Source organism: Anopheles stephensi, chromosome 3 (assembly GCF_013141755.1).
Source record: "Anopheles stephensi strain Indian chromosome 3, UCI_ANSTEP_V1.0, whole genome shotgun sequence".
NCBI lineage: Eukaryota > Metazoa > Arthropoda > Insecta > Diptera > Culicidae > Anopheles > Anopheles stephensi.
The window spans coordinates 74,826,164-75,097,219 of record NC_050203.1 but is presented as its reverse complement, the minus strand read 5'-3'; the positions used below and the strand labels follow the sequence as shown (position 1 = coordinate 75,097,219).

The following is a 271,056-nucleotide window of genomic DNA, read 5'->3' as shown; positions in this document are numbered from 1 at the left end:
ACATCGAAATGGCGCTGCGAAAGGAGAATGCGAGAGAGAGGGGGAGAGAATGATTGAACGATATGTCCGCATGTTTCAAAATCTGAATAGAAACCACAGGTGCCAGCTTCATGAGTTACAAATACTTACGTCGACTTGATGGTAATGCAACGTTCCTGCTCGTCCTTGCGGGTATCGGTGAAACGGGTCTCACCTGCCTTGGCACCGGCAATAATACCGGCTTTCGATACGAGCGAGTCCGTCAGGGTGGACTTGCCGTGATCGACGTGGGCAATGACGGACATGTTGCGGATGTTCCGCTTCTTATCCATCATGCCACGGATTTCGTCAACGGTAAAGTTAACCTATGCAGAAGAGAAAAAAAAGAAAATTATACCATATTAGTGTGAGAAATGTTAAAGAATCAAAATTATCATTCAAAATTTCACGGGTAAAAATCGGCGCATCGTAAAGACGAAGAAAAAAACGCCACAATACGCTCCATGGTGGCGTAGGTCGTTGCGTGGGAGGGTAAAACAAAGAAAATCAATTCTCCACCGTGGTTCACACACAGTCAAGCATGCAACCAACCATTCATTCATTACGCGGACCCATTATTTCGCCCTTTCCCTGTGCTGTGACGCATTTGTGTAGTCGAAAAGGACGAAAGGCACACCGAATGCATGTGCTGCTGCATCATCGTCCATCAAGTAGGCGCTGCTTGCGATAGAAATGTTGGCTTGTACACGTCACACACACTCGCTTTCTCACCGCGTCCGCCATCATCTCACGCTTATCCCTCACGTTATCTCACGGGCGATGGAGGTGGGTAACCATCTTTGATCGAAGGGGGAACTATTTCACAATCAGCTGTAAAGCTGCCACCGCGCTGCTGCTGACCAGTCATGTTTGCCTGGCTCCTGTTAATATTATCGGCACACGGCGACTATCTCTCATCGCCATTAGTGTGGTGCAATTGCAGTTCTACATTCTCTCAACCGAGCTCGCGGCACGTCATCATGGCAGGCCGGGAGTGAATGTAAAACCACCATGTAATTTGCGATTTGCACACCCGGAAACCTACCATTTTGCGGTGATTTTCGTTCCGTCTATAGTAATCCTTCGGTCACTGCACTTACTACCCGTTCACAACACAAAAAACGGTTGCAAAAATGGACACAAAACGTGCTTTCCGTACTTCACACCAAAACCCGTATGTGTTGCCGACCGCTCTCACCACTGGTCGAATTCTTTTTACGTCTGCACAATGCACGACTACAGCCACCGTTGTACTCTAGGCAGCACCACGACCACCAGCGCTTAGAGGTGTTCAAATCGGGAAAAATGGGCACAAAAAAGTCTCTACCCGAAAGGAAAACCAACATTCACAACCGGAAAGAGAAAGAGATGACGCTCTAGCACGCATTTCTCCAACGCATACCGTTGGCTTGCTCTAGCCCGATCATCCGACATCTTGGAACGACGGTGTCATCGCCCGTACGTCGGGCACCGAGCCAACCGTACCAGTGAGCAATTTTAATCTCACATTTCCCCGTGCAAATATGCCACTAATTCACCAAAATCGAACATATTCAGGATGCTGTGCGTGACACGGTTCGATTGGAGCACATTTAGAGCCCGCTACTTACCATCTTGCAGGATTTTCTCCGGGATCTTTACACGACACGAAAATCAACAACACGCCGACTGCGTGCACAGAAGTGAAAGAGATCGACGTTGTCAATTTCCGGATCTACGAAGGTTCTGTTTCCTGCGAAATCGAATGACAGTTCGCAGAGTGGTTCGCCCATATGGTCATTTTACTGACAGTTTGTATTTTTAATCGTGTTGTAAATTTGCGCAGTTTTTTTTTTATGAAAACAGACAACCAATTTTGTTTTATTTTAAAACGCGTACAAAAATGGTACAAATTGATAGTTTTTGAGAATCGCCAAACGGATCTCGCGAAAAAGGAAAGAGAGATTCTCTAGAAAGAGATAGCAGCCCGTAGGGAGAAAGAGCCCGCTAGATATTGCTATATATTTTCCGCGAAACAAAATTAAAATTAATGTGGGTTGTATTCTGTGCGTGTACTCCTTTTAAAGCCTCAATTTTCCACTTAACTTTTTACTCGGCAAATCGACTCCGTTCTTTTTGCAAATTTAAATAAACGATTCGATAGAATCCAAACCACAAACCCAATTCAGCCGGTGAACCGTGTGTCGTAAACGCACGCATTCCAAGTGACAGTTCGCCGAATTGAAGCCGGTTGACGGATCTCGTTCAAAAAACGCGCATTCAACCGCCAAATAACGCTACAGGATATTTCCCGAATCGTATTCCATCAACGAGTCCTCGTACAAACAAAGAAGCCCGGAACGCTTCCAGGTGTATATTATTCGTGTGGAACTTATTCTACCGCAGTTACCGGCGAACCAGGAGCTAGTGATTCAAGTGGCGCAGAAGTATTTACCAAAAACAATCCAAAAATGAGTGTGAAGGATATTTACTATTCGGATAAATATTACGACGACGATTACGAGTACAGGTAAGCAACAGGGCTGGAAGCGTCCTTGAGCATGAAATTGAACCGAGGTAAAGGCGTTAGGAGCCGCTGTACCGGTAACTGCTGATGCTGAAACCGGGCGTCCTTGGGTTCCTGCTGTGTGGTGTTGTTGCTAACGCTATTTCGTGTTCGTTTTCATTGTTGCAGACACGTAGTGCTACCGAAGGATATAGCGAAATTGGTACCGAAAACACACCTCATGTCAGAGAACGAATGGCGAGCGATCGGTGTGCAGCAATCGCGCGGATGGGTCCACTACATGATCCACCAGCCCGAACCCCACATTCTGCTGTTTCGAAGGCCCATCACAAAGGCATAAATCAGCTTCAACGATCTTCAGGACAATGTGTCGGTGCGTGCGTGCGTGCGTGCAGTGAGTGTGTCAGCGTGTGTGTGTGTATGCGTACCCTCTTAACCCCCGGGAACCGGTGGAGGCACCTTTGCGCGTCGTGAAGATTCTGGAAATGTTCTACGTAGCGTCGTCTTCCCGGATGTATAATAATGTTCGTCGCGTACGTACACCCCAGCACCGCCCGCTCCCCCACCCCACCTCAAGCTCCCTTCAAGCGTCTTTGTTTTGTTGTGGTTATTCGCCCCATTCTGCTGGTCTCTGCTAAGCTCTCGCTCAGCATTTCGTATCAAACATTCGTTGCCATCAAATCGTGCTAAGCCCACAATCGTCGTTATTCGTCCATTAGGAACTTACGAACCGGCTTTAATCGTGTGTACAACCCGGCTGAACACTAACCGATATAATTGTGCATCATCACAATCAGCAGCGTAATGGAAACATTATTTACCAATTCGTCTCATCATGATCGAAAAGAAATCTGCAAATTCAGCAGCCGTGAGGGGGCAGACACAGGGTAGACGACAGGCAGTCAGGTATCATCAAACGTTCAAGTGCGTTAGGAAAATGTGGCACAACGAAGAAGAAAGGGGTAGTATTCTCACCAGAAGACAGGAAATTGCGATCAAGGAAAAAGGCGTACAATTCTCGCTCTAGCTCGATGTAATACCTCTCTCCAATGTATTCTCTCTCTCTCTCTATATCTCATTACATTTTTTGTTTGTTCTTCAATGTACAGTTTCTTCTTTCCCTGACGAATGTTTTGTCTACAAAAGAAAAGAGAAGCGAAATGTGTGCCTTTTTCTATAAAACCACGAAATTACATTTAAGGTAAATTGTACAAATATATTTATGGCTTAAAACACACACACACACTCATACTTATACGGCACGGTATTCGCGAAAGAAACACAAGCCATCGTAGAAGAGGTTCTCTAACGGTGTAACCATGGTGATGATGATCTCATCCCACGGTACTACTACTGGATCAGTTTTCCATTTTCCCCACAATTGTAACCACTGGTCGGAATGCAAAGTGTCTTAATTTTAACCGGTTCCATTTCCCACTAAAAACGGTGCAGCTTCACAATGAGTGGACAAATGGTGAAATTGATATTCATCTTCTAAATGAATAGTACGAGCGTCTAATTGCCCGGGAAATGGGTGTCACATTCCATCAATTTGGACACAAACCTTCGCCAACCCATCCAGCGTGACCATTCTGCAATGATCTATATGAGGCCCCTTTAAAGCTATGTGCCTTGTAGTACCACACATATGTGTGTACCGTACATGTTAATTGTTAGAATTAGTTACGAAATTATTACCGATCGTTGCCATAGATGGGACGCTTCTCTTGGTGCGTAATCAAGAATCATTCTTCGGTACGGTGCGATACGCATCCGACGGTTGGACGGGCTGGAACACTAACCTTGATGCTTTTATGAGCGATAATTGAGGGGAATGGGTTTAGCCATTTTAAAGGTTGAATTAAAATCGGTTTCTCGAAATAGCCCGTGGGTGATGAATTTATAGAATTTTACCAAAAAAAAAGACACCTTGGAAGTAATTAAGCCCTGTAATCCACAACTAGCTGGCCAAAGACTCCCGCAGTTGCAGTGTACGAGAATGTGAAGACGAAAAGGGTTTAAACAATTTTTTGAACACAATTTAATCAATTTATCGCATGAGTTACATCTCAGTTCAGTTGATTTGATAGGGTGAATTGCGAAACTCCTTAATCCCACCACATACTTGTTGCAAAGCTAATTAAATAAGTCCAATGCATCATGCTGTCAGAACGCCAGGAACCACTTTTAAATTACTCTGTGACCGCTGTAATACGATCACCAATCAATATGCGTTGTAATCAAGAACGGGCAAACGCAGGATGATCATACGATTGTGATCGAATTGTGACATCGCGAACACAATCAAACACAAATTGATTCAAATGGACGGTAGCGATGGAATCTGCACCAATTGATTGCTAGCCGTTGATGCGTCGGCATGCACTTCAGCAAAGCTGCAGCACAATAGGGAGTAGTTTAACGGACCATAACGCAACCTAGTGGGATACTATTGTACTCTGGCTAACTTTACATGGCGATGAAACTACGACAGATAACTCGACGACTTAAATTTGTGTGTCGACGATCAAGTAGTAGTTCTTCAAATTCGCCAATCTGTAGAATTCCTGTGCCTGAAAAACTTTCGTGGCGTTAGCGATCAGTTTTTACGCTGTGTCTTGGCTGTAAAAATATTGGATAAGGTCCTCCGATTGAGGATTGTCCAAAAAATCTTCTGATCTACTGAACATATTTTAATCGGATTCTGTTATTCGGATAATTAGGCTATCCATTACCGGAATTAGGCGGTCCGGTGGTAGATTTGATAGCGGCACCGGTCTTCGCGAGGCAGGACCGGGGTTCAAATCTCATCCGGGCCGTTACCCCTTCAGTGAGGATTGACTATCTCACTATACGGTATCAATAAGTCTAGTAAGACAGAAATGGTAGGCGGTGACCTTAAGAGGTCGTAAGAGAAAAAAGGTGAAGAAGATTACTAAATTAGTTGAAACGAGGATGCGCGTTTGACTATCTATAAAAAAATGTATGTGTTATTGTATGCTTCTGATGATGCCGGTCTCATCGCACCACGCCAGATTCCCAACGATGTATATGAAACTATTTAAATTAAGACGTATTCTACACCCAACACCACCACCACCACCCAGTGCATTGCGTGCGGGAGTTATAAGGGCGAAAGCCACCAGCAAGCCAGTTCACACAAGCCTTTTCGGAAGTGAATGTGATTTCAAGTGTCGGATCCAATTAGACTTCAACTCTGGCATAATTTGCCCGTGCTGTGTGAGTGCGTGTCTGTCGGTTGGAATGTATGTGGCGTCCCTAACCACCGTGACGCCTCACCTCCCCCAAGGGTGAACAGAACGATCATGTACGGCAAAAACTCACATCAACGCTGTGAGCGAAAGAAGCATAATCAGCGGAAATCAGCTCTCGAAGTAATTGTTTTCCACCGGCACTGCACTAGATAGTTTCTGCCGTTACGCTCGTCGTACGTCCCTTGTTTAAATAGATCATGTGGGAACACCGGTGTTCTGGTAATGAAACACTATCGATACAGGAAAAATGTGCCTTGCTTGAAGGTGTGTAGGAAGATTGCGCGGTTTAATTTCTGGCGCTGAATATACATGTCACCACACATATATATTGGGTGCGTTCGCATTATGCCATTATTTCATTATGATTTGACATCATTTGTAAATGGTATGCGTTGGTAGATTTATGACCGTGCCAAAGGGTCGCTGTGCCCAACAAGAAGAGCGGGTAGGTAGGAAAGGGCCCTGTACTGTCCTTTCTCCTCCCTTGTCATTCTGCTTCTGTTGTGGCCTAATACAGAGCAGTACAGGTTTCGGATGAAATATCATCTGATTGAGCGTGTTTTACGCGCAACACTTTGTTCTACGCTTCAATTCAATTCAACACCGAATCGGGATGGGGGGGGGTTTGGATGGGACCCAATTGAGACCCATCAAAATGCGCACCCACCACCGGATAGATCCAATTCACGGGGATATATGAATTTGAAGGAAAAAATGTATCCCCACCGGCCGCGCTTTCTCTGCGGTCCATTCAGGCGCGGTGCATTTGGCATTAGAAAGCAAAGGACGTTTGGGAAGAAAAACTCCAGTGATTTAAATATTTTTGCCAGTACAACACCGCCTAGTCTCGCTCTCCCTCGCTGAGCGGCACAATAAAGCGGATGTAACGCCACAAAAGGTGACAAAAACCGAGAGTGGATGTGTAAGCCTCTTATGTGGTGTAACCCTTTTTTTGCGATCACTTCCGGCCCATCCGACCGTTTGGAATTACTGTGCGCGCCTCTCGTTCGCATGGTTCGTCTCTTTTAGAATATTTACCTAAAAGTAGTATAAAAAAGCATTCACTTCTAAACACCACATACATACAGTTCCTTTTTTTGCGAATGAAAGCGGAAACGACGGTGGTCATCCTTTTTTCTTTTTTTGACACGTATCGCTTGGGTAATGTTGAGCAGCTCTTCGGGGCCCTTTTTTGCTACGCAATCCCTTTCATTTTACGTTCCTCGCCCGAGTTTACAGGCCTAGGGGCGATAGGTTTCATTCATAAAACTCCTTACCCGTTGCCCTTGTATGTGTGAGGAAACTAGCCCATAAATAGAGAAGGACACAGAAAGGATAGCAACGATGCATATGCTCTACACAGAGACACACAGAGGGAGAGAGAGAGAGCAGCAAATCCGTTCCGGTTCCATTTCCATTTCGGGGTTGGTTCCTCATTTCCGCCTTTTTTCTGTGTTGCACGCTAAAAATGAAGAGAGATGAAAAGTGAAAATAACTATGCAAAATATGATCATTCATGGGTGATCGTGATCGTAAGAGTGCAGAACTAAATACCCGATGAATCTCTGTTCTGTATCCTTTCGGTAACTTTCACATGCCAGACCGGAAAGTAACCGGTTGTACACCGTAAGGAGGTGAAAGTTTTCTTCTTCTTTTTTCCTACTGCCGTGACATGTGACTCCTTAGTTAAGCAAACAGCTGGGAAGGTTTGGTCGTTGGTGTCCTGCATCCATCCAACACCTTCCGCTGTGAGGTTCATCGTTGCGTTGCTTTGGTGTCAAATGTTCAGCACGAGAGCGTGGTCCGCTTTGTGAGAAGGACAAGAAATTGCAGATTAAATTCCCTCAACCCCCACCCCCCAGGGTGGCCGTTTTTTTTCCCCCGAGGGATAATCCTCACCACTGTGTGTGAGAACGGAATCCCTCATCAGCTGGTGGTTTTTGGCGCGCGCGCGCGCGCTCTCGCACACCCCTGTGTGGGGTGGGTTTCGGGTACGAATGGAGGGCAAACGGCAACACCATCAATGCTTTCTCTCGGCTCGGGGTAATGTTTCCGATACACACATATATATATACATGCTCTCGCGGGAGTTTTTCAAAGCCTTCTCTCACGCACACACAAAACCACCCTTGCGAGAAGGGGCGCGCGGCACTATATGCTTCCCTCGTAGGGCAATAGGGGATGATGATGATGGCCGTAGAGAGGGGTGTGCACCGTTGCCCAGCTGCCGTGACGAGAAGAGCAAACGCAACAAGCAAAGTTCTCCCGAGTCTCTGCCCACTAGCAACCGCTTCGTGTGGCGTGTCGTGGTAGCAGAAATCCGGTCCGCGTTACAGTTCGGTTTCATCGCTCGTCGCGGAACGTGCTCGTTTTTGCGAACGATTTGCTTTAAACCAACCTGACCACCACCGCGTGTGTGTTTTGCCCTGGACGTGAACGTAACGGCGAGCGCAACCGATCCGGAGTACGCCGATACCAGTGGCTGGAGTGGCTTCCTTTTCTGTGACCGCGGGAAACGAATTCTTATCAGCAGCAAACACAAGCAAAACAACGGGCTGGAAGGCTTTTGACTGCTGCTGCACTACCAGTTAGCTGCTGCTGTTGATCCGCGATCCACCGGGTTGCTTGTACGAAAGGTGCGTTTGGAGTGGTTTTGCCGGTGTCTTCTTGGCTTTATAGGTTTGCGCTAATCCTTTCGGTGTGTTGAGGCTAAAGAAGCGTACGTAGAGTGAGCAAACGACGGATGTGTACGATCAAGTGTCCGGTGTTGCGTTGTGTGATAGGTGCTAGCTGAAGGTACTCTCCCACAGTGCCCAGTGCCGATCGTGGGGAATAAAAACGTGGTGCCTTCTTACTAACAACAAACTGTTCACCCCAAAGCGAACCAACAAAGCTGTGAAATGACGGATGATCGATCTTAGTGGTTGTTTCGTGCTGCTAGTGTCACCACTTACCATCCAATACAAACACACGGAAAACACCAGCGTAAAGTGTCAGTTCGTCTGCGGTCCCAAACGTCGCCGGTGTACGGAATTGTTTACTTAAAAATAGAATCGTAAAGCAAAGAAACAAAAACACAAAACGGTTTAACAAAATGCTTCTTCCACACACACACACGTTCTTTGCGCTTCACGCTATTAGCCGCCCCGGTAGTGCCGGCTTGGAACGAACCGAACGTTCGGTTGGGGTTGGCCAGCTGTTACAATAATAATAAAATGAGACATTGCTTCTAAGTGGCACCCAGGAAGGGTGGCGACCCACCCGTGAACCGTTTAACCGCCCGATCGGTCTCGGAGTGTATGAAGACGGATCTGGTTGAGGAGGCCTCATGTTCGGTGATCGGTCGGTAGCGTGCGTGAATATGATGATCCCGGTGTGATCAAATGACATTGAACTGAACCCGATACGTGTGGGAAATTGGCTAAGTATATTCAACTTCGACAGAAATATTCGATTTGCATGTTGGGTGCGAGGGATGGGAGAGCTTCCAAAAGCCACTCCTGACCGGAGTTCTTTGGTGGAATAAATTACACTCCGATTGGGAGAAGCGATCGTCGCCTGCTCGTCGTTCGCTGATATTTACTTTGACCAATTGCAGTACGCGACACGCATACTGAGTGGCTTCTTCGTCCGGCTTGAATGGGATTTATGAGCGCGGCGCGTAACCGTCTAAAGAACCCGGCTGCGCTTGTTGCAACTCGACGCACTATTCCTAAGCGTTGGAAGATTCTGGAACGTCTTGACGCTTGAGAACTCGGGAGACTCGCGTGGAGCGCGATGACGTGAGCCTTGAGGGGAGATCGGTTGCGACAATTCAAAACTTGGCGTGTGCTTGAATGCGCTTATTTATCGAACAGTCGGTCGAGCTGCGCCACGATTTTTTCGTTATCGGACAGGTGTGCCGCGATAATGAAAAGCTGTACAACCTCATTACTGTGGCGAGCCGGAGCAAAACTCAAGACTACGCGATGCAAGTGGTTAGAGGAGTTGTGAAAAAAAAGGCGCGGACTTTTTTAGTTAGAACCGATCAAGCGATAAGCGATAGGCCACTACTCTACTAGCCAGTGATGGATGTTTGGTTGAACTTAAGATAAAACTTGCATATTTTGAGCAAATTAGAGTTTTTGTTGCGTGACGTCTGTGGGAACGAAGCGACCTGCCAAAGCAAACCCAAACCCAGACATTTTAATAATTTGCATAAGAATCTAAGGAACCGGTTAGAACTGGATAGAAAATCCACGTAATCCAATTCAAATTCTAGGTCCAAAAAGAAAAACCGGTCTTGTAGAAATTGAGCGGATCATCCGCAGCTCCCGCGGGTGATCGCACCCTTGATGGTAGTCATTCAGACGATGTCACGGTTTCCGCACGTTCCGTTACGGTTACGCACATGTCTTGCTTCCCGTGGGTGGGTGGTTGGGTGAAAGAAACTCGAACCTTTCAACACGTCTCGGCCAGCGCAAACCGGGGGGCTAAATATTTAAACTTATGGCGTCTTGTTTGTCCGCCGTTTCCCGTACCGTGCATGTTGACGTTGTACCGGCACGTCGATACGAAGTACTTGAACGCAATGTTTTTTTTTTCTTCAGCTGAACTTGAAGCTACAAAGTCAAATCAACCCTTGAAGGGTTGCGCAATGGAAGTGCTTCGGAAGCGAGGGAAGATCACGTGATCGCGTCTAGCATGTCTTCCCAATTCGAAAGATGGGGCACTTCGGATGGGTCATAAAGTTCGTTCCTCCTACGGTCATGGTGCGGACCCTCTTAGAAATGATTTCTCGGGAGAAATTCTTCATGACCACAGCAAAATAGCATAAAAAAGAAACTGTCTCGATCTTCTACCCGTCTCAGTCTGGGGCGTTTGTGTGGAGACAAAAATAGAGTTTTGCGGACCGCCGTACACTACGATCCGAAGCGGCCGGGAACTGCCACGGGAAGGCATAAATCATGCCGAATGTTTCACGCGAAGTCGATGGTGGTGGTTGGCCGTCGGAAGAAGAAACTGCCGGTGACCTGTTTGTGAACTCACCAACAGACCTACAAGAGTCGTTCGGGATATCGCTCGAGGCTGTCGTCTAGATGCTGATGCTTGCTCATTCATAGATTGAACCCACATGAAGATGACCCACATCTGGGTGATATAAAACCCCCTTGCTTGAAGTGCAAAGGAGAGGTGATGTAACGTCCGCTGGGAGAACTAGTTTCAAGATCACCAGAATTCTCCAGAATCGAAGGTTAGAACTCGTGTGCGACAGCAATCTGGTTTTGGCTTCTGTTGTTCAGGGCCACCCTTTTTCCCTGGTAGGCGCAGTAGGTCGCAGGGGTTGAGCAAAACCTGGTCACTGCTGCTGTCTGTGCTGCAATTGAACCGCACGGGTTTCCGGTGGAAGTTTCGCCCGAGGTATCAGGTTGTGTGTAGACAGGCCCTGTGTGGGACGTGCGGCATCAGATGCAAAAAAGGGCAGATCTCGTCACGTTAAAAACGGTCGGTGATTAATGAGGGTTTCGGTATCGTGTTGCACATTTACTGCACTGTACAGTCCGGTCGCACTGCTCTTCCAGTTATGATGTGCAATATGCGATATGATGGTGGGAAGGCGAGAGCGCCCATTTTGGTGGGTGTAGTACATGGTCACGAGTGATGTATTCGATCGTATTGCATTACTGCGACCGGAACGACAATGCAAATGGGCTTTTGCTTTTGTTTTAAAATAATACAACAACACCATGGAGACAGCCTCTTTTTTCATCTTGCCGATGAGGTGAGAGACGCACCAAAAAGGGCAGTAGCGGGAATGCAAATGTGGACCCACACAGCCTACACTGGCGGAGCGCAGGTTTTATGTGTCCGATGGGAACAGATTTTAAATCAAAGTACCAGGGAAACACATTGTTTGTGTCCTATTGAATGTTGAGTGCTTTTATCGTAAAAGGTATCAAATTTGATGAAGCTTTATGAGGGGGATAAAATTGTTAATGAGCTAAATTTAACAGCACATCATTTTTAGTAGGTTAAAAATTTGGAGAACAAAGTGCACTTAATACCTATGAATGTTATGTGCTGTCCCCCCATCATGAGAGTCATATTTCGTTCGATTCCAATTGGCGGTTTTCTAATTAAAATGTGCAAAACACAAACAAGCATTCGATTTATTTTATTATGTACCACAATAAATTGAGCAAAAACAAATTTGTTTTGGAAAATATGCAATCAAAACCTGGGGAATTCTGGAATTAATTTGAATGCTAATATGCACGTGATTGCAATTGCGAGCTGTGTGAGTGTTTGCACAGAGGCACAAAACAAGTTTTTGAATTTTTACACACACGTTGTTTTGCAACTGAGCGTGCAATATGAAACAATATGAAACAAATATCGCTTTCCGATCAATAAAGCTCATCCAATCTGTTTTCCTAGAAGTGTCAGTCCTGTTTTGCCGATACTCTAGCTATATGGTGGGAGGTGGATTCGGCGAATCATAGGCGCTGTGAGGGATGATGGGAATGCAAATTTGTTGATCATACACACTATCAACGGCGGGCGGACTGGTGGAAAGTTTAAGGACCTAGTTCCCTCAGGTCGCTCTAGTTGACCTATATTTTGTCCCCCAAACAGAAGAGTCTTACAGGAGGCGTTTAAGGATGGCTGATGGTGCGCTTTCGCGCTTAAAATTAAAGTTAACGTAGGCATCATGTTACAAGAGTTAGCAGTGGCTGAAAGTAGAAGGAATATTTTGCCACGTGATCAGTCAGATATGGATATTTTAAAGGCTCTTCAATTTGATGCAAACTCAACTACTTCTTCTCCACAAATTCCAATAAATAAAGTATGGATCCTTCCCCCGAATGGATGTATTCCCTTCTGCACGCAACCGGCATAGCAACAAGTGTTTGCCGCCACTGCGCTTTCTGTTTACTTCGTAATCAATTCTCGATTAGGAACTCACCTGACAGCTTACCCTCACTAAGAGCACACCTTTAAACGTCGGCAGCAGTCGTCGAAGCTGGCCAGAGGGTGCCGGAATAAATGCACCCAAAAAAGCAAGGTTCGCCCAAGTTGGCTAAAGTAGAAGTCGTTAGAAGATCGATGCAAATTGAAGCTCGTGCGGGATGCTAAAAACCTCGCCCCCTCGAACACTTGCCCGACTGTGCTCTTGGAAATCATCAATGATATTATGCCCAACACACGTCATCACCATCGGCGCGAATGATTGCCACTGTGTACAATACTGTGCACCTCTTCTTGAGTGCACTCTTTTGCGCCTGCACACGTCACGTCACTACCCATGATGTACGGTACACAGATGGATGGCCAAAGAGCGATCTTTGCTACCGGTGCATTTGCGGCCTAGACGATGAGCTGAGCGAGGACGTTTGCACATTGGGCGGAACGGGTGTTTAAATGGTGTCTCCCCTCTTAACCACAATGCATCACGTACTATCCCACCTTCAAAACGGGGGCGATCAGCTAAGCATAAGATGAAAAGGCCCTCCAAAGACAAGGCCCCCACACACACACACACACACGGGATGTAGACATGCATGCAAATCGTCGGTACTTGTGAAACGGTGTTAATGAATGTGCACACATTATGCACCCAGAATGCATCGACACGGTTGCATGTGTCACCCCACGGGAGGGTAGGTTCAGAAGGTGTTTCTCGAGAGCGTGATATCCCCTTCCATCTCGCTATCTCGGTTTGACGGTTGTCGCCCCGACACCATCTCGGATGCGGTTGATTCCCGGCAAAGGTTGGCCCAATTTTATCACTCCCTCCAACAAACATCGATTGGAAATGAGGTTTTATTTATATCCGAGCCGGGGTTTTATCCGTCATCTTACAAACGCTGTAACAGTGGGGAAAATCGGTGGAGGGAAATTGCAAATGTGTTTAACCACAGGAGATGAGCTTGGTGGCGCGGTTTGTGCAGCTTAAGAAGTTGCACCTATAAATAGGAATGCAATTTAATGGTGGAAAGTAATAAAGTACGCTAACGCAAACCAGTTTGCCAATTATGAGCGGCACGCCTGCAAGACGCCCGTGTGCCAAGAACGAGGTTTACTCCGAATCTTGCAGGTCACAAATATTACGTCCACCCAAAAGAAAAACCATTCATTTCCGGTTGGACGTTTCGGTGGAACAAGCTGGCGAACCAGCATTCCATCAGGTGCAAGATCGTGCCAAATTTGCTTCCCTCATCGCTGCCGCCGCCGCAGAGCAGCACGGAAGACAGCAGCATCGCTATTAACGCGAGTTTTATGTGGCCATAAATAAAACTGGGCGACTACACACTTGCTTGGCTCTATCGAACAGCGTAAAGTAATGGCTAAACGCTCAATTATTCATTCATAAAACCCCAACAGCGATCGGTCGAACCGCGTTGTAACAAACACATCGATTCAGCATTCCGGGTGCGTCCGGATGGAGGTGGTAGGGACAATAAAAATGGCAACATCAAAATCAATCATCCATGTACAGAGTGACACATGACGCTTCCCTCCATATGGGATTGTTGTTGGAGGACTGGTTGCGAACATTGCAGCACCACATGTTCCTCCATCAGTCGCGCACTGCCTGCACTGATGCTTCGACTGATCTTGCCCTGGATCTTGATCTTGGATCGTGCGAAATGGAAACAGGGGAGAATCGGTGTCAACTTCGAATGGGGCGCGCGTCCACAGTGCGTATGTTGTATTTTTAGGCAGGAACGCTAGCCTGATCGTAAATAATTTTTCCAACATCAACTCGTTAAGATGGTGGTGAAACCGAGGCGAGATCAAGATTCGCAAATAAAAGTGCTGTCTAGTGTATGCGCCGCCGCTCCGATCTTATCAAACCTCCCCAAATGCTTTGTGTGACAGCTGTCCAAAGGTTTACTACTCATTAGTGCATTGTGGGTTGCGCTCCTAGAAAAGATGTCATTTATATGATTAAAAAGAGTTATATTAATAACATAAAACTTCAACTTTGAAGCTGGGTTTGGGTTCCGAATCAAATCTCATCTGGATGAATCCCCTAGCATCAAAAACACGTGGTACACAAATGAGGTTGCTTGGTGGGATATATAGTATGGCGAGTAGATATTCTTATAGGTAGTTTGTCAAAGGCCTTAAAAGATCCTGGTTGAGGTTGAGTTTGAGGCTCAGTCACAGTATGAATTTCCTAGATGAGATTTGAACCCGGCCCCTACCGCATTTTGCTGGTCAGCAGTGTATTGTAGGCTCGTGCCCAACCGTACTACGCTATTGGGTCAACCGAGCGATGAGCTGCTAGAATCCCATTTAAGCTAATATATCATATTGGATTGAAAATCTCATTTCTGGTCATCATAAAACCGAATTATGACCTCATGCCTATTCTGAAAATCTAAAACCCCTTTACAAATTGTATGTTTTTCGCTCGGCCACAAACTCGTCGTCTGTCGTCGGGTTTTATTTGTGTTTATCTTAACACGTTGGTCGTGTAATGTTGCCGCCCGGTTGTTATTAAATGACGGCCACCCCGGAACGACACGAGACGAGATTGTTAATTATTGAGTGATGATCAAACTTGTTTTAATGCTCTAACGACGCAAAAATCTTGTACGCAAAGTATGATATTTTTAAACTATTTGCTCACGATACACGTGCCATGTTTCATGCCGATTCGTTTCAAACGGCTCAACCACTTTATAATAAAACATCGGACGCGTATGATCGCACCAATGTAAAGCGTGATATAAGCTCCAATTTTTCATCCTGCCGTACATTTCGCCCCAAAACTGACGCAAACATAACTCAACAGCCAGAATAACATCTCACCGTGGCTCGCAAAACCCAAGTCGTACACGTTCGCCGTCCGAAACCGTCCGAAACGGCACAATTCAAATCGTATTTTACACGCTACCTGCACAACCAATCTCACCCACTCAACCGGGTGGAGTGAAGCGTACAAAGGGGGAAAAAGGGAATTATATCATTTGGCAAGCATTCGCATTTCATTCAAACATTCGGCCGGGAAAAAACACCCCCGGAGGAAAGGATTTCGCCACAGCATTATTTTATGATTATTTTGTAAAGTCTGCTTCCCCTAGCCGAATCGCCAGCGCCGGGCACATTTGTATGCAGATCAAACAGCACTTTAATTTAACTCTCAACACCCGAAAATCCTTAAATGGAAAGGGCTTTATGCGACCATTCCTTTCCCCCGGTTGTTTGCAGGAGGCACGGTAGACACCTGTTGCTTCCGGTTCGTTCGTTTAATCTCACGCGCTCTCGTGCTCAAACACCAAGAGAGACCAGAAAGTCCTCTCGGGCAAAAATCTGGTGTCCTCCCCTGATGTACTTCGGAGCTTGGAGCACTTTGGAGTTCGGATTAATTGGTATCTCGGGGTACGCATCATATCGCGTAATCCTGGTGGCGGTGGCAGTGATGCCCATTCCCATTCCACCAACTTCGCTGCGTGCAGAATTAATCAAAGACGAAGATGAATAAATTCCAATTTATTGTCCACGGGCGATATTCAGGTCAACCGTGAACTCCGCTTTGACAGGTTCGCTGAACGAGCTCGTACAGTTTGTTGCGAGCCAATTGGCGACTGGCCCATCAGTTGGACTTCTGCTGTCCGCACATTATAAACCCTTCCCTTAGCTCCGTCCGGTCACTTTTGGGAAAATGGCCAACAGTTCTGTGCTCTCGTTGAAGGAAGCAAATTAAATGAATCAACATCAAATCGCAACGCTACTGACACATCTTCGTCAGTCAGTCTTGACATCATCGAACGTGGCTTGCGACACAGGATGAATGGTGAGCATATAAATTGTTTATAATGGCTGTAAGCCTTCGGGGCTTTACTCCATTTCGCTTTCCATCTACCTATTTTACCCGTTGACAAATGATTGCAATAATAGCCGGCTGAGCTTACTGAATTGCAGTTTTCTACCACAATGCACACAATGCTGTCTTCTTCGATCTACTTCGTCCAATTTCCAATGGACAGACTTCCTTGGATGCATTGTATTCTATTTTCGCCGATAAGGGCTACACTTTGTACACCATTCAAGGTATTTCGGTATTGTGTTTTGTGTAGCTTTCGGTGAAAAACTTCCCACCGCAAGTGCACCGCGGATCTGAAGTAAAGGATTTGATTTGTTTGTCTTCCCATTTCCGATGCGGAAAACTTAGGCTTTTCACCCCAACACAACGTTGGTTGTTCCCGGGCTGCCGCCTACAGCTTCCCGACTCCAGTGCTGTTTGTTTGCGTTTGCGGATGTTAAACAGTGCAAGTAAGCAGAAGTTTATCAGCCGATCCTGGGACTGTGCTACTACTGTGTACACCCGAGAAAAGCCGAGACCGATCAATAAACACTGTTGCCGAACGATCGACGGTGCACAAACCCATTTAATGCTGCGGCTAAAAATAAGTAGTACAGACGAAAATGTTTGAAAAATTAGCCACCTAAAAGAAGTTGAAGCTAGTGTACGTAAAATTTGCACAGATGTTGGCAACTTTCGTTCCCGGCAATGTCCGGCCGGCTGGCTGCCCTTTTGTTGACAGGGCGGATGTAATTCAACGTGACGCGTATGCAAAAGGGAAAGGATTTATCTTATTTTTTTTGCTGGGCAATAGAAGATGGGAAAAAGGCCGAACGCTTCGGGCGATAATATTCAAGTCTGTCTGTCTGTCTGGTTGGCTCGCTGGGATGCTGTCTTTTCAATTTGAGCGACCCTTGAACACTGACATCTTGTACGCAAATGTACGAGCGTCTGTGGAGTAGAGTAAGGAGACTGACAACATGACGAAGGGCATCATCAGATAGCTATCGCTAATAAAGTCGCGCTTTTGGGAAGTCTAGCTGAATAGTAAAGCAGTATTTGTCTGACGGATTTGATGGAAGCCTTGTAGCTTGTTTGAACATTTTTTAAATCATTTCTAGTTCGGAAGACTCTAATGCTACTTACAATGAGGTGAAACGCGCAACATACAAGGCAAACAAATAAAAATCAATTATAAACTTTTGCACCGCCAGAAGCACCACATCCGCGCATACATTATTGCACAGGAAAAATTAGTCCACTGCTACTAAACGGCGGTACTGTTAGGAAGTTGTCGCTTAATTGGCGTCTGATGAACCGGATGTTGCATCCTTCGCGGTCACCTGTATCGGTCAGGTGGACATAATAACCTACCCTACCTGCGTAAAAGATGAACGTTTGTAAATTACTACACAGCGTGCGAAACCCTTGACATTGCGCCAAGTACGGCTAGCCAAAACTAAATAGAATCGGAGGAAGCAAAAGTTTTTTTATCAAATAAAATAAATAAGCAATTTAATTTCATGCCTCATTGCCGAGAAGAAAGTTGAAAGTAACGATAATTAATGTTATTATACACGGTAAGGGTCATGTTAACGGTCGTGTAGATGATTCGCTGTAATTAGTCGACAAACTGAACCGAACCGCCGACAGGTACTGGGCGTCTCCATGTCTTCCGACAGCGTGGCGAAAGTGCGAACAGGTGGTTGGCACTAGGTTAAATAAATGAAGGGTGAAATCAATTAATTTTACCATAAGAAGATACAATTACAAATTTTCAACTATTAAAAAAAGCACTTCAAATACAAAATCTCGTCCATGTATCTCGCCTCGAATCGCAGTTGTTTATGCGTCGTTTGTGAGTTGCATATAATTGCTTCTGAAGCATACATTCTCCATAGCGTTTGCCCCGAGCGCTCTGGCCGAGGTAGAAAGAGTTGAAGAAATTGCACCACACACCACAATAAACTTCTCGTCGGTAGGAATGCTGAGATATTTGTATTCTCTCTGGGGCGCCTCGCCACGCTGTGAGTATAGGTCTCTCCTGGCAACAGGTTATTGAGGGTGGCTCACGTAGCAAAGCAAACCCCCTTTAAATGAAGAGGCAAAAGCAAAAGAAACAAGCCCCCCCAGAGTACGCCCAAGAAAACACACCTGTTGCATGCGACGCGGTTCCGACCAAGGAAAGACGAATGCTTAATCGTGATCGATAGAGTATGGGTTGAGATAGGTCAACAAAACAAAACATACGCGAACCATATGGTGCGTTGCCGGAGTAACAGTGAGTTTTTATACTTTTTTGTATAAAATATTTCTTCTTCCTTGGCATTACAATCTAGAGCAAAAAATTACAGCAAAATAGACAGCCCTACGTACGGGGAAGGGGGTCTAGATGGGATTTGAACCCCGGTGCTGTCGTGTAAAGACCGGCACCGTTATCGCCTCGGCCTCCGAACCGCCCCAAAAATATTTATTAACCTTTAAAATTGTGTCTCAGTACTTTTTAGTACTTTAAAGCGCCTAAAGTTATTCAATTTTCTATGCAAAATCACACTTTGCAATAACTTTTTTTTACCAATTACCATCTAACAAGCTCATTGGGAAGCCTCTTTTGCCTCCAAAACATATTCTTACATCCATCAATGAAACCTCACTAATTAATAGGCGCATTCACATTAAGAAACGTGTGTGACATGCATCAAAGACCGCGCTTTGTGTTTTCCGTTAGCGACCAAGCGGTAAAAGGTGTTAATAGGCTACTCATTTGGGTAGGTCAAACACACGCCCGGAAACCATCTACGCTGGATAAATGCTGATACAATCGCGTACGCTTACACAATGGCTGGCTTGTTTAACACCTCGACATTGACCGTGTAGCTCTGTGCAGCTTCTTCGGAAAGCCGCGCGCTACTGAAGGACGAATTGTTTTATTTACTTCCAACTCAACAAAACCTACCTTGCTTCAGCAAAGTTTCCTTTGAAAAAAAAAAAACAATCCTCTCTAAAACCTATTTATTTGACTGACTCTACGGCGCAGAAAATAACCGGAAAACTGTTCTTTCCAGCCACACTTTTCACTTATCACACTGGTCGTCGTCTTGCGTTTGACTCAAGTGACTTCCACCGAAACCGTACCCAACAACCGAGAGGAAGAAAGGCAAGCTTCTTCACACAAAAATTTTTGTGCCGTCTCTATTCTAATTTTGATCCCTTTTTTCACCATCCCTCAACCCACTTGCCACCGTGTTTCCCACCCGTCCGGGTCCCTAGATCGCTCTGTTTGGGAGCGGGTTTTTGTGCGGCCGTTTAAATTTACTTCAATCCATCCCTTACAAAATTCTTGCTCACTCCCAAGGCCATACGTCTCGAAAGGACGCATGTAGGTGGACGCGCAAGCAGTGGTGGTGGTGCACCTCCATTTTATCCCTATCCACCCCCCCCCCCCCCATGTTGAAGAAAAAAGGTGCAAGTGAAAGTGCTGCTCGTGCTCCGCTGAAGCAAATGGAAGCAATTTCAATTCAATGAAAGATAAATCGCATTTCCGTCAAAAATTCAACCCTCCGTCAGGGTGCGCGCTATTCATTCGCATCACTTCCAGAGTTTGCGTGTGTGTGTGTGTTGGGTTAGGGACTAACTGAGAGGCGGGAAAAAATACTTCTCCGCTTTCCTTATTTTCTTTTCCCAACACAGCACTCTTCCCCTTCGTCTTTACCTAGATGTGAGGATGACTCTAGAAGTTTATTTACCGCGCAAAATCTGATTCCTTCGGTAAATGACGCCGAAGCTGGGAGTAGGGATAGCAACAAAAAAAAAACGAGGGAACAAGTACCACAACTGCTGAGAGAACCTCGCAAGGAGTGCAATCGCAACGACCTGATGACGGTGCGACGGTCTCGCGAATAAGGGAAGACACGACATTCCCATAGCACTGGCAAGGGGGCTCTTCGAGGGCAGGATGAGGGGGAATGGTGGCAAAACGGTAAATCTAATTTTCTCCCAAAAAGATTGACTGCGTGCACGCCAGACCACAGCCACCGTTGTTGCCCTCGAAAGTGCCTTCTAAAGCGTCGCGCCCGGCGTACGGTGCAAGGATCTCTGATCCTGATGTTTTACTCATTGCTTCGACATTTTGATGCTCATCAAACAACAACACCACCAGCACCACCCATCAGTCAAACACAATCTGCCCCTACTGTATGGCAGTACCCCCCCAAAGAGGCAGGGGGAGGGGTCATAATTTTAACGATGAAAAGAATACGGCAGCGGGACTTCTGCCGGGACACTCTTGAAATGGGATTAATTTTATTTCGCGTTTCTTCACCTTCATCCAACACCATCCCGCGTGTGTCCTTGCGATTCGACAAGGGGCGATGGGTTGTGATTTTTCTTCACTTAATCTTGGTATCTACGATGTCAGCTCGCGGGGCCCGGCTGTTGCCGTGGTGATGGTGGTATAATCAACGATTGCACGAACTTCACCGACAGGACGGTAGATGATTATTTAGCCGAAAGGACGAACCTCTCCCTTTCGGGAGGTTGAAGCAGCATTGGGGAAGGGACGAGATTGGGGGGTAAAAGCTTGTCGTCCATCTCAACAATCCCGCCCCATTCGGCTGGTACAAGCGTAACTCAACCGCGGGACAAAGAGCCACCCTAGTCGGGGACAATCTGTCAGGGATTCTGGTCAGCAGCGGTACGTGTTGTAAAGTGGTTCGCTAACCGCGTCATAACGATACGGCGAAACGGAGCCGCACATTACAGCGGCCCAAGCCGGATTAGTAGTAGCGTGCAGTACGAGGTGTGGTACGTCCCAAAAAAGGAAAGGAAAGGAAAGGCTGCAGCAAATTGTGTGCCTTCGCTGGATCTCTGCTTTCCAGAAGGACTCCATCAACCAGGGGCCCACCACACCAATCCATGGATGCATCTCTATCATTACCAGAGATCTCCGGACTGAAGCTGGTGAAAAACCTTTGATTTTAGTTCGTCCGTCCATCCGTCCGTTTGCCGTAACGGAAGCACGATAGTTGAAATGGCTTTCAATTCCACGAAATACCGGGGCTGTGCGCAACAACATGTTCATGTTACAGATTTTGTGTGCTAGAAGGGAGAGCTTTCCATATGGTACCGTGGCCCTGCTCAGTTCCTGGGAGAGAGTTCAAACGGGAACTTTGAAGGAGGCCTGGTTTGTCCTTTTTTTTCTTTTTTGGTGCCCCTGATGGTGTCAGTTAAAGTCCACCACACACACACACACAGTACTACTTCGATGCATTTTAATCCATACAGTACACGCGATTGTATCCGACAGTCGACGGCTAAGTGCCTTGTTTTCCGGTATCAGGAACTAACGAATAAAAAACCGGGAAAGTCCTTTAAAACTCCCTTTTCTGCCCTCGTGTCGTTGCTTCGACAGGCTACTGTTGAGTCTTGTAAACGATGTCAAGTGCGCATTAAACTACCAATGGCTTCCGACTTGCCTTTTACCCCCGATTGCTCATCCGCTCCAAACGCCGCTCCAAATCCTCCGACAATGCACTACATCATGTCGCGCGGTCCGTTCAAAAGGGGCCGTAGATGGGCCGCACGAAGGATGTCCCCGTAGGTCACTAGTCGTCGTTAAAAAATGGTCGTATTTTCCAAACAGTCTGCTCGACTCGACGATCCGGGTTGTTGATAAAGTGTGATGCACAGCAAGATGAGATCATTTCGCGGCTTTCTTCGTCCGCTGTTTTGTGCTTTAAGTAATGTGAATGCTTCTTCTGCACTGCATCACTTTTTCTCCCCCCCCGTAGCGTGAAGCAACAAACGGAGCGTGTTTGCAAAAAGCATGGCTGATAATTGATAGAATCAACTGGACTGACAACACTTAACACTAGTCGATGAGTGATGAGTGTGCGGATGATCCAATGGCGCTTTTGTTTTGCTTGAGTCGCAAAGGGGTGGTTGTTTGTAGGAACATGCCGATGCCGATGGCGGTCAAGTTCGTACCTATCATCTGTCTGTCGGTCATGGGCAAAAGCTCAAGACGGTCCAGATTCCAGTTGGGACACACGTTCGCAGCAACTGCACGAGCGATTAGCTCCTTATCAATCGAACGTGCAATAAATGGGTTGTCTTAGAGTGATTTAATCTTCATCTGCCTGATTGGATTCTATGGGTGCGCCAAGAAGCGACACCGTGGACAGTCGTCTGTAATGCATGTCACACCTTACCAGATAAGATACAGAGCGCTAGGTGTTTCTGGTTATCTAACAAGCGCACTGTATATTGCTCCCAGAAATAGGTCCATGCACTTTAATCTGCAGTATCAGTCAATCTGCATGTGGTTAAAACACTCCCCAATTCATTTAGTCATATTAGAGCCAGCAATCGCAACACCCATTTCAGATAACAGATACTTCACAGTTATGACACTGTCTCGGCAGATAAGGCCACCGCTGTTACTGCTGGTGCTGATGAGTCCTAAACTAATGATTGGATTAATTTTTGCGCTCTTCTTGCCCGGCATTCAGCAAAACCGGCTTGAACCAGAAACCATTGAACGGAGTCGGAACGTCCAAATTAGCCACAAAACGCATCGCCCACCAATTGGAGCATCTACATATTTCAATTTAAAGACCTTCTCAGAACATAAGAGATCTATTAAAATTAAGCCCTGCTTTGCGTTCCTTTTGTATAATAAAGTTGTAATTAAAATATCTCCTTCCTAGGAAGAATTCCTTTTGCCATTTACAAAACCATAATGACGACGCGATGGCGTCGTTTTGTATAATCTCTTCCAAACTCATCCCCCACAGCCGACATTGTTTAGTATTCACACCTTCAGGCGTTTGTACTCTTGTTTTCATCGCATTTAAAGCGGAATATTCCATCCAAGCCAGGCTGAGGCACACGATAATAGCAACATTTGTTTAGACTTTTTATCGCTCACCTTCAGCAGCTGCTAAACCTGTTGATACAATTAATCTTGAAGCTTCTTGCGGTCGTCCACCGTTCGGGAGAGAACGGTGCGGGCTTATCGTTTGTTTTTCCTCACACCGAAATGGGAGAAAATATGTCACGAGCAACGTCTCGCGGTCGTTAACAATTGTTTACTGGAAAGCTGGAATGTACTGAAGATACGGGAGCAGCGCAATAGCAAGATGGCATCATAATTCAATCGTCTCCCGCCTCCCTTCGTGTGCGTACCCTACACCGGGTAAAGATGTCACTGAACAGATGTGTCTCTTGTGCCTCTTCCGATAGATCTACGCCACACCTTCCAGCGTCTCTAGGCGAACATGTCGAACTCGTACGCGACTACAGGCGCACGGCCAACGTCACGATGGAAGCGGTTTGTAAAGTCGAACCTGCTCACCTTCCTGACCGTGGTCGGCGTGTTCGGTGGCACGGCGCTCGGCTTGATGCTGAAGAATTCCTCCGAACCGTGGACACAGCGTGAGGTGATGTATATCCAGTATCCGGGCGATCTGTTCCTACGGTAGGGTTCCAATCCTATCTATCCAGCGGAAGAAGCGGAACCAGCAATCCCTAATCCAAAAACCACCCATCCCAACCCCTTGCTTTCAGGATGCTCAAGTGTCTGATCGTGCCGCTGCTCGTGTCGTCGATCACCAGTGCGATCGGTTCGTTGGATTTGAGCATGTCGAAGAAGATCGCGTTCCGGGCCATCGTCTACTACTTCACCACGACGATCTGTGCCGTCATCCTGGGCATTATACTGGTCAGCACGATTCGACCCGGTGCGGGCCGTGATGTGAGCACTATGGGTGGCAAAGCTACCACGCGACAGGTGCTTACGGCCGACACACTGCTAGATCTCATAAGGTAGGTTGCTGCTGGACCTCAATGCCTGGAGTGGAAATTGATATCTCTCGTGTCTCTCCTATTTGCAGAAATCTATTCCCACCGAACATTATCCAGGCCACAATGTTTCAGGTAAGCGAACTCATGATGCATAGGCCTCTGAGCGACACAGCTAACACTCTCAATATTTCTTGCAGTTCCGAACCATTCTTGTCCCTCCAGCAAATGCTACCGGTGGTAAGTAGTTCCAGCGCACTAGCATTTCGCACCGGAAGTACAGCTGTGCGATCCGCAATTTCTACACACGCGTATAGTTCCCCTGTTTCGCTACGGTGAGGGGGCTTTGCATGGGGCAATTTTAATAGACCTCCCGGTTTGGGGATCGCACTGCCCCCCCTTCCAAAACATCAAACAAAAACGGTTGCAGGAAACTCTCACGAAGCCGCTGCTCAACAACGGATGAGCCAAAATGGAGCTTCTAATCACTATCGGCCCTGCCCCACCCCATCCCCCTCCACAGCAATATCCCTCAGCTTGGTTCCCCACCGAGCGGGTCCGAGGGAAAAGAATAAATTGCGGAAACGTTCACTTGTCACCGTCATATCAATTTTAGGGGTAATCTACCCGGGATCGTACGTATGCGGTCAGTGCTGGGGCCGAGTGAATGCCTCGCGCGAACCGTTTACCGTCAATTGTGCGAGGTGACCTTCGGGAAGGAAATCCCTAACCGCGGTACACCTCGACACCTACCTTAATTGTTGGCGAATGCGAAAAGTATTGGCACTTCACTGGCCGCCTATTAATGCGATCTCTTTCTCCTGCATGTTGCGTACTACAGTTCCCTTGACACAGTACAAGATCACTTCCGAGTTTACCGAGGGTACGAACGTGCTCGGTCTGGTGATGTTTAGCGTAGTGCTGGGCACGTGCATAGGCAAGATGCGCGAGAAGGGCAAACCCCTGCTCGGTCTGTTCGAAACGCTCAGCGAAGCGATGATGATCATCACCTCGTGGGTAATCTGGATTTCGCCGATCGGTGTGCTGTTCCTGGTCGCTGCCAAACTGCTCGAGATGGCGTCCTTCGTCGAGGTGCTGGGACAGCTCGGCTGGTACTTTATGACTGTGATGCTGGGACTGATGCTGCACGGATTCGGTAAAAAATTGCCCCGCTATCGGAACTTCTATTCGAAACTCTAATTCCCACTGGACTGCTTCCTTCAGGTACAATTTCGGTAATCTTCTTCCTCACGACGCGCAAGATGGCGTTCCCCTACATTGCCAAGATGAGCCAAGTGTTGGCGACTGCATTCGGTACCGGATCTAGCTCGGCCACGATGCCCATCACGATCCGCTGCCTGGACAATATGGGCATCGATCCGCGTGTGACGCGCTTCGTCATTCCCGTCGGTGCGACGATCAACATGGACGGTACGGCACTGTACGAAGCTGTCGCCGCCCTGTTCATTGCTCAACTACGTAATATTCATCTGACCTTTGGTCATATCGTCGCTGTGAGGTAACGTCATCGTCCCAGGGTGGTGTCACAGAATCTGTGCTCTTTTTGGTGATAAAAGCTGTCTTTCCTATCCTCAGTGTGACTGCCACGGCTGCCTCTATCGGTGCGGCCGGTATTCCGCAAGCCGGACTTATCACGATGGTCATGGTGCTGGACACTGTAGGATTGCCGGCCGAGGATGTTACCATCATTATTGCCGTTGATTGGCTGCTGTAAGTAACGCTCGGCGAGGCAAGAAAGCAATTGATATTCAATATCTCCTCTCTCCAAACAGCGATCGATTCCGTACGACCATTAACGTGATGTGCGACGCTCTGGGAACGATTCTTGTCAACTCCCTGTCGAAAAAAGATCTATCCGGTGAAGCCAACGGCCATGTAAGCATCTCAAATGATATCCTGTTTTAGAAAACCCTAACTAAAATATCCTTTTCTGTGTCCACGTTTTAGCTGGAACTGGCTGAACCACACGAGCTGGTAGAATTGCGACCAGACCAGAAGGAATAGACGCCAATCTCCACTGTTCCCAAACGGTGCCGGCAGCACTCCGGACCGCACATCAACTTTTCATCCCTTTTGCCCCAATACACTAGAACGCATGGTTGTTCTGCATTTGATGCCGCAAAATGGGGCAGCACGTTCGTTCGTGTTATACGTAACAGTTGTACGTAGTAATAGAACATCAACCCGAACCGTTTCCGGACATATCTTTTCTTTGCGGACACACACGATCTTCATTAGCGATCGGTACTGCGGAGTATGGGCTTCCGGAAAGGCAATGACGAACAGAGCTCACAGCATTCTCATTCTTTTACCCTAACGAAATCGACGGCCAAGGTCTGCTCGTACGTTTCCTTGATGGGAAGTGTGGCATTTCGTACCCCCACGGACCTCTCGCGCTCCACATTCGGTACACTAACGATTAAGGCCTAGCAATGCTCAACAATCTTGAGAAAGGGTTTCGCGGAAATGGAGTGTCGCACTAAACCCCACTACTGCCTCCCCCATCACCCCACCCCCCGCCGGCACCCCGTTACCGTTTCCATTTTCTTCACCCAAACACGTGCTCTACTAGCCGGAACACAACCCCGAAACCAAAACATCCGCTAAAGCCGCGATCGCGTGTGATTGTATGTATGTATGTGTGTATGTGTGTGTGTGTGTGTGTGCCATGAAACAATAGAAACACGACAATAGGCAAATATATAGGATATACATATATTGTAGGGAATATTGGGAGAAGAAAATTCGGACGCACCGACGACAACTACGCCGACCGGTGGTGCGCCGTGCGTTAGGGACAGAAACACATTTCGATCGATTGTGTTAAATGATTAGTGTGGTAAGGTTATAGAAACACGAAAAAACTAAAACACATAACAGTATCTCTATGTAAGCAAAAGGGTGCAAAGCACGATCAGACTTTGCGCGAAGAGGAATTAGAGAAGAGACAACATAGACCCGGAATCTGGACCAGGATGATGGCAGGATACAGATATATACGGAATAGATCGTTTAGTAAACCCGTTCGGACTCAACTGGCGTGTGTAAATGGCATTGCCTTGCTCCACGTGTGTCTTCTCACACACACACATTCTCCATCACCCCCTCCCCTTCCCCAGTCTAGCGGACATCGATGTTATATACGTGTGTATGTGTGTACCATATATGGATGTTTAATAACTCACCTGTAGACTCTATCTGTTCTGGTGGATGCGCTCACTACTACTATTGCCCCCAAGCGGTAACTTCCGTCGTGTTTCGGAGCTTCCGAAACAGCGTTCCGGTGTCTTCCTTTACTTCCGGTGCATTTCACTTGCGTTTTTGGTACACTTCCGTTCGGTAAGGGTCCGCTTCCTTTTGGTTCAGCAAAACAACTATACAGAGGGCGAAAGAGAGAGAGTGAGTGAGTGAGAATACGAAAGTGAAGAGGATCGTGCATTAAGAAGGGGGGCTTACCGGAAACCCAGAGACAGAGGCGCGTAAAAACCCCTAGATTTTAGTCAACTTTTCGGCGTCAACGCGTGCTGCGTCAAAGCAAAATGATGTGTTTGTATATTTCAAAATACTTACAAATATATTTTAATGATTCACCTTTTGTATCATACTTTTCATTTATTCTTCCGTTTTTTTTTCTTCGTTTCTTTTTGTTCGCAACATGCTGGTTTGCTTCACTAATTATTACCTTAATTTTTTTCTAATTAGTTTGTTCCTCGGTTATGCAATGTATGAGAATGATTTGGATTTTATTTTAGTTGCTCGAAATCATCTCAACACAGTACACATTGGAACATGTTTTTGCAGTATGGCTGCCTCAAGACAGGCGACTTCTTTGTTGTTCGAACGCGAATATACATTTCCCCGAGCGCTAGATGAAAATTCCAGACCGAAGTTAGAGAGAACTGTTTGAAGATATATGCGGCAAACCGATTGGAATTCATTACCATGTGTGTAGAGAGCATGTGTACCGTTGTTTGTGTGTGTGTGTATCGTTCACTGTAATTACTTCTAAACCGAAGTCTAAATTTAAGATGGCAAATAAAAACCATTGTTAAATGTACCTCCTATAGCTCGCTCAGATTTCCGGGTCGGGCTCGTCCACTTCTTCCCGGTCGCACAGTAAAACGCGCCTACTATCAACGGAACTAATGTTACATGTATTTCTGATAATTCAAGTATTATAATTTGCCAACATATTTGTTATTGGTCGCAAAGTAATAGAAATGAGATAAAGTAAGGAAGGGGGGGGGGGGGGAGAAAAGACGTAGTCAAAGACTCCTATTAACTAAAACTCCACACCAACCAACTTGCAGACGACCGCATCCGGCCAATCTGGTCGTGAATCGCGCATTGCGGAACGGCCGGACCGAAGGCCTTACGATGTGTCGACCGACTGCCAGATCAGGCGCTCCTCGTAAAAGTCTATTACAAGCTGTGGGCAATGCTTCCGCGCGTCCTTCGACTTGACCAGCTGCGCCCGATCCTTGTCCTTCCATTGAATCAAGAACAGCAGCTCCTTGTCACCCTCCGTTGCGCCGAGAATCTTCTCCGGGATGTAACCTTTCTCGAACCCGTTCATCTCCTCGACCTGCTCCGCATCGGCCGACCGCGCGTCATCGTCATTCGATCGGGTTTTGCTGGATGATTTCGTCGACGCACCGTCACCGTCCCGCGCACCTTCATCATCCGAACCGTCGGCATCGTCCGAATCGCCGCCGGTTCGCTTTTTCTTGCCCGCCGTTCGCTTTTTGCTGGACTCCTTTTTGTTCGCATCGGTGCGCGACTGTTCGAACGCTTTGATCAGCTCCGGGCAGTCGAGATTTTCACGCGGCTCCCACGAGTTGCTGCTCGAGTCGTACCCCTTCCATTTCAGCAGGTATTCCACCTTACCCTTGCGCTCCCGGCGGTCCACAATCTTCTCCACAACGTACTCCTCCTCCGTGTCGCTGTCATCGCTGTTTCCGTTCGTATTTTTCGGTTCCTTCGTGCGACCCATGGTTCTTTTCGACTAAAAGTGAAATGAAACAAACAAAAGAAAGAGTGCCATAACCAACACTGTACCGACGAGTGCAATGCGGCATTCGATGGTACCTTGGCCTTACCGTTTTAGTACACGGTCGTGGTGTGCTGACGGTTGTTCGTTGAATTGAGCTTCAGATAATACTGCCGAAACACACAACTGTTGTAACACGAATGTTGAGCGACTTGCCCGTTTTCTGCTGCGTTTTCACAACGATTCAGCAGAAGCGACGCTTTGAGTTTCTGTGGTATTGTGATGGCGTTTCTTTGCCGCGAATAATGCAGAAATGCGGCACGTTTACATCGGCGGGGCTCAAGTGTTGGGATCACGACACGATGAAGCGCTGCAGTTTGACAGATGCGCATTGCGGTGGGAAGCCATTTTGAAATGACCGTTCCTCTGCAGACCGTTGCTCTGTTGCTACTTTTTGAAATTTCATTCTTTATTAACGAAGCTTAAGCAAATTAATTTAAAAATTATCAAAACAATTTTTCAGCAACATAACCCCATCGTTAGACAATACGGCGTCAAGCCGTCATACTGAAATTATGAATAAAATAAATAAATAACTCCACCAATGTTTATTTGACTCAATTGTTATTGTTTTATTTTCATTTCTTTGTCGCTTGGTTTTTGTCAGATAAATCTGAGAGGATTGTGAAGAATAAGATCGACCATCGAACGCTGCAATAATAATAATATCATCTACCAACGTTGCCACGCTCTCTCTTTCTACCAACTCCTTTCGCCATCACATCACTAAATTGCATTAATCAAAGCCGTAGAATATAGACGGGTACGATCACTAGTTTTTGAAAAGCACAATTGTTTGCACATTGTGTTATAATTATTGGTAAATTTTGAAATCAAATCGCTCCTAAATTCAAGGGTATGCTTGTCTCAGCTTCCCCTTTTCACTGGTCCAGAACGGGAAAGAAAACTTCTACGCCAAACACACTCGATACGCCACGAAGGTATTATATGGGGGAGGGGGGGGAGGGAGGATGGGCAAAATAAACAAATACGAAACAGAAACAACGCTTAAAGCTATGCCGAAGGCTTGTTATGGTACTAGAGTTGTTGTGACCGGAAGGGTGCGAAATGGGGCTGTAACGTTACACCGCTTACATTGTGGACGTTGGTGGCCCTCCGGGAGGTACACCGGTACTACTACTGCTGCTGCCACTTGCGTCCACTGCGTCCAGATTGATCAGGTTCGAAGAAACAGAAGAGGACGCGGGCAAGCCCGTCACTGGTGCAGTGGACGGTAGACTCGTCGTGCTGGTCGCGCTGGGCAAGGATGAGCCAGCAAGAGGCTTGCCACTGCTGCTACCACTACTGCTGGTCGACGCGATCATCGAAGGTGGCGGAGGTAGCGCTATCGCTGGACGATCCACCGTCATAGGGAAACCCTGGAACGGTGGCAACCCACCAAACTGCTGCTGGTGCTGACTATGTCCATGGCTGTGTCCATGCCCGTGACCATGGTGGTGCCCATGATGGTGATGCTTTCCTGTGGTAGTTTGCGGGAATGACTTCGGGACGGTGTTCTGACGACTAGAATCGGTCGTTTTGGACAACCGTTCGCTGAGTGCTTTTAGCGCAATTTGCCTAAAAAAATTAGGTAATATTGTATAATGTGTGTGTGTGTGTTGGTGTGTTAACTTCATGCGCACGACCATACCTTCGCCTTTCCATATCGTGCGGATCTACCCCCGGCAACTGTACGCTGACCGATTGTAGCGACGAAGAGTTTGACTGTTGCGGACTTAACCGTTTCACTAGCCCTATTCGCAAGCAGCCCAGATACACCGGGTTGGCAATGACCGCTATGAATGGTTGCAGCACGTTCGGGAAGAAGCTTGCAAAGCGGAAGTTCTCCGCACTGTCACCCCGCGTACCATTCGAGTGTCGCTGATAGAAGCGCAGATAAACCCAGGACACGTACAGACCCGATGCAAACATTGCCGGGTATGTGCCATCTAGTAGCCCGCAAGCCCATAGCAAAATTGCAGCTATGACAACGGTCAGCGGCACGTTTCTGTCAGAATTATTTTATCAATCAGTGAGCTGGCCGAGCGAAGTTTTGATTATGCACTTACCGGTTGGAGAATTTACCGAGCGGCGTTCGGGCTATTAGATGGTCGGGCATTATCTGCGTAACGGCTACACTTATTGCTGCAATGGGAAAAGCGAATCCAAAGGGTAAATTCATGCACTTCTGAAATAGTAAAACCCACCCATAACCTACCTGCGTTCATTCCAGCAAGCCCGTAAATACGAACGTTAAATAGAATCTCCGCATCTTTGGTTATCATCGAGTAGAACAGATAGTAGAAGCTGGTCAGGATGGCCACCCCCGTGTTGGTGATGGCAAAATAGTGCAACATTTCCATCTGGCCCCAGGACGGTTCGATCAGCTTGCCGCACAGCCCCACCGTTACCAGGTCCACCAGCACCTCCCAGTAGTGCTGCTCGATGAAGAAGTAGGTAAAGATGGTCCACACCCAGAACGTCGGTGGCATCAGATAGCCGGGCGTAACGCACAGCAGTACGGAGATGCGCTCGGAGAAGGAAATCATATACCCGACCAGCGTTGCGATGCAGATGAACTTGATCGAAGTCGACGTACTGCCCAGCAGGGCCGACATCTGCTGCCGGATGTAGATGGCATTGTTGCTGCTAGCCATCGTCGTGTGTGTTCGCGCGGTCTCGATCGCCCGAGGATGTCCCTGCCGTTCCCGTTTACTTCCCGTTGCACCGCAGAACGCGCCCTGATCGGTATCTTAACATTTATGCCGTGTCAGCAGCAGCAGTTGCGGCAGCACCGATGACGATAACAACAGCAGCAACGGCGGCAGTAACGAACAGGGCAGCCACAGACCTTTGCAGTGGTTGTCATACAAACGCGATACCGGCTGGCAGGTACACAGGCTGGAAGAAATGGCCGAAATTAAGGATTGCTTTCGATAGTCAAGGGAATTCAAGTTGCTGCGGTCGATTGGTTCGCGATTTGTAAATTTACCACTTTTGATCGCTGTGTTGTTTTGCTGTAATGTCAAAATAGTTTTTCTGCGCGTTGCTGTGTTTGTGTGCGTGCAAGAGGTAGGTTATACGTGCGAGTGGAAAACTCAGCCGCTGGAATGTATTTTGTAAATAGCGACTTTTACAACGATTTACTGCTTTTTATCTGATATTCACGTTATGAAGAAGTATCTTAAAAGGTTTTCTAATGAAAATAGGAAGATAATGCTTCCACATACTTGATACAAATGATTTTTTCGCAACTACAAAGAGAACGATAGTTCGGAACGGAAAGCCGGATTGACAAGTTCCTAGACTTCCCTTACTCGATGAAATGTTGATCGATTCATTGGATGCAACGCGTGCATCAAACCAGAAAGGATTTTAAATCTCGCATATCACCTATATTTTTACCAAACCCGCCGAAAATATTCTTGGCCGGAGATCGAGATGAATCCAACATTGTATTCATCAGGCCGATGATGGTCAACCTACAGAATTCCGCATCTAATTGCTACCGACTAAAAGTAGTCCGCAAGTTCATAATAACAGCTCTCAAAATACCCAAGTTCATAAAGTTTATTTCTAAATAGGCTGGACTTTTCCTTGTTTTTCATAACACACCACAACCGCTAGTGGGAGGGGGGGTGCCTAAACATCCGATTCCACCTTCGATTCATGCAGGGTCGTGTTGCGCCATTGGAACCTGGAGGCCCTCCGTCTTATCTTATCTTGGGGAGGCAAGGTAGCAATTAGATTGCCAGCGAAGCGCCACTCCAGCAGTTGAACCATCGCGTACAGCTGTTGGAAATGGGAGCGAAACATCTTGGCACCGATGCACGTTGTAGTTGCGCTGCCTTTACTTGCGAAACAGTTTGGTTTATTTGTAACGATAATAGCTTAGAGACACAAACAAAATTCCGTACAGAGAGGAAAGGAATAACAAACAAGCTGAACAACTCTTTCGAACTGTAGCTCACTGAGGCGAAAGGGGGGTATGAGGGGAGAGTAAAGGAAAACGGAAAGGTGGGAAAAACTTAAATCTCTAAATGTTACCGAGGAGCTGAGTTGATGCTAGATTCTGGAAAGGAGCACACGAATGTCACGCGCGTGTTCCACGCTGAGCTACCTATTGCCCTGTACCGATAGTGAGAATGGTATTGTTGTAAGCGTAAATTCAAGCGACATTTGCACCATGCTCTCCTAATAACAATACTTATTGTGCGTCGAAACGTTTCTGTCTACCCATTCTTTTTTTGTCTTACCGCGATACCATACTATAAATGAGCTTTCAATGTTTAAATGTTCAATATTTTGCATGTGCTACGGTACAATACAGTTCTTGATTATTGGCCCTATCTATTATCATGCAAACACTAGATTCAGTGGTACCGCCTGGGTAAGATTCTTTACTGGGTGAATAATTATGGCTGTGCTGTGTACTTGTCTATTACAAACAATCCTCATTTGGGTGGTATCGAGAAGACGGAAAAACAATAGCTACCCCACTACCCTGCGCAAAATGTTCCCATTCGTTCGTTTCCACCCCCGTTTGCGTTTTTGACTAGCAAATTATCACCCAATTATTCATTTACGTACACGTAATTTGTTTATAAGATTAAAAAACACAATAGCTAAAACGTTCTCCCCTTTTCTGCTTTGTTGCGTTGCACACGCGGACCAGTATGCGACCGGTTTACGTATGGTTCTGTTCGTATAACGTATTTCACAGCACATGCAAGCCGACCACTTACAGGAAGTCGACCGTACGCAAGGGTGACGTATCGTACAACCCATCGTTGCCGGGAAGGCAATCAACGCCAGCTTCCTTACCGTGGGCCGGATCCACCACAGACGATCCCGTCGGTGACGAGGGAATCGGTAGCGAGCGTATTGCATGTCCCGGTTTATCACTGGATCAAGATTTTCCGCCCCGACTGCTCGGCCCGGGAAATACGATGTTGGTGGTGGATCGTTCCGAAAGCGCGTCCGCATCCGGATCATCTTCATCCTCCTCGTCCGGATCGTCGGGCGATATTCTTATTGCCTGGTACCATTTGTTGGTCAAATCAGCCATCTGGCTCTTGCAATCGTGAAGTTCCTACCAAACCGGGGAGGTGGGGAGAAAAAAAAGCATTCATAATGTTACATCAACATCAATCAATCTATTTCTAGAGCCTACCTGATGCGTAAAGCGACGCGTAAAGAAAGGCGTAAAGAATTTCCGATCCCACCGGGTAAAGCCACCAATTCGCGACTGCGTAAAGCTAACCTCCTCCTCCTCGGTCAGCTCGGACAGATGCTCCGAATCGATCGCTTGGCCCCATTCGCGCGTCTTACTCAGCGACAGTGCCTTCTCCTTCCGTTTGCGCCCGGCACGGCCAGCACGTGACGCCCGCTTCACCTTCTTGCCACCCTGCAGATACTTCATGAGCGGCATCGTAGAACCGCCGAAGAAGAGTGTCGTAAACAGGACGATAATGAGCGTGGTCGTGATAACGACGTGCCGGGACTCTTCGGTCGAGAATTGCATGTGCAGCGAGAGCGCGTACGAAATGGCACCCCGGAGCCCCGAGAACCACATGATGAAAGCCATACGGTTGGTAATCTTGTGCTCGCGGAACCGGTTCACCAACCACGCCAGCGGGAAGATGTTGCAAGCACGCCCGATCAGACAGAGTACGATCGCCCAGATCACGAACGATAGCTCGCAGCGATGCTTGAAGGAAAAGATCGCCAGTCCCAGGTACGCAAACACGCACGTTTCCGCGATGAAGGCAAGCGTTCGCATCGTTTGTTGCATCGTAATTTGGGTGACCGTCGACAGGTTGAAATGGGTGTAGTGTGACATCACGATGCCGCAAAACAGAATCGCCATAATGCCGGACAGATGGATGCCCTCGGCCAGTACGTACGGTGCGTAGGTAAAGACCAGCATCAGGCCAAACTCGAGCGATGGATGCTTGCGCAGATCGATGTGCTTCAGCAGCAGGGCACTCATCAGCGCAAACACCACACCGATGCCGGCCGATGCAAAGAACATCATGCAGAAGGTGTTGAGCGCGGAAAAGATCGACTCGCCCGTGCTCGCGTCGGTACCGGAGTCGGACACCATCGGCATTACCGTCGTGGTGAGCACGATCGAAATGGCATCGTTCAGGATGGACTCACCGAACACCAACATGTTCAGTACCGGATCGACGTTCAGTGCGTGAAAGATTGCTACCGTGGCCACCGGATCGACCGCGGAGATAAGCGATCCGAACGCGAACGATTCGACAAAGTTGAGCCGATAAGCCACCTCCGCTAGCCCGAGTAGATAAACGCCGGAACCAATGACCAGCGCCGAAATGGTCGTGCCGATGATGGCAAACACCAGAATCGAGCCGATGTTTTGGAAAAAGTTGCCCTTGTGCAGATTGTACCCCGATTCGAAGATGATCGGTGGCAGAAGCACTAGGAAGAAGGCGGTCGGCGAAAACACCTCCTCCCGTTCCCAGTTGGCGATGTGCTTGACGGACGATACGTTCAGGATCAGCCCGATCAGGGCGCCCAGAAACACGACCACAATGCTTTCCGGCAGGTACTGGAAGCCGGTCTGCAGCATCATGTGTATCAGCAGTATGCCAAGCGCGATTACGCACAGGACGAAAAATATCGACATCGAGCTGTAGTGTTCCTGCTCCACGGCACTCTTTTCCGGTGACATGGTAACGGATGCACTGCTGTTGCTGCTTGCCGCAGTTGCAGTCGCCGATGACAGCAGCAGCGTTGATGCAGTGTCGACTGCAGTGCCATTCTTTTCCGCCGTAGCTGGAGCCGGAACGGGTGAGACGGTACTGCTGCTGCTGCTGCTGCTGCTGCTACCGGTTGCTACCGTCGTTGCATTCAAATGGCTCGCTAGCACTACGGCTGCAGTGGTCCCGGTCACTGTGCCTGCTACGCCGGGTGATCCGGCCGCGGGTCGTTGGATGGCCACGTCAGAGGCAACATTGTAAAACGAGGTAAACAGGAACGCACAGATCACGAGAAAGTAAATGCCTGCCGACTTCATCGTGTCCTTGAGCGATTGAGTCATAGCACAGAACACTGGCTGATGTTTTCCAATAGAAGCACTTGGCCGTTCCGAGTTTTCACTGACTTTCCGTTTTCACGCACGTCGAATGTTCGCGAGTTATTCGATGGTCCATTGCATCGTCGCTGTCGTCGTCGTCGTCGGTGACTAGACTTGTGTTTGAGTTTGAAATGTTTTTCCACCGAAACACGGGCAAACGCGCAGTGCACGGGACCAGACCAGAAGGAAGGAGATTTGAAGAGTTCTGGGTGGGGGGAAGAGTTGATAAAAACACCTGTCAAATGTCAAATTAGCAAAAGATAAACATTCGACGAAACACCCTGTACTTGGTTTGGTCGATGAAACAGGTGGTGTATAAATTAAGTTTTTTTCTGGTCATTTTGTTGGTAAAATGAATGTATTTCTTTTCATTTTAGGCACGGAAACAACTGTTTAATGCAATGGGAATGTTTAAAGCTCTTTCACACGACTAATATCATGCTCATGGGAAGCGATTCAAGGCCGTACGATGAAGCTGGAATCGTATTGATGTGGAGAATATTACCCAAGCCCATGCTGTGTCCGGTGAGTCCTGTTCGGCCACGAGTTCCAAACATACGGAGGACACCAATGTGAGAGTTTTCGTGAAGCGTGTGCTAGGGACTCTGCCTGATAATTTGTGCCTTGCTGTTTCTCCCGGAAGAATACGATAGATAGCAAGCAATTCTTCAGCAATCCGTCGGGCACACGATTTATAGAAGCACAACTATTTCGCGCAAATAGATTGTTGATTTGATCATGTCTTAACGACGTGCATAACCTCTCAAGGTCCAACGGAAGAGCACGAATATCGCTAATCAGAGGTAAAATAAATCCACCGACGTAGCTGACTAACTCCTTTGTCCAATTTTAGGTTCAATCCCGTTACTGTGTCAAATTTTCCTGAGGATTGTTCCAAAATTACTTTAAACCTGCCGTGACGACCAAGGTATAAACTCCTCATACGTCTATATGTGTCCCAAAATATCTCATTCAGGCATAGAACACGACGAATACATTAGGGATTTTTTTGGAGAAGCACTTCCCTTTAGTTCCTGGAAGCGATATATTTTAAGTCCAACCGGAAGATTCTCTATTCACACGACACGGGTCTGTTTGCAAAACGGCCGTTTGTTCCGGTTTGCGTTTAGCAGCAGCAGCGCACGCAATTATTTTTCGTGAGTTGGACCAAACGCGACGCATTACCATACGAATGGTATCTCGCGCGTGGTCGCGTGTTTGCAAGACCGTGCGCGCCGTGCTTAGCTGGAACGCGTTCAAGATCGACGAGACGACACAAAGCTTGCGCTTATCAAGCATCGAACGACTTGCTCGGAAAGGTATTGTGGAGCGCACCGAACCACGGTACTTCCTCGACGGTACATGTGTTGTTGGTGCTGGCGCTGGGGTCAATCGTGTTGTTGAAGTGATTTGAAATGGGCAACAAAAAATAACAAATCGCATGCCCGTAGCGGAGGAAGCCTTTTTTTGCCAGTCAGAATAACAACATCCAACGTATCGTACGCCTGGGCTGAGCTGGCTGGGGTGGGTAGTAGCGGATTGGCGATATGGCAACCAGTAGCGGAATGGTTATTTTGAATCTTTCGCAGTGATGTGAGGGTCGGGAAATCCTTATCAACCGTTCGACGCCGTCAACCGGTAATAATGACCGGGCAGATTCGGTGAGCAAAAATTCAAACAAGCTTTATAAAATATGCCAGCCCTAGCAGCTGGACGCTTAGTTGAAGCAAGACGCTCGAACGTGCTACATCTCTTGTGAGTTGGTTAACTAGTCGGAACAGTGCCCGATCGTCGTTTGTGATCAAGAGTTGCACAAGCAAGGATCGCAAAATCATCCTAGATTCAGTTGGCTGTTTGTGTGCAAATTTGTAGGCAAAATATTAGTACAACGCTAAAAGGCAATAACTCAACTATTATTGAATTCGAATGGTTCTAAAAGGGGAAAACCCTAGGAAAACATAAAAATATTTGTGATTTGTGTGGATTTGTTTAGCTAAGCTCGTTTGTCTAACCCATTTTTCAAATTAAACGCTTTAAATTGAAATCAACAACAACAGCTTTCAAAATAAGCCGTTTCTGCTACTGTCCTACTCCCCGAGCGTTTGACAGCCACTGTTCGGCAAAGCACTTCGGCAAAATGCTTCGCTCGCACTGAGGTTGCCTTTTCTCGTTCTCTTTTCCACAAACATTCGCGAAGCAAAGACGGGTTTTACGCGGGCTGCCGTTTTGCCGAAAAAGTTACAAGAATTTGCTTCCTGTTGTACCTCCCCGAAACTGTATTAATACCAGCCTATGCGATAGATATTTTTAAAGCTGTTATTTTCGCAACCTTCCCGTGCATTGTAATTGACGACATTTACTTTAACAAAACAGCAAAGGAAAAACCCCCCGGTGTGAAAAAAAAAGACCGTAGCTACGCTCCCCCCAATTGCCTGCAGTCCCGGAGAAGACGAAAGATTCTATACCGAAAGCGGAAAAAGTGCACCGTGTGTCGCCTGCAGTGTTGTGTGCAGTTTTTCGTGTGTTGAAAGTGAAAAATAGTGTCCAGTACCACCCCACCCTACAGCATCAAAATGCCGCAGACTAATGGATTCGCTCCGAGCACCAACGGCCACAGCGGCTACGAAATGGAGGACGGATGTTCCTTCCTCTTTACGTCGGAATCGGTTGGAGAGGGTCACCCTGGTAAGCTAGAATAGAATCGCTAACATTGCTCTGCCAGCAAAGTTTTTGTTGTAGCCCTCGATATATTGCAATCCGTGTGAACGCAGATGCTACGAAACGCGGCGAAGAGCGAACGACTGGTGCCGGCCGCGAGAGGAGTGTGCGGCGGCACTAAATATCAAAACCTGCGAGTCGTGTCGTGCTTTAGGAAAATGTGTGTGCGCTGCTGCGGTGATATTATTTTTAGGTTAGGATTGCGTGTGGGGAGGTTTCGAGACCCCATCGGCGGCGGATGGTTGGTCGGTCGGTCATGCATGTGTCCGACAGGCGTACGAACGATGAAGCTGTACCCCGTCCATCTCCCATCCGTCTGTGGCCTCATTGAAATGTTGACCGACGACGAAGACGACGGCGATGTTCTTAGGCAGGCATTGCGGGCGCAAGGGAACCACATCAGATCAAACGTAGAGCAACAAAGTTTCATCGAAACGAAAAGGAGCAATATTGCGATGGTTTTCGGGTGCGTTGCAATTTCCGGGTTTTCCTCGTTACGCAATTAAGCTGTTGAAAAGGGCGTGTTAGATGGATGATGGCAATGGGTGCGTGCTGCTCATCAGAATCAGAACGCTCCTTTGCCAGCTGTGGAACTGTTTCCATGGTGAACGATGAAATCGATCGTATCATCTCTGATTACACACGCTCACCTCGAATGGGATGTGAGGAACATCCGAGCTCGCCCAATCTCCCTGCAATCGTTGCTATGGCGTCGGATTGAAAGCGAATTCTGCTTGCGCTATTGATTTTTCATCTTCAAGCTCTCTTCCGCGTGTATGACGCTCGCCCCGGAGTAAGGAGATGGTTTACATCACGGGTGTACATTAACACCCGTGTTCTTGCATCATGTCGATTTTTGCGACGACGGCCATTACACGGTCGCGTGGGGTTGGGTGACGCATTTTAATTGACAGTGCTTCCGGCATTTGTTTTGTTCCGTGCACGACGACGAAAACCACGTGGAGGAGTCGCCTTTATTACGCACTATTTCTCAAGAGCAGCATGGGTAGTAGTGGCTGCTGCAGAAAGGTAGACGCACCGACACATTCATACGTCCCTTCTGGTTCGTGTCCCACCATCAGCAGTAGACAAGTGTGAGGCATGTGCCGGTGACACGATGAATAATCATTGGAACCGCGTGTTCCGCACATATTTTGTCCGATGGCGGCATGGCTGCGGATTTTTATCATTTCCACCAATACATCCGACTCTGCGATCGAACGCACACAATGCAAGCGATGTACAAAGGTGTTCGCTCTCTCGCACACACGTGCGCATGCATACTGAGCACGCACGCTTTTGCAGGTGTATGCGTGTGCGTGCGATTGCGGCTGTGTGTTTGTTTATATTTTTTTCTTCCCATTTTTGGCATTCTCTAGTGTTTTATGTCTTCAGGGGGATGATGTGTTTTGGTGTTCTCTTTAATGATGTTTTTTTTGTTTTTCCATCTTTTTCCTATCTCTATTTTTCTTTTGTACATTTTGCCTTCTCCTGGTTAGCATGCAGGAGACTCGCCGCAGGGTATCATTACGCGTGCTGGGGAGAGATGTTTCATTATTACAGCGCAGATAATTGGTGCTTTTATTTTAAATTATATTGAGCATGATCGCTTGAATCTGGCGTGTTTTTTAAGAAGGTTTACGGTGGTTCCATTTTGGGTTGAAATATAGTTACGCTACACGACGAACTACTACCCTACAGCAGCAACACACTCGGAAGTGTGATCATGAATCTTCCGGCTCATCGAAGAACCCTCCCATGGTTAACATGATACGGAAGTAAGCTCTTACACAGCGGATGTCCATCGAGAAGCTTCGAGATACTCCAACTGTTCTGAGCTACGAAACGAATGGCTTGTTACGGATCCTCATATTACAAACGGAAGATCTCCAGCCAACAGACTAGATTTTGGGTATAAAATTTAATACAAAAAGGAAATGATTTTGTGAAATGTCTCTACTCACTACACTCTTAGCTAATTTTTTTAAAGCAGAAAGCAAGCTAGCTTAGGTATTTTAATTTAAAGAAAATATTTATATTCATATAATACTGTACTGATTGTTGTTGATTTTTTTTGCCACTATTTCAGATAAAATGTGTGACCAGATAAGCGATGCCATACTAGATGCCCACCTCGAACAGGACCCGAATGCAAAGGTTGCTTGTGGTAAGTGATTTCGTTGTGCAGTTGTTAAGGTTCTCGTGCGCAGCGTTTTTAATAAATAATCTTCTTTTCCTACAGAGACCATTTCGAAAACTGGCATGATTCTGCTGTGCGGCGAAATCACCTCGAAGGCCGTCATCGATTATCAGCGCGTGGTACGCGAAACAGTGAAGCACATTGGTTACGATGATTCGTCCAAAGGTAATTTGTTGTGGAGCACTGGGAGTGTTACCTGTTTTACGTTATACACAAATACGCACATACACACACACGCCCTTGAACACAGTCCTTAAACTTCCAAAGTGCCCCATCCTTCCCAAAATCCACGATCCTGAAATAAGCGAATTTACAATGTCTTTTGATAAACGGCGGGTGCAAACGATACGATTACGTGCAACAGCAGCATCTGTCTATAATTTCCCACCATTTCTACCATGCCCCCGATATGAATGTAGGTTTCGATTATCGTACGCTGAATCTGCTGGTAGCAATCGAACAGCAGTCGGAAAACATTGCCCAAGGAGTACACGTCGATCGCGATGAGGACAGCGTCGGTGCGGGCGATCAGGTACGGAGACTTTCCAGTGAAAGTGTAACGAAGGGCAAGGGGGGGGGGGGGTCAAAAGCGGGCATTATGTGTAATCTTGTCCTGCGGCTGTGTGTTGTCTTTTTGTGGAGTAGAATAGAAGGCGTGTAGTAGTGCGATGTTCATCGGTGTACAGAAAGGTCATGCGGTACTGCGTCACCGAGGCATGGTCATTTTTTTTTTGTTGGTGAAGTTCATAAAACATCATTTTCAGACGGAATCATTATGAAGTTTTGTGTGACGTAATCCTCCTGGAACTTCGATCTGAGATATGAGTGAAGCTCCAAACTATTAACACTGCATGCGTGTCTAATCTATTTCGAGGGTTAAATCCAAACATTCTAGAAGTTTGTCTTACCAAATCTACATCGGAGCATGATCGATTGAACTACTACCATCCACGACGATGAGGACTGCAAATCACACCAGAGAGGGGTTCACAGGTTACACGAATGCTGGTCGTATTTTTTTTTTTTTACTGGTCCGACTCCTCTATCTGTACCGTCCAAATCTTCCACGGAACTAACTGACGATTTTTCAGATTAATCAGTTTAATCTTCTAACATGCGGGGATTGATAATGGAATCGGGACTCTGTCAGCAGTAGACATCTGTCTAGGACGGTTGGTGATGACGACGGCGACCATGGTTGTGCACGTGGTTGAACCATACCTACTACACCGTGGCCCAGACTCATCTCGTCTGACGTGGAATTCGTGATCGATTTGAAGTGAATTTGACGTCAACGACCGTACGATCTGATAGCGCGGGTCATGGGTTACGATCTGAAATGGCGGGATGTCTGTTACGGTGGTAATCAGGATCGAGCCTTCTGGAGCGTACTGTTCATGCGTATGTGTTAGGAAAGAAGTTAGCGGTTTTTCCTTAAAGCGAGGTTGACAATCCTGTTTGTCCTCTTCCTTTACCATCCTACCATATTATCCATATTACAGTCTCTTTCCAGCTTCAATCCACACAACAAACCACACACACACATACACATACAAACACACATACACAACATACATCTGTCGCCCCGAGAAGAGGTAAATGGAAATTAATAATATTTCACCCTTTTCTTATCTTTCTTTGCATGCATCGCAAAAAAAAAACGAAACGAAACAAAAATCAAATCGTCTCAAACATATTGTACGACGCGTGCGGGGTGTCGAAATAAAACCATTATTTGCATGACGGTGGGTGGTCTTTCATTTGGTTCACACCTTCGCTACACGAACGAACTTCCATCCAAAATCGGTTTGCAATCACCGGATGAAAATATGTCCAATGCATCCGTGGTGTCCTGTGCAGGGTTCGACTATAAGACATGCAACGTGCTGCTCGCGTTGGACCAGCAGTCACCCAACATTGCCGCCGGGGTGCATGTAAACAGGCCCGAGGAGGAGGTCGGAGCCGGTGACCAGGTTAGATTCACGAACTCGTTTACCCTTCCTGTTGGGGGGAGCTTGCCCTTTGGATGTGTGCGTGTGTGTACAGTTCCTTTTACTGCTCTATCCATTTCACTCTTACCTTCTGTTGGTCTGTTAGTTGTCCTTTTTTTTGTTTCTTTCCTATCGGTTGGTTTAGTTGGGATTATTATTAGTGGTTTGTAGAATATGTACGTAGAAGCTGCACGATACTTCACCTTTTCTGCACGTTTTCACCTTCGTATGTGGGAATCGAAACTCCAACATTCAAACCAATACCGTCGGATCACATTTGACCACGCAATCACTGTCGCGAAAATGAAATTAATATCTCGGGAAACGAATTGGTGTTGGCGTATTAGAAACTTGCTTACTTGCTTGTTATGTTTGGTTGCTTGCTTTATCTTTTAATTAACAAATTTATTACCCTTTTTTAAGCGTTCAATTACTTACACTAATCCTCATTAATATTGGCATGATCGCTTAAGTATGTTGTGTGCTTCAATCTAATGCTTTGAAAGAGGCGAGAAAGAAGGGAAACAACATCTGATGGGGCATATTAGCGGCATGCGTGTACGGTGTGTTGACGTCCTACGGTCCGATTGGAGGATTGCTATCAAGTTTAGCATTATTGGCCAAAAACACACCAGGCCTCCAGAGCGATACGTGGACGACGACGTGTACGTGCTGCAAAGTCCACGAAGAAGGTCAGAAAATGGCGCCCTTTCAACTTCTTCGCATGCTGCTGCGCGCGTCTGTCAAAACAAAATTCTGTCTGCGCGCCCCATTCATGATGATGACCCTCCAGCACACACACACACTCTCTCTCTTTCGATCAGTTGATGTAATATTATTGTATCAGTAGCAGTAACAAAAAATGCGAATAAAAACTAGGGGATTGGCTTTTAAACGGCGATAAGCCACAGCTGGCCTGAACTATTGACATGCTCTCTTCCAGTAGATTCTGCAGGCCAAGCGTTACTTTATTGTTGAAGAAGAAGGATCTGCCGGTTTGTGTTTTTCTCGAATGAGTCGCCATTCCAGCCATCAAATGGTCTAATTTTCTTCATCCAACCATGACGTCAGAGTGTTATTATTAGGCTTGGCTGTAAAATAATGCGATGAGAAATGAGATGCTAACAAATAGTTCTGCTTGTATGTATGCTTGTGCTTTCGCATGGTCAAATTGTTAACCGGATTCAGTTAGCGAGCGTTGGTAGCCGATTTTCAAATGCGACAATTGGTTTTGTGCATTTGGGGACAGTGTTTCGGACGCATCCGTTTTTGTTGCCTTGGAAAACCCTGTACTTACACTTTTACACTAACAAACAAATTTAAACCTTTTTCCCCCCCATTCCAGGGTCTGATGTTTGGTTATGCTACCGATGAAACGGAAGAGTGCATGCCGCTGACCGTCGTGCTGGCCCATCGGTTGAACGAGAAGATTGCGGAACTGCGCCGCAGTGGCGATTTCTGGTGGGCCCGGCCCGACTCCAAGACCCAGGTCACTGCCGAATACATCTTCGAGTCGGGTGCGTGCATACCGCAGCGGGTGCACACGGTCGTGGTATCGCTGCAGCACTCCGACAAGATAACGCTCGACGAGCTGCGCAAGGAAATCATGGACAAGGTGATCAAGGACGTGATCCCGGCCAAGTACTACGACGCGAACACGATCGTGCACATCAACCCGTGCGGGCTGTTCATCATCGGTGGGCCGCAGGGCGATGCCGGGCTTACCGGGCGCAAAATCATCGTCGACACGTACGGCGGCTGGGGTGCGCACGGTGGGGGTGCCTTCTCCGGCAAGGACTTCACGAAGGTGGACCGTTCCGCGGCGTACGCCGCGCGTTGGGTGGCCAAATCGCTGGTGAAGGCCGGCATCTGTAGGCGGTGCTTGGTGCAGGTGGCGTACGCGATCGGGCTGGCCGAGCCACTGTCAATTACGGTGTTCCACTACGGCACGTCCAAGTACAACCAGAAGGAGCTGCTGAAGATCGTGTCGGACAACTTTGACCTGCGTCCGGGCAAGATTGTGAAGGATCTGAAGCTGCGCACCCCGTTCTACCAGCGCACCAGCACCTACGGCCATTTCGGTCGCTCCGGTTTCCCGTGGGAGGAACCGAAGGAGCTGGTCGTTGAATGATGCCGTTCGGATGCGGTCGAGCCACAGCCGCCGCCGCCGCCGCCACCGTCATCCACTGTTGATGAGGAGCAGGACGATGCGTACCGTTCGAAGAGCGGTACGCCGACGGGCACATCGACAAACCACCCCGCCAAGGGTTCGGATGAGCGGGACGACGGTGCAGCCAGTGCTTCGAAGAAAGCAAAACTAGATTTAACCGTGTCCGCTACGTTGCCGTAAATGCTTTTTTTTCATATCGATTTTTCTTAAGCTTAACCTTTTTTTTATAGTAATATTATTGCTCATTTTGTCTGCTGGTTGGGAAAGCTGGAGGATTGCTTGCAGACACCATTTTTAACCCGAGGGTGGTTCGTCTTTATTAAGTTTTCTATTATTCTATTGTGTTTGCCCAAACCCCTCTTCCAAACTCCACCTCCACCTCACATCCCCAGTAGAATCTTGTATAAGCCCGTCTTTAGCTATCGCATTAAGTACTTCAACTACAAAGCAGCATTACTGACGAAATGCGCAGAGCAGAGAGAGAGAGAGAGAGAGAAAGAGAGGAAGATAAAGAGAAAAACGAAGACAATGTACTATGTTAGCAGGAAAAAAGTTAAGATAGTCGTAAGAAACAAACAATTGTGCGTGTGTGTGCGTGGACAACCCCCATGTCGTCCCGCGCAGCACTCGAGCGGAGCTAGACCATTCGGTTGGCCACAGCAGGAGGAGGAAGGACACCCATTTCACACATCAAAAGTGCACCACGACGACCACGGGAATACTATCGCCTGGTGGGGTCGGTTGGTAGCTGCCTGCTGCAAAATCTGTTGTCCGGGTGTGAGGAAGATTGCCGAACATTTGCCTTCCGTAGGCCACTAACCAGAGATAAAACAACTAATGGAAGAGAGGCATTACGACGTACGTTCGCCCGCATGGTTACCGACATTTGTAAAGGTCTGTCGAATATTAGCGATTACTGGAAGAGAAGGGACAGTTTGGATTGATCAGGAGAGCAAATGTTGCTATCCATGAGGCAAACGAGAAGCGTGTACAGGAAACCGCCTTTTATTTGGACTTCAAATGAGACGCAAGCTAAGTAAGATCGATTGTTCGGTTAGTTAGTTTAGAAAAGCCCGTTCGCTTCAGTTCCTTTCCTACACACAGTGATGAGCATTTAGCGCGTGAGACCGGGAACTAAACGGAAGATTCGCTTGCGGGGTAGAGAAAAAAAGAATGCAAAAGGTGCTGTGTGCTATGAGGAAGCTTAAGTTGCGTTGCGCTATCCATCCTTTACGGGCTAACACACTTCCCCGGCACAAGAAGTTAGAGGGACTACTGGAGGATTAAATTGACATACCCTCGCGGGGGGGTGTATATCAGTCATTTCCGCGATGCCCAATTTTATGTCTACTGCCATTGGTGCCCGTTTACAAAACGTTAGGTAGTATCACTCAGGAACAACCCGCGCTCATCAGCCACATTCTGCACAAATATGTTCGATCGTTCTGCGTAAACTGCCATTGCGTTGGAAAATGGGGGAAAATAAGCCCTCTTCATGCAGTGTGCATGCCGTTGTTTTGTGATTTTAGGATTTAAAATCCATAAATTTAAATTCTAAGAGTACGAAATTGTGACCGGCTACAGCACACTGAAACACAGACACACAGATTTGAATGCTTTAGAGACAGTAGTAGTAACAAACAAAATGGCGGAACAATTGCAAAGTCCAATGAAAATGCGCGGTTTCATCTTCCTCACGCGACCGGCCCAACGTTTTGTGTTGTGTTTACGAAAAGGATTTTATTTGTGGAAAAGAGCTTTTTCGAAAATACTCCGGTCCGCCGAATGGTCGAAGGCTGCCACTCGGTACAACAAACAAACATAACAAACAAACAAAAAAAAAAAAACGTTGAAAAATTGTGTATAAAAGTAAAAGAAACAATGTCTCAGAGAAGCAAAAAATAAAAAGAACCATATAAACATTGGAAAAAGAACATACAATATAGATTTATTAGCTCTCCATGATGCACAGACACGTACACGGAGGAGATAATACCAGTTTGAATAATATTGAACCATTTGCCGCCATCTCAACATTCATTCATGGAGTGGGTGATGTTAGTTGTGCTAACATTTCTGATTTTATAGTAGCTCGAGAGACCGAGAGAGAGAGAGAGACAGAGAGGAGTGAACCACAACAAAATGTGTTTGAGGTCGGCCATATTGCTTCTGTATGCCACGCGGCCATAAGCCAATAGATAGGAGGACACTGTGTATAAAAGGACAGGATACTGGAACGTTGAGAATCGCCGAACAGTTCTTGGAGCGCTATTAGAACTATAAGCGTATAATTCGTAGGCTTTTTCTTAACTTTCCCTTAGGGAAACCAAGACATCATCAGTTTATCTGATTTCAGCTGGATGGTAGTAACTATAGTTATACCAATCCTCTCTTATTCAGCATTTTAAGCTCTGCGTCACAAGACGGAAGACTTCCTGGAACCAACGGAAGACCAACGAACTTACCTTCCATTCTTATGTCCTCCTGGACCGATCGAACTTTCGATCGCCGCCATATTTCTCTGCCTGGCAGATCACTTTTTGCTTTTGCTTATCGTGAGTGCCAACGGAAGTTGTCACCAAACAATCGCCGTAGGATGTGTGGGTGGTAGGTAGGTTTCGACATAGAATGAAGCAGACCACTAGCTACTGTGCCAACGGTCTTGCAACGAAAAGCCGATCAACATGATCGATGGTACAAAGTCAGTTCAACTGATGGTGAATAGTGCACTGCAGCTCGTAAGAAGGAGGCTACTCTTGCTCTTGTATTTTGCACATACATTTTATAAGTTTAGAAGTGAAACTCCTGTACCCCTGCATATACACAGCACACTGAAGAATCGTAAGAGGGAAAGCGTAACATGAACTCCGCGACAGACGATGCTCCAGATGCTGCCGACAGGCACTGCAGTGTCCCAAGACAACAATAGCACAACCCGCAAGAAAAAGTGTAAAACAACAGCAAGATGCATCATAAAATCGTATAAAAGTGTTGCAAAACAGATTTGTCCTTACTATTATGGTATAATGATTATTGCTATTGTTTGTCAGAACGGATGATTGTGTCGACAGACGAAGTGATTACAAAAATACAATCGACCGCGCGCCCCCTTCACACTTCTTATTCCATTTCAAGCGTTTTGAGATATGATGTTGTGGAAAGAATGTGGGTTTTTGTTAGGTTTTGATGGTTGAAGAATGAAAGAAATTTATTAGGGGAAGGACAATTCGGAGACTCGAAGGACTATCCCAGGACTGATGACACAGAAACCATTTCTTGAGGGACCATACATGTCCCTGTTATATCATGGGAAGTTCCTATCTTGTCCTAACAAAAACGAAGACTCCTTAACAAACTTCTCCGATCAAGCTCCATTATAGAGTCAAGTTTTACGGTCAAGATACTGTACTAGAAGTTGACAAAATCATCTTAGGCCGCAATCGAGAGGAGGTTGCTGTTTGCAAGATTAACATTGGAGAGCACATACTCCAAGGAACTTCGTCTTTCGGTGTGCCATCTCATCAACCAAGCGGATGATTTGGAGCTCCAATAGTCCTACCTATCCTCAGCACTCTGGTCCATCAAGAAGTCTCGCCTGCAAAGGGGACTTTTCCTTCAAAAGACCTACACCTTTAAGTAGTCACGTCCAAGGTATATAGATATAGAAGGTAGAGTTGTTTAGAGAAAATTGACATTTCTCGACCTGACATAACAGTTCCGGGGTGATCGAGGGGAAGGGTATTGAGAAGAGTGATGGCAGCGTCGGAGGAGGCGCCGGTGGTGATATCGCTTGCGATTTTTTGACGAAAAATGCAACCAAATATCGTCAATCTTCTGTGGAACAACATTTGATATGCGAAGATGACCCATAAATTAGCGAAATTGCTCAAGGGATTGAGAATCGAGGCTGTTTGTTCATGTTTGTTGCCCCATACCATATGTTTTTGTAAACAAACTCTGACATAACTCGACTAAAATGTCGCCCTGTCAAATCGATAAAAATTCACCTTCTAAATACATACACCTTGGTCACGTCCATCAAGAACTCTCCTTGTCACACAAATAGTTCGGGTCCTCATTAGGGATGGGTCATACGACTCTTCTCAAGAATCGACTCGGAGTTGGGTTTGTTCAGATGGGAATCCTGGTTGACCCGTGGGTGCTTCGTGTCTGAGTCGTCCTGTAGCGATTTCGGGACGACCCATAGATTAGACTGAACTCGTCGAACTCACAGGTCAACCCGAACTCGTTGCACCCACCTGTCGACCCGAACTCGATGGAACTAGGAATACGACCTTAACGATACCGGGTCGCTTACGGGCCACCGATCTGGTAGGTTCGGGTCGACCAGCCCATCACTTTGTGGACTCCTCATCGTTTAGTCGGTACTACCGGGAGTCCGTCCAGGGGCCTTGTTACTAAAGGAATTTCTTCTCTGGCACTACAAAGGTCTTTTTTGCTATAGGTGGCTTGATTTTACCGGTAACTTGTGATAGTCAGTCCTGCACACAGCGAGGCAGTCTGGATGGGTTTTGAACCCCGGTCCTGTCGTGTGAAGATCGGCGGACCGCCCCAAAATTTAATTAATCTAAGATTGAGAGCCAAGGAAGGAAGACCAGGGTAACCAATTTGAAGCGAAGGATGCTCGGCCATCAGCAGTTACGGGACTTCGGAAAACCTTTTCACCTTTACGAATCCAACTTGAACCGAGTCATGTCACGTGTGTACGATGATTATTTTTTCAGCTCCCAAATACCCACCGATTACTTGGGCTGTACCATCCGATAAGAAGGTAAGCACCAACAGAGAGGGAGTTAATCCCTCACACAAACGGAAAGCTCCAGCACAATGAGCTATTAATTAATATAAACCGTTCGTTACTTCTATCGTTACAGCGAAAAACAAAACCACCACCAGCGGCAACATCGTGCGGTGAAATGCCTGTTGCTTTTGACCGTCCCATTTATCAGCCTTGCTGCTGCTTCGATAGCGTGCCGGGAGAAGTTCCGCTTGTGATTGATTGTCAAGTTCAAGTTCAAATTGAAACGTTTTCCTGGCGCACGAAGCTAGAGCGGTACGCGTCCCGAGCGAGCGAACTCGGGAAACTCGTGCAAAACATGATGCTGTGCACCAATGGGGGGATAGCGATTCCAGCTGTTTGGTAGTCTCGTGAAAGGTCGTAAATGGGTGGTGCAGTATTATTTTGTTATGATTGTAGGGTTCAGAGAATCGAACGGTGTGTGTGTGTGTGAGCCCGTTCACGCCCGTTTAATCCATCCCGTCGCTTGAGGATCGGTGTGAAACAGTGCAAACGGGCGAAAGATTATGGGCACGGTGCAGTTGAGCAGTTGAGCTACTATTATGTTGCACCACGGATGATAAGATCAGTCGCTGCATCTGCAGATTAGCATGTGCCGCTGCATGGGAAGACGCAAGACCCGGTATCGGGGCCAAACTTTTGCTCTAATCATCACCTCACCTGAGCATAATTTGTGGCTTGCTTGGCAGGGTTCAGTGGCCCCCGTCGTGCTGGTGGAGAATGCAAGATGCGATTTTCCTAATCTGTTTTGATGATCGTGCGATTCTTTTCCCGACCCGTGTTCTAACGGCTGGATAGACTGTGGTGGTGGTCGTGGAAGCGCACCGACGGAGGATAATTTGTGGCGCACATCTGCCAACGAAAATAAGGTGCGATTATGAGGGTCGATTTGCTGAATGGCGAATCGATCTTTCCGAACGCAACTCATTTGAAAATTCCAAGCCAAACTTCCCCCCAACGCGTATTCAAGCACAGTAAATCAAGCAAAAATTAGCAACGTGCAATCAAATATTCAAATGAAAACACACACACGAGAAATCAAATTAAAATGATTATTGATTACTGGTGAAGCGCAAACTGGCCGCTGGAATCTGTTGTCCACCAGCAGCAAAAGCATTCAAAGAGAAAGCGTTTACAACATCCCGCTGCATTAGAACCGCTAAAAGCAGGCCCCGAAGTAGTCTCGCGTCGTTCCAAGCGCGATCATTCTTCGCCGTTTGATGTTGTTCCGCTTCGCACTCCATGCTTCGAAATTGCTTTTCGGACTGGGAAAACAGGGAAACGAAATATATGATCGTCGGCCGGGGGGAAATTGGTTTTTCGCTGAACGATCGTTATGGCGCTTTTTTTGCGCACATTTAGGGATTCTATGGATGCTCTGTGGTTCGATTCCGGTCGGGTTCGGTATTTCTATGATTGGTGGTAGCCACAAAAAGAAGCTCGCCCGAGATGGGTGATGGCGAGCGGTTTTGTTTTAATTAGCTCGGCAAAGAAACGATCTGTTTAGCAATATTTAAATGCCGATCCAATTAACAACACCTCTCGACGCGGTTTCTGAGGTGAGGGAAGGATTGTTTTCACAAATTGAATGTTTGCCGCGCTTGCCCCGGTTGAACGGTGGTCCAGTTTGATTCGTGAATTGTTAATAGTTCGGATAGTGAACGTTGCACGTCACCGGTTGATGGACAACTTTCATCCACGAGTTTATATGTTCTGTTTTCAATAATTTACTTTAACGGGAACATTTTACCGAGGCTGTAAAATTAAAAATTAAAGATAAAAACGCTTCCTTCCCATTTAAATTTTAAATAGAGAGGAGAGAGAAACGAGGAGAAATAAGAGAGAATCAATCCAGAAATAAGAGAGAATTGAGAGGTAAATGAGAGCATATTCAGAGAATATCGAGCTAGAGATTAGAGAGAAAATCGAGATGGAATCGAAAGAGAGAAAATCGAAAGGGAAATGACAGAGAATCGAACGAGAAATTAAAGAGAATCGGGAGAGAAACGTGAGAGGATCGAGCGAGAGATGAGCAAAAACTGAGATAGAAACGCGAAAGAAATTGTAGAGAAGTGAGAGAGAATTGAGAGGAAAATGAGAAGGAATCGAAAAAAATCGATCGAAGTGGGCGAGAAATGATGGAGAGCGAAATAAATGAGAATCGTGAAAGAATTGAGAGAGAATCGAAAGCGAAATGAGAGAGAATCATGAGAAAATTAGCGATAAATGAGGACGAATCGAGTGAAAAATGAGAAAGAATTGAGAGAGAAATGATAGAGAAGCTATAGCGAAATGAGAAAGAATCAAGAGCAAATGAGAAAATATTGTGAGAGAAATCAGAAACAATCGAGCGAGTAATGAGAGAGAATCCCATCCCATCTTATCTGTCTCTCAGGATCCCAGGAAGAGAATTGAGGGCTCTTCCCCTCTCTTATATCTCTCTCATTTATCTCGCTCTCGTCTCCCTTTCATCAACCATTTCTATCACGATTCTCTCTCATTTCTCTCTTTTTTTTATCTCGAATATGTCTCGATTCTCTCCCATTTCTTTCTCTTTCTCAAACCACAGTAATTTCTTTCTCATTTCTCTCACGATTCTCTCCCCTTTCTCTCCCGTTTCTCTCTCATTTCTTTTGCGTTTCTCTATGTTTTTTTGCTCATTCCTATCTCGATTACCTTTAATTTCTCTCTCGATTTTCGCTCATTTCCCTTTCGTTTTTCCTCCCGATTCGCTCGATATTCTCTGAATATGGTCTCATTTCCCTCACGATTATCTCTAAATTCTTTCTCAATTTTCTCTCGATTCTCTGTAATTTCGCTCTCGATCCTCTCTCAATTTTACCTCTATTCTCTGTCATTTCTCTCTCGATTCTCTCTCATTTATCATATCATTATTGTAGAGATCTATTAACTTACTAATTATTATTCAAATATTGGTTTAATATTTGTACATGAGAATAACAACATAATAATTTTTTTTTTTTATTTTAAATTTAACTTAAGAAAAAAAGCCAATTTTCCCAAGTTTCAATAATCAACCCCTTAGTGTGAGTGTCCACAGATCCAAGAAGCGGATTTCCACAGCCCACAGTAATAAGCTGGCAATTGTATGGAAAATCGATACACCGGGCCTGCTTTTTTCGTTTGCCTGCTTGCTTGCTGTACGCATTACCGACAACTTGGGGAAGGAGGTGCCGGATAACGGATAAGAAGCCGGATAGCGCAGTAGATATAATGAAAAGCGTGTTTTTCCTTTCCTCTGCTTATGTGTGTTTGTTTTCGTAGAATCCGCAAACCACTTGCGCATTGGCGATTAGCATTGATCGCCGATGCTGTTGCGTGAGCTAATGAGGCATAAGGGGTAGCTGTGTAGGGCTCTGCCGTTGGGTCCGGCAACTAATTACGAGCATCCTCCACGAAGCGATCGGTGCAAAGCAGTTAAACGAATGCTCCACCCCACTAGGGGGGGGGGGGGGGGGGGGGGGGAACGAAAAAAAAACCTCACAAACAAAACCCGACCTCACAACCTCAAACAGTTATCGACCGGAGCACGGAACACAGTTATCGACCGGATCTTGCCTCGATCGGATCGGTCCGAACGGACTGGACCGGATCGGACCCGGGTGACACCTCCAGCAACCTTTGTGTGTGTGTGGAGGCACGTTTTTCAATTTCCAGACGAAACGAAAGAACTCGATCGGGGTTCGGTTGATTACATTTATCTATCAAGCATATGCACGATCCTCTCATCCGGTTCCCTCATCGACCGGCGGTGTACGGGTCGGTCAACAGCAACAGGTATGTGTTGTTATGTTTCGTACGTATTCTGTCCGTTTTCGTTTCGTTTTTCTTTATTTAATCCATTCCCAGGCATACGCCATCATCTTCCGCCGCCAGGCCTAGTGTTCATCCCCGATCTTGACCCGATCTTGGGTGGGTTCGGCGGGATTGAAATTGCTATAACTGTTTGGCGGCGTAATTGGATTACTCTACGTTCTGGTTCGGTCTCGAATCTGGCTCGAATCTGACCTCACTGACCGAGAGAACGGGGCTCACAGATCGTGGAAAACGGGAGCTGATCAAGAACGCTGACTAGCGGGCAGCACGAGAAGAAGCGTAAATTGTGCGCAAGTGCCCCCACCAAATGTGGGCTAATCGAACGAAGTAAGGCAGTAAGATTCTTTCCTCAGGGCGAGAGGAAAAGGTGGTAAAGAATTGAATTAGACCGGCGTACGAGAGGTTGCATAATTCGCCAGAAGAATTGGGTCTATGTGATTATTTCTACTCCTTAAGAACTTGCCAAGGCGGAGGGCTTTTGCCTTAAAGACGATGATTTGCCAAAATGGCACACAATTCCAATTTCAATTTGAATCTCTTAATTCAATTAACTCCACTTAACATCGTCGCGTCGCGTTCGTCGTTTTGCGGGTTCATCGCTTGATGTCGCGTTGAAGTCTTTTGTCTGGTAAGATTTAAAAGTTCATTCTTATAAGACTGTTTCTGCCTTCTTTTTTGCGCAATCTAATTGGAATTTTCTTACTTTCCAGATGCGTGCACGCCCGTTTCGTGACGTGTGGTGCGGTGGTTGCGATCAAACTCAAGCAATCGATGATGATGATGATGATGATGGGGTTCTGGTTTTATGTCACGACGTGACAATCTGTTTCCATCCATCCGTCCTAACCCTACGCCCGATGACCGGGATGACCGAACCGTTAGCTTTGGCAAATGGGAGGAAATTATTTCTCCCTTGCACCAAACCCCACCACCCCACTTTATCCTACCTATCGGTTTCGGATCGGTTAAAAGTTGACAGTAACGGAATGGTGACGGTTTTGCGGACATTAGATCACATCGAACATCAGGCGTTTCGTGGGGGTGAGTTGGGAATTTGAAACCACACGAGCTGACCAACACCCTCGTCCAGGGGGTGCTTTTGAAGAGACCAACCCTGTCGTCTAACAGCACAACGAGGAGGATGGGTTGAAAGTGATCTTATCACCACCCCACAGGAACGACCGTTCCATGACATCGTGTCCAATTTGTCATGGCCAATGTAAAGAAGAATTTGTCACCCGGTTGGACACACCGAGACGCGATGCATTCAATGGAAATCAGTTCCGTCCTGTCGGTCGCCCATTTCCCGAAGAGAGAGAGAGAGAGCAGGAGGGTGTGTTTTCCTCCCCGAAGTACCATTTCTATTAACGAGCCAGTGTGTGCTTCTTTGTTGTTTGTAAGTAAACTATGTACATTCATCGCTCGTAACAGAACGCCCCAAAAGGGTTGGGTGATGACATCAAGGGATGATCGTTTAGAGATCGAACTCCCCACCAAGCCTTTAATAGCACAACTTTCACACCCTTTGGACTGGCGCCTGGTCGCGATTGGATTGGTTCGTGTGTATAGTAAGTATCTTTAGCTATCAGGCTAATTTAAAACCAATTAATTTCCTCCTGATTACAGACCGCGCGGGACACATCGTTGAAGACACGGGCACTGTTGGGGAGCGTCGGTTCTTAGCGTCGGTTAATGACTACCATTCAAAGCCGGTGCTGCCTCTCGGTCAAGACGCATGTGATAACGAGCGATTTCCCAGCGAGCGCAGGGAACCGGTTCGCCCGGCCGGCAAAATGGGACGCCCGGCAGCGTCCGATCCCGATTTATTGACGTCGGCCAAGCGTCAGCGTCTTTTCCCTTTCCCGGTGGACAACGTTTCTAAAACGCTGACCCAGAAAGCAACGACCAGCATGACGGGGAGTTTTTAATTAAAAGCATCTACTAGCATAATCGGTGGCTCGGTGTAAGGTAAAGCAACCTTGAAGCGTGCACTTCCAGCCGGTGTGCGCTGCAGCTTGGAAATAATTACATGATCTTCAACCGGCGGTTTGTACAGAAGATGGTAGGCGATCGGGTACGGGTGAGGATCACCTACGCGTGGTCGTAGCACGCTCTGTCACAACGTCGTCTGCCGTTTGGTACGAAACACCGGATGACTTTGAGCCCGATGTCGAAATATAGAACATCAGATATAGTTGCCGCGCGACACACACACACACACACGATCACTGAGCTCAGTGAGCTTTGGTTCGTAGATCGTGAGCGGGTGGTGGTAGATTGCGGTTGCGTAGTGTGGCTTCTTCGGTTGCGGAAGTGAGCCAACGGTTATTAGCGTTGTTGTCATCGAGCATCGTGTTTAGCCGGTGAGGTGGTGTACTACAGATTTTATTATCTAAAATTGGGCCACCCAAGGGAAACCCATTTTGCACGTATTAGTTTGCAATTAGTAGTAACTGTAAGCTTGGCAGTAATGCTTATCCCACGTAAAAGCATTTTTTTCCTTTCATGTTTATTTGGACCATCACTCATCGGATGGGGGTTTTTTTGGTCAAAAATTTGCAATGCAACCTTAAACGATCGCTGAACAAAGTAATTTTGATTGCGAAAAAAGAATAAAAGAAAAGCGTTTATACCCCCAAGAAAATAAAACAAATGGGAGAAAAGAAAGAACGAATGAAGGAGAACACAAAGTGCTGGGTCGCTTGCAGAAGTTGCAGAAAGAATCGGATCTGCATCATCGTCAGCGCGGTGCTGATCGATGAGGAACGTGCGTGGTAAGAGAATTGTACGAACATTCAATTTCGTTTCTGGACCTGCATGCCTGCCGAAAACTGGTCTGGTTTTGGTGCTGCTGGGTGGTGCATTTGAGGAGAGGAAGGAATAAGAAAAGAGTTTGGATTCTGGCGGATGCATGCTTTTAAGCCGTGTTTGTGCCGACGCGCTGTGGACGAGCTGCGCGATTGGCGAGCATTAGGAGAGCGGGTTTTCTGTTGCAATTTTGTTTCTTTTATTATTCGGCAACGGAAATGTTAAACTGCATTTCACTTCTTTTTTCTGCCTATTGGGTTTCGTTTCTTCGGGAGAAGCATAAAGGATTTGAGTGTCAGGGGTTGTTGAATCCTTTCGAAGAAAGTGATTTTTTTTATTAAATTCTATATACAATTCCAAATAAATTCTAGATAAATTCACATTTATATTTTTTCAATAGATGCAAATAAAACACGCTGCTCTTACAATAAAAATTAATTTAGGTCGTATGCATATGACTCATCTAGCATAGCTGGATGCAAAGCATACGCCTGAATATAGGCAATCTGATAGGCATTGTTGCCATTTCCCACAATAAATCATTGCTATTTATTTCAAAATGACGTATCAAAGCCAGCCTAGTGGATGGGACGTATAAAAGTGTCCGCTGCTAGAACACTCAACATAAAACAAATATTTTTATTTATCTGCCAATATATAAACGTCCTTTCAGTGCTCGGGTAAGTGCGTGCAATATCAACGGCTACTATGACAATATCATCTGAGGACATCACAATAAAAGGTATTTGATTTCCCTATCATCTAAAGCCGTTTCCATATCAACAAGCTTTATTTGCGATTTCATCGAAGGAGCCTGCCATAAAAATGGGTGCTATTGCCTTATCGACTGAAAAACCCCTGTAATTTTAATTGGAGTGAACCCTGTAATGAAATTGATTAGAAAAAGAGTTATAAGAAAATGAAATTTAAAGAAAGTGATTTAACAATAAAAAAACTAATAAGAAACAATTAGAACAAATCATACGATTGATCTTCCCTGACCTTTTGAATGTATCTCGCATGCGGATGCGCTTCCCATGAACGCTTGCATAATTGGAAATCTTCTGCAAAGTTGTCGTTCTTTTCCTTCTTTTTTTGCGAATTTATTTTACTCTTCTTTCTACATGCATCCTTGTCGGATTTTGCACCCAAATCCGGTTTTTGGAGCCTGTTTGAAAAGTGCAGTGCCTACTTGGTGGAAGGATTTTAAGGGCGTTGCTCGGACAGGTGATCCTTAGCTCTCTCTGTATCTTTCCAATTCCGTGTGAGCTTAAACTTCATCTGACCGTCCGGAAAGAGCCCTTCACAAGACAGAGGAAACAGATCAGTGTAATTATCAGCCAACGTACCTAACAATTCTCTTCCGCAAGTACCAACCATAAAAAAAAAAAAACGAGCGGCGGCAAATGCATCCTCACTCGAACCCGTTTCAGGCATGTTACAAATCACACGCTAAGCACCAGCGTGAAATTGCACACAATCACTGCGCTGCTCTGAGCAAAGAGATACCTAGGGAAGAAGGGAAAAAAACGAGATCAAATTGAATTCCTCCCATCCAAATCCGGAAAACGAGCGTTAGCTGCGTAAGCGATCGCGGGAAGTGCGCTGAGCATTCCCAAAGTACATCCCAAAGGGAAGGCTGCTAAAATTACCACGCACATGTAACTAGCAGGTACCAGTTTAAGCAAAACGTTAAAGAACCGTAGCAAAAATCTTGGAAACCTTCTTTCGGTGCCCTCTAACTCCAGAGCCGGCTTCATGACCGAATTTCGGTAAGCACATCAGGGCTTATTATAGCTGCACTCCCCCGGTCTCTTTAGTTTGGCCTGGACCAGCGCCAAATGAGGCATTCCGGGACTGTCTATCTCTCCGGAATTCCGTTGCGGGTGAAAGATGTGCGGGCAAAACCAAAAATTGCACGGTCTCGTCATCGCTAGCTTACTTCCTATCCATCGCGCTTGCAGATAGTAAATTAAGTGAATCTTTAAGCAGGTCAATGTTTACAGTGGATTATCGGAGGCATCGGTTACTCCCGTTTCTGCTGGATTGGATAGCTTTTTGCGGTTTAACAAACCCAACTGCTCACATGAGGCTGACGGAAGGCTCTACGGAAAGGCCTTCACCAAGCCCCCGGTTCAGATAAACGGTTCAATGTTCTGGTTTCAATTAGCTGGCCATCGTGCGCCACACGCTTTACTTTTTCGCATCTATCCATCTAACGCACCCGGTTCCGATGTAAAGCTGCTCATTAAATCATTAAGCTTGATTTGGTGCGGTTTGATACGCGGACGATCGCGACCATAAACTCGATGCTGTAAAAGTGACTGAATTCCTCATAAAGTTGATCGGGAGGTTCCCGCCGGTCGGACACTCCAACTACCAGCGATCGTCGTAAAGTCATAAATATCTGGTTTAAGACACAAGACCGGTGCCGTAAAGTTTGAAGGTCATCGTTGGTGAGCAGTCTGAAGTGCCTGTTTCATTGATACGATAGTTTATGTGAACAAAACAGCACCAAACTGAGAAAAATCGTGCGGGGGAAAAACAAAACCTCCGATGACCGATGATCATAAAAATGCCATTCGCCCGAGTAAAAAATAGGAGAGAAAAACGATGCGAAATACATAAAACTCCGCTCGCAGTTTTGGAATGTTTCGCTTTCAGTTTTATAGTTGTGCTCATCGAAACACGATCGGCTGAGAGTTGAAATGGGAAATATGTTTAATTTGAATTTATTAAATTGCCGCCGGATGTGTAGCGCGGCAAGAGTCGCTCATAACTTTAAATCGACCGTTTGTCTGGCCGTTAAAGCTGATTTTCAGTATTGCCGCCCAGCTTGCGTAGCTTGCAAGAGGATGTTTGCACAACGTCATATCGCGCGATCATACACCGGGAGTGTATGCAAACGATTTTCCATAACCTTCGGTGTGAATGCGAAACCCCGATGCAGCCCGTCGCCCCGATCCGGTCGGCGACATTGTTTAGTGCGTGCATTATCGACTCTGTGGCTGTGCACCACTCCAACCGCGTAAGCCACTTCCTGTCGCGATGATGTCTGGGCCATGATATGAAGCGGTAAGTGATTCCGAGAAAAGCCGGCGATTGCTTACTTTTTGCACAAAGAAAATTAGTATGGTTACGTTTCGGGTGGGGGTGATGGCATTGTGCAGGGCTTTCCGGTTGTAAAACTGTACCGTTCCGCCATAAAGAATGCAATCTTTGATCCAAAATTTAGCTGGAGGGTAGTATTAACTAGAGAGAAATCAGGAGAAATAAGACAGAATCGAGAGAGAAATGAGGAAGAATCGTATAATCGATAGAAAAATGAGAGAGAGTTGGAAGGGAAATTGGAGAGAAAAAAGAAAGAAATAAGAGAGAAATAAGAAAAAATCGAGAGAAAAATGATTGATAATTGTAAGATCAATAGAGAATTGAGAGAGAAATCAGAAAGCTATGAAAGAGAAATGGGAGAGAGCATCAAGAGAGAAAATCGAGAGAGAAATGAAAGAGAATCGAGGGACCGTTAAAAGAGAATCGAAAGAAAAATAACAGAGAATCGAGAGATAATCAAGAAAGAATCTAGAGAGTAATGAGATAGAATCGAAAGATAATCGATAGAGAAATGAGAGCAAAATAATCGAGAAATGAGAGAGAATCGAGAGAAAATTGAGAGAGAATCGAAAGATAACTGACAGAGAAATGAGAGATAATTGAGAACGAATAGAGAGAGAATTAAAAAAAAGGAGACAGATTAAAATGAAAAATGACAGATAAATGAGAGAGAATTTAGAGAAAATTGAGAGAGAAATGACAGAGGATCAAGAGAAAATCGAGCGATAATCGAGAGAGGAATTTCTCTGTTATTTCTCTTTCAGCTTTCTCTCATTTCTCTGTCATTTTTCTCTTGAATCTCTCTCTAATTTTTCTCAATTCTTTCCTATTTCACTCTCGATTCTCTCTTGATTATTTCTCATTTTTCTCTTGATTACATCTTTTTTCTGTGTCAATTTTCTTTCGATTCCCAGTCATTTTTCTCTCGATTCTCATTCGATATTTTCTCGATTATCTCTCATTTCTCTTTCAATTTACTCTCGATTCGCTCTCATTTCTCTCTCGATTCTCTGTTATTATTCTGTAGATTCCTTCTCGATTCTCTCTCAATTCTCGCTCATTTCCCTGTTATTTTTCTCTCGATTTCCTTCGATTCTCTTTGAATTGGCCTTTCTCTCACTTTTCGTTCAATTCTCTTTGAATTTTCTCTCGATTCCCTGCCATGTTGTTCATATCTGTCTTATTTTTCTCTCATTTTTCTTTCGATCCTCTCTCGATTTTCACTCGATTATTTCCTCTCGATGATCTAAACATTTTCTCGCGATTCTCTCTTATTTATCTCTCCAATCTAATAAGATACTTAGCTTACTTATTCTCTTCATTTCTGTATTTAGCAAAAATAATCGGACAAACAAATACTTTTGTTTGACCGATTGCCATCTTGAGAAACAGTATGCCAAACTACAGGTTTATGATGGCAATGTGAAATATGGTGAAACCATTCATTTAGACTCTTTACGATCACTGATTGGCTGTGTACATGATGTATTTCAAACACCTCATAAGAAGATGACATGAAGACCATTATCATTGGCTACGGAAATAATTGTATAAACCAATGGTTCTAATTTTAACATGAAATATTTAACATTTTACGTAATAAAATGCATCTAGAAAATGATCGCACTGTGATTATTGGGAGCAATAATTGTCATTGAAATTGGCTTGTTTATTGCCAAAACCCATGCCAATTTCCATTTCCTACAGAAAAACCCCTGTGAATAAAAAAAAAAACAGTTTGGCTTCCGCAAATCATCCGCACGTCTCATCATCATGCCCGATACGTCCGTTAGGTTTGGAAGTTTCAAGCCGCGCAACCGCAGTTCATAAATTAGACCCTTAATCGAGAGAAACCCACACAAGGGACCGCCACACGAGACTTTGCCGGCCCAGTGTGCAAGTTCTAACCTTTTTTCTCCCCCCCCCCCCCACCTCCAAATCAGACTCAAGGTACCGTAACGGACGGTCGCACCGGACGGTGCGTGTGTGTGATTTACCACCGACGACCACGGGTAAAATAAAGTTGTTAAATCGATGCCCTTTCCGTACGGTGGAACCGAAACCGGAAACAAACATACCAACAGGAAGCTCGTGTTTGGTGCTGTAGCTTCGAGTGGAGAAGAATTCTTCCCAGAATATTTCGATCGTTCCGGCTCAACTGGGTCCCAAATGGGGGTCTCTATTTACGTTGGGCTTCAAATTACGAAAACCTACCGGCCGATCTCGACATTCAAGCGGGAGGAAAGCAGGTAAGCAAAGAAAGCCCTCTGCCGTTCGAAAATCGATCGCAATCTTGCCCATTAGTGAGTGGTAACGTTCAAATTTTGGAACGGTTCAGGCGGGCCAGCTTTCGGTGGATGTAACAATCCGCCCCCAATCCAGCGAAGAAAGCGATGGACCGACCTAATCGATTCTATCAATCGCGAGGGGTTTTTCTTTTCAAACGGGAGCTTTGGAGAAGATCCGTTCCGGGATCGGAATCGGAAAACCACCAAGTCATCGTGAAGTTCTCCGGGTGCCGTAGAACGTTACGTTGCCCCCCGCCCCAACGAAAACATGCTAATCAATCCCAGCGGATTGGTGTGGTAATTAATCCACTGCCGAACCCTTTATGCCCGGCAATCAGGCAAGAACCGTAAGGCACCGTTTCGATTGAGGGTTTCCGTTGATCCGTTGCGTTACGGATCTCCCGAAAAAGGTCTTCAGGAGGTCTTGGGTCATCTTGCTCGACGTGCTCGGTTGGCTAGAACTGGATGGGTTGGAAAGTTCATACAAATGAACAAATTATGCTAACGATCGCTCTCTCTCTCTCTGCTGCTATGGGCGAACGTTTTGATTAACGGAAACGGTGCACATAAAGCTGGACCTCCCGAGTCGGTGGTCCGCACCATCCAGTGACAGCTATTAAGGGGAGTTTGTTTTGACATTTCCCGATGAACCCCGTTCCCCATTTGGAGTGGGATGTTTTGGGTAATAATTATTACATATTATATGTTAGACTAGCTGTTCGAGATACAAGATAACGCTCTTAATGCCAGTTCTTTCTTATCTTCAACATCTCAGCAACACTTCGCAAGGGAGCACAAATCTTCAGCATAATTGTTGGAGACTGGCGGCGAAATAAAACCAACAATTGCCGTTAGTAGAGAACAGCAACAGAATAAACAAAACGCAGAAGAAGGAAAAGACATTCCGTGACCTGACTGACCGATGATGGTGTTGATGGTCCGGTGCTGCCTCTGCTGGAAGCTGCCCGGGCTCGATGGTCGGTGGGAATCGACTGAATGAAAATGCTGCGAAAAGCGCACTCATTAGCAGTACAAAAAGAATTTGCTTTCCACTTGCTTCCCATCCCAACTCCAACCCCGGGATGATTTGGATGGAAGAAACAAACTGTAAAGGTCAGAACACATGAACATCAACACGCACACACACACACACTCACACACAGAACCAAACAATCTGCAAAAGCAATTTGCGTTAAATGGCGCAAAGATAACTGTGTTTCTGTGCGCATTCGAAGCGCACTCGCGTTGGAAGGGCAGCGTTTTTGTTCTGCGGGACGATTCGCGCGGTACGTATGTTTTAGTTTTATGATTTGTTGGACTCCCCTGTTTTTTTGCGTGTGTCAGTGTGTGGAAACAAAAGGAAAAGAAAATGCTTTCTCCACCGGTTGGGTGTGTCGTGTTTTGTTTCTGCAGGCCGACAGACTTATGTCTATCCCCCCCTACAGACGCAGCATCTTTGAGAGAAAGGAAAGAATTTTTTTTGCAGCACTTTCTTCTTTTCCACACAATTCTAGAACTTTCTCAAAGGGTGATCTTTTGCGTGGAAATTTGCAAAAAAGGGTATGGTAATTGACCATAAAACATTTCCCTCTGACAATGGCAATGAAATGTGCACCCCCGATGGGAGTGTGTTTAATGACACCTGGACTCGACTGACTGTCCTTCTTGTGGGAGGGTGAGCGGCTCATTTTCAACAGTATTAGCACTGTTATTAGCGTTAGCCCTTTGGTTTGATCACGATCTGAGCTACCTGTCGTCAGGGGACAACCACATTAAACATGATGTTGATCTTAAGATATTCATCCCTGCTGGTCATTGTCAAAGCCAGCAGGGAAAAGTACAGTTTACCTATCGCAATTTCCCTAATTACGTGTCCTGGTGGGTGTCTTAGGGTTGGTCTCACGATTAGTCAGTAAGGTGTGCGAAATTTTTAGTAAAAAAGCTCAGTGAAAAGACATAAACAGGGTAATTTTTTAAAAAAGGGGTTTCTTTAAATACAGAGCTTTTTGTAACACATTTTGCATACTTTCTGGCGTATTTGTACACAAATTTATAAAATCTACAATGTTATAACGAACCTAAGCTAATCTCAAACTTATGAAAACCTTCCTGAAAAACACTTTCTGTCCAAGTGTACTGCAGAAGAGCTAGCAGAGCAAGAAGTCAATGCTGTTTGATACAACAGGCAGGCAACATTCTTCACTTTTTTTTATCCAAGCAGTGTTTTACTGTATAATAGCGAGTTATAAATCTTGATTCATAATTAAACCTAGCCCCAATAATTCATATTGCTCATAAAATGTGCACTTTTGATGCAAGTTTGCATATTTACACATTTTATATTAAGTAATAAGTGAAATAATTGCAGAACTATAGTTAATACAATTTCATTCAAGAAGTTTTATTTCGTTAGAAGAATCGTTAAAGGAGTAAAAGGCTTTCATTGGGTACATTAAAATTTATTAGTTTATGCAAAAAAATTCTTATGCATGTACTTTGCATACTTTTAGGGGTTTCTTTTTTTGCTTGTGTTTCTAAATGTAAAAACGAACAACGGACAAGGTGGAGTTCTAGACTTCTAAGAAACTAATTTACAAATTAAGAAACATGAATGCATTTTATAAAACTTATGTTCAAGTGAAAATTTATTTAAAACAACAGTGATTTTGAGAATTTGTTCACAAGGGCGTAAATTTTCCTTCCAAGTGTTTGTAGCCTGCTTAAGAACCTTACGCAATGGTGCCCTGACTGGACAACAGAGTTCTGGATTGGATAAATCTTAAGGGGAAAAAACAACTTTCCAACGTTTACCCTCAACCACCCTTAAACCGCTGGGAGGGGGGTTCATTAAAGCAATATAAAAAGAAACGGAAACCCTTCACCCAAACACCCAATCCAACGGGTTTATTATCATCGCGGGTAAGGTGTGTAGAGCCGCGAAACGGAAAAAGAAATTACGGTTTAGTGCGTTTTGTTTGTGCTCGCGAAGAAAGTTCTCGGAAGTGTTGGCCTGATCCGGGTTGATTGTTTTGTCCCGCAATAACCCTTTGCTTCCGCACAGACCAATGTCCAAAGGAACGTTTAAATTTATGATGTGTGGTAATAGTGCAGCGTTAAGAGTGGTAAGGAAAAGACATCAAAACCGGAATCTTTCGTGGTGAATGGGCAACCATCAGGGTCAACTTTATGGCGTGCCCTTGACGGGCGTGCAGAGCGGCCGCGGTTGGATGATGTAACTGGATCTTTCCCGCTTAAATCCGTATCGGGCAAAGGGAAGCCAAACACGTGCCAAACGCACACGCTGCACCGGGGTTGCATTATCTCACCGACTTGAATGCACAGGAATGACAAAAGAATGTCTAATCCACGGCATCTCTCACCCCAGGCTCTGACCAACGTACCGTAAGCTTTTGCGGTTAATGACCGCACGGGTTGCACACGATCGTAAACTTGACATTTAGCACTAAATGAAGGGTGGTATAATGTGGCAGGAAAAATGTTATGTGACGTAAGACAGCTCGTGCTAAAGAGACTTGTTCGGATGCAATGCGTGTGGAGGTTCGCCGCTTGTTGGTGCAGTCTTTTGATATTCCGGTTTATTTTCTCTCTAAGCCACAAGACAGACAGAGCGCCTTTTAAGGAGCTTACCGAACGAAGCCGGTGGATCGTAATCGATCACAGATAGTGCAGCTTCAGCTGGTGACAAGTAGGCCTTGAAAAGCGTAAAAGGACCATCCGATCAAGGTAGGCCGTAATGTGTTTATTCGCGCTGCCATTTAAAAACGTTCCGTCCGATATTTAATGAATTACCGCAAGAAGCTTGTTTAATGGATTATACGAAACAAAAACTCTTTTACGTAGATAAATGGACTTTAAATTCCCACTTCCGCTACCCAATTCCGGAGGCGCCAAAACAAAACCATCTAAACAGATGCAATGAATTGTGGTCAATTAAACTGAAGCCGGGAACGCACTCCTTGCACTGTGGACCACCGAATGGTGTTTAATTTATGGCAGCTGGGAACGGCCGTGGCACGATGATGATAATGGTGGATAATTGCCCCGGGACATTTATTACACTTTCCCCAAAAATCTTGGACCTCCAAAGTCCGGTCGTGGGTCGGAAAAACAATCTATTAGAGAAACAATTGAGCCGGTCGCTTGAGGTCACGAAGGTGCCGAATTTCTACCCTGCCGCAGTCCAGGCTGGGGGCGTGAGAAATAGCACCACCATCTGGCGCTTTTGGAGGGTAGATTAGTGGTTGTGGGCTGCAGCAGAAGAAAAACAATAAACATCGCAAATCTGATGTTAATGGTTGGCTCTTCTGGCTGGCTGGTGGCCGAGATTCGGTGGGCATTAGTTCACGTGCCCGGCTCGCTATGTGTCCAGCCCGCGACGCTTAACGACTTTCGGGATGTGGAATAGAAAGGCATATAATACACACTCAAACTCAAACTTCCCCGAAAGCGAGCGATGGCAGGAGACTTGAAGAGCAGGAGTTCTATTGACCCAGTTTTGGTTGGGCAAGAGAAACTTGGGCTGTGAGGAGGGATTCCTTGGTAGGGGCCAGCGAAGCTAAACACCATGCACACACCACATTCACCCAAGGCGGATGGGTAAGCGCACGCGTGCGTTGGTGTCAGAAGGCAAGACTTCGCCATCGGCCGCTTTAATGCCACACCGGCATTCGAAGCCATCCGCTTGGTTCGAAATTATGAAACAACAAATCATCATTTATCAGCCCGGAGACATGGTGTTGGGGAGCTGGAGGGAAGAAGAAAAATTACGATTTCAAAGTCAAGATCAGGGCCCAGGGAAGGTTCAGGCATCGCGTGAATGTGAACCGAAGTCGCACAAAGGAAAACCGTTTTCACACCCTTTAGCGCGGCCAGCACAAGTGACCACCGGATCGGGAGTGAAACATGCCGGCCCCAGAAGCTATCCGTAATCGTTCGGGAAAATGATTGTGGCCCGTTGTGTGTGTGGATGTTCTCACAATTACAGACCATTTTTATCCGGCTCGATAAACCGTACCAAACGCGGGCATAAAAGTGTGTTGAAATGTTAAATAATTGTTAACCCTACGGCCGGAAAATAGAAGACAAACTGTTTACCTTTTTACTGACCAAGGTACAATAGAAACGGGGGGCGCGAGAGAGGGGGGAGGGTTTAGATTTGGCGTTGCAAAAAAAAAAAGGAACGAGAGTTCATTTTTAGACAGCGGAAACGTACGCCCAAGACGGGGGGCGCAATACGTAATTCGCTTTGGCAGCAAAGAAAAGCAACGAGCGTGTATAGAACGAAAACGAAGCTGCTGCTACTGGACTGGAAGAAAGTAGCACAACCACTCGGGAGGGGAAAACAGTGCCATAACCCGGTACCGGTAACCGGGAGAGGATGGTTTTGTACGTGCGTATAAGCGAACCGCACTTTTACTGCCAACCGCGCGCGTCTCCCTACCGTTTGCCTTCCCGATTGGAAAGATCGGGTTCGTCGCTTACGTTTGCGTTGAAGTCTTTTGCTAGCCGCACTAGCGATTGGCGGCAAGTACTGTGGGTAAAAGAGTTGTCAAACATTTGTGCTAGGAGTATCGATTTTCAATTAAGACTGTTTCGACATTTTAAGATCCTTTTCTTTAAAAATACTTAAATATATATCCAAAATGGGAAATTCTGAGTATTACGAAAACTTACGATTTAAAACAGAAAAAAAACATTCAAAGATCACTTGTATGTCAGATTTCCAAACCGCTAGTTATGATACTCCATCCAGCTAAAATATAATCTAGACAAAGTTTGGCAAAGGCTTCTTGATCATCTTAACATTCTATAAGGCAACATAACCTTAATTTTGCGATTTAAATAAAAATTGGAGGTCTTATTCTTTTCTTCCGTCGCTTTATAAGGAAGAGAGCTTGCCTGGAAGTCACTCTGATGAAGCTGAAATTATAGTTGATCTTGACCAGAATAAATTACAGAAGATCAACAACTTCACGACAAATTCATATAACTTACAGCCTTCGATCAACATCAACGACGTCAATCCTTCTTCACTTGTGATTCTAAGCCTTCACCGTTCATATCATTGGACTGGCCAATAGACTTTACGGACTGGGTTGTCCGGTGCCATTTTCGTGACATGATTTGTCTACCTAACCCATTAAATTCTTATTCGTTCTGCGTTTGTGGGCTTATACCACAGCTCATCGAGATCGTCGCTGTTACGGGTCCTTCATTGTCCTTTCACACATAAGAACGAGCCATGAGCTACAAGTTGAACAAGTCGAAAGCTACATTAGCGGAATTAACTCCCCTAAACTTTCCATGATGGAGCAGCCCGTAAAAGCCTTTCATATTTTATGTCCTCATACATCATAGCACAAACAAAGTAACTGCCTTTAATTATCACAACATCCCATCAAAGTAATTTCTCATGTGATCTATCTTCGATCTTCAAGTTTGTGCAAGTTTGACAACCCTTCCCGCAGTACGTGCTTCTCGTGCGTGAGTACAATATATAATGCAACAAATTTGCCCCGTTTTTCTTTTTCTTCCTTCCGAGCATGTGGTGACCGACCCATAGTGACCATCGGTCCCGGAATAACGGGTTCCGGAGCTTGGTGTTGGAGAGCGGGAACCGCTTATTACGCTTTTGGCTTGTGCCCGTACACTATCGGCAACCACTTTCTGGAGACAGTTGGAAAAAGAAATGGACACACACACGCCGGCTGGCACAGTTGATAGTTTAGATAATGGCAATAGAAACCACGCAGGCAGATAACGCAGAAAAGCTCGTTCGTGTGGGACAATGATTTTAAGACGTACGGACCTGCTTCTGCATGACAAATTGGTCCACGAAATTGAGTAGGTTTCACTCGACGATCTTGAGCCTCCCTCCCTCGGTTGTTTGTTTACGTTGCGTTCTTGGAGCAGTGAATGCTCGTTCGGAGTTGCTTAAGCCACTGGCAGCAATGGAAAGTAAGTGATGACGAGTTTCACCTCGGTTTTGCCTACGGAGAGCCTACGCAAAACAAAAGCGAGGACAAATTGCCGATGTCAATTGACGATAAGTGGTGACGATCCCGACGATTGTGGGAAACGCTACCCTGCGGTGATATGAAGCGATTAGATACAATTGTCTTACGATTGTGTCGTTGAACTCTGGTGAGAAGTCTGGAGGGAGCCAGCTTTCGAACTCGCTGTACTTCGTTCTGTGGGATGGGTTCCCCAAAAACCACAAACAAAGATTACGATTTGCTCAACCCACCGGGTGGCAACTTATTCCAGAACCATTTCTCTACTTTCGCAACAAAATTCAACCGAGGCTTGATTAGTCATTAGCACGCCAATTGTTGGGGATCGCTTTTCATCACCAACCTGTTTTTTTTCTTCTCGGTGCTGGTGCTGGCAAACATTAATCTCCGGCATGTCTAAATAAAGTCGCACCTTTCGGTGGCTCTAGCGAGATAGCGTGCTCCGGCTCCCATCATGCGTGACTGTGTTGTGTGTGTGTGTTTTTGGGGCTGCTGGGGGTAAGCAAAATCAGGCGCATCCGTGCGCGAACACACAAACGGGATGAGTTTGACTTCCCGCCGTGGGGCACGCAAACAGCACGACCGCTAGAATCTTCCGCGATCCCCAACGGCACGGCACACCACGCTGAGAACGCGAGAAACTTGCACCGAACCCATCTCCCATCCCATCAGCCAAGCTACTTGCCGTGATCTTTCCGCTACCTGGCGTCTAAGAGGTGACCGGTGTCGACGCCCTCGGGAAGCGTTTCGTGCTGTGCGTTCTTTGGCTCCCCCGGTCTATTAGCACCAGCCAGCATGAACGGGGGCTATGACAAACATCTGCTAATTGGGTACGGGATTTATTCCAGACGGTGGACGGTGGCTGCTGGATAGTAGGGAGTCAGATTTCATAATTCTCGGTGATCAGTAACATTTTAATTCCGAGCAGACATGGCCGTGGGATGCGGTAACGGAGATTAGGTGGGATGATTGCGTGTCTGGGCAATGTGCAGTGGTTTTTGCGCTTTTGCTGAAGATTCTGCAGATGAATGCATTTCGGAGGAAGCTGATCAGTTGGAGGGGTTCCTTCGTCGTTCGCCGGGCTTAGGTTGTCCTCTAGCGAATGATGCAAATCGAGGAAAAAGACTCTCAGAGTTCCAGACTGTAAGGAAATTTCTAGAGTTCTAGAGGTTTCTTGGAGATCTCTGAAGATGATATAGTTGTCTAATAAGTGGAATACTGCAATCTGACGAGAAATTTGGATTAAAAATTTGGCAAGTTAAATTTTTTATTAAACTCGACATTAGTCTTTTAAACTCCTAAAAGCCTGTAAATGTTTGAGATCCCAAGCCTGAACATGGATCTAGAACTCCTGGTTTTCTCAACTCCAATAGGTACTCCCAATATTGATCATCATATTTGCAGATTGAAGATCAAGATTTGGTCCAGTACTGGGAGGTGGACCGAAGGTCGTGGGGATAGTCAGTCTGGTCCTGGTCCTTCACACGGTAGGTCCAGGTAGTGAATACTGGATGGGCCTATCAGTCCGGACCCCATGACGGGAGTTTAGAGGACCTTCCAGGCCGGAGCTAACGACTATAGTGAATTCGAGGAAGCTAGACTTGATAGGACGGGACCTTTCCAGATAACAAAGTTAGAGAAAAAAGGTAGAGTTTAGGAAATTTTCTTCTTAGTTTATCGATCTGCTGGGTCATGCCAGCCATAGAGCAGCTTACTAGGCTTACTGATATCACCTAGTTGGATAGCCGTTCCTCATTACGTGGGAACGGTTCGAATGGGATTCGAACTGCTCAGTGCTTCCATGTGAAGATCTTTATCGCCTCGACCTCCTGTCAATTCCAGAAGCCAGCAGTTACTGGTAGCAAGCGATCTGTCAAATATGCGCACTCACCTGTCAAAATTGAGTGTTAAGTTTCTTAGTGTTCTCTTATAAGTCACTCTCAATTCCACGAAAAATGATAATAATTGGCAAACATTGAATCACTGTAAATGGCTCCATCATACTCCTCTCCTAAGAAGCAGCGCACAGTAGCACAAGCGCAATGTTTTAATTAACCTTCCTCTTACCTAAACCTTCTTCCCCAATTCCAATTGCAAGGCGCTGTTTCGGTTAGGCTGCCTTTTTTGGCAATCCATTTCCTTCCCATTCGTCTCTCACGCTTAAGAACGCAGACCGCAACAAGCAACCGAAAAAAATGGAGCAAAAAAGCGTCTTCCTCTTCCGGGGTGTTTGTTGGTGTGGAGTCGGTTTGTTTCTATCCAGGTTCAGAAGTTCCACCCTGGACTTATCTTAACTCATTTCCATACCGCGAGCCCCATCCCACAGGGCGAGATATTATTGTTTGCTGTTCGGTTTCCTTTCGGTCTCTAACGATGGTTTGATAGCCTGATTATGTTTGTCTAACGGGCCTTTTTTACCCCCTTTCTCACTCCCTCCATCCCTTGCCCTTTGGACGGCGCTAAGGAGGGAAAATTCTTAATGGATAAGCTATGTGGCGAGAGAGCGTGTTCTTCAGAGGTAAAGTCGTCCAAGAGTCACACATCGCCAAGTACTTCTCGAAACAAGTGCCCTAAAGAAGCACACTTACAAAAGCGTAAACTCCAAACTGCACCGAACGACCAAAGATGTGTGTTCTGTCGACTCGGCCGTTTCCTTTTTTTTTGTTACTCAACAGACAACAGTTTTGTTTGACTTTCGTTTCGTTGGTGGCAAAAGGTATCATCGATTCTGCTGCCGCTGGTTTGTTGTTTCTTTGGCTCCTCTTGCGCTGTTTCGTTTTCCGGCCGTGCGCGAAATGCTTCGCTTTCGGTTGGATTCTTCTTGCATTCCTGCACACACATACGCATCATCGTCATCATCATCACCATCATCGCCGTGTTTCTCGCTCTGTCTCTTTCTTTACTCGCAGCAGCAGCTCGGCGCTTGGAGCATGGCACTTTTCCCCATCACTGGAGAAAAATCAGTTTTCTTCTCACCGATCGTGCTCGGCTCGCGATCATTCGTCGCTCAACCAGCGAACCGACCGGACCGTGGAACCGCCGCGCTGCCCTCGAAAGCTTGTCGCCGTACCGCTTCGAACGATCGGCGTGATCGAAGCAACGTTGAAGCAAAGTTGTGAGAAGTTCATGTGCAAAGTGTTTCAAAACGAAAATAATTCGCGAAAAGATTTTTGAAGTGCGTAAGGGTTCGTGTTTTTCACCGTCGTTGAAATCGTTCCTCTCTCTCGCAGTACAGTAACCGGGTTTCAGAAAAGATTCAAAATGATTGATGATGATGAAGTTTGCTATCGACCGTTCGCTAATGTGTTGCTGCCGCTGCTGCTACCACTCGCGTTCGACTTTTCCGGTCGCGATTGATTCGGTTCGATTTGTTGGCGAATAGAGCGATATCGACTCGATAAAGAAGCAACAATTGTGTGTTCATTCTGTGAGCTTGTTGTCGGTGAAGAAGAAAAGAGGAGAAAAAAAAACGACAGACAAAGGAAAACCAAAAAAAGTTTTGCAACAAATGCGCGTTCCCGATTGATGTTAACCTGTTTCTTATAATGCTGTGCCGTGTCTGTGTGCTGGGTTAACTGAAACTGGGGTCAGTTTTGGTAGTTCTTTCAACCAACAAAAAAAGAAAAACAAGAGGTGCTTCTTCTTAAAGTGAAGTGCGTGTGTGCTGGTGCTGGTGTTACAACATAACAAGTTAAAGTGTGTTAAAAAACGAGTTCTAAAGCGCCAAGATGAGCCTCCAAAATGTTAAACGGTGCGACCAAGCAACCGTTCCACGGAAAGGTTCGCCGTCGTCGCCGATAAGCCTGCCAACTCTTCGGCTGTTGCTCTTCGCGACCGGGATGGTTCTGCTCGCGGTGCAATTCCCGTTCGCCGATGGATATCGTATGCAGCGAACCCGTAAGTGCTTGGGACGGAGTTCACATTTTTAGTTTCAGCATTTAATGGAAGAAAACGCCGTGGTTTTTATGGATTTTGTTTTTTTGGTTTTATTTTTGCGAACGACGATTGTTGGTGGAATGTCAGACCATAAAAAAGGTGTGGCAAAAAGAAGGGGAAGATAAAAAAGGGTGATAACAACACTCACAACCTAATGGAAGGAGATAAAAAAGGATTTCCTTTACAGTGAGAGCTTTTAATTACGTGAGAAGTGGTTTTTTTCCTTATAGTGAGGATTTTATTATTATAAAGTTCAGGAAGGATAAGATAGAATTCATAAGGGCATGAGCTCTTGTTGAGTATCTTATTTTGCATTATATTATCAAATTAGAAAGCTTGGAAATATTAAATAATATTCTTAAGCAGAAGCTTAATATTAAAAGGCATTTGCGTTTCAAACGCCGAAATGTATGCAATTTGTATTTCACAACAATTTAAAAAATTGAAAAAAAAAACTTCAGTTGATGCAGCTTAGTGTGTATAGTTGGGGAAATATAATTTTTTAGGTAAAAAATATGAAAGTAATATAAAATTATCCAAATCGAGGTGACTGTTTTTTCAAAAGACTTCATAGAAAAAAACCTTGCCTCATCTCGCTTGACTGAATTTAAGTGTTCAAAGCCTTCAAACAAAAGGATTGTTGGAATTAGTTCTGGGTCAAGCTTTACACCCATCAAGAGGCATTTTTATGTAGAACGCCGTACATCTCATGCTGACGATCACTTTGCATAATTCCGTACTTCCTTCCGGCTACCTTCTGCCAGCTTCTTCGAGCAAAACTCTGCTCTTCTTAGACAATCTGAAGCCATGTTTGCTGATCGGTCAGCCGCTGAGATACACCCCAAAACAAAAGCGGGCTCTTCACCCTTTGCGGGCATCTGCATTATAATTGCAAATTGTTCATGCTAACATACACTTTGGACACTTTCGGTGGGGTTTTTTTTTTGTCGGGAAATATGTTCTTTTGTGTTTTTGGGATCCCAGCGACTGGGAACCACAAGAAGTGGGATGGATTTTTTTAGATGGAAGTGAGATGGAAAATGATTCTTGGAACTTCCTGGAGCGTGTCTATCGGGAGATTGCGGTTGGTGGTTTGGAGGTTCGTTTACCTTTTTTTCCTCTTCCCCCGCTCCCCCGATTCATGCTGCTCTAGGTGGGTGGATAATTAGAAGGAGGAGAGCGTTTGCGGTGTACAAATTAGTACCTTTTTTCTCTTCTCGGGTGGATGTGTTGTTCTACTTGACTGTGCTACCGAAGAAAAGCAGCAGCAGCACGGTTTGTCCGATTTCGAGCATCTTTTGACAGCAGCTGTTACGCGTTTATTCTGTTACGAAGCAACACTTAAGCAAAAAAAATGCTTCTTGGAGTTTGATCCCATCCCAGTTGAATGAGTGAGTGATGCGAGGAAGCGTAAAAGGGAAAACAAAGAAAACACTAATCAACAATCAGTCGAACCGGGCAGGCAGAAGGCGACTGCTTCTAAAGTGCTGTTCAGTTTCACTTTTCCATTTCGCTCAACCAACCAGACCGTAGGCAACCGATTATTGCTATTATCTATTCGCGTGTACGGTGAAGAACACCCGCAGATATTTTTTGGGCTCATCCGTGTGCTTATTTATGTGTGTGGCCGATAGTACACACTCGAAAGGCAAACATAATTATGAGGCGAACAGGGGTGTCCCGTTCGTGGAGGTGTTATCGTAAGCTACGTTTGGCAAACGATCACTTCGACGATGCGGGTCGCGAAGATGGTAATTGAATGGCTTTTAGCGAATAGTAGAACCAGGGATGGGCAACCGGATGTCGAGGACCTAGAAGCGAACTTTGCACCACTTTTTTCTTTTTTTTAATTTGAGAATTGTTGATGAAAAATCAAATTACAGGGGCTTTCAGATGAATTCTTTACAATAAAAACATTTTATAGCTCAATTCCAGATGATTTCACAAATGAAGCCTATAATTTCAAACAAACAGCAGTGCGAATTCAAAGAAGAACTAGTAGTTTTGGGTATAGGACAATTAAAATTCAATTCATAGAAAATTTTTAATAAAAGATGTTGTAGTGGTTTTAAATAAAATTCAGAAAAGCCAAAATCATCAACAATTCTGGCTTCGATGGGAGCTGTGCTATGTAATTTTTTTTAGCTTGGACAACCTTAGCAGTTGATAATACAATCGGAACACATTTTATCATCACAACAAATGCTTACTCAAAACAAGTACAGAACTGGGAAGTATAAATGCTAGTAGCATTGTGAACACTGATAAAATGTAGATCCTCATATTTGGCTTTATTCAACCAGTTCTTTCCGAAAGCCGTAACGATTCATAGAATTTGAAGACTTAGGTGAGGCAAAGATTGGCCCAAGTTGTGATTGGTTTGCTTTCTTTCTATGGTTAACACCCGAGTAAAGTAGGCATTATTATTGTAGTAAAATGCGCTGTGATTAAAATAGTATCTGCTGATAAACGGTTAGTACGATAGAGAAAAGGAAAATGTCCTCTGCCAAGCTTGTCGTACAGATGCTGCTTTTCCGCTGCACGGTTATCGAAAATTATGATTCATTAGTTGTAGTAATTTTATCCAAATTCCAAACCTGGCTTCGTTAAACTGTCGTTCGAGCTGAATATTTTTATAATACAAAGGTTTACATCCCTAAAGCTTCTGTAAGTTATTATGTGTTCCATTTGTGATATCATCGGATAGTGTTCCCGAAATTATGATAGTATTTCAAAATTAACTGGTTCTTTTTTCCTATCATGTGCGGTCGTTTGTTAAAGCCTATCTAGGGGAATATTTGTTTCTTTTCTAAAGATTAATATTTGCCAAGCTATCTAGAGAAAGTTGCTCATCCCTGCCTTAAAAAGATCGCTCTTCGGTAAGCTTTACGGTGATTTAGGCGTGTTAATTAGCAGTGGGTTGGCTTATTGTAATGGCGTGTTTTGCTACTGCTATCCCGGCACAGGGAGAATAATGAGCAGCCAAATGCAGCCGGCTGAATTACGCTTCTTTCGTTGCGAGAGTTTCGCGGAAGCACCAATCTTACCCAAACGAACTGTGTTACACCACCATTCGGACAGCGAAAGAATCATCCGTGTGTGCTTTATTAATGATATTTTCCACACACAGTTCACATGCACACAACGCGCACACGAGCAGTAACTATTCCGCCCCCTGTGGCCCCCGTTACCGTTAGAACTATGTTAACAAGCTGACCAAAAGCAACCTTTTTTTTCTTTCCGTGGCGTGGAAATTACGTACGTAAGCCGGTCAGCAAACAGGAAACACAGCATGCATGACACAGCGACCATGGTGAGGGGGGCTACCCGGTGGGAAAGCACTTTCACGCTTCCCGTTGGTGTGCTGAAAAATTCGAACCATCCGGCCTGTTTGTTTGGTTTGGTGTGTGTGTGTGTATGTGTGCAAAAAACCCGAAACAAAAACTAGATTAAACGATCTAGCTAATCGAGGGAGACTCGTGGAAAAGCGTGTTACGGGCAGAAGGAAAAACCTTGACCATCATACACACAGGCTCGAAACCCATATCGAGTTCACCACCTGTGGCTTGGCGAGTCCTCATTTTGGTGGATGGACCACGGGGAGGGAGGGAAAAGAGGGGACGTGGAAAACGTGTACAAATTAATTGAATACAAAACTACCACCTCGGATCCTCGAAGCGATTGTAGAACCGAGCTGGGGTTCGTCGCCTACCGGCAACCAATCACTTCAACTCCTGCACCTTGTACATGGGAGACCCCATGGAACTGGACCATAGGGGATACCTCAACTACCCCAACGAATCTGGGTCAGCGTACGCTGGCCGCGTGTGCTTTCGTTGAATTCTATTCCAAACCGATCGGGGAATGTGTTGGTCCTTCTTCCCGGTTTTTGCACGCGTCATCATGAAACGGCCTTCGGTAACTGGCTTATGCATCCATCCCACCCACCCACCGTGGAGAAGCTGAATGGGCCGAGAGCAAAAGTAATATACCTGCTGCATGGGTAGCGATCGTTAATTAAATCTTTCTCGCCTTGGAGCACCGTCGTGAGCGATGTAAGTAACGATCGAGTAGTAGCAGTTGGTACCGCGGGGGCGCAATCCATCAAGCAAAACGAGGGTTCCTCATCTTTTTTCTCGCAAGTCAAGATTGACCCAAATAAGACGTTTGATTATGCAAAAAGGTTCTGCCTAACCTAACGCCGCTTCCCTCTGTTTGCTCTGAAGGCATCGAAGGTGAAAACGAAGAACGTCAACGATCGATCAAGCGACGAACACGTTGTTTGTTTGTTTATGGGGCGCTTCACCGTGTGTTCTTCGACGTCATTATGTAAGTCACACTATTGTGTGCTCTGCTGCTCTGTGTACGGGTGTTATGAAAATGATTCTGCGTGTGATACGTTCACGATCACTTGGCTCACTTTGTTGCCACACATACCAGGTTCTTTGTGCTCGAAGTAGAAAAGGAAAACCGTGTGTGACCTGCATTTTCCCAAGCCCGCTTAAATACCAGTGCAGGGCATCGATGAAAGAAAAGTGGTCCACGGTGTGGCCGTGTCGGTGACGACGGAGCGAATGCAAATTAGTTCCTCGCAAAAAAAAAGGCCGGGGAGTACTCGCATCATGGTGCTTCGTTTCGTTTCTTCCGAACGATGCATGCGGTCCCATAATTTCGTTTCGGACGTGCCGTGTAAGGAGGGTGAGCTGCCGGTGTGTGGATAGTGGTGAACACGACGGGTCTTCTCCCCTGGGGGAGGGAGCAGAAGGTGTCAGTGTGAAATTATCGTGTGCTAAATATTATGATCGGGGCGCGCGCGCCCCTGGCTCGTGAGTCCATACCCGCAAAAAGGGGTTGGGAACTTCTAAACCGCGGCCGTCATCATCACCATCATCAGCGGGTGATGATAGTGGTTGGAATTTTCACTTACTGCTCCACCCATGGTTTTGGGGGTGCGTGGTCTGGTGACAACCACCGGCAGAAAACAGGTTCGCTTTTGAGAGCACACACACACACTCGCACAATGTCCGGTGGAATTCCGTTAAAGCCTGTCCCTCTTCAGGTTTGTGGTGCAGTGTGTTCGGATGCTTCTTTCTGTCGCACCTCAACGATCTGGGCACCTTAACAACCGAGGAGAGCCCTTTTCGGAAGAGATAAATTCAAAAATAAATTCAAAAAAAAAAAAAACACCTCCGGGAAGCGATAAGTGGGACCCACCAAGAGTCACGATGCCCAAGACGCCCTCTCTTCAAGCAAGCCTTAGCTGAGTGTGTATGTGTGTGGTTTATTTAAATAGAATTATGGTTGCACATTGGAGTTTTTCGGGATGAGATTTTTTTCCCCATGTTTTTCCCAAGAAGATCACGCTCGGGAAGAGAGCGCAATTTGAGGTCAGTTTTGTTTTCCCGTAATATTCCGACCGCATCGCCGGACGCATAGTTAGATGCTAAAAAACGATTAGATGTAATGAAACATTTATAGCCGCGTGTTCAGAACATCAAACCCGCGGGGGAAGCTTTATGGCCCCACCAACCATACGGTAAATTAAATTGGAATCTATTAATATTTATAGCAACCGTTTGAAGTTATTATAGCATCCATCATTCGTGAGCTCTGTTTGACAGCGCACGTCAGTTGCTTTTAACTGTCAGACCACAGTGCTAAGTATACATCTCATTCTACTGCCACACACACACACACACGCATACAAATCAAACAAAATAATTTAGATAAACGAGCGATAAATGGGAACAAGCCAGCAGCGACCCTGTTATCCTATTTTATACCGTGCGATTAAATTGAGGTCTTCGAGCGTGCGCAAAAAAAAACCCGGGAGAGACTTTCGCCTTCCCTAACAGCATCAATTATTCGCTTTGACAGGAGGCCTTTTTTGTGGTCCGAAAATAAAAATAAAACCACAGCAACAACGCGTCGTCTCTAATGTCCGTCAGCTAAAAGTACGTCAGCTTTACCGGGCGCCTACTGGAGCTATTGTGTTTGAGGGAATGTCACGCCTTCCTCATGTTGGGACCTATTTAGCAGTTCTTTGCTTTCTGCCAGCCCGGTAGAGAGAATTGATTCTCTGCGCCGCCTAGTTGTCAAGCTCACTACGGGCAGGAATTCAGACTAAAAGTGAAGTAGGAGAAAACCGATCCCCCGGGAAAGGGCGTCAAGAATGGCATAGTAAGCAAAAAAGGGGCAACAAACCAAACACAAACACTTGCCGCAGTAATGAAGAAAGTGAAGCACCGAAGGAGAAACCGATTCCGCCGTGCGGCGCACGTCCGCCGAAGAACGATTGGGAGGTATTCACAGGAAATCTAGGACACGGCAGGGCGCGATGAGTGGGCAAATTAGTCACGGCGGCTTTCGGAGCCCTAACCCAACTGCTTGGTGTCAGTGTCGCGTACGATGGGGTAAATATGGGTTACGTGCAACATTTCCACTGGCAGCGATCACAAGACGGGCAAGAAGAATCTCCTCACCAATTACTTCCTCCAGACCTTAGCAGGCTTTGCAATTGGTGGCCTGAGAACTTCACCACCCCCGGGTGGTGTTTTTCTGCAGTTCGATGAACTGGTTCGTGGTGTGTGACGTAAAAAAATCTCCGTGCTGAACTTCAAGTCTTCGGAGAGGCCTTGATCATGGACTACTTTCGCGCGTACGAGGTTTGACCCTCATTGGACGCTACTGGCTGGCCGGAGAAGGCGGAGGGCGAACCGAAACCGGCTTCAGAGCAGGTCAATGTTTTGTGTGTGAGTGTGTGTGCGTTACAAGCCGGCGGGTTCGTTTCCTGCGGAGATTTCAATTCCCCATTGTGCTGGTGTTGATTTTATCGATTCTTTTGCATTTTTTGGAAAGCGGCTTAGCGGCGCAGCGTTTGATTGTTGGCCTCCTCCCCGCCCGGCTGGTAATACACAAGATCGAACAGTTTTGGGGGATTAAAGAGGGAAGCCGTAACAAAGTGAGAAATACCCACGGTTCGATAAACGAACATTTTTCAATCATTAGCGGAAGATCCAATTCCGAAGGCGATCGGTTAGAAATGATTTCGTTTTGTTCCTTCCCCGTCCCAGATGGAGCTGCTTCATTATGCAGCGCTGCTGTTCGCTGTACTGATTCCAGGCATAGGTTAGAGTAAGGCTTAGAAATCAGCATCTGATATTTTCTTACAGTTTCTTACTCCGAAATCAAAAATACGCATCGGAATGTTCCATGGTCAAAAGGAGGAGGAACGAGAGAAATGTTTGCGTCTGCTGATATAATGGCGAAAATATGTATACAATCAGGTGGACAAGAAGGAACCAAAAAATGTGTCACCATCATAATGATGGTGACGGCGCTGGTGATCTCAACCGGTGGTTCTCTGGTGTGCGAGACGCATTTCATTAACTGGCCTTTCTTCCTCAGTGACATTTGGCGCAAGTTTTTTGCTGCTACTTTTTAATCCTCCACCGTTGGATGTCAATAACCGGGCGTAGATCTAGCAGGGAGGGTGTTTGGTTTTTTATTTGCTTTATCTAATGTTTGTCGGTTGATCAGAACCTTTTTTTTGTGTCTAAGGTGTCTCCATATGTGTGTGTAGTTCGAAATATTTATGATGCTGTCGGGTGTCACTTAATGATGCGCGAAAGTGGCAAAAGAAACGCGAAGCAAACTCCCGTCGAACGCTAACGGGAGTTTGCGATAATGAGGTGATCTATAAAAGGCCATTATTTTTGTGTCCGATTACAAAAAATTGTTGTGAGCGAAAGAAAAAAAAAAAATGCTCACGCGATGTTCGAAAGAAGAAAAACATTTTTATAGCACGAACATAACTCATCGAACATGAGCTTTCGCTACGATTATCTGTTCACACAGCTACAATAAATAATGTAAATTTTGATTGCAATCTTCTTCTGCTTCCAGAATCGAGTTGCTACTACAATGGGACCCACTTTATGGAGGGCTCAATCGTACCGACGAAAGAACCGTGCCTGATGTGCAAATGCACGGAGAAAACGCTGATCTGCGCGCTGAAAGTGTGCCCGGGTGCGTATTGCATACCTGCTAGGCGCAAAGCAAGCGTCGATTTTAACGATCACTCTCGCTCTCTCTCTCCCTTTACAGAACAACCGATTCCACCACCGAGAGGATGCATTTTGGTGCATAAGGCCGGTTCCTGCTGTCCGTATCTGCAGTGCTCGAAGCTGAATTTGGCGGTGAAGAATAATGGCGATCGGAAGAAGCTACACTTTTTGGATTATTACGAAAAGGCGGCTCAGGAACGGTTGGAGAATCCTAACTCGTACCTGAGACGATCGGATGACGAAGAGGTTGAGGATAATGGAGGTTCGTGCTGGTATTATATTCTACTTTTTTGTCCCTTTTTACTTAGCTTCTTCGCTGGTTCTTCTTTTTGTTGCAGCTTGTATCGTGAATGGAACGGTGTACAAATCGGGATCGGCGATGGTCAGCTCGACGCTCTGCTCTTACTGTTACTGCATCAACGGACGACAGCAGTGTGTAAAACCGAAATGCGCTCTGGCCAATCAAAAATGCGCTCCAGTGTTTGTCGATTCTGCCTGCTGTCCAATCCGTTACGATTGTACGGGTAAAACTCCTATCAAAACCGGTGCCACCGAGCTGTCCACCGAATCGGCGAATCATGTCCGGCGGATCAATAACAAACACTATCAACGTATGTCGGAGCGAAGAGGCTACCGGAGCAATGGATGTATGTCCGGAGGGCACACCTACCCGGACGGGGAGAAGATGAAGTCGGAAGACCCGTGTGAAGTGTGCTACTGCATAAGAGGCCAGCGAAAGTGTACGCCGAAGAAGTGTGCACCGGCCATCAAGGGCTGTACGCCACGAGTACCGCGTGGAGAGTGCTGTGCGGTGCGGTACGATTGCAGTAAGTATCTTCAGGAGGGCTTTAAGGTGCGAGATGGTTGGATGTTAAAATGTATCCACTTTTTACCATTGTCTTACACAGAGCACGGTGAACAGAAACCCTTCGGACGCAAAATGGAGGATGAGGAAGAATCGTTTGACTTTTTCTCGATCCTCTTCGGACCGGACCCGGACGCACCGAAGGAGGAGCCGAAGAATGCGACCCAGCCCGTTGAAGTGCCCGTCACTGAGGCGAGCTCCATCAGTACAACGTCGGAGAAAAGTTTTCTCGATCTGTTGCGTGCCGGGCTTGACTTTATCGATGATGCTGGAGAGGATGAGCTGCTGCTGAGCACCACTGCCGGGTCGGACGGAAGTACGCTTACCTCGACGGAGGCACCGCCCGAGCTGCAGACGGTAAAGGTGGAGATCATTCAGGAACCGCAAGCAATTTACATTGAAAAGCCGGACTTTAATTTCCCGGTACGGAAACCAATTCCACCTGTTCCGATTATGTTTAAACCGTTGCCGAAGATACCGACTTTGTTGGTGAATGAACCGGACTTTCAGAATCTTGAGTCGGATTCGTTGCTGAAGGAAAATCCGACAGAGGTGTCGAACTCGTTGTCGGACACGACGCTGAAGAATCTGCCTACGACGGATGTTTATGAGGAGAAGACGGAAACGGTTGAATTGACTGTTCCAACGACTAGCGCGGAAAGGACAACAACGCCGAAGCCGGTACCGACTGCAACAACGATGGCTCCTAATACGGTTAAAACAACGGAGAGAGTTACGACTACTGCTCAGACGAGACCAGCTACTACTACTACTACCACGACGACCACTACAACTACTACTACAGCTGCCCCAACTACTACTACCACTACTACTGCAGCTCCAACTACAACTTCCACTACTACTACAGTCGCTCCAACTACAACTACCACTACTACTACAGCTGCTCCTACTACTACTCCGACTCCACGAACTACTACTACAAAGCGTACAACTACAGAACCTCCAACGACTACGACTAAGATCCCGACTACTGTTACACCAAGTACTGTCATTACATCTCAGGAGGATTCTTCAGAAGACATCAGTACAATTCAACCACCAACCACAGTAACTCCATTGAAGAAGGAAGCATTATCTCCATCTTCAAGCTCTTCTCTAAAGGCTGAATCTATTAAGACCACAGAGAAGATCTCTACGACTTCCGCTTCGACATCACCTAAGACATCTACAGAAACCCTCAAGGTCACAACGACGCCACCACCACCATCAACGAAACGGCAGGTAGTATCGGAGAAAATAGTACAAACAACCCCACAACCGAGCATCATCAGCTCAACGCCTGTCGATGTGGTTATAAAAATCGATCAACTGGTTGACAAACATACGGTAGAAACCATCATAAACTCGCTGAATGCTAAAATAGAAAAGGTAACAAAGGTAACGGCTACCGAACCACTAACCACCACCACCACCATTGCGATAAAGCGACCGAACAATAAATTTGTTGGCTTCGAACCGGAAAAGATACCGACGACAGTGCTCTCCAAGATGGCCACCACGACGACGGAAGCGACCGAGTCGACCGCTTTCATGAACGATCTTACTACAGCTGTTACGACGGAGGCTGACGTTACTTCAACGATTGTAACGGATACGACGACCGTTTTGAGGGAGACTACCGATCGACTAACGGAGGAGATCAGCACTAGTACACAGAGGATGAGCGAGAGTGAGGAGTCGACAATGATGACTTCAACTCCCGTTCCTTCTGAAACGTCCACGATGCAGGAGGATGAAGCTGCTGAAACATCCACGGAGGTAACCGATACGACTGTCAACTCGTACACGGATACGACACACGAGGCACTGCGAACGGAAGAATTCGTTGTGGAGAGTAATGATACAGTTGCTACCACGGAACCGACCACATCGATCGCACCAACCAAACTAACAACTCCGGTCGTGACTCGTCCACCGAACCCGTTGAAGGAGAACAATCTCTTATCGGTACTCCTAAGCGGACTCTCGAACATCTTCGACGCTACGAAGAACGATTCCGGCAAACAGGGACAGAAAAATCGCACCGAGTACCGGCCCGTCACACCGAAACCGATCCCGATCAGTGGCTTCCACAAGGTGAGCAATATTCCTTCGATTTTGGAATCGGACATCGGGATGGATTATGATGAGCCAACGCTACCGCCCAGCTTACCGAACCTGAAGATCATACCGTTCCTGCCGGCAGATGCGGTGAAGAAGAACGAACCTCCAAAGCCGGCAAAGGTTATACCGCCGACGTATACGTACTTCAAGAACCATCCCAATAACTATCCGATCGTGAACGATCCTTATGAAGCGCCGACCAGTTATGGAATGAGCAATGAGCATGAAATTCTTCATCCAGGTTTGACGTACAAAGCACCGGGAAAACCCATCGCGGAGTACGAATATTCGTACGATCCTGCGATCAACTACCCGGCTCTGACGGAGAGCTACGATGTGGATGCAAAGAACGGGTACTACAATACGAAGGTTATACGCGATAAGTATGATACGGTGGATGAGATGGACTATGACTATGATACGGACACGATTCACAAGTACTCGGAGCATCCACAGAAGCAGGATCTGTTCAAGAATGAGCTGAAGAAGTTTATCCCCACGAAGTACGAGGTACCGCAGGAAGGTACGTATGTGCCGGTGTACGATAAGTATGGGGTTGGATATCCGGAGAAGAACGTTTACTACACGAACCATAAGGAGTTGGCGTACGGTGGAGCGAAGCTGGACAAGCTGCAGGCAAGCACCGATAATCCACTGTTCCGCATCGACGGTACGGATATGAGTGGGTTCTCTCCTCCAACAAAAACGGAAGGTGTGTGTTAAGAGGATGAGGTTCTCTTGGTCCTAAAAATGTAGATTCGATTGTAACGCTGTTCGGTTGCCTCTTTCAGGTGGATTCGTACCAAAGGAGCCGATAAAGGATGAGTTCTATTATGAGAGTTACGCTACTACACCGTTCCCGATCGAGGTGACGGACGATCATCATGCGAAGTTACCATATAACGCCACGCCAACCAGTTCCTATGGAGGTGAGTCTTCTGCCACCTATCAATACTCTTGAGTTCTAATACCTCTTCTCTTGTAGCCACCCCATCGAATCCTTTCATTGATGTAATACGTACGGAACCGGCACCTCCATTGATGTCTCTCATCGAGGACAAGGAGAAGCTCCTATCGACCCTGCAATCGAAAAACACCTCCCTGGAGGACATGCTCGAAGATCCAAGCGAGGGATCCGATGACTTTGAGAAGCAAATCATATCGATAACGACCGACACCAACTACCTATCCTCAGTGTCGGAGGAACACGCACCAACACAGCGCACAACACCATCCAAACCCAACTTTACCGGCTTTGAGCTAAACTTCCCCGTATCGGTACATCACTCGGAGGAACCTGTATCGGAGGCAACAAAACCAGCGACCGGTCACACCACCCCAGAACACGAACCAGAACCGAGTGGAATGTTTAGTCTGGAGAACATGCTCAACTATCTGCTCCGCGAGGAAGATCCAATTAATGAGAACAAGCTGAGGAATTCTACTGGCGGAGTCACACCGTCTGGATCGCTTGGTGATGGAATTCCACCCTTCAAGACACTACCTTCTCGATTGACCGCCGTTTACGACCCAACAGTTGGTTTGGAGGCTTCCCTCGGGGATGTGAAGCCACCCTCGGATGAGGAGCTACACGATGGAACAGTAACGCTGAAGGTGGAGAGTGCTAAAAACGACACGAAAACACTGTACCGACCATCTCTCCTTGATCTTCCGTTCCTCAATCCGGGCTTCCACACGAAACCTATCAACCAGCCTCAGGAATCAGATCAGGAGACCCAGAACGAGCTGGATCGATACACGGGCTACTCGGGTGGTGCTCCCGAGCATCGTACCGATCCGTATCAGGTGATTGCCGGTGGTACGCCTGGCGTTAACGTTGACTCGTACGTAGTTAACCCGGTGGACATTAACAAGCTGAAGCAACATCACTCCGAAGGTACGGCGGAGATTACCATGAAGTCGAAGGTGAAGGATACGGTGGGCATTCTGAAGCTGGCCGGATGCAACATCTACGGGCGTATGTACCGAGTTGGACGGATCATATCGGAGCTGTCCGGACCCTGTCTGGAGTGTAAATGTACCGAGGTTGGGGTGCACTGTACGCCTCTGGATTGTCGGAGGCGGCGGTAAGCATGCTTCGCTATGGTCGATCGTCGGGCGTAGGCTTAGGGAATGTATGTGTGCACGGGTGTTCATAGGTACGGCTAATGTGTAAGTGTATAGGAGTGTACGAGGGTACGTATGAGTGCGTCCAAGGTGTGAACGGGAACCAACGGTTGAATGCGTTACAGAGTGACCGAGAGTTACTGTGATTTTCGTGATATTAATCTATAGTTGTAAGCCAGTCCATACTGATATGATGCGCTGTCCGAGTTGGACGGCGGTAGACGTAAACCATATCACGTGTGGAGTGGATGTAGTAGCATTAGAACAATCGAGCAGACAACTGCAGGTTAAAGGGCTGAGCTTGTAATCCATTTCCAATTTCGCAACACTAGAGTCCTTCTCGAGCACGATACCGGTCGGTGGTATGCAGGGGCCAGGGAAGGCTTACATTTTAAGCCGCGCCAACGGAAGTGTTATTCGATTCCCGGAAGTCGCGCCGCACGCGATCTCTGTCTTGGATATCTCTTCCGGAGGAGGTTTTTTTTTTTTACAGGATACAGGTATTTTAGGTCACACACATATCACTAAGTGGTTTGTCTTACTGTCGTACTTTGCAAGCATACTCCGGGATTCGGATGTAAATCGAATAAACACACAGCTAGCGTCGTATAAATATGTCATAAAAAAAAACGTTGTTTGGTCTTACTCTCACGCGTTACTGTACAAATTGGTTTTGCGTAGATCATTGGGCGTTTCGAAACTTAACTTACATTTTGACTATCTTGACACACTAGATGGCTAGAGGATCTGAATCACATGGCTTCGGTCGAGGTTGTAGAGCACGGTACAGCCCAGCCACGCCAGCAGCAATACCGACGCTAGGTATCGCAGAGCGCGAAACACTGCAACCTCTTTGGTGGTGTCCGGTGCCACCTTTGACCGATAGACGACGAAACCTATCAACAGTCCACAGAGGGCACCGCTTATGTGAGCCGCCACACCGATACGGGGCTGCAGATTTCCTTTGGTAAGGCAGTGACGGATGGAGTACATGACGTCGCTAATGCACAGCATCAGCACGGCAATGAGTCGATAGTAGCGGTAGGACAGCGTGCGGAAGTTCTACCACGACAGGGCGAAAGAATTGAGGTCACATAAAAGCTGTGCCATATGGGGTTGACGTTTGGAACTTACCATGATGATATGTGGTATGTGACTCATGAGCAAGCAGTACACACCGGCGGATGCACCAACCATCAGGGTAGGCTCAAAGACGGAAGCACCTAAAGCACCGGCCAGCGTACCGGCAAAGTAGACGAGCAGCACCTTCCCGTGACCTTGTTCCGTTTCCAGTGGAAATGCTACGAGAATCTGTCAGGGGGGAGGAAAGCAACCGATGGAGAAACAGGTGAGTTGAATGTTGTTGTGCAAATTGCATACATTTTGGCGCTTTTAATATTTGGATTTCTTTTAATAGCAATTCGATCACGGTTAACCCTTAAGGGTGATTAAATTATTTTTGTTGGCTGATTTTTTGCTATGATCATGGAATGACACCCCTGTAGGTATGCAATATTTATTTTGGTAAAAGACTCGAGAAGGCCCCCCCTAGAATCTTTTGTGTGTAGCACTGTGGCCTGTCATTTTTGTTGTACAGTGGAATTTCTGTATGGTCAAAACCCATTTGATGTAAACATTGTGCATTGTTCCTTAATACTGTTACTGTACCTTAATACTTAATACTGTAATAGACAGCGAGTAGAACTTGATACAATACATTTTAACAAGTGGTTTGAGATTATGATATTCTTATGTTTCCTCCTTTGCTGAATATCAATGCAAAGTAACAAGTATTCAACGAATTACTGTTCCGTTACCGTCCGAGAACGCCGTGCATGTTTTAGGCCCGATTGTTCACCCCTAGTGCGACTGAAAACTAGTACGAAGCTCCTGTAACCCAAAATGAATGGTAGGGTTAGCGGAGAGGGGATTTTAATCAAATAATAACAATATTTTATTCGACTTTCTTCAACCAATTTTGACCACACTGAAAGCACACTGAAAGCTCACTGTGAAGCTCTCGCAACGTGTACTGCGGATTGCATACCTTTAGGCGTAAATCCTACAGCGCCTAACAAATTTTGTCAGGGGGGGGGGCCTTCTCGAGTCTTTTACCTTTATTTTTAAAATAATATCTTATTTATAAAGTGATTAAGAAGATCCGAAATTTTAGCCGAGCATGCCCGGGATAAGGCAAGTAACAGGGAGGAAATGCCTTGTTAATTTTTGCTATTTTTTGTTAACTTATAATATGCCAGCAGATGCGCTGTTCAAACCATAATATTCAATATAAAAATAAATACAAAGGATTAAGAAGATCCGAAACTGTATATCAGCCCGCGCAGCATAAAGCGTTAAAAACATTTTTGACAATTGCTTCGTCCTGCATAAAAATTTGGTTGTATTGAAAGCGCCTAAAGTTATGCAATTTGATGTCCAAATAGCTGTGTTTAGCTCTCAATCATATTTTCTAGGCTTTTGTTTGTTCTCTTAAGCCGTGTACTGCCTAGTAAACCAATCCAATCATTCCTTACTAACCTGTATGATGATATTAAGCACAAGATGTACATTTCCCGCGTGAAGAAAGGTGTACGTTACGAAGCGCCAAACCTGTCGAGGAAGGAGTGTTGGTTTTTTAAATATTTCATCACTAACCGCCGTCGAGCTGATCGAAATGCTACCATAGAAGCTTATGTTACCTCGTACTGCTTCACGGGTGAGAAGATGAGTTGCTGGTTAATGGCATCGTTATTGTAAGTAAAGATGGCGATCTAAATGGGTGGGAGAAAACGAAACGAAAGAAGCGAAAGTGAATCGAGTGCGTTATGAATAATTGTTGATGATGATTTTCAGTACCGAGACGATAATCAGGAGCTAGCGTAGGATTGAATTAAAGGTATGTTGAGGGAAAAATGTTGGAGAATTCTGAGTCAACCTACAATCGTGCAGCTCAAACTCCTTCCCTTAAATGATTGCATTTCAAACAAAACACCGAAAAGACCCGTAAAAGTGAATCTATTTTCATCCAAGTGCGTGTTGAAGATTTACATTCAAAACGGAACCCAGCCTGCCCGCAAGTGTCCGCCAACGGCTAGACCGATACCGGCCCCAAAAGTCGTTAATTTCTTTGCCGTGTGTGTGTAGTGTAGAATTAAAAATATGAGCAGAATTCTACACCGTACGTTGGAGGCCACGAGCTGCGAGCGCATAAATCTTGAAGATGCTCCAAAGGACCCAACGAACGGTTTTCTCTCCGGGGTTCTTGAAGTTGGGTGGTGTAGTTTGATTTACATTTACGACCACCACGTCAGTGGGTGTGATCGTAAACGAAAAAAAGGGAACGATGAAACAATCCATACCATGCCATGCCAACATTTTCGTATCAAATTTCTTGGTGGAAAATCACACGATGACGGAAAAGCCGGAAGGGCCATTTGTTGGGTTTGGGATGTTACGAGCATTTTATTATTTTAGTTTTCCTTCGCCACTATTTTCCATACGTGTAATATGATCGGGGAGAGGGAGAGAGAGAGAGAGAGTGCGTGTGGCGTTGCGTTCAAGCTCAGTGATTATCCATAAGCCTGGTTCTACATTGCAAAGCATAGCTTTACACCAGGTCTTTCGGTCAACACGATTGGGGCCAATGGAAAAGTGAGACATTTTTCGCCTGATTGGCCTAGATATTGGGTAAGCACAGGGCACACTAATTACGCCTGAAGCCTCCAATACCGTTTGACTCGCGAGGTTTGGTGTGTGTGTGTGTCCCTTGAAGTTCGCCAACACATGGCACACATTAGGGCTAACCCCAATCAGTTCTAAAGAGCCTCGCTCTACCATAGTTGCAATAGCAGGTTCAAAGAACGAACCTGGTGACACAGAAAAATCGAAAAATCAGAGCGCAATGATGGTGCAGTTTGGTGGCTTTCCATCCACGGCACGGAAGCCATACACGCATCCATCGACACGTCCAGGGACACGCGCTACCAGAACAAAGGGACCATCGATTGTCCGGACGGAACATAATGGACATTCACGTTCAGCGTTACAAAAGCGCTCCTTAATCTCTGCGCGATTTGATGCGATTGGCACCGAGTTGTGTGAGGTCGGTGCGTAACTACAACTATTTTGCCGACGGTCGGCCGGAACGCTGATTGGAAGTTGTCACCGAACGGAATCAATCGCGCACCGGACCACGGTGCAACGTGCGCCCGTAAACAATCGATAGAGTTGTTCCCGATTTGCTTACACCCGTGACCCACTGGCAGTGGGCTGGCGTTACGAAGCGTTGGGTAAATATTGGATTTTTCCGTTTGACGGCACGGCCTTTGTTTACATTCCGGCTGCAACGTGTGCAACTGCACACCCCGAAACCTTGGTCGATGCACATGAAAAGCTGCTGCTGACCAGCAGCGCGCTGGAATTTGCGATTTCCTTCGAGACCAGATTGAACAGGCCCAACCTCCCCCCTTTATAGTTAGTTTAGGGTACGAGGTTATAGGTTCCCTTACAAGGATTGTGGTTCTAGCCGAGCAGCCGCACTGCACGTGACAATCTCGGTGGACATCATGTCATCAATCACCAGGCGTGGAGGCTAGCCAGTGACTCCGAGCGTCATTCTTTGCCCAAAAACGGAATTTAATACCGGCAGAAGAGAGGGACGACGCTCACAGCAGTCGATCGATCGCTCCGTGTGGAGATTATGCTGCAAATGGATGCAAAAAAAAAGCCTTAAGTCTGCATTTTATTGCAATTTTATTCAATCATTGTCTTTGGGGCGCGCAGCGTTAGCCATCCATAATTATGTTTCGTGCTGGGGTGACAGCGAGGTCGTTCAGATGGTCAGGGGATGGCAACCGCTTCAACTTGATTCGTGAGAGTTTTATATTTTCAATCTATTGTTTTATTCAACTCAAACTATTTCAATTGACGAATAGAAGATTGAGCTGTTCAAGGACAATTAGAACTAATTATTCCTTAAAGCCTGTTGGGCAGTTCTATTCCCTGTTGTGAAATAATCGAGAATAATACTTAAAAAAACAAAAATTTAAACAAAATTACCTAAAAAAAATTAATGCTAAAAGCTTAAAGGATTTTCTTGTAAAGGTAAGCCCCTTAAAGTCGGTCCAGTGGTCAAGGCGACAGCGGTGCCAGTCTTCACACGACAGGGCCGCGATTCAATTCCCATCCAGATCGACTCCCCGTACGCAGTACTGACTATCAGCAGCAACGGGTAACATTAAGTCACAGAAAGCCAGAAATGGCAGGCCGAGACCTCTCGAGGTTTTAGTGTCAAGGGAGAGGCAGAGGAAGAAGTGACCCGAGCGGCCTAATGGTAGTAGCGACAAAGGCGCCGGTATTCATACGACAGGATCGTGGTTCAAATCCCATCCAGATCGCCTCCCCGTAGTGAGAACTGACTATCCAACTACGTGGTATTATCAAGTCTAGTGAGCCAGAAATGGTAAGCATGACCTAAGAGAAGTCTTTAGGCTTAGAAGAGAGAAGAGACTCGATATATTGTGCAGCGGTTTATTTGTTTAGAAGTAAGCAAAGGATTTTTACCTAAAAACCTTGAAAAGTCTTATTGAATATTTTTTACAGCCTTACTATAAATAAATAATTTTTAAAATGTTTTAAAATGGAGCTCCAAGCAATAGGCCAGTCCGTCCTTCATGATCAGCAAAAAAAAAAAATGGAGTTCTTTTTTCTTAGAAAAATTTTTTTGAAGCTTGGTAACTCTAATAAGGCTTCGAAAATATCAAAATTGCCAACCCCTGCTGCATGATGATAAGATTCGGAAAGGGAAATCAACATTGATGAGGTTAGGGCAACGTCAAGACGCGATAGACACGTGCTAGGGGATGTGTCCCATGCCTTTACCGACCCGCTTGAAGTGTTTGATTTTGGACGGGGGACATTGTGGACTTCACCGGTTGAAGTCTGTGCCTGATAGCTAGGGAAGGGAATGGAATCTATCGGGATCTTCCATTGAAAAGAAGCATTAAGAAAAGATGTTATCCTGGCAGGGGCGCAAGATGATGGACGTATTTTTTTATTCTGTTTGAGCAACTGCTTAGGATACGTTTATGCTTTATCAGTAGCACGGAACAAAAATATTTACTTTACTCCTGTTTGCAACATCGTACGGTTTTTTGGAATAATATTGACAAAGCAGTTTTTTTTTGTGTGTATCTTCCTCGGATGCACTTCAAATGGGTGGAATTCCCATCTAATTGTAGACTAGAAACTTCCTGATGAGACCTCATTTGTAACAGAAAATCACCGCTCCCAAACAAAGGTGATTGTTCCGTTGGTATCTCCGGCATCAGGGTGACGCCGCTTGATCCATTCTGCTTGACTGAACACAATGCACGCTGCCAGTGCATCCTCCGGCCAGCAGTTGTGCAAGCGTAACAAATTAAATAAATTAATGGCACTGAGCATCTCGGACGGCGGGAGGGACCAACGTTCCGACGTAAATCTCAGCGTTAATGAGCCAATGGGAAGTTGACCCTCCCTTGGGAAGATAAGATGGTGACCCGAAGGGCAAGGTCTAATCGGTATCGTTCGATACTGGATTATGTCATTCCGTGGATCAAGTTCGAGGCGAAATCGGAAGAAAATAGATGCTAATTGAGGCTTAGTTGCTAACACGAACCAGGGAATAGCTCAAGTTACATCAATGACACTCGTCCAAAAACAAAAATCGTCCATTATTAGTTCCCCGATGACTCTAATGACTCATTTATCTTAGCTTGTTAACCGTATTCTACACAATCTATCAGACTTTGTTGGCTGGTGCCCGAGAGTCTAGGAAGGGTTCCCGGTCGTAAACACGTCCATCCACAGCATCCCTGTACTGCGCCTCAGGGCCACACCCTTGGCAGCCTCTCTGGGTGTGAAATTTTCACATCGATTTTTTGCTCCTTCTCGCATTCTTCCTCCAGTTCGTACGCAATGAAGTGCGGAATGCGTGTCCTCGTGCGAGACACGAGCTTCCTTGTCTTTCTAGGTTAATGTTCTTTCTTCCCGCTGTAGTACGCAGTGCAGCTGCTCAGAAGAAAGTGAAACCATTTGACCGGGACCGAGCGACAAGTGGCGTACGGAGAAAGAGATTCAGGATCAAGGAAAAAAATATCGGCTCAAGAAAAATCGATACAGCTCGTACGACCGGGGACGCAGGTTCGCATGTACATATGTGCGAAATGTGATAGGAATGGACCAGCGATATACTGTCTTCATTGTGTGTTTGGTGGGCAAGACCATTGCAGGTTGATTGATTGGGGGATTGGGGTTCGGAAGTTTGTACGGAAGTCGGGAAAGGCTAGCAAGCGAAAAGGTTGGACTGATGGATTTCGCTTAAGGAAGAATCCACCCTGATTGAGGTATTGTTAAAGAGCAATAGCTGTTCATGTGACTTGAAAAAGGTTTTAACTAGCTTATGACGCAATATTGCATACTTTCAGGAGTATCACCCCAAAAAACGTATAACAAGGACGGTATGCAATTCCTAGGGCAAGGAGATCTTTTGGGCTATCCTAATATCGGGCTTGTCGTTCGCACTATCCAGGCTTGTCACTTTTGTAAGATTAGATCCATGATTGCCTATCTGCCATAACCTTCCACAGCGTGAAATACACTTTCCAATAATAAACTAATTTAACGCTCAAGGAAACAAAGACCCACCCGGGGGGGAGAACCCGTCCATCAGAAAAAAAAAATTGGATTCAAAACTTACCTGCAGGGCACTGACAATCAGCAGACTCCATGGCACGGTCCAAGGACAGCACTGACACAACTGGAGCAACTTCGCCGTCCTGCTCGCTGGCCGCTGTTTCCGCTTCCGGCGGTTCACCTTTCGCAGCTTATCGACTAGTTTGGCATCGCTGTGAGAATCATCGTTACTGCTGCTCCCCCCGACACTGCTCGTCCCGGTTGAACCGACCGAACCCGACGGTGTTCCAGGTTCGGCGGCCCTATCACATCGCCCACCACCGAGCCCTCGCTCAAGATCGATGGAGAAAATGCGCGCCTTTTTCTTTTCCCGCGCGCGTGTCCCCGTACACAACTGTTCGCATTCGAGGCTGGACGTTTCGCTCGCTTCCGAACCACTGCCGGTGGTAAGGAATGGTTCCCGTTCCGATTCTGGCTGGCTCCGGTGTCTATCACTTTCGATCCAGGCTCGCTGGCAGGTATCGGCCATGGTGATGGCGTTTGAGGTTTGAAGTTTCCCCCGATGAACTGGAACAACCTTCGCGGGTGGTTTGCGTGAGTCGGTCATGTTTGGTGGTGTGGGGGGGTGTTTGCTTTGTTGTTTCTTTGGATGTATCAGAGACAAGAAGTCTACCGCTGGCATTAGTTTCGCTCAATCACATTGGCACTGGATTTCTTTTTATAGCAACAGGCTGTTTACGGTAGTACGCAGTTGACAGTTCATTATGGCATCATCGTAGTGTGCTGGTCTGTTTGTAGGTAGGTCACAGCCTACTTTTGCGTCTGGTGATTATCCCGAAAACCAATAAGGAATAATAAGGTTGATAGGTCTCAGCAAAATGGCATTTAGCAGTTGATAAGCTTCAACTGAGTTGCTTTTTTTTGAGGTATTCCACCCCTGTATCCTAAGCACTTGTTAAGAATTCTGTGAAGAATAAATGGGACGCTTTGTTTGGCCGGTCTATCAAGGATCCTCACTCATGCCGCCCTTAGATAGCCAACGTTCTATCTAGCAAGGAAGACAGCTCAGTTCCGGGGAAGGTTTAACGATCCGTTTACATCTCTACCGCATGTCACGTTCTCGAGGGCGTTCAGTAACCCTCTCGTGAAACTTCTAAGAACGGGCGACAGCTCCCTCGGTCTGGGTGGTCAACAGATGCGTCCCGTGCTCGACAAATCGCATGCGCTATTGCCTACAGGTTCCACTGCACGAGATAACGACCGCGAAAAGGCGCTTTGTCGTTTGCTGATCCGACTTCCGAGTCCGCGACATTGGCGGCACGCGTTTGTTTGGTTCGCTTGTTGCCGTTACGAGTTCTGAAAATTGATAAGCAGGGAAAGAAGTGAAGTTGATAGAGCGATCCAGCTGGTGGTTATTATTTATATGAGAAGTCACATAGGGACATAAGGGGGCATGGATTTTTTCCATCCTCCAAGAATTCTCCAATGTTCTGAGGTGGAGCACTAGCCAACAAGCGCACAACACTTACGAAATAATCTCTTTTCCAGTTCCTAATTTGTCTGGCGTAGACAATAATTAATTTAAACCATCCTCTTGGGGGTTGGTGTATTCTTCTTCTATCCCACTCTCTCTCTCTCGTTGTATTTAAAAAACATACAGCCCTCCTAATGTTTATACAAGCTGCACTAATGACACAAAACAGTTCTCAGGCACGGCGCGTTCTGCGCTGACATTTAATTTCTCTTGCGTAGCTGCTTTCAATTAGAATAACATTCTCACCGTACGCACCGTACGGCCTGGAATATCTGGATCGTTTGGTTCCGAGCAGATAATCAATTACGGTCAACTGCTCGGTGTCGATAGAGTCGAAACAGATGTGTCCCGGCAAACCGGGCGGCATACGCGAGGGCATCGCCCGCTGTGTGAAAGGTGACTTAAGTTGAATGTTGGCCGACACCTTCGGCACGCGACTAATGGATCTTCGGGAGGACCGATACTGTTTTGTTGATGGTCCTCTTTAAGAGCGAAAAGAGAGAAAAAAATATGGCGTCACATCTTCGACATCTTTGCTCTGTACATCCGGATGGGGATTCTATGCGCCACGTCGTCGATCACGATCACTTCCATCGCCCAAGTGGAGAATTATTTATAGAAGCTTTCATTAGGCGTTGCTTCTTGAATGCGACAGACAGCATGTGAGCAGTCTTGGAGGCCATTAAAATAGAGCAAACATAGTCTTTAACCCCGGTTGGAGTGCCCGGTTTCGACCCGAAACGGTCCCGATAGGTAGAGGGAGCTGATGCTGCCGATTGACAGTTGATCTACATTTCTGCGGTTGATCTACTGTGGAGCTTCTGTGGGAGAGTGCTGGGAGCGAGAGCTGCGGAATATTTCATAATAGTTTGTTTGCGGTTGCGGCTTCTCAACCGTCGAGGTCGCGAACGCACCTGTCCGTTTGGGATGAATTTATTTTCAATCCCGCGTGATGTAAATCGCGTTCGTTGTGGGAAACCTTACAGCTTCGCTGATGATGTCGCAAACAATGCGCTTTTAGTGGAACTAGTTGTCCAAGGAGTCGGTGCCAACGAGCGAAGATTTCCTTGAGGACATTGCGTGCCTTGGCCACCAACAATTTGTCAATCATTACGGCTTTCCACAAAAAAACAAACCGCAAATGAACTCACCAATTGGATAAGATTTCTCGAAAACCGCACGAACTTGGAATTAGCGTTTTTGGTCCCAGCGCGCGACAAACACGCACGCCTATTTAAGACCTCTAACTTTGTAGCCAATAATCTGGCCCAACATTCGACATGGAAATAATTGTTTCGTGGCGTTAATTTTAAGAGCTTCCCGGGTGTTGAATGGTTTGGACGGAGTACAAGGTAACTGTTGACATTTGGGGCACCGCAGCGCAGCAATTTGTCATTGAGAAGACAATCGGTCCCATATTGGCAAGGTTGACAGGTAGCGTGCTAACGCGTGTATGTCAATCGATTTCGTTTAAAGTCATCGGCATCGGCAAAACACGCGACGGTCAGACCGTTGTTGGAGCTAATTTTGCAAAGGGAAATCCCTCCAAAATATTACACTTACTTGTAGATAGGGCAGCTTTAAAGAGGTAAACAAACAACGGTGGCCTATCAAAGATGGTGGACGATAATGGCCGCCGAAGAGATAATCAAGCCTCGCAGTCTTTGTTCAACTGGTCGCTTATCGCCATTATCAGCTAACAAGCCACGTTTGATGAGGTAGATGAAAGGGAATGGAAATTCACACCGAACCGTTGCATTCAATTTGTTTCAAAACTTATTACAAGGTCACGTTTTTGATTACTCACTTTACAAAAAAATCCTACCGACACACCGAACCATTTGATTCGGATCAAGAAACGTTCTGTAACGTTTCAATTTCACGCGCGGTACCGCTGTTTACACCGAATCGTAATCCAATAAAACGGCCACGGACTCTCGCAACAGACGGTCCAAACAATTGGTGATTAGCCGATCTTGAGCGAAATTCCGATAGTGATCGATGGGGAAAGCGATTCGCCGGCATTGGGGATTGGCTCTATTTTTGGTTCTGGCGTCTTGGGTATTGGATTTGATTTATGAACGATTTTAGTCCACTCACTCACAGCACTTGCAACACAGTTCTCCCAGACCAACTGGCTTTGGGATTTTGTTTAAAATGCGATTTTGGACAGGACAAGTTTCAGCTTCGCACTAAACGACCGATCACGCACAATCTCACCTTAGCTTCAGATGTTGCAATTTCCAATCGAACGATCGATCTTTTATATGGACCGTTTTGTTTCTTCCTCTCTTAACATAAACCTCACAAAAACGCACACAAAACAGAGAAGTGAAAAAAATCACGGATCACTTCCACTTGAAATCACCTTTTTCGTGTGTAAATTTTCCCCCCCCGGTTTCTCTCGCAGCTACGGCTTTTGCGCCTCTTTTCAGCACTATCGGCACGGCGAGAATGCGCGTCACTGGGAGCTCTCTAAGCACGCGGCACGACTGCACGCACGCACGGTCCACGAATTGGTGCGAGCAACAGCGACTGCTGCTCTAATGCTACTGCGATTATCGCTCGTCCATGCTAGAACAGCGACCGGAATAGACTGACGGAGCGGTACCGTGTACCCCGCCAGCGTAGACGCGGGTCGACTAAGAGAGTTCGCACCACCCTGCTCCATGGCCGACCCGACCCGATTATTCCCCCTTGGCGCTTGGAGCGCTGCTAGGTGTTGCGCCTCGCCGCGGTGTTTCCGGCAAATCAGTGCACTCGATCGTGTATTGATCGAATAGGCAGGGGTTTTCTGGTTGTGGATACTCTTCATCTTTTTAACATTGGAATGAGTTTTAGCTTTGTGAGAAAAAAAAAGCTTAAGGAAAGTCTTTAAATAATTCTCAGTGAGAAAAACTGATATAAACTGGGTCCTCTGTTTTCGATGTCTTTCGTTGGGGTCTACTGTAAAACGCCTAAATGTATGCAATTAGCACAGCCTATGGATTGAAATATCGTTGCATTGTATATTTTGTTAAATCAGGGCTAGTTTAGAATTGATTTAGCATTGATGAAGCAAAATTAACACATTTTAAGTAACAATAGAACTCTCAAAGAATAACTAGCTCAAAAATTGCTCAACAACAATCGCAGCGATGATTTAAAAAGAGTGGCGTTAAACGAAATTTGATCCGTAATCCTCGCTAGATTGGACCATACTGGTTCCAAATGTCTGCAGTACTTAACTCAATGGAATCAATATAGCTGCTATTTTGAAAAGAACGCAAATTATCATTAACAGGGGATTATAAAAAGGCCTCCAAATATTACAAAAAAAGTTCAACAATCTTTTCAATAAACAGTTTAATTTTTCTTCATCCCTATATGCCAGTTCCAAAAACATATTGATATTACAATCCAACGACTGAACCGTACAATAAATTGGCTCTGCTACGTCACTTGCGTGTTAGTAGAAAATTTAGATCCAGAAGGGACAGTAAATAAATCGAATTAATTTTTCTTCTTCTTTGGCCCAACGACCTTTTAAGGTCATGCTTGCCATTTCTGGCTTACTGGATGCAATGAAATCGCTTAGCTGGATAGTTAGTCTTCTCTTCGGTTGGAACGGCCCGCATGGGATTTGAACCCCGACCCTCGTGCCGTGTGAACACCGGCGCCGTTGTCGCCTTTACCACCGGGCCGCCCACAAAGAATCAATTAGAATATTTAAATTAATTAAATTTACTTATTTAAACTTGTACAACGCGATAGAACTGGTATCAAATTTCATCCGTTTTATTATTCCCATAATGACTAACAAATCATGAACTGAATTGATTACGTGACATTAATTAAGTTTATATAGCCGCTAAACATACTATGAGCTTAAGCCAAGAAGGTCTTTAGAAAGGATAAAAAAATACGAATTGATTCCTATCTGAATCGAAAAACCCTGCAAACTATACATTAGTGGCATTCCGCTCGTGCCTCACCGATTAAATATATTTTTTTAGTTATTGTTTTGTTCTGAAGCTTTGCTATATATTGTTGACGTATAATGTATCCTTATTATTTTATATAATTTCAATTCTTTTTTCATATCAAATTATCATATATTTTTCAATCTTCCCTTTTATAATTTTGTTTTATATATTTTCCCTCAGAGTAAATGTTGAAAACATCTCACTCAAGCAAAATTGTTTTCGCAGCTGCACCACACAAACGCACCACACCAAACATTTGTCACCACAACCAACATAAAAACAGGCCAACCCAAACCGAATGGGTCACACTATATGGCAAACCGTTGGTCGCCGGTGCAGCCGGTTTTCCCACGAGCACGCGTTCGTACGCAGCGCAATGGGTGGATGCATTTTTAGAAGAACCACGCGTCTCACTGCAGTTTAGTACCGGTTCCCGATTCTCTAGCGTTCTGCAGCACACACAAACGGTTCTTTCGGTTCTTTTGGTCGGTTAAAAATATATACCAATTCGCCGACGACCCAACCAGAAGGGTGTAATTAACTGCGAACCCGTGGGGACACTCCGCTTTAGGGAGCTAGCTTAGGGCCGAAGTTGGCGAAACTCCTGCAGGGGGCGGGGGCCTCCATATCCATCGGGAAGCAATTTCCGCGTTTGGTGACACTTGTTTTGGAGTGTCAGGTCCCTCGGCTGGGCAGAGAATTTCTTGCGACGAGCACGGAAATGTGACGTGGGCGATCATCGTGGGAGATTACGAGAGAGTGTGCGGGTTTAACGGCACACTTGCGTGAAGTTTTGCATTCCGAGATTGGGAAAGTTGTTGACGGAGCTTGGTTCTCTATAAAGCTGCAGCTGTCTAATGGGAGAAATGGGCAGAATTTCTGAGGGTCTTTAGAGGAAGTCATTGCCATTGGGGATTCTTGGTGGCGAGGGAATACTTTGTGTGTTTAGATGAGTAATTACTTCGATGATTCATCCAAATTAAATTCCCCAACACAATGACTAGAACAACAGATAACGATCGAATGATCTATCTAACAGACAATGAGCTCCAGTTGGAATGAAATCCAGCAGCCTCTTCTATGTCACATAAATTTCTCGTACGATCAATGTCAACGACAGCGAGCCAGATTAAGCAAATCTCCTTCGATCGTAATTCGAATGAGCTGCTACTGATTTATCGCCCTCTGCTTCCGTTTCGTACCTCAAATTCACTTCAGCCTCAGGGTCTCCCCCCATATCTGCAGCTAATAAAGAGTTCGGTTTTCAGATCCCCTTTTATGGACTTGTGCCCCGCGTGTGTTTATATTTGGCAGTTTTTTCGGTAATTAATAGCACCGCCACCTTCTATCTTTTTTGTTTCGAGAAGCCAAGTTCGTCGAAGCGCCGTCCGAAGTTTGACTCTCAGCTGGTGATGACATATGGAGACTGCTTAGTAGTCACCGGGCGTATAACACTTCGACAACCGATTAAGTATTCCATTCCCAAACACACCATGTCTGACTGCCCTGTTGCCTCTATGCCTCGGTGTCTGTGTTTATGACCGATCGCAGGTGATCGTAACATTCTCCCAAGATGGGATGAAAAAAATGAAACGAAGTGGTGCTTGGCTTGAGCGCTTTAGGCGCCGACAAACTCCTCAAGCGAGAGTGTTAAACGGATGTGATCGACGCACGGAACGGAAGTTTCGTACAGGTCGCGTCAAATTGGTGAATTTATTGTTGTTATCGTGTGTTCGGTTCGGCAAAAGAGGATCCCCCGCCCTCTTCCCGACTAGGATTGACATTGTCTCGATCGATCGGGGCGGGTAGGTAATTAACGATTCGTGACACGATATATTGCGTACTGTAGCGTGGTAGAGAATGCGTCATCTGCCCGATGCGTGATGGCTGTCGGTATTTCAATCAGGAGAATGGATGCATTGTCTCCCGGGCTACACTGGGGTTGGAGGGTTTTGAGTTGTTTAATAGCCTATTCCTATTCCTGGAGCCTATTATTACTGGAACTGCACCGTACGGTACTATCGTCCCTTGGGATCGTTTAGTACTTGTTGGTGTTTGGTGTTCCGGAAGGAACCACTTTGTCCATGGTGAACTCATCAGGAAGCATCAACAAAACTAAATCAATAAAATATTATGATCTCTTCATCGCACGTCTATTCCTCAACTATTCATATGATGCAATTTGGAAGGGTGAGAAACTGGGGCAAAATAAGTGGTTTTCGGTTCCATAAATCTTAACGCAACGTGATGCACGTGACATCAAGCCATAACGCGTTTCGTGGTCAACGGTGCGTTCGCATCCTCATCCTCAGTTTGGTCGAGAATGATTCGGGATTATGGAGGAGATTTTGTTTCTTCCCCAAGATGGGCCAGAGCACGTGCCGCGACAGTATGACGACACTGCGGTTTGAACTGTGGCGACTGTGGGTCTCCTCTCCCGTCGTTCGCATTACGAAAATATGTTCTTCTGGTGCTAATGTATCTGTAAGTTCTGAAAGAAATCTGGTGTCTCTTGCTTTGATTGATAGATTGCTGCTGCTGGTAATCTGCATTGTAACGTGGCTAACGTAGCTTGACTTATGACAATCCATCAAGGTGGACGTGTCGCTTCATGAAGTTGGAGCCGAGATTGGTCGTTAAAAATTGAAACTTAATTTAACGGAACTTTTGACGTTTTAAGAGGAAAATCTGTCATGTTTGCTATACTTAGTTTTGACAGCTAACCACCAACGTTTGAAACTTCCTTTTCATTTTCTAGGCAAGGAACTCATCAAAAAGCATTTAACAATGTGTGCGTAGGAGTAGCCAACACATAAACAAACACCTCGATGGATATATCATTTCTGAATATTCCCCCCTCCGATAAAGCCAACATCATAACAAGCACACCGGACGATAGATCTAATTTTAGCACAACTTGCTCCTCCATCCATTGAAGGGAACCCACAGCAAGAAAACGGAAGCAAAAACATAGCGTTTCGCATTCTTGTGTGATGAGCGGAACTGGGTTTGTTTACAGGAAAGTAGCTGCTTACCGGGTAGTTGTTTTCACCTGTTTCCGAATTCTCCGACTCCATTTATTGACTCCCTTTTACCTAATTCTATCTCACAAACCACCAATCCCACTTGCACAAATCCATTCTTCGGAAGGTGTAAATCTAGACACACACACACGCAATCACTGATAACGACCCGCCCGGGAAGACGGACGAACCGAAACTGACAGCACGAGAGGATAGTACACCACGACGAGATGCTGCCCGTGTTGCCTACCTTGCAGGCGCGCGCGTACTCCCTACAGCTCGCAGCCATGAATGAATGCGTACGGTGCGTTACCATGGCGACGGTAGTACTATCGGGTGAGCAGGACCGGATGAGATGACAGCAAACGATTGGGGAGGGTCGTATTTTTTTTAAAACGGCCTGACGTTTCGCACGCTTTACACAACCGTGCCCCGACAAGTTGCCGGTAGGGACGGCGATTCTCTTTCCCGAGCTCGGTGGCCCCGTTGTGACGTGCTTTGAAGTGTAGAATTATTTTATTACTATCCCGGCAAACCCAGCAGCTGTAACGCCCAGATTCCAGGACCTGCACCCTCCCAACGTTACCGTGCCGTGTCGCTTATCGTGTGTGGCGGCTGCGTAAACGAGAATCGGACGTTTGTGTTCCTTTTTTCATCGCGTAGGGGAGCTAGGATAACGCTAAGCAGTGACGCTGCCGCGGGTTGGACCAGGTTTGCAAACAATCGTACCACCAAAACAGAGGGCAGAGGTTAGGTTGTTGCACTCGTGACTTGTGATGAGCCGAATGAGCCGATGCACTTATGGATGGATGCAGTCTCGCGTAGGGTGCGTGGTAACGATACAGCACAGGACAGTTCCGGCCGGCGATCGATTGAATGTGTAATTGAGTTACCTCTTTGGGAAAGTGAATTTCATCAACGGTCCCAACGCTCGGGACTAGAATTGCTGGGGAACCGTTTGTTTTTTTTCATTCCGTTCCCTGCTGATAACGAAAAAGGTAGGGGAGAGACCAATTTGAATCGATACTTGAGCGTGTTGATTGTGTACAGCACATATTGTGCTGGCTCGTCTGGAGTGGGTTTTGGAGGGCACATTTTCCATTTTGTCACCGGTGTGATTGTATGCCTCCCAGCAAGCTAGTACGCGCGAGAATTCATTACCGAATATGAATTATTTGTTCTGGGAAAAGCGGGGCAGGAGTCGAGTCCCGTGTGTGCGTGTGCAGCGGGAAAACGGCCGATAAACACGTTGTTGTGCCTGTTTAACCGTGCGCTCGTAAACAACCGCTGTAAAAGAGGGAAGCTCACCGAATACAGCGAATCATCATCGTCCGGGAAGAAAGTTCTTGGTGGACATAGGCTGAACGGATTTGTAATTAACTTTATAGCGATAATGTAAACCGTTCCGGCGTCAGCTTGCGTTAATGAGTATGCGTACGTACGGATGAGATTTGTGGATGGGGAGGAAGGGGTTGAAAGGAGGGGAAAAGAAAGGACCTTGCAAGGGAGTTGTTGAGAAATGGCATATTAGGTTGAGCTATAGGAAGGATTTACGATCAGTTTGGTGTGATATGGCACATCTAATTTATTTTTAGAATAAAGTGAGTAAAACTTTAGAGAATTGGATTTTTTTTCGTTTATCACTTATTTGTTATTATTATTATTAAACTATATTTTCCGTTATTTTATCAAGAAAATAGAAAATAAATGTCAATGTGGAAATAACCCAACTGATTATTAAAATATTTAAAATTTAACAGAAATTCAGAACTGTTTATGATTCGGGAATAGCTTGCTACGCTTGCAAAGCGTTACATGCCTACGGAGCGTTATGCAGTTCAATATAACGCCAAGAGCGCTGTACGCAAGCACTTGTATGAAATCTATGCGCAAGCATCCGACAACACAGGGTGATTGTATAACGCCGAACTGAGTAGAAAAGCGTGTGTGCTACAAATTCAAATTTTGAATTAAATTCAGGTGCTTCTAAAGAGAAAAATAATAATATGCTTTTAAAGAAATTAATTTGTAATTTATCGATGCGAAATTCATTCAATTTAACGGAATTTTAATGTTTTTTGAAAATTGTTACATTTTTTTACCGAATGAAGTAAACATTTGTGTTTAAAATGTTAAAATAGTTTCTATACTAAGCATAATGTATTATTGGATTTCTTCTGTAATTTGTTAATGAGTAATATAAAGTTATGTTTAAATTAATTCAAAATAACGTTCGACAGAAAAAAAACCGCGGTTCGGTTCGTTCGCCGAAGCTGGGATTGTACGCACACTACTAAGAAAAGGGTGTAAACAAACCGTTTCTGACACTTGCCGGTAACTGTGGGACGATGAGTGTGTGTGAGTGCATGCGATAGCATAATTCCGATGAATCCCGATGTTGTATGTTGGCGGTTTCGGAAAGAAATTAAGAGAAACAGCATTGCATTCCGTTTGATTATTATTAATTTGAATTGTTTTTGTAATTCTTTTTAAAACGAGTTTCATGTATTTTTTTATTTGTTTTATGAATTTTCTTAGTATTCTTTTAGATTTAACAAAAATTAACTAATGTCTAACAAATTACTCAAACAATGCAAATTCAATCGATGATGATTATGATTTTCAAAAAATTTATGCTACATTTCGCAGTTTCCCACCAGCCGAACGCTCCAAAACGCGTTTGCTTCGGTTCCTCGTCGGTTTTATGCTGCCCCGGCACATCGCACGCACACCACCATCGTCCCACAGTTGCCGGCAAGTGTCAGAAACGGTTTGTTTACCACATTAGCTTGCTGGTGTGCGTGTACGCTTCATCATCGGCAACCCGCATCTCTTTCTCTCGCACGCGCACGAGCGAGCAAAGGCCAATCCGCCGAACGGGTATGCTGTACGGTTGTGCGTTATTTCCACTTTAGTCGCTTTCTTATTTTTCTAGCGTTCGCACACGGCCGGACGAAGTTTCGCTGTGCATCGTCGTGGTGATTCGCGTAATTTATTTCCTTTTCGCATCGCAACGCGAAGGAGGGATTTCGCGCGCGCTCGTACGTACGGTGTGTACCGGTGAGATGCGTTGCATGTGGCCGTTAGTTTAGCAAATCAGGCAATACAAAAGAAAAAGAAACGAAAGAGAAAACTTACTTCTCGTGGTGTTGTGTTATGCGGTTCCGGTGCAGTTGTTTTGTGGTGTATGCATTGTGAAGCTGTATCCGCGTGAAGGAGCCCAGGCACCCAGAAAAAAAAGGTGCGTTTGGTTGTGTTTGTTTGCCGCAATTCGGCACGTAAAATGGTGCTGCTGTCACACTTTCACTGCCAATTTGAATGTGAAGGAATATGCAGTGATTCGCAAACGGTGTGACAGATTGCGTGATGTTTCGCTCCAAAAAAGCCCAATTGGCAGCTTTCTTCTCGCTCCCTTTCTCTCTCTCTTGACCGTTGATGATCCACTTGAAGTGCGTGGACAGCAATGTAAAATGCTATTGTTTTTGTTTGCTAGGGAACAAACGATCTAGTATGCAGGTAGAAACCCGTTGACCGGCAACACCGGGGCGAGTGTTGCGTAGTGTGCGTGCGTGCGGTGCTTGTGTGATAGGAGAGCTGCTGCACACCTGTAGCGATGCGTATACGAAGGACGCGTGTGTGCGAGAGTGAGATAGCACGAGAAAACACAATTCTTTCGACGCGCGATCTTCACTCCCTTGATCTGTGTGTTCTTCGCTTGAAAGGGAATGGGCTAGTTCTACCAGGGGAAAAGGTATTTTCCTACCGGTCGCCTGGCTTCCCGATCGTTTGCACTTGCCTCCACCACCCCGGAATTGGAGTTGTTCTTTTGTTTTTAACCTCTTTTTTGTGTGCGTCTGCGTTCGAGTTCTTATTGTTCTTCTGGGACGCGCATGTTAATCCCGCTCTTCTTCGTGATCCTCTTCCCCATGCAGCTCTGGATGGATGATGATGCGTGGTGGAAGATAATGTGGCTGTCGGTGAGCGTGTCGGAGTGTGTTAGTGCAGGACGCGATGGCTCTAGAACAGCGCGAGTTGAAAATAGCGCAAGATGAAGAAATCTAGTTGTGGACGCAAGACGCGTGTAAAAGATCGCATTACTCACCGTAGCAACGTCTGATCGACTTAGCTTGATCGCCGATCCTGCTTGAAGAATGCTTTATAGACGAGCACATAGATGCGTGTGTGTGTGTGTGCGCGAGTGATCGATGCTTAGAACAATGTAAGGGCCAATAAGGCGAAAGCAATCAAGCCGAAAAGAGTGGAACTGGATGATGCTACAAAATGTTGGGCTGAATAATTAGATTCGATTTCCTTCCACTTCATAAAACACTCTCTCCTTGCCGATGAGACGATGATGGGTAAATTAGTCATCAGAAATGGGATCACCTACACGGCACACTCACAACACGGCCATGATGCTCTTTGGCCACGAAATTACGCAAGATGGATTGCGCTTGCTGTTGTTTGTGTGAATGGCCTCAGTCTTGAGTCGATTAAACGCGACCCACAGCGCCAGAGAGATAAGCGCTTCCGATTCGCTTCTGATCGACAGGTTAAACCTCACACGCATTTATGCGTGCGCCTCTCTCTGCATGTGTGTGTGTGTGTGTCTGTTTGACTCTAGTAGAAACGCACTGCCGCAGATGACAGTTTGCATTATTAATTAGTGTTTGGTAGTATCACGCACAAAGCAAGCCACATCAAGCTGAGTGACATCTTAGTTCCCACACTACGCATGGCCGGAGCACGATTGAACCTGTTTCGATGATGACGGCGCACGTACGTCGCTGGTGGTAGTAGTAGTAAGGTGTAAGCGGTGTTCTTATCAAAAAACCGGTTTTACCCATCCGGTACCCTGCTGACGTTTGATCCGTTGGAACCTGGTGGTGGTGATTCGATCCGATTTAATGATCGCTAACGATCGCTCATCCTTTTTTTTTTTCGTTGGCATGCCGGCATGTGATTGCGTCGCCATGATCGCTTTTTCGCCTTCCGATCATGATGCTCTCACTCTCTCTCTCTCTCTCTCTCTCTGTTTATCTGACACTGATGCCGTGGGCCGGTTTGGATCGTTCTTAAGATTCTGTGCGTCTCGAGAATATCGAAGAAATTGGTTTCTTCACGTTTATTGCCTCCTAATGGACGAAGGCACGTCGTGGGGGAAAAAAGATCATAATTACATACCTTTCCTGGAGACGTTTTGTAGGTTTTTCTCTCCGAGTCTTGGTAAGAAAGGCTGTTGTGTGTTATTATTAGTATTCCTTTACTTTTGGAAGCTACGTTTTTTTGTAAGGCACTGTTTCTCTTGATCGGCTAGTGTATGCCTTTGGTCACTGTTTGTCAAAGCTTAATGTACGTTAAACACTGTATTTTTTTCTCGGTCAGAAGTGCATGCAAGATTGTTCCTGAAGTTGGGTGATAAAGTAAACATGCTTATCACGGAAGTATCCATTGGGCAGAGGAAAATTATGATTGCATGGATTGGCTTTAATTTTGTGTGCCTCAATTTGTGAAACCATTATTATGACACAGCACTGTAATTTGGGCCCAACCATAGGTAGGAATGTTCTGGTGTTATTTGGTTATGGAGGACCGATGAAAGAGACGCCAATCTTTCTTTTTGCTGGACCAGCTTTCCCCTCCTATTGGAACTTCCAGTTCACAGAACCTTCCAGATGTTCGTATAATCAAGTCGAACATGCCAGAGATGAGAATCCAAAGATATCTTGAGGTTGTGTCTTATGAAGTCTTGCAAGTGTAGAAGGCTTAGGATATTCGGTATTACAATATTTGACTCTTCAATATCCAACGACCTACCCTTGGAGACTTGAATTGCCAGCGTAGCTTATGGAAGACTTGCATCGAAACCGGTCGTATTGTTGAGTCCTGCCTTAACTACTTGACCATCTTGGACATCTTAGATGCAAATACCTCTGGTCTTCCAATACACCAGAGTGATCACGCCAGTCATGCAGTGAAGTGACTGAACATGACCGTTGATGACTATACAGACACCTCCAGGAACCCCTATAGAAACCTTACAGGGCCTTCTAGACCCCCATATTTGGCTTATCTGCTTGAAGAATTAATTTTCTCGAACATCCACGATATAACATACGAATAAAATTGTCAGGAATTCTTGTATTGCTAGTCGAATGCATCTGAACACTGATGAGGATCTCCCAACACGCCATTCCGCCATCTACAGTCGGCTGAATCAATGCTCGACACCGACCGGCCGATGCACATCATCATGCGGTATGCGCTTACTTCAAAAACCTAACTTTTATAGTGCATTTGTGCAGTTGCATATCTGCAACGCATTTCATGCGCTTCGTGTGCACCAGCCAGCGTGTGCTAATTACAAAGAGATGCACACAAAACGGATGCCTGCATACACCGCGGAGCGCGTGGAGTGAGCGAGAGTGCCGGTCTGTGATGTCGCGGAACACGCGTACGTGCACTCGCCACATTACCGCCATTCGGTGCGGATCGTAAAATCGTCGCAAAGGCGCGTACGCGTGCTAGATATACGTGTGCGTTGTTGAGGGGGGGGCATTGAAGTTTTGAAGTGACAGAGGCGTCCATGACTGGGCGAGAGTGGTCGGGGCCCTATGTTATACTCGCCTCAGAAGTCAAGAAAGCGTGCCAATTGTTGCATTAGACAAACTTTTAACTGTTCGTTGCTTTATATCTCTTTTTCAGGGGAATTCCTGCCTCTACAAACAACTGCCATCGCCTTCGTCGCCACCATCGATTGTCTAGTTTGCTGGTGGTGCTGCCCTTAGTACATCGCGACCAGACATAAGGCGCGCGCGCGCTTTGCACTGTGACTCACACGCACCCCCCCCCCCTGGTAGTGTGATAGTGGAAGGGAAGGGAAAACTCGCGCGGAAAACAACGGGTGCTCGGTGAAAAGTGTAGCAGGAATGTTGCAGTCGATCGTCGACGAGTAAGTCGCGCAGGGCACAGTAGCAGTGTAAAGTCCCCAGTGGGAGAAAATATCATCAGTGAATCAGAAGAGAGTTCAGAAGAGCAAAAGAGGAATAAGAGGAAAAGTGGAAATGTGTGTGGCTTATGATGATGATCTATTAGAGTGTGTGTGTGCATCTGTATTGTCGCGATTCGTCCGGTTTTTCCCGTTGATCTGTGTCACGTGAGTAGAATGTGAAGTGAAAAGCCTCGGTGAGGTGTGTGAGCGCGCGAGCAAAAGCAAATAAAATAAATACAGCAAGAAAAGCGAAGATCACCTCAATCACCTGGCAAGAAAAGGGGGGGTTTTGTGCAGTGCTGGCCTTTTTTTGTGATATTGCGAGATTCTTTCGTAGGAGTGCCTCGATAGAAAACTAGGCCTCTCGCCAGAGGAAAAAACAAGCCTTGACCAAAAATGTGTAGCCTACTTTCGTTGGTCGCGTTCGGGTTGGTCCTGCTGGCCGTACCCGGACTTGCCGGTACCCGGCCACAGGAGGTCCGCATCAACAAATGTTGCCGGCTGGGCGAGTTTTACGACGTGTCGGAGCGGTTGTGCGTGGCGGGCGGTATCGCCAAATGGGTGCCGCGCATCTTCCTACCGGCAAAGGGCCAACTGTACAAGGACCTCGGGTCGGCCCCACCGTTCATGAAGTTTGCCGAACAACAGCAACCGGAAACATGCCCCCGGCCGAACGTGTATGACGTCGATCTGGTAACGCTGATGGGCAATGGATCGTTGTTTTTGAATCAGAAGCATGTGCTGGTCCCGGTGCCGGACTACTGCATCGATGAGAAGGTGGCGCTGGTATGTCCGGAACGTCCGACGGACTTTTTGGGTGCGGGTCCTGATGGCGGTAAGGGTGGACAGATGGATTCACTGCAGGCGCCCGAGAAGACGAGCATTGTGCTGCGATGCTGTGGATCTAACTTTGCCTATGACAGGGGCAATCGTACATGCTCGAAGTTACCGCGGGGTCACGAGCTGTTCGATTCGAGGATCGTAAACTCACCGTACGTGGAGTTGAGCTACGGGTTTCCGGCGTGTAAGGAGCACGCAATTGCTGGAGCTTTTGAAGAATCGCGCCTTCAGGAGCAGACCGGTTCGGTAACGACCGATTCGGGGAAGATCTTCGCATCCGGAGAGTTCTGTCTGGAGCATGTGCGGGAAGACGATCGGACGGTGTACGTATTCACCTGCTCCGAACACTTCCAGCCGGCCTCGGTGCCCATCGCAAAGCAGGTAAGAGACAGCCCAAAAATCAATACCTAATTCTACCACATTCACCCTAATACGTCCAGGCTATCAAGGGGATGGTGTTTAATTTTCCACATCATCACCACTATCCCTTCAGGCATTCGTCCCCTTTGGTTTCGCTTATCAGACTCAAGCGATCGAGTGGACCATATGATACCCCATCTAGACTGTGGAATGATTTCCCTAAACAGTAAAGCAGCAAAAATCGATAGCATCAAACCTGCCAGTTTTGAATGAGTTGGCAATTGTTGGCAGAAACTCTCCGCTCCACTCGACGATGATGGTGGTGATGATGATGGTGATGATTTTAATAACATTCGCAATATTGTTTTCGAGTTTTTATGTTGCCCTCACCACCATCGATTCGACTCCCGCTGGGAAATGTCGTGAGATGAGAATGCAATAAACGGCGATTTCGGAAGCACTTGGGACGCGTAACGCAACGAGTCACTGTGTAAACAAGAGTTGTGCAAAAGTAATTGCAAACTTTGAATAACGAAATTATGTTTTGTACAGTGCTTGTGAAAAATGGATTTTTTCAACTTTGAAACACTTTAAATTTACAGTTCTACAGACCGTTACAGAAGAAGCGTTACACAAGCGTTACAAAGCATTAGAATTTAGTGGAGAGTCAAACAGTCGTCCACAATCAATTTATGTAATTGTAAACTAGTAAAGTCTATTATTTAAATGCATTTAGAAGCCTCTGCCAAACAAACAGATGAACAGATTAATCGAAAAATAATTAAAATGAGTAGGATAAAGAGTAGCTAACACCTATCACCGATATTTGCAAGGATAGCTAGACTTCAACCTTCAGCAGAACCTCTCGCCCAACATCAGAATCCGTTTCTAAACGGCTTAAACCATTTCATCACAATCAGCGTACCAGTAATCGTTAAGGAACGTACTAAAAACAGCAACTCCGCTGCTCGATGCCACCCGGTGACTGAGATCGTTAATACAAATCTTTACTCTCACTCTCGCTTTCTCCCAACACAGGACGGCCGCCTGGTACTGTACTCGGCCGGTCTGCTCATCTCGACCATCTTTCTGGCGGCAACGCTGGCCACCGGTCTGCTGGTACCGTCGCAACATCACGTGCTTCATTGGCGCTGCCAAACGCACTACGTCGCCTGTCTGCTGGTGGGCGATCTGCTGCTTGCCATCACTCAACTATCCGGCAACTCCATCACCGGTCCAGCCTGCACGACAATAGGTAAGTAAAGCGAATGGGAACGGGATGTAGAGGGAGCTCAAAATTATGCAATTATGCAAGAGATAGGCCCTGTCGGTGCGTTCCAGCTCGTCGTGTCCGTAGTGGCGAGTGTGTGCAATTGTCCCAAGAATGGTAACGATTGTTTTAACTATCAGCGTTCCGAGGTGAAGTACTCGTCGGCGCAGCAGAAGCACCCATTTATGAGGGAGAAGGTTATCTATAATTAAGATCTTATTATGTGTTTTTCGCATGCTTGGCAATGTTTATTGGGGCTTAGGAGCGAATCGTTTCCGCATTTGATCCCGAAACTCTTGGAACGCGTAGGGGTGTAGCAAAGGGTGGCGTGGACTTTAGGATGTCCACGTCCCAGAGTTCTGAAGAGCAAGTGTTGATAATTTATGATTTAAAGAAGCACTCCAAGCGGTGTTCCGGCTCGTCTCTTATCAACGGTTTTATGGTAGGAAAATGAACGACGACAAGCGTCGATGATCATGGCGATGATTATGAGAGACAGAGAGTCCCAAACGGCGGACGGTGGCGTTATCAGGCATGCGTTTCGCATACATTTTGCACGGTAGTATACGGGCCGCGAATACCACCGAAAACCGGGAAGACATGTAGCTCCAATTTCGCATTCCGTTGTTTTTGCTTTCGGTTCGGCTGGTCAATGCGAGGTTAGACTAATAAATGTTTGCATGCGTCCATGAGAAGAGTTCCAGCAGCGAGATCCACCGAGCCAACGGTCAGCTGGTGTGCGATTGTAAAATGGTACAATTTATGCCCTCGAACGTTCCATCCAAGGGGGGTACTTTTAGGAAATATTTAGCACGATTCAACCCCTTTTTGCTCTTTCGTCGTCCTAGTCCAGGCGAGTGAACCCTGTTCATAAATTATAGATAGGATAGGATTATGCCGCAAGGAGCTTCGAGCAGCTTTTGGAGAGATATTTGGGAAATTTCTGTCCCAGTTGCCCATCGCCACAATATCCCCGGGCATCTCTCTCGGTCCGAATTGCAGGACCTGGTGGCTGGAATTTGGATGAATTTATGGTCGGCTAGTGGTGGTGGATGGATTTGCAACCCGCAAGTGGCACGAGGGCGAACTTTCAGGAATACGAATGGCCGGGAATGCTCAAGCAGCCTGCAGGAGAACGTGCTAAAATCAAGCAAAGCGCCAAATGGAAGGAAGCATGTTTGACATTTATTGTACTGTTTCTGTGATTCACTAGCCGGAAGTCTTGAAGGAACCTCACCTTCATATTAACTGCACAAAAGTTGAAGTTGAGGTTTCGAGTTAAAATATTTATATTATCTTGTACAATTCCTCCCCACCTTGGTGGTTGTTGGCTTACTGCCTTTCAGTGAGTTGAAATCGATGCGGTGTTTGTGTTTTCATGTTGAATGACAAAGTAGCGCATCCATCCATCTGATTCGTTCCGATTTATCCATCCACTGCATCCGACCGGGGAAGATTTATTGAACATTTTATTACACACCGCTGCCTGCAGTAAGTTGACAAGCCTTCGTCGTTCGTTCCCAGTCTCCCAAGCGCAGGTCTGATGCGACCAGCCGTAAGCAGTAAGGCATAAATTGAATGGGAAAGAAAACACCTTAACCCTCCGGAACGGTCGTCCCTTTCAAGCCGAAGTTAGTCAGTAAAGTTTGCAAATTCTAGGATTTTAGGGGAAATGTGTCTCGCCCTATTCCATCCCGACTACTTCCTGCTCGGTACTGCAGCGCTTCTTACTACGATTAAATTTTGTTGCTTGCCCGATCCTGTACCACATCCTCTACCAGAACAAACTAACCCCCGGGGGGTTGTGCTGCCATCTCCGTCAGGGCATCCGTCTACCATTCCGGAGATGCCTTTTTCGTTGCAGTTCGAATTTCAATTTGCAGCTCCCTATGTAAGGAGGGCGAGCGAACCAACCTCTACCAGAGGCTGGCGCATCGAGGTTCCGGTTAAACCCTGCCCGTTTCCCAACTGATGTAATCTAAATCACTGCAATCATTTTACCGGATCATCTTCTCATGCCGTCAGAGTAATGCCATGCAACCATTGGACGAATTTTCCGATTTGCTCCGTGGAGCATGGGTTTGTGGACCGATGTGTTGGACCGATGGGCAGCAAATAAACTTCAGCTCACTTCACAGCTGATGGAGCCGGAAAGGATCCAGCACTTTAAACGCTTCGGTAGAGCTAGGGAGCTAGATCATAAATTGAAATCTAAAATTTATGCTCCTTTTCTGCTGTGGATTTGTGTAGGAAGACATGGTTAAAGAGACCGGTTGAGGTAGTGATAGCTTGTCCAGGAAATTACTCGATGAAATTGGAGCTTATTTGGAGTGATTTTTTGGAAGGTACCTCATCCTTGGTTCCCATTAAATATTAGCGTGGATAAATACAAACGTGTTGGGGATTTCTATTGCACCGCTTTAAATGCTTTCATCATCATTCGTCATCATCTTAATATGTAAATGAATGATGTTGTTTATGTGTCGCGAGAAGGGTCCTCCAATGGGTTCGGTGTCACCTTCAGCCACCGAAAATCTATCCAGCAATAAAATTAATCTGCCACATTTGCGCTGGAAAAATCGACCGATTGGTCATCACCATCATCCCCTTCACGTAAGTGGGACGCTTGTCGAAGGGAGAGTGTTTAAATGGCTAAATGAAATTAATTTAAGGGGATGTCCAGCGATTAGCTTGAGTGTATTATGGGGGAGAATTGGAAGGTTTAGATGCATGGGACGTCATGTGGACCGATCGGGAGGTGTAGAAGGTGAGCTAATGTTTCCATACTTTTATTATGGCGATTATTACTCCAGGGACATAATATCCTGTTCAGAATTTGTTGATAACATGCAAGAATTAAAAGTAATGTTAGTATTGTGTTGGGGTGCAGAATTGGAGTTCAAATTGAGGACTGGGCGTACCTAGAATTATTAAAACTTCGATAATATTTTATGGCCACAGCTCTTCCATCATTTACCTTAGGCTTCTCCAAGGAAAAGTAACTTATAATCAAATTACAAGTGTACGGCTCGCTCGATCAATATTTATCTGGACGCTGTGTTCTTTCCACCCTATCAACGGGAAAGACGTGCTAAAACTAACTCTCACTGCCTCGCAGCGCCTTCAAGGGCTACTTCCGTCTATTGATATATTTTATTAGAACGCACTCTAACCTTCCAGCTCCCGGTGCACTCGATAATTTCCAAGTTCAATATTATCTTACCACAGACCAGTATTCCCGTGCCGACGGGGAATATATTCTCCCATTCCCCGAGTGCACCGACACGGCGCAAACCCATTAAAAGCACGTGTCATCGCCGGAAATCAAGGAGTCGTCCTCATCGTTCTACCCCGGGCTTCCTGAGCAGAAGCTTTTGTTGTTTGGCAAAATTGCTTGTTTGCTTTACGATCGTTGGAGGTCGTGGTGCAGGATGATGGGTGTAATCATAATACGCTTCTTCTGGCCCTTTCACAATTTCGGTGTGATATTGGAGATGCCCCTTTAGGGGTGAAGACGGTGAACTACCTTCCGTCAAGGGACAGGCAGCAGTCCTTAAGTCATACGCCTCCCTTACAATACTTCCCCCCCCCCCCCCCCAGGAAGGACCACAGGCAACCATTGGTCACTGATAACAATAAACCACCACCGAGACCACCGAGGCGAGTAATAATAGTAGCAATCAAACTTCGGTATAATTACCGAAAGTTGTCGTAGCCAGCGTTTCGTGCCCCCAAAGATAAGAGGGAGAGAGAGAGAGAGTGAGAGAAGTTATTGGTTCGGTACTCGAGTGTTGCCTGGCGCCAAGATGCCGATGGGACTGTTCCCCCCCGGATGTCTTGCTTCCGAGTGTTGCGGTTTCATCCAGCCCGCAACGTACGCACCGGAGACAAACACACACATACGCGGCCATGGACAGTGGCGAAAAGCCGCAAACCACATTCTGCGGTAAAATCTGGCAATGATGGACGACAATGAGATGTGTCCTGCGGATCGGAATAACTCCGGGCCAGGGTGGGGGGAGGGGGGGGGGGCTATTTGTTTGTTGCTGGCAGGTTCAGCATGCTGCAATTTGTGCTGTGAGTGTGTATTAGAACCAATAGGAAGACTAATCGCTTACTCTCGCTCAGGACATCCGGGAGTCCCTGGACCGAGCCGTGGAGAACGAGGGACATAAATAACGTATTATTACCGATACTCGACGCCCTCCACGTAGTGGCACGTTCATGGTGCGGATGTCCATGAAAATCGGCCTTTTCTACTAACCTGGGCAACTACATCAAAATCGGCAGGGAAAGCAAAAAACCTTCTCTCTCTCTGATAAATAAATTGATTTTAGGGATGTTTTTGTGTGTGTGACCGGTTTACACGCCGTCGAGAGTGCACTTGGCATCCGGGAAATGTGCGGGCTTTCCATTAGATCCTGGCCATTTTTATTTTTCTCCAAAACCCCCAGTTGTTTGCACTATTGAGAAGGAGTGACCACACACAGCGCTCGATGCATTTAGGTTTAGTGAAGCGGTAAAGAAAGAACGTCCGGAAAATGGTTTCCCTTTTTTTCCGGGGATGGTACGCGCCATGGTTTCGATGGACTGCGATGGACACTCTAGATGGATTAACGAGTCGGATAGGCAGCCGAAAGGAAGCGTAAAAAAAGAAGTGGAAGGTAAACCATTCTGTTTCTGACGGGTTCTGAGGTTTTTTGGTAAAATCGAAATTTTTTGGGCCCTTTACTTCGAAGATGGGAGGAGGAAATTGAAAATAGCTTCCTCGTTTTGCGTGGAGCGAGAACGGGGTTTAATGGGAAAAAAACCCCGCTACCAGTAAAGCCCCCGTAAGGGTGGTTTTCGTCCGCAATCACTAAACGAAGGCAGGCCCCCGCGCTTGGTTTTTGTGGCGGTGCCCTCTAAGATTTGATGCCCAAAACTGATTGGAAGTAACGGATGGTTTGCATTGATGGAATGTACGTTGCGGAATTTTCGTTCCGTACACATAAAACCCGTAGGAAATCGGAAAGGTATAACGAGAGAAAAAGAAAATCGTAATACAAAAATGCAAATATGTTTTACTATTCGGTTGATTGAAGGGAAAAACGATAAGAAAGAAGAAACGCAAGGCATGGGAAGTGGAAAATCACAAACACACCCTCGGGGTTAAAAGGTAGCGTTTTTCACAACACCGGGCTGGCCCCCCCAAGGGCCTATGTGCAAAATATTCATAGGCAGTGATTTTCCTTTTGATATTCATAATCTGTTGCTTTCCCGGTTTCATTTCCTGGCCCGGATTTTGTGGCTGTCAAGAACAGGCGGTTCGTTTGCATTTTTTTTCGTTCTATACTTAGTTCTAGCTCTATGATTACGGAGAGCAAATCTGTCAAAAAGGATTGTTTACTTGTCAGATTGTAGTAATTGAGAAATGGGTGTTACTTTACTGCTGCCCTGGAAGAAAGGGAGTTGTTTTATGGGGCTTGTTTTTATGGTTTGCTATTATTGTGATGGGAATCCAGTGTTTGGGTGTTGTACAGTGCTTGACAAAATTATAAGAACGCCTGTTTTTGAGAATACATATGAAAATATAAAAACAAACTGTATTGGCTGTAGCAGAAGAATATAGGAACTAATTATAGCTTTGCAGAATGTAGAATAAAGTAGAAATGAAGAATAAAGTAGATTAAATAAATTAAAATAATCAAACAAAAACGGTAAGAGATGGATAAAGGCAAATTTAGTAAGTTCGGGGAAAAAATGTTACATTTTCCCCAATTAATAGATTTTTCAACAGATTTCGCATTACATGTACAGTGACGGATATAAAAATATAATTACCCTAATATCGATTGTTAAAATGATTGCTTCCGATACTTATAATACGTATAACTCTTCCAAAATGCATCAGCAGCTGCTTAACACGTTATTACAGTATTCAGGCTTCTTCTTTTTCCTTGGCACGGCACTACAACCTTGTCTGGGCTTTCTGTTACTTGATTTTAGCCGTAGCAAAGTAGTCAGCCCTGCGTACGGGTAGGCGATCTGGATGGGAAGCGATAGCGGCGCCGGTCTTCATACGGTCATCAGAATTGTGAAAAGTGAATCAGATGCGATTCTCTGATTACTGTAATGGTATCTTAATTTCTTTAAGATTTTTTACTATGATTTATAAAAATAATTGTTTTGATTGGCAAAAAATCAGTTAAAGCAAATTTAAAAAAAAAAATTCACAAATTTTGGTGATTATATTCTATTGTCCGTCACTCGGTTGATCTATATGCCTAATCTGTTCTTGACTACATTGAGTACGAGCGCAACATCTTCATCCTTTTTTGATGGATTGTATGTTCTGTTCTAGCAATTCCAAAATTCAACTAAAGCTTAAAATTTATTAGCTAAAGCTAAAGCTAAATTTATAAAAAAAATATGTTAAACTAATCTGATATAATAATCAATTATAATGTCTTCCACGAAAATGCAAGCTAAAGCAAGGAATTTTAGCCATTTTATAAAATTTTTAAAACAAACAAAAAAAATCATAAATTGACGTGAAGCACTGTATAATGATGCATGTGTGCGTTACACAAAATAATATATTAAATGTAATTTTGATATCTCCAAAAAGAGGGAAAAAAAACTTGCTCGATCGGATCTTAATTAAGTTCGTCGTTTGTTTATTTTTTTGTGGTCCTTTTTGCTTCAAACACTCTAATGAATCCTGCATACTCACGGGACGCTCATCTCATAGCGAAATGTAAAGTCACCTTCCTATCATTAACCATTACCATTTGCGCCCTCCTTGGGTAACGGTAACCTTTTGCGTGCGGCACACGTCAGTGATGTTAAATTGAAGTTTTCCTTTCATTACTACCGTCTGGTTGGTTCGCGTTGGGTTAGCGAGCAGCGAGGTTTAGGCAGACAGACGGTAGGTGGTGGTTTCATTAGGCACAGTGTGCACGGTTTAGAAAGGTGATGGCGGGGACCACTCGGTGTCATAATTTTACATTGTGCATATTTGTTTCGTACAGGGACAGGGAGTACGGTTGGCATTCTTTATTAGAATCCCAAGACGAACAGTCATTTATCAAGCTGTCTAGAACGAATTGTGGTGCTCTTATGGTGCGAAGGCTGATCGTGGGTGACGACACTTCCTGCTCCGTCTAGAAATCCAGCACACGAGAGGGGTTTGCAATTTAAAATTTAAAATTAAACGCAAATCTGCCGGAACTGTGCGTCTCGGGGGTTTGTGGTTGGAATCGAAACGGTATTAAAGGGAGCATTTTTCCCTAGGATGGTTTAGAAGATTTCCCACTGATTTTCCGATTCGGTTCGGTCGTGCTTCTATACCCTTGGAGGGTGACTTCGAAACCTGGTGATCGAGAGGGATTTAGTTTAATTTTACGCTTCAGCACAGTCTTCAGGGGGGGAGAAAAAGGTCAAGGGAATGGTTTGTTCTGGGCCCGCGTCCTGAGAGTGGCGAGTATCGGGTAATAATAATTTGTGCAATGGATGCGAAATTGCAACCTTTTGCAAGTGTATAATTTAACCAGATGAGTGCGAGAGCCTGTAAGACGTATCGCCTTTCAAACAAGATCCCCATCCGACCATCTCCATAACGCTTCTTCCTACAAAAAGATGGGGTTCAGGGGAGGCTCTCGAGGCAGGAAGAACGCCAGTTCCGCGTTCCACGATTTGTAATGGGTGTTGATTTATGGGGAAAATCCACCCGAACCCCCCCGCCGAATCACAAACATTCGGCGGGAAAGTTGCGTTGCGTTGCCCTTCGGAACAGTCGATTGTAATTTGGAAAATTTATGATCCGTGATAGGCGTTAGGTGGACGAGGGGGACGAGGATTTTGCAGAGTCAACCGATTTGCCTACACGAAACTCCCAGCGAATGCAGGGAACGAATCCGCCACGCATCATCACCCACACAGACCTTCCTCCCCCCGTACAGACAGACAGACTTATGACAGGAGGGAACTGAAGGGTTTTTGCTTGCTTGCTTGCTTGCTTGCTTGCTTGCTTGCTTGCTAGGCCAACCCCATACTCAACCGTCCGAAGTAATGATTGGCATTGCAATGGTCCCATGCAACATCAAAGCAGCAACTCATCCGTTTGTTGGCGTGGCAGGTGGGTGGGTTGGGCAAATGTCACGAGACGGATTGGCGTACCGTCTGACGGTACGTGTCATACATTCCCTTACCGTAATGAAAGGGGCTACGGTTCTTTGCCGAGGGAATCGTGATCGTTTTTGTCATACACGAGTCGGCGAAAGCGTTGTAAGGCACTAGTCGTGTAATACAATGTAATTTATTTCTTACCGACCGGAACACGATAGTGGAAATGGTTGCCATAGTGAAGTGTATGCTAGATTTCGAACGATTTACTCGATTTTGAATGATAAATAATAGAGGAGATCCAACGGCGAAGGTAGAATTTCATTCGGTGGCTCATAATAAAAGATCCAGAAGCGGTTCCACCTGAGCATTTTAAAGTTTACTTCAAAAAATTGCCTCACACATTTGATAGTCTTATGCTCAACAATCATTATATTTCCTGAAGATTTTATCTAAGTTCTAAGTTATCTAACATTGGAAAGTTGAAAGTGTTGTTTGTGCTGGGTCGTTGGAATAATTAGATGAATAGCTCATAGTATAAAATCCAAAAATAGTCCCACCAAAAAGGTTTTTGTGGTATTAAGGGTGATTTTTTAAATAAAAGATAATATTATGGTATAACGCCAATATTTTAACTGCAAAATACTAGAAAACGCTTCATATAACTCCTTTTAATGGTTAGAGCTACTCTTTTCCGCTGAAATTAATTTGCGAAAAAACTCCATCAAGAATAGAATCTTCTACCGAGTTCTATCGTCGCTACTTCCTAACGATATCTAGCAAAGCTTAACGTTAGCCAAGTGCTGCTAGCATTTAAGTGTCAAGATGGAAATTTACGCCCCCGTGCTCTCACACACACAGACAGCCATACAGTGCAAAGGGCTAGTAAACTGCAATTAGCAAAAGGCGATCTTTTCACACCCTAAGTTGATGTGTCCTCTCGTCACCCTCGTCACTCGCTCTCACCCGTACAAGATGATGATGAGTGATGAGTACTTTGTCCGTTGCGTTGTGAATGTACTGTGCACGACGGACTACCCACACCACCCTGTGTCATTGTTCCCATTTTCTCGATTGCTGTCAATATTGACCATGTGACACCTCCTAACCTCAAACCATCCAAACCCCTTCTTCATTGATTAGACAGCGAGACCTCGCGGGTCTCGGGGAATTATTTGAATTGCACTACCGCAACTGGAGCTGGAGGTGTTGCATGCAGTTAGCTGGGCAGAAGCGCAACAGCACTCTCAGCAAACACTGGAACGCTCTCGAACGGTTCCGTCCGTTATTGGACGCATTTCTGGACTCGCGGTGTCGTGGGCACTAATGTTAATTGATTTCTATATCGTTTGCACAAACTTTTCGCGCCTCCGGTTGCATATCCTGCACGATCGGTGGTGTTGGCGATTTTCCAGCGTTCTTCCGGAGTATCCTCCATCCTCTCCAGCATCCTCGTTATGTCAACCACGTTGTATTTATGTCGTTGTAAATGCAATCAACACTAATGAGAGAGTACATGTGAACTTTTGCATGCGCTTACCGCGTGGCTATGGGGTGGAATTCTGGGGTATTTCCGGTGATCCCCAACTGCTCGTTATTTGTATCAGGTACTTTGGTGCAAGGCATTAAATTAATTGCACATACCTAGCAAGCAGTCTCCACCAGCCGAGAGGATCGAAGGAGCGGACGGTGGGTAACTAATTTTTGCACCGATTTCCTATCGGGACCGTAGCATGCGATTCGGGCGATTCCTGGACCGGTGAATCGCTGTCGCCATGAATTAGTCGCTTCGTGTGCACACCGTCGACATATGTCGCGCTGGGTCGTTAAAGGATGGCTATGGAATAGGTGCAAAAATAATCAGCACGGAATTTTAAGCTCGGTACAATATTGACATTCTTCTACGGGCGTGTGCAAAAACGGGGGTTTTAATCGGTGAGGAATTTTCCAAAATATTGCACCGTGCGCTCGTCGCGGGAAATGCTTCTTTATGCTGCCGTTGGGACAAAAGGTGTGAGACATTAATTATTGGTCACTCGGGGCCGCTTCCGGTTTCCATGGCTTGCTCTCCTCCCCCCCTCTTGTCCCGTCTGTCTGTCCGGGACAGCGTTGGTGGTCAAACCATTTAGAAAACCATATGCTGTCCATCGTCTGGCTGTCGTGGCTGTACTCACCGACACGAGTTGCAGCAGTATGGGGTCCGGTGGGTGGTTTATTAATAGCTCTTTCGCACTCGGTGGTCGACGGGCGGCTGCAAAACACTGCACCGAAAATTGTTTCCGCTTGTTCCGCGCGAATGTTGTACAATGTCTGCGTTGGATGAGGAACGAATATTCCCAAGAGCGTTTTTTTTTGGGGATGAGATGTGCAAAATGAATATGACGGGTCTTGTATGAGCGCAGGTATGAGTGCTAAAGAGTATTTTTAATGCAGGATATTAATTTTTATTAAATTATTGTATATTGATGGATCAAATTAACAACACTTTGGGTTGTAGGATGCTTTTGAAGCTTCTTTTAGGTTGCTCAAAGTTCCTAAATGTACTCCTGATAGTAATTTGCCTGTTTTATGGTTGTTTTTTTGTGTATAAATTTGTTGGGAATTAAAAACTCTAAAAAAATGTAGTACAGGCCATCCTTTATGAATAAAAAAAATCTAAAAAATTCTGAAAGTAGTCCTGTTTGCTAAAAATCAAACCTGTTTTCTTTAAAGTATGTGAAAAAGCTGTGGATATGTCCCGTGACTTTATCGATAAATTCATAGCATACGGCTTGGCTGTTCTTAAAATAAAATCGGATAATTTATCTGAGAATCTAGAGGATTTCGATTAGAAATCCGAGCAAGCTATCGCACGAATTTTAATGTCTTTGCCTTTAGAATACGGCTGCACTACGGAAATGGACCTTTTATTCGAATCTATGCTTCGAAGCAATCAAACTTGAAGAAGAAATGTGAGTATCCTTTATAAGTTTTTATCAAGTTTAGCCAAGTCCAGTCCAAGAGTATATTTAGTAGTATTGGTTGAGAGTTTTAGGGTGGTCCGGTGGCCGAGGAGATAGCGGTATCGGTCTTTTACACGGCAGGAGCGGGGCTCAAATTCTATCCAGACCACTTCTCCGAAAGCTAGAAATGGTAGGCCGAGATCATTCGAGGTTGTTATGCCCAAGAAGCAGATAAGTTCTTTCTTCAAATTTCTACAAATTCTTTGGGACCTGCGGCATTGAAGTTCTTATTCTGTAGTTGAGATGAGTATCCAACTGATGAAACTTTGATCGTCAGTTCTCTTGTACAATATATTCTTGAATATTACAAAGAATGACTCAAAGTCTCTATAGTAGCTAAAAATGACAGAAGGTAACACGAATGGACTAACACCAAATTTCATCTGGACTGTCTATCCGTAGGACAAACTGCTTAGCGGGGACTGTATTCCATGGCAGCAAGTTCCTGCATGCTAATACTTCTTCTTGAGGTTGATGCTCCGCAAAAGGATGTCTTATTTAGGATGCGATACATTACGTGGTCGTATACAAAACCTAAGTTACATTGAATATATTCATTTCGAGTATAGGCAAGACTCTTATTAGGTATAGATTGGCACTAGAGCATTAGTCTTAGATTTCTTGTTTAATATCTTGTATCTTTAAATTTTTGTTCAATAGATGATAGGCGTATATTTAACGGCCGGATTACTTTTTCACTTGAAACTCTGTCTCATCATATTTCGGAGCTATCTCTATCAAAATCATTAAATTTTGCTTGTATGATGTGGAGCTCTCACATTTCTCGGGAAGACAAATTGTTTTGTATACTTTTATAATATGTTTCCATATCTAATTATCGTCCTGTTGTGATTGATGTTTGATCAAAAATAATAAATAATCACAAGAACTACACCCCATCCACGGTCTGTCTTCCATCACACGTTCTTCCTGCTCGTTCTGCTACTTCAATTCGCAACCCGAGACCCCGCGAACACCAAACTGCACTTCAAAGTGCATCGCGCGTAACAGTCGGAAGAAATAGGGGGGGAGGTTATTTACAAAACAGGAAAGCAACAACCAAAAGAGGTGCCAATTTTCGTCCGACCCGGGGTGCTGTGTAAGGATGGCTATTGAGAACAAAAATTACTTCGAGGCTGGCGCGCGCTTCGTCATCGTTGGAAGCAAGCAAGTAGCAGCAGCACGCCATATTGATCGTTGCAATGCGCTGCACTCGACAGGCACAACACACATCATGAGTAATGGGTTGTGCGTTTTTGTTTTACATTGTTAAGCTGCTACGTAAATACGTGCAGCAGGAAGGGTGCCGGGTTGATCGTTGAACACTAAATGGCCGGGCCTGATGTTGCCCGACCAGACCCGACACACTCGATGCTCTCAATATCGGCTGCAGCAAAAAGATCGAGACCAGCCGAGCTCGTCGGGGTGGGCCCTGTTCAAAGAGGAAAGCACACGGTTCGAACAATTGTTTTTAGGCAATTTTCCAACTCACCTTTCGGGCGGCACACCTTGGCGAGAATTGGCGAACCCTTTCCCGCAGGTTTGGCTAAATTGAGCATAGTGCAAAAGTGAAATGCGTTGTTTGGTTTTCGTTAGGGTGAAATAAGTGGTTTTGGGCATGGGACTTAAAGATCGCTCGCATTTGGTCCCTTTCACGAAGCGGAATAAAGAGACAGGGTTTGGTGTTTTTAATTCATTTGAATGCGTTTGTTTATATTAAGTCGTGTGGCATGTTTATTTCAAAAACAAAACCGTACAATCGTACTTCTCGTTTTAATATGTTTATTTTTCACTGGTTCAAATAGTTTTGCTCAACATGGCAAACATATTCGGGGCTTAATCTCTTAATAACAATGCGCCATTGCGTGCCAGACTGGTCCGCCTGGAGTACGTACGTAAGTGCTCCAAATATTGCGAATCAGGTGGTTTTTTCTTTATTTTATTTTAATGTTTAATACTTCCACGAAACTGTTTTTTTTCATTTGCAATATCCACGCTTTTTCACGCTCTTTCTCTCTCGTTGTTTCCACTCGCTTGTGTTTATAGTAGAAGGTGGCATTTTATTTTTATGAAATAATAAACATAGCATAAACAACGTTTCAGTTCCCGTTTGTTCTCTTTCGCTGCCCTTTTCCCACACCTCACCTCCCAAAAGTCCGAGTTGTGTTTCTGACGTCATCCGATCCGAGTGACGTTGAAATCGTGGAGTTTTATGATTTTTATGTCGGTTGATCCAACGTGCTGCCGAACGCCGGGTAAGGAATGGGATGCATTTTCCTGGTTGTGTGGCACCTGCATGATGAACCTGTGAGCGAGTGTGTGTGTATGTGCTTGTTTTATGTCTAGGACTATCATTTCTGTACTGTCGTTTTTACCCTCTTTTCCGGTGCTTCGTGAGTGATGAGTGCACATAACTTTATTGAACCATCGGCAGATATTTTCATCAGGATTTTTTTTCTCTCTTGATGTGTGCAGTACGTTACGGTGCTTATGTTTAAACTGATCGATAAGGTTTATGCTTCGGGAATGTGGACGGTTTTATTCGTGAAACAGCTTTTAATAAAAGTTTGACGCGTTGCTTATCAGATTTACAGTTTTATATTGCTTCAATGCATCCTTGAAAGACAGAGTACAACATTACAGGGATTGCCAGATCAAATTATGAGTGTCCGATTGTGTGAAATATTGGCAACGATTCGACCAACACTACCTTTCTAAGACTTGACCAAAAATCATAACTAGACTATCCTCTCGAACAAAGCAATTGTCGCTGTTGATTAGATCTAGGTCCTTATTCAACATATGATCATGAATCTATACATCTTTTATCACTTATTTTATGTACATCTATTATTTTAAAATGGTAATTATGTGAATTATTAATTTAAATTTTTCTTCTTCTTCATTGGCACTACAACCTCGGGAGGTCTCGGCCTGCCATTTCTGGCTTTCTGTGACTTGATTTTACCCGCAGCAAAGTAGTCAGCCCTGCGTACGGGGAGACGGTCTGGATGGGATTTGAACCCCGGTCCTGCCATATGAAGACCGGCGTTGTTATCGCCTCGGCCACCCGACCGCCCCAATTAAATTAAATTTAATTAAATTTTTACAATGTAAGAATAGACTACAAAACTTTCGGTTTGGGTGGTCTGATGGCAGAGGCGATAATGGAACTTGTCTTCACACGGCAGAACCAGGGTTCAAATCCCATCCAGAACGCCTGAGCTGAGCTAACTTCTTTGCTAGGGTTAACATCATGTCATAGAAAGCCAGAAATGGCAGGCCGAAACCCCTTGCAATTGTAGTGACAAAGAAGACGAAACATTCTGTTATCAAATATTTCACAGAAGTTATCATAGACTTAAATAAAAAATACAGTATCCTTACTGATCATAATAAGTACGAGTAAACCTTGAACAAATTGAATGTCCAATATCCTACAAATAACACGAAAAAGTATTAAAAAAAATCGCTGTAAATCCAGCAATCTGTATCATCCAGAAATGGAACTTAAACTGAAGAACCAATCAAATATATTGTTGTGTTCATGTGGACATTCTTGCTTAAATGCTATTATTTGTATGAAAAAGAAAGCCATCTTTGTATCCCGTATGCCTGAATCAATTTTGCGATTGTAAAAACTTGTTATGTGACCCGGTAAACCCTGCAAAAATATTTTGGTATGTTATTTGAGGTCGGAAAATAGAGCTCCCGTTTTACAACTCTTTGTCCCGTTCTTATCACACTTTCATTTTGGGGAGGGGCGATAATCGGGATTAAATATTAAATAACCTCACAAAAATGGCAAGGCAAAACAAAAGCACTCACACATTTGTTTAACATTTTTTGATGGCATGGGAAAAATGAAGGGAAACACCATCACTCGTTTGTGGGATGATTTTTTTCTTCCGCCGTGTGTTTTTCACCCACTCATACCACTCATCAAACGCGTGGCGTCATAAACACTCATTAACTATTGAGCGTTAGCGGTGGTTGGGTTTTGTTTGAAGCTGATTTCAAAAAATACAAAACTAGGAAAAATACACGTTTTCCCCGAGCCATTTTTTTTTCGTTTTCCGCAAACAAACCACCGAGCGAAGGAAAACCGACCGAACGTAAATGCGAATCTGGGTGGTGGTTTATGTTTTTCACATCTCCAGCATAGAAACAGAGCTGATGGGAGTTGGTCGGTCGGTTGGTTGGTTGGTTAGCTTTATTATGCACAAGCACAACAACCAACCAGCCGGCCGGAGCTCTGTACGGTGGTGACCACATCAAACACGGGACCCTCCTAGCTTGGGGGGAATTATATTTTGTAAAATATCGTACATTATGCGTGTGCTTTTTGCTCTGGTGGGTGGGCGTGTGCGTGTGGAAGGAGAAACACGATTTCTCTGCAAAAAAGTAGATAAAAAAAACCCTGCAACAAAGTGTCGGGATCGGGAGCTTGATGGAGTATAAACTTAAAAAATGTAAAACAAGAGCCTCATTTTTCTTCGTGCTATTAACAAGGCTTGTCTGTTGGGGAGTTTAATTATGTTTGATGTTTACCTAAACAAAGCATGATATAAAGCGAGCCCCCACTGTTTTTTGTGTGTTTTATTCCTTATAATAGGCTGCGCAATTTAAAAAATGGAAATTCTGCAACGATCGCAATCCTTTTGTTTTGTGCCCGTTCGCATTTGAAGTTCAATAATGAACAAAGCGTTAAATGAAGCGACATCGTTCAACAGGAATGCAGGAACAATTATCCTTCTGGTACGCTTTCCGCCCCACTATTGCACGCACTAAATAAGCATCTCCTATTGCGATCAAAAGCGAGCGTAAATTGGTAAATTTCCTTTCTGGGTTGTTTTTGGAATCAAAAAAAAAAACTATTTCTGTACATTCAAATTGCGAACGAATTTTCCCGCACAATGCGAGCACCAACCACCACCTTTGTTGTTTTGTGGGGATGAGCACACAGCAAATCGGGTCGGGAAAATGTTAACCTGAATCCAGAAAAAAACACCCGGAAAATCCCCCCCATCATTGGAAGCATTTATCGAGCAATGAGCAGCGGATAATTAACGCGGACTCGCGCAAATAGTGATTGAGGTTGTTGGGTGCTGCTTTTGCTTTGTTTTTGTTTTGTTTTTGCAAATGAAAAAAGGGTATTAGCGATAACCATTCATTTATTCATTTCGGGTGGTTCGCTACGCCGCCGGGCGGGATTTCCTCGCCCTACTTTTGCAGGCAGCCTTCTGGGAGCTGTGGGAGCGTGGAAAGCGCACAACCATATCGGCCTCCTAACGCACAGAAATTAACCGTTTGGGGGGAGCTGTTTTTTGTTTCGTAGCCGTTTTATCCTATTTTTCTAAATATAGCATAAGTGCTGATTACGGTTCCCTGATAGACAAACTCTCAAACAAACCTGGTCTTATGACATTTCGAGTGGATGGGTATTATGGCTTCGAGTTAGGAGAGGTCAAACTTTCGTTGAGCTTTTGCTTTCGTTAAGTCGAAGGAACTCTAGCTGTCAAAGTGGTGTCCTGTCAGTTCGAGGATCTATAAAAAATGTTAAATCGTGGCTAAATATGAAATTCAAATACATTTTCAAGAATAATTCAAAGTTGAAAAATCCAAGTCCGTTTGTACTGAGAATGATACCTGTTCAAGTAAGAAGATTTTTTGGGAGATTACAACAAAACAACAATCACAACATTAAATCTTCTTCTTCTTCTTTGACCTCACGACCTCTTAGGTCATGCCTGCCATTTCTGGCTCACTAGACTTAAAGATACCACGTAGTTGAGTAGTCCGCCCTCACTACGGTGGAACGGCCGGATGAGATTTGAACCCTGCCGTATGAAGACCGGTGCCTTTGTCGCCTCCACCGCACCGGCCGGTATCGCATTAAATAATTACATTCAATAACAATTAAATAAATATATTAAAAGAGCTGTTCATAAGTTCCGTTTGACAATCTTACAGCGATCGTTAGAGAAAGAGCTTTCGTTAAGTTTCAAGCTCTCGACGCTGTCTAACGGTTTGTCAGTTTGACACCCATAATACCGATGTATCGATTTAGGCAGCTTTTGTCAAACACTCGAGCATGATAATTAGGTCTTCAGATAGGAAAACTATCCTCCCAAACCTATTAAATCATAACGATAATTATCATCACCCGTTTCACAGCACATTTAAATCTTATCAGCGTTCAACCGACGTCCTGGAGTTTTTTTTGTGTTATCCTACGAGGACGCTTGGGGACACTAATTTTCCGACTCGGCGAAATTTTTGCCCCATAATAATTCGTCCCATAATAGTCCCGGTGGCAAAAACTGCTGCTACCAAGCTGCAGACCAATAAAACATCACTCCCCCACGGGAGAGCGTGTGGGTAAAGCTGGACAAATGCCGACTTTTGCAAACGGCATACACGGACTGTTCAAACCGACAGAACAGACAGACAGAGGTCCGTTATGTAGTGGTCGGGTCGGGTGACTCATTATACTGGTTTCCGTTAAGCAGCAGTACGGTACAGCTCATGTCCGGCTATCAAGCAGCTATCATATGTTCCAACCCCGTAACCCTAAACCCAGCCCAGAGACCGAGCGACGAGCGTAAGGTGTGTAAAAGCAACAACCCCGGATCATTCCGTCATTTGTTCCGTTTCGATTCGCTTTCGTTCGCGCTGGCGGAATAATTATGCACCACCAACTCTGGTGGTGGTGTATTATTTGGCGTAACTTTACTTCTCCTCGGTTCTCCGTTACGAACTGCCCCGACCATTCGAGGCCAGTCTTTTCGGACTGGAAGAAACAGACATCCAACCTTCCGCTCGAAAAAAAGAGAAAAGGGTTGAATGAAGCTTTACAAGACCGCAAAATTATATGGCATGGTGCCTGTTACTGTCCGACTGCTGCTGCTGCTGCTGCGGCATGAAGTTTTTCGGGCTGTTTTATTTTATTGGCGCACTTTGCGGTGGTGCTTCGGGTTTGTTTTGCGCTTCGGGAACGGTTTATGAGTCGTTTTGTTCCTGGGTTTTTTTTTTTTGCTGCTGGCGTATAACTTTTCACCCCCCGCGAAAAAAGAAAGACGCTCTACTTGTTGAGATTATCCATTTCATTCTAATTTGATCCAAACGATCCGTTTTGTTTAGTTTTGGATGCTTTTTTTTGTGAGCTCTGGGAGTGAGATGAAAATTATACTACCTCGAGTGTACTTAAACTCACGTCGCAAAATCACACAGCGCCGGTGGGTGAGAGTAAACAGTACAGCAAATTATATGCTTATCCGAACCCCCCTCCCCGAAAGCGTTTGCTTAACGATCGTTAAAAACGAGACCTAGGAGGAAACGATGGTTTATGGCGCAGTTTTTTTTTCTCTTCGACCCAATGCAGAAAATTCATACCGCTAAAACCCGTCAAACGTTCTCGACAGCATGCATCATGAGCTCGATTGTGCCACGTCTTGCTGGATTTTGCCCTTTTCCTCGCTGTTTTGTTGCATCCGCTAGTCGCTAATTATGCTGCCACGTAGAGCCTATGCACAGCTCAGCGCACGTTGCCCAAAGAACCGTCGTCTAGACAGAAAGAATGAGCGAGGAAGGAGCGCGACCGCTGCACCATATGATTATGTTTGGCAGAAGGTCGGCTAGCCGGAGCACATACATTAGGGGAGGCAAAGTATCGTTTCTTGTTTTATTTCTACGCCGACTACCTTTTGGACGTTTGTTTTAAGATCTATTTTTGGGGTGCTTAAAATATTGGAGGCGGGAGTTAACCCGTTCCCTATATGTATGGGTCAACTGGTACCGAGCGCGATTCGTCAAAACGATCCAAAGCCACTAACAACCGTATTCGGGTGTTTTTTTTTTCGAAAATGCTAATCGGAGTTTTGCTTCTTTGGGGTGTTTTGCACAGCTAATGAGCACAGCTTTCGGTCTATTCGTTCGGGGAATAGTTTTTGTTTCAACCAACAATCAAACCTTCACCGCCGGCGTTGTGGTGTTTGCTTGATTGGACACGGTAGTGCATGAATGAAATGACTTTCTTCTAGTTTTGTTGGTAATTATGGGGTGATTTTATGTTTTTATTTTGTTGGCATTTAATTTAGGTGCTTTTTAAATTCTGTTGCTTCATTATTCATTTTTGGAATCGAGTTTGGATCATTCTGACCGTTTCGGACGATTGCTGGTAGCTTTTTACCTGGCTTAAGCGTCTTCGAAAAAATCATTATTGATAGCATCACAGGTAAGGTCATGGAAACGGTTAAACGGGGTCGATACGGGCAGCGGTTCAAATCTCGTTTCGAGCCAGCAGGGGAAATAGGGTTTTCTCGTAAGGAAATCTTAATCTGTTACTTCTTGCACATTATTACAAGATTTAGCCTTGTAATTATCATTGTATTATATTTTATCGTATCAGTCACACACACACCAAGAAGAAGATTTTATCATAATAGCATATTGTGCTCTCTCGAATCGCGTGCGCGCCTGCTTTGATCATACCTCTCGTGCTCGCACGCGCGTGCTTCCAATTTATAGACATTAGGAATTAGGATTCAATCCCTCGTATCCTTGCTTCTCTCTGCATCTTCCATCCATTGCGTCGAATTAGATTATCAGCTGTTGTGTGTTGGGTTTGCGCGTTGTTTATCGGTATCGGTGCATGAAATCATCTCACTTTGTTCGCCAACACCACTACCGCACGCGCTCTCGCGCCCGTTATCGTTCGAGCGTGAACCAGCGTTCGAACGCCTTTATGCTAATTTATGCTGGTATCGAGTAACGCTTCTTCCGTACAAGAGAACAATGCATGCAAGGGGTGTAAAGGGACCGCTTCTTCATTCCCCGAGGCTTGGTTTCCCTGCCGAAGGGGAAAAAAACGGTTCTATATCGGGGGAACACTAGGCAGTGGCTAGGTACTTGGGGTTGTGCAATAAGTCAATAGAGCTGCCTTCTTTTATGGGGGAACCTTTTAATCATAAACGGAAATCTGCTGGTGGAACGGTTGTTTCGCTGTGGCGTTTGAAATTCGCCAGCCGTTTATTTTTGGAAGCGCCACCTCTCTAATCCGCACAAGCACGATCTTTTGCAGCGCTCCCTTAGACATAGACTTGCGCTGAGTCCAAAGATGGGGAAGGCCATTCCGTCGCTCCAACGCCCCAAGGCGACAACTCCAACAGAAACGGGGAAATGAAATGAATGAAAAATAAAGTCGTGATGGCAAGCAACGTTGGACAGGGAGGACGGTTTCGGGCGCAAGTAATGATCTTCGCACAAAAGGCACACTTTCGAAGCTCCCCGCCCGTGTTCAATTCGCGCGGCTCGCAACATAATCGATGACACTTGCACGGGCGCAAAGAACCGCACTACGGACGCTTTTATTTATCTTTCCTTCATGCATCGATACCTTTTGTCGCGTATCGCTTCGATGGCCACGATCTGGCGGACCCAATGGAAGAAGGCATTACTCTGCGACATCCACCAAGGTTCCACGAAGTTCTTTCCATCAGGGCAGAGGGGGGATAGGGATGCAGGAAAGGTTTGCATGTAGTATGTGTAGCTCCGTACACCAAACTTTATCACACGAGACAACTTCATCGTGAATGGAACACCGAGGTGAACAACGTAAATGCTGGGCCCCAACCGAAAAAGGGACTCACATACACATGGTTGCATGAAAAATCGTCGCCTCTTCATCTTGTTGGTCTTGCTGGCGCTCGGAGGGACGTAGAGGGACCCGGGGTGAGCTTCGGTACTTTTCTGCATTATTTCCTTTGTACTTCATGTTCACCTGTTCGCTTGGCCGATGCTTTCGATAAACCGGTTGATGGAGTATGATCGCCTGTGTGCGCGGTACCCGGGAGAACACGTACCGTCGACGACAAGGAGAGGCTTCGGGATGATTTCGGACGATGTCCAATCTCGGTATAAAAAAAGGGTACCGGGATATTTAACGGACAGTGTTGGTTGGGTGGTAAGGAAGGGAAAAACATAGCTCCACACAAGTGTAGCCGGTGGTCTGTTGGCTGATACCGTACCAGGGGCGTGTGTTGTTCTTGGTCGTTATCGAGGTTTGGACAGAGTGAAAGTTTTCCGGGCTACAGTTAAGATCGCAGAAATCTTCAGCTGCGATGCTGATCTTTGGGATATTTGATGTTAATTTTATAAAATAATGTTGTCTGAAGCTCGGGAGAAAGTTTTTTTCGTTATCAGATTTGTCAATTCTTCAAGAATTCTGAGGCCCGCTTTCATGGACTTCAATTTGTGTTTCTGTTGGAGATACAACCATGAAAGGAACTGAGGTTTAATGAAATCCTGAAGCGTATTTATAAGCTTCCTTTCTCAACACTGATGTAGATCTCACTATTCGCCCGCAAACCTTTTCGGTGCATTATCTCCACCACCCTGTCCACGACTGTAATTACCGCATTTGCAACAGCACAGGTACAGAGATACCGTTTCCTCTGCATGATGTTGGCTTCCGTGCCAGGTTCGTTAGCTCACAATCCATTTCCTTTCGCCAAACAACGAGAAACATCGGGGCCACGTTTTAACGTCCGGTATCAGTACGAGCGCCGTACCCGAAACTGCAATAAACGTGATAGAACCGAAAGAACACACCTTTGGGGCGCGCACCGATGCAGCGTACAACTCCAAGCCCATTTCCCATTCCCGAACTCCCGCTGCTGGACGTGAACATTGAGTGCGTCCGGTTCGAACCGTTCGGTCGAAAAGTTGTTGCTGGGAGGTAGTATAGTGTGAGGAGTTTTTCCAACGGATTCCTGGATGCTCTCCTTCCCAACCGCGTTGATAACAACAACAACAACCATTTCGGCCATTTCACCATGTTTGGAACCTTGATCGGTGAAAGGGTCTTTGTTTTCCTTCGCACCGGGAAAACTATGTCGAAAGGCTACCAACTTGCCGATCGCCAAAAGGTGTGTTGTTGGGCCTTTCACTCCGAGGTGTGTGTGTGTGTGTGCTTTTTTGTGTTGCATTGAAAACGTAAAACAAAAGCGTGGACACAATGTGGGTGGAAAAATAGGGACAAAACTTCCCCGGTTGGAAAGAGCTGAAGCACCAAAAAAATAAACCTCAGAAGCTTTGATAAGGAACAAGGCACAAACACCGGTGGCGCGGCTTAGTTTTGGAGAGCTTAGCTAACGGTATGGTCGGTTCCAACAGGGAAGCTCGTTGTCAATAGGTGGGAAAATCGAATGAAATTTTATTCCTCCACACAGTGGCGAAGGTTGCGTTGCTTAATCTACATTATGGACGTATTATTGGACGGGGAGCTCCATTTTTTTTTTCGCCGGGCTTCCAATGCTCCGATAAACTCCTCTGCAACAGGAATGCTTGGTCTTGGTGACTTTCGCGAGACGAGGACCCATTCGGATTTGGCTTCTATTATGCAGGAAAATGGGAGCTCCCGTTTCGTTGCCCCGGCGTACCGACGGAATGGAAAATAAGCTTTTTCCAGTGTGCGCGTGTTGTGCATTTGAGTGGAAAATGGAAAAGTGAATGGAACTGCATCAATGACGCCGGGATGCTCGCTTGCTCGGTCGGCCGGTCGGTTGTGAAGGACACTGGGAGAAGGAATAGCGGAGCGCATGTTATCGATGTGATAGAAAATTGCGTTTTTCAACGTGGCTTGTTGCTCTTTCACAGCCGGGACCATGATCGAAAAAGTCATTTTCCAATTCGCGGATGATCAAAGCAATTTTTCCTAGCTGTTTTGTATCGCAACTTCCCATTTCTCTCTCTCTCTCTCTCCTTCTAAGAGACAAAATAAGAGCAGGAGCGAACAAGTGCAACTTTTATTTTTGTCCGTGTCCGGGGAGACACACTAAAGTGACATTATTTTAGCAGATCTGTCTGTCAAAGCAAAGTGACAGCTGGCGGCCCATCTCCACCAGCCGGCACTAAGCTGCCACTGGGGGCCGTTTGGCTTTTTACTGCTTTGCATGTTTTGTTTTTGTCCATTTCCTGAACCCGCCTGGTAATTCCATGTAACGACGCGCACACATCGGTCTGTGTGACGCTTTACACCATTTGTTTGCAATGGCCGTTTTTCTCTATTGCCACCGGCCTGCTGAATGTTTATTGCCGCTGCAGCTGCAGGGAATTGATTTTTGCCTGTCTGATTTCGGTTCGCCGGGTTTTTGCATCCACCGTCGTATCACGTTCGGGCTGCGTTCGTTAGCTGCTGCTGCGTGGATCGATCGATCGATTGATTAGGATAATGTTTTTGAAGCGACTAGATTGAGGGTTTTTTTTCGGGCTGGACGGGTGAAAAACTGCAGCCAATTTGCAATGTGATACACGGTGCAACGTGAAGCGTGTAATTAAGCAATGCGTTTTTTGTTTGTTTTTGGTTAAGCTGAAATGACTCTCATCAGTCTCTGAAGTTATAAGATGAAATTTAGAGGGGTTTTTTAAGACCATTTAACGATATTGGATTAGTTTATATCCACAACTATGTCACTTTTAAGACACCATGCTTGGATGATATCATAATACCTGCACATAGTTTTACTCTTTCAATAAGTCCTCTTTATTATACTGACAACTGTCAAAATGTCTAGATGATAAGTGAAAATTATAAAAATTTAATAAGAAAATGCTGAAACTTAATTATTAGAGTTTGAAATAAGAAGTAGAGTAGCAACGCGATAACAACGATGGTTGAGGCGATTACGGCGTCGGTCGTCACACGGCATGACCGATGTTGAAATCCCATCAAGACCACCTCCCCGTGCGCAGAGCTGACTACTTTGCTACGGGTAAAATCAAGTCACTGAAAGCCAGAAATGGCAGGCCGAGACCTCTCGAGGTTGAAGTGCCCAAGGAAGAAGAAGAAGAAGATTAAGTCCCAGAAAGCCAGAAATGACAGACCGTGACCTCTGGAGGTTTTTAAGGTCAAGGAAGGAAGGTAACAACTTCAAGGACCATCTTCTATGAGCCAATCCAGAACCTGACATACGCTGGAAGCCATAGACATAGTTGGTTTGAGGATATTCTAGCTAGCAAAAGGTTACCAAAGGTAAAGGTACAAGCAATTGGTACAAAACATCGAGTTAGAGGTTCAAGTTGGAGCTCGAAGTCACCTGTATTGGACCAAACGTCAGAACCGTCGGTTTATTACAATCTGAGGAATCATCTCCACTCATAACACCAGTCGCGATGGACGAGCTACAGAACTAGATTTATAGTCTTAGTGTTTATATACGTCTCTCTGTCCGGAATTAACGTGTTTTTCATAGCTGTGTTCGAGAGGAAAATGTACAGAAGGACTAGTCACGTCATGAGAATGGCACCGGACAACCCAATTCATAAATAATTTTTGAGGCTTCCCCATGGGCATCAAGGGCGTGTTAGGCCCAAACTGAGTTGAAGCGATAGCGTTGATACGTCCTCCTGAAAGGCCGGGATATCTGATTGGCAGACGACGACGCTAGACTACGAACAGTATTGAGGATGAACAGAGCCGGACCCCAGACTACATTGAAATTGATTTCCAATCACACAGACCTCCGGAAGGTATTTTCCCCCTTAATGCATCATGATTAGGATCAATTACGGTGGCAAAGTGCTTGCATGTCAAACATCAATTTCCACCATTCGAAATAGCCCAAAAACATGCCAAAAACAGATGTTTGCAATTTCGCAACTTTGCCGAGAACATCCCCAAACCCCCTCAACTCAACGATTCTATGGTGGGACCGAAAAAAACACACACACATTTATCGCGTGCGGTCGGCAACAACTTCCGGTGAAATTTGTTTGCAATTTGCACTTATCCGCCGTACAAAGAATGAAGCGGTTTGTCTGAAGAATGCGCGAACCCACCATCAGCAAACTATCGCCATTAAGCACAAAACATACAACAAAAAATGCGGGAGAATGCCAAACCGAACGGGGCAAAAGATCAAAGATGAAACGGCGTGGTTTTTTTGCGCCTGCCGGCCTAGACATGAAGCAGACCCCGAGACACATTGATGGCGCCAACGGGTTTGAAGTTCTCGACCCCCGCAGTAGTGTCGGCGTCAAGTAAGTCTTATCGGTGTAATTAAATCATGCTGCTGCTGCTGCTGCTGCTGCCCATCAACTTCTCGGGAATCGATTCAATTTTTATTGCATTCTCGCCTTCTACCCCGAGGTTGAAGTTGGTGGAACCATTTTGCTTTCCCTCAATAGACACAAAACAGAAGACGGGAAAAAAAAGCATCCCCCCTACCACGGACGATGTCTCGTTTATTCGCATTCAAAACATGTCCCACGTTCGCCAAAGCACAAATTGGAGTTTCGTTCGCCGATGGAGTGAAGTCAGCCGACGTACTTTTAGATCACTATCGGAAAAGAAATTTGCCTCACACTTAAGTAGGAAGGGGCGAGCAGAATTGTGTTTTTTGTTGTGGTGCCCTATTGGAGCATAACTGCGGTGTAATTATTTTTATTATGCAAATCGTTCGAGAATTAGGAAGGAGTAGTGTAGCTTGTTGGTGGCTTAAACTATCGCTCATTTATTTTTTTATATTGGTTGCAGTCTTTGTTTTCTGTCACAGCAGTAGTTTCGTTTGCTAACAATGCTACATAGAGATACAGAGATCGTTCATAAATCCTACCAACATCGTACATAAATCCTGTCACAGACAGATTCGGCCCTCAAAAAAGAGAGTTATTGCTTCGCAAAAATTTAGTTTAATCTGCACCTAGACGCGCTAGAGGACATAGGAAAAACCCCGCAAAGCATTGGAAAATGAGAGAAAAAATAAAACCCTGGGCGGACCCATCAAAAACGGATGATAGGCGAGCTTGCAAATTTTCGGTAAGTTGTGTTGTTTGCTAGCCCGAAAGCCGCTAGCTGCAACGCACGTTAGAGTCGCGAATCGAACATGTGACTGACGGATTTATGGTGTGATAATCCTTCTGCCTGCCTGCTAGGTCTGTCTGTTGTTTCTGTTGCGTCTGCCTGGCAAGCTTTCCAGTTGGTTGGATGGTGGGGTTTTTTTTGAGGCGATGTTTGATATATGCAACTGTGGTCTGTGGTGTTTGGGAGGTTTTTTCGTACTTCCCCGAATGCCATTGTTAGGACTCGGTTGTCACAAACTTCTGCGTGTGTTGTGGTCGTTTTTTTGAAGAGCTGAAATGTCGTTGAATATGTGACAAATAAATCATAGCTGCTTTTGTAGACTTTTTTTTTTTTGGGAGACGGATTTTAGAGTTGGAAACTAAAAGCCTCAAATGTTTGTGTTGTTGGACACTTCAAGTACAAAATATCTCCATGACAAGGTACTCTCAATCCCTTGGGGACTTTCAATTGGGACTCGAAAGCTAGCTAATCCAATCCGGTGTTTTTGCTGGGGGAAAAACATCGGATCCGATCCTCGAACAGTTGACAGGAAAAGTCACTCGTAGCTAGCTGTCTTTTCATGTGTGCGGCCTACCTGGAAGAATGCGACATTGATTGGAATCACTTGGGTGCATCAAGCTCGAAACGCAAATCGAACGCCAATGGGAGCTTCCGATGCGGGTTTTGGAGACGTTATCTGACGTTGGAGATCTCGTGTAAGACAATTTTATTGCACAAATAGGCTGGCGTAGCTAGGCATCCGCCGTGCTGAGGTACCGTTTTTTTTTGGCTAAAGAGCCTTAAGAGGATGTCACGGCAAGTGGCTCCCTTTGTGTGGGATTTAATGCACCTTGGGTTGAACTTCCTTTCGCTTTCGATGGTAGTAGAGATGGGCATGGAATTGCCTTGCATCTAGTGATGCCTTGTCAGTTGATGGACACTGCTAGAGTTCGTGGGCAATGGGTATGGGAAGTCTGTCGCGGGACTTCTTGCGAACCTTTCCCCAACAGAACAAGGAAGGAGCTAGTAATGGAAGAAAGTTATTAAGCGAACAAGTTCATCGATTGCGCGCCCCCGTAGTGCGTAAGTTTTTGCATTAAACGTGGCCCAGACGTTTGTGAGTCGTCGAACGTGCATCGACTTCCTGTTCCTTCGTGCACCCGGCTGAGTCAAGCGAACGGCAACCATTTTCAGAAGCGAACCATAACTCTTCAAATTATGAATTGGAGAAGCGTGATCGTGACGCTTGTTACCCCCGGTGCCGAAACGATCACTGGATGGAGTTTTGGGGGTGGGGTTTAAGGTTCCTTTAAAAGTTCTTTTCCCTCCAACCTCCAACAAACCTTCTTCAAGGTGGAAGTTTTTGACCGAGGTTTTACTTCGGGGGCTTCAAACTTTTTGCTCAGCGTTTCTATCCTCTTTTTGCTGAGGTGGCACAAAACTCCTCCCCGGCATCCTTCTACCGAGATGAAAGCATATTTTGCCTCTCCTGGAACCTGGAGTCAGTTTCTACGGGCACAAACATCCATCCTCTCCGGACATCGTCTCGGGTTGGGAATTATAATTTAGTTTCGCTGTAGTGTGGCCGGGCTTTGCGCTGGATGCGCTGGATGACGGAAGCGAATTGGGAGTGAAAGTTGAGCAGAGTCGGCTCGGCTCGGCAGGTGCTTGGCAGATGAATTATTCGCTACCGCTTAAGAACGTAGCGTTCTCTGCGTTGGAGAAGTGTATTAAAGCATCGTCTATGTTTCGGACGGAACGTCATCGTTGAGTGAGTGATTGTGTTTTCGGTGATGATGGGGTGGAAAAGGTAATTTTTCAATGCCCGGTAAAGGTAGGATGGTCGTTAATTTTGGTAGCGTTTTGCGGGGAGGCAATACTTGTGGAGCACAATTTTGCAACAGCAGTTGATTAGATGCTTATAATTCTGTCGGGTTTATTTTAAGAGTCTGGAAAAAGCAATTGCTGAGCGATGTTCCCAACTCCAGTGCCGGGATTGGGTGAAGCGCTGCTATTCTGACATTTTAAATAGTTGTGTTTGGGATGTTCTGAAGAGAGCAGTCTGTGTCGCCCAAAAGCGGCTTACTTTCCAGCTTCACTAATGGATTGCTTTATTCTTCGCCGACAACAAGTGTTTTTTTCACCAATCTTTTGAGTCTATTTCGTAAGACAAAAACCCAGCAACTACCTGTCACAAGTACACTTGTTACAGAAAAAAGCATACAAAAATCTCAGCTCTTGCTGGACGTAGAACTTCCGGGATTACTTCCTGGCTGTTGAGAAACAACTTGTTTCTCATTTTTCATCACACCGTCAGGTCCTTTGCTCTTTGGGGGGGATTTGGCGTGGTGGGATCTCCATGAATTAAGTATGAATCCATCTTCCACCGGCAAACGTTACGGCACTTCCGGAAGCGCAGACTAAACCATAAGAAGCGTGGCGTGTCTTATTTAAATTTTTGCGATACAAGAAACGCCAACGAAGAATTTTACTTAGACGGGGTGACGTTTTGGTAGGGATCCGGCCATCCCGGAGGCAAAAAGGTACCGCAAGTCGGCATGTTATTTAATTTCGCCCCACCAGCTCTCAGGGCACCGAGTGTGGCGTAAAACAACGCGGTTGACTTTTGCCGTCCGCCGTCGACTGTGAAGCAGCCATAGGAAGGCGAAGAAGTGAAGCTGTAGCCAGCTAGCGCTTGCTGCAAACGGTGTCCATTTAATAAGGCACCGGGATCCCTTGAGGATGGAAGGGACGAGGGCTTGAGCGGGGGAGCATGCGAAAGGTATGCTTCCGTGCTCGGGGCTATGTTTACACATGTTTTCATGACAAATAGAAGTCTTATTAAATCGTTGTTGCAATGCGCCAACGAAATGGTTTTTCCTTCCCGACTTCAAAGCAATGCTGCTGTTAAATGGGAGCTGGGTGCTTTTTTACTTCGGCTGGTTTTTTATGGGAGGTTTTGTTTTTCGTCGTTTTTCGGTGGGTGGGCTGCTTAGTAAATAAAGGTGAAAACATTTACGACTAAAATTTGTTGCGCGCGCGATAAACAAATACTGGAAGGGGGGGTAGTACAGTGTCAGGTGAACGCAACCCTGTGCCCGGAAGGCGAATAAACATACACGGACCTGGTGTGTTCCTGGAGCTGGCTGCGGCTGGAAGTACTAGATAGGGTGTAAAATGAATTTTCAATTTTATTCACAGTCAGCTTTACAGCCTGTAAGTAGGAGAAAAGGTCCCTTAGCAGGGAACCTTGGGCAGGGAGTCTTTTTTTCACCCTCCCTGTAAATATAGTGTCCTTAACGGGTACATTTATACTGATTCTAGGGCAGACGGCGAATAGCGAAACAGTTGGAGTATGTGGAAAAATTTACATATAAAATGGGTATTTTGTCCTGTTTTTGCATGGTTAACTGCTATGGAGCATACATTTAGGTTAGAAATTGGATATGAACTTTAAGAAGTATTTTTATGATTTCAAATGAAGCAAATGGAACTAAAATCTCTGATTAAAATTAGATAGCATCAGAATATCGATTCCCGATTCTACTGAAACAGGATTTTGAAAGTGATGCGCCCATGTCCTCATCGATTATCTCAACTTCATCAGATGGTATGACAATTGAGGTACATGAAATTGCAAACGCAAGAATTGCAGGTTAATGAAGTTAACTCCAATGCAACGTAAAATAATGTTTCCATCTCCTCATCGAATATCTCAACTCCGTCAGATGATATGACAATTCTGTTCGTAGAAGTCACAGGCGCTAATATTGCTTTTTAAAGAGACTTTTCAACTCTCATCTGGATTTTCTTGAAACAGGATTTTAAAATGATGTTTCTATGTCCTCATCAAATATCACAACTACATCAGATGTTATGACAATTATGTCTCTTGAAGTCACAGAAGCCAGTATTGCACTTTAATGATGAGAGCATTCGACTCTCATTCACCATCTTTATTCTATTCAAAATAGATTTTGATACTTTTATTTGCATGACCTCATCAAACACCTCAACTCCATCAGATGATATGACGATAAGGTCATATGAAGTAATAATCTCAAAATTGTAACTCAAGGAGAGTATTCAACTGGTTAGTTACAAACATGTGAAGAACAAGTACTATTCTGATGATCTACTGATGTGTTAGGGGCTTGTCACACACATCGAATACAAGCGAACACTTTGATAACTCAAGAGTAACTCTTGGTAACGATTTTTTTTACGATCAACTTAAAAAAACAAGAAGCGTTATTGAGTGTTACAGATGATACCATAAATTGCAGTAAAACGTCTGCTTAAACGTTCTGACAGTAGCTTTCCGAAGTGTTAATGTATTCTATTCAAATACAATTACTACTGTAAACTGTGGCACATAAAAGCAGCTTTGAATTTCTAATTTGTTAGTATCGTCTTTGTTATTATTTGCTGCCACATTCACACTTTAACCCATCCCGGGCGCTACCATAGTTCTCCCCCATGATAGAGTTTTTTAAACTCAATTACTCATACCCCGTCCAGCTATGCGGGTGAGACAGCAAACACTTAAACAGATTGATTTGCAGCGATTTCTCACACCACCAGCTCCAGAAGTCGACCCTCCAGAAAGCGAAAACCAACTCGTCCCTTATCGTAGAAAGTAGGGATTGGTCGAATGAAATTCAATCGTCTGGTTTCATATTTCTTATATTGGGTCCCCCTGATTTTTTCACCAGCATATGTTGGGGTTTGGGAGTTGGAAATAAAAATCTGAACCATAATAAACGTTAGGACACAATAACGCGGCCTAGGGAAAGACACTAGTCGGCGGTACCGTTTAGTTTGAAAAGTAGGAAGAAAAGACGGTAGTGCGGCTCCAACTCTTCTGATGGGTGGAGTCAAACTTCCGACAGTCCGACAGGAGAGAAGAAAGCTGGCAGGCGGCCCGACAGTATGACGCCAAAGTAACAAATTATTATTATGCCCTTCCGGACGACGACTATCGACTTCTCATCGCATCTTGTGTTCAGTATACGGAGGCCTACCGCTAGCACTCAATTATTTAGCGGAAATTATGGTTGAGTAAAAAAAAATCAAAATTCACCAAGAAAGTTCTTGCATTTAATGTGGTCCCTTTCTATTTTTGCTGCCTCATAACAACCCGTAAAACAAGTTATCGTGATGCTAATAATGCGATTAATGTTGCAAGGTATGCAAGGTGACCGGCCAGTCTTACCTTCCCAGACGATCGTTCAAGTCTTTTGTATTTTCTGCCGGGCAATTTACTTTTACCTTTAACCAATTTGTCCGAGCGAACCAGGCCGGCACATTGTCAAGGATAATATGGACGACGATGTGTCCCTTGAGCGAAACACTCCTTTTACTTCGTATGCAAATGATTTATTGGACGAGTGGCAACAGCAATAAAACACCCCGTTGGATTTTTTGGAACATTTTGCTTATCGAGGGAATGCAAGAAAATGTGTGGAAATTAAATGTTTTCATTATACGGAGAAAACTTGCTTCGTACAAGGGCGTTTTCCCTGTCACCGAGTCACGAGGGTTCAGATTCGTACGGCTGGGGGGTGTCTGTGTGTGTGTAATTGAAATGCCTTTAGCCACGCTTTTCCATTTATTGGTCGGCGCCGACAGGAATGTGATTGTAATGAAAGTGTCGTGGTGAGTGAGGCGTTTGTAACTGTTGGAATGTGTTGGATGTTTAACACGAACGAATTTGATCGTTGATTTGCTTGATTTTATTTTCTCTCTTTCTCCTTTTTATTGTGCAGAAGGCACGTGTGTCGATGAGAAACAGTGTGAAAATTCCCCTGTTTTCTGATGGCTGAATTTGCATGGCCAAGCCCAGCCCAGGCCCAACATCTGGTAACGCCCTGGTTTTCAATCACCCCATTGCGTACGTGCGACAATAAGGAACAGGAAGACTTTCTTCGTTCCCTGCCGAGTTTGCATAGTCAGGTTTCAGCAGGCCCAAAGAAAGGTTTCTTCTCAATCAAACGCATCTCGCCGAGGGTTTGGTGAATGAAACTTTCACCCCAACTTGTAGAAGGGAAAGAGACTTGCCTTGTTTTTTTTTTCGCTCTCCCGCCCCATCGCCCAGGACCAATTTTAATGAACGAACCCTGTGAGCAGGACCAGAAACTTTCATCCTGCAAGGGCTCGGGGTTTCGGGGGTTTTCTCTGGAAGCGCCACAAGAAATAAAGGGACAGCAGATGAAGCGTGTTGAAAATAAGGTTTTAATCGAATCGCTCACTCTGACGACAAGGGTTTATCGCTTGTCTGGAACAAAACATCGGAACACGAGGGAACACGCACCACACTCCGGGGACTACAGTGCGACAGGGAAGAGTGGTTCATTAAATTTGAATATTGCCCTCTTCCGCATGAAGCAAATTAGGCGTCCAACGGCAAGCAGTTCGGGGCCTAGTGGCGCTCGGCTACTCATCATCAGCAAAACGGTAGTAAGTTTCGGGAAACAATTAAAACCACGGCAGCGAGAGGGATGTCTCTAGTTCCTGCTTGGAGGGGTGAGCAAAGGAGACTTTTTACATAATTTATGCTCGCATCATAGCACGCAGATGGTGATGGAAAGGACTCACCGTAAAATGTTGATTTAGGCTGTTTAGAGGAGAGAAAGGTTTTGACAGATTCTCGTAAAATGGAAAAAAGGTGCCATTTTATTGGACATAAGGCGTGAATCTTGGAAGCCATCAATATTAGATTAATGTCTTGAAAATCCAATTTGTTAGCTCTAAACTTTCAAAATCGTTTTGTTTCTTTTGAATGCATTTTTAATAATCACCTTTCTTCTTTTTCTCTTTTCTAGGTGAGTTCACAAGTCTATGCCTTGCGGATGTGGTAAGAAGCGGCAATATCTATTTTTAAAACATTTCAAGTTACTCTGGAAAGCAAGAAAAGGAGAGAGGTTTTCTAATCGCATCTCAAATTCATATCCTGAAGCTGGAGCTCTCCTCCAGCTTCTACCAGTCTTTTACGAGGGATCGCTCGATAAAAGAACAATCTAATTAGAAGCCGCTAACACCGAATGTCCAACCGACTCCTGACTGATGTTTCTAGCTGGTCCTCTTGGTCCTTCTCGAATGCACCAAAAACCATTACTTTTGAATCCGGCGTTCCTCCCTCTAATCCGGAATGCCTGCAGGCAATAAATTACGAAGCGATGGCGCTGCCGCTGCCTCCGTGGCCTGAAGATTCACGGGAAAACTAGGAGAAGCGAGTCGCGCGATTAGCGACCCATCAGCAGCAAACCAGTGCCGTGAAGCTGTGAAGCGGCTGTGATTCACCTTAATTTCCTTAAAAGGATCGATTTATCTTCAGGCGGGAGATGGTGGCCAGCGCCTGCATCCCTTGCTTTCAGGGAGCATCCAAGGATGCTAGCGTTCCAGGACCAGCAATTTATTACACCAGTCGATAGGAGTCGTTTGCGTTGTAAGGGGGTTTTTGAAAAGGGAATCGATGAGTCATATCGACAGACATGAGTGACTGCATCGTGTAAAAGTTTGAGGAAGTTAACAGGAATAGTTTGGTGTTAGTTCAATTTAACGCCAATGTTATCCATGTTGATGGCTATAGACCTGCAACGCTGAAATTTGCTGAGCAGCATCATAATGTTTAACAAGGTCTAAGCTCTCCTCATCTATCTTTTTCTTCCTTATTTGGCTTTATTTTGAGAGGTCTCGGCCTGTCATTTTTGGGTTTCTGTGACTTGGTTTCATCCATAGCTGAATATATTAACATCCATAACGGGAGGCGTTCCAGATGGGGTTTGAATCCCGGTACTGCCGTGTGAAGATCGGGGCCACTATCGCCCCGGCCACTGGATCGACCCAAAAACAGAAGAGAACAAGAAAAACGAAAGATTTTGACAGGTTATATCCTATTTGTAAGGCGCAATCCACACTCTTCTCAATAACGTCGTAACGCTTTGTAACGCTTTTCCCATTATATAGTGTTTTTTTTTTTCGGTTAACACGAATAATTGTGGTTGTCAGTAGTAAAATAGGTGAATATTATAAAAGAATAATGTGTCGATTCGGAAAAAATAATCCACGCTTTACTAATTGACAGATAGAGACAACCGTTACTTTAGCTGCCATATTGGATGTTTTACTTCGGCTGTTTCGCCTGTTAGTTAACAGCGCACACTTAGCTATTACTTTTGTTATTACTTCGTCCTTATTCGCTTGAGTTTGGCTCGGGTCGTATATACTGAAACACAAACGAATTTATTGACGAAATAAAGAGCGGCGTAACGCTTCGTAACGTCAATTTCTCGCTCTGCTCTTTTTCGTCCAAATGCAGCGAATTCCGACCAAAATGTATTTTTTTTATGCCAATCCGAATTTCAAAATGGTGGAAGTCCAATTCGAATCATTTCCACAATCCCATACACTCCCCTTTTTTTGTTGCACCTGACATCTCTTACTTCTGGGTCACCTTGAGAAGAAGCTTCTCGCGTTCGCCTGCCTCCCCTTTCTTAACCTCGTTTTGGGAATTCGGAAGCATCCGACAAGCACCCAACCCTCTCCCTCTGGACTTCTGGATGTTGCAGGTCATGTTTCAATGCTTTAACCTCATTTAAACCGAAACAACAGGCAGGCAGGCAGGCAGTCACCAGAGCCAAAGAAAGTGGCTTGTGCAAAAATTGAGGTCGGCTGCATAGTAGCGCCATTGCCATTTCCATTACCATCACGTTCCGTTGCGAGCCGAGGATTGTCTGTCGTGTTTATTTTATTTGCATTATTGCTATTAACCAATCGGTAAGCTTTTTAATCGATATTTGCACCTTTGCACCATCGTTGGGTGAAGAATGCGCTGGGACAGCAGGTACGCCGAAGTGCAAGGAATGATTTCGGGAAAGCGATAAAGAGGAGGTTGAAATGGTGAGACCTGGTTACTCGGTTGCAATTGGAGAAGGAATGAAAATATCATCGATAATTGCTTCTCGTTTTTGTTGTTGTTGACTTGCCCCACTTGCTCGGCCGTGTTGCAGCTTCTCTTTAGTTAGTATGTTTCGCAAGCAAAAAATACGATAAAACCTCGTTTTGTTTTCCCATACTTGATCGATTCGTTCCCGAGGTACGTGTGCTGATATGTACACCCTTATCTAGATAGGGGGCAAGTAGGGAAGTAAAAACAAATACTGGAGAGCAATAGCAAAAAAAAATCCCGATACATAAATATAAACACCATCGGGTGTTATGTTGTGTATAGCTCGCGCAAAATTTATGGACTCACTTAATATCCCCGCCCTCAACGGGCGAGTTCCTCAGTGGTCCGCAAAGTATGTTGTTTGTGCTCGCAAAAAAAAAAGAAAATCCCGCCGCAAGTTCATTGGCATTTAGTACAACAGGAACAATAGCTTTAAGCTCGCTCATGATTTGTACTGCGCTAGTATGGCCACAAATCATCTGCCCCGAGGCGCTTTAATGAAACCGTTTGCCTTTTTTGTGCGTACAGCCCCCGATTATCCCGCGTGTAATGATGCCCTCGGTGGTGGCTTTAAAATCCTCAACACAGTTGTAAAAATTAGCGGTAACGCGCCGTGAGTTACAAATCACACATGCTCACTTCCATTTAATGCCCGTATGGCCCGGCTGTGGCACGAGTGATAAAATCTCGCACCGATGTTGGTACAAACTGGATGGATCGTATCGGGAATCGGAGTTAATGTTCACTCCGATTCACTCTACGTACGCTCTGCTATGGGATGATGTCCTGTCAAAGTGCCGTCAGTGGGTAATGGTGATGAGCGGTGTGAGGCAGCAGGCAACATTAACATGTTAAAACATTAATTTTATGTTCCCGTGTGCGTTCGCAAAACAATGGACATCAGCATTCCTTGGGAAGAATGGAGTTTTCCGGTTTTTGTTGCGAAATTGCTTTTTATGACACTTGCTATTTATGTACTGAGTGACAACAGGTACAGTGAGGGGCATAGCAATAAGAGATCTGGATGGTCCTTAATATTTTGAACTTAATTTTCTAACCTTCAGGATTTGATTCTTATTAGAGGCAAAACCGTATTTAAAAATAGCTCAAGCATCAGTAACATCTGAACTTTCTACCTCCACTTTATCCACATTCGATCAGAATCTAACATAATGTAGTGATAGGATTTAATTTCTGGAAGAAATTATCAAGCGTCATCTTGAAAGAATTCTAAAATCTCCAACATTGTAAGGAGGAAGTATTCTGCTTCTTGCTTGGGACTACAAGCTCGAGAGGTCTCGGTCAGCCATTTCTGTGCAAAATAGTCAGCCCTGCCTACGGAAAGGCGGTCTGGATGGGATTGGGAGTTCTTCCAAGAATTCTAAATACATCCCCGATTTCCGAATATTTGAGGAAATGTTCGCATGATTCATCCAAAGACATCTTCCTTTTCCGAAGAAGTTTTTAAATCATTTTATTTAAAATCGCCACATATTGACGGATTATCTTAAGTATATCAAAAGTTGGCGGCCCCTAACACATCGTTTCTGCTGACTGGTTCAAAGATCAAGCGAAGGAATTATACGTAGCTCCCGTCTGGATTTCTGGGCTCTTTAAATGGATGACCGCACGCCCTGCGTGTAGAAAGATACTTTTGTACCAAAATAAACGGTGCCTCTTGAAAACTTGGAGCCACAACCATCTACGTAGGCTATGATCCGCCCTTGTTGCCACCATAACCTCACTTTGACATTTCTACAAAATTTAAAATTATCTGTGTTTATATTAAAGTGTCCATCACTGTACTCCAACGGCTAACTTCTCTCTGATGGAACGTTATGCGTTTGCGAACGTTTTAGATATGTTGCCTGATGTGAGTTTGCCAGTTTTACCCTTAAATTACTACAATCAGCATGTCCAAACATCCTCCTCCGTTGAACGTTGACAGCTGTCAGTTTAAAAAGTGTGATGTTCCTTTCACTCGGCGCGTAGCGTACCGCGTAACGGCGGGTGGTCAATCGGCTGTCCTGCGGTGCTACGATCAATGAAATCTTCAATCGAATCGACTCTGTGGGGAAAGAACCCTCCCCAAAAATACACACACAATAGCACGGCATCATCACCGCTGCTTCTACCGTGTTTTGGGATTTGCATTGTTCCTGGATCCGTGGTACACGGACGTGGCTACAGTAGCACCGACTGCGGTTGATGTTTTAATCAGCTTCAAATTCCGAGTTTCGAAACGGTTGCCAAAGTCAAATTCTTCCCCCACAGTAGGGGTGACTGACGATGACTTGGCCTTGTGTGTTTGCCCCCCCCCCCCCCCAGTTTCCACGGTCAAGCGTCGCGTGTCGTGCTGGGTGCGAGAGCAGCTTCCAGCTGTGGGCCATGATCGTGACTACCGTCACCTTGCTTTCGAGGAGCGTAGAGCGATAATAAACTTTTCATTTCTTTGCCAATTTTGTTTTTTGCTTGTGCACCTTTCCTTTGCAGCATTTTGTGAATTCTGTCAAAGGTTTAAAGGCAGCATCTGCTAGAGGAAAAAAAAAGTGAAAGCGAATCGACCTTCCTCGGGCTTTTGAACATTGTATCCGCTGGTGCAAATGATCTTTCCCGCTTCTCAGTGTTCGGACGGTTTTTGCATTGAATTTGTCACTCAGTTCCACCATCTTAACCGCAATCTGTGCAATGCTTACCGGGGTTCGCAAAGGTATGGGTGGGTAATTCCATTGACGTGCGCGGTTTTGTTGGTGTTGTTGAAACACGCCAACTTTCACCACTTTGCATACCACCGAGCGAGGTTTTGGCTTGGGGTTTGGGTTAAAAACCTCTCCCCGTCCCTTTTCTCCGTGCGTGCAAACCAGGTGGTGTCGGAGTGTGGCGTTTGCTACTCAAGGTAAAACCTAACCTTAACCACGCGTACCGTACCGTTTTGTAACATTTGTCAAGTCATCCAGTCAGTGGGCAAATTTCTTTATACTTGTTGTGCAGTGTCAGGGTGGCATGGCAAATGTGCTTCGCGTGCGCAAATGGCTCCTTTTCTGGGCAAGCGGGAAGGTCAGCGGCAAGTGAGCGCGTGTGATGTTTCTGAGTGGGTCACAGCATGAATGAGCTTGCTGGACGAACTGTGGTGACAATGACACCATATTGTGTATGTAAAGAAAGTGAAAATAGTTTTTTTTATCTTTCATATCAATAGAGGAAGCGTTTGGAAGAGTCATGAGGCTTAAGAGAGAGGGAGAGAGAGAGAGAGAGAGAGAGAACAAAGATCTTAGCCTTATCTTGAATGTATTCATCTTGGAGTATCGTGACTTAAGTAAGGGAACTATTTGAGTTCTCTTGGCAATTTATATCTCCAAAAGAGAAGGTTGAAGATTGTTCAAGATCTTTAAAGGCCATTGATGCTAGTTATATGTGGTTTTCTTGGACAAAATTGGACGTTATTGTCAAAAAGCCCAAGTTGTGAAGGCCGCATATCTGCCAAAAATGTTCCTATAAAGATGTCTACAACTTCACAATCATAGTCTTCTCAATACGTAATATCTGTACGAAATCGTTCAGTCTAAAGAGCCTATGAGATTTAGGTAATGTTTTGAGGTTTTCTTGATACTTCCTTAATACTTGCTCCTTCCTTGATTCTTGATTGTCCTGAAGCATCTAAAATATTAATATTAATCCTCGAATCCCAAAACAAATTAGATACGGCACTCCTTGGTCTAGGTTTAAACATGAATTCTAAGGATAACTTGGCTTAACAACCTGCTGGACCAAAGTGACCATATGATGATGTATACTAGACTTATAGATATCAAGTGGTTGAATATACAGTTCTTACCTTGAAGTCAGCCATAAGAGTCCTTGGAGTTAGTCTTGGAGTCACCGAGGATCAAATCCCATCCGGATTGCCTCCCCGTACGCTGAAATTCAGCTACGGGGTTAAGATCAAGTCACAGACTGCCCGAAATGGCAGGGCGAGACCATTAGAAGTTCGAAGAAGAGAACAATGAGCATCTTATTTATATCTTTTTCTGCTTCAATATTAAGGTTCAATGAGGTGCGATGACGGACGCATACTGTCTTGCGTATATTTTATTCCGGATTCGATGTCTTGCGGCCGCATCACAAAAGAGAGATGCGAATTTTAACTCTATGATCCACTCCAGGATTCTGGATGACAAGAAATCAACACGACGTTCTAACGATTGGTTAGTTATTTTATGCGTTTCATACGTCATTAGTATCATTCACGGGAAACGCTCTTAGTGGAAACTGCTGCTTGCATGAATGCTGTCAGTGCTGTCAGTTTATTCATTGCAGCTAATGTAATGCCTAAGAGTGTGCTTCAAATTATTTTTATCTTTTATTGGTTTAACTTTCAATCGCGAACGTATATATTGCCTTGTAAAACCTAATTTAATCCTTTCCCATTACTGGAGGCTATATCAATAACAATATAACGAGTGACATTCCCAGCGGGAATGACATAAAACATCAATCCCCAGGTGTGGAAGTTATCATCATGCCACCACGCTTTGTTGTGGATCCATTTTTGTCCTCCCTAACGCTGTTTGTTTTGCGCGTTGTGTTGAGTTGCCAGTTCTGGTTTGCAATTTTCCCATTTCCTTCATCACAATGCGCATTCAACTTACGGCCCGCACGTTTACACTATTTGTCTCCCAAATTGCATCCATTAGCACGGGTGCATCTTTCCTTCCAGTTCCGATTCGGATAGATGGGCGAGCGGTACAGAAAACCCGTAAATAAATGTCACCCGAGTTGGTGTCTCTGTGTGCGCGAGTGCATTGGTTTATGTGTATTTAAAATGCATGACATGTATAGGAGGCTAATGGAACACCGTTTGCACAAAATAAAAACAATAAAAAGCAATAAAAAAAAGCGATATGATGGGGTTGTAGCATGGCATAGCCTGTTGAACCATTTTTCGCTGCTGCTTTGTGATTTGTGTGCCAGCCGGTGTGCGGATGGATGTAGTGACAAAAAAGACAACACTGGAAGAGGCGGAACACGTTGAGAAGAATTGATCATTAATTTACCAAAAAATAAAAATAAAAATGACCTTTTTACGGTGACGATGCGATTGCTGCAAGACGGCCCCGGTTTCCAACCAGGATGCGCTTTTCCGCGTGGAAGTTCAGATTCGATTCGGTGTTTGTTTATCGCTCTTTATTTATTCGCACCCGGCTACGAACACTCTCATAACTCATCTATTTGTAGGATAAACATTTTAACTCCACGCATGATAAAATTGATCCAGTTCTCTGCTATGTTTTTTCCTTCGATAGGATTATTTACATAAATCGCCTTATCAGTATGGGATGTATCGATACTGATTGTATACTGCACGGGAGAATCTGTCGCATTTTTGGGGAACGATTTTTTTGCTTGCAGTTGCCCACATACTTCCACCATTATTTGCCATTATATCGAATCGATTGGGTGATGATATAATAATGATCGGGAGTTGGAGGACCCATCCCCCCCCCCCCCCCCTTCGATGGTGTGGTTAGTGGCAATTTTGAGGTGACACCGGGTTGTGCAGTGCACCGGGGCTGTTATTTGTTTTAATTTAATTTTACGCCATAAATATATCGCTTACATGTGTGACCGGGGGTTTAAAAAAAATCGGTTCGATTCCCACCATCCTGCGGGGAATAAAAAATTGTCCTGCTGGGGGGGGGGGGTTTCCTCCCGGAAGCATCATCCGGAATCCGGTGACTGCGGCGTGCAAGCGGCGTAAATTGAGGTGTAATTTTGGGTTCGGCCCGACGACACGGCTATCGGAAACAGTTTTCAATTAATTCAACATGGTCGTAAAATTCGAAACAAAAATTTTCTCCGTTCCTTTTAGGGGTTCCTTATGGCACAATATTTCGTTCGAAAATATGCAAGCGTTAATTATTAATATTTGCTAGCGATTTTCTTGTGCGTGTAAATTGATCATCAGGGCAGGTTGTTTCGTTTGTCAATATTCTCTTGAAGGGGACTTAAATAAAATAAAATAAAATGTGGAAGTAAAAAGGTGCAACATGATACATCCCACTCGATCACGAACGCGTCTGGTGAAAATTGCATTCGCCTTCGCTTTCTCGGAAATTGTACCGTCGATACGTGCGCGTGCAGAACGAGAAACCGTAACGACAACGCTGCCGCCGCCGAGGGATGCGTTTCGAATTCTTTTCAATGGAAATTTCTGGTTGCAGTTTTTTTGTTTATTTGTAAGTTGAACTGTTTAATGTTTAACGCGATATTTTCTGAGCAGCAGCGTGTTTTGTGGGTGGAAAATGGAGGCGAAAAAAGGGGTGGTGACGCACCATGGGAACATAACGGACACCACCGGGACACAACGGTTTGTTTTGTTTGTTGCTGACAAAGCGCTGGCTGCATGCGACCCGGTGCGGCTGCCGGTTTGCTATTTTCTTGGCCGTTGCCGTCGAAGATGGGTTTTGTTTGGTTTTGGCTTTTTTTAATTTCTTGCGTTGGATCCGTTGTGTTGCAGAAAAAAAATGTTGGTGTTTAATTACTTTTTATTGCACGGCGGGTTGGGGTTGTTTGATGAATGTTGGATTGCTGTCTGTTGTCTTGGGTCACACAAAACGGCACAGATTTGTATCAATGTCATAAAGAGGAGCAGTGCGGGAAAGTTGGTTTTATTGCTGCGGAAAGACTGTAGCTTTTTTCCGTACGCGGATTTTGTATAACAGACAATCAATCATATCGTTGGGCAAGGTGTGTGATACTTTGGCAATGTACGGGGTAATGTAAAGTTTTGCATCCTATTCTTTTGAATTCACTCTTCATTTGAAAGGTTTTTTGACTTTATGATCTTTTTTTTCTTTTTTCGTATTTTTTGCATTTTTTCATTACTTTCAAATACGGCATCGGACCGTAATACTTGATAAATAAACAATAAAAACATAAGTTAATAAAGAACAAAAATCATTGAAAGGAAAACTAATGAGAGAAGAATAAAAGAAGAGGAGCAAAAAAGAAGAATAAAATAGAAAAAGAAAAAAAAATTATCAAATAAGGGCAGAATTGAAAAAAGTATTATAATATATGACACAAGAAAAAAAAAAACGTTAAGAGAAAAAGAAAGAAGGGGAAAATAAAGAAAAAGCAATACAACTCAAACACATAAGCGAAAAATAGAGGTATAAACCAACCAAGAAAATGAGAGAATGAACGAAAGCATAAAATATAGAAAGAGAGAGAGGGAGGAAGAAAAAGTAATCAGCGAGCCCAAAAAAAAAGCATGAACGAAGAAAATAAGTGAGAGAATGATTTGTTAAATTAAACTTGTTTTAGGTTTTTCTAATGTATTTCATATTATTTTCATACATTGTTGAATCATACCAGTCGAAAAGGTTTCCGTCACAGAGAGATTTCAATGATATTGAAAAGCTTTCTGTAGTTCTTAACTGTTGAGAATCTACCTAAACTCTTCCTTGATGAGGTTCGATCCACGATCATACGGAGTATCAAATCAAATGTCAAAACACTAGACCGGGGTTCCAATTTGCAATGGGGAACGTCATATGCGATATATTAATCGTTCAAGATCGTTCGTGATCGTTAAATTTTTTATCTGGAAGCTTCTCAGTTTAATTTGTTTTAAATAAGATTATTTATTATTAAAAAAAAACTTCCTATTCCTTACGAGTTTTTTCAAGAAAAGCTCATAAATCTCTAGTAGAATTTCACAACAGAATTTATCTCCCCACTCCCCACAAAAACACCCATTCCGACGCATGTTGTGAAAACGATATTTATCGGAAATACAAACCGATAATTGTTTGGCAGTGACAGCTACAACAACACGGCCCTGTCAAACGCTCTTACATCGATTAAATGTGATCCTCGTGCAGCCATTAGAGCGTTTGTGGTGAACGCGCGATCGATTTGTTCGTGTGCCGTCGGCGTGAACGTTTGTGTAGGTGGTGTCAAAAGAGGAAAACCGACCGACAACCCGAACACATACCACAGCGATTACCATCCACTGTTGGCCAATGCGAGTTTGGGACGTTTGGGAAATAGGATCACATTCCGGTGTGTTGTTGTCTTAAGTAAGCATTTCCGAAGGGCCTCAAGTCGTCTATTCGCTTCTTCCCAAAGGTGATCTGATGCAATGACAACGCGCTCCGTTTGTAAGTGATATCACCATCATATGGGAAGGGGGGAGAAAAGCAAAGATCGTGTAGCGATCGATCGATCGAGGGGAACGCTTTTCCACGCCAACTTGTTGAAGGAAGAAAAGGCAACGCACACAGTTGCTATACATCCCGGAACAATCTGTTTTCTTCTTCTTTGGATTCTCGCCACCCCGGCTAGACTGTCTGTTCGCTTCGGCTATTGATGATCTCTTCGATTGATGTGTGCCTGGCTGTGTAATGAGCAGCCGAGGCAAGATTTTCCGTTTGACCCAGGCTTACGGGTGGGTGAAGAACAACTGGGTAACAAAATAAACATGCTCACCCACGCCAGACGCTGATGAAAGAGGAAATCAAAGTGAATGAAAAGCGTAAGCAAAAAAAAACGAGCCCTAGTGACCACTTTTTTCCCGCGAACGCACCCATCACCGGGATCACATTGTTTGGCTAATTTTCCTCACGCCAGAGAAGTGGGTGGATGCATTTTCTTTTTCTTTGGCTTTCTTTCTTTTCTTCGATCGATCGATCGGTGTGGAGTTTTGTTGTTATTTTGTTTATCGTAATTTTTGCTCCACTTTCTGAAAGGGGGGGAGGCGATGAATTTCGCAGCTTGTCTGACTGTGTTTTTCCGCCTGTTTCTTGCCAGACTCTGGGGGTGGTTTTTTGTTTCTTTTTTTATACTCTATGTATTGGTGTTGGGTGGCCGATGAAAGTGAAACCGATTGCCACGTCTCAGACACAAAAGGCAAATGGCCCACTGAGGGAGATTTTTCCCGAGACCTGTGAAAATGTGGGTTGAATTTTTGTTTCCCTCGAGGGAAATGTTCAGCTTTTTATTATTGCGGAATTGTTTTCTGCTTCATTTACACACATGCACACACACGCACCTTTTTCACCGAAGGCTTTCGCGGGGGAAAATCGGGGAAAAACAGGGCGGGAAAATAAATTCGCGTGCCACGATTCATCGAAGTTTCGACGCATTGGGTGGGTTGAATGTAAACAATGCGATTTCCCGCACCAGAGACAGGCTTTGGAGTGTCTGGCATACGGGAAATTCTGGAAAGGAAAATTGACAGCCGGGTTTGGTGAAAAACTGTTTTGACTATTCGACAGATTGTAGCCGCAAGGATGGTGCAGCAGGAAAAATCAACCTTTCACCGTGTGGTGTACAGAAGCGATGAGAAGTTCGGGCGTTCTAGCGATGGTTAAGGGAAGCTGGGGCCAAATGAGCTCTTCCGGAGTTTTTTTAAATTTTGAAATATTAATTTTTATTAATTTGTTATAATTTACTTCGATTGATTATAATTGTAATTAATGCAAATTTTTGCTATCTTCAAAAAAACAATAAAAATATACAGTCAGAACCCATTTTGGCACCGAAACTAAATAGGACAGAAAGTCCAGCCAAACGACGGACCAGTGGATGGATTATTTGCGGTTACCGAATCAAACCGGGATTTGAGTTAGGTTGTTGAGTTGGATGATTTATTTAGCGTACGAACGACCAGACGATTAGTCATACACACACACAAGTGAGTGGTGTGCCGGTTTTGCTATTTGAAAAGCTGTCACCAGACTGTCAAACCGCCGTCATTGGAGCTGTTAGATTATTGGTTTTGGTGAAGAGCCATTGCACCTTCCCATTCACAGCCTGTAGTCAGAGTAAGTGATGATGGAAATAATTGTCCGACCGAAATGAGACCGGCGCGCGTGCGATTCGTTTGATTGAAACTTCAATTAACGATACCATTGCGAGCTGTGTGGCACTGTGGTGGCTGGCTGGCTGGCTAAAAAGCACAAAACAATGCACGCGCGCATCTTCATAATGTGCTTGTGAGGCGCAATAATTATTCAAATCATACGCACCGAAAAACGCGTGCATTTCATTTATGATGCCCGTCTATTGAGCGTCCGTCAAAGAGGTGGTCGTTCGTGCTTGGGAAAACTTACCTACCGCTGTACGAAACGGATGAGCGGGTTCGGGTTTTCTACCGTCGGGGGAAATGCACCATATTGCATCCTACACCGGTGGAGTACCGTGGCGAAGCATTTCGTATGCTTTGGTGCTGTGGCAATGCGCAGACAAAATAGTTGCACGTCCAAAGGAAGGCGTCCATCGTCGTTTCTCGCCGCTTAGATATTCATTATTGTGTACACAGAATGTCGGCAAGAGGAAGAAAGCGAGATAGAGAGAGAGTGAGAGAGAGAGCGCTCGTCATGATGTGTGCAATTTTGTGCAGCAGCTGTGGGTTTGGATGGAATTTTATTTTTGCCCCACACGCTCTTCTGCGCTCCATTTCCAACGGCAAAAAACCGTGCGGTGGAGACAGTTTTACAAAGCACGCCCGCGTTTTCCGCGCTTAGTAGGGTTTTTTTTTATATTGCAACGATTTTCCATCATTTTTGCCCACGGCCAATGCACGTCACGTAGCAAGTTTGCCGTGAAGCGAAGCGAAATTGTCAACCATTAAGGTATGGGGAGAGGAGCACGGGTGAAAGATGCTAGGTGGGCAGCAGGATGGACAGTTTTTTTTTCAGTGCGACAGATGAAAATAAATCCCGCTGGGTTATTGGAACACTAAATCTCCTTTCACCGCACGGTGTGCGCTGTAACTCAAGAACGTGGCGCGCTTGGGCGTATCTTAGCTGTTGGGATATTTCAATTGCATTTGTAGCGAACCCCTTTTGTGCGTCGGGAAGGAAATTAGCTTCTATTACGCTGGATAACAGATTGCGAGTGCCCCAGAGCGTTTTTTTGTTATTGCAACCGATGAATTGGCATTTAATGCGCGAAATAGAACATCATTCAGCCCCTGTTTCCTTTTCTGGAGGCTATTTCTCTTGATCTTTGCCGTGCAATGCAGGGTTCTTCCTGCAAGAATCGAAAATTGTTAATTATAAATTTAGTGAATTAGCTATCATTGAAAGAAGAGTAAAATTTCTCAGGATTTGATTAAAATCAGCATTTATTTTGATTTGTTTATTTTCTTCTGACTGGTGGATGAGATTTAAACATTGGACTATAAACCACTCGCTCACCAAATGTATCTGTGCTAATTCTCTAATAAGATGATGTCAGTGCTGTCAGTGCTGTTAATTTACGGTTTCTAGCTGTAATATTAGAGGACATCATTTGTAGAAATAGTAAGTTTTGACAGTTGGCATGGCGGAGAACTGAAGAACTGAACTGGTTATTCTGATGAGAATTTATATGATGCAAAGCAATTGGCTCTTCAATTTATTGATACTGGGGTGTTTTACACATGATATGGATATTGAGTGATGAGGATGAGTCTCCAAAGTTAATTATCACATGTCTCAATACATCAAAATGCTCCAAATTGCATTACTTGATCTCCTGAGATGGAGTTTCCTTCATGAGCTTCTTGAGTATTACTTAAGACTACTTTGAAAACCCTACCAAAGGCTTACCTTGATCGTTTAATGACGATCATTTCCCACACACACCGCTGGATGCAGTCCGTGGCCATAAACCCTCCATCCATAAACCATTTCTCTGTTCTGCCTTCACAGAACGCAACAGCTTTCCCGTTGGGAGTTTCCCTTTGACCAAAGAAAAACCTTAAGGTGTTGGCATCGGCCGTACTATTCGGAATCGCGACCATTCCGTCGCCGCTTCTTTAATCGTGTTACAGCCGTAACCATCGGTGCCAAAAGCAGTCGCTACTAGAAAACCTCATAACTTTCTTCGCAATGCTAGCTGTCTTCCGGAGGCGGTGGCAGCCGGTGGTTTTGCATTGTAATGATTGGTTTTCCGACCGTTCCATTAGTTACGCAGGGGCCGCGATGAAACGCGACTTTGCGGTGAGAACGTACGTCTTAATAGATCGTACCTTCCGGGCATTAGAATGGACCATTACTGCACCTATTGCAGTGCGGTGTATGCAGTCGCGTAGGCAAACGCCTCCGGGAGCTCGGGCGGATTTATGGTTGATGCACAATTGCCTTGTGCTCCATGAGATGTTTAGAGCAATGGAAGTACTTTTTAATAATCGGCACCATTGTCGGGTATCGTCGGTCTGAGGGCGTTTCTTCCGGGCTCTTACGCTTTAGCTTCAAGACGAATTTCGTGACGTAGGAAGCCTCCCCCGGTTTCGCCTGTTCATTAGTAGGGCGTAGGTTTTTTCGGTGTGGGAATGCTGACTGTGAGCTGAAACTGGGACATCTAAAGGCTCCACAGTTGACAATAAAATGACCCACTTTATAGAACGCCGGTGAAAAGGGACTCGGAACTGCTTCCCGATCAGCAGTAAATGGAGCCTAGATTTCAATTAGTCGCAGGTCCTAATAGCTGGAATCGAATTTCATTTTGCGGCGTACGCCCGATCGCTGAATTATTCATCACCGTTTGAAAAGTGATACTTGATTATTTAATTAGCAGGCATTAATGTTGCTCACATAAACATCGCATTATACGTTGTTGCTTCTTTTGTTTTTAAAGAGATAGAGACCGGAAGATCAAAGCCGCTAATTCGGCACAATTTTCTAAAGTAGAAAATCAATAAAGTGAAACGAAAGAGGCGTGTGGCGCGTACGTTTAGATAAAAAGGGCATAACTCAAGGGACTTTATAGGTCCAATATGCACACAATCGATCCGACATTGGGTTTGATAACCTGAAACCGTCCGGGCAGGAAGTTAATAAAACCAACATATTATTAGCTGAACCAGAAATGTGCATTTCACTTTTCCCTTCTACCATTCTTCTGCTGCTTGTGGTGGGGTATCGGAGCTTTATTAGGAGGTGTCCAGAAGTGTACCGAAAAGGTGAAGGCTTTCTCGTAAATTAACCTCACATGTGAAGGTTGGAAGATCCCGCCTGTTGGATATCTGAAAAGAGGAACGTCACTCAACTGGCCGGTTGAGGGTGGGCGCGTCTTGGTCGGTGGTCTTCAGGGTGGAGGCAATCAGTTTATCTTGGTGGGCCCATGACATGATGGACCGTTTTCCAATACCGGGAGTCGCATCACATCCCATCCCGCTGCGAGCGACCGCTCTGACCTGGAGCTCCCTGGATCGAGCATGTAAGTAGGTCTTCGAGCTGCACGCTATCGGAATCGGGTTATGCCCTTTTGCCGGACGGATGGACGCTTAAGCCGGGTCATGCGTGCGTCTGTCAACTGTCTGGATGTCGTTGTCGCTCGCCCGTCGCGCAGTAACTTCCAACCGCATATCCGGTCAATGCGTTCGCTGTCTGACCATGAACGCTCCCCGGCTCGGACCGTCATGTTGAAGAAATTCCAATCGGCCGGTTATGCCTACCGCGACAAGAACAGCATGAATCACATTAATTATCACCCCCGTTCGGGGTTCGAATCGAAGCTCGGAACGAATCGAAACAAATTGGAAACCCCGATGAAGAGGAAGAGCTTCCGAAGGGAGGTGAAAGAATTGCATTCCAGGCCACAATTCTCGCCACTCTTCGCGTGCCTATTTTTACTTCTCCGTCCGCTCGTGTCCGCAAATCGATTGCGATGAAGATTTATGACATTTTAAATGCCGATACACTGCTCGGAAAGATGCCACGGGCATGCGATCCGCCACTGCGACTTCAAGGACGCGCGGTTACGATTTTTCTCAACTCAACCACAGCAGCTTGTGGCGCCAAACTCAAGTGGAATACGATTCATCCGTTGATGATCGGCCAATGTCAAAATGTTGGCCAAGGGCCAAACTCCCCCGTCCACGATCGCTCGAATGGGGTAGAATATGGACAGCAAGCGCAAATACAGAGGAAAAAACTGCGTAATAAAACAACTGACAGTGCCCACACTGAATCCTCGGGTGGATCACCAATTGTCGAATGAGGCGAATAATGGCGTCAGTAATTATTTTTCTGTAGAAAATCTGTTTTCTTTACTGCGCGTGGTCTGTGGACATGCACGCAATTGCAAACTTGGCACAGTGTGAACGATTCCGTTGCACGCCACTTGAGACGAAGCTGAAGAAGAGCTATTCTGCAGAACTAGAGTGAAACGGTGAGATGAGCGAATCGGTATTTTCTATAGCATATGATGGTAGAGGATTTCCTTTTTGGCTTCATTTAGATAGCTGCGGAGGACTCGGTGCAAGAACTCTGAGGAGATGGTGGGAGTCGAAACGGTCGAAAGAAATTTGAGATTGAGGTCAAATGAAAATTCCTTCTGCCAAGTTAGCAATCAACCACCCGCAGCCAACCGAGTCTTCTTGGCCGGCGAGAGATGCACGTTTGAAAGTGAAATGGATTTCGTGACGTTCCCTGCATTGGAAGATCAGTTCCGAGGGCACTGTCGAACTGCTGTGCCCTGATGCTTTCCACAGTCGAAAGAGAAAGGCTTGCGTGTGACGGCTGGATATATCTGAGATGAAAGTGCAGCCCGCAAAGGTCACGGAATCGGGAGGCGTTCGTGCCGCGGTTCGCAACAAGACACGCTGTTTTTAATACGTTCGCGGTTTCTTAAATTCTATTTCTGCTCGGAATGTCAATTTCGCTGCGTGGGCGATGTGATGACCTGAGTCGACATGCGTCATATGCGGTGCGCCGGTTGTGGAATGCATAATGTACAACCACCGAGCGCGAGAAAGCGTGTGGCTACGTAGCGAATTAAATCAATTATCAGCAGCTAATTATATACGGTGCAGCACAGATGCAACAGCCTTCCAGTCTTGTGTGTCACGTGCCTCCCGTGGGGGAAGGGTATTCGCTGACGTCGCAATCTGTTCGACGCCTTCCTTCCTTTCGACGCCAAAACGGTGACAAATGGTCGGTGCATTCGTCTGTCATTAATCAGATCACATGCTCGGTGAGTATCGTTGCTCCGGCGATGAATGGACTTGTTGTGTATGGTTCTCCGGGAAGCTCTCCAGCACGAAGTAAGATCTAGGCAACTCTAGCGATTGCCTAGGTAACCAGCATTGGCGAGGGAAAAGCTGCATTCAGCTATTTGAATGGTTTGATTTTCCTCCTCAAGAAGTTGGCGCAAAAGTTTTGGGAGCAAGCGGGAGAAAAACTTGCCAAGTCTTGTATGGTGTGACGAATGGATCACTTTCACCATGACAGCCAGTTCAGTTAGATGAGGCGAGTGGCGAGAGAAAAACATTCTAAAGAAATTGTTGAAAGAACTGCATAGAAAACTGTACTTGGAGAGAAGAGTTTACCGTAACTTCTTGTTGTGGACTTCTTGAGCATTATATGCCTGGTCCCCAAGTTGTTACAGTACCCTTGTGGCTTGTGCGGTTTCTTGGCGGACAGAATGCAACAATTGCTGGTCTGTAAGTCCCCCTCCGTAACTTGTCGATTGTGATGAACCGTTGTTTGTCGGGCTAGGAAAGCAGTCTCCACTCAATGTCCATACACACACTCTGGAACTCAAAAAAAAAACCACAAATCTCAGGTCTCTTGCTGTCGGCTTCACTCGCCCAGAGACGGCTGATGGCGCCCGTCCAGAATCGTAGACGACGGACGGACGAGTTTGTAATTATTGTACGACTTCTCGCTGTGCCTGGCAACTCTCGGCTAGAACAAGCCTAACCGCAACATATATAAAGTGCTCTCGGGGAGCCCTCTGAAAGGAAGGAGGGAGGGTGCCCGGGCGTTGCATTTTGCTGTCTCCAGAAATGCTAACGGAAAGAGGCTCACTGCAGAGGTTACAGAAGTTGCTTGGAATGATGACGAGACAATCTAGGCCCGGTTCGCTCTGGTGCACAAAACGGTACCGGATCATCTTGCTGGAGAAGGTAGAATTTGTTTGTCTGGATCTTTTTTTTCTTCTGTAACGCCAGCGAGAATAATACACACCCGTCCATGGTGCAGAATTCCGAAGGACAGCAGCAAATGAGTCGAATAATTATCACCACCAAGCTAGCTGCCAAGAGCCGTCATCACGACGAACCGTGGCTTTGTTTCCGGAGGCTTCGGAAGGGAGCAAAGGAACGCCCGAAATGCCAGACAGAAGTGTCATTGCGGTTGTCTGATGCCATCCGTACGTGACTTTTTAGTGTTTATATTTTCATTTCTACCGCGCATTAGCAAGGAGCGAACGGTGCTGTTGTCCTGATGTTGCGGGAAGAAAATCTTCCCTCGTAGGCCTTTTAAGTCCGGAAAGGCAAACAGTTTTGCCGGGCAAAAAAAAATGCAGACTGTGCTGTATTCACTCGGTAGGTTAAGGGCGTCGGAACCTGTGAAGGTCTCACCGGTAGCAAATTTGCAAAGCCTACCAGAAATAGGGGGAAAGGGATCGCACTGCCTGGATGAAGATCCCTCGCACCCGGTTTGCCCTTGCAGTTAAATCTTGTTCAAATACTTGCACAAAATAAATGAATAACTTCCTGGCTGCCATACGAAGTCCGGGAATCCGAATGCTTGTGGTAGTTGTAGTTTTGCGGGATTGTTTACTGCTGACATACGCATTCCATGTGCACATTCCGTGTCGAGCGTTGCTATTTGCTCAAGGATAAGGACTTTTTGCCGCACATCTGTCGGATTTGTCGTCTGCGGTTGGACTGTTGGAGAGTGGGATGGGGTAACTTTTGCAATAATATACACGTATCTCGCTTCCTTTACTTGTTGCGAACTGAAAGAGGGCTGGCTTTCATATGCTAATACGGAATAAAGAGGAGGCTCTTTACTGGATACATTTAGTGAATTAGGTTTTTAATTATTTAGCTCAAATTGCTCGTAAAAAGAGGGAATCTGGGGGATATGATGTGTGTGAGAAGACACGAGAGAGAGAGCGCAACTCCAGGGTATGGGTAATTTACCCAGATTGATAACGCAATTTTAAAACCATCTGTGCTCCTTGTGTCATCATTCCCTTGCGTTGACAGACATGGCCTTTCAAGGGTAGTCATGCTTGTCCACACACTCGTAGCACGTGTAATTCGCGGTCAAAAAAGGGTCAATTGCACAGGTAATGCACCCTGAAATCGGATCCGGGCATGGCAGGAATCCTTACGTCTCCAGTATCGCTGAGAGATTTCCTTTCAATAAAGACAAGATTACATGTTGCATAAAACGTCCAATTTCTGGTGCTGTGGGCATTTCATTCAACGAAATCAAGCTCGCTTCGCTCAGGAAACATGATCACGTGCCAAACGTGGCCCGTTCGGATGCGCTGGAATCGGTTCCAAGAAGCTGGAAGTCCTTCAAGGAACTCCCCAAGCGGCTAGCAATTGATTCGTTAGCCCTGGTAGTCGGAACTTCGTGATGTTGAATCCTCACCTTTTTTTTCTTACTTCAAAGCCTCATTAATCCTCTTCACAATGCTACCTTACCGCCGAACCGAAATGCTTATCATGCTCCTCTCTCTTCACTTTTCCGATTTCAGGTAAGCGGTTTGATATTTGGCTGACTCGCGTGGTGGTGCCTCACGACGAACGCTTCTTCGTGATCTGTTCCGGCTCGGTGTGTCATAATCATTAACCGGTCGTGGCTAATCTTCTTCATCGTCGTGACATTACATTGATATTTATGGGTCGGCAGTTCTTTAGCAACTGCAGCTCGCCCTCAAGGTCTTCTCGCCATTCCATCAGTGAAAGTTTTGCGCAAAAAAGCGGTTTGGCGCAATTCGAGGAAAGAAAATAATGATGGTACAACGATCTTGGGCGCAAAAAAACGAAAATTGCCCCAGCGTTCAGATGAGTATTGTTCCCTTTTGTTGACTCTTCTGCTTCTGAGTTGTGGCAGAAAAAGCAGAAAAAGAAATGTCCCTGCGGGTGGGTTTTTTACCCTTTCGTCGTATCCGGATTTTTAGTGCCCGTGAGTCCGTGCGTCGATCCGCGCCAAAAAAGGAGGTCAATGCCAAACGGAATGATTCAGAAAAGGGGAAGAAAGTGATTGGCGCTTACGTGTGGCGTACGTTTTCTTCTGAGAAGAGGTCCGGATCTGACATGGACTCTGAATATCTGATCGGAATCTGCACAAAGATCTCCAAAATGGTCCTAAAAGATCAGTAATAACTGGTTAGAGGAAATCAAAATTCAAATCCGTTTGCCCTTACGTCACCACAAAACAGACAAATGAGCAAATGTCAAATTTGACATTTTAATGACAGATGAATCCACAGAATCCGGTGACATCCAATCCGGATGGATGCTGCTGATGATGATGTTTGGGTTTGGGGAATGTGCCAGCCGTGTTTTATGTCTCGGGAATATTCTTTCTCCACCTTTCAGAACTCTTCCATTTGAATTTCCTGAGGTCCCATCATGTGTTGGATTGAGTTTGACAGATTCGTGGTGCATTCCTGCTCCAAAAAAAAACCATCTCCACACGCCCGAGCTCAGCAGCCGCCCTGGTGATGGGGAAGCCTCGGCTACCGAGAGGGACTAATTAATCAACACCCTCTTGGACGTACTGCTTGTGCAGCTTGTTTTGGGCAAACTATTTTTAGAGGTTATGGTTAATGCTAATGACCCGCGAGAGTGTCGGGTTGAAGTGTGTTGTAAGGGTTCACCGAGACGGCAGGTAACTGATACGCGTGTTCTTTGGAAGGGTTTTGGGGAGAAAGCGATCTGCGCCTAACGTGGGGAAAGCGAGAAGCCACCCGGGATCGGGAACTTCCCGGAAAAACCCCTTTTCTTGCTTCTGTAACGTGAGATACGTATTTTGGTACTTTAGAGACGGAGACGGTTTTTGGAAGCCGGCTCTGGACGGAAAGGATGAGGTATGTTTTGAGATGAACATTTTATTGACACCTTTTTACACCTCGGCTCATGATGGCGAGGATGTGATGCTGTTCCGCACAGAGGATGTTGATGGTGCGTGTTTGGAGGTTAGTAAATAAGTTATTTATACACAGAGACCTGGCTGGCTGGCTGGCTGGCTGGTTGGCTGGGGTACAGTGTCTTTTTCTCTGGGCACTAAAATTATGTTTGAAATGTGTCACAATATTGTGCGTGTGTGTGTGTGGACATTAAAACTACTGGTTAAGGTTTATGGCACCACAAAGTGTGGCCGAGACGGGATCGGTTACGTGAAATTAAATTTTAAATGATCACACCAAACATTCCACCATGCGTCCTGGTTTGTCCCCAAGTTATCAAACAACACAAGTCTGCTGCAAGTGTAGCTTTTGTGGAAATTGATATTTTTTCGATCCCACAACGCATTCCGGAGAGCTGTGGATTGATTTTTGGGCGATTCTTGAAGGCGTGACGCGCTCAAGTGCATTACGAGTGGCGTTTTTGCCGCCTTGGGTCGTAAAAAAAGAAATTTTAATACCTCCGTTCAATTACTTACTGCCAAGAGTGTTGCTGGTGAGATGCGTTTCCTTCCTGGGGTGTCGTAAAATGGTCGGTTTGAACCATCCAGCTAAACCAGACCACCAGAGTCTGGGTGCAGTTCTTACTTACAAAGGGTTGGCTTACAATGTTGATAATTGTTTCTTCTTGCGATCTTAGGAACTTCGGGTGGCAGGGAAAGATATGTCAGTAATCCCACAATTGTAACGCTTCGAGGGGTCTATATGAAAAATGAAGAGCGTGTAATATGTTTCTGTGGATTTATGAAAACCTCCAAAGTATTGGAAAAAAATCAACAAAATATCCAGCACAAGGTCCCCTTCATCCAGTCCAAGTCTCAATTGGTTGTGACGAAAGCGCCCCCTCGGAAAAAAACTATAAATAAACCATAAAACAAGGACTTCTGGAGTATAAAGTGTAAATAAAAGTTTAATTACACCACAGATTGTGCACTCGAACCTCGATGTCGCCGAGCAATTCCAACCGCAGCGATTTTCCACCATGAAAATGAAGTTAAAAAAAAGGGTTTTCGTGTGCACGTTCCGAAAGATAAATTAAAATATTTGTCACACAGACGCGGTTAAAACACGATGCGACGAATGTAATGGGCCTTGGAACCGCGTGTGTGTGATGATAGATTGTTTGGATAGACGAAGAAAAAGTTGTCCCAACTACACCAACGCTCAGGAGTCTCATTAGTCACCAGTCGCTGTGTTACCCCAATTAGCCGTTGCATTTCGTGGGTGAATGGGGAAGCTAGAGGAGACTGTTTCCGAAAATTTCTCATTAAGATTTACGATAATATGCATCATTTTTTTCTTCTGCTTTCGACCTCTGCCTGCGGTAAGCAAATTGTGACTGTGACAGGAAATTATGCACCGCAATGTCTCATATACGATGGTGTGATTGAAGCTACTGGCTGGCACCGCGACCGATTGCTGGTCTGGAAACGGAACTAAAGCCTCTTGAGAAGCATCTGCCTCAGGTTCGAATTGTTTATGTAGAGCTCCCGGTCGGTCTATTCTACATCGCCTGGGTGGCATACAGAGACCGGAACACTACGCTGCCGAATGGCGGATGGCGGGAGTTTCGGAACGTTTCGGACCGATTGTTTATGTTTGCGCTGTTGATGTTGTTGTTTTCCACTTTCACTTTCAAGGGTGGAGTTGCTGTACCACGGTGCACCACGGGATCTGTCTCGGTTTGACTTTTGCTCTCTCCCTTCGACTACACAAGAATCGATTTATTTTCGACGGGAGCGACGAGATGGTGCTGCGTCACCAGCCACAGTCATTAATAAATAATGTGAAATTATAAAATGTACAAATAAACATCGTTTCCATATGGCACTGATTGGAGTGTGGACGAGGGGTTTTTTGGTTTTTGTTGGAGGACGAAAAACCGAATGAAGCTGGAGGGGCCTCGAGAAGATGGTTTAAAGCAGTGCTTCGAAAACGCTAGACGCTAGGGTCTTAAGAAGAGCTGTGATAACAGTGTTTACCAAGCTGGTCGTTGTTTGTTGTATTTTTTACATGAAAAATCAGATTTCCAATAAATTGAGGATTACTTAAAGGTTGATTTAGGTTTTTTTAGAATTATTAAATGCTATTCAACATGAAAAATTAAACTATGTGTGTTTCATAAAGTCCCAAGCATTTAAATGGATTACTCCTGTTTGAAGGATGTTCATCTTTGCTCTAATCTAGAGTAAATTTGTAATTAATTTCAATAATATTAATTAAGATTAATATTATAACAACATTTAACAGAGTCAGGACCGGGGTTCAAATCTCATCTGGGCCGTTCCCCCATAATGAGGACTGACTATTCAACTATGCGATAACAATAAGTCTGGTCGTGGCAAACATGACCTTAAGAGGTTGTTGGACCAATAAAGAAAAGGTCGTCAGGCCAGGAAAGACATTTAAGACTCGACAGCAAAATGCTGCTAGGATTGTAATTTAAATATATTTATTATGCCTTTAATTGCTTTTTTATATATTTTTTTAGATGTAACTGAACTTGAAAAAATGCGAAATACTTAGAATTAGATTGTTTGTTGCTCAGAGCTCAGTTCCATAGGATAAGCCACTTATGAAACTGCTTATTGGCAAACTGAAGATGACTAGCTTGAGAAATTACGGCGAGTAGCTCACACTTCAGACGGGTAATTTGAGCATTTTTATGACAGTATTTAGGTGCTTTAAATGGGTTCTATGGCCAGGTTTCAAGGCCTATCATAAGCAAAAATAAAAATAAAATTAGTCCATCGAAATCTGTTAGCTGTCAAAATTTGAAGACAGTTTGAAGTTGGCTCCATCCTCAAAATCAGGCAAAGTTAGTTAGTTCCTCAAGAATTATTACTATTTGGCTCAGTAGTCTCAGGGACTCCTGACAGGGAATTTAAAAAAAATCACAGTTTGTTAACATATTCAACATACAACTACCAGAGTTTGCCTGTCAAACACTGTAAGTCTGCAAAACTCCCTTCCTTGCAGCCATTTACTTTGCGACTTTTGGCGAGAAAAATGCGGCCCAGCTCTTTGCAGTACAGAACACTGCAGCGCAGTACACTTCCTGCCGCTAGTATACGCAAACAATCACAAGGTCCCCCCCCCCCCCCTCCCACTCACTCGACGCTCATCGCGCATTGGATCCATTCTATTTCTCGGCCTACTTCTCGATGCGTCTACGATCCGCAACGTACGCTAGTCGGCGTTCGCTTTTGCATCGGTTGCTCTGCTTGCCACAAAAATAATGAACTTAATTAAAAGTCGACGAGATTGTAAATTGCGCCACTAGATTTTGCGTGACACCCACACGCCAACCGCCTCGTGGGCAAAACCCTTTGTCCCTTCGTTTATCCCAACTTCGTTTTTTTCCTGCAGAGAGAGAGAGAGAGGCAGCTGACTACGGGTATGGGTAGTTTTATTTTTATGTTTATCTCCCTCACCACAGGCTAAAGAACAACCGTCCTGTGTACCATTCGAAAGATTAGTTTAATTTAAAGTTCCTGATACAGTGAGAGAGAGAAAGAGTGTGTCGAACCCCTTTTTTTCGCGACTCCAGAAAATGGTGGTCCACGATTAAGAAAATCTGGATGAGCCGGGTGCGGTGGTGTGCGTAAGGTCTCGGGGAAAGAATTAATGGTTAGATTATAAATTAAACACCGTTCCTTGCTTTCGTACTTCTGGTGGGATCGGGCAGTGGTTTGTGGCTTCCTGGACATATCTTGTCCGGAGTACACGGGGATTGCATTAATCTGACCTTGGGCGTTGTTGGTGGGAGAGGCGGACAACGGATTGGCGCAGCAGCTAGAGGAGTAAAAATATGGCTTGAGGAGTTAGTGTTGTACACAAGCTGGCAGCAGCAGTAGCTATTGAACTATCTCACTGCTCCTCACCACCGATCGCATCGTTATGTTTCTCGACACCCCATTAGTGTCGGGCGGAATGTGTATGTGGACCTTCTGGCATTGGCCTTCTGGTAGCCCTCAACGGTCTCGGGTGCGGACCGTTTGATGTTCCGTAGCGCCAACGCGTACCGAAAGGGTCAATGTTGGGGTATCTGCTCGAATGTCTGAAACACCTTCAGGCACACAGAATTAAGAGGTCAGTTCTAGTGATCTGGGGAAAGAGAAAACATGTTTACATTGAGAATTTATTTAGTGAAACAAAAATGGCTTGTTATACGCAGCACCCTCCCATAAGGAAGCTAATGCTACTGCTCTGGCGCATTCGATATTTTATCCAACAAAATGTGAGGTTATGATAATGAAGTAAATCACCTCCTGTTAGTTTCTCATGTCAGCGTTGGAGTTACTTGAAACCTTGTCATATAAATAATGACAGCAGCCTGTTGCCTTTTTTTCTCGAAGCATTGTTTATTTATTTATCTTGTGCGTTTTCGAACATCCAGAGCATTATAAAAGCGTAAAATGGCTGATGGCGGTTGAGGCAAACATTTTTCTCGGATGCAATTTCATACTACTGTTGGCATTTCTTAAAGCGTGTTCTTTTCAAACCGATTGTCGCATCGTCGATTGGAGGTTTTTTGTTCTCTCTCCCCAGTTTCCTATTTTCTTTCCCCTGGTGACAGGAAGGAAATGAAAATGAAGCAGAAATTCTATTATTTCAGCTTGGGCACAAGAAAAACAATACTCGAAACGCCAGGATGCATCAACGGGAACGGGGATAGCCTTCGTAGCTTACCCTTGGAGTGATTGCGGTCGGCTGATGTTGAGAGCTAAGGCGCATCTACGGGAAGGAAAAATATGTCATTATCTTTGGTTCCGTCTGCTCCCTCGGTTTTGGAAAACGAAGACCACACGCGTTATTTTCCCCCCGCGAGCAGTGATGGCATTGTTGTTTTTCTTTGGCTGGAAACGCTCGGCATGCTCGCATTGTCGTCTAGGAAGGAAGGCGTCTGGCGAAGAACAAAGCTGAAATCTCAATGAAAAGCTGGGAAAAGTGGTCCGTTGTGAAGGAGAAGAAAAATTAAGCAAGGAAAACCGGTTTCGCCTTGAGAGAAGCGGCCGGGTTGTCCCGGTGGTGCACAAGGACTTTGCGAAATTAAATCCTTTTCTCTCTCTCTCCTACAGCTTGAAGCGCACTCGAGAAGCGAAGCATTATTCCTTCGGCAATGTTGGTTTGGCGAGTGGCAGATTAAATAAATTTTCCGCTTTCCATTCCCGGGATGTTTTATTAAAAATCGTGCAACAGGATGATATTAGAACCTCGGGGGGAAGGAATCAAAACTTCAAACTGTTGGACGAACTTTAAAGGATCTGTCTTTAAGCTGTCGAATAAAGGCTCGGTGGCTCAACCGGAAAGTAGGCCAAACTAGGATCTCTACCTATCAAGCGGTTTGATTCGGAAGGCTTTAACTTTTGTTGGCATATAAATGCATCTTCTGATAAGAACCTGAATATCCTGCTTGTGTCGCTCGCAACATTCAAACAGCAAGGTGCATGAGAAAGTTTTTCCCGAACAAAAACATTTATTGGGTCCGGGATTCCGGGGGAATACCACAAAAAAAAAAAACGGATGCCAGGGCCAATCAACGAATTTGGTCCCCACTGCTTTTATCCTCCTCCGGTGGAAAATCGGAGAAAATGGTACCTTGACACAAACATACAACGAGACCCATAAAAGTGCATTCAGAGTAAGATAAACTAGTTTTCCCGGTTTTCTTGAGGTTAAAACCTTCTCCTGCTTTTGGAACAGTTCTTTCGTTTGTGGGCGGAAAAAAGACTTTTCCTTCTCATGGTTTCACGGTGGGTGGGAAAAATAAAGTTTTATTGGCCGCTGCTATCGTTTGTGGCGCAAAACCAGACGAAACTGAACCGAGTTAAGAGCACCAAAAGAAGTAATGCACCTTTTTGCCGGTCATTGTTGTGTTGTGACAGTTTTTGCTTTCGCTTTGCTTTGTTGTTAAGCAAAAGATAATAAATGTTACGCTTCAAAGTTTGTTTTTTTACACCGAGCCGGGTCAAAGGTTTTGTGTGGAAGGGCTTTGGTGAGGCATAAGAAGGCGAAACCGTCCGCTTTCTGACGACCAAAACTTCCGGTTTGAAGATGAAGAGGTTAAAGCGAAAAGTTTTACTTGCTGTGTTGTTGTCATCTCAGTGTTTGGTTTGGGTTTTTAGTAAGGAATTGGTTTTAAACGTACAATGTATCAGCGATAGGTTTTTGTGTTTACTAGTTATGTGTTGTGTTTTGTTTCATTTATTTGATTTAGTTTCTTTTTTTCTTACTATTTAGCATTTTTTGTATTCTTTTTAGTTTATGTTTTTATTTATTAATGTTTTTTTAAAAAAAATTTATTGGTAAATGAATTTAGATTTTGTTGTTTGTGATTTGTTACGTGTTTTTTATTTATTTTTTCAAATTTTATTTCTCTTCACTTTTAAATTCTTTATCTTTTATTGCTTTCTATCTTAATTTTCTCTTTTTTTTCTATTTTTATATCTATGTAGAAATTTTCTTATCCTCTTTATTTTGTTTCTTTATTTATTTTTTATTATGTTGCGTTTTTCGATTTTCTAGTTTTACGTGCGAACTTTAAGGTATTTTGAAATAAATTTTTCCGTGTTTAGATGTTTTTAACTTTTTTTTATTTTCTATTTTACTCTTCAAGACATTTTTTTATAAATAGTCAAGAATAAATTTGTAACAAAAAATCAACACGAGTATGCAAAACAAATCATCAAATATGATAAATGTATGGCCTTTTGAATTTAAAAAAAAATCTAAAATCGTAATAAATTAAAAATATGTTTGTAAACATCGTCCCAAATTCACTCTGAATCGAATGAAGGGCTCGCTCAACGGCTCAACTCCTGGTGATTTTTTTTTCCCTCTCACTCACTACAATCCCTTACGACGAAACCCAACATCTAGCCAAGCTGTAAGACCACCGTCACGATCAGTTAGTATTAAAAATCTCAAAGCAGGAGATGGCCCTGATATTTTGCTGTGTTCTGTTTTCATTTGTTAAATCGGTCAAACCAACCTCTTCCCCGAACTCGCTCTTCTGGGTCACGGTAGCAAACAGGGATGTTCAGACGGTTGGCGGGTTGTGGTGTTCGCTGCCCGCTTTCACTAATTGGGTCATAGATCAAGGGGCTGCCTCGCTCTATCTCTAGTGAAGATGGTTCGGACGTGATTGTTGCGCGAGGCGACGATTTGCCGAGGACGATTTGAAGAAGCGTTCTTCGGCTGCTGAGACCGGACGATATGTGACCGACCTTCTCACGCTGTTAGATACTTGGTTCGGAATAAATCAAGACTCAGCCTTCTGCGCTTTGAAGATCATCTTTGATCGTGGATCGTTTTCTTGCTGCTATAGGAATGTCTACTGTTTAGTTTAATCAAACTGAATGAATGTTTTGCTGAAAGTGTGTGTTATGAAAAGCATCGGTGTGATTTATCGAGTCAACAACCGACTCTTTTGCAAAATCATATTTTTATCCTAACACGAACATAGGTCAGCCTCTGTCCATTTGATGGGTTCTTTCAACACGAACTTCAAAAGCGTTTTCCCTCGGAGCGAATGTATCAACCACACACTTAGTGCACACATTCCTGTCTAAAATGTTCCAAAAATCCATCTCACTCAACACAGCGCGTAGAGTGTGCCAATCTTCGGGAAATCTGGGGACCATCTACGCAACGATCAACTATGTTGCGTTGGCCCCCTAAATCAAAACAGTAAATTGATTCAATTACCTAGCTACCCTGTTGAAAAGTGGAAGTTTTCAATGAGTTGGTTCTGGTCGCTCTGCGTGAAGTATGTTGCTGAGTTGGACACGAGAAAAAATAGACTCGAAGCTTGCTGCCCCGGAGCACATCACAAAACGGTTCTAATTTTGGAGCAATTTAATGGAGCTGAGGTTTTGTCCTTCTTTTTTTTTAAATTGAGTTTTCCAACCCTCTTTCGCCGAGAGAAGTGCCTTGTGTGGGTGTCCGGAAGAGAATAATTTGTTTGTATTGTCATTGGTCCCCGGATGGTCACCGAAAGCTATTAGATGAAGCTGGGGTTGGGTTGAACTTTATGGTGGAAAAGATACGAGCTTGAGTTTTTCCTCCACGTTATTTTTCGTTCCTCCAGAGCTTCATGTCCAGCATTTTGTTCTCCAGAATGAGCCCCCCCCCCCCTCCCCAGGTTAGAACTTGATTGTGGAGCATGGATACGAGTCCCGAAGGAAACATGTCGTTTTCCGTCTCGTCCTCTTCGCTTCATGGAAATCGTTTTCCCATGAAGGACACAGACACCGTCCTTCGCCCACCTTTTGTTGGAGACATGCTGCCCGATGGAATTTGTATCCCCCCACTTATTTCCGGTACTTTGGTAAGCTTTTGTTCCTGGCGTGTGTTCTTGGTGTTCCTGGTCTGGGGATTGCACCAAACGAAGGGCAACATATTTTCTCGCAACTGTAATGAATTTAATTTGGGAGTCCCGGTTCCTTGTTCTGTCTCATGTGGTTCACGTGCCCTGGGTAAATGGGAAATCGTCCCGAGTTTGTCGGATGACGACCGAGCAAAGGAGAGCAGCGAGTAGCGCTTTACTTGGCCCAAAAACCATCGCTAGGTTTGCTGAAGAGGTTCACAGTACAGCGTCCCTGCTTGCAGGACTTGGTGGTAGAATTTATGAAATTCAATTTACCGACACCGGGATTCGATGAGCAAGCGAGCTGGACTCTGGTGTTCTAGCGTATACAGAAGAGCTAAAGTAACAGCACGAACTTACTCCCCGACCGTTGGACAGTGTGCGTTCGGTGTGTCCAAGAGGCTTTGCTGATGATTTAGTACGGGTCCGGAACTATCGTTACAAATCCCAGCAGGGGTAGCTTTACGTGCCGGGTGGTCATTTTCCGGAGGCCGGAAATCGGCAAAAAATTAATGACCGTCTCGCTGTGAAAAATGTATTTCCGAAGTCGGTTCGGTGTCTGGTGGAGCGTTTTTGTACGGAATCGAAATCGATAGCGTGTGTGTCTCTTGGCCTGGTCCTATTGGAGCCGCTTTGTCCCTTTATTGGAGTGGATTATACAGCCCTTACAGAGGGTTAATGTAATAAATGTCTGAACCTCCTGACATTTTTCTTCTCCAAAAAATTGATTTCCATCTTATTTCTTCATCATTTCTCAATATCTAGACTTACCCGTTTTTGGTCCTCAAAACCTTGAAGATTCATTGCAATTCTTCATAACTAAAAAGAGCGTAGGAAGATATTAAATGTTGCACTGTATTAAGAGAGCATTACTTCATCACCTGATTTGCTGCTGTCCAAGATTTGACCAACCAACCATATTACCCTGAACTTAATGTCTGCCCAAGTCCGCAAGTCTTTCAACAGCGCCACGATCATCAATTACACACGGCCGGCAGTCAGGTTAATTTACAGAGAGGAGATTAAACAACTCCCTCCTCCGGTTGCTTCCATTCGACTTGTGGACAGTAAATCCAAACCCCTCAATTTCTGTAGGTGTGTGTGTGTGCGTTTAAAGCCCACACCCGAGCAATGGCTTGACCGGGTCCATTGAATTGCCCAGTACTATTTTGGTCATCTCATGATCGCCCATAATAAAAACCCCATCTCCTTGCTTCAATCGTTTTTTTTTATGGAGAGTATGGGCATGGCCACTTCGGAGTCCTCAAAGTCCGCCGGCGGCAGCATATTATGTGAACGATTTTATTTGCCCATTTTTAACGCGACGCTATCAACCGACGTCGGACCATTTTGTCACGGTTAAGCGGAGTGAAATTCGCGTCAGACGAGAGAAGCACAAAGAAAGACAAGACAAGACGGTTTGCGAAATTCCCACCATGAAACGATAAAGCCTGCTCAAGATTTCTGGAAAACTCGCACACCATTAAGCTGAAGTTCGTTTCGTTTTTGGAGGTTTGATCGCAACGCTGGATCGTAAAACTGTTGCTGGAAGCGGGAGGGAAGTTTTTCTTACCCCCCAGCAACACTTGGACAACCAGTGGAAAAGGTTAAAAGCGAAACGGTCCGCTGACAGCTAAATTCCCCACGGACCCTTTTGTGATTTTTCCGCACCCGGTAATGATGGTTCCGGTGCCACAAATTCTTTCGGATACGATCGAGATTGATGGCCCCCGTTTTTATGTCACTTCTTCACAAGAAGTGATCGTTTTTATTTTCTTCCTCCCTCTCTCGGTCTTCGCTCCATCTATTTGGGTTGCTGTCGATCGGGAAAAAGGGGGTTGTTCCCTACCATGGCCGTGCCTTTCGAATTTCCTCACCACCTTAATTAACTCACTGAGCGGAAATGTAGAATTTACGATTCTTCACGGAAATTGCGACGATCGGAAGAATCATGATCTTTCGGTGTGGAGTAATGCTTCTTTCCTTACCTTCGAAGGGCGAAGAGACAAAGAAGAAGATGGACGAGAGCAAACATTGATTTTTTCACATTAAAATTGTTTCGATCGGTGTAGCAGGAAGGGCAGTCGTCGTCGTGATCATCGGTAGCGATCACGTTGGCACGTCAGACCTACCTAGACTTCAAGAGTTGGTGAAAGTAAGACGAGACAAAGAGCGATGATGTGATCTTGCTCTCACGTGCTGGGAGAAAAAAAAACCTCCGGCTACGGAACGGAAATGGAAAACTTTATCTCAGATAAGCCACTCCGCTGTCTGGAGGAGATGTTTTACGCAAAGAAAATGGTAGTTGAAAGAGGCTAGATATGTAAGCCTTTTCTCACCTTCTACCTGACGCTTGTGGCACAGTTTCAACATCGGTGGTGGCATCTGGTTTTTTGTAAACAACCCGCTGTCGGGTTGTTTTACGCGCGCAAAAATATTCCACGCGTTGTAATTGTTGTAAAATAATGGTTGTCTAATGATGTGTTGGGGCTGGTGAAAGAGATCGTTGGCAAGTTCAGGTAATGACCAGCAGTTCAGTAGGCCCTTTCTCCTCGATTAACATTCTTTTTTGTTGCTAAAGAAAGTCATGACGAATAGAGGGACTGCCAAGACAATGGCGTTTGACGAAAGACATCATTTTTGTGTAGGAAAAAAGTGAGGTTAAAGGAGTTCTGAAGTAGAATTGGAAGATCTCAACCTCATAGTGGAGATACAACTGCAACGAAAATGTTGAGGACTCCATTATAACGCCTTGTAACGTTTTTGCGTTATGCTCGTATTTCGGCGACTTGCAAACAAAGTGAGCCACACCCAAGATGAGTTATTTGAAGTTATTCATGCATATTAATCTGCCACAGAACCTTCTCAAGGTTCCGCATTCTCTTTCAACATTCAAAATATTCCCTCAATTCAAATCATCAAGTCGTTGGAGGGGTGAGACCCGCAAACATTTTGTATCGCCAAATTGGGCCACACTTAACACCCGTCTCACGAACGTAAGTAACGGCTGGGCAAGACCGGTAATGGGCACGAAACTTGTCTACGAGACACGCCGCGTAGCCGCGCTGCACATCGCACATCAGAGCATGCCGGGCATAATTCACGTACATCAACACCTGCCGGCATTCTTCCCTCCGGACGACCAATGACGTCCAACCAGTATGCGGGTGGCGGACACGGACACGGCGCAAAAACTGGCACGATCGGCAAATTCCAAAATAAACAGCAGCACCACCTAACAGCGGCAGAGCGTTCAACGTGGAACCAATTACAACCGGCACAGGTGGTCGTCGTAGCGCGGTGGTATAGCGCGACAAGGGTGTATGGGGCGAGGAGTTCGCTAAGCAGAGTGCAAACCGTTATAAAATAAATTCTACGCTAAATACCATAAATTACAATGCAAATTTATTCTGGACTCCACGTGTAGCAAGCCGGCGAGAAAGGCCGGCATCGGTGTACAAGACTGCGCGTTTACCTTTTTAGAGTATCCGGAAGCTCTGGTGGGTCGTCTGATGGAGTTTCTCACCCTCCAATAGATCTCGATCGACCACGGCCGGTGACGATGGATGCACTCACGACCATGCACGATAATTCTTTCAAATGAATTCACCTTAATTGCTTATCACAACCAGCGAATGCCCCACGTTGGGAGTCGCTTCTGTGGAAGGAACAGGAGTTACTTCCTTGTCAACTTTCTTTCCGCGTGAACTTCAACTTGACAGCTGAGCTGGTGCCTCGGTGCACTTCTAGAGCCTGGGATGGAAGCACTTCATTATCATACGCCCCAAAGGCGCAGCTTGGGCGCGTTGGCTTTCGCAGAGAAATAGATCATCTCTTGCCGAGGGAATTGGATTCGATTCTAACGGTTACTCCGATGGAAGCAATCTCGTTCTTTTGATGCAGCACGAACAGTGCTGGCGGAGAGCACAACCGCAGCGTACTTAGCATAAAGTGAGTCTGCACGATTTACAATGAGTTGGTGTTGTTCTGGAACAACCGAACCGGGATTAGCTGTAGCTTAGGGAGGGAGGACCCTGGCCACGGGCGTTCGATCTCTCCTACACGATTGTGATGTTCTCCGCACCGCATGTTCGTGTGGCAGCGTGGGGAGGTACCAGGGCGTACAGCAAGCGTAGCAGTAGTACCAGCAACTAGCGTTTATTAATCGCTCGCGGTAATCAAGGCCCGAGATTGAGAAAACCGTTACCAACCGACCGTGTCTGATGATGTTCTGTACACCCGGACTCGGTTCTACGGAAGCTCTCGGGTAGATGGGTGTGTGTGTGTGTGAGCCCGATGCGATGAGTCGAGAGAATCGAACGGGTGTCGAAGAATCCGTTTAGCACGCCCACTGATACAATGTTGATAATTGGAGGTTATGTTCTCTTCGGCTGTGGATCGATCGAATACAGAGAGCCCCTGAGGTCTAAGGGGGCTGGAACTCCACTTTAACACGGTTGTCATCTTTGGGGTTTGCGATTCTTCAACGGTAATGCTTGTCTTAATGAGCTTTATTCCCTTCTTATTTGAATTTGAGGTTAGGAATATTTTAATATCGCCAACGCCACTGCCGAATTTCTGGTCCACTCCTATATCTAGCTCTTTATTCCGTTTGCTATTACTTCTCGTCACGCAAAATGGCGACGCGTGTGGGTTAATGAATTTAAAGCACCTTCTTCAAATGAATTGGCCACTTTTCGGCCAGCAGTTTCTATTGACATTACAATTAAGGCTCATTTCCCCGGGCATTTTTTATCCTCGCCATAAATCATCCACCTCCAAGCGGTGCTTTATTGTGATTGATGTAATACACCTCTAGCTTTTCACACCTTTTTAAGGTTCCACCGTTCGGTTTGCGGTGAGTGAGAGGCCTGTTGATATTTGTCGATCCCATCGTTCAGCCTATTAGTATGCCATAATTTAAGGCAACACCTATGTGTATATTCGTGACCCAATGTCCAACGGTCTCGGGTTATGCTCTCTGTTACGTCAGGAACACAGGGGGTTGAGCACAATTGAATCGTATTAGCTCTAACTGTGTTTTGGTTTAGGGACGTGAGCTCGTTGAAACTATAGACCGCTGAAGTACCTCCCAAGAAAAGGAACTCCGTCGAGGGGTTGTGAGGTTAGGATAATTATGACGTTGATTGTGTGCCTTTGCTTTTCATTGCATTACCCAAAAGTTGACGAGCGTGATTGACCGAGGTAGTACACCTCGGGCGGGGGTACTTCAAAGGCAAAGACTTCAACGTGCTGAGATCTGGGCATGTCATTCCGTAACGGATGAGAAACCCTTCAACGGGCAAGTGATCAGATAGAGCTTGCGTAATGGCAATCACAGCCACCGGTACGTCACGTGGTTTTGATCTCCATCTCGGTGCGGACACATGACACATGGAGTACCGGCCACTGTGCCAATCAGAAATGTCGATATTAATTACAACGCCCAGTTGTGTTGGATCAGCGCGCGGCGGCAGTGCGGTACCGTGATCTAACGGCGGTCTTGATGATTAATGAGATTTAATTACAGTTCTGTTCTGGTGTGTGTACTTCATTTGATTGGTAGGAGAGTGCTAATGTGCTGCTTTCGTAGAAATTGTTCCTTTATGACGCAGTCGCGCGGCTGACTATCGACCGGCAATGGCTTTATTATAATGTACTCCAAAGTGGAGTTTAATATTAGTTCTTACCAGGATTCCCATTCGCTAGGAGGTATGGAATGACATCATGCTTGAGTGGCCACTCGGCCCTCAGTGCTCAGTGTTGGTGGGAACTTTTGAGCCGTATCCTAATGAACACCCGCGATCCTTACCTGCTGCCGTACTGAGCGCAGCGGATTATAGTTTTGTAACAAACTTTGAAGTGGTTTAAAGCTGATGTTGCTCTTTTATCCACCGACGCGAAACAGCTGAAGAAAAGGGAATCTACTGCCTGGACACAGAAAAAAACAATGGCAAAACAGAGGGAGGGAGAGAGTTCCAGACAAAACTCCCCGTACCGTGGACCGGACACCTATTGTGAAAAGTCTGTTCGCACGTCCGGTGTAAAACACGCCGAACTCGTTCAGAGACTCGTTGGTTGGGAAAAATTACACCGAGAAAATGGGAAGTGGCAAACGAACCGTCGCCGTTCTGGAGGAAGCCCTCGGCGGACCATCGCCGAGCGCTGCCCAGATAAAAGCACTCGCGTTTTACTGCAAAATGGTTTTTCTCGGGTTGAAATTATAGAAGATTGTTTTCTGAAGAGGTGGACGAACCTAACGTGACGAGTGGAAGTTTAGCTGGGAATTAAGAAACTGACAGCACGGAACCAAAGCTACCGGCAGCTTGTGACAACACAATGGACAACAGCATGTAGCAGCTCAACGCTGAACCTTACCGACCCGCCACTCGGCAACGCCGGGCTAATGTTTCGCTTTCATTTAATGTGCGTTTTTTCTGTTCTCTACTTTCTCTTCCAGCAATCATGATGCATTTCTTCTTCCTGGCTGCATTCTTCTGGCTCAACACGATGTGCTTCAATATCTGGTGGACCTTCCGGTGAGTTGGGATATTATTTTACAATTTTCGAAACTCTTTTTCCCGCTTGTGTTTTTTTTTTTTTTTTGTACTTCCTTCTCCATTTGGACGATTAAGAATACGGAGAGTTGGGTGGTACAAAAACGAATTGCAAAGGGACGACATCCTTTCGGAGTTATCCTCCTAATGGCGGCAGCAACTGTTGCGTGCAGACCATGCTGCCGTACTGTCAGATTTGTGGGTTGCCCTAGCAACGAGATATTAGGGACACTTTTTTTTTTGGGGCATCCCTGCTACATCTCGCCATAACGTCCATGCATATCCATGTCATCGTAAATTCCACTTCAAGGAATCTCCGCGCGACGTAATCTCGCTATGACGCACGAGAAAAACCCCCGTACCATCCGGGCACCCGGCAACCCAGCCAAAGTTTTGTGACTGACGAATCGAGCAGGATTTGTTGGATGCGCTGATGCGTCGTTACTGGCAAATGCATTCCGAGCCTTCTGCATCAGGTAGCGCTAGTCGTCGAACTTTATGCATCCCGAGCATCATCAGCCGGGCAGAACCATCGAACCCCGCCATTGAGATGAAATGCAATTAGGGGAAAAAGTTTTTGGCCCATGCTTCCGCCACCGACAAGGCTCCAGGGCTGGAAGAATCTGACGATAACTCGTTGCCAAACAACGTCAATATGGTAGAATCATTTGTCGCTGTTGCGGAACGCTAAAAGTTCGCGTGGAAATCGTGAGCGAAAGTTTGGAATGAGATCTCCGGTCTCGTTGCGCACACTGATTGGATTATCATGGCCCGGGACCATCATCGATTAGTGCGATCAAGTGTGTAAAGCAGCCTGGAGGGAAAGTTTTCTCTTCGCAAGGTATTTTAAACTTCACCTAGCCAGCCGAAGTTGCAAGACCTCTCCAGGAAGATAATGAAGTCGCTCTCCCGATTAATGGGCTAGATTTTATCGCATCCTTGTAAAGACAATGTTGGAACACAGCTTACAGCTTAAGTTCAACGGCAAACATTACCGAAAACATGAGGCCTGCGGGAACGGTTCCACGATTTCGCGGGACACGCCTTTCTGACACGCGCCTGAAACTGTAACAATATTATCATATTCGCATCTGGCGAAGGCTTTATTCCGACTCGCAAACCGCACATGCTTACTTGCACATTTTGGGTCATTCTAAGCCCGCATGAAAGAACCTGCTGAGGGCTAAAGAATGCTATCCTACCTTCACCGGCGATGATTTGCACAAATTCTAGCCAGTGGTGTGAGCTGGTGATCTCGTTTCGCGCGCTCCCAAAGTGATCGTGCAAACTTTGTAACGGTTTGGCAAATGACAGCCAGCGTAGCAAGCCATGAGTAGACAATTTTTGGGAACGTGGACCTGGCACAAGCACATCGATTGTTTTGTCTTCGTCAACGACCGGGGGGGGGGGGGGGGGGGCTGTCATCGGCGAGCAAGTGGAGCACGCGTACTGTAAAAGTGATCTCGAGGTATACAAAAGCCTTTCAAACGATGCTTGCCACTTACGGGGATAATGTGATCATGCTTCTGTGGAACACGACCACATTGTGTTGGAGCTGCAGCATGTACCATTAGGCGTACCAGAAACAACCTCCCCGTGGTGGAGCTGTGTTCTGAATGCGGAAGAGCATACCTAGAGCGAACCTCGGGACCCGATAAAGCAGAGCCGAGCCATTACGTCAAGGTCACCGAGACTCTGTCAACTCCGTTTCTTCTCGAACGGCGGTAAGGCTCTAGTTCTATTTCCAGTTTCTACTTCATTATCCAGCGGTTAAAAAGGCTCAAAAGGGGCTGCGAAACAGTAGCAGCCAACGGCACGACCAAAAACGGCACTCGCCAAGACCCACACCCTGTGCTAGTTGGGGATTTGTTTTTGAGACTCAGCTTGTTCAGCATCCCGATACCGCGAATACCGCCGTGCCCGCCAATGCGCGGTTCGAGTTCAGTGCTCCGGGGCATTCAAGGCAACTCAAGGACGCCCACCTGGTGCTACTTTGTGGCGCTGTCCGTGGGCAACGCAAACTTGGAGCAAAACAAAAATGTGGCATTCTACGCCTTTCTGGGCTTTGGAGCACGAGCTGCGAGATGCGATGGTCGTTAACGAGATGTCCCCAACCTAGCAAGCAAGGTATGGCCTTCTTGAAGCATGGTCCGTGTAAGCATAGCGAATGAGATGGAGTTGGTAGACGTTGGAGTTCTGCATTCTATTAAACGTGATGCGACGATACTCGATCGATCGCAGTACTGCCTAATATCTTGATGTAGAGTTCTCGCCCGATCGATCCGGCGTCACTAAGACGTGCATTAGTCCGGGGGCGAATGATTGACAAAAAACTGTCGCTCCAGAGCAGCTAAACTGGTTCGTTTAAAATGCGTTGCTGATTTAAATTGAATGCAGCAGCGCGATTGCTATCGCTGCGGGTTCGGGATCCGCGATGTCGCGAAGCTGTACCGACCGCACCTAATTCCTTACTCTAATCGAGAAGACGCTGAGGAGCTCTCTTGGGGAGAAGAATTCCACGCCACGTTGTACGGTGTTTCTTTGACGATGCAACAAAGTTGCATTACAAGTGCAGCGTGCAAAAATGCACTACACATGGCTCGATGCTTCCCGCCACGGATCGCCATGTTGGCTGTCGGTATGAAAATGGAAATGGCATGTTTACATTATGTTTGCGCTTCTGCGAGAGGCTTCCGGTGCCAGTCCGAAAAGTGATATCCTGTTGCGGCATTCGGTACAAGCTATTATAATTTTTCCCGATACCTTCCTACCTCCCGCCACAAGACTTTTAGCGGGATAGGGTCTATGTTTACCATTCATAAATTTAGATTGACTCTGGAGTTGGGAGCGTGTGGCTTGTGTGCATACGCGCGAACGCATATTGAAAAGAGTCTTGTTTGTCCAAAGAATTGCTGCGTACCACGGGGCTGTGAAAGGTATCACATCTCCAGCACCCAGCACTGATGGTGAATTTGAATGATGATTGATTTATGTACCGTGGGGTTTTCCTATATCGCCATCTTCTATTGTTTGCCAACACCGTCGACAATCGAGACCCGGGCGATACTCTGTACAGCCACTAGGGCGAGGGCGCTTTTGTTTAGCTTGCTGAGGTGGTGTGGGCTGTAGGAACACTCTCAAGATCGCGACGATATGTGACGGGTGTGGGAGGAGTTTTAGCGTGGCGTTTGAGTTTGCGAAATTGTAGCTGCTGGAAGAGAGGACACACGGGACCAACGCGATTCTCTATAGGTGGAACTCACCGCTCCAGCAACCGGTGTGTCACTGTACGCAAATATGGTTTCCAGCTTTTCAGCGGACACACGTGCGCACAGTTTCAAAAGTCTTTTGAAATTGAGCGTAAAATTGACGCATTAAATATTTACGAAGACACCAAGCACTTTCGGGGGAGTTTTTTTTGTTTTGTTAAAAATAAGCTGGAAGGTTGAGGCCACCAGGTTCGTTACCCACCTCAGACGCATTCAAGGCAAACAAAAACTATCCCATTGTGAAGTTGTTTTCCCCGCGTGCGGAACAAGGAACAATGGCGCAAGTTCTACATCATGCATGACATGAAGGTGAAAAAATGAGGTGCGTCTGAAGGAGTCCGCAGTAAGTCGGCAGTGTCGCTTAATCGTTTCTGAAGTTCATATCCCCTACTCCAAGTCTATATCTTCATAAAAAATTAAACTTCCTGAAGAATGGACATTTGCATGATGAGTGTAGAATCCAGATTTCGATAATTAACTTCATTGTGCAGACCGAGACGGTCGTACGTGACCTTACAATAGGGGACGATTTTTGGGAGTTTAGGAACGCGAAAAGAATTTGGAAGAAAAGATATTTAGAGTAAGAATAGACAATCAGATAAAAAGAGCAGGAAACGAGATTTCGGTGATTTTAACCCGCTAAATACGGAAGGATTTCTGAGGGCTCTGAGTCATATGCAGATTAGCTCCGAAGCCGCGCAATGCAATATTTGAATAAGTCTCGTTAAGCCGCCCTGGTTTGTACCGTCGCCTACGTGCTAAGACTCAACCCGCTTAAGGTTTAAGCCGCTAAAGAGCCGCGCATACAATTTTCCATCAATTATATCGTCACGACATAAAGCCCGGCATCAGAGGTAGTTCAAAGCAGTTAGGCTTCCTCCCAGGCCGGATGCTTCGGGTAGGTTCCACATCTCAATCTGTGGACCCCGGTTAGGTATCCCGATGGGCGATGAGTACGTTGGTAGGGAAAATATTTGAGTTAAACCCCCCCTCCCGTAAGACAAACAACAAATATGAACTCCTACTGATACTGAGGGAGCATGGCTTTGACCTTTCGAGTGGTCTTCAATGTTTTCGTAAAGTCTTACGCTTAGGTCCTTTTAAAGACACCAGACTCACCTGTCTGTTGGCGTTACTTGCATCTGGGGTAGCAGCATTCGGCAGTGCACTGTCATCATCGGTATGAGCTTCCGTACCTTTCCTCCTAACCAAAGAACCGCTTCTTCGGGAGATCTTCAACCTACAGCGCAACCAACAGCAGCAGCCCGGTAGATAAAGTGAGCAAATGTTTGCCGCCGGGCCTACCGTACCGAGACGAAAAACCCATCCCGACACTGGTTGGGAACGACCGTGGAAAAGTAAAAATAAATATTGTACGATGAATTATGAGCTTATGTATCTGGACAAACAGTGGATCGACACACACACGCTCAGTGCAGCGTGTTCTGTTTTAACCGAGTCAAGTGGCTGCCCGTCGCCGCCGTGTTGAACAATTTTTCATCGATTTCGTTGTCGTTGTCGCTTTTTTATGTGTTTTGAGAAAATCTTTCGATTTCAATTTTCCGAAAACATGCCTCAGCTTGAGAATGTTGCAAGTCGTTGACCCTTGGCGGTTTGGAGATCGGGGTGCGTTACAACCCCACCTTCCGTTCCGTACGGGAAGTCAGCATCCGCTAATCCGCACATACCGGCCCACCGAGACAAGGCAACACTTAACTCACTTCATGAGACTTCACGTTCCCGATCGCGGAGACCCTGGATCTTGACATTGGAGAAATATGAATATCGAAACAGCGCTTCGGCCCCCGTATGTGTGGGCCTGAGCGACGTGGGATCGAGAAAGTGACAGTTACCATCGCTGGCCAGATGATCGTGTGGTGCCGGGTCGAATCGAAATCGTTGTCGGAAATGTATCGTCTCGAACATCGGCTTAAACATGCGTCTACATGCGTGTGATAAATGGGAATGCATTAATCTTTTCCCCGACCCCGAGGTCCGGATCGGGGGAGGGGTGCTTTATGCTGCACCGTCCAAATCCGATGTGATTATACGCACCCTGCGTTAGGATCAAGCGTGCAGCTGAGAGCATTGGAGAGATGGAAAGCGAAGGCAAGCTGACGAGAGCACGATTAAAGTCCCATCAGCCTAGCTCAGCTGTCGAACTGGCAATTCCTGGTGAAAAGCTGCGTGATTTGTGATGATGATAATGATGGGAAAAAAACCCGCCGTTTCGGTTGTGTTTTATGTGCGGCTCTGCGCAACTCGACTGTGTGACAAAAGTGTGGACGAAAACCTTTTGTCACCGACGAGCGGGCGGTCTTGCTGCGGGAACAGACGTGACGGCGTGTGAGACATTGTGATGCAAATGAAGATGCTCTTTTCACCCACACGGGTGATTAGTGAGGCCCGTTTCTCAACACCTTTCTGATGTCGATTTTCGTGGGACAATTATGTAGATTATGATGGGATGCATTGAAGTTGCGCGAGGGCGTTCGGCAGCAGTAGCACTGGGGCAGTTTTCGAATTAATTTTATCCTCAAAAATGAATTGCAGGATAATGAACGCTGGATCTCTTTGCGCGGGAAACAATCTCAATCTCCATTGTTAACCACGTCAACCACGTGCTTGACTAAATGTCAAAATCGCTTACCAGACAAGTTCGACTCGGCTCTGGTCTCAAGGGCTTCAAACAGCTTCCACGCCCCGCACTTTGAGAGTGGATTCTCCATTTAATACGATACGAATAACAAAGCAAGTACCGACCGGTTGCAAAATTGCACTCGGATGCACTACACGCTCGGTATGCCCTTCAACAAGCACTCTCGCAACAGCTGCCGTTTGCCGTTGGCATTTAATTACAAGCAGTCGGATGAAAATAATTCACCACTTCGATCATTAACCGGCTCCGGCTACGCTCAGCAGTTGGCTGTTCGCTGGTGCATCAATATATGGAGTCATTCGAAACCATCCCGTTGCATGTGTCGCTTATCACGCATCTAGAATGACACACGCGAGACTGTGAAGTATCGAAGCATCGTGAATGGACTCGTGAACAACGCACACACACACACACACGCACAGGCTGCAACCCAAATGACAGGTTCATACCGTTTTTGCCAACGAGTCAACATTTCACCACGCTTTGGCCACAGCACAGACCGAGATCGGCGCATAACGAGAATAATTGTTCCGATAGATGGACCACATTGATTTGCCTTTCATCCCCAACCCTCCTGCACAGTTTTCCAACACCCGTGTGTCGTTTATGTTGTGAGTGTTTATGTAGAGGGGGGTTTGCAGAAAAGTGGTAACTATTCATACTACTGCTCGATGCCGTGCTGGTGGGCGCCAGCGTTCGATGGACTGCATGCCTTATAGGAAATTAGAAAAAGTTATGGTAAATATTGGAAATCGCGAATGGCTTCCTTTACGCTTGTAGGGGAGTTAGGGCAGGTGTTCTGCCTTGAATGATTTTTACTTGATTTTTTCCTTAAGAGGATTCACAATCCGTTAAGATAAAACAATTATAAACCAGAAAATTCTAATTTAATCAGTTTTAACAAATCAAAATTAATTTACGTTCTCATCGCTGCTTTGTTTCATCAATTGGTTTACGAAGATACCCATTTTTAGAAATTATTTTTAACAAATTTTCTTCTAACAATTCTCTATGATAAAATGAAACCAATTTTTTCACAAAGAATAGAAGTACTGTCGAATGATTCATTTGTTGTTTTGATCTGCGAAATTCCTTCTCACCATGCGATGCGATCATGCTTAGTCGTTAAAGTATTCACAATTAATTGTATTTACAACAAGCTCAATATTGTTCACAGATTCAATTTGATAGTTTAAGAATATGCCTACTCGTTGATCTTTCTCACCGCAGCACCGGAGATCAAATCCCATCCAGACCGCCTCCTGGTATGTAGGATTTTCTGTCCTGCTACGGGTTATATCTAGTCAAGGCAGACCAATCATCGCAGGCCCGAGACCTTTCGAGGTTGTGGTGCCTCACAAGAAGAAACATGTCGTTGAATCACTCACAAGTTGGTGCCATTTGTTTTTAAACCAAACCGTTTTTAAAAATTACTCTAAAATTCAGTTAAACTTAAGACAAGTTAATTTAATTGCTTTATCATATAAAAGAGCGCCCAAAACTTATCAAATATGCTACTAATTTAAGATTATGTTTTATAATATAAAATTATTATCTGAGATATTTATTAGAACTTTAAATTTAAATTCCCGGAAGTGTGCAGTGACCGAGAAGTTAAAACTAAATGCCTACAAAAATTAAGAGAAAAAATGTATAAAATTTACAAAAATTAGCAGAAAACAGTGACGCCTTGAAAAAATATTTAAAATGAAGGTGCACTTTGCCCACTTTTCCCCTAGTTTTTTTTTCAATTTCATTACAAATCGATGATGATTCAATATAGAAGGACGACGCATTTCAATACCACACGCGAGCACTTGACAATCACCTTCTAGAGCTGCATTGGCAAATACGGACCCCCGAGTCAAAGGAAGTACAAAACAAAAAACAATTTGCATACGGTCGCCATATTGCAGGCCCATTAATGTTTTGCAGCAAGAAAAGATGAGCAAGAATGCGCGGAGGACGGCGTTTTTTTTTTTAATTATCGATTCGATTACAAGGCCAACGCCGTCGTCTCCCGCGTACGCCGGAATGCGCAAGCGAAGCGCGCAGATCTGTGCGATCTGCTAAACCAATAAAGATCATCTTTGCTCGCGCTCGTCGCATCCTCCAACGTCCAAGCCACCCAGGCAAGACCTCGAGAGTGATCGAGTGTGCGGCGCCAGGGTTGATGATGGCGCCAAGCCATTGAGCAACGTTGGTTAAAATTTGCAATGAATGGATCGGCCGTGCGTTGACGGTTGACGATGGGGGGACAGCCCGGTCAGGCCAGGCAGCATAATTTTTCGCTCCTCACCGGGGGTTACGCTATAATGTTGAAACCAATGTCACCAAACACACGTGGTGATGGCGGTTGGCGGTGAGTCGGGGAGGTTTGTTTGACTATGTTTGGATGTTCGTTGGACAAGACCTAGACCTCCCGTCCGTAGTGCACAATGTAACGCATCGAACGGGTGGTAGGAACGAGTGAAGGAGGCACAGGGAACGAAACACACGGGGTAACATGTTTAATCGGACGGTATAAGCCGATGCTACTTCAGTGGCCAATTATTGCCTTTGACATAAATACACACGAATTAAACATCGCAACAGCAGCAGCAGCGTTGAAGGGGTCGTGGCATTATTTTATCGAACCGGATAAACTATGGAACATGGAAGGGATGAATGGAGAAAGGAAGAGTAGAAGCAGGGAAGAGATATGTTGTGCTGTCGTGTTTACTTTATCAACTGTAATCCGCGTGTCCTGGTGGTGCTGGTGGTCAACGGCGGCCATTTTCATCGACACGGTAGTCCATGATAGTCTATGCTACATTGGTCAAAAGTTGTCAGAGGTCTCACCAAAAACCACCAAAACCGAAACCGGGGCTGGTGGTGGGAAAAGTGCATCCAGGACTTGTTGGTTTGACTTTCGACTGCAACTCCGACCCGGTTCTGGGCAGAAGTTCAGCAGGAGGTTTTTTGTTTGTACATGGAGTGAGCTAGATAGATTGGATGGGAAATGGAAAATCTGGGTGAATATCCTTCTGAACCTCCTGCTCTACGTGCTTTATTAAACTCCGAGGCACCGAAACCGAGACTAAACATTTTCATTGCCCTTTTGCACTCTCCCAATTTCCCCCGGTCAGGCGATCCTAAGCTCGGTCGATTCGTGTGCCCGGTGGCGGTACTTTTAGCAAGATAATCTTGTTTCCGGTGTCGTCATTCGGAATAACATGATTTGTTGAGAGTTGATGGTGAAAGCCTCGAGCCACTGCCAGCCGTGCTACAGATGTTAGCTGTGAGGTGGTGAATCAGCCCTCTCACTCCCTCCCCCCTCGAAAAAGGATACGCCGCCCTGTCACGCAAAAGTGCAATCTCCATGAACGAATTTCAAGTGCAGCACACCGACTGCACAACTGCAACTGAAAAGTATAATTTGTTTCTGCAGATCTCTCGCTCTCGTGCTCTAGCGACAGCCAGACGGGGGAATAATGTATCTGTGTGCTACGCCAATTTTGTGATTATATTTAGTCTCGGGAGATGAGACGAACGATGGTGGAGGTTTTTCCGGTACAGCGAATGGTAATTGTTAACATAGCTCATCTACTTCATGCTTTTGATTTATTTCTGCTAAATGAAACCAAGACTCGTGATAGCATGTACGTTCGAGTGGTGAAGAGGAGTTCTTGATGCAGCAGATAGAATACAGTGGACTTCAGTTTGGTTTTCTAGAGACTTGTCAATTAGTGTATCATATCTCGGGTCGATGAATGTTGAAATTAGGCTAGGTTGTCTAGATAACATAAAAAGTCCATAGAGCATTCGCGAACTTCAGGATTGTATTTGGGCTCTTGAAGGATGTCCAACATGGACCATCATATAGTTTTACAGGTTTCCCAGATTCTTCCTAATAAACTTCAAAATATGTCTCCCATAGACATCTTTCACACAGCTGAGGAACCCAGGAATCGAATCTCATCCGGATCGTCCGGGAGTAGTGTCGACTATAGCTACGAGTGTGGTCATGTCAAGGAAGCCTAAAATGGCTGTGCATTACCCTTTGAAGCTCTAATTACGAGTCCGGTAAAGAAGAAGACTCTGTCATTTATTTGCAACAAAACTCTATTATTATATTCTAAGAGAGCGAAAGACTTCAATTCAAACAAGATGATTTGCTATGAGTGATAAGGTTCGAATCACCATTTGGTTTCGAATGCCGAATTATATAGAGCATGACCTTTCAGCCAATCTCCCGAAGTTTCTGTTACTAGCTCATAATAAACAATATTTTTCAAGTCCCACCTATCAGCAAAAGTAACTTATATGCCACACAACGTTTTGTATAATTTATTTATTTATTTGATAGCTTCAATTGCGGAAATTTCATATAATTTTGCTATAAAATTAAAAAAAAACACTTAAAATAGTCTCTTGCTGTAAATGGGTTAAAAGAAAAAATTAAAAAAATTGTTCGTTAGCATGAAAATAATTCATTCATACTTGTTACTGGGCTCGTAGATTATCACCTCTATTTTTAAATCAACCTTGCGTAGCCCGGCAGTCTAGTAATAAAAAAAAAAAAACAAATCCGTCTTGAGATAGAGAGCGTGAATTTATGACCTAATCGCTTACAGAGAGGCCTGAGATAAGGGTGCTATTACAAATCAGTTTCACGGCAGTGCGCGAAGAAGCTGATAAGCCAATCAACGCGTAAATGACGTCAAAATATAAAAATCTAATCAAGAAGCACAAAAGAAAATTATGGATTGCATCGGCCGGGAATCGAACCCGGGCCGCCCGCGTGGCAGGCGAGCATTCTACCACTGAACCACCGATGCTTGTGAAGGAGGGCGCTATCGGAAGCGAACAGACCACGCATCCATTTTCTGTGCGGTTCGTGGCCATTAAAAAGAAACAATTTTCCACCCCAACAACACACACACGCGCACACACCGGGAAACATAAAATTTTCCCCCGAAGGCATTCATCGTTTTAGTATAAGCCAACAAGAAAGAGCGAGAGGAAATGAAGCTAGAGTGAGCCGTTTAATTTTGTAGCGATCGCTGCTTTCGTCACGTTTTATGCTAAATTGCCAATCATAGTAATATGATATGCTTTATTCTAATTTATAGTTTCTGACCACCACCATAACGGCCAGCCCATTACTAACTCGGATGCATGCACCCGATCTCATTATTCGACATTCTTGTCTTCTCGCTGCGTTGGTGCATCGGGCCGTAAAATCGTTGCACGTGATGCAGGTCCTCGCCAGACGGGAAGACAGTCAGAATGCAGCATTCGCTGATGGTCACAACTGGTGGACGATCGCACGCGCAAAACCACCATTTGGTCAGCGACCGTTGCATAATGCATAAAGCAGCACAAGTGCATAACGAAATGATGCACTCGCAACACACACGTGTTGGCATCGTTGGGACAAAGCTTACCCGAAATAAATAAAAAACACGCACACAACCGGAACCGACGTGGCTCTGGTGGTGAAGAAGCTCAGTAGGTTTAGCCGTGCAATCGATCTTGTGGAGCAGAGTGGACATTAGTCCTGTATAGAATGAGGGGCTTAAGCACCTTCTACACGGCAGCTTCACGCTACGAGTGAGTCTGGTTTGACGCGCGTAAAACGTTCAAGCGCAGATTCTACTGCACACACACACACAACCAAACCACACGGTCACCCAACACGGTCCGATGTTTATGATGCAATTTAGATTTAAATATGGAACAATTAATCACTGTAAGGTTTATTTATTGTGGTTTTGAGCAGGCAGCCGACGGTGCAAATATTGACCATTTTCATCCACTTTCCACACACGGCCACGACTTTCACCAGGTTGGCTCGGAGCCCCGTGGAACCGATCGTTTGCGCAATTGCGGTCCGTTTTCGGTATTGATTATTTGCATAATGTGAGAGGTGCAGTCGTGTGGGTGCGCGTGTGTCGTCTAGGGCAATATGTTACGCCCGGATGCAACTAATGTTACAACACGATCCCGGGGATGCCAATTAAAATGACACTCAACGGCGGGCGGGCACACAGGGCTGACCGTTTATTTTCGGCAGAACTAGGAAAATTCAACCGGCTGTAAATGAGTGGCACATTTCGTTTGGGTGGCGTTCCGGGGGGGGGGGGGGGGGTGCACAATCGATTAGTCGAAACATTTTATTGCTTTTTGAGCAGCTTCCTTGAGTTTGGGGGGCGGTGGTTGTTGTTTCATGGTTTTGGTTTTGGGAGTTAATTTTGCTTTGATTTGTGTAGAAATAAATGCCACCTATATGGTGTTTTTGTTTATTTCTGTTTTTCGCTTTGAATATTTGGTTTTGAACAACTTTTTTAATGAATTTGTACCTTAGTAAATTATACATTTTCAGTAAGCAATCCTTCTGTTTTTGATCGCATTTTCTCTTATTTTTGTTTTTCTTTTATTTAAAGTTTCTCTGACATATATTTGTGGAAAAAAAGTTCTTCTATACTCGTTATCAAATTACATTACAGGGTTTTTCAGTTGGCAATAGCATCCATTTTTATGGCAGGCTACTTAGATGGAATGGCAAATAAAGCTGACCTTTTATTGTGATGTCCTCAGATGATATTGTAATTGCCTTCTCGCCCCGCAGAAACTGTTAGCAACAATACACACACCGTAGCTTTGATCCATTTTATTTACACCGATGTCACCCGTTAAAGAAATTAACATATTTTAATTGATTTGTTTCAACGCAACAACCGGCCGCGCGCTGAGTGAACTTTTCACGCTTGAATATATTTCTCCCATCTTTTTTTTTCAAGCAAACGCGCACGATTATGTCGCTGGGTGTTCTGTATCACTCGTTTTTTTTTTTTGTCTTGCCGGTACAGTCGTGTAGAAATAGAATACAAATTTTCTACACGACCTGTACGAATGCGGTGCTCGGTCTAACGAACGTATGCAATCGTTCGTCGCCCGGTTGGGAAAGGTTTAATTTATGCTAATAGATTGTGTATAATTTTCAGGGTCATCAACCGACGACGCGGCGGGTGGTGTAAAATGCTTTAAGAAGGAAACCTCCGAGAGACAGAAACCACACCACCCGTCGGACAAGCATAGTTAGGTTTACTTGGGAGCGGAAAATTGTCAATTCAATAATTCACTTCTCTTCGGTGTGTAAACGGGAAAAGGAGTGATGGAAAATATCGCGCCCACACACACACGGCCAGTGCCGACGACACCTGTTTTGTCCCTGTTCTCTTGTGCTCTATGTGCCAGATTACAGCGACACACAAATGAAAGTGACTTTTGATCGTGGACCCTCTCTCGGTTTGTCCCCGGGCTTAAGACTTCTGTCCCATAACTCACTTGCACTTGCACATCCGGTGGAAGAAGAAAAGGCGTTGGCAGGGGGAACGGGGGCTGAATAGCGGCGGCGGCGGCGGGATCGCATCACTTTCTTCCCTTGCTTCCGCGACGAAACCGTACCGAAACCGGGAATGTGATGATAAATCGCTAGAGAAAAATATGCCGTGCTAGTCGTTAATCACGGTTACAAATACGCCGAGGGCCCCCAGAGAGTGTGTGTGTGTGTGTGTGCTGATGGCGAGATGGGTTCTTCTTCGGTGTCACTGCTTCCTACGCGAGGAAAAGCACTGACCGTCCCCAGTCGGCGAAGTTTTGAGAGTGGCGGCACTCATCTTCCGCCTGTGGGAAATAAGCATAACGAGCACACATGTACGCGTCGCGCGCGAGCATGCCAAGTCTCTCGCTTGCCTAATTGTTGTCATTAATTTTCCACCGCGACCAGACTTTCGCCGCCATGTGCCGCCATATCTTACCGAAGCGTTGAGGCATGTATACACACCGATTAGCCAGCCAGCATGCTAGTTGAGAAGATTTTTTCGTCTATTTTTCCCCCCCTTTTTGGGCCAGTTTGTTCCCATCAGGCGTTTCACTTTCGTCCTATGGCGCAAACGTGCCCTAAGCCTCGGGGAGGAAAGAAAAGGGAAGAGTTGAAATGAATCTTTTCAATCGATGATTTATTTGAAATCGATCGGCTCGGCTAGAGTTGGCGACGATCCCGCTGCTGACAGGGCGATTTTACACTGGCTCGGATGCGCATAAATCATCCCTCTCGATGCTCTCGAAGATTGTGTTCAAAATATTAGCCCTCACGAAAGCAACAACGGGCCCCTTTAATAAACGTCGACAAATGAAGATGCTCTCCTTTTGGGCTAATGAAACGGTCGCCATTGATTCGCTTCAGATCGGATGATAGTCCGTTTGTAGCGGGTTAAAGAAAACTGCTGCCTAGTGGGTTGAAGTGGGCAGAGGCTGTTGGGAGTGGGGAGAGCTGGGAGCATATTTTTGGCTTCCCTTTCACTTTGCCCCACGATGCAGCAAGATATGTCGCAGGTGGGAGTACTCTCGTACAGTGGTGTCGTATAAATAAAAAAAAAGAACGGGAGCTTTTTTGTGTGGTCGAGGTAGCATCGTAGTGGTTGATATTGATTGCGTGCACGCATGGTTTTCGTCGGCGCCGTGGCTTAGTTGGTTAAAGCGCCTGTCTAGTAAACAGGAGATCGTGAGTTCGAATCTCGCCGGAGCCTAGCGATGCACATTCTCCTTCTCGAGAGAGAATACGGAGAGATAAGTGTTCGTGAAAATTATTTTATCTCATTTTCATGGGTCATAATCTAAATGCGTTTAAAGTAATAAAAATAAAAATAAGGTTATAATGCTAGTAAGAGTCAATCTCTCCACTCTTGGAATTCTAGACGTATATCAACTCGTAAAAACAATCCATTAAGATATTTCACGAGTACGAACGAACTTGAGAACTGAGGTCTTGACCAATCCCCCCCCCCCCCCCCCCCAAATCTTGCCGATCTTATTCTCCCTTACAAGTTCAAGGGAAACACTTCTGACGTTTCAACCAACATTCTGTTTCTGCCCCAACTTTGGCCAAACAGCTCAAATCAATTGACGCAGAGATCAGGTCAGTCGCGTCGCCCCTAGCTCTGTGCGATTTGCTTAGCTCCATCTACATTTTTTAACCTATTGCTCCGTTTTTCTTCCTCCATTTTTGTTTGCATCTTTCTCTTCTCTGCATCACCGATCAGTTTGGGGCCAAAGATACACTCCGAAAAATCCCGAGGAGGAGAATCGTTTGGGAAAATAAAAGTTCTGTCGAGATGAAACTAAAGCAAACATTTACGTTACCGCCCAGGTTGATTATTCGGTTAGGTCATCAGAATTTGGAGAAGGCTAGGAAGTGGCACACACACACCTATAAAACAAACATCAAATCACGGAAGAAGCCCCACCATTACTGGAGAAGTCCGAAAAAAGGGCTTCAATTTTATGTCTGAGGCCACCGAGAAAGGCACATTGGCCGAGCAATCCCAAATGTTCCGGGGAGATATCGCTGTATGGTAATAGTATCCAGATTGGATAAGGACGGTAAAACGAGACTCTGGAGGCTTCTTTTTGCGCTTGGAATCCCCAGGATGGAAATTTGAAACGTTCAACTGGATTTGATCAAATCGTTTCAGGCCCATATGATGGGGTGTGATAGAGCGTAGTCGAACTTTGAAACCCCATTTCGGATTGATTACAAACCATCCAGCGTTCTTGCCAGAAACCATAAAATTTAAAGGTTCTCCAAGCACTGCGCTGACCAACATTCAACGGAAGCTAGAGCCCCGTTTTCTTACTCTACAGCGCCTCTTTAGAAGGTTCTACACGGTGGGAAGCTAGTTATCTCAAAGTACCGCAAATTATTTATATCTCCTCCCATCTCCGTAGGCAGCGTGGCGGATTCGAATTAACCAAACCAGCTTACGGTAGCATCTAATCATTGACCGCAAAAATCCACCTCCTGCATTTGGGTTACGGTTTGGGAATGCAAAACTAGCCGCAACTAATCAGCATTCGAGCGAAGAACGGTGGTGTTGTGGTTGGAGAGTTTTGTGTGGCTCCGAGAAGCCTTTCAAGTCTCGTTTGATGTCGTCTCGCCACCTGTGGCAGAGCGGTGTTGTGGAGAAACACAAACAACTTAATTTAACTCAGCTCCCTTCGGCAAACGTTCGTCCAAATTTTTGGGGATTAGGTGCGCTCGGACATTCAATATTGTATACAAAATCTCTCGCCCATACGTCAGTCGGACCCGGTGGTCGAGTCGAGTCGGTCAGACACCGAAGAACTGAGAGGTGTACATATGATTGCGAAACAGGTGAAATCAATCCACCGGTGATGACGAGCTAGAACGGCACGACAAGGTTGCATCGGAAATAGGATTCAAAATTTTATTGCATCCCCGAATCTCTCTGGCTGGTGGATTGCAATTCTATGCTCCCGGTGTTCCGATCGGTATTTGAATACAATTCATTCGACCGGAAATCATGACCTAACTCGAAACCTCCACTATCCGGGTAAAAGGTGAACCCGGAGCGCTGGTGGTAAGCCGGAAATTAGATTGATTTGGTCATGTTCTTCCGTGTCACGGGGAAAAGCCGGGATGCTGTGTGCAACCACCAGACGAAACCCCTGGAACACAACACCTGTGTATCTGTGTCGAACAAATGATTGAAATAAGGCACGGCTGTCCGGATCCGGATCCGGAGACCTCTTTGAAGTTGAAGTGGGGGTTTTCGGGACAAGTGAGATTTAATTAAATTTGATTTTTTGTTGCTCTGAGGTTCTCCTCAGAACGAAATTCGAACCTGCAGCAGCCATTTTTGTGCAGCCTAGACGAGTGGCCTTTGCAGTGGCTCTATTCCCCAAAGTGTCAATAATTTAATAACACCACCACACTCGGGATAAGCTAATCTCGGCAAGGTGTGAAGGCACACGTGAAGGGAATGAATTTATAAAAGGCTCTCTCTCTGCCGGATGAAACTCTGCACAATATGACCATGACCTAGAGGGGACGCTGGATCCCCAGAATGTCCGGGGATTTATTAGAGGAGACTCCAGAGTTGTCATCAGTGCCACACTCCATGGAAGGTTTATTTAATGCTTTTTCTCCACGATGTACTCGCGACCCGAGAGTTTTGGTGGACATGAATTATGTGTCCACTTGCCTCCATTGTATGCCCGATCCGATTAGCGTCCATTTAGCGTCGGTCCCACTCCGACATCCAGACCATACCCAACTCCTGCGGGTGTCGTTAGACGTCTGCTCACGTGATTATCTCCATGCTCCGGAGCACTGCTTCGGGTGCGAGAATCCGCGAACGTTCCACGCTCGTTTCTTTTTGCTCGGCTTTGATAACGGCATCGCGCCGCTGCTCAGAACCATCGCCAAAATAGCACGGTGTGTGCCAAAAGTCCCGTTTAATCTGGTTTTCGGTGGTGTAAAAATAAATACCCTACCACACAGAGGCACACTCCGTTGCCGGTTTCCGTTTGGAATGCCGTTGATTGGCAGGTTCTCGCGTGTGGCACCAAGAACAGGTTCTCGGGGTGCGTCCGTATTTTCGTCACAGATGGAGAGCACTTTTTTCGATGAGGCAATCGAAGAACCTGGTGAGATCTTAATCCCGGTAGCACTCAGCTGCTCCCGTATGGGCTGTCCAGTTCGTTGACTCGTGGAGCGTGGAGGTTTGACAGTGGAACCTAACGCTCTAATCAATCCTCAGTTGGCAGAGTTGTGATTGGAGCTAGAATTTATTGTTTCCTCCGCCGAACGGGATGTCCGCTAGTCCCGTTTTCAACCCTAGCTAGCTATAAACGGAGCAGGCGTGTTTTTATACAGCCCAGTCGAGAACTCTCCAAACATTGTAGCCGTGATCGTGGCGTCCATCACGACGCCGATCGTGCGCGTTTCTTCGAAATGTCAACCACGCACGCGGGTTGAGATCATTTTGCATATTTTGTTTGAGCGATTCTGCACCGGCCCTCTGTTGTGGAATGTCGTTCAAGATACGGGGCTGATTTGAATTTGCTTCTCACCCTTCACTTCACGTTTGTGTGTGCTTTTGTGCCGTCTAGGCCCATAAATCTCTACACCACTAGCGTCTACTACCACTACTACTACTACCAGTTGCTCACTCACACCTGTTCGAAGGAGACGAGGTCTCCCCGCTAAGGTATAGCTTGATGGTGGTTACCAAAACGACGGCTAAACATTCCGAACACCGACCACCCCACAGCACCAAACTAACCGGTGTGGCCTTAAACCGATGACATTATGCAAACGCTCGTCCATTTCAGGACATTTCCACTTATCGGAGCTCGTTCGGTGTGGTCACCGCAAACGCGAGGACGTCTCTTCGGTGCCCATTACACACATCATTACATCCATTTCGGATCGAGATTGACCATCGGACCGTATCTGCGGTATATATCGGTGTTTCTGAAAGAAAGATCCATCAGCAGCCAGTTCATTCGATCTTTGCGATAATCGATTCGGGCTTAAACCGGTAGGTCCGCTCGTCTGCTGCCAGTTTATCGTCAGCAAATGCACGGCTTGAATGCTGATACGTGTCTCTGCGAATGGAAGGTGTTTTACCTTTCCTGTTGCGATGTACAACGCGCTCCTCCCAATAGCTGGAGTGTAATGGACGCCATAAAAGCAAACAAACAAAAATGGCCGCCCCGCTTGATTGCACTGATGGGGGGCGACCTTCCATTTCATACATTGAATTCATAATGCAAACTAACTCCCTTGGCGAATTGCCAATGAATTAGGTGGTGCATATTGACTGCTTAAAGGATCCTGCCGGGTGGACCTTGGTCTCTTGGTCGGAGCTCTTGGCATTCGCAACCCCCGCCCGTGTAGCTGTCATAAATATTCAAATGATCAAAGCCCGGTGCGATCAACCGAAATCCATCCACCGTAACTGGGCATCAAGTGTGTGCGGCGCAGCACTTGAGAATGGTTATTTTAATGTGCGGCGCATTGAAGAATTGCGACATAATACAGGCAAGCTTCGGGACAATTGCTTGCCAATTTGCAGAGCTGCCAGTGCTAGGGCGAGTGAAGGGACAGGGCGAAAATTGTTGTCGCGATACAATTGTGATAGAACTAAAGAGCTGGTTGCGAGTGAGTTGTTATGATCGATCAATTGCATCGGATCGGATGCTTTTAAGCGGTGCGAGCCCGGTACGGCCGAAGGTTAATTACGCCATTGCATATTGACGATATTGATGAAGTACAAGATACGGGAGGCACAAATATTGCGTTCTCATGTTCTTCGCCATACGTTCAGATCTTGCAAGAATTGCTCGCCTCGATACCTGAGTTGCCAACCACTTCCCATCCTCAAAAACCCCTAATTGATTGCAGGTTGGCGATGGGGGTTGCTGGTTCACATGGGCAAGCAAATTGCCGCTCATTACCGACATCCAATTTGATTGATTCCACACGAACCGAACGGCGAGAGGAGAAGGAATTTATGAGCGTTGCTTAACATTGCATACATGCGGGGCCACCTACATCATCGATTTCATCACCATAATCGTCATCATCTCGGCGGTGATCTTCCCTCGCCGTCGTCGGCGTTCGTTTGTAAGATATGAACTCCCTCGGTAAAATTGGTGGAAAAATAGGTTATTATGAGCAGGTCGCTCGGTAAAAGGTTAAACCCATTAGCGGGTCTCGCACATCACTCTTGGAACACTGTAAGCCTGAAAAGCGGGTACTGCACTCAGGTGGTAGGGTTGGGTGCTCGGTCTGTGCCATGCAAAGTGTAGTGCATGCTGCTTACCGCTGTACGAACAACCATTAAACGAACCATTGCTGAAGTACTTCGCCGACCACCGGTGGGAAGACGAAAGATTAATGTGTGTATGTGTGAGGGCGCTTTCCGTGCTGGAAAACCTGGAGACTGGAGGTTAAGTTGAAGATTATGTCGTGCGCGATAGACATCGATTTTATCGGTAAGACAGGTGAAAGAACGAATGAGAACAAGATGGCTTGAGCGGGTACTTCGGTGTACGATGGTAAGTCATCGAGGAAAAGACGACATTATTTAAGCGGTTTTAAGGGAAGCGTGTTTCCCGGGCAACGACAAGAGGTCAATCAGTGGATAAGAAGGTACATGTCGGTGCTAGAACTCTTGAACTGGGGAGAGGCTGTAAACCGTCTCGGTGTGGGGTTATAGGTTTAGGCCGAAGATTTTGAGTCCTGAGCTGAAGTCCACCATTAAGGTACTTCAAAGCGGGCACAATAATGAACAAACGTCATTGTTTGGTGCTGCTTGATACAGTGTGCTTAAAGCCCTAATCCCTATCTTCATGTGAACCTCCCAGTACCTTCTCCACGGACTCTACTGTGCGGAGAAGCTTTTCAACCAGCAAACATTCTACCAATCAATATGTATTACGCCACACTCATCATCCGCACTGCAAAACATTTTAAAATGCTTTTTAATTGCTCTCCAATCCAGCCATATTGCCTCCTCTCGCGCCGTCGTGTGTGTGTGCGTACGTGTTTTAATTTGCCCATCAAAATCGACCTTTACCAACCAGATCGATGTGAACCGTGCACCGACACGAACGATAACCCTCCCGGGGAACGAGCTTCCTGGGGAAATTTTTAATTGAATTTTCACACATAGCCACCATAACCTGCCGTGCATTTCAATCGGTTACGTGACGCAGTACATACGCGCCCCGTAGCCCAAGGCCTCGGTGTTCCGCTTTTGGTTCTCGGGAATGACTTCAGCTTTGCGGTCGGTAGCAAACCCGGGGAGGACAGTTTTGGGGGAGGCTTAATTGGAAACGGTTCTTGCAAAACTTGCCAACCGTCCAGACAAAACACCCGGAGGGCGCTATTTGTGCAACCGGAACGCATGGCGGAGGGCGACATCATCTTGTGTCGCAACATCACTCAACGGTCCGGGCTCTTTGGGGTTCAGATTTTACAGTCCGAGTCAGGTGTGATCTGTCATGGTTCTCATAAATCCTTTCATTTAACTCACGGTACGGGCAGAACCAGATGGGTTGGATGGATCAATATTTATAATTACATCGTGTCTGGACACTCCCGAACTGGGAAGAGACAAATCCATCTGTCCGAGATGTGTCGAAACGCAATCTCGGCAGACATCTGGTACGTGATTTTGCCGGTGACTGATGGAAAGGATATTTATTTATTAAGAGGAGTCGTTCTTCGGAATACTAATTACAGGTTTGAAGAGAGTTTTTTAAAAGCTTTCCTTCACATGTCTAAAGTAAATAATATCCTGCAGCCTTACTACTACAAACAGCGATTAATTATCCAAGATTAATATGCACCATGAGTGCAGAGGGCACTAAATGCTATCCAATGCAACCATCCATCCGAATCGGATCCTGCATGTGATCACTTTGTAAAGAGTGGTTAAGTGTCCGGTGACGACCTCCACTCGAATTGCTGGAGGTTCGCCCCCCTAAAATGGACATATCGGGTGGCGGGAACTGGTTTCCCCGAGATTTATCGATACCAATCAGACGAAACACATCACGAGTGGTCTGGTGTGAACGAATGGGAGAATTACCGATGCTCAACAGGTACGAGATAGCTGTTGGGACTTCTTTAACCCCGTGGTAGTACTTATCGATGAGACTACAGCGATAGCGATCCTCGGAGATGAAGATTATGAGGCGGGTTTTTTTTTTTTTGAATAATTACGCTTAATGACAAATCATGAACGGAATCTTAACTTTGGACGGGAGGACTCTGCCGGATAGGACTCAACCGGGCGATACTCAAATTGGTCAAATTACTATGATCAGGTAGCAAGCAGTCTCTCATTCGGCGATCTGCCTATCTGCCTATCTTATTTTGAGCTGCCTCTTTATTTTGGGTCCGATAAGGTCAGTTGCTAGTGTTGTTGAGTCTTTTACGAACAAAAAACCCCAGGTGAAAGGACACGGTCACTTAAAGACGATTAATTTTCAGCTTAATTAAAACACGAACAATTTGTGCCATTAGAGTTTGCGGCCGTTTCGCACCGGGTTGGTGCACGATTAGCGATGGGAATTGTGTGTCGTCCACCGTTGCCCCGGTTGAAGTTGTCCTCGCGAAAAATGTTGCACCACACATTAATGCCTCAACAGGCCGGTGACGACGACGTCTTTGCTCTCTAGCTCTGCTCTGCCTTTCTTTCCTTCTACTTTAATGAGGGTGATAAAAACAGCAATCACTAATTGACGATAAATGCCGAGTGAGAGCTTCTGGAATTGAGCAGCAGGCAGGCAACCTGACAATTATGGCGATGTGTGTCCCATATGCTCTCTCTCTCTCTTGTGGTAAGTACCCAGAAACAGGTGATGCTTTAGTCCACTACATCTCGGGACCCCGGGACAGTGTGGCTTCGGCGGAGGGCCACTCGTCATAAAGCTTCTCGTGTTTCGGTTGGAATTCTTTGACGTTGACTGTTGTGATATCCCCAGGAAGCCAAACCCCGTGTCACAGACCCGACGGTGAGGTTTCCTTTGCTGGAGCTGGATTCCAGCGTACAATCAGAGCGTGAAGGATGTTAAAAGTGGTCCATCCAGATGGATGAGTGTCGCAGGAATGTTTCTCAACTGCCACCCAGGAACGTCTGCAACGCGTGCTGTGGCGTCGCCATCTTTCTTTGGGGCGATGTTTAAAGTGACCATCAAGCTTACGTCTTCAAGAACGATCCTATAGAACTTACGCACGGAAAGGTTTAAGCGTTTAAATACCCCTTTTCCTTGGAGTGTTTGTTCAAAAGTGTCTTTGTTTAAGCCCGGTAGCGGTGTCATGCGTGTGTAGAATCGGGTTGGGAAAAGCTGTGAAGCACACAGCACTTAACTTCTAATGCGCCTCAAACCGTGGACAGGTGATTTACGAGTGTCTCTCTGTCCATCACAGCTCGTTGACTCACTCACTAAATCGTCCCGTCAAACTAAACCGCCTAGCTGTCTCTCGCCGTACTCCTTGCGACACCATCATAAATATGGCGTCCTGTCAAACGGTCAGACTTCGCTGAGGTCAAGCTACTAGTTATGATCGGGACAAACACACAACTGTCCGCACATATGCAGTCTTGCATGAAAGCGTCTGAGAAGGGGGTATATGGTGCTCGGAATGAAAAAGACTTAAAATGGCGTACCACCGACTGGCACTCTGGCGACAAGATCGATAACGAGATGACAAGACAACACAACGCTTGTGATTGTTTACGGCGAGGAAGAAGGCGTACATGTTGTTTGCCTTTTCTTTGAGTCTCATTGAACAGTTCTTCGGTCCGGCCCTGTGCTATTGCATTCAAAGTTAGCAGTTTCTTCCCGCTTTTCACTCTCCCACCGAGACCTTCGCGATCAGGAAATCTCTCTTCCGCGAACGCTAGCAATGGTCAGAACTGTCATAAAGATCGTTAGTGGTTGATCGTTTGCAATCTCGAAAACGATAATGGCCGATAATTATGATAATCTCTCGAATTGAATTATCTTCCGATCCGACTAAACGATCTAACTGGATCTTGGGGATAAAGCGGTGGTGGAGATGATGTTCGAAGCAGGAAAGTCGCCCAAGCGATCAACCAGCGAACGCAGTCGTCGTCGAGTGGCTGGGTGTTTGAAGGATGCTGATTCAATTAAAATTGTGTCCCGTACGTGCGTATCGCAGGGAATGGGGAGTTGCCTGGTCGCCAAGCTTCGCCAGTTTCTAATAGGACCGTGTAATGGTGGAATGGATAACTGGTGTGGCCCTCGGAGAACCAGAAATGATTTATGACGGTGTGACCGTCGCGTTGGGTAACGAGTGTAGCACAATGCTCTCGCTGGAGAAACCTTTTTTTTCTGTTGCCACTAGTTTTAGGTCTATTGCCAATGTCTACCAGAGTCCTGTGTCACGGGACAACTGGTGCACACCTACGGATGAAGGTGGCGAAAGAAATCGATGAAAATCTCGCCGATATCGATGACAGAATCGCACTCGAACGCACTCGTTTTCATTAGATTGAAACATTGTGTGGATATCCATCAGACAATGGACGACGTGTCCTTCTAGGGCCGAGCAGCGAGGTTTTTTTTCTTTCGCTGATGGGCTCTGTGTCGAATTAATACAAAATTGAAGATTTAAGGCTTATCTTCTTGGGGGTTGTAGCAGCATCCAATGTACAGGTATAAATCAAACGATCAAAAGACGGCTTTTCACTGACAGGAGCCCAGTGACGAGTGTGAGAAATTGGATCCGGGATTGGATATGTGTACAACGGGGTTGGCTTACTGCAGAATGCGTTTGTTGTGAGGCCGACCGGGGTATTAGAAATGCGCATATGATACACGAGATTATTTATGCCGCTTTAGCCGCGTTCGTGTGATTGATGGCTGCGACAATAGCAGGACTTCACCGGCGCTGCACATTGGGCTTTGGATGGAGTGAAACCATAGAAAATCAAACTTAGAGTTAGGACTTAGCTGGATAAAATTGTCTGAAATATTTGACAATTATTTTGTACGATGACTTCTACTTCAAAAGACAATACGGCTTCAAGCCGTCATAATAAATAAATAAATAACTAAACTTCAACTTCAAATATCTGAAACTTCTTTAGTTCATCACCGATTTTTATTACAAATGGCTCAAAATTCATAAAAGATTATAGATAGATTTTACGTAGATTTTATACCTTGAAATTGATTAAAATCAGGCCATCAAGAGGAAGTCAAGAGAAACCTTGATGAAGAGTCCTCACAATTCTGATAGGCAAAATTGACTTATCGGTTTGTCACAACATTGATTAGAATTTGCCCACTGTGAGATTGGGAAAAAGAGTAGGCTGTGTTTGCTCGCCCCCCCCTAAACCACCCTCCCGTAGGGTGTGGATGTGAAAAACTGATGTGCCCAGAGATGATCTCCCCACGGTTAGCCTCCCTCCAATCGGGGCTATAAATATTGACATGGAAAAGGTTTTGACATGGCTGTGTAATTTTTGTTCCCGCCCCAGGTTTTCCACCGAAGTTGGAGGGGGGGGGGGCATTTTTCCCGCTTTCTACCTGAGCGCATGGAACATGGAAATCAATTCCGAACTTTCACTTAAAAATTCGCTGCACTTGGCTGGAGGGAAAGAATGTCCCTCGATGGCCCAGCGTGCGCTCACACACAAGTCTAGCAAGTCTGGCATTACACCGTACACTAACGTCCTCCGTCCAACCACATCATCCCACAACCTCTACCCACAAGCTACAGCATTTATTTGCCTATTTATCATAATAATAACAGTTTTCCATCTCTTTCTTCTTTCTCTCGCTCTCCTATAGGTAAGTGATTCCTTACAAGCAGCAGCCGGTACTGAAGACAGACACCTTAAGGGAGGCAGGTTTGCAGCCTTGTTCACCTTCTCATCGCGCATTATGCAGCCGCGTCAGCTCACCTGCAGGGGGTTCAGGCATTCAGGTTTTTTTGCATACACAGCCTTAGGTATGCAACTGTCGTCGGACGTGATCAAGTGTGATCGCGCACCCAGCGGTGAGACATCGATTTGAAGAGACAGAGTGAGAGAGAGAAATCCCGAGATCTCTGAATGTCTTTATGCCACCGGTGACTACCCGATGTTTCTGCATATAGGGGATTGCGCACCCATTCAGTAGGCATTATCGAGCCATTCTTCATAGCCATTGGGGTCTGCCCTTTTTTTTGCAGACATCAAAGTGGCCTTGCCAAAATCGCTATGACGAACTGTGAGATGCACCGTTTGCTGCAGTTTTCACTTTCGCCTCACCCTCGACGGGAGATTAATGGCAGCTTGCATGATGAGGATGATGAACGGAATGGAACACGATTTACGACCAACGGGCACGGGTCTGGAAAGCATCTGGACGTCCAGACGAGACGCATAGCTCAGTTTTATTTTTCCTTTGCTGCCTGTGGTGGTGTGCGGAGATGCACATTAACATTGCATCCGGCCCGGTCCGGGATCTCGCGCCGTGGTGATGATGATGATGGTCATGTTCGACCTGTTCTACGGTCGCCCGTTTGACGTGGAGACGGATATGGATGCGATGTTTTCTGATGGGTTCGATGAAAGCGAAAAGAACCCGAAGCACGCGAACGAATGTTGCTGATGTCAGTGAAAGTTTGTCTTGACTTCTCCTCCCGGCGGGCAGCATCGAACCGGATCGGAAGGTGGTTTCTGATGGGTAGTGAAAGTGACGAGAGAGCAGACGAGAGGGATCAGCGAAATATTGACGAGAAATTATGATTTCTAGATTGACGGTTGATTTAAATCGCGATCGAATTGCAATGAAGTTTGATTAGAATTGAATTGAATCGGAGGTGATTGACGGGAATGAAATATTTAAAGCTGAAGACTTCGTCGAAAAGGAAGGGGTTTAATTGGCGAATCAGTGAACCGACGTTTAGCTCAAGCAAAACCCACACGATCGTCCGTAATAAGCGTAATTAGAAACAGACGGCAAGTGTCCGAAACTATAGACGGGGCCTTACCAAGTTATCGCAGCAACTAATCTAAACTGACTGCCCATCTTCAATTAGGTTTTCCACTGTCGGAACACACGCAACTGCGCGACTCTAAAACCCCAACCGGAAGTGAGCGATCCAGGAATCACTTTCGGGTTGTTAAAGTAGTGCCTTCATTGAAGATTTAACCCCGGGTTCTTGGAATTTCGACTCAAAGAATCATCCCGGCCACAAAAGACTTTCCCAAAGCGAGCGAGCGAGGTTTATTGAAATTAATGAATGAAATTAATTTAGCGAAGATCGCCGAGACGGGGCCGAATAATTCACAACTCGCAGATGTGTTTCGTGTGCACTTTTTTACGATTCTCGAACGCAACCACACATGTGTGCATAATGCTTGGTGGATTTTTGTTTTGTTTCTTTCTTTCGGACTTCAACATTTCTCTACCAGTCGCAGACATTGCGATAGAACGGTTTGAAAGGTTTGGAAGGGGGGGGGGAAAATGCTGCTGCTGCACGAGTTCAAATGTGAGTTCAGATCAACCGTACCGGTCTGGGATGAGAGGATGACACTAATTATAGTTACACGGCCGGGTTAATTCTCGCTCGAGCATTGACTCATTCCCGGCGGTTAGCAGACATCTCTCTCCGTTCGAATCCAAGGGCTCTTCGAATTTCCGGCAATTTTTGCATCAAACTCAAGCGAGCTTCTAATTAAGAACTATATTAGCGCGCTCGTAACGCCGTACGATGTAACGCGTAACGCTTCACAACTGTCAACGCGGGAAGATGCACGTCCACGCGTATGCAATTTACGACGAATGTGCAGTCGACACGTTCCGAAAAGCTAGAACCGAGATAGGAAAGAATGCAGCGACGTGTTTCCGTTGGGTGGAGATTTCGAGTCTAATTGAATTCGCACTCGCCACCGTCGTCGCAGTCGATCGTTAGCGTGAAAAACGACCGAATCGCGCGCTACATTGCTGTCGCCTGGTCGGCTGGTGGTGACATATTCTTCATTGTGCACACTATTTGCTACCCAAAACAAGAGACGAAGAAAAAAAGCGGCGTTGGATGTGGGGACTGTTCTACTATTTCCAGCGGAAACATCGCAGAACAGAACACACGCAGCACACGCCTACGCCACTGCTAGCTGTCCTCCTACACACGCGAAAGTAACATCGATCTACGCCACAGTAGAACCCACATAGTAACGTTCTTCGTCTGCCTTCACACGTATTGGCCAGTCGGATAGGGGCTTGGGTTTGGTGATAAATAATTGCCTTAATCCGTGTGTTTTGGCGTTCTTTTTATGGAGTTGCAGAAGCAAGAACTGCTTCTGTTTTCTGTGGCTGGTTCTGGGTAAAGTAGTAACCGAGATGACGAGGCTTCTGTTAAAAGGCGTGGTTGGATTCTCTCGATTGTGCATAATATTGTTGGAGAAAATATTGCAGAGGTTTTAGATTATAATTACAGGAATGATTCTATGTTACGACTGGTACACATCATCGACTAATTTGCTAGACATATCTTAGCTGATGATGGTTAGGTAGAGAAAATTGTTTCTGACTGAATATTGTAGAGAAGAGGAATTCTGCTGAGCTTCATCTGGTTCATCATTATAGTACCTATCCCTTTCTGCAGCCTTGAAAGTAGTATCTCATTTACCTTGAGAATCTCGGCTGTTTATTGTTTTCCTGAAACTCCTTGCAACCAAAAATCTGGAAAAGATTTCTGGACTAGTTCTTGCTGGTGACATCACATTATTATCCTATAGTAATGGTGGTGTGGCTGCTCGACTCTGCCTGATTTAATTTCCTAGTGGTAATAAGCAAATCCTAGACAGTTCCTTTCGGCTCCTCACTCGGCAGGCCAGGGTCTCGTGTCTAGTCTGGACTGTCTCCTTGTACGCTGAACACAGGAGAGAGGCAAAAGAGATCTCAGAGACCCAAAGCCTCTCAAATAATCGCTAAAAAAAATGTTCGCTGAACAGACTTCCCAGGTGTATTGGTATATGATCAAGCCAAGGAAAGGGAAGCCAGAAATCCAAGTTGTCCAAGTGCCTTAGAAAAAGAAGAAGCTAGAGATATACCTCTCTTCGCGAACACCATTGGTGGTGTTCGCAAGGACAAAATCTGGAATCGCATTGTTCCACAAATTTTCCGTCTCGTTATTTATTAAAAATCAATATCCTAAAGATAATAACTTCCTCGCTAATCACATGCAAGAGTATTAAAGAAGCAGAACTGACTATCCTGAAAAGGTCGGATATCAAATGTCAACGCGAATCCAGAAATTAGCAACTAAGGCAAAGACCTCCTCAAGGTGTAATTTAGTTTAGCAGTATGAACATTTGAGCACATTTGAGCTAGGAAAATACTTACCAATTTAGTGAAAAAATCACATTAAATAAGATGATTATCGCGCCACCGTCGAGAATCGAACCCGCAAATATCTGCATTGTTTTCAGTCGCTTTATCCATTTATCCACGGCGCCACTGTGCTGTAAGAGCAGTATATCATCCATATCAATGCCGCTCTGCTATTCTCCCCTCTCATACACGCGTACAAAGATTAACAGTTTCAATTGCATTTAGTATGTATTATAACATTCTCGCTTACCTTTTACACCACACTTGCCATTTCCTGTGCTCTTCATGGTGATAAAATCTGGTATCGGCTTTTTTTTGTTTTTGGTGCAAAATTGGATAAATAATCTCAGTTCGCTATTTTTGGCATAATCCTCCAGCCCTTTCTACTGTGTAGCTCTTTACGGAATGAACGCCAACGAAACGCCACGCAGAACTTCATACACCTAACCGGTGTGGCAGGGCAGAAGTGCAGAATGATTCATTTTCATATTTTCACATGATTTATCCGGAAATTTATAGCCAACCCGGAACCACTGGCTCCCTGGATATTGCCGGGTTTTGTTTGCCGGCACACGTTCGATACGCGTTCTCTCTCTTACTCGCTGCACTCGTTTCACGGCAGTGGGAAGAAGTGGTTTTGTCGTTTTCATTAGGAAACGGATGGGAAAGGTACCACAGCCCAAAAGGAAAACACCCAAACTGGAGGGTAAAAAAGGGCGAAAAAAAAATCCAATTTTCGAACGTTTGGCGTTTCGAAACGCTTGGTTGGTGGTCGGTTCGAAGGTCTTTTTTTATTCGCCACTGATTCGCCCAGAAAATGTTTGCTTTTGTTGTTGTCTGGCAGCGAAACGTGGAACAAACTTTAGCGACCTGCTCTGACATACAGACACGCTGCCGTGCCCTTCCAGAACGTCTGCATTAAACATTGGATGATACAGGCGGCATTCTCTCCTGCACAGAAGCGCTCGCCCGTTGTTGCTTATTTGTTCAATTTTGATCGTTTGCAAATTTATTGGCTCACTTTAGCGAAGCCGTTGTTTTGCTTTCTTCGCTGATCTTTCGCCATTTTTCTGTTGCTCTCTCTGGTGTTTGGTGTTTTTGTGTTGCTACTTCATGTGCGTTATGCTTCAACCGATCAAAGGTTTTTTTTTGAGACCTGGAAATTCCACATACGCACCCGTTTGAGCACGTTGAAGGGCGATTAATTATGCTGAATTGGCAGAAAAGTATCCTTTGCTCTGTGTCCTGGATGGTAGGCATCGGTGTCGCTTTTTGTGTGTTGAGTCGTGAAGGATAATTAATGACACTTGAATGATGCGATGGTTGGTAGTCGTAGGGACATGGGCAACATCCCTCTTGTTTATTAAACGTTGTATCCAAAACGGTTTGGCACAAATTTTTGGTGATCCCTATTGGGCACACATACACCTCATGCTCATGCTCGACTCATTTCCGCTTCCTCGTGGATGACTCGTCCGGATGGCAGGATCAAACGTGCCAAAGTGATTGATGATAAAATGATGGATCAAATTGTCCCGTGACGATAAGCTGGTGATATTGGCTTTGATTTACTCTCTGGAGCGTTCATAATTTATCATCACACCGCAGGTCGGACCGAATTGGGCCCGGGGTTTGTAATTAGCCCTAAAGTGACGAGGTGCTTTGGTGCGAATAGAATGGGGATAATAGTTGGCAGTTTGGATGTTTATCTACCTTTGCTAAGGGGGATGTAATTCATTTGGAAAATGTTGAGTGCAATTTTAATGGATACAGACGTGGTTTCGATATCAGATCGCGATGCGTTTAGACGAGAAATGTCAACCAAACTAAAATGATCCAAAATCAACATAAATGCAGCGTTATTTGATATACCGGGGACGGTTTTAAAGACACTTTCTTCCTCAACTACCAGTCGGATAACGATTCCTTCTTCTATCCTCATCGCTCCACTGTCTGGGACGGCTTTCTCACCATTGAACAAACATAAAAGACACAGTCTGAAGGAAACAAAATCGGTGGAATTTGCATTTCCTTCTGCCCTCGATGCAAATCGGCATTAGCTCTGAATGAAATTTAATTCTCTGGTCCCCCTTGCATCCCGGGCGGAGGTCAGGTCAGGTTTCCCTAATGGGAAGCACAACCAACGATCAGGCATCGAAGAAGAAAACACTAAGCGGCAAACACGCTCGCACAAGAAACTCCAAAAACATCCGCTCTGCTGCAGACAGAAATCATGCGAGAGTAATTTAATTCACCATCGTTCGCCATTCGGCTGATGGCGAAGAATCTTGCAGGGACGACCATTTTTGGACAATAGTGGGAGTAGCAGCCGACGAACTACAGACAACGCAAATCGTACCGAATGCGTCGCTTAATGACATAATCATTAGAGGGAAGGAATGAATGATGGAACGGAAATCCGAGCAGCGAGAATATTGTGTCTTGTGAGTTAATAAAAGCCATGGTTCCATGGGCGTATTTTTTTTTAATCGATACCTATAGGAAGGATGATGTTTCAAGGTGGTGAAGCAAGAGTCGACAAGGATTTGAACTTGACCACCAACACACCAGCAGCTTGGTCCGAGTGTCCGAGTAGGTGGACAGGTTTCTTTTGGAGGTGTTTTTTTTTTTTTTTTGGGCCGGGAATTAATCGGTTCATGGACCTTCACTGTTCCACTGATGATGCAATTCACTTTACCGAACGGAGGAAATTGCACTGTTGTCGAACCGAAACGGAAATGCATCTTATTGAAAACAAGATGCTTTGGGTGGTTTGGGTTGTTTCGTGTGGATGTTTCTTGCTGTGATCGATAGTTTTTATTTTTAGAGCGTGGGATTTAAGGTTGGACGTGCTGTTTGAACTGGATGATCATTCATCGTTGTCCTGTTAGAAATATTTCTTATTATGTCTCCAACTATTCTAGACTTCAGAGGTGATATGTAAAGGAATTTGATAGCTCTTTCAGGCATGTAATTAATTCACATAGTTTATTATTTAGTAGCACAGCTATAAAGAACTTATAAACCTAGGAAGGAACAAATACTACGTACCAATGATTGATTTTGATTTCGAGATCTCGCAGATACATGGTTCTCTAGATCTCTAGGCTTTGAAAATCTCTAGATCTCTAGATCTATAGTTTACTAGATTTCTAGATCTCTAATTTAATAGATCTCTGGGTCTTGTAGACGAGTGGGAGCGGTCTGGTGGCCGAGGCGACGAGTCTTCACACGGCAGGAGCGGGGATCAAATCTCATCCAGACGCCTCCCCGTAAGCAGGGCTGACTACTTTACTACGATTAAAATTAAATCACAGAAAGCCAGAAATGGCAGGCTGAGACCTCTCCAGGTTGTAGTGCCAAGGAAGAAGAAGAAGAAGGGTCTAGCAGATCTATCGATCTCTCTGGGTCTTGTTGAGCTCCAAAACTCCAGGATTCGTAAATATAAGTTCTTTCGTTTGATTTAATTCTGATGTAGCCTCCCTTCCATGTCCGCTGGTTGCAACTCTGTGACTCCAATCTTCAATTAGAACTCAAGACTTCAATTCAGACCTTACATTTATCAACTATGCAACTATTAAACAGAAATTATCGAATGGCCAGACACGTTAATTCGGGTCATTAAATGGCGTGGTTTAACCTTGAGCGCAACTGGCAGCATTTGAGTTTAAGGGCATTAGGACTAAGTTTAATTCCTGCTTTCTGAGCTAAATAGAACGAGAGTTCTAGTGTGTGAATATAGTGTTTTGTTATTCCTATTTCGATAACCTAACAGAAGAAGAGTTTATATAAAATCTACATAAAAAGCTACCTGTAATCTGCTTTTTTGTATCTGTAGGATACGACTCTTTGTATAACAGAACTCACCTAACTGATTTACTTTTTCCTTAACGAAATGATGGATGAACTCCTCTAGCCAGCTAAATAGTTTTTTTTTATTCTTGTGTGCCTTGTGGGTATGCAATTAACAGCAATCCTAGCTAAGTGTTCTCGCATTGCCTACATTTCGGCGCGAGCAATATTCAAAAAGCGTTAACAGCATTTCCTCAAGAGATCTAAAATTATCATTTAATTCTGTGAACGTTCACTAATTAATCTACACATTTGAAGTTTCCAATGCATCTCATCGCACGATATGTGATTCGATTGCGTGTTTAGCAACAGTTCGTTCCCCAACAATTTGCACTCCTTTCCCACACGCATCCTCGCCCAGTGTGGGTGTGTTGCTATCATCTGACACATTTGCTTCTCCACGACGCACATCGCGATGATCCCACGCATTTAGTGCCAGCAGCAGGTCTTTTGAAGTGTGTTTTCGGGCTGCTGCCGAGTACGCTGAGTAGGAGGAGAAGGACTGGTGTTTTGCATATCCAATACGCACACAAAAACAACCCCCCCGGGTCAGTGTACGTGTGTGGGCGACCCGGAATTGAAATATTTGGCCATGTTTTGTAGTTTTGAATAATTGATTTTTCGTGCGGAAATTTCAATTCGAACCGTTGTGCACTTGCAATTTTGGCAATTGTTTGTACCGAGTGGGCGAGTGTGTGGTTTTGTGGATCTCATTGGGCGTGTGTGGGTTGCGAGCGTCGTTCCGGGGGGGCAATTTGTTACCGGACATGCACGGGGTTTGTTTATTTTGCTCGTTGCATAAACTTCACATGAAATAGTTGCTTTTTCATTGCAACCATAACGTAATTTACGAGTTGATATGAAGAACTATCAGAAAACGGAATACGGAACCATCGGAAGAGGTTAAATATCATAACAATCCAATCATGTCCCGAGTTAAATGACATTTATGTTTTTATTCCAGAGCGATCGGGGTTTTTTGCTTTGTAATTTATGGTTTGACGAGCTCGTTTCAATCAACAACCAACACGAAACGGCTCCATTCGGCAGTAATCTAAATGTGTCATCTAAATAATCGACCCGGGCCCAATAGAAACTGTAATCAGAAACCGATCAACCATGGTTTTAAACGGTTCGTCGAGTTCCGGAGTTTCTACCGTTTACACACAGAGTGGACCAAGAGGATCTAAACAAGCCCTCGAATCAAACAAACACATTTTCAGATTTGATCCCGACGTGCGAATCCCGAACCTCCGGATCAAATGCGACATCAGACGCCGAGCAGATGGGAAAACAGTTCTCGCATGGAATTTGCCGGACCGGAGGAAATTTGATACGAAAATCGGTGCTCTCCATTCATTACACGAATGACACGGATCAATAAATGTGTTACCTCGAAAAAAGGTGTCACAACCTCACACTGCTGGTGGCATCATTGGACATCAGGGACCTGGTGCGACGGGGTATGAAGAACATCGGACACAGGACACAGAAGCAAAAGCGAACCGTAACCGATCGGATAACAATCGAACACGAATAATCCGTATGTTTGTGCCCGTTGGGGGTTGTTGTTGTGTGTGTGTGTGTTGTAATATCGGTTTTTATATACCATTCGACACTTTGTCCTGATGTCCCACGTACTTCACCGAGCCGAAGCACATGATTCGCTTGACATTATTTCGATGCTCAATAAAAGCGGAATGTCGGTAGAGGATCTTCCCTTTCGACAGCTGCTTGTAACCTCGGCAACACCCGGAATGGGATGGAGTTCACCAGGAGGATTGGCGAAGAATTGTTAGTTCGTCAAAAGCCAAACAGGGTATTTCACAAGGTTGATCAATGGGAAAAACCTCGGAAGACATGGGATAAAAAAGCCAACGCTCACAACCCGATTTTGGTGGAACGTTAAGGGTTACGTTTTACAACCAGGATAATCAAACAATACGAAAAAATACAGAGAACCTGCTTCGTTGTTTTCCCGGTAGTTCCGGAGTTCATCGTCGTCGCACAACCGGGGACAGATGATGAGATTCGCACGCACCCGACCGTAACGAATCGTGTACGGAGGCAACGAATTACGCATCCTTCCCAGTCATTCAGGACATTGTGTCATGTGTCCGGGATGGAATAGACAGGAAGGACTAAAAATGCCGACAGACTTCACCTAAAAAGTAGCAAAAACGAACGAACGCAATTTTTCCTCGCCCTGACTGGCCTGACACTACTGCACTGAAGCTGTCACGAAAAGCAACGTGCTAGTAGCAACGCCTGGAAGGTAGGCAACACGCAGTGCGTTTCCGTCACGTCAACAGCTGCTTTGATGGGTAGAAGAAAAAGGCAATATAGTGTCACCAGAGGGAAAATGTCACACTGACGACACTGACTGACTTGCACTGACAGACAGGCAGAGTTGTAGATGACCGATCTAGCCTGGCACCACACAATGTCCGCCCGTGGGATAGTTTCGTGCAGGAAGTCTTCGTGGAGAGTGGACCATAAAACACCGACACATTAACACGAATCCCGAGGAACTTTAATCGTGTGTGCATCAGCTAATATGTTTATGCTAATGCGTTGGCCGAAGATGTCCGAAGCGGCTTGAGCGACAAATTTGATGAGCTTTTCACACCCAGCTGTCAGCGAAGGAGAAATGCGCATCAGAGCATTTAACGCATCTTGAAGCGCATCGATATTGAAAGGGTTTTCTGGGGATGGATGTATTGTCTTATTGACCTCCGCCGATTAACGATGCTTTTAGGGTTAATGGGTAGTGTAAGGGCCCTCTTGGGAGCATAAACTACCTCCCGAAACGATCGATCGTCGACGTCGATGATCGCCGTCCCATGCACGACGACGACCCATTAATAACGTCCGTCATCTCTGTAAAGAGCCTCCCGGATGCCCTCCCATTATCTCGTTATCTTTCCATGTGTTCCGCGCGGTGCTTTCAACTTTTCAGTGCGTTTTTTGAGGATGCTATTTGCTGGCCGATATCTTCCAGCGTGCAATATATCACTGTCCGTTGCAATATGTGCTGCTGACAGACTAGTTCTGTTCAGTACAATCTTCCTTTCTTTTTGCTCCAAAACTCATTACTGGGTTAATCTGGACAACATTTCACCTTCACGGAGCTTTTTTTTTTATTTTCCTCTCCGAGAGATAATCACGCTCAGCTTTCATTTTTCTTCCAATTTATCTGTCATTTTTTGTAGTACACAGGATGACACAAGTGGTCCACACGCGGTGTAAGTGGCTCGGCTCAGCCTGCTGGCTTGCTCAATCGATTGAAACAACTCGTTGGCGATTGATTTGCCGTTGGAGAGCAAACAAAAAAACAATCGACCGTTGGTGAAAGGGAACATTGCTGTCTACGCTTTTAATGGGCACGAGATCTGAGCGTAGGATTGTCCCTACTAACGAGCTGAAGTATGATTTGATGTCCTGATGTTTAGATATTAAGTACCCTACTTTAGGAAATTGTTATGACGTATGTGAAAGCGAAACAATGGTTGTGGTGTGTGCTTCACTAGAGAAAAACAATATTTTGAACCTTTATAGCGTGGAATTGCGAATAAGAAGCTACCTTGCCGGATGTCACTGACACACTCTTCAAGAAATAACGCGAAAAGACGGTCAAGTTAGGGCCACTTTAAACCGACCAACGGTGACAGTTTAGGTCACAAAACGTTTGGAACATAATTACCTTTACCGATGGTGAGGCTAGAATGCGTGAGATATACAGAGTCCAACGGCTACCGTAATGGGCCCCTCACCTCAAAGACAGTCCCCGCGACATAATGACACCAATTTCTGAGCGTCCTAACCAAAGTTACATGCGACAAAACCCACGACACGGCGGGTATCTTCCCTCTAATGTTCCGACGCCATTCAACACCGCCGATGGTAAATGACGGTTCGTAATGGTGCCCGTGTCCCGTGAAAAGGTGTCGAAATGTTCCAGGAAAATCATCGCTCTCTCGGTACAGGAGGTCCCACGCGTTGCCGCTAACGGTTTTACGTTTAAAGTACAGCCAAGAGGAGGCGTTCGGTTTTTTGCTTGTTTTAAGCGATGGCGAAGAAAAGCGTGTCATTTCGTTAACGCTAGATGGACTCAAGTTGTAGTGTTAAGGAAAAAATAGTTAACCATAATATATTTATCACTTGCCCCCCTCACCATCAGCAGTGAAGTGAAGCGACAACAGCCCAAACTCTCTCAATTGAAATGCATCATGCCGAGAACCGTCTGGCCGAGTGAGAAATGAAACATGACAAGCAAATTTCACTCGGCACAGCTACAGCTTCATATTCTCAGCTGTGTGTACTTCGCGGCATAATTTATGTGCTGCATTTAATCTTCCCCGAATGGCAGAGCCTCCTCATCGTTCCTCGTTGCATTCTCATTCTTTCATTCGGCGCGAGTGAAGGCGCCAGTGAATGATGGGAACTTTATCGTATTTCCGCTTCATTTCTCAAAAACTCTCGGCAAAGGGAGAGACCTCAGCCAGAAATATCAGTTCGTTTTGTTGTGCTGGAAGTTGGATGAGGTGTGTTCTATTCTTAACCATGATCGCAACTGTTTATCATCCAAAAAAACATGACTTGAAGTTCAAGATATTCAATTTTTTTCCTCTGTTCGGAGCGTCATCATATCATCCACAAAATCCGCCAGCTGATGTCGATCGTTTAAGTAGCAAGTCTGTGCTGAGCTGTGCTCGGTTTTTTTCACACAGGAGTAGTCAACTACAAACGGCCAACATCGGCAAAAGTGTCGCGCCAGAACGTAAAACTTTTTAATCCGCAACAAAGTCACATCAGCACGTCATCATCCCGGTCGATCCGGTGTTACTTCGGTTCGATGTCACCGTACAGGACAAACACGTACACCGAAAAATATAAATCTGTGTCTTGTTCGGTGTTCCCACTCACCAGAATGCCCTTGACGCAGCTTCCCCTGAGGGCTAGAATCAGAATTCCGCACTCTGGTGGGACAATTCGTCCTACTCGTTCGTTCAAATCTCGATGTCCGGCGATTTTCAGATATCCGGATCTGCTGCACACCGACAACAGCAGCTGCCTGATAATTCCACTCAATTATGATAATAGCCAATCGGGGAGCTCACAGTGTTGTCGTCGTGCTCACCCAACACTGTGTTCCGGTCGTTCCGGCTAATCCTTTCCACGACATAATGCCAGCGTGCCAGGAATAATTGCATTTCGGTTAAAACAGGCACAGGAATTGAAGTTTTGGACGACAAAAAAATGACCGTGTGCTCCCAATTTTTTGCTACTCGTTCGCCCTCAAACATCAAAAACTTCAACTAGAGAGGACTTGGACCAAATGGACACTTTCAAAAAAAAAACAAGTGGCCCGATCTGATGATACTTTTCTTTCGGCTGCAGATGACAAACGGCAACACGGATTGGAGGTGACACATTTTTGGCAGCATTTCGGTAGCTTCATTTTTTCTCGTTTGAAGAGTCTCTATGTTTGTGTCGGTTAACTCCCGCAATAGTCCCACGTCCCCGGTATGCGATCCAGATATTCGATGCCTGTCCAACACTTCAACTTCGTGGGACAATCAGTGGCCCTTCCCGCCGGGCTGATGCAACAAGACCTGACAAGTACGCCTGTCACCATCGCCATCATCATTGGCAGGAACGGGTTTTTGAAAGCAATCAAATTCAATTTGCATAAATTACATTGTTCTAATGGATTTCATAAAGTTTGTTGGTTTTCCGGTTGTCGATCGGTTTGGAGGGCTGGGCGTACTCGGTCTGTTTGTCGTGCAAATGAAATTTGATAAAAGCATCACATTTGCGAACATTCGGGTTTGGGGAGAATGGGGGATGAGAGTGAGTCTCGGTAGAGTAGGTCTATTTTCACGGATTATTATCTTAAACGGTTGCTCGTGTCCGCGCGATTTGAGTCAGTTAATGGTGCGAGCTGGTCTGGCACTTACTGCTCCAGCAAGAGGGGTGAATTTGATTGAATTGGACGATGGCTGGGCGTGATGTTTAACACTCAACAGCAAAAGGGGAACGACGGTTTTGACACTTAGACAAACAAGGATATCTCCTAAAAAGGGGTTCAAGGAACAGTGTGTCCAGATATTGTAATCCGATTATTTATTTGGAACTTGGGGACCAAACAATCTTCGAATATCGGAATTATGAGCTTTACTTAATTCTAACCTTTTCTTTCGTTATTTTTTATCTCGTTTTAGGTAAGTTCTTGACGCATGAATTTTCTGACATTGGACCAATTCTTCAAGAGATGTTCTTTCAACGTTCTGCCCAAAACCCAAAACCCCAGGCCGAAAGTAATGCTCCACCGCCCAGTACGCCATTAATGCCATCGCACATTAGCTTCGAACGGACCGGATCTAATGTGGTTGCCCGGGTTCCAAATATAGGTTAGGGAAGTGATCGACTGTTTACCGACACGACACACTGGCTCAACTACCGCGCACAATCAACCAGTACAAACCAGTACGCCCCGAACAAACAAAGCACGGCCGGGCTCGCGTGAAATGAAGTCAGTGGCCATGTCGCGCTACGGCAGCCCGTGGAACCGTGCGTACGTTTTTAACGGTTGTTGAGTTCACTGAACAGCAGCAGCTCATAAGAGACGGACGAGTGGCAGTGCAACAACCGGCAGATAGCGCTAGAACCGGATCACCACGGGGGAAGGTGAACCACGTGCACGTGTGAAATGCCTCCGGACATTTGGCTTGGTTCCCGTTTTTAGCCTGACGAATGGAATTATTTTCTTGAGGATTTACGCGTCTAATCGCTCGAAATGTTTCGTCCGTTCCGATAAAATTCTTATCATCTACGGATTGTTTGTCGATGCGTCGGGACTCTGCTCTGTAATCGGGACATCGCAGTTCCCCTGTGGATGCAGTTTGATTGATGTCGATCGAACTAGGCACTCGTAAAATTGAGTGCAGTGACGCCTTCTCGTCATCTAGACCACCCCTGTTTGATCAGTGATAGTCTCACTGATATGCCTCCGGAGAGGAAGAGATTTCCTACCGGTTCATCGACCGGTGCTGCTACACGTGTGCACTGGTCATCGTACTAACGGACGGTGCATTATCGCAGGAACGCGCCGCCATGTCACGGTGACGAGATCATAATCCAACATCAAAAACAATTTCCAATCCACACGTTTGAAAGCGAGGGTTAATTTTTCAAACGACTTCTAACACAAACTCGAATCCTCGACAGCACGGCGAGTTCTCATATCCTTGAGCTCAGGATGCAGACAGTTCCTGCCGTACGAACGAAGCCTGCCCCCTGCAACCGAGAGTGTTTGACTTTATCATAATTAGATTTTCCAATTTGGCTCTTTTCCTTTCGCGGAAAAGCGTTCCGGATGATGTCGCCTGCAGTTCTGCAACGAAAAGATCAATATGGCTTGTGACATTCTTTGGATGGCCCGAGTGGGACGAGTGCTGGTGCATGATGATATGTCGAGTTTCACGGCTGCCATCCCAAAGTGGAGCACCATTTTCATCATCCGTCACGTTTGATGTCGTCTGCTTGGAGTCTAAATTCTAGAGCACGTCAAGGTGTTTTTTTGTTGCTCCCTTCAAATTTGATGTACATCCTTTGATATGACGTTCATAAAGCATTCATGTGCATGCTTTAAAGATGATTTAAATCTGGCCTGTCAGGGAGCTCCGGAAGAAATGTATCTCGCCCGAGAGCTAGAATCCTTTTTGTCAGCTACAAATTGCTACAAATTATCACCTTTCGCCTAAGGAACAAACGAATGTTTGCATGATTTAACTAAATTGATTTAAAACGATCCATCAGCGCAGGGACCAACTGGCCGGCTGTACTTCCTTTTGCCGCGACACACACACAGGACCGATAAATAATGGACCTTCGGAGTTCAAGCATTAGAGAAGCGCACCGTTGCCCGTCCGGTATGTGTTGCTGCATGGGGACGCCCGCCGCGCATCGTTCTTCGTCACGCAAAATTATAAACAGAAATAATGCGAGGAGAGGATACAGAGCTGCTCAAGGCGACACAAACGTTTATCTTGCTGGGACCGTACTGCACAGACTGTTTACGTTTTGCATAGCTTCCGAATGGGAAGGAGTTTCAAGTTTCGGTTCGTTTGCATACTTCACAAGAAGCATGTATTCTATCGCACTCACCGGCACCATGATGCGTTGCCATTAGAATCGGCAAACACGCCTGTCGCGTCTTGTGGAAGTGTTTTGATAATGTTTATTTTTGTCTCCCGCTTAAAGTCATCCGTTTGATGGCTTTAACTCTTTCAGCGCGTGCTACATTGTAGATGTCTCTTTAGTGGAGAAAGACAGACAGGACCTTAAATGTCTTCAAACCCATCTCGGCTAGAACACGGTTTATCTTAAACACATTCAGCCCGCGTAACTGTTACAGCGGTCGGAAACTGGTGTCCTGGTTGAAGAGATCCCTCCCCTGTGTCAGATAACGAAATTGAGGAAGAAAAATATGCAAATCGGCCAAAGAAAAACGTGACACGCTTTGCTTTGGCAGCTTCACAGCGACCGAGTCCTTGCCGCAACCGACCGCATCACTTGCCCCCGAATGCTATGCAAATGGCAGTACATCATGTCCGGGAGCGTGTCAAATTCGGAAAGCCGGAAACAGTTTACCGAGCGCTGGATAGCTAATTAGTTCACTCCTTCAATTCATTCTCGTGTCACGTGGTTTGCTCCACGAGTCGGCTGAATATCCCGCGGTTCAGCTTTAAGGCGGTTGGCTCAATGCCAGCATGTCCTTCTTCGGATTACCACCGGAACGAACGAGACACACAGCCTGTGTGAAACTTCCGGTTGTGTGTGTGTGTGTGTGTGTGGAGATGGTTGAAGAGAGGGACCGGACCAATTTACAACTTTCATTCAGGGAGCTTCCGGCAGCAGTCAGCCCAGTATTTTCTGCGATGTCTGGAATTGTGGAGTCGCCGCCAGCAGTGTCATTTTGGGCCGAATATTTTCTCCCGATGCAAACGGAATGCCAAATATGTTTCGAGACAGTCGACATAGAATTCGGAGAGAGAGAGAGCAAGAAGAACTTTTTGTGTTATTTTCCTCGAGTTTCGTGAAGGCTCAATGGAGAACAATTTCCCAAACACTGTTGCTTTTGGGAGGTTTAAATACGGTCCTCTTCTTAAACAGTGTCCGGATTCTGGTTGAAGTTCTGTGGCAATGATTGTACTACGCCGCAAAGCACAAACCGCCGAGAGAAGCGGGCTGTCCGAAGGGTCAACTGTCGGTGATCGACTTTTGTGTAAATAAAGACGTTCGACGATGCAAAACCAGCCCAGACATCCGATCTGGCTGGACGAGTGCAGCGTTACAGCGTCGGGGCACGGTGTAAAGCTCAACCGGATACCGAGTGCTACACATCACAGTGTCCCGGACCGACCAAACCATGAACCATGGGAAACTCGTCCGTCCGACGGTGCATGTGGAGGCAGTTGCTAATTGTGAACGAACCGAGTGCCGCCAGGGCCCAAGTCGAAGTACTTCGAATCGCTGTGTTTGGTGTGGGTGCCTTCCGGATGTATCGCTTGCTAATGGAAGTAGGGCCGTTTGTTTAGATACTCATTTACACCAGCCCACCAGAACGATCCCGCTCACCGCGGACAGGGGGTGATCCACTTTTTGCGCACCACCGAAGTGGATGAACTTTCTTTCCGAAGGTTGTTTAGCACCGACACAGATCGCTCCGTAAAGTTGCGTATGGTTGTTTGGTAAAACGGGCCTCGGGTCTGTTGAATGTACGGCCCCATTAGCATGGTAGTGATTAAATTACCATAACCGAAACGAACGAACCTCGTCAATTTGAGCTTCTTGGCTCTTGTTTGGTGGCTACCGTCACCAGCACAAGTCGTGGACGTTCATAAATCAAAACACGTGTCACCATTCGGGAGGTTCGTCACCCTGATCATACGTCACCCTCGCGAGATCTATGTGGTGGTGGATGTGATTTAAATAAATTGAAATTTGCACTCCACCAACCAAACTCTGGCCAAGTCTCCAACCGGGAAACAGGCACGCGACCGAGATTTGTCGCTGTTGACGACCGTGTCCGCGATTTGAGGATGCAAATTTGAGACATACTTTTGGGCGTGTGCACCAGCGTCGGGTTTGTGGCATTAAGTCACAAGTCAGCCTCTTCAATGAAAGCTTGCACCATCGTACACTCTCTCGCCCAGGTCGCGTCCATACTTGCCAACCAAGCATTCTTCATACGCCCGTTCACGATCAATCGTGAGCGTGTGCCGAGCGCCAGCAGCTGGCAGAAAGTGTATGCTAACTTAATTCAATTAAATTAGATCAAATCAAATTCTTATTCAAACTGAAAGCGAACGACCGGTGTCCCTGGTTGGGAGGAGCCATCGAGCTGCCCGTTAGCAATTGTTCATCTCGAGCACAAAGTAAGTCTGAGGTCTCCATCGATTTGTGGCCCTATGTTTTCCCATTTGCGAGACAGTCATGGCGGGAATCTTCTTCCCTGCGGCTTCTCATTGCGAATAATTACAGCTTGGCAGGCCAACACAACCGCACCATTCAACCACATTGAGACATTAAAGTTAATCGGTAATCGGCCGGTTCCACAACGGAAAAGGAGCACGGTTGGTTGGCTCTGGTTGGCTGAATGCTCTGTGCGCATTTCCGGTCGGAATGCAATTTACCTCTCGTTGTTGCATCGGTACCGCTTGACTTTAGCTGGTGCGGTACAATATCGATCCGTGCTGGCGAGTTTCTGGCCGCTGGTCTGGTTAATTGGATTAAAGGCAATTTCACTCTCGGGTGTTGATAATTATTTGCAAATAATCTAATTGTTTGCAATCGGTAAACGGAGCGGCGGCGGTCTGCCGTCGTTTGATGAGCGATGTTCTGACTATTTGCGGGCTTAAGGCGCAGATGTCCGTCAAAAAGGCTAGAAATTGTGTTTTGGGACTTGCTAAAAGGAAAATCTCTCTAAATGTTCTTAAGTTGAAGTTGGACTCCAAAACCCATTTTGAAGTACTTAGTAAAGGGGCATCACCAGAAAATAGTTCTCCTGTCAGTGGTTTGTTGGATAGTTCTTGAATATCCGGAAGTCCAATTTCTTTACATTCGCCAGGATTTACCAGATCATCGACCTGAGCGCTTGTTAGATTATCTTGATAAACTCTGTATTAGCTAAGGACACTGGAAATCCAGCGATCGCCTTCGACGTTGGCATCGTTTAGCTCACATAATTGTCATCCTCTAGCACACAAAATCCTGTCCACATCAAACCAAAAAAGACTAGAAAAGTTAAAGACATTCTTATTAGTTCCTACAATCCTACAAATGCTTAGTGACCTTAATAACTCCAAGCTCCTCCAAGATATCATTGTGTGATGCAATATCGCCTGGAGAGATTTTCACTTTCGCACTGATACCAACGGATATGGCAACAATGTTGTCCACAGTCTCTCGACGATTTCTTTTTTATGGGACCCCGTTTCTGCCAATGGTTCTCTCCTTTGGCGCGTTTCTCTTTCATTTGAAAAATTGCATCAAACGCTACCAGCAGGAAACATTCATCATAGAGGACCCCTGATACCCGGATGAAGCGCTGTTAGGGTCTTGATTTAGCATGCAGGCTAAACTATGAAAAGAAAACAGCAGCTACATCGCCAATAATAAATAAGAGACGAAGCATCCACCGAAGAAGAGGAGGAGGAGGTTTTTATTGGAGGTGGCTTCAGCCTTACTGTCCATCCACACAATGAACCGTGACCTTTCTTTCGCAGCACAGACTCCTGCTATCTCCATCTCCTCGAAACCATTATTTCCGGTGAGTTGAAGAAGCGATATTCATAAAACAGCTGCAAAGGCTTCTTTGCAAAAACCCTGACCTTCCCTGGCTGCTGGCCAGCCGGTTTTCGAAAGCGAAAGCCCTTCCGTCCAGCGATACAGAGAGAGAGAGAGAGGGAGCGAAAGTGATAAAAACCTCCAGCCCGTGCACACGTAGCCGAGGCCTGCCGGAACGCATCTACGCGCACGCACACGGGTAGAAAATTCCTTTCGGCCACACATTTATGGTGGCTATAATTTTAATTTTATTGTCACATTTTATAACCACCAATTCAACGCCTGTCTGGTTCTGGGTACCAACATTCACACTACCCGACGCGGTATAGAACTTCGTTTAATTTACACGCAAAGTTCCAGGAAGTGTGAGGTCCAGGAATAAAGTGTCGCCTCTAAAGACGAGCCGAGAACTCCAATCACTGTGCATCGGCATCACCATCAACATCCTCATCATCTGCAATAATGACTGCCAGTGCCATTTTGCAGAACGGACCGAACGACAACAATAGCAACCTTCTATCTGCAACTGGGGGTTTTTCTGAGTGTTATAGGTCTATCATTAAAAACTAATTCAAATGAAAGCGCACGAATGGTGTAGGATGGATGTGTCCTTGTCCTATGCTAAATTAGTCATTTTCGCTAGGAACCACATTTAATGAGATGTGTAACACAACCGCTAACAATATCTTCTAGAGTCGAAGTTAGTCTTCAGCTATTTCGGATGATGTCTTCAAGGCTAATTCTGAAGGTCTGTCTGTTATTCAAAAATTCAAGTCTGTTTTGTTTTGGAAATCTGATAAAGGCTTTAGGCTCTCATATAAAACGTGTTTTGAAGAATTTATGTGAAGTTATCAGGCGAGAGAGACGTTTGAGAGACCAAAATTGAGGTTATTTTCTGAGCCACATCAGCTCTAGCTCTGTCTCAGAAATTGGGAAGTCTTGATAATTTTACGATCGTAATCCATCAGCTTCAAGGTCTTTCCATTGTCATACAGGTGTTAGAAAAGAAAGTGTTGGTAACAGTCTAACTGTTCTTCCCGCCAGCAGTTACCTCAAGGTCTCATCCATACGACTAGAACTCTCCAAATCTTATCTTGAAACTGATGCCCTGATGGCACTGATTATTGCTCTTCTTTTCACGTTCTTAGGAGCACCATAAATGTCGTCGACGGAAAAAAACGAAATCCACGAAATCTTCAATTCAAGTTCTTTGATGTGTTACATGAAACCGGTTTTTTCTGAGGCACATGTTTCCGTTACGTTACGAGCTCACCAAACTAGCAATCGGCGGCGTGATTTCGGAAGCCCTCCCAAGCGCTTTCTGCCCATTTCAATTCTCCCCAATTTCTTCTTCGCTTCTGATTTCACTTTTTAATCAAATTAAGACTCATGCCTGTCGATGCAACGATGCACGTTTGAACCGGTCGCTGGAGTGCGCGGCGATTCTTGTCCATTGAACCGGGGTTACTTGTTCCCGTCACGCTTTCACTGTTTTCGGCTGTTCTCCGTATCCAGCTCGTTAGCCATGATATTCTGCTCCCCGTTGCAGCTTTCTTTAGCGTTCTTGAGGCTCTTCAGACGCTTCAACAAAATTGACCGTAAATGATGAGATTTAACGGTTCGTTTGCTGTCGGTTATTGAACTCCTTCTCCACCGTTTCACCTGCGTGCACCTGGCAGCACGGTCCAGCTGATCCCACTGCATCCGCCAGCAAGTGTGCCGGTGGTAGATGTTTGATAGGGGTTTCACAGAATCTTTAATCTTTCGACGAAGCGCGTAGGCACGCCTAGGGTCGCTTCATACTATTTTGACAAATGTGTCCCTGACAAAGAGCTACAAATTGAACAATAAAACATCGGAATTCATAGTGCCAGGGCGCGGGGGTTAAGTTTAATGGTACCGATCTTCATTTCAGGATTAAACGCTCTAACTGCATATCCTACGCATTCTTCATCCTACGTCTCTGTTTGTTCTCTAAAACCGGGCCCAACCATTCCTGGATGCCCCTGCACCAGTCGAGGCTATGTTGTAAATGAACACGTCTCTCCCGTGGTTGATTTATGTCACTTTAATAGCATCGATTTTAGACGATCATCACGATCGACGAACGACACTTAAAAGGATGCATTCCTGATCATCGGCCGGAATGGGTTTATAATGCATTATTACGTACTTCAATCAGGGTGTTTTGTTTGGGAATTTTCGAAATAATATTGACAAATGGGTAGAGAAAGTTTTTGTTTTGTTGGGGTTTCAGAAAGAGCTGTCATATTAATATTCATCTTCAAAATTGGTGAGTAGGTTGTGTGTAGGATTTCTTGAAGTTTAACGTGTTTTTGGGACGTTTTGAAACGGTTGAAGAACAGGCTGCTATGCTTCCCTTCCTCAGATATTCTCAGGACTCTTGATTCCTGTTGTTAATTCTACACGTGTCTGTCTATCAGAACACTTTGGTAACTTTTTTTTTCCTCCACCAGAACTGTTCCAAATTCTTTCCTCCGGTTTGCTATTTTTCTCCCGGAACGAAACTATTTGACATGGACACTAGCATTCCGGCCAGAAATAACTTTCCCAAAGAATTGTGTTTGTCGCGGACATTTGCCGTTGTCCACACAATATCCGCATAGCTAACGAAAATGTAACTTGCAAGAGATGCTAAAGATAACTTCCTCCAGAACACGGGTCCTTATTTACATCACCCTGGGTTGGCATGGGAACAGCAAACAGCAATCCCCCTTCAGTAAGCTGTACAAAGGCTGTACCGTCAGACTTTATGCACACTTTTGCTGCCGATGCATCCGGTGCAACGCCAGCGCCGTGTTGTGTGCTGTTAAGGGAATAAGTTTTACCAGGAAGAAATAAAACTCAAACGCTTGAGACATTGAGGACACGGTAAAAAAAAAATCGTTGACTGTAACGATAACAGCCGCGCCATCGCCAGAGTGGAAAATAAAGCACTTGAGCTCTGGACTCTCTCTCCTCCTCCTTCTCGGTTCGCGTGAAGAGAAGTGTTTTCGCTTTTAATTAAAACTTGTACAATTTTCAAATGTTTTAATTGATAAAACTCGACTTCCCGCTTGTAGAGGCCTCCTCGGGAGTGCAAAATCCAGGCGTTGCATTTAGCTCAACGCCACCTTCGCAGTGGAAGAACTTTTAACTCCCTGGTGGAAAGGGGGTTTCTTTTCTTCCGACGATTCCATACCGACAATATCCATACCGAAGGCGCGTGAAACGAGGCACCTCACTCTTGGTGGAGGAAGAAGTTTGTCGTGTCCTGTTACCTCTTCCAGCATCGCCCGCACCGTCTCGAGACAGCGAATAACGCGACAATTAGAGAATCTGTTTCGTGAGTAAATACACACAGGCGTGAACTGGCTGTGTTGCCGGGGAAAATTTAAATTAATTAATTCGTTTACTTAAGAACGAACTGCAAGAGTGGGTATGCTGTTCCCTGAAGGAATGAAATACATCATCATCATCGTCATCAACAACTGCAGCAACATCCCACGACATGATCCATTTCACCACCGGACTCACCAACCGACCAGGGACAGGATTGAGACTCGCTACTTGTTGGTTGCTGGAAGTTGTTACAAGTAATTTGAGATAACCCCGCCGTTTTCCGTTCACCGTTCCTCTACCAATTGTTAGCACACTGTGCCGGAGCCCGAGCTCTGAAGAAATGTCTCGTTAAAACTGACACCACGGTTGGATGAATGAGTTACGAGTTTATTGGACCAGAAAAGTAAGGTTTCTTCCTGTAAGCCTCCGGGAATGCCTCGATGGCCGTGCGGGGGATGGATGCCCAACACACTTACCAAACGCAATCCCCACAACGGCTGCTAAACATAGACCAGAAAGTGTTGAAAGTCAATCTTCATTGCGAATTGCGGGACAATGGGACGAAGTGACGGCAAACTTGTGATTGATTGCCGGTTGGCTTTTGTCCGGACGGTGGTAGGTAGATTTGATTGTGGCAATTAAAACGTAAATGCAGTTACTCGGTTTTGGGTGGGGCGTCTGGATGAAGGATGGATGAAGTTATGCAATTTGGTGCTAAGATAAGAGTCTTTCCGGGGGTAATGGTAGAGGTCTGTGTGATACTATTCTCGGTGGTCTCTTTAAGATCTCAGGAAGTCTCATCAACAAAAATCTTAATCACCAATAAATTTCAGTTGAAGTGGCAATATTATCATTTAATACAATCAAGTTTTAATTTAGAATATCCAGCTGTATCTACATCAATAGATTATTGTCTAGTTCTCGCTTAAAATCTTGTTCGTAGTAATCAAACTACTATCATAAACATAAAAATAAACGAATTAAACTGTGCTGTCTCTACAATTTGTAACTGACAGCACTGACAGCATGCAACCACTTAAAGAAATTGGGCTAATATTTTGGCTGCTATTTAGATTGATGAACTGAATGTTCGATTATTTTGAGCGCTTTAAGAAACTGACAGCATTTAAACTTCTGATGAAAACTGACAGTGTTTCGACCTTCGTTTATAATACTAGCTTGAGTTCTTGATTTACGTTTTTGCTGTAAGTAACTGACAGCATCGATAGCAAGTTTATTTTTTCTCGGCAAAAGCTGCCAGCATACAGACCCATTCTTAAAATTCGAGGATTGGTATTTTATTCACGTTTTAGGAGTGAAATCTATACAAATATTTAAATAATTGAAGCTGTCAATAACTCATTATTTTTCTCCACCTGAACCAGAACTCAGCGCCTAGTTTGCTATAACTATATCGGAACTCACCTATTGCACAATCCCTAGCACTTACGTTGTTCATCCCATTAAAACCCTTTACCGTACGGTCACCGTCATTTGTCTCATCGCACCTTATCGACACCGTGTTGACGCGTGATTCGATTGCTCTTGGTTGGCGATCGAATTCCACCAACCTCTCGAGCACTCGTGATTTGCGATGCGCCAAGGTAAGGCCCACTGCCCTTTTCCCTGTCCTTTCGTTCCTTTCTTCAAACGTAGAATTTATCGCCGCCAGCCCGAAAGCGAGCAAGCATCGGAGTTGGAGTAATGGTTCCGGCGAAAGAAAAGTGTCATCCAATCGGCTCACCGACCCGACGGCCCGGTTCGATGTTTCGTAATGTGCTATAAAAATTTTGTAATTTCACACCGCATAACTCTTCGATGGGCCTTGCACTGTCAACGACCAGCGTGTTTGGCGTGTGAAAATCGACACCGAACGCCAAAGCCCTCAGATCGGGGTGCAATGATCGCGATCGATTGGAAGTGAAGCATGTTGGCGACATCAGCAAATGGCCTTGGACGTGTAGACTCTCTCCCTACTGCGAAACAGTTCCTTGAGCGTGTGTTTAGACACATAATGAGCGTCTTCTGAGGAGAATGCTTTCATTTTCTAATTCATTTCCTGTGTGCTTTATTCCATTGTGTGGGTAAGCATTCAATTTCCGGTACAATTTCCTTCCGGGAATCAGTAGGGAGTATGTGAGCACACAATTAGTGTACGATTTATCGATTGATATGCAAATCGGTCCTACCGTCCCTAGTGACACTTCCCTTCACATGTGGTTGCCCCAAAGATAACATCACACCGGGAATGATTAATAGTCCGCAAGACATCCTTTCTGGCCGGTGTCGCATCATCGGCTATTCTTCCCGACATTCGAGGGAAACATCTTGCAAGAAACTTCATTACGTATGTCGTGCTGCTGCTGCTGCTGTTGTGTTTGACTTTTATCACGTGCTCGAACAGGGTGCAAAGTAGCTCTTCAGCAAACGGACAACCACTCCCGAAAGTGGAGCTCACGTGCTGTCCATAAATCATACATCCAAAATGGTGCCGAATTTCTAATAAAACACAATCTTCACCCGACTATATTGAACTTGGGACCCCGGAACGAGGAAGGATATTTTCACATTTTTCGGTCCAAGAAAACCCATGTCGTCCCGCTCTGTTCGATCATAAATTTTCATAAATTTTGTCCCTATATCAACTCGGCTGCTCCGGGGGAGGGAACTCATCTGAGACCTAGAACGGTCACGGAACTTTGGCTAGATGTTTGGAAAAGTGCTCCTTCGGATGGATGCAGCTTTTCAACGCTGCACTGCAAGGGAAAACCCCCACCAAAACGGAACCGGAAATCAAAGCTTCCCGAACAGAGGAGCGTAGTGAAATGCAATTCATAACCTCCCAAGGGCGTCTAGGTCCTCCGAAAAAAAGCACTCGAAAAGGCATACGAACACGAGATAACAACGTTACTGGTTTACTCGGTTGAGATGCCATAAGAGCACCAGGGAACCGACACAGAGGGTGAGAAGTTGGATGGAAATAGGTAACATCTTGAGCAACAAAAACAGCCTCTCCCTTATCACAAACTCAAGTGGTGAAATTGAGGGAGCAGAAGCACTCCGAACAAGCCTTCCCCGTTTGGATGTCACTGTGAAGTCTCGGTGTCCTCGGCAAGAAAAAAGGATGTGTGATATTTGGTGGAGCACAACATTTGAATAAATCATACCGACGATACCGTATCGGAGTGTTCGGAGTTTTCTTTTCCTCCAGCTTTGATTCCTTCCGGTTGCTGATGGTGCTTGCCTTGCAGAAGGCACTCTCGCTTCGCTAACGTTCTCAGGCCTTGCCAAAATGAAAGCAAAAATCAACGGACAAACCAAAAAACCTTTTCTGTTATTTTTTTCCGGGGAAGAATTTCCATAGTCTCTCGACGCAAATCGAACGATGATGAGCGGCGAACGAACAAGATGATCAGCGTGTTTTTGCTTCCGGGGTTTTTGCTCCGTACTTAAAGTACTCCGGACACCGGCGTGGCTCCAGTTGGAATGGTCTAAAAGCAAGATTAAATATTTACTTCACTTGGCATGCTGTCGGTATGTATGTTTGTAGACTGCTGCGCATTCGTTACGATTTAGATTAAGGTCGGGGAGCCCTTTTGCAATGTTTGCTATCAAATGTGGTTTCCTCATTTGGCCGGTTGATTAAATCTGTAACGTTGGGGCATCCGGCGTTGGACAGGGTTCTTTACGCAAATTAGCCTTTAAAGAGATGTTGGATATTGGGAAGAGAAATTTTGGGTCAAAAATTATCTCTACATGAAGTAGTCAGACTTCAAGGAGCAGACCGTAGCATCTCAGGACTCATCAGTATCTATCCTGACTATTAGCTGAGAAGCACCAAAAAGAATTCTAGCCATAACGCGATATTTTTAAGTATTCATCAAGGATTTCCCAACATGCAGCTACGCCATCAGAGTCTCCTCGTTATAAGACATTCAAGGATCAGTCTAAACATCTGTCGTACAAAGTTTGGATACAAGATCTTAAATGCATACACAACAAGAACTGATTCCCGTATCTCTATCGCAAACCAATCTGTACAATGAAGAACTGGTACTTAAAGCTCACTCAGCCATTTCCTTAGTCCTTCCTGTCACACACACACACACCTCCAGCCGCACCAGGACGTCAGCAGAGCTGGCAACTCATTCATTTGGCAGCAGCGCTGCTGTTAGCACTTCATTTACTCTGATCCCTTTGCCGGAAGAGCTTCATTTTCCGCATACGCAGACATTGGCGCAGTCTGGCAGCGTCAGGAATGCCGGTCCTGTTGAGCCGGCGGTGTGCGGTGCCAAATGCTGATGCAGCATTACCGTCAAACGATGGTGATGATGATACGCCGTACTCTGTGTGTGTTTGTATGCTGCACTCGGTAAAACTATTTATTTATTCATGCATGCATGTCTCTTTATTTATCTGTTCCCCGTCGATTTTCTCTCGAGCACGTGACATTGGGGCTGGGTGCAGAAATCTGGCTGGACGGACGAACAGTGCGACCAGTGTGGCAGTCCGGTATTTATAATATTTTCCCCTGTTCCATCTCTCTCACTCTCTTCCACAGTGATCTACGGCCAACATCGCTGGAGAAAAGCCAGGAAATCTGTCGGCTTCGGATCTACGAGGTGTACGCGTGGGGTGTCCCGCTGGTTATTGCGGGCGTGGCAGCCATCCTGGACAATCTGCCGGACAGCAACGATACCTACTTGAGGCCACGCTTTGGTGAAGCAAAATGCTGGTTCTACGGTAAGCGGCAAACCGACCTCTAATCTAACCGAATCGAATTCCTGAGCAAATACACGCCCGGAAATTCCCCTAAACATCATCCGGGCGGGAGATTGTGCACCGACGATGAATGAACCTGTGATGTGCGAGATGCACCTGCGCCCACATCCTCAAGGCGAATGCCGATGGTTCGATGCATCAACCGACGCATGACAGAGCAATCAAACCGACTAACATTTCATTTCATTATGTTAATTATACGAATCAATACGAAGGTGGCGCACCACAAAACCTGGGGGTACTCTCTGCCACTCTCTCTGTCAAAGAGCGTCTTACTGACGAGTGAGCTTTTCTCCAACCCAGGGGGATAGCATTGTGCCAGTGGGTTAGTGGATTCGATTCCATCTTCACGACCAATATTTACCACAAACATCCAGCCGGTGCAGTGAAGGTGCAGCTGGCGAGGGATTAAATTACTTCCGCCAGAGGAAGCCGGAGGAAGTCTTTGAAGCGGTCGGCAACTACGGCCTAAACTTCCGCTTTTATGTGGGCCCTCACAAAAGCTTGCCTTTCCTGCGTGTGTGCGTATCGGTATCCGATTTGGTGAAGATGGCTTTGTTTGTTGGCCGGACGGATGACGATCTTCGAAGTAGACGAAACGTCTAGACGACGACGACGACGAGGTCCTCCCGTTTGACGTCAGGGCTCTTGGAATGCACTCGAAGCGAAATTCTAGTGAAATGCAAACCGGGCGTGACGGACGGACGGAAGGATTAAAGCAATCAAATGTGTTTATGCGTGTGTGTGTGTGTGTGTGTGTGTGTATGTCTAGGGTGTGTCCATTAGAGAAGTATCTTCGCTTTGATTGACCACAACAAACAATCATTGCTCACTAATTTCTTGCCTGTTGGGTGGATGTGAGCGGGTATATCATCCTGCCCCATTTTACAGCTCAAACCATCTGAAGGGCTGAGTTTGGTTACACTTAAAACCAATTAAAACTGTACATTCTTTTCCCGGAGCATGTATCCTGTCTTCCGTCAGTACGTACATTGCTTTTAGACTTTTGCTGAATATTTTAAAATGCCTACCTTCAAAGTACAGCTTTTGGTGCACCAGGACGAAGACATCCACAACCCGGAGAAGAGTGATGTGAACACAAAGGATAGCTATAAATCGATCTGAGTGTGCTCAGGGCTTTGATATTTTCCCGGAACATTCAAAGCCCAGCTCCGGAAGTTACGGGGACTGCAGTTGCATTCGTTTCGTTCCCATTCGTTTGACGCAACTACGTAGAGTGTTGCTTGTGTGCAAAATTAATGAGTAAAAGTGTAGTGTGTAGTTCTTCCCAGTTCCCGATGGCAAAAGTTTTTCCAAACGCTGCTGGCTATTCGGGCAAACAACATTTGCCTTTGACAACACCCCTCCCCATTCTATTTCGGTACGATACATGCGATACTTGTTAGTGCCAGAAGAAGCATGAAAATCATTACCGAGCATTAAGAAACTTTTGCAATTATTAGTTTAATGGCATCAGAAGCACGACAAGCAATCCTTTCGAGGTTGGTTCCTTGTATCGGGTTTATTGATTTTGAAAGCTTTTATCGATGCATAGGTGCCGTGTTTTATGGGGTGTGATATTCAGGATACTCATTTTTCGAATTGGGAAAATATGTTACATGAGCTAATCCTTGGGAGACACTCTCTTTCGGGATAGAATTGTGGCGAAGTCAGCAGATTCTTAGAGGAGTAGGATTATATAGATCAATAGCAACGTTATCATTACTCATCCTCGTATTGGGAGTATCTCTGAAACCTTGGAGAATATCTTGGGAGAGACTAGAGGCAAGCTCAAGGACTCTAATTACCAAGCACGCACCCACTCCAAGTGTAATGCACTTGGCAGTGAAGACCAGCAGCGTCTGGTATCCCGGAACCACACTCAGAACATCCATCCACTTGGATTAAACCCCGTTACCGGGGACTTGAGTGTGGGCGCCAATATCTCCCAAGGCTGAGAAGGAGTGAAAGGTACCAGCTCGTTGAAATGGAAATCAATCTCCAATTTATCACTCCTGACATCACCTGCCCCTTGCTGTTAGACCGGTTCGGCTATTCCGGCAATGAATAGCTCACAAGTTGGCGGTCCCAGCTCAAGGATGTCTAGATGGGACAAGAAATCTTCCCCCGGAGCCGTTATCAATTATGGACGGAAATCGAAGTACTTATCAATATTCAATCGATGACACTTTCACTCGGTCCAAGTAACGACGAGGCCAATAATAACGAGACGAAAGCACTCGAGCGCAAAGGTAGATACTACGGGAAGATACCACGTTTTCTCGTAGAGCTGTGTGGATGTGTCCTTTCGTGATGTGTTGTGTTTTTAGAGCGCCCTGGGGGAAGTACCGGGAGTCCTGACAGGGAATTAGGCAATTTGATTGGCGATAACATAAATCATTCCATTAGGTCGGAGAACTCCCCGTACTCGGGATTGATGGTTGAGTTGGCATACATGAATAATGAATAAATCAACTATCGGGCTCCAACAGGATCTAGTAGCGAACTACGGATGACGCCTTCCTGGAGATAAGTTTTTCCTCCCCCCAGCAAAAGACTTCATTACCAACCGCACCAAACAATGTCCGGGACATGAAGTGTGACATGAAATATTGCCAGGTTTCGAAGTGCGCTCCGGGGAAGGTGCAAAATGCAGCCCGATGAAGCCATCGGTTTTCGTTAATAGCTCCCGCGATAGCACTGTTGCATCTGTTGGTAAGAAGCTATTAAGCGTAAGCGCCCACCCGTCTTCAGTTTTATCTCCGAGAGAGCCTCGTGCTGTCGGCTTTTTGCATGCCGCGGTGTTGCCTTTTAATTAAAGCCGGAGTTGCGTTTTTGTCGCCCGTGTGATCGCGCTGAGTTGCTGCTGAATTGCACCACCACCACCTCCACCAGGGGAATGGGAACGAGACCGACAGAAGAGAGGTGGAAGTTGAAGTTTTATTGCCCACCGGGGCCCCACCAGATTTGCTGGGCAGCTGTATGTGCTTCCGTTTTCCCAACCGACTCCAGTCCGCACTGCTCGTGGGATCAATTTGCACCGGTAAAAAGGTAAGCGTTGTCGGGAGTTGCCAACCCGAGTGCGCTGAGGGATGCTAATCAAAAACGGCTTGCGGGCTTCCCAGCGTAATTGGCGAGAGTCAGCCACATTATACCTCTCTATCGACCAGAGTTGCACATCGTGTTCAGCCGCTAGTCCATGGGGCTATGCAAAAGGGCTCCGGCAGCGAGTCATTGGGCAGTGTAATTTAAATCAAATTATGCGATAAATCTCGTTTCTTGCGCACGGCGTTCCGACGGGTGAGAAATTGCGTGAGAAAGTGAAAATTACGAAACCACATGGAGAGGAGCCCGGTCGCCACGTATCGATCGTATCACGGGCGTCGCCTGGATCGAAGCGAACCGATCGTGTGCCGTCGTCCAAACCGCTGGAAGTAGCCTTGAACATATTGGCAGCATTCAAACCACACTCTGGGTGCCCCGGGTGTGATCGGTGAAGCGAACTTCTCGTTAGTTCAATGACACATTCACCCGCACCCGCTGTCCAAGTCTGGAGCAGCAAGTGGGTCCTCCACAAGAGGCTTGGAAAATAAATCAGCCAACATCGGCAGGCGAAACATAAAGTATTTCTCACTTCACCCTCATGCCTCCGAGCCACTGCTATTCGGGCCCGGACGAAATGTTGCGAAAGGTTAAGATCGCCAGCAGGTTTCACGGTTCCACGGCCGGCTCCCTCTTCGACCCTGGTAGTCGTGGTAGGTCACGAGTTGTACACGAATATTTTGGGATGTGTTGTCGGAGTGTTGGACGGGAAAACAAACCACACCACGCACACCGGGACGTCCAGGGTCAAGCCCGTCAGAAGGAAGCAGATCGGAAAAAATGGCCGCCATGCCCGCTTTCCGTTCGGGAGGGAATGTGTTTTGCACCGATCACCGGGAACAAAATAAACATCAGAATAAATCAGCACTCGGCGCAACGGCGTTGGTTGGTTTTGGAAAAGTCGGCACGGTCCTACGGCCAAGAGTCCTCCCTCCCCCCAAGGAAACAGCTCAGAAACATAAACACATTTCTCTCTTAATAAATATGTCCGCGATTCGATACATACACGCGGTGACGGGGCAACAGGAGGACGAACGGGAGAGAGAGAGAGAGAGCATCACTCCCCACATCCCTAAACTCTAGACGGCCCGTGAGATCCCGTGTCAACCACTAAACCAAATGCTGGAATGTTTCATCGGAAGAGTTTATAAATTTTCTCCGACAGCCAGCAACCTGAACGCAAACCGTCCACTCCACAGACATTCGGGTGGACACAAGGTCGACAAGGCGGGTCGACTAGCAATGGAGAGGAAGAATTTCCGAGCAATCTGCAAACTTAATCCGTCGAGTCGCCGACAAGCTTTCCTTTCTCATTTCCGCCCCAGGTTTTTTCATTTCTTTCTGCTCTGTGGAGTCGCAACATGTTTTTTGGTTGTGGGGGAGTATTACTAAAATATTTTCCAACTGGCCGCTCTGTGCACGACGACTCTTCGGCAAGCAGGAGACTATAATTTGATTTGTCTTTCCATCGACGACGACCACGACGACCATTAAAGCCGGATTTTGAAACGGTACGAAACTGGATCGTTGCCAACGACGACAACGACGATGATGGCAAACGACAAGAGGATCGCCGAATATCTCTTGTTGAACATGGGGACCGAATTCGATAGGGACGACGTTGTTAGAGTTTTTGATGATGTTCGATCGAATGTCTGTTATTTCTGCCTATTTAGTTTGTTAGCTTGGTTCCCTTTCACTTGGCACTTTCCACCAGACAAGCTATTGGGTGGGTGTTGAAGTTTGAAATTATTCAAATAGCATTCAGTAGGACAGCTTGTTGGGGATTCCTATTTTATTAGTAATTTAAAAAAAATAAGTTGAAGAAAAGGCTTAAAATTTAAAATAATAGGTTTCGTTGTTTGGTGGGACATTATTCAAATAATATATTATGAGCTGCAAGAGATGCTCTTACGTATTAATTGGTGTTTCCCTATTGAAAGTGTATTTATGTTTACATTTAAATATGAAAATAAAATAATTGAGTGAGTATTTGCAATCAATATAGTGACAACAGAAGTCCTTGGCTGGGTGGAATATTTATGATATTTAATTGGCTTGAGAATGGCAAGCCTAGAAGAAATATAGACAAAATAATCGTAATTCAATCTCAGTCGAAGCACTTTTAGGATGATTTACTGTGAATAGAATAAAAATAAAGGTTTGATTAGGATTCATACTTTCTTCTTCTTGGTTTAACGAACTGCAAGGTAACGCTGGCTTACTGGACTTAATGAAACGCTACGGAGGAACGATACAGTTGAGTTTTGCTCTCTGGTCCTGCCGAATCAAGATCAGGATCTTTTCCATATCAAAATTTATTTTAAAATTCTATATTTAAACATGTTCAAAATGCTTTAAAATCGAAAAATATCATAATTTCAAATAAAAATTCTCTTTGGTGGGACATAAGTTGTATCGTTGACTGTGAGCCACAAGAATCTATTTCTTTAAAGGCCCCCTTAAAGGACATGCCAGCCATATCTGGCTTACTAGACTTATTCGCACCGCATTAGTTGGATAGTTAGTTCTCACTAAGGAGAAACGGCTTCGAAGATGGGATTCGAGCCACGCGGTTCTGCCGTGTGAAGACCGACAACGCTGTCGCATCTACCACCGGGAGCCACAAGAATATGGAGGCCTGTGCAAAATATAATTATCCTGGACCACTTCCTCAAATCACACCGAACTTTTTGGCCAACCCAATGCCCGTCAATGCTCACACCAGCAGTTGAAATTGTCAAGACTGTCCCCAACAAACAACTGAACTGCCCATGCTCCCGGTGGTAGCGAATGGATTATAAATATGCCTGATGATGTTCAAACATTGGCATCATTTTGCATCATGACTTTATATCGTGATAGGAAAAACCATTGCAGCGGGGGGTTTGGAAAAGCTTGCAGAGCATGTCACGGGATAACAAGTTGTTGAAAAATGAATGCACTTCTCACTGGATGTCAACAAGGGGGGAAGTTGAATGCATGTGCAACTTCCTTTTTTTTTTTGCACTCTCGCTCTGTTTGTGTGTGTGGTTTACTCCGTTCTTTCGATTGTGGAACTGGCTGGTTGACAGCTTTTCTCGGAGTTTGGACTGCTGACGTCCCAAAATGGCAAACATATTGACAAATTGGCGTTTGCAACTCGGTCGGATAAATATGGAACTGTGCTGTGGAAAATCTCTTCCACACGACCCGATCCGATTGGTCTTGTTTTCCCACCACCGTTTCCAGTGGATGCAGCGCGCTAATTCGATCAGATACGATCGCATAGTTTGTTTGATGGGGGTTATATGGCAGGCAGGGAGAATCCATACATACGTTCGAATGAGTTTGACCAACACTCACAGTATGAATAAATGAACAGAGACAATTCGGTCGATTTTGGTTGGGTCGGTCCGGTCCACAATGAAGCCAGTGCAAACAGTCAAACAGGGGCGAGTTTTATACTACACGCTTGCTTGATTTTCACCGATCGGTGTTCGATGCCTGTGGTCTGTGCGCCGGTGGTGGATTTATGTCAACTTCGATTTGAGCCGCCTGCATGCTGGACTGCCGTGAGCATAATTGAATTATTCTGAAGCGAAAAATTGTCCTGATGTGAGATTAAAAGGAAGCGGACGGATGGTGTTTTTTGGTGTAAATGTGGGATTTGTTTATGGCTTAAATATTGCTCAATATTTTATAATTAAAGCCATCATGGATTAAAGGTTCTTTCCAACATTTTTTAAACGAATAGCTTTACGCTTCAATTTTTCATGCCCTTTAAATCATCTTCCATTGCCGTCTGCCACTAAAAACGCATCCAGACTTCCGCTAGACCACTTAGTAAATAGATAACAGCTTGCCAACGTCCAGCGGGCCCAAGAGGACCAGTCAAGAGCGTAAAATTTCCCTTTTATCCTAGAAATTTGCCACACTGCAGTGCTCGATATTACGATGGGAGGAGAACGAATCGGGCTCGCTTTGCAGTAATTCTTCCTCACAGACACGACGGTGCAATGCGGCAGTTTTTTGTTCAGTTTTTTTTTTTGCCTTCCAGCTCATAATTATAACCATCACCATTCTTCGACTGCTCGGACTAACGACACCGTCCGTCCGGCTGGGGGGTTTTCGCTATTCTCTCCACGCGAAATCGTGTAATTATAAGTTGAGAAAATATCAAACACCATCTCAAAGTGAGAAAACAAATGGGAAGTAGTTAAAGCGGTGTGATGGGATGGAAATTATTGCCTTTTTCTGCTTTGTGGGGTTTTGAAGCACAAAAAATGCCATTTTTTTCACCGTTCAACTTGAATGTGGACACTCCACTATTGGCAGTGAAGTGGTCAGCGATTCGCCCAATACCCAATACAGTACCGAGTCAATTATTTAATCATGATTTATGCAACACCTCCAAGCGGAGCGAATGTTTTGCAGGATTAAATCGATCATTTGACCCGCGGTCTCGAAACGCCGAAATGGGACAGAAATATTCATCGCCACGCGAAGGTAGCCCTCCGAAGGAAGAGAGCCACACGATAGTTTTCGAGGGAGGAATAACGCACTGTATTTCAACTCCCAGGATGCAAAATGCTCCCCCCGAAATTAACATAATTATAATTGTTAATTGAGCAACTTCATTACGGCAAATTAAAGCTCGCTCGAGATACATGATGCTGCATCTCATTCGGATTACCAAGTGGACATAAGGAATTGTCTCTCCAAGTCCCATCTGGGGCGAAACCTTTTGTGCGTCTCCTTATGAATATCGGGGGTGGAAAAAAACGTGCAATTAATTTTCAATTATGCATAAACCTTTGTGGAATTATGTGGATGAGGATGGTAAAGATGAGCAGGTCTCCTTATCTTTATTAATCTTTGCTCTGGATCATGTGTTATTTAGACGGGGGATTCCGATCGATAAATCTCCACGCCCAACCATTAGCTTAATCCCACAAAACCAACACCCTAAACGCGCTCTAATCGGTGCTTAATTTGTGTAATTGCACGATACCGGAGCGTACGATTTAGATTTTATATACTTTCACGTATCGCTGCAAGGAAAATGAAAGGCATCCGAGACCGCTTGACTCCGAAGCTTGAGCCTCGCCCCAAGTTTAGGTCGCTTGGCGGCAACAGCGAAACGCAACAATAAAAAGCTAAAACCCATAACGACATGGAAAGGCGCGCACGAATTTAATGCCGTAACGATAATGTGACAATAAAACGCGTATCCCCACCGAGGCCTTCCAACCTCCAGGCCGGGTTTGGGAATTCATCTCACGTCTGCTTTGAATTGGAGGCACTGTTTTGGTTTTGTTGTAGGCCTGGATATTATGCTTTTATCCCTGTGAATGTCTGACGTTCTTTTTTTTTTTTTTGAGTCGATACACCTTCTTTGGAGCTCTCGAACTCAACAAAGCAAGCCACTTCCCAAGAGGTCTTTTATCGTAATGTGCAGATCTATCTCCAGAAGTAATAGTAGTGGTAGGAGGAGGAGGAACAGAGTTTCTCCCTGGGGTTTTAAAATCGCCACCACAATCAATCATGCCATTGTTTTGAATGGGCATTATTTTTTTGGGGAATGGAAGTTATCACCCACAGAACCCGCCTGCATTTGGATCTTATCGCGCCCATTTTACTAATGCTCCATTTTGCTGGTTGGGTAGGAGGGTTTCTCTCTTTTTCTTGATCGATCGCTCAGAAACGATCTTTTGTGTGTTAGTTATCGAACAGAGGAAATCCATCACACACTAACATGGATGCCGCTTGGTGTGCTGGTTGGTTACCGATGGGTGGGCATGATTATCACGTTGGATTGTGTTTCTTTTTGCGTACCTCGCACGTGATAAATGTAGGTTAAACATCACATCGCCCGGGTGTTGTGACGAACCTACAACTATAGAGAACCTCCCCGTTTTTCGACCAGACAGACAGGTAGGTCTGTCCTGAGGTAGCTCGAAGCGAGAAAGGAACTTCAGGCTTCTCTACACGCGGTCTAACACACTCCACCAAGAATTTGATCAACAAGCTCCAATATCTCCAAGCTGGCGCCATCTGTTGGCAAGCGCTGAGTACTAAACTACTAAGCATTCTATTAGTACATTTGCGCTCTATTTTTAAGAGATGTTCCCTCCAACATAAATCAGCTTAATCTGACGATGTCGTGACCTGTTTTTTTGCTTTTTCACCCAAAACCCCCAACATCTAGAATTCCATCTTCGATGGATGCTGTACGGTGATTCAAAGATTTACGATACATCTGTACGATCTACAATTAGCACCCGGTTTCACCTTGCAGACCAACAAAAGCTCCAAAGCCCCATAAACACACTGCCCGCATCAAACGAAATCGGTGTCTCTATTTCTCTCTTTTTGCCGATGCTTTCTTTGCCAATCTCGTTGCGGTCTAATTTGCATGTGGCAAACGGCCTAACAGAGCAACAGCAAAACAAAACACACGTCCAACAGTATCGTCCGGGGGCTGGAGAAATCAGCAGGGCCCGGTTTGATTAATAGGATTAATAATCATGCCACCACCAGCATACTAACAGCGCCAGTCGACAGAGAGCCATTTACGGGCAAAATTCCTGCCGAGCATTCTTTTTTTCCCGATACAGACCTGAGATTGCGGGGTGTGTCAATAGGAATCGACAATTTCGACAGATGTCGCTTGGGGACACAGGCCCTATCAAACCATGCTTTCGGCACAATCAAACCCGAAATGAATTAATGTTTGTTTTGTCGGGGAAGTTGTTTTTCATCGCCTTTTTAATCGATTTAGCCATCCGGTTATGATAAAACTGGCGTGCAATAGAAAAAAGAACCCGGATTATAACTATTTAAAACATCATTTCTTCTACGGGATGTGGAAGTCTACAATATCTCGACGGCACAAAAAACAGGCCAAGCTGCCAAATATTGCGGAACCGAAATACCTTCCCGAAAAGCGAAAACGTGCTTGATTAATAGAAAATGACTTGTGAATTTTATACCACCATGCTTTTCTGGGTTTCCTTTTTTTGCTGCTTGCTTCTCAATTTTGCTATTTGGGTGATGATTTTGCGCCAGGAATGGGGAACCGGGTCCTGTCGCTGTGCCGTCTCGTACGTGTGTGATAAAAAACTTAAATTAAGTTCGCAACAACAAGTGCACGGCTAGTGTCGTACGCTCGAGTGTGAGTCGATTTAATTAAAGCTTTCTGATGTTTCTTTTGCTGACGATGAAACTTTTAATTTAAATTTCATCTTCTACATATTGGAATCACTCTATTAGTTTGCACGGTTACTTTACACTTTTTTTTTATTTTTTATTTAGTTTCTTTTGCAGTTTATTTCCTTTCTTTTATTCAATTGCTCGTTTTGAAATGTTTCGAATTTTGTCTTATTTTCATTTATTTTTTGTTATTTTTTACATTGAAAGCTTTTTCCATTTTATTGTTCTGTTTTCATTCGTTTTGCTTTGATTAATTTTAATTATTTAAACGTTTTTGCCTTTAGTTGTATTTTACGTTTAAATTTCTTTTTGGGTTTGTTTTTCCACTATTTTGTCATTTTCTTAATATTTTCTTATTTGTTTTTATGTTCATTTTCATGTGTTGTTATCTCTAAGTTTCATAAAAATTTGTAGTTTTAAGTAATTTTTTATTATTTCTTTTTTGATTTATTATATTTGTTGTTAATTTTTTATTTATTTTGCCTTCTTTCCTTTCCAAGTTATTTTGTATTGTTTTTATTTATTTAATTATACTTGTTAAATCTTTGATTTATTTCGTCTTTGAATATTTACTTCATTATTTTGATAACGATTCAATAATTTCCTTTTTTCAATGTTTTTTTAAATAAATACTGTTTTGTTGGTTAGGTTATGGTCATTTGTTTGATTTTTTTTATTTTCTCTACGGTTCTTCCAGTAGTTTATTGCACTTGCGGATTTTTTTGAGTTCCTTTTTGTCGTTTTGAATTCTAAACTTTTTATTATTATATTAACGCCATTACCATAAAGAAAATAATAAAAAATAGCGCTGTAAGACCACTGACTCTTGTTGCTCATGTGCAATTCAAAATTGGAACCACACTGGATCGCATGCCGGCCTATAAATCATTTCTTTGCTAAATTTTGTTTAACAAGCAAGAAATCTTCCCAAAAATTTCCTTCTTTTCCCATCATTCTTTGATTGGGAACGCTAAACGTTCTCGAATGGGAAGCGAGCATCACGCCACGCATCGCACAACGGCAAAAGCGAGCGAAACACACTAGAAATACCTTCGAAATTACAATTCTTTCCGACTTGTTCGTCCATCGAGATTCCTTCGTCATATCGGCCAAAGCCAGAGTGAATCGTTGTAGCTGTTGGTCGCAGAACTGATCTGACTGCCCGCCCTGAGACAGTTTGTCATTCTGAGCAACACATCGCGCAGAGCACGAAAACGGGGCGACCCGCAGCAACATACACGCATTATGTGTGTGTGTATAACCCGGACCGGTGGGAAATGGGTCATGAAGTCAGTGCCATCTCAGACCCCGCGAGACCTGGAGTTCGTTTGCGGGCACGTCGTCGCTGTGTTTTTGTTGGTACACATGCAAACCTGATGAACGATCGAGTTTTCACAGATTGTGTCTGCCTCCTTCTCGTCTCGTCTGTGACACACACACACACACATCCGGCATGGCTTGGTCGGAGAACGTAATTATCCGCACGTTTTCAGAATTTCCAAATTCTGCGGTTCGTTCGGTTAATTTTGCTGGATCCCGGCTTTTGAGACAAATTATTATGACCCAAGAAGAAGGAGGAAGGAATATTTGGAATTTTCAATGAACCGTTCTTATCGCGTGAATAATGTTCCACATCCGTCAACCGACGCTGGGTGTGGTTCGGTTTTTCGGCCGAAAGGCCATCTTACGTGCCACATTAAGAAGCAGTTTTAATGGGATTTTTATTCGGATGGGAAGCAAAGAACTCACAATGCATCATCATTTTACCGCCCGAATGTTCCTGTTTCACAGCGAACACAATCCCAGGGAAAGGTTCTATTTGGTGGCCAACATATTCTCGGAAGTAAGGAAGTCCGGAAGACGGGGAACTATGCAATTTAAATGCAAATTGTTGCTTCCATCCTGATAGGAAAATTGTTACCAGCTTATCAGCTCCGAGAAGAAAAGATATTGCAACTGCTTCCTTTGATCAACCCGATTCAATGCACTGGAAAAGAAATTGAAAACTACTCGCCAGTTTTCCTCGGCAGACTCCCAACTAGCATCAAAAGTTGCATCCACTTGCTAGCCGTTTTGTGTTTGGATCATCAAGAAAATTGCTTCCAGAGTTCTGGGCCTGCTCTTAGATTCTTTGATTGCGCCTTGATTGAGATTGAAAAAGGTCTGCTAGCCATCAAACAGGAAACATCTGAAATATTATCCTGAATAAACTAACACCACAACAATCCACACCTAAAGAGTACTGCAAAACTACAAAAACGCACCTCCAAGAATATCTGGTGCGCGTAGAAATTGCTCCTAAATTAAAGTAAACAAAAACACATCATCCAGCAAAAACCCCCCCACCGAACAACAAAAGGCCCAGCCCAAATCAATTTCAAACCAGACCCACCTCACGCAATTTGGCCTGCTGACGTTCGAGCAGATTTATGACTCCGCGCCGTTATTCTTGTGGCGTACAGTTGTGTGGACTATTAGCAGGAATCCTTTCGGGGTGATTTTTTCGGCTTGAAATGATAACATACACGCGTCTGGTGAGTGATGCTTTTTTTTTTTGCGGGAAGGTTATTTCTGACCCCCTTCTTGGTCATCATCACTAACCTCGAAGCGTTGGTGCGCTCCAAAAAACAAAAACTTGAAGATGGCTTGGCGATTACATTTACGTCCGGTCGCAAGATCTGCGGCCATCCATTTGTTGGCAGGAAAGGGTAGACCTTACTTTCCCTTACCGACAGAGCTGGGTGATGCACAGCTCTAGTTTCAGGGTTTTGGCATGGGTTAATGGATCCGGAAGAGGATGTTGCTACAAAAGCGACTAGCACCGCGTCGCTATCTCTTTCAACAACAGATAACCGACCCTACGACACGGGTCCGGGCTAACAATGTGCGAAAAGTGAAATTTTTGCATCCCCAAAAAAGTTCCAACTCTTCCATGGAACATTCTGCCACGGGAAACCCCGTTGAATGAAGTTCAGTTGCTCGGCGGCCAAGCTGATAGCGGTGATGCTGCTACGCCGATGGGCGAGAGTAGCGAGGTGATCAGCGTCAAGATCGCGCGTCGTTGCGGGGCCTCATACATTTGACACCAATCCGATGTGCTAAAGCTGTCAATCAAAGGCGGATGGAAAACAGCAGACCGTCGCCGCCGGTACGGTCCGAAAACCGAACATGCACACTTGGGGTGAACGATGCCCGGCAGAAGATAGAGCCCGGTGCAGAAAAAGAGCATGAATGAACAAACAAGTCGCGATTAGAGTATCGCTCGCTCGTGGACGGAAGCATTCGTCTTGGTTTGTTTTAGGAGCGATGGAAGGGAGGGAGGGAGGAAAGGGAAGCATAACCAATCCAGGTCCATTTGATGGTACCGATGCCGATGGTTAGAATATGTGGACGACCACACCGCCGACCCAGTGATGATGAGGTTGCACATTAAAAATAGAAACGTATTCATGGCCATGATTCATAAATAATGCTGGTACTGGTGGTGGGTCACCGATATTATGTGCCCCATGGGTGGGTGGGTGGTTGTCCATGGCACGGAGATTCTAATGAAATTATGTTTTAAAAATCAATTACCGCGCTAGTGTGGCTAATGCTGGCGAATGCGTTAAACGAGCAACTAGGACGGTGGGAGATTAATTTAATTAAAAGTTTAATGGCTCGCGTAAATAAATTCAGCAACTCATAAAACCATCATCAGAACTCAGATTTATGCATACAAACATTAAAATATCGACGTAGAGAAATCGATTCCATTTCAAAAATCATGTTGTGGTTTTAGTTGGATTAAGACGTCATACTAACACATACGTTAGTCGATCACGGAGAATAGCATAAATCAACTGTAAGACTGATTTCTTGATGAAGCGCCAACCGAAACGATTACTTTCCAGGTTGTTCGAATAGTGGAATCGGTAAGGCACAACTCAACAACACGCTTGGTTTGGTTCCTATTCTCGAGAGGAGCCTAAACGAACTGCAAGCTAAACTTCAAGTGATGTTAATTAGCGGTTCGGTTCTTGAAGATATGATCATTGGCAGAGCATTTCCACTTGAGATGGAGTGAGTCAGGACTATTTCATGAACGTCCCCAAGGCTTTCTCCTGAGTTGACAGATCAGAAGATCTCATTGAGTTGTATTACTAAGGATAAACAACTCAAACGTTCTCAACCAATCTTGTCTATTTCGTCTTTTTCGTCTAATATCGCGGTTAATTTAGTGCATGTTGCGAATTCTATGAAGAAACGGAGAGACGATATGAAAGATCAGAATGGGACTTTAAATTCAAAAACTGACAGCTGCTTCGCTAGTAGTTGCTCTTGGAGTTAAAGAATTTGGAATGAAGAGAATTCAACCTTATGCTTTAAACGCTCACTGCTCTGTCAATACTAAGTAGGACCTTAAACTCATTTAGATATAAATTGAAACTGTGTTTTCAAAGACTAATTGAACTAGAAAATAAGGATTGCTTAAACATCTTAGATCTAGAATTTTAAAGTGAAACATCTTATCATTAGCTTTAAATCTTTACGAATTCAGTAACGGTCATTTAGGTAGTCTTAATATCGTAGAATTTTAACCGTTTACTTATCTCCACTGACTTTTCATCATTGAACGATTGACAGATCAGCACGCTAGACGATGCTGTCTCTTTTTTGCGATCAAAAACCATTTCCTCTAACGACATACCTGTCGCCCTCGCAGCCAGAGCACAGCCCGGCCCAGCCATTTGCAGTGAAGTGAAAATTCACCCCCCAGGGTACAAACGTTCAGCCTGACCGAGGGTACGCCGCACTCATCCATGGTAATGTAATGTTCGCGAATTTGTAATGAAGATAGCTGTCTGCCGTTAGGTCGTTGTTTTTTTACCTTCTGCTGCGTTATCCCGCGGCAATTTTCGCGTTAACCGTTTTTGCTGCCATTTGTAGCACGGTGAGGTTGCGGTGAGTGATGTCGGGATCGGTTTTTGTTGTTGTTACAGCGTTAATTCTTCGAACCTATGAAACTGAACGTGGCGGTGTCGTACGATGGTCGTGTCTCCATGGTCTCTCCATGTCCTAATTGGTGGAAACTCTCGTGTCCCGTTTCGAGTGGTTCGAGGTTGAAGTTAACCAATTTCTTTTCAGCGACCTTCGTGCCATCTTCGTGCGGTGGCTTTGATAAGAAACCCACTCTCCCCGCAAACTCTCGGATTCTCGGTATGATCTTGGTCGCCATCGTTGCGCAAATGTTGTGTGCTTTCCAAACACACACAACAGAGCGCGGATACAAACACACAAAAAATATTCCCAGATACCCAGACGTAGACCGATCGGAGACGACGGCTTCCCTTTGGCGGCAAAACCACACCAGTCGGGTGTTTTGCAAAAGCGCAGCAGCCTCTGACCACCAAGATTGGCTCGACTGCGGCACACGCTGGTCCCGCTTGATTTATGGACGGCCCGCAGTTTGGCCCATAAATTTTACTTCGTTTAGACGTTTAGTCGGTACGGTTCCATAGGGCACCCCACCGGTGCCCACCGACCGCCGGGGTCTGTTTTTGCGGGTGGAAATGCGTGCGTTCCATGGGTTTTTGATTTTTTGTGTGTGGATGTGGATGTAGTCCTCGCTCTCTCTTTCGTCTATTTGTGGTCCACTTCCTCAGAACTATTAGCGGACTGACGAGATTCTGGGAACAGTCGCAACACGGGATCCAATGTACCTGCAGTGATCCCGATGATGTGTGAGCATGTACATAAGGGTGCGCCGAAGGAAAAGACTGGGTCTGTGGGACGAGGACGGTTCCCGTTAGTTTATGCTCCACCCAACATCCAACGCTTATCCGATCGATTGGAAAACGGCGCACACGATTTATGCTACATGCTTGTTAACGAACCGGCTGTGAATTATGACACGCTTCGGTATCATCACAATGCTAAATATTAGTTTTTGAGCTCAGCGATCACGGACAATGCTAGGCGCGAGACACGATGCAATGCCCATTATGTCATCGATGAATCTTAACGCCTCGGTAGAAGTGGTAGGAAGGATTTTGTCTTATCACGAAGATGTTACAGTTGGTACCGTATGTTTAAGTGTGAAGCATAAGTGATGTGTCACACCTGTGTGAGCCATTACCGTAAATCATCACATTCTGAACGCCTTCTAGCGTTAAGAACTTTTGTTTAACTCACCAATTTGTGTAAAATGCTTGACCGATTCGATTGTGATAAACGTGACGATAATGGTGCGATGACGCTTCCTACATCCCCTCCTTCTGTCTATATCTTGAAGTACATCCTAATTGCATTCTAAGCACGCCCGGACGGGCAATTCAAAGTTGCAGTTTGATTCAATTAAACTTATAATTAATGACACCTCCGCACTGCCGCTCGCATGTGCCCTCTCGCTCGGGGATGAACTGTGTCAACATGGCAGCTGCTAGTCTATCAACTACACAATCGCGTTGGACATGGTGTGGTGTGAGGTTCAATGTTCCAATCCGGTCAATCGATCCACCAAGATACCTTCCAGAATTCATGGGAGAATGATTTAGAAAACTTATTCTTTCTTCTCCATCTCGTTACGCAAATAGACCGCTTACGACGCACTTAATCTTATCCAGTTTAAGTGTCATTGCCGTTTCAAGCAATTTATTTCCTAACCCTTCAGGACTTGTGTCCTCTCCGCTCTCGGAGAGCTCCACGCCAAAGGAAACATAAGCCACGAGTGTTGGGGCGTTTGTTTAATTGAAAATATGTATGGCAGTGAAATAAATAAAAGCGCTTTCCACCAACCTGCTGCAAGCGTGTACGGCCATACTTGGCATCAACATCCCCCGCAAAAATCCAACCTACTGTACTGTAGGTTTATTCCATTTGCGCGGTGTGTGTGTGTGTTGTTGTTCGACAGAATGACACATTTTATACACACCGCACGGTTATTACCGAGCCTATCGAGAAGGGGTTCGCCGTGTGTGGGTATTTCGCAACGCTGTGGCCATGTTGTTCTTCGCCTGCAACCTGCAAGTACCACACCACACAACCTGTCTGGATAATCGCTGGCCCGTCCACGATTTTCCCTGCTCTAGCGCCGTTCGGCTCCGCTGCAGATGACAAGAGAGTGTTGGCCGTTGTATCTATGCGTAAATAAATAAGCAAATATGACAATCTGTGGACAGGGGAGAAATGCTACTGTGTGGACGTTTGACGTTGTCTCGGTGAAGCTGCCTGCTTCGATTGTGGAGCGTGTTGCAGCTTGAGTAATCGATATCCGTAGACCTGTTTGAGTGTGGAAAAAAGAATGGGAATTTAATGACAGAACGTATTATTGATATCTTTTTTAAACTAATAATATTATAAAAATAGAATTAGTTTAATAAATTGTTAATCAGAAGGAAATAGAAGGAACAGTAATATGAGCTCTCACTAGGAAAGCCTTGGGTTCGTTCATATGCCTTCTTATGCATCTAATGGGAAAAGCATTCCAGTGGTCTGGTGGCATAGGCGGTTATCTTTCACACGGTAGGTTCGGACATCAAATCCCATATAAGGGAACTTTTCCCAAATATACTAATTAAGCTAATTTAACTCAGAGGACAATCGAGGTATTCCTCCACGGCTGCTCCACAATTCTTGAACTTCTGTGATCGTAGCAAACAAAAACGAAGGATGATTATTAAAAATTCTAATTAACCTCAACAATTGAATACAAAGTGTTTAACCTTTTTTTGTCCCCGACAATTGATTTCATTATTCTGTCAAATCGGCAATTGCTCTCCTTCTTACTATTGTGCCCAAAACAGTTCCCGCTAATGCGAAATGGAGTGCAAAAGTGAAAGGACTCTCAGTACTCACAAGAGACACCTTCCAGAGAAAGGCCTAACAGTACGGAAGCCATTTTCGGTCACTTCACCAAAGTGTTCGAATTGATTGGGGATTAAGGCACAGGAAAAAAAACCCTTTTTTTCATAAAACCCATTTCGCTCACTTTCGTTTATGCACTAAATCACTCCGCTTTGCGATTGGTAATTGTTTTGCCATTGCTTACGCGAGCTCAGGGGACAGCAATGACGATCAAGCGACGAACTAGCACTGGTCGCAGTGAACGGTCGGAATGATGATAATAAAATTGTATTTTTCCCGAGCAGTCTCCCTCTAGCATCACTGTGGGTCGATCATTAGTGCGTTTCTGGAATGTGGAAGGAAAGCCTAGACTCCAAGAGACATACAGAAACCTCTCAGTACCGGAGGGTACTAAGCTAAAGCGGGCTGCGTTTGTCGATTACGGCGCAATAAGTTTGGCGATTACTTTTACGTTTGCCACCACCAAACGGAATTAGGTCACGCGAGGTGAGGAGAAGCCTCCTTAATGCCTGGAGGCGTCGGTGGTGGCAATTGCTGACTATGCTTCATTCGTTCTGGACTTTGGCTCGACGTTGACTTTCGCTTCATTAAACTTCATTTTCGATTAACGCTGGAGCCGGAGTCGGAAATAGAGAAGCGGGACGTTAATGTGTGTTGCTTGGCCAAAGGTAGACAAAAACAGGGTGTGTGTGTGTTTTACTACACTCAACGGGCAGCAGCAAGATAATGAGGGACCAGAGATTTACTGTTCTTTGTGCGTTGCCGTAGGCAAGAACTGGACCCAGCTCGATCTTGAGCTGGAGATCGTGGACGTGGGCATGTGTTTTTTGTCTGTTATCGATAGAAGCACCACATCCTTCGATCAAGGTCGTCCTGGTCGCTTAAAAACCATCACAGCAACAACTTTTTAGCCTTCCGAAGCTTACGATCTATCTCCTCCAATTCTTACTCTCGTGTTACTCGGGTGTGGTTGGAGAAACTTTAATTAAATCATCATCATTCCCATCCGGTTCGCTACCGGAATGATCCGGTTGGTCGTGAGAACTTCCCCCGGACGAGCTCTCCAATACCCACCCTAGACTTACTTTGAATAATAAATTAAGCCTCAGCGAACAGACGGGATTATAATCTAATAGGGAAGTGAAGACAGTACCTCCGGAGGCCATTCCCTGACCAACTGCTCCACATTTCAACGTCCGTCGCGCATCCGGACATAATCAATCATCTGGGCCTTTTCGTCCCAATATGCGCTTGTTCCGATTTTCACACCCGAAATACTGCTACTGTCCGAAAGCCCTTTTCGGTTAACGTTTAAGATATTTTATGCTTCATTTTCCCTTTTAACCGAAACGAGTCTTTCTTCCCGTCAGTTTTTTTTTTTTTTTGGGTAATTAAGTGTAAGAGGTGAGAAGAAAATCAATTCCCTTCTAAACAAAGATAAGCGGAGCTCCCGAAAAGGTGTTACCCTTAAAATGTGTCACATTAAGCCTCTTCAAGGTTGCCTGCAATTTTTTATCCAATTTAATCTCCACCATAGACCATTCCTCGAGCCCTATACGGTGTGTGTTGAGATTTAGCCTTGAAATTGACGGACCGATTTTTTATGTTTTGGTCTAAATGCGACTCCTCTTAAGAAAAACAGCGTTCGAGCTTCATAATCCTAAATCCCTGGGCGTGTAGATAAATTGCGCCGAAAGTGTTGAAAATAGCTTCGGGACATTAAAAACCCCGCTCCGGCCATAATCGATCCCGGTGACGCGAAAATTGAGCGTCTAAAGTAGCGTGAAGTTAGGTTGCGGTGTTGAATTTCCACAAAAACGATACGAAGACAACCGCAGTGAAAGCAAGCGACGCAAGAAAGCAACTTGTCCAGATGTATTGGCCGCTGCTCACCAGTATCGCCGATTGACAGCTGTTGATCTTTGGGCGATGATCGATGGTTGTCTTCGGACCGAGAAGATCTTCCTACGTGCTGCTGCTGCTGCTGCCGGTCAGCATCGAATTAATCATCAGTGTTATGTGTGAGATGTGCTCCCGATCAATCTCAACCGCCAGCACAAGATCAAATCCTGCACCTTGATAATGGACGAAAGGCTGGCTGTGTGATGGCTAAAGGCGCGTGAAACCGATTTAAACTTGCTCTCGAAATCGATCTACAGCAATCATCATCATACGGACATTGACGGCCCCGGCCAACGGGAGTAAAAGCGTGCAAATTTATGTGCGCGCGCACATACTTTCTCTGCCGGTGTTTTTGCCCGAAGAAAATTTTCTAATCGCGAACTCAACAACACTGTGGACAATGTATAATGTGCATGGGCTTTCGGTCAGCCGTTGAGCGGCTGGTCAGCGAACTTCGTGGCCGATGAACCACCACGTGACAGACACCATAATGGTGGGTTTCCACGGTTAAGCGAGAGGGCAGCCAATCGATAGGTGGGTTGATTTATGTATTTGATACCGTGTACCCGCACGGCGACAGGAAGCATGGTAGACAGCTGTTTTCTCCGCTAGAATCGGTACAATGTTGCATATCGATATTTAGACGCAAATTTATGTGTTTCGTGTGTGGTGAGAGCTGAGGATCAGCCTTTAAAACTTTGATGAGCTGAGGTGAGTAGACTTGGTTCTCCTATAGTGAGCAGTGAGAGGAACTTAGGGAGAACTCGAATATTTTCAGTCGATTGGGCATTTGGATGTGTAAAAGCTGTTACTTACTTACTTATCGGTCGCTACAACCGTTTTGCGATATCCTTCAATTTCCGATCAAGGTTTATCGTCATCGTCAGCCAAATTATTATTCCGGCCATCTTTTACCTGGCGGAAGCTTCAACGCCATTACTTTATCTCAATTTGAGCTTACTACGTCTCCTCTGTCGCAGGTCTTCATACGGCAAGATAGGAGATCAAATCCCATCTGGACCATTCCCCCGTAGTGAGGACTGAATATCCAACTACCTGGTATCATTAAGTTTATTAAGTCAGAAATGAAGAAGAAGACGTGTCCTCTGCCAGTGTGGACGGCCTAAAACGTGTTTACGGGCTGGGTCGTCCGGTGACATTCTCATGACATGACCAGCCCACCGAAGCCTGGCGAATCCAATTCGCTGTACAATGGTGAGATCACCGTACAGCTTCTTCCGCTCGAACGCTGCTAAGAGGATTTCGTCCGTTAACAGACGTCAGTTGGAGAACGGCCATATCTCAGAGGAATATTTGAGTACTGGGACTGTAAATATTCTATACAGTCGCAGCATCGTCCGTCGCGACAGGCATTTTTAGTCGAGAAGTTTCCTCAGCCTCTAGAATGGCCGGTAGACAAAGCAATTTCTTTTTTCAAAGGCACTGCAGCCCCGGAAGGTCTCGGCCTGCCATTTCTGAAGGGTCACAAGGGCCAGAAATTGCAGGCCGAAATCTTTCCCGGTTATAGTGCCAAGAACAAGAGTTCAGTCAGTTCAGTGTTCAGTGTTCAGTTGTAATTGCTCAAGATGTCTCTAATACGCCGGTCACAAAGTGTTTGCCAAAAAATGATCCGCTTGACAGGTTAAATAGATGTCTGATTAAACCTCAACACTTCTAACTTCTAACAGGTACAAAACACCATATTACTACGTCAATTAATCAAAATTAGTCACAATAACTTCTCACTACCGAGTGCCAAGAAGAAGAAAAAGCCCCACAATGCTCGTCGTCTCACAATTTATCGCAATTGTTGCATTTAATATCCGTTTTTTGTACACTATTATCAAAAGGAACGCTTTCCCGAGAAACCTTTCCATCCGCCGGCAAGCAATGCGATACACAGTTTCCATTCTATTGTAAAGTTCCTCGGCTATTGGGATTCCCGGAAGAGGAATGTCCTCGTCGTCGTCGTGGTTTTCTCGTGCCGGTGACGGTCGTCCTGACAACCGGGTAGAAGCAGTGCAAGTGGCATAACATTCCCGTTCGTTTCGCACACTGAATGCGCTACCGAATGGGGGGGAAAATTTCCTGCGACTAGGAGGGACGTTGGGACACTTTTTGGAAGAGTGTGTGGCAGAGCTGAAGGAAAGTGAGTGTGGAACGCCAGGACGGAATGAAATTTTTCCCTTTTGCGATTCCGTGAAGGTGAGCATAGAATTTCGATTTTCCTCCATTTGTGTGTGTGTGCGGCAATCGAATGGGTACGCGCCTGAAGTTATGCTATAAACAGAATAGAACGATAAGTGGAAAAGTATTGAAATGCGATATCGATACCAAACAGTCAACAACAGGTGCAGCGCAGTGGGAGAAGAATTCATCCACTCGAGAGGACAAGATCCAAGGAACCGGGGAAAATAGAAGCAGGAAAGTCGTTAATTTAAAATTCCTTCCCGTTTGCCGATAAAATGTAAATATTTGCCCAGCGCCGAAGCTTGGCTATCCCTTACATTGTTGCACATTGTGGGACGCTGTTCGTACGCTTTGTTTCGTCAATTAACAGTAGTTGCCTGTTCACGATGGAATCGCGATCATCCTTCGCCCGAAGAACCGGAGTGGACGTGAATCGATGTTTTTTTTTTGTGTATCCGGATTCTACACTATCTTCTGTCCCCGTTCTGTAGCGCTCCAGTGTGCCCGGTTACATTGTAGACTTTTCCGGCCATGAAGTTCGCTTTGTCCGCCCGTCTGCGAAACTGTACGATGTATGGTCGGCGGAGTCGCCTATCGGAATGGTAAATCTAATCCACTTCAATATCCTCCGTGTCTCTGCTAGTGGATCCGATCCCGCCAAGCGGACGGAAGTGAGTCAATATTGCAAATTTATTGCCATCAGACAATGAGATACAGTGTCGTGTTGTTGCGCACTGTCTGGATGTTCCAGCTGGATTACGGACGTATCACGGGTGAGAAGTCTGGATTCAGGGATCCCTCTTTTGAGAGCGATCCGATTTGATTCGACTAAATTATCCGGTTGAGTTCACTTTAGTGTGTATAAAATAAATTTGTTGCTCTGTATGTTTAATGACTTAAAGCTGGTTAACACCTTCTCCAACTGAAAAAAAATTGAAACAGTAAACGTTGACATTAATGCTTATTTCATTGGCCATAATAAATGATTTAACACCAGGCGGCCCAGCAACCGTTTTACCGTGTTGGCCTAATTTAAGATCCATCTTCCACGCCAAAAAACCCACCAAGTGTCTCCTGATGACCGTCAGCCACCTTAGGTAGCACTGATGATGCATTAATGACGAGGCTGGTGTTTAAATCCCTTGTCCTGGATTACATCAAATCCCCTAGACGCCAACCGACAGATTCATCGATGAAAAGAGAAGACATGCGTATGCGTGCATAATATTTATACAGCCGGTGTTGTTGATGTAGTTCACGATCATTTTTGTCGCTCGCATGTGTCAGCATTATGCTCATCACGTTCGTTCGCTTCTCTCTCTCCATTCCACAGGTAACATGGAAATGCTGACCTACTTCTTCGGACCGATCGGAATTCTGCTCGGCGTCAATCTGCTACTGTTCGCATCGACCGCCCGTCAGCTGACCTGTGGCCTATGGAAGCGGGACGACGTTAAATCGACGACGGAACGGTAAGATTAGTCCCTCTCTTTGCGCTCCTTGGCCTTCTATCTATCCCCGTAACTAAGCCTCACTTTAGTGATTGTTTTTGTACTTTTGCTTGTGTTAATTGCTGATGGCGAGGATTCGTGAGGATCGCCCGCCCGAATCTTTAGTACTAATGCAAACGAAACGAAACTAACACTCATACACACTCATAATATGGACCCAGGACTGTTATACTGTAGTGTAGTGTGATAATGCTCTAATGGGATGCTTTTTAGTGAAGGAATTGAAACATGACCAGACAATCATAAGACGTCATCCGTATTAATTCTTTCTTTTAACATTAAATAGCATAACGATGGATACTAGTGACTATATTGAAGTGACGTATTTCGAATATCAACTGAAACTTTTCTTAGCAAGCAACTAAATCACTTGCTTTAATTGGAATATTCAGTGATACATTTGGAATATCAACTGATTCATACATATTAAAATTAACTCAGACACATTCTATTTAAGTGCCTTATCGCATAACTGCAACTTTTTAAATGGATTTTTATTTATTAAACAGTTACATAAAGTGTTACGTTTATGATATCAACTGACTCAAACCAAATTTATTTAAATTCAGGAAAAGTAATCTGATTATTCCAGCTGAAACTGTTTAATTTGCTAGTATTGTCTGCTATTCAAAGTGCTACGTTTCTAATTTCAAATGACACTTGAAACAATGCTATAAATTAGTGATTAGTTAATTTTGTTTTACGGAAAAATTAAAAATTCGTTTATTTGATATTATTTGAAAAAAATAATTCATTAGAAGTGTTGCATTTGAAATTCCAATTGAAGTATAAATACCTTCAACATATAAAAATAATTTTTTTTTCTTGATATCAATTTAAAGTTTGAGAGACACTTTATCCTTTTTTAATGCCAATTTATTTGAAACATTTATCAAAAAGTGTGACGCATTTATGAGATCATCTGCCACATCCAAACCACACTTGCATTCATTGTGCCAATTTATAACAATTCCATTCGCTAGGTAATTTTTCCCATATCAAATGATTCATTTGCTATTTCAAATGCGTTTTTTTTGTCCAAATGCCTCTTCAATACCTTTTGCCATTTCTGGTGGTTATCCCCTTATAAATTAATAGCCATTTTTCGTCGACCTGTTAGCTCGGGGGTAAAAAGAAAGAACGAACCCGAAGACATCGCCAAACAGCGCTTGCGATTGGTTTTGTGCCCTATCAAACCGATATAAATGGTGGCAATATATCCTTGTTCCCGGTGCGCGGTTGGTCGTGTCCAACCCTTTTCGCGCGATCATAATTTGTCGTTGGCGTTGTTCAAATATTAGTTTCCATTATGGGAAAGCGAACCACCGTGTGGCCAGCGCAATGCCGCTCACTGGTCTGGTCTGGTTGCCGGCTGGAAAATCACTTTTGCAAACTTCACTCGCACGACTCGTCGGGAAGGATAGTTCCGGCTGTTGCTGCCGGAGCAACATGGTGAATGTGTGCGGTGGAAACTCCTGCATCCACCGAGATATCCTGTACGACCGAGGACCTCGTGAAGAGAAGAAGCGTTCAATCAGCAGAAAAGTAGTGGTAACAGCCCTTTAAATTGGAAGTTGAACATGGTGGAAAGGTTTGCTTTACCTTGGTCCTAGACAACCCAATTTCCAAAAAAAAAGAGAAGAATTGTTGAAGCTTTCTCTCTCTCCTTCTCCCCTTTTTTCTCATTTCCTACAACAGAAATGGGTCAGCACATTTTAAGTTTTCCCGTCGAAAGCAATTTTCGATTTAGAACGAATTTGTACAACACACCATAAGAGGAAAAAAGGAAAATTCCTGGGAAAAGGGCACACACATACATACACCACCACACTCATTCACGTGTTTGGAACTCGAGCGGTAGATGTTCCCGGTTCGAGTGCAACAAACCCCATTTACCGAACGTTCATTTCCGGCAGGCGTGGAGTTTCTATGGCGCGAAAAGAAAAAAAAAGTCCCCCGGTACACGCAGACATCCTCAGAACGGGCCCAAGTGGTGCCACCACTCAGGCTCCAACCGCCGAGGAAATAATTAAAAGCCACCCTGGCCCCTTGTTTTTTTCTGGTGCGCCATTTTTATTCATTCGATTTTCGTCGGTCCAATTCGCTTTCAAGGACCTCTCTTTAGCCTGCCAGAAAGTTCCGCACCGGGAAAAGTTTCATCCGCATTTTCATGAGGATCGTTTCCGATGTGTTTTTTTCCTCCGTCTCTCTCTCTCTCGGTGTGTTTTCGAGCACTGTCGATTCGGCTGATAGGATTCGGTATTTTAACGCTCCGGAATGTGTGTGTGTGTGTGTGTGTGTGTGTGTGTGTGTGTGTGTGTCGTAAATCTAGCTGGGAGAGAAATTGTTTAATTAGCTACAATTACCCCATCGACGGCAAAGGCAATGTTTTACTGTCGCATGGGTAATTAATTGTCCGTTACTCGAGTAGTTTGTGTCCTTCGACAGGATCGCTTTCCCGTTTTCTGATACTCCAAAAATTGAGTTCTAATTTAAAAAAAGTACAGGAAATTGTTTTCTCTTAATTTAAGAATGTGGTACAACCGAGGGAAGTTTTTCCTGAAGAGTCTCCATACGAGGCCTTTCCCGGTTGGCAAGATTTATTCCCCGGAAAATGAAACACATTTGCCTCTTTTGCCTCAATCTCAACACCGTTTTTATTGCTTTCCAATTAGTCGGTAAAAAGCTCTCCACTCGGGGGCTTTTCTCTCGTCGCTTCTTCATCAAACAAAGTGGAACTTTAATTGTGAAGCATCCCGGCGAAAGGAAATCGCTTACCAAAAAGTGCACAAGCACATTCCCGGCTTCGTCCAAATTTTCCGTTGAATTAAGGAATAAACGATACTCCCGAAAAAAATAATGATGCACTTCGGGCGAACTTTTGGAGGAATAGAAAAACCATGGGCAAAACAAAACAATTGAGCTCTAATTTTGAGACCAAGACGCAAGACAGGGCCATCCCGCATCATTAAGGATCCTCGAGCTGCTTCCTCCTTGCGCTGAAGAAGCGTACATAATAGGATGAATTGAAACGCCTAAATCATTCAAATGATTCGAAGTCCACAAGATAGAGCTAGAAATGAGAGTTTTGATAACATTCCATTGCTCCAAAACAGGAAAGTGCCCAAGAGCGCTGACGAGCTATTGGATCCTCGTTTCGTAGACGACTTTAAGGATGAGTTACCGTCCGTTACCGTTGTCTTAAGCGTAACTACGGTGAATCAAACATCGTTGGGACATGCTCTGATGCTGTTTTCCAATTAAACTCACCTTCCGACGGTTGTTAGCCGATTGTGGACATTGACGACGATGACGACGTCCTGAACGACAACGATAAATTACCATGGCAGCGTGTCCCTTTTTCCTGGGCGGAGAGGATTGTTTGAATTTAATTTCATCATTCAGTTTCATAGCTTGGAATCGCCTTCAATTACACACTGATTACCAAAGGGAGCTTCTTGCATTAGAGGGGGGAATAACGCCAAGGGTTACCAAGGGTGACTAGTGCTCCAGATAATTTCCCGACAGCACGTGAAGTCATCGTCTCCATGAAGTCGTGTTGCATTTAGATTTATACGGACACTGATGTGTATTCAATGTCGCGTAGGCTTTCCTGTCCCACATCAGCACGGCCGCCCGGGAAAAAGTTCTATCGATAATGAACCTCTCAACCTTGGGGACCCCCCCCCCCCCCTTTTTCTAGTCACTCGAAACGTTGTACAAAGTGAGGCAGCTTAGACCAATTTGCTTGCCGTGTCAAATGTGTGGCCTCGCGGCACGATAAACGTTGGGACAATTTTCCTCGCGCTGGGTGGGCTCTTGTGTCGGCGGCATCTCGAAGACAAACGATCCGGCCCGGAAAAGCCGCTCTGGAGTACCACGCGAAACAGCGAGGTGGTCGTTGGACAAGTACAAAAATCTGTATCATTCCGACCTGACCGTCGTTCGGTGGGGTCTCTCTGTTTACGAGGATTTATTGCAACTTTTTCGCATCGCCGTTCGTACCGTCGTTGCCCGTCGCAGGCAGGAAATCCATTCGGGGCTTGTTGTTTTATCTGTTAGAATCCACCCCCCCCCCCGCCAGCTCTGGGTCTAGCTGAACGGGAAAAAATGGGGGGAAAACAGAAAGCCACAGGATGATAGTGCACCGACATTTTTTTTTCCTTCCCTGCAAACTGATGTCGGTTAGCAGGGCAACCGGTACCAGGGTACGGTACGGAAAGTGAGTGATAAATCTAAATAGTAAAATGGTAATAAAATAAAACACGCCAGCGAAATGAATGTGTGTGTGTGGGTTTCGCTAATAAATAGGGAACACAGCTCCAGAGAGATCCGCCGGACTAATGGGCAGGTGATGGAAAACCCACCGGGAAGGTTAGGTTTAGCGGAAAGATAGTTAGCATGGCGAGGAAAAATGAATATTACTGCGACACGGATAACACGGACTGGATCGTGTGGCGGAAATACAGTGGTTCGCATCTGAAATGGGACATCCAAAAATGAAGTCGACATTAGAGATCAATTCGCGATATTCTGAGTGTTTATTGCCCAAACTAGATATTCTTCAAATAACCTCAAAAACGTAGAACGAGTGCATAAAATATGAAAAAAAAATTTAATGCTTAAAGTCAATCTCTCAATCTCAATAGTTCAGTAAATTTAAAAATTCCTGGGCACTACACTTCAATCTCGAGAGGTCTCGGCCTGCCATTTCTGGCCTTCTGTGACTTAATTTTAGCCATAGCAGCCCTTTTTCGGAGGAGGCAGCCTGGATGGGATTTGAGCCCAGGCCCTGTCATGTAGAGACCGGCTCTGCTATCGCCTCGACCACTGAAATTCAAATCTCTAATACATCAAAATTGCGGACTTTATGCATAAGCTATAGCCAAATGGCAACCAGGTCTCCAACAAATCTATACTCTTATCTCTAGTCTAATTCTAGCCGTTTCTGGTTAATCAAACATTGATCATTCGACTTAATATGAAAGTGTCCCTGATTCGTTACGACCCACTGTATGGTGCTGGTTTTTGCATTTCCAACCCAAAACACGGAACTACGGACTAGTTGGTGTTTTTAGTTTTGCATTTTTTTTTCTTGCTTACTTTAAGGGTGGAAATTTGGATCTATGGTTCCTGGTGCGCCGAGAGCACATGTGGGATACATAACGTAGTTATCTCTCTGTCCCTTTCTCTCTATCCAAGTAGACGGGATTCCCGTTATTGTTTCTTGGGTTGTAATTCCGTAGAGTATGTGTCCTTTGGGTCTGTGTGTGTGTGTTTGTTTTTGTGTGCGTTATGTTTCGTTTCTGGCATGATTTAATGACCCACCAACCCTCTCCACCCTTCCCCCCTTCCAAAACCCCACTCCCTTTTCTCTTATACCTCGCCTTCCCTCCCTCCAACCCTTTCTTTCTTTTATTTTCTCTCTCTCTCTCTCTCGCTCTCGCTCTCGCTCTTCCCGACCCCCATGTGGAAATCGCTCAGCCGCGGTTTGGTTTCTTCTCCCTCTTACAGTGCGGCGTTGGGGCGCGTCTGCCTCAAGCTGGTGGTCGTGATGGGTGTCACCTGGGTGGCGGACGTCATCTCGTGGGCCGTCGGCGGACCGAACTACATCTGGATCGTGACCGATCTGATCAACGCACTGCAGGGCGTATTCATCTTCATCGTCGTCGGATGTCAACCGCAGGTAAGTTTTGGGCCCTCCTCCTCCTCCTCCCGAAGGGAAAGGTCCTGTCGATCGAAAGATCAAATTCTCTTACGCAAGCTTGTTTTTTTTTTTCTTCTTTAAATTCCAACTATTTTTTACGACAGGCGAATGGATTTTCGCTTCCAGCGTTGATTGCCGCCCGTAGCAAGAGAAGCATTGAAATGATAAACCTACTTAAGCTGACTGCTACGCTGAAGTAATTCGATAGGTTTGCGATCGTATAGATTTATTTTTAAAAAGTAATACAAAGGCACTTAGATTAATTTAATAAGATGCTTTCAGTTGTTAATCTTTAACAATAATAACGATCACAAGTGAGCTCTCCGTTAGGGCTCGCTTAAACCATATTGTCCATATAATCAGTTCAATTTTTCAAAAAGAAGATTTTTTTTCTTTTACACAATTTTGTGAAAAGCTAGAATTATTCCACTTTTTTTTATTAAAGTTTATTTTAAAAAAAAATAATTTTCCCAACCTTTTTTACTCCGAAAATCAACTTTAATTTAGGACCATTTTGTATTTTCTAAAATTGCAAAGTAATTTATTTATTTTTATATAAATTATATTTGCACTTAACTCTCTTCTTCTTCTTGCTTGGCACTACAACCTTGAGAGGTCTTGGCCTGCCATCTCTGGTTCTCTTTGAGACTTGATTCTACCCGTAGCAAAGTAGTCAGCTCTGCGCACGGGCAGGCGGTCTTGATGGGACTTGAACCCCGGTCCTGCCATGTGAAGACCGGCGCCGTTATCGCCTCGGCCACCGGACCACCCCTTATCCGCTCTTATCTCAGCCTGTTTTACTTTGTTGTTGCTAAATTGAATATCCAGTGCTTAAAAAACTTAAGTTTTTCATAATATATTTTTATCAAAATCAGTTTTTAATGTGATCCCCAGTATAATTAGCTCTATTTGCTCAAATTGGATTAAAGGATTTGTTAAAGTAATTTGTCCAAATATTTTAATATCAATTTATTCTTCAAAGTAGAACATCAAATCTTCTCTATCCATTCTTCCCCGTGATTTGCCTATTATCAATCTACTTTCACTTCACTTTTGCTAGTTGCTAGCGAGCCTCCAGAGAGCTTCGCCAAACCACGAAACACGGAAACTAGTTTCTGTCTGGCACACAACAAAGAACAGTAGAAACTCTCCCACCTAACCTATCGCTTCTTGCTGCCCTTTCGAGCGAAAAAACCACAAAATCTCATTTGGGCAGCGTGTCATCTGTAGTCCGAAAGGCACGATCGCCCGTTAGTGGTTTCGGAACCGCGACTACGAACCACCTAACAAACGAGACGAAATTAACCTTTACCTCCCGAGTTGACCGATAATGGGAGGTCCATTCCATTCCTTCCCCGTTTCCGACAGTGGTTGGAAGTTAATATGCACCAACGGAAGGCAAATTAAAAACGCACCACAAGGCAAAAACCAGCTGAAGGATATATGGAAACAGCATAATGCACTCATTGCTTCACACCTGACGACTGTGGCGCCTCGTTGAGTGGCACAGATTTTTTCCCCCGCTTGGTGAATCTCCTGGTGGACCATTCATATTAATTATCCTAATCTCAACAACGTTCTGTACAGTGGAAATCACAATTTATAACCATCGCTCTCTTGCGTGGCATTTCTTCCAGGTCTGGGCCGCCATGAAACGCCTGTGGAACTCGAAAACGGGACGATCCTTCACGAACACCACGCACGGCCCGCAGCACTCGAGCTCGTCGCACGGTTTGCCCTCGATGGGTGAATCGATCACGAACAACACCTGCACCAACAACACGACCACCACCACCTCGAACCGGGTACCGATGGAGACGGTCTGTTGAACCGTGCCGGGCGGAACACGTCCGGATGACAAGTGAGGTGAGCCAAAAACAAAAACCCTGCTTCACACTATTAGGACTGGAGTCGGGAGGTGCCGGATGATGTTAGCCACGGCACGGACCACACCGAAATACACACCCTCGGACGAAGATGCGCCAACGTGTCGAATCGTATCGACGACGGCCAAACTGTGATGAACAAGTGTCGGTCGGAGATAAAGTGTTCTTGTGTGTTTTTTAAACCATCATCGGTGGCTTTAACGCAACTCACCGTCATCATCATCCTCGCGGCACTGGCAAATTTTTGTAGCAGGAATGACACCAAGCTTTCTTGGCTCTTGACTGGACGCGTATTCGAAAGGGGTTGGCGATGGGACTTATATCCCAAGGAGAGGAAAAGCATGCGCTAAATAAGAGAAAACAGTCAATGTTGGTTCCCTTCTACTTTCCCTTCATCTCATATTGCGCCTAAATAGAGTATAGAAGCGAGAGCGACAGAACGATAGAGAACGTAGAGGACCTTCCTACCTTTGCAAACGTATACACTAAACGGATAATAACATTAATATTTAATAAATTAAACCACAATTCGCAATTCACACACACACACTCTTCACCGTTCATAACAATAAACCAGCAGAGATCACCGTTGGAGGCATACGAGTACGAGTGCTTGAAGATGTTTGCAGTTAGGCGATCGCGTACGCTGATGTCAGTATTTTTGTTGGACCTCTAACTGAGCTCCTCAAGCTGCCGGAAGTCCTCCCATCCATCTTAGTCTAGGGAAAGCAATTAACACTTGATAGAGAGAGAGGGAGAGAGATGTAGTGTATAGCGTTGACGACTCAGTCACTGAGCTCGAGAGCCTATCGATCGAGGTTTTTGTAGTAGTTAAGTAGGATATAGCATTTTGCCAAAACCAGAACAAAATCCCAAAACAAAGGCTAGAAGAAGCGTTCGCAGGAGAGGAAAGAGAGACGATTTTTTTTTTTTGTTGTTTGGACTCGTTTATGAGTAAGTGTATATTTTATGTTAAAAATAATTTTATCCAAAGGTCGGATCCGTCCCCGTCCGACAAGCTTCTTGCCGAACAAGGGAGCGATCCGACCGAGACGAACACCTAAGGATGGTATTTTGAGCTTCCTGTAGGAATTTGTTGCGCATTAAACAACAATACACTGCCCCGGGTGAAATTCATGTAAGCTTCTTCTTTTGTTACTTTTAAGAGCTTTACTTACGTTTGTAAGATTACTTCCCGATTTTCCGCCAACAAAGCATTCTCTTGTGTAGTTTTATGTTTAGAGCTTACCTCTTGGTAGAGTATTAATTACTTAACACACAAACACACCTTCCTCTCACCTTTACTTCGTATATGTATTTATGTAAAAAGTGTAAAGAAAAATGAAAATTCGTTCGTATGATTTTAGCTTACTTTCGCGATATGTTTGCTGCTTACGGTGATCCGCCACGTTGATAAGACTTTCCGGGGAAGAAGGGTACAATGTGTTTTCGTCTTTGGTAGCTTCTGTTATTGCCGATCACTTGGAAATGATTGTTTAAATCGGTGGCACGTGTAACACTTGTAACAATAACGTTTGATATGTCCGTGTCCTTTTTAAAAAATATATATATAAAACTATACACACACTTACACGCATATAAGTAAAAAAGGTAAACGTGTTAACAGTAACAATAATTAAAAACATTTAATGCGTAATATACAAATTCGATAAAAAGAAAAACGGGAAAACAATAACGCAAACAAACACGAGCCCATATAGAGCAATTCGAGTAGGAGAAGATAACGATCGGTTTTATGCATTCTTTTTAGAAAGGTTTACAAAATTTTATGGCCAAAAGCGAACTTTAATAAGAAAATTCTACCATCGGACGATTATTGTACGATCGATTTATAGCTCGAACACATAGGCAGTAGCAGCAGCAATATTTCGAAGACGAGTAACATACATACTAAAAATAAATAAGCCAAGAATGGTCGAAAAGGAAAAGAAGCCGCCCACCGGATGCATAAAACCTGCAGCAAACAATATAGATATATCGTTCAAAAACGGTCACTTTAGCAATAGCGCAAAACTAAAACGCTCCCCCCGTAACGATCATCATCATTCATATAAATTTCTTCTCACAGTAACGCGCACACAACTCTTTGCACACAATATATACAAACAACAAGCATAATTAACTAAACGATATCATAAACTTTATAAACAAAATCGGTGTTCATTATGGGGGTTCGAGCGATATGATGGAATTTTCAGGCATGGGCACACTGTGGAACTTTGCAATCATATAATGGAATCTTGCAGGGGCAACTGTCAGGAGCGGTTTGCAATGCTTCGGTGAATTACTGGCTATCGTAAAAAGGGTCAACGGATCGTTCTCGGTCACATTCTACAGTTCTCCCAACTGTTTGCAAAATTCCATTATATGATTGCAAACTTCCACAGCGGGCTTGCAATATTCCTCTTGTGTGGTGGGAAAGTTTCCATTATATGGATCGAACCCCTAGTGAGAAGTGTTGATACATTCGAGTCCTGTTTTTCTTCTAGTAAAACACTCGCACACCACCAGAACAGATCGTTGTATTGTAGAAGTTTTGCAAATAATTCAGCAGTTATCCACTCGATAAAATAAAGAAGCATCGTATAGCGAAAGGCACCGAAGCAAATCATTTAACCACCCTTCTCCTTCTCGACTCCAATTAAGCTAAAAAGCGGTAGTTAATCAATTCACGAGATAGTGATGTGCTAATCCAACAGTGGGAGAGGCGATGGCGATAAATTGCACAAAACCGTCCCGATCACTGTCCAACGGCGAGCGATACGAACACGACGAAGCACACTACAGTGCGTCAGTATTTTTCGATGTTTAAATAAATCGATCCGATGTAAAGTGTGACAGCTTCTCACTTCCATTTCCATTGCTTCTGCTTCTCGGTGCAGTTGCAGGAAAACTACACATCCTAACCAGCCCGAATCATTTAAATCGCTTTTCTTTCTATCTGAAAGAGGGCTTGTTTCGGAGGGGACCACGTGATGAGTTTTTCATCTCGAACCTCCCTCCCTTTTCAGTAAGCGATAAATCAGACTTAACTTGCCATTTAATCTCAAACCGATCTTGACTTGTTCTAAGTACTTTTCCGCTCTAACTTGACCGTTGTCTCCGCGTCACAAAGCACAATTTATAAGCACAATATTCACATCTCACCCATAACTCGATAGTTTAGCGAAGAAGTCTTAAAAAAGCGAGGTATGCGTATCGGAAAACAGCACGCCGTCGGAGGTTTTTTCGTGTGTCGGTTTTTAGGCAAACACGCTACAGTATACAATAAAGTTCGGAAGGGAACGATTTAGAATATCGAAACCGAAGCGAGAGCTTATATTGCAAATCGCAACAACAAAAAATATTCAATACAAGCGCAATAAAAAAAGGTAACACGCCAACACCTTACTTACTATACAAATGATCGAAATATTGAACTTTGCGGATCCCCGTGTAGTTGAGGAAATAAAAAAAAGTCGAATCAAACGAACTGCACTGAAGGGGGGGGATTTCTTTAAGGGGGTGTTTATCCTTAGGTGGGTATTGCAACATCCGAACACCGTGTCCCAGAAGAAGTAAGTTTTTTTTTTCTTAAAATAATTATTTATCACTGTTTTCCAATATAATGTTTAGCATACAGTGATGGACAGAATAATAAGACAACCTTTTTCCACAGCTTCCTTATTTATTTTATTTATAATTTAAAAAATCCGCCGTATTGCCATCACCGCATGTGATGACGAATTAAAAATTTCAATAATTATAAAACTTAACAAAAAAAAGGCATTTCCAGCCTGTTATTTAGCCTTATCCAGGGCACCTCGAGAGGACTCGGCCTGCCATTTCTGGCTTTCTGTGACTTGATTTTACCCGTAGCAAGGTAGTCATAGAGCCCTCTTCGCACGGCGGGGCGGTCGGGATGAGATCTGAATCCCGGTCCTGCCGTGTGATAAGACTTGCGCCGTTATCACCTGGGCCACCGAACCGTTCCAATTTGGGCCACAAATTTGGAAAAATTATCACCAACGTCTCTATATCGCCAGTTTCGTATTGAATAAAAAAAATCAAATCGTTTAATATTTGCAATATAAAATAAAAAACTGATGGTCTTTATGCATTGAACGTAAAGCAAATAAAAATACATATAACATATAACAAAAAAAACATACAACTTCCTCAGTGTTGTGCCTATTTTTACACTCAAAAAAAAATATTTTAAATTTTTATCAAAAGTACACACCTTATTTTGTACGATTTTCGCTATAGAAAATATTTTTAAGTAGTATTTTTACTTATTTTGTTTTACTATTCAATTATCAGGGTTTTACTAACACTTATCTCGTACAGAAAAATATGAGCAATAGAGTAAAAATTAATTTTCTACTTCAGTTTGCTTTATTTTACTTAAAAAAAAAATGGTTTTATAAGAAAAAGCTAATGTTGATATAGTTATGGTACGTACTGTAAATCGAAACCTTTGTGATGTGATCGCTACAACGACGAGCTTCTCGATCAGCTGTTGACTGCTGCTAGTGACCTCATCTTATTGTATGCATCATGCTCTTACAAGCAGCTCGCATTACTCATGAGAATGACACCGGACAATCGAAACGAAAACAGGAAAGGTGATATATGGCCCAGACTGACCACTGGTTGATGATGTGAAGGTGCGTCCACCTGAAGGTCTGGGCTAAATTATGTCAAGGCTTTGCAGCTTTTTAAATTTAATATTGATTTTTTTTTTTAATTGTAAAAAAATATTTGTGGTAAGATAACGTTTTGAAAGAAAAATAACTAAGCCTCTTGAACCTCACCCGAAAAGGAAAAGATTTCTAGAACAAAAAAGGTAATATTGTTTCTAACTTAGATTTTAACTCTTTGTACAGTATTTTAAATTAAATGAACGCTCAACACGCCTTACAAAGTCCGTAAATTAGCTTCTCAATTCTTCTAAACGCCACTACCAATTTCCCCACTCTTTGTCGTACCCTTGAAAATCGAACAAAGTAACAAGATTGACACTTTCGAAAGAAATCGTTAGAAATCCGCCAACCTCCCTGAAGAACTTCCCGGAACTTAATCGCGTGTAAATGGCTCCCGTCTATTGCACTTCTTTGCGTAACCGCACGCCGGGCAATCAACATGTCATCTTCCCTGCCGTACCGGGCTGCTCCATGGCTCTGGCCCTGGCGCCGTCATGACCACCGGATCCAAAACGCATCCACTCGCGCACCACTATCGTAGTGGTAGTGGTGTGTGATGAATAATTATGCATCCGTGCCACCGCGCGCTCAAAGTCGAAGATTGCGTCGCATGACATAAGTCAGAGCCTGCGATGACGACAGCTTGGCTTGTGGCACTTGCGCGACACCGTACAATTAGCATAATAACAGCACGGGATTTACATCGCCAACATATGTGTGTGTGTGTGTGTGTGTGTGTGTGTGTGTGTGTGTGTGTGTGTGTGTGTTTGGGGTGGGCCGGCAGTTGCGTGTGGTTTTTCCTTCGTGGTACGCGGATGCAATAATCAACCTCTGACTCTTTGGGGACTCCACTTGTGAACGCACCGACCGAGCACAGGTTGATTGCCATGTATGAATTTTACCCACACACACACACACTTGATCGGATGATTCACTACCACCAAGTGGTCGCATAAGCCGATGGAGAAAGCTATAATTTGTTACCCGCTCGCTGTATTATCCCAGAGGGCGCGCGATCATCGATCACGTCAGGTTTGTTGACAAAAGAGGATCGTCAGAGTCGTTGCAGCTCACTGGAAAATGAAACAGAGGTGAGGTGTGATTATGATTATTGATGACGTCATTAATCAAAAGGGGGAGCTGGAAGCACTCTTAGTAATGCCCTCTGTCATCAGTCCGACAGTGATCGTGGCTCCAGACCGATCGATGACTTAATCCAGATGCAGATGTCTTCTCGTCTTTCTTCCAATTTTTGGTCTAGACTTTGTGACATCAAATAAAATACAGGGACTTCTAACTTCATAATATGTCCTAAATTTCAAGTCAAATTCTCCACAAGTTCAGATAAGTCCAGATGTGAGTGTCAGCTCGCTCTTGAAGATATCTCTCCCTGATAAGACCTCGGAGTCGAACCTTTTACCCCCCTTGCTCTGGAAATCTTAGAATCCAGAAAACCCTCAG

The 271,056-nt window shown here is 45.2% G+C and overlaps 12 protein-coding genes, 3 long non-coding RNA genes and 2 other non-coding genes across 35 annotated transcripts in view; 10 read left to right on the top strand and 7 right to left on the bottom strand.

Moving 5' to 3' along the window:
• Positions 1-1,796, bottom strand: part of LOC118510768 (elongation factor 2) — a 5,051-nt gene extending 3,255 nt beyond the window's left edge. Inside the window, exons 1-3 of one of the 2 annotated variants that reach the window (XM_036053027.1) lie at positions 1,629-1,796; positions 130-344; positions 1-14 (exon numbers count right to left, since the gene is read on the bottom strand). The exon at positions 1-14 is cut by the window's left edge and continues 1,821 nt beyond it. In XM_036053027.1, coding sequence (XP_035908920.1) covers positions 1-14; positions 130-344; positions 1,629-1,631 — 232 coding nt within the window. In that variant the 5' untranslated portion in view covers positions 1,632-1,796. Of the gene's footprint in view, positions 15-129; positions 345-1,063; positions 1,428-1,628 lie in introns of those variants that run through there. The other variant, XM_036053028.1, reaches the window with a different exon arrangement.
• Positions 1,797-2,251: 455 nt separating this feature from the next.
• LOC118510782 (cyclin-dependent kinases regulatory subunit) lies at positions 2,252-3,763 on the top strand. Its single transcript, XM_036053068.1, has 2 exons — positions 2,252-2,527; positions 2,693-3,763. The coding sequence occupies exons 1-2, from the start codon at positions 2,469-2,471 to the stop codon at positions 2,862-2,864; spliced, it is 231 nt and encodes a 76-aa protein (XP_035908961.1). The 5' UTR covers positions 2,252-2,468; the 3' UTR covers positions 2,865-3,763.
• A 3,063-nt stretch (positions 3,764-6,826) lies between these two features.
• LOC118510784 lies at positions 6,827-8,037 on the bottom strand. Its single transcript, XR_004906064.1, has 2 exons — positions 7,354-8,037; positions 6,827-7,261 (listed from the first exon to the last, which is right to left on the bottom strand). It is a non-coding gene; the product is annotated as an uncharacterized LOC118510784 (long non-coding RNA).
• Positions 8,038-8,081: 44 nt separating this feature from the next.
• Positions 8,082-28,012, top strand: LOC118510772 (excitatory amino acid transporter 3). 2 transcript variants are annotated; one of them, XM_036053038.1, is made up of 10 exons: positions 8,082-8,435; positions 23,837-24,071; positions 24,161-24,418; positions 24,487-24,529; positions 24,595-24,634; positions 25,236-25,550; positions 25,619-25,913; positions 25,991-26,125; positions 26,188-26,290; positions 26,363-28,012. In XM_036053038.1, exons 2-10 carry the CDS (start codon positions 23,872-23,874, stop codon positions 26,417-26,419), a joined length of 1,446 nt encoding a protein of 481 aa, XP_035908931.1. In that variant the 5' UTR covers positions 8,082-8,435; positions 23,837-23,871; the 3' UTR covers positions 26,420-28,012. The 2 variants fall into 2 exon arrangements, with proteins under 2 accessions (XP_035908931.1, XP_035908932.1); XM_036053039.1 differs by lacking the exon at positions 8,082-8,435 and adding an exon at positions 8,773-8,824.
• A 36-nt stretch (positions 28,013-28,048) lies between these two features.
• On the bottom strand, positions 28,049-29,782 carry LOC118510780 (chromobox protein homolog 1-like). Of its 2 annotated transcripts, none has more exons than XM_036053064.1 (2): positions 29,515-29,782; positions 28,049-29,420 (listed from the first exon to the last, which is right to left on the bottom strand). In XM_036053064.1, the coding sequence occupies exon 2, from the start codon at positions 29,406-29,408 to the stop codon at positions 28,788-28,790; it is 621 nt and encodes a 206-aa protein (XP_035908957.1). In that variant the 5' UTR covers positions 29,409-29,420; positions 29,515-29,782; the 3' UTR covers positions 28,049-28,787. The 2 variants fall into 2 exon arrangements, with proteins under 2 accessions (XP_035908957.1, XP_035908958.1); XM_036053065.1 differs by having other exon boundaries at positions 29,504-29,727.
• A 230-nt stretch (positions 29,783-30,012) lies between these two features.
• LOC118510764 (transmembrane protein 115) lies at positions 30,013-32,545 on the bottom strand. 2 transcript variants are annotated; one of them, XM_036053018.1, is made up of 5 exons: positions 32,458-32,545; positions 31,684-32,366; positions 31,535-31,610; positions 31,117-31,473; positions 30,013-31,043 (listed from the first exon to the last, which is right to left on the bottom strand). In XM_036053018.1, exons 2-5 carry the CDS (start codon positions 32,120-32,122, stop codon positions 30,557-30,559), a joined length of 1,359 nt encoding a protein of 452 aa, XP_035908911.1. In that variant the 5' UTR covers positions 32,123-32,366; positions 32,458-32,545; the 3' UTR covers positions 30,013-30,556. The 2 variants fall into 2 exon arrangements, with proteins under 2 accessions (XP_035908911.1, XP_035908910.1); XM_036053017.1 differs by having other exon boundaries at positions 31,684-32,476.
• Positions 32,546-33,294: 749 nt separating this feature from the next.
• LOC118510763 (sodium/hydrogen exchanger 8) lies at positions 33,295-36,770 on the bottom strand. Its single transcript, XM_036053016.1, has 2 exons — positions 34,639-36,770; positions 33,295-34,557 (listed from the first exon to the last, which is right to left on the bottom strand). The coding sequence occupies exons 1-2, from the start codon at positions 36,532-36,534 to the stop codon at positions 34,375-34,377; spliced, it is 2,079 nt and encodes a 692-aa protein (XP_035908909.1). The 5' UTR covers positions 36,535-36,770; the 3' UTR covers positions 33,295-34,374.
• LOC118510767 lies at positions 36,760-37,404 on the top strand. Its single transcript, XR_004906062.1, has 2 exons — positions 36,760-36,878; positions 36,948-37,404. It is a non-coding gene; the product is annotated as an uncharacterized LOC118510767 (long non-coding RNA).
• An 821-nt stretch (positions 37,405-38,225) lies between these two features.
• LOC118510765 (S-adenosylmethionine synthase) lies at positions 38,226-46,918 on the top strand. 6 transcript variants are annotated; one of them, XM_036053024.1, is made up of 6 exons: positions 38,226-38,325; positions 38,944-39,255; positions 41,378-41,455; positions 41,531-41,653; positions 41,908-42,020; positions 44,825-46,918. In XM_036053024.1, the coding sequence occupies exons 2-6, from the start codon at positions 39,144-39,146 to the stop codon at positions 45,608-45,610; spliced, it is 1,212 nt and encodes a 403-aa protein (XP_035908917.1). In that variant the 5' UTR covers positions 38,226-38,325; positions 38,944-39,143; the 3' UTR covers positions 45,611-46,918. The 6 variants fall into 6 exon arrangements, with proteins under 6 accessions (XP_035908917.1, XP_035908915.1, XP_035908913.1 ...); XM_036053022.1 differs by lacking the exon at positions 41,908-42,020 and adding an exon at positions 43,349-43,461 and having other exon boundaries at positions 38,230-38,325; XM_036053020.1 differs by lacking the exon at positions 41,908-42,020 and adding an exon at positions 43,349-43,461 and having other exon boundaries at positions 38,290-38,438.
• Positions 39,262-41,371, top strand: LOC118510766. Its single transcript, XM_036053026.1, has 2 exons — positions 39,262-39,754; positions 40,959-41,371. The coding sequence occupies exons 1-2, from the start codon at positions 39,342-39,344 to the stop codon at positions 41,068-41,070; spliced, it is 525 nt and encodes a 174-aa protein (XP_035908919.1). The 5' UTR covers positions 39,262-39,341; the 3' UTR covers positions 41,071-41,371.
• A 3,388-nt stretch (positions 46,919-50,306) lies between the features above and the next one.
• Positions 50,307-51,263, top strand: LOC118510762. Its single transcript, XM_036053014.1, has 2 exons — positions 50,307-50,441; positions 50,545-51,263. The coding sequence occupies exons 1-2, from the start codon at positions 50,379-50,381 to the stop codon at positions 50,812-50,814; spliced, it is 333 nt and encodes a 110-aa protein (XP_035908907.1). The 5' UTR covers positions 50,307-50,378; the 3' UTR covers positions 50,815-51,263.
• Positions 51,264-54,026: 2,763 nt separating this feature from the next.
• On the top strand, positions 54,027-57,126 carry LOC118510761. The gene is made up of 3 exons (XR_004906061.1): positions 54,027-54,933; positions 55,016-55,873; positions 55,932-57,126. It is a non-coding gene; the product is annotated as an uncharacterized LOC118510761 (long non-coding RNA).
• Positions 57,127-72,476: 15,350 nt separating this feature from the next.
• LOC118510759 lies at positions 72,477-87,280 on the top strand. The gene is made up of 7 exons (XM_036053003.1): positions 72,477-73,443; positions 81,388-81,510; positions 81,589-81,810; positions 81,887-82,375; positions 82,457-85,249; positions 85,329-85,466; positions 85,523-87,280. The coding sequence occupies exons 1-7, from the start codon at positions 73,275-73,277 to the stop codon at positions 86,626-86,628; spliced, it is 5,040 nt and encodes a 1,679-aa protein (XP_035908896.1). The 5' UTR covers positions 72,477-73,274; the 3' UTR covers positions 86,629-87,280.
• On the bottom strand, positions 87,274-103,044 carry LOC118510760 (rhomboid-related protein 2). 9 transcript variants are annotated; one of them, XM_036053010.1, is made up of 7 exons: positions 102,873-103,044; positions 96,119-96,352; positions 94,403-95,694; positions 89,364-89,435; positions 89,203-89,274; positions 87,799-87,975; positions 87,274-87,726 (listed from the first exon to the last, which is right to left on the bottom strand). In XM_036053010.1, exons 3-7 carry the CDS (start codon positions 95,018-95,020, stop codon positions 87,403-87,405), a joined length of 1,263 nt encoding a protein of 420 aa, XP_035908903.1. In that variant the 5' UTR covers positions 95,021-95,694; positions 96,119-96,352; positions 102,873-103,044; the 3' UTR covers positions 87,274-87,402. The 9 variants fall into 9 exon arrangements, with proteins under 9 accessions (XP_035908903.1, XP_035908898.1, XP_035908900.1 ...); XM_036053005.1 differs by lacking the exon at positions 102,873-103,044 and adding an exon at positions 98,093-98,547; XM_036053007.1 differs by lacking the exon at positions 102,873-103,044 and adding an exon at positions 98,093-98,547 and having other exon boundaries at positions 96,128-96,352.
• A 2,677-nt stretch (positions 103,045-105,721) lies between these two features.
• Positions 105,722-268,378, top strand: LOC118510757 (probable G-protein coupled receptor Mth-like 1). 2 transcript variants are annotated; one of them, XM_036053001.1, is made up of 8 exons: positions 105,722-106,101; positions 109,566-111,072; positions 112,090-112,306; positions 180,980-181,058; positions 233,332-233,513; positions 257,119-257,257; positions 262,781-262,982; positions 264,641-268,378. In XM_036053001.1, the coding sequence occupies exons 2-8, from the start codon at positions 110,248-110,250 to the stop codon at positions 264,830-264,832; spliced, it is 1,836 nt and encodes a 611-aa protein (XP_035908894.1). In that variant the 5' UTR covers positions 105,722-106,101; positions 109,566-110,247; the 3' UTR covers positions 264,833-268,378. The 2 variants fall into 2 exon arrangements, with proteins under 2 accessions (XP_035908894.1, XP_035908895.1); XM_036053002.1 differs by having other exon boundaries at positions 105,728-106,101; positions 262,811-262,982.
• On the bottom strand, positions 191,754-191,824 carry Trnag-gcc. Its single transcript has one exon. It is a non-coding gene; the product is annotated as a tRNA-Gly (tRNA).
• Positions 195,507-195,580, top strand: Trnat-agu. The gene has a single exon. It is a non-coding gene; the product is annotated as a tRNA-Thr (tRNA).
• Positions 268,379-271,056: the final 2,678 nt, after the last annotated feature.

Bases quoted from the DNA above. Each gene is read 5' to 3' on its own strand.
- LOC118510782 (XM_036053068.1), top strand. From the start codon at position 2,469: ATGAGTGTGAAGGATATTTACTATTCGGATAAATATTACGACGACGAT. The intron at 2,528-2,692 runs GTAAGCAACAGG...TCATTGTTGCAG, and splicing joins GACGACGATTACGAGTACAG to ACACGTAGTGCTACCGAAGG.
- LOC118510772 (XM_036053038.1), top strand. From the start codon at position 23,872: ATGTCGAACTCGTACGCGACTACAGGCGCACGGCCAACGTCACGATGG. The intron at 25,914-25,990 runs GTAACGTCATCG...TCCTATCCTCAG, and splicing joins GGTCATATCGTCGCTGTGAG to TGTGACTGCCACGGCTGCCT. The intron at 26,291-26,362 runs GTAAGCATCTCA...TCCACGTTTTAG, and splicing joins CCGGTGAAGCCAACGGCCAT to CTGGAACTGGCTGAACCACA.
- LOC118510780 (XM_036053064.1), bottom strand. From the start codon at position 29,408: ATGGGTCGCACGAAGGAACCGAAAAATACGAACGGAAACAGCGATGAC.
- LOC118510764 (XM_036053018.1), bottom strand. From the start codon at position 32,122: ATGGCTAGCAGCAACAATGCCATCTACATCCGGCAGCAGATGTCGGCC. The intron at 31,611-31,683 runs GTAGGTTATGGG...TTCCCATTGCAG, and splicing joins GCTTGCTGGAATGAACGCAG to CAATAAGTGTAGCCGTTACG. The intron at 31,044-31,116 runs GTATGGTCGTGC...TAATTTTTTTAG, and splicing joins CACGATATGGAAAGGCGAAG to GCAAATTGCGCTAAAAGCAC.
- LOC118510763 (XM_036053016.1), bottom strand. From the start codon at position 36,534: ATGACTCAATCGCTCAAGGACACGATGAAGTCGGCAGGCATTTACTTT. The intron at 34,558-34,638 runs GTAGGCTCTAGA...CCGGTTTGGTAG, and splicing joins CGCGTCGCTTTACGCATCAG to GAACTTCACGATTGCAAGAG.
- LOC118510765 (XM_036053024.1), top strand. From the start codon at position 39,144: ATGCCGCAGACTAATGGATTCGCTCCGAGCACCAACGGCCACAGCGGC. The intron at 41,456-41,530 runs GTAAGTGATTTC...CTTTTCCTACAG, and splicing joins GAATGCAAAGGTTGCTTGTG to AGACCATTTCGAAAACTGGC. The intron at 42,021-44,824 runs GTACGGAGACTT...CCCCCATTCCAG, and splicing joins GCGTCGGTGCGGGCGATCAG to GGTCTGATGTTTGGTTATGC.
- LOC118510766 (XM_036053026.1), top strand. From the start codon at position 39,342: ATGCTACGAAACGCGGCGAAGAGCGAACGACTGGTGCCGGCCGCGAGA. The intron at 39,755-40,958 runs GTGCGTTGCAAT...GTTGAAATATAG, and splicing joins AATATTGCGATGGTTTTCGG to TTACGCTACACGACGAACTA.
- LOC118510762 (XM_036053014.1), top strand. From the start codon at position 50,379: ATGATTATTTTTTCAGCTCCCAAATACCCACCGATTACTTGGGCTGTA. The intron at 50,442-50,544 runs GTAAGCACCAAC...CTATCGTTACAG, and splicing joins CTGTACCATCCGATAAGAAG to CGAAAAACAAAACCACCACC.
- LOC118510759 (XM_036053003.1), top strand. From the start codon at position 73,275: ATGAGCCTCCAAAATGTTAAACGGTGCGACCAAGCAACCGTTCCACGG. The intron at 73,444-81,387 runs GTAAGTGCTTGG...TTCTGCTTCCAG, and splicing joins ATATCGTATGCAGCGAACCC to AATCGAGTTGCTACTACAAT. The intron at 81,811-81,886 runs GTTCGTGCTGGT...TTTTTGTTGCAG, and splicing joins AGAGGTTGAGGATAATGGAG to CTTGTATCGTGAATGGAACG.
- LOC118510760 (XM_036053010.1), bottom strand. From the start codon at position 95,020: ATGCCAGCGGTAGACTTCTTGTCTCTGATACATCCAAAGAAACAACAA. The intron at 89,275-89,363 runs GTAACATAAGCT...CTTCCTCGACAG, and splicing joins CACCCGTGAAGCAGTACGAG to GTTTGGCGCTTCGTAACGTA. The intron at 87,727-87,798 runs GTAAGTTCCAAA...CTGTCGTGGTAG, and splicing joins ACATACCACATATCATCATG to AACTTCCGCACGCTGTCCTA.
- LOC118510757 (XM_036053001.1), top strand. From the start codon at position 110,248: ATGTGTAGCCTACTTTCGTTGGTCGCGTTCGGGTTGGTCCTGCTGGCC. The intron at 111,073-112,089 runs GTAAGAGACAGC...CTCCCAACACAG, and splicing joins CGGTGCCCATCGCAAAGCAG to GACGGCCGCCTGGTACTGTA. The intron at 262,983-264,640 runs GTAAGTTTTGGG...CATTTCTTCCAG, and splicing joins TCGTCGGATGTCAACCGCAG to GTCTGGGCCGCCATGAAACG.